At 41.2% G+C, this 288,358-nt stretch overlaps 1 protein-coding gene across 1 annotated transcript; it reads left to right on the top strand.

Annotated features, from left to right (window-relative positions):
- The first annotated feature begins 54,587 nt into the window (after positions 1-54,587).
- Positions 54,588-218,608, top strand: Fam135b (family with sequence similarity 135 member B). The gene is made up of 19 exons (XM_038344082.1): positions 54,588-54,664; positions 103,255-103,334; positions 134,767-134,906; positions 144,492-144,562; positions 150,029-150,202; positions 156,529-156,655; positions 177,848-178,001; positions 181,037-181,086; positions 187,881-188,036; positions 188,779-188,852; positions 196,340-196,494; positions 200,084-202,088; positions 204,375-204,541; positions 206,917-207,008; positions 209,421-209,518; positions 210,865-211,016; positions 212,452-212,562; positions 214,128-214,241; positions 218,403-218,608. Exons 1-19 carry the CDS (start codon positions 54,588-54,590, stop codon positions 218,606-218,608), a joined length of 4,203 nt encoding a protein of 1,400 aa, XP_038200010.1.
- The last annotated feature ends 69,750 nt before the right edge of the window (positions 218,609-288,358 follow it).

Here is a 288,358-nt window from a genome sequence, read left to right as displayed (position 1 = left end):
CAGCCACAGAAGTCTGTCTTTAACCACTGAGCATTGGATCAACACTCGAGAGGTTCTGTTTATTTTTATTTTTTATTTTTGTGCCCAGCATCAGCGTAGGCATAGGCTGGAGGGAAAGAAGTCATGGACCCTAGGCACAAAAGATTGCCTTTTCACAAGGCGTGTTATAGCTGGCAACAGGCTTCTTCAATGAGAAATGATCAAACATTTGGGCAGCTCATGACAATAAGTCTGAGTTGGTAATGTTGCTGGTTCTTTTAGAAGAATCTTCCATGTTCTTCGTGGGCCTTATGTCCTGCTTCTCATCCATGTAGAAGTCCTAGTATTACATAATGTATGTAACTGTCACAATAAAATTTGAAGTGTTATTTTTTTCAGGGTATGATAGCATTCTTTTTAATTAAAGAAATTAATTTGTTCTCAAATGATCTCACTCATGTATGTAAAACATGCTGGCTGCTCTCAAATCCACTTCCCTTCCACCCCTGTGCACTGCCTTCTCTTTAGCTCTGTACTCTCTGCGTTGTGCTTTTTTTCCTTAAATGCATATGGCTCTTCTGTCTCTACTCCAAGGATAAGACCTTACATTTGATTTCTGTTGACTCTAGGTCACACCTCTGACCATCAAGTCTTCAGATATCAGGTGCAGATCCAGATGCAGGTGCATCATCTGTTTTCCTCCAGTTTGGATCCTTACCTCCAGCCCTTTGTGTGCAGTATTCTTTTGCTTCAGTATCTAGTATCATATCCATATGGCATATCCCACCGTACCTGCTTGTAATCCTCTAAACTCATCCCTGATCAGTCTTGATCAGTTTTCCCATTTTAGTGGATGATGATGGGCAAGCAATTCAGAAATAGCTTCCTCGTCTGAACCCCCAGGGAGTGCAATGGTTTGACACTCAGAGTTCATACCTTCTGCATGCCTTATCACTCCATAGAGTGACACCCTGGTCCCAACCACCAGCACCATCTACTCGCTTCATTGCCATCGTTTTCTATTGAGTCTCCATTTCATCTCTGCTCTTCTAAATTCTCTTATCTATCCTGTAGTGAAAGGCATCTCTTAAAACACAAATGAGATCAAGTTGAGTCTCTGCTCAGAACCTTCCAGGGCCCATACTTGAACCTAACTAGCTTTAATTACTTGCCAAAATTCTTGTACTCTTACAAGATCTAAATAGTTTAGACTCTGTGGTCTCTTGCACCCCTTTCTTTGTTACCTCCAGTCAGCTGGTTTTAGACATGCCTGCTGTTAGAGTAGTTCTTTGTGAAAAAAAAAAAAATGTCCTGCTAGGGCTTTTCTGTTTTCTCTTTCTTTTTCCTATAAACCTCTGTAGGTGACCAAAGGACCCACTCTTATTGAATCTATTCTCTACTTAAAAATCCCTTCAATATGTTCTTTCTGAACTTTCCCTAAAATTCCCTTTTCCCCGCCACCTCACTTCCATCATCCTCTGTCCTGCTTGTTTCCTTAAAACTGTCACAGCTGGGAGGAAGAAACGCAGTGCAGTGCAGTTTCTCTGTGCGTGTGTTTTGCAGGTAGGATAACATGATGAAAATATGGGGAAGGTATAATTATATATGTATATATAGGCATGCAAATGTCATGATAAGTCTATTAGTGCATATGCAAAAGTAGTCTTTAACATAGTATGAAATAGTAATACCATGTTTTACTAGACAGGATCCTATGAGGTCTGGAAGTGTATCTGGTTCATAGCATGTTTAAAGATAGTGTTGTTGTATGGCAGAAGCCCCTTGCATGTATGTTAAAGCTTCAGAGGTTCGGTTAACTTGAATGCTGCCGCTCTATGGGTCTTGAGTGTTATACCCAGCTCACAGACCAGAGTTCTAGTCTATTCTTTATGACATATCTCCTATGTTGCCTGCTTCAGCAATACTGCTTGACCTACTATAGAGATAATCTGCTTCCTTAACTTCCGTCATCATCCTCCCATGTTATATAATGATATGCTCAACTTTCTCATGTAGTTGTCCCTGAATTTCACAAAGGTAGATATGTTATTATTTGTTTAATCTTGTTGTCTAGAACAGAACGTTATAAGTGTTCAACATCTGCATGAAAATAAATAGCAGAGTTTTAGTGACAGATATATGTTTTCTGTGAAGAAGCAACTTCTTAATATCTCTACCAATAAAGTAGAATTATGGGGGAAATTTTAGACAACCTATTTTAGAAACATCTGAGGAGTGGAAATAAGAAATCAGGTATTAAAAGACCATAATAAAATGTCTAAATTGTCAACTATGTCATGTAAACGAATTTTGAAACCCAGGCAATTATAATTGAAGTTGAATGTAGTAAAACCTAGTAATTTATTTGAGTCTATTTTCCTGTAGTTAGTACAATGCCTGGAAGATGTGTATTTAATGCTTACTAAATTTTTAATAATTACAATTAATATCTTTTTTGCCTTAAGTATCTGGTTTATGCCCTGGTATATTTAACTTATTAAAAATAGTATCTTTGGTGATAAATTTTTTAAAAACCTTCTTTCCACATTTATTTTAATTTTGACACCCAAGAAATATATATCAAGGTTGTGTACCTTATTTACTGTGGATTTATTTTGAGCATATTTTTCATTATGTGATTGAACTCAGTTGCATGCATTCTAAATCTAGTCTCTTTTTCCATAGATACTTTTCAAAGGGTGGTCCCCAATTTCTTCTCATGTTGAACAATTTTTAATTGTGTCCTAGATTTTGTGTATGTCATGTTTATCTTATTCATTCAGTTAGAGTTGTAGTTGATTGTTGTTGGTCACTGGTGTTATTTCTTGCCTTGTTATAGTGAACAATTAGCTTAGTTGAAGTAAAAAAAAAAAACCCTGTACTACAGGTTTCTCTTGTTTGTTTTTCTTCAGGACAAGTGATAAAACTTCATTGCATAAATAATGAAATCACTAAGATCTTGGGAACTTCTGTTAGAATAGGTGAGTGTATTCTAATGAATACACAGGCATATTTGAATAGCCCATCATGGGCTTTAGGTATTAAGTCATCTTTACCCTCACATTCACCTAGCTCAGTCCTAATTATCCTTCAACTTCCTCAGCATCTTTCCATCACCCTGCTAAGAGGCTCATCTCTCAGCTGTCCCAGGATTCTACTGAGTTCTGATCTTTTATCCTCGGACCGTGTATTTGGTATTTATCCTCATACACATGGTCTAGATTCAAGAGATGTGTTCAGTATTTGTTTAAAGAACAGGTCCTTTTGGAGTATTTTCTGTGTTCTTTCCTTCACTTTGAAGATGTCTTCTGGTCGTTGGGATTTTGTCTTTTCTAGCAGTTGCTTCCTGTCTCATGTTAAAGTCACACAAAGAGTACTTACTGCATTACCTCCCTGACTCTGAAGAAGTCAGTTCTCCCTGAGAACCCGTTTGCTCTCTTCTATACTGTCTTGCCTTCAAAGAGGTGTTTTTGAATCATTTAATATCTTCACTGGCTGGTTTGTAGGAAGATAAGCCTGGTAGAAGCTCACTCGGTCACACTGAAAATTAATTTCAATAGAACAATGAGGAGCATCCTTGAGCCCTGATAAGGGTCAGTCCTTCTACCGGTGATTTGTAAACACATTTTAAACAGTCCAGACTCAGAACTACAGTCGTAAATACGTACAGCTATTGCATCACAGTTTAGAAAGATTTACTTCTTAATAATTTCAACCACTAATTGTGAAATGTTAATACTAATAACTGCTACTTCTGAGATATTATTTGTTGCTAATAAAGTAGATGCTTATATATCATATATAGTTATAGATTTATCAGTAGTTATAAAGAGATAAGGACTGAAATCCAAGAAGATTTATGAATGAAATATTTAGTTTCTTAAATCTTGCGGCCATCACCCATGCCTGCTTTATTTTCAGTGTAGAAAGCAAGAGGCCGGTGGTGAGGGAGGGGTTGGTGTGATAAGATGGGAGGGCTGGGCAGTTTTACAGGCAGCCGGAAGAAAGGGGTGCTGAGAAGCATATCAAGGTAGCAAAACACACAAAGGTGTACCTCCCATTGTTCATGATCTTTTTCTTTGATTGTATGTGTGTGTGCGTATGTCTTCACACTTGGACTGGCAATGCGTCCCCTATTAGTCATAGATTATCTAACAAAACCCCAACTCCAAGCATGATTAGTCCCCCTTTCAGGTTGTTGGTAAGGGTGGGCCAAGAGACAGCTTAAACTTACCTTTGCTTGCTCAATGGAGGTGGAAGGTAAGTCCCTGTTACTGAAGACACCATGAACCTCAGACACAAGACCCCAAGGACCTAAGCTGGAAATGTTCTGAAAGCCTTACCCTTGATAGTATCTGGTTTTTCATCATATGTCTTCTTTCAAGTGATTTGTGTCCACCCTCTTCAGGAAGAAATCTGCTGCATCTCTTTATCTAGGATATCCTATTCCTGATGGCCCTTCTCAATAAAGTCTCCCTTCTTCTAGACTCTGCTCCTAGACCACAGATCTGTTTGCTCATGTTGCACTCAGTATTGACTTTATTTTATTCTGTAGTCTCCTGTCTCCTGTCAGCAATGGTTCAGGAAACATTTTTAAACTACTTTATTATCGCTTTCTATTTTTTTTTGAAAGCTCTCAGAAGTGTTCCCAGCTGTGATTTGTAGACTTAGAAGCAGCCATCACTGAGCTGGTATTTGAAGGGAAAAAAATTCCATCCCCACTTAATCTTGGCTGCTTTATTGCAATATCTAATGTCCCCTTGTTTTTGCTGAATAAGCAGCATTCAAAAAAAATTCCCTGGAGTCCCTGAAAACCTCGTCTTTAAGTGGGCACAATGGTGTTTTCCCCTAATGAAAGGCAAGAAATTCCAGGAGCTCCGCTCTGCTCAAGAGCTCCTTGAGGAATAACTGTAAAAATCCTGTTGTAATAAAACTTCACCTTCAAATTGCCTCTTATTCTTAGGGTGTCAAAGTGCTTTATCAACATGAATTTCTAGAAACCTTTTAGGTTAATTAAAATGAACAGGTTTCCTAGACACAGAGGGTGACTGCATTTATTCTTGGGGGTGTTTCTCCAGGTGAGCAAATTGAAGCACAAATAAGACCTTTGACTAATCAGAGACTTTCTAAGAACCGGTGAATTCGGCATTTACCATGCAAACAAATTGCCAAATCCGTTGCTCTCCCGAATAGTAATGATAATAATTTTGTGATCCTTAAGTACAGGCCTCCCTAGGCTTATTTGTGCTACCATTTATTTAAGGGCCGCAGGCAGTCCTGTGTTGTGCTTGGCACCTGGCTCGCAGCAGCGCACTGTTTCTTTTTCTTCGCGCTGCAGCAGTATGGGTTTTACCTGCACTTGGCATCCCAGGAAACTAAGGTTTAAGGAACTCAGTAGCTGTGCGGCCCTAGCAAGCGCCGGAGCTGGGATGGTAAACTAGGTTTGTGAACTAGCCGTCTATATATTATTCGTTCCCGACTGCATGGCCTGTTCCTTCTCTATTTCTACACTCCCGGACAATGTAACATATCCCCACCAGAAATAGAAGTTCACTGCAGACCTTGGGATTTAGAATCAGAGTTATACAATGGCAGGGAGAGGAGCTGAAGCCAGACTGCTGGTGGAAGTCGGAACACGGAGTGGAGGTGGGGGCTTGCAACTCAAGCCAAGGCATTTGGACTTTTCCTCCGTATGCCGTCGTGCTGATCAATATTCATGCAGCACTCAGCGATCCAATTAGCAAGGGAAGGAAATTTTGCTCTCTAAGGATAGAATGCGCCTGCTACTACGGTAAAGACGTTACCAAATCTTATTCTCACAGCAGCCCTCTCAGGTAAATCCTCATGTTCATTTCACAGGCCATGAAATTAAGACTTAGGAAGATTAAACGATTTGTGGAAGGTTGTACAGCCCATAAAAATACCATCAGCTCATTGAACTCCAGTGGTTCGTCGTATCACCCTCCCAATGTTTGACCACTCTGTACTAGTCAGACTTGATGGCCCTAGCAGGCTGCACTGAATATATCCTTCCCTGCCCCACTGCTGTACGTGGATTTCATATCACTTCCTGGCTCTTTGGCCACGTGGTGTGTAGGATTCCTGTTCAGAGTGAGCATGCCATTGGCAAATTTGCATTTAAAGACTTTTGTGATTTTCCAAATGGTTAGACCCCCAGCATACACGAACATATAAAAATGTACCACCTTTGGGTGTACCTTTGTTAGGAAAAGGCTCACTGACGTTTAAGCCTAAACAGGAGCATTCCTTTGATCCTGTAATCTGTATTGCATCATAGAATTGTTTTTGATTTTCTGAATCCCTGTTCCTAGGATTGATTTTGAAGTCTGAAGGTGATGTGTGATTTCCGTTTGTATTCTGTGAATACCATTGGTTAATGAACAAAGCTGCTTTGGTCTACAGCAGGGCATAATTGAGTAAGGTGGGAATTACATGCAGACTGAGGAAGAAAGAAGGCAGAGTCAGGGAGATGCCATGTAGCTGCCGCAAGAGACAGATGTGCCCTGAAACCTTACTGGTAAACCACGAGCCTCATGATAAAATATAAAACAATAGAAATGGGTTAATTTAAGATGTAAGAGCTAGGTAGAAATGTGCATAAGTTAATAGGCCAAGCAGTGTTTTAATTAATACAGTCTGTGTGATTATTTTGGGTCTGGGCAGCCAGGAAACGAACAAGCAGCCTCCAACTACATGGAGGATATGAGTTATCATTGCATCATGCAAGTCTGTGCCCTCAGCACAGTGGCTGTCCACTGGGAAAGTGAGCAGGCATGTTGGTTGATTCCTACTGTCCACCTGGAAAGAATACTAATTTACAATCACTTCTACAGAATTAGCCACATCTACATTGTGAAGGAATCTTTGTGTTGTAGCAAAATTCACGTTCAAGTTGTTTAGGGGTGTTTTCCAGGGAAATGGGAGACATGGGGTTGAAACTATGACCCCTGTATCCATTCATGGTCCTTGGAGCTACCGAGTTGTTTGTAATCATTGCCGCCTTTTCTAACTCCAGGTTCCTTTATTACTGATTGTACTGATTTATCATGTCTGTTTCTTATTTCAATGCTTGCCCTTGGCCACAAAAGATAAATATCATCTACTGTGCTCCCAGAATGCCACCTTGCATGAAAGAGAAGGAGTCATATCCTTAGTGACCCTGTATTATAAAGTGTATACATAGGAACCCCCACCACAGCAGGGCACACAGGTTGTCACAGATGGTGGAGGGATGAGTCAGCGAATACAAGATTTAGGAAATGGAAATATCTCCGATCAGCAAGGAAAGCAGAGCAAGATAGCTTTGAAATGCTTGTTTAAGCCTGGTCCCTAATCCTAAACTCGGTATCTCAGACTGTTTATTCAGTTCTATTGAGTGGGTCCGATTTGAAATCTCCACAAAAAAATATTTAAGCAAAAATTTTAAACTCGAGATTAAAAAAACCATAGCTGTAATTTAGAAACATCACATTAAGAGCAGGCCAGAGGGCTGCTCATCTTTGGATCCATTTTAGTGTGAACAACTTATTTGGGACATAATTTTTAAAATATTTTAAGGCCAAATGGTGATACAATTGAAAACACATAAAATGTTTTAAAGCTCTAAAGTACATGTAGGTATTATTGCTGCCTTTACAAATATTGAGACATATTGTTACATATTGATAGGAAGTATGGTTTGGTACAATGAAAATTTTCCCTTTATTACAATGGTAATAATGGGGCACACCGCAGTGTATCTGTGGGCATGTCAACATTCAGAGCTTTGATTTCTTTGTCAGCAAAACGAAGAAAATACTGTAAGCTTCAACTGTGCTTGGGGATTTCAGAGGCAGAATCTGTGCTATGTAATCTAGCTCCAAGCGTGGTACATAGTTTAGCTCCACTGGGGAGATTAAAAGTGTCCCCTTACCACGGGGAAGAGTAGGCATTATACCGTAAGACATTTGTGATTGCTGCCAGGCAGGTAGTTTTTCTCTACCCATGTCTGACTTGTCTGAACAACACTAGCACTGGTCCCTGTGTCCCTGGTCCATGTTCCTCAGGGTAACTGGCTTCATGTTTATCCCTTCCTCACATATATTCCAAAGTGCCAAAGATAAGTAGTTTTCAGTATTTAAAACAAGGGTCCTAAGATAACAATAGACAGCAAACAACATTGACTTGTGGTGGGGACAGTTGAAGCCATCTCTAAATGAGATTTAAACAAACAAACAAAAAACAAAAAGAGAGAAAGGAAGGAAGGAAGGAAGGAAGGAAGGAAGGAAGGAAGGAAGGAAGGAAGGAAGAAAAAGAAAGAAAGAAAGAAAGAAAGAAAGAAAGAAGAAAGAAAGAAAGAAAGAAAGAAAGAAAGAAAGAAAGAAAGAAAGGACGGAAGAAAGAAAATACTCATTTGGAGTCTGTCTGCTGTCATTTTTTACACTGTAGCCAAGAAAGTCAAGCAAATGATGATAGCAAAGGATTTAGCCTGTAGCACACTTAAGTGGAATCCTAGCTCCATCTGACCACTGCCTGCGGCACTCTGGGATCAATAAACTGCTCACAGGAGTCTCAGGTTCCTGTTCCACAAAAAAGGAATACTTACCCCTGCCTTGCCTTTGAAGTGTGGATGGAATACATAATAAATACCACCTTAATTTTTAAAAACTTCGCTAACTGTTCTCACTCTTCGCCTGAAAAGAAGGTTCAGAAGTGAATAAATCAAAGAGATTCAGAGACAACAGTAGAGTCATATTTAGGCAGCAATTGATTTTTTTTTCTTGGATAAGAAAAATTAGACATCTGCTTCTAAAATCTGAAGAGTGGTGGCTGTGATTCATGCACACATGATTCACGGCGAAATCTGGAGCTGAAACAGTGAAACTAATAATATTCCACCCTTGTGACTACAGCTTGCCTAAGCTTAGAATGTGTACCCGGAGTCAGGGCTGTCATCCCCAGGACAAGTATGGTGCCGTCTTGATTTAGCGACAGCGGCACAAGCAGCAATGATTGTGATTTCCCCGTAGCACACTTCCCAAAGACAGAGGCATCTACACAAGCTGCAGCAGCTGCTTTCAGCACACTGTATGTAGTTTTTATCCATACCTTGGCAGAACCACAACAGCAGCTTCCCCTAGTGTCTCCACCTCTGCCTTGACTTTCAACAAACCCGTTCATTCTCTTCTCACTGGAATGAATTGATGCTATCAGACAGAAGTCCACTTTTTGACTCACAATGGAGCCATCAACTAGAGCATGAAGGAGATGCAGGAAGAGTCCTAACATTGTCATCTCACTACCTAGTCTTTACTTCTTCTCAACATCCATTTTCTTACCAACGAAATAGTTGACAATAATTTCATCATATTGTCTAAGGATTAGATACACATACACACAGTACATAGCTCATGAAATAAAACTGTTATCAATACTTGCTCTTCAGTCACTCTCTATAGTTGGAAAATCAGAGCCAATGCTGTTGGCACCCGTTAGGCACTCCATGTGTGCACTGTTTATCTTTTGCTACAAACGCATGGCCCTTGCTCCCATGTTTTATGCTGCACCTTTCTCTCTGACGTCATCTTTTGCCCATTTGAATCTTCTCCGAACGTATTACTACAAAGATAAATATGACAATGTCACTCTTTCTCATGTGGCTTTCTGTTGGACTGCTGAATTCTTGGAGAAATATCTAGGTTTTTTAGAAAGTCATCACCCTGAATGAATTGAAGAATTGTGACTGTAGCCTCTGGCTACCATGCCGACTTCAGGGGACATTCTGCAGGATTGCACTGTGTACACACTGTGCTACACATCGTCATGGTAAATGTACCACCTCTCCTGTCATTGAGTTCACATCCTAATCCACCTACAAATATATACTTAGCAGAAAGTACAAAGACAGGCTTGGAATCAGGTTTCATGAATCAAGAAAGGTATTTGTAGGACATCGTAGACTGGAAAGGACCAGGACACTAGCCTGGCAGCCCCAAGATGGTGGTGGCTATTTTACTTCTTTTATGGAGTGACCCAAAAGGGCTCTGGGAGTGTGAGCGCCTGAGTGAATCTTTGAGTTTTCAAGGTCTAATGGTTGTATCAGTTGGAGATGAACACAAATCCCTACGTAACCTTTTTCTCTACATTAAGTTACTCCACAGAGCATCTTCTATTCCTCCACCCCCAGTGCTATCCAGATGTAGATAACACATCGCCTGACCATTCTAATGATAGAAACTCTTTGTAGGGCTTCTCTGAGTATAGGGCAAGTTGTCCCTTAAGGGATTTGTGAGGTAGCTGTTTTATATTCTCCTCAGGAGAAGGAAGGAGGCTCAGGGAAGTAAAGCATCCTGCTTACAGACACATGGTCAATGACAAAGCAGATCTTTCAGAGCTATGAAAACACAGTCCTCACCAATGTATTCCAGTAGTTGTTTCTCAGGATGTCTGTAATAATATTTCTAGGGTCTTCTCACATGGTCTCTACAAAGTGACCTGATATCCCACTGAGAGGCAGATCCTTTCTCCAGTCTCTGGAAGCTATGCCAGCTCTGTCACAAGGCTTGGAGAACAGATCATGGCAAGGATAATGTTGTTTACTTTTACTCTCGAGCGCCAGCATCTACTCTTCCTCTTGGGTTTTGTTCTCTCAGAGGTCATTGTGATCTGGAACTCTGACTACCCAGTTTGAGGGGGAGTATTGACAGAGGTTAATTCAGTCACTCACTCACATTCGAAATCTGACCTGGAGTTACCACATGACTTCTTATTTTTTTTTCATTTGTTTGTTTTTAGCAATAGTTTTTCAATTCTTTGGGAATTTCATCAGCAAGTTTTTAACTTTTTGCTTTTTACACATGTTGGAAGAATCAGTCAGCTCCTACTTTCAGCCTCTCAGGTTCAGGGTTAATGTGTGTATCATTAGATACTTGGGGTGCACACTAAATATACGAAGTAACAATGCCATATTTGTCAGAAATTTGGAAGAACTGCAAGCCTAAGACCCTGCCCGGTGTACTGCATAGGAAATGATCAATAATTAGGGACATGTGTTATCAGATGGAAAAGTACCCAGAGTTCAAGAGCAGGCTATCGATCAGCTAAGAGCATCATCTCATTGTGGAGCCAGCTATCTAGAAGAGCAACAGGAGCATGGACTGGAAGAAAGTGAAGACATCAAGTGCCACGCTCAAGTGAAAAATTCACACTATTATCAGACCTTAGCCGAAGATTCCACCTTGGCTTTGAACTCATGATTTTTGTGTCTTATCAAAATCACTGGGGATGTTTTAAGGAGTCTTGTGCATGAGCATGCGTGCGTGTGCTTGCACACACACACACAATGCTGGGAACCAAACTTTCAATTTTGTTACCGTCTTTGTGTATCACCTGGAATTTCTCTTCTCAGGCTCGAGGCTCATCTTCTCAGTTTCTTCTCCACAAGGGTGGCTTGGCGGGGTTTCTGAAAGAGCCCTTGAGCAGATGGTGAAAACCGCAAACACCACTCCTTCAAACACACACAAACAAAAATGGCTCCAAGACATAAAGCTCCTAAGGACAGATCTCCTTTACCACCACAGCTTATTTGATCTCTGCTCTGGACTGGATAATAACACCTCTCTGCTCCTACTTGCAAGCTGCTGCTTTAACCAGGCTTAATTCAAAACATAATCACATCAAATTGGATTTGCAGGCAGCCATTAGCATAAGGCAGCGCTTGTGCAATTGTCATCAAAGAACCGGAGATGCGGTGAGAAAAGTGGCATTGCGATGTTTGGAGGTCCTTGGCTTACTCTTTTCTTTCGTCATCAGCAAATGGTTGTTTTTGTTCTTGAGGTTCTAGGGTGCAGCGAGAACAGAGATCCTCCTGCCCTGCAGACGCCTCTGGTATTCTTCTCAGGTAGTAAATGGCACAAAACTTCTCGCCCACAAGAATGGCCGAAATAAATGCGATGCTAAGAAAAGCCACTTTAAGGGAGCTCTGTTAGCCACCTAACATTTGCACCTTGGTAGTTTTCTAGGGCAGAAGGTAGAAGTGTTGATAAAGCATGGTCCTTGTGTCACACCTAGACTAGAATAATGTAAACTGCACACACTGCAGTGAGTTCTAGCACAGAGCACAGTCAGTGCCAGGCTAATTACCTCTTCCTGGGCACCAGGCAGTCTTCCCTGACCTCAATAACTAGTTCTAATGCCCAATGTGCGTCTCAAAGTCCCAGTACTCTTCATTCATAGCGTTTACCACAGCTGGAAATCGCATTTTCAAGCCATGCGTGTTCTTCTCCACATTGTAATCTGTACAAGAACAGAAAGGGCGACTTTCTATGCACCACCGAGGCCTGGAGCCTTTCCCTCTGCCTCCTGCATGGTAGGTCCTTAGTTGGTTGAATGAAAGAGCCAATACAAGGTGCAGGAAAGATTCCCAGAGAGCAGGATGTTTGAATTGGGTTTTGAAAGATGAATAGAGAACGGCATCAGAAATAACAAGAATAAAAACAAGTTGAAAATAATGGCATAAAAGAAAAGTATGCCTTCCCTAGTCATTTGGGGTTTGGTATACTTCCTACTCAGTCTCGTGCATCTAGATCTTTAAGGAGGTAAGGTTTGTACTGTAAGGAGCCTGGCATAAAAGTACTTAGGGTCTGTGGATTTTAAGCTCAGTTCCTATCACTATTTGCCGTCTTTGAGTACATTGCTTGACTTCTATGGCTGCATTAAACAGCAGCTACAGATGTTACCCTGAGTTACTTGCCTATTTTAGGATTCTTATATTAAGCATTCACAGATTTTATCCAGGTATTGACATAAACCTCTCTATCTCGGCTTCCTGTACCCCACTATAAATGGATACTATGCCTGTGAATATCCTACTGCAGGCCAGTGATTTTCAGTGCCTGGTTTTGAACCCCAAGTCATCCATTTCCCAACTTAATTCACAGTCAATTATTTCTTTGTCTTGATCTGAAAACAGGATATTACTGTCCAACTCCCATGGCTCTTGCTAATTTGTTTTCTCACTTGGATATCTCAAAAATCAAAAGTACATCCAAATTGTTTTGGAGATTATGGAACCTCAAGCTTTTTTTATAAAGCACTTATCCCAGAGCTTTCCATGTCGTTGACTCCTACTCGATGGAAGTCTCTTATTGTGGTGCTGTTACAGCTGCTAGGGAAATAGACAAAACCTAATTGAATTTAAAGAGGGGATTCCAAGGAGATTACATCGTTGCAGGCAGTGAGGAAAATAGAGGTTTCGGACAGACGGCTAGGGAATGAATACCAAGCATATGGAGCTATGTGGACTGAGAGGCATAGCACACAGAGTGTTTCAGGTGGGTTACGATGGTTCTGGTTGGGGGAAAGCAGACACCACGAGTGTAGTGATACATCCGTGGAAATGTGGGAAATGATCAGAGCAAAACGCAACACTGATTTCGATACTATGATTTCTAGGTCTAGATTACCATCACCGTGTCATGGGATACAAATGTACAAGTCTGCATTTAGCGGACATGGGGTTTAGTGAGCTGTAGAATGATCACACCTTAAAGTGAAAGCATTGATCCAACTTACTAACTTATTTACTCATTCACTTACACTCACTCATTAATTATTCATTCATTAATTCACTCACTCATTCATCCCCTTTTACTCATTCATTCACTGTCACACACTTATCCTCTTACTAACTCACTGTTACCCGTAACTCATTCCCTCCCTCCCTCCCTCCCTCCCTCCCTCCCTCCCTCCCTCCCTCCCTCCCTCCCTCCCTCCCTTCCTCCCTCTCTGTTGCACACTAACTCATCCCTCACTCACGGTTTCTCATTCACAATTCACCCTCTCTCCCTCAGTCATCAACTCACTGTTACCCGCAACTCATTCCCTCCCTCCCTCCCTCCCTCCCTCCCTCCCTCCCTCCCTCCCTCCCTCTCTGTTGCACACTAACTCATCCCTCACTCACGGTTTCTCATTCACAATTCACCCTCTCTCCCTCAGTCATCAACATGTTGCAGATCAATTTGTATTTATGATTCTAAGCTGTATCATCCTGAGTTATATGCAGGTATATGTGCATTTTGAGCATATTCCCATTCTCCGCTGAGCTTTGCTTCCTCATTCCCTCTCCCATTGGTCCTTTTCATCCACCTGGATGGTTTTGTTCTTATGTTTGCATCATGTATACATACATGCTTTCATGTAGTTAGAGAGTCGAGAACCCTAAAGTGAGAGAAAACGAGACCATTTTTCTTTTTCAGACTTAATGATATGGACTTAATCATAAAATATTCACATAATATGATCATGTCTGGTTGCATATATTTTTCTTCAAATGACAATGTCTTCTGCTTTAGAACTGGGAAACATCCTACTGTGTATATAAACCACCTTTTCTGTACCCATTCTTCCTTTAGTGGACATCTAGGCTGGTTCCATAACTTATGTATTGTGATTAGCGTTGCCATAACAATGACATAAAAGCACCTCTTTAATGTGTTGACTAGGACTGGTTGAAGTCACTCGTGTGCCATCAGTTAAGAACTGTCTACTAGTTCCATTAGTCTATTTGCTGACTGTGTTGTTTGTTTGCTTTTGGCATGTAGTTTTTTGAGTGATTTGTATATGCTAGATACTAATTCTCTGTTAGGTAAATACAGGGCAGATTGGTTTTTATTATTATTATTTTTATTATTCTGGATAGGCTACCTTAATTCCAGTGTTTAGAAAGGTTGAAGGAGGAAGCTTGACACAATTTTGAAGCCAGCCAGAGCTACATAGCAAGTAGAGGATAGCTTGAGCTACAGAGTGATATATTATCTCAAAATGAAACAAAACAAAAAAAAATGTATATACATGTACATGATCTTGAAAACATTTCCCAAACACAAAGACTAGTTTGTACCAGGCCATGGATCCAGACTCAGAAAACCATTCACATCCCAGGGGCCACCGTGCTCCTTTCCACCCGCTTTCACACATTACCAGTTACTCTCTTAATACCCAGCAACACAGATTACTTTTACCTGGTTTTAAATAGATTTATGCAAATGTGACCAAGATGTATAGATTCTTTTATTACTGACTTTCAACGTTACTTACATATTATTTTGCAATTTGTGCATATTGCTTGTAGAGACAGCCTAGAGTAGTGCTTCACGTTCTGCCATATCGTGTCCAAAGCACAGATATGCCACAATTCATTTCTACATTTTGATGAGATCTATGTAACTGTCAGCAGTGAAGCATTACAGGAAATGATAGCTGGTGGTATTTGTATGCATGTGTGCATGCATTTCTGTTGAATACTATGAAGGGCTCAGCTGTGGCACAAGGTTTGTATATTCTGAGTTTTAGGAGACAATGCTGAGTACTTTCCCAAAATGGCCACGTCAGTTTACACTGGAAATGCATAAATGTTAATGTTAGCTTCCTCTCCACACCCCCACTTGGTGTTGTCTGTATTTTCTATTGGCATTCTAGTCATTGTGATGTCATATGTTATGATTTTAATTTGCATTTACCAGATTACAAATAGGGTTGACCATTTTCCTCCACAACAATTGTTAGTAGTTGGCACATAACCTGGTGAGTTATCCGAGGCCAAGATTTTTCTTTTTCCGTGCTCACCTGTTCTTAAGACCTTGATGGTGCCTGTGGAGCCTTTTACCTTTGCCTGCTTTCAGGTCCTGAGACAACACCTGACAATCAGCTGCTAGAACTCAGGTTCAGGGTCCACACTGAGGAAAAAATGGATGAAGCCCGGAAGAGACCTGGGAACCTCTGTACTGGGTCTGTTTTCCATCTACTTTGGGGGGTTGGCTTAGGTTGAGCTCACACTTCCGTCTCTATTGTGCACAAACAATTCCAAACAGAATGTTTGATGCAGCCAATGAGTGAGGGCATTGTGGACAATGGGTATTCTTCTAAAGCCTCTCTGAAGCACAGCACCAAGGTCCAGATCTGCACTTTCTCTGGATATCGCTATGGATACCTGAAGATGCTCTGCCCCTCCTTGCTCCCTACCTACTTCATACTGACGAGACACCCTGCTCAGATGCCAACCTTGTCAGTGTTACTTAATGTTTCCAAGTAAGTGATTGTGGCTGAAATATGGTACCAATATCAAGTCCTGCCTCTTATCGATCTTGTTCAAATCTTGGTCAGATTACTTGTAGTGGGAGTCCTTTCCATATGTACTGCTAGAGAAATGCCAACCACCTTAGAGGCCATCATAAGGCTTGAGTGTCCACACAGGTACAGTTCTGTGGGGGTGATCCTGGATGCTATTAGAACAGCCACTCAGTGCTGGCTCTTAAATTCAGTGTCAACTCTTAAAGGATGGAGTTTCAAAGTTAGTAAAAGAATAATGATGACAAATTATTGACCCAGTATGTTTTGGGGATGCCTTTGTGACAGCCACACTTTGATGAGGACAAATCAGTGAAGCCAAAGGTGGTATCTGAGCACTGCAGGAGGTTGATTGCATTGATTCACTGTAAGTTTATCATCAAAAACGCCTGAGAAACCTAAGAAGTTAGCCACGATGCATGTTTTAAATGATATCACGGACTCTAACTTAAAAACAACTTTGAACTGGAATGCTAAATACCCCTTCCCATGTTTCATATTTTATTTGTCATTGTATTTATTTCATTACCAATTACCCAATATGTCAAAGTACTGAAGTCAAAGGGAGGATTTTGTGGTTAGACAAACATAAATATAAATCTTTGTACTCTATTGATTCCTACCTGCGAATCTCAGACCAAGTACAATAGAGCCATAATTTTCTAATACAGACATGTAAAGTTCCCTGGAAATCAGAAATATTTCTAACTAGTGCATAGACATTATTTAGCCTCATCCTTCAACATGTAGAAAATTATTTCATAAAAGTAGATCTTGTAAAAAAATCATTTTGCATAGATCAATGAGGTAGAACTGGAAACAGAATTAAAGATACAGATGTATAAACATCTGTCTTCCCAGACGTGAGGTGTGAGTGCTGAGAGTGGAAATCATGTGTGGTTGTCAGTTCACTATCGCCAGTGCCCAAGGCAACACCTGCCATAAACTGGCACTTAATAATTTATTTATGAATGAGGAAACAAACAAGACTTACATATGAAACGCACAGCTTGCTTCGTGGACAGAAAGGGAAAAGAGACCAAAGCAATAACCAAACAAGTCAAAGAGTGACATCTGAATAAAACCAGTCATGTTGTCATATTAGAGTGCCTGGAACAGCGCGGAACAACTATGGGCTGATTATGTTACAGTATTGTGTGTTAGGAAGTCACTTGTTCTCAGAAGGTGACTGTATGAATATCTTGCTGTGAAATTAAATGTTCAGGCATCCAGGGAACTTGTCCAGGATCCCACAGCTGGCATATATCAGGTCTGTTTGACCAAAGCCCAAAGGTTCTCACCTTTCTACTGTCTTGCTGTTCTCATCTTAGCTATCTGCTCCAGAATTATGAAGGGCAATGAAGGGGGCTGTGCCTTTGCTCTTCTGCATCATACCAGTTGAGTTGAACTTGAGGAGGAATAGCAGAGAGAGCATTGCAGCCTGGGGAAAAGGTTGAAGCTTATGTAGAACTGGGCCAGGAGAAAGGGGAAGAGCTGAGAAGTGCAGTGGAGCCAGATGGAGGGACCATGAATGTCACAGTTGGGAACTGGACTTCAGTTTCTGAATGCTGGGAAGTCTGTGGAAATGTCTGATGAGAGATTGAGTCGCAGTCATATTTCAGAAGAGGAGTCAACTAAGGCACTCAGGATCAGAGCAAATAAACTTAATATTTTCATTGCTTCCACTTTGGGACTTAGGAGGAGTAATAGACTTGCCCTGGGGGGCCACAGACCCTGGAATAGCACTTCATACTAATTAACTATCTCTTGTTCCTTTGTCTTCACCCACTTTACTCTCTTAAGATATAAAAAACAATGACCAGCTCTTCTTAGGAGGACTTCTGGGAAAGCAGGGGAAGGATGGCGGGTATACCGTAGGTTTCACACAGGTTACTATTTATAATTTTGTGCTCAGGGCTGTCATTTCTCTCCCTGGGGTCTTAGTTTCCAAATTATAAATTGAAAGAGCTGACCTTAAGGTTCCCTCTTCAGCAAAGTTTCTGTAATTAAATCTTCCATCTTTGTCACCACCAGCAGCTAAACTTGGGTCCAAAAGGGCATCTTGCAACAACCAGGATCCGTTCCACACCAGGGGAGGCAGGAGTACTCATTGCATATCTGTAGTGGACTGGGTAAGGAGGCTGTTCCCTTTACTTGTGGTGACACATCTTGGTAATCCGGAATTAGGAAAATGTAGCTCTTCTCTTGTTCTTTACTTATTTGGCAACCTCACTCCAACTCCTGCCTCCAGATCTGAGATGAAAACAACAAAACTAGTTTCTCCTCATTGTGTGTGTGTGTGTGTGTGTGTGTGTGTGTGTGTGTACGTGTGTGTGTGTGTGTGTGTGAGAGAGAGAGAGAGAGAGAGAGAGAGAGAGAGAGAGAGAGAGAGAGAGAGAAAGAGAGAGAGAGAGACTTTAGTTAAGGAAAAAGGAACAAGAGTAAAAATGAGGATAAAGAGAGAAAGAGAGTGCCAGTCCTGTCCCTGACATTTATAGCTGCAGAATCACACTTAAGTTCCATCATTGGTTTTGCAGTGACCCCTCAAGATTGAACCCAGGGCCTTGTGTGTGTTAGGCAAGAGTTCTCCTATCGCTGAGCTGTACCCTGCTCCATTTCACACCTTCTCATGGAGCATTTGTCATTGGTGTCTTAGTCCTTATCCTGTGGTTTCTGTTTCCAGCCCCCTGAGCCCTCTAAGGACTTGTGATAGGACTTCAGTTGGTGCTGGTGGAAAACTGAAGATCTTCTGTGCCCCAGGCTTAACCCAGGGAGGAAGACACACAGAGGTCCCTTTAAGCCATCTCATTCTCTCATTAGAATGGCACACACAGGAAGAGTGGGAGATTACAGAAGAGCTGAACACCTCAGTCTTAAAACAAAAACAAAACCTTTTCTTCTTATCCAGTTGTACTAAAACCGCTCTAATCTAATCAGACCCTTCATCAGTTAATGTTAGTACAGTGGGTGGTCTCCACTGTCAGCTCGACACAGTCTAGCATCACCTGGGAAGAAGGTCTTAATGAGGAGTTAGCTAGATCAAGTAGGCCCATAAACTTGTCTGAAGTAATCATTACATTAGTGGAAGTGTGAAGAGCTACCATGACCGTGGGCAGGATAATTTCATAGGCTGAGCCCTGAACTGTATAAAAGTGAAGAGAGCTAGCTAGGCATAGGCATCCAGCAAACAAACATGGAAGGGTTTGTTCTCTTTGCCCTTGACTGTGGGATGGGATGTGGCCACCTGCTTGACTGAGTTCTTGCCTCGACTTCTCTGAAATAATGGACTGCAACTTGGGGGGAAAAAGGCTCATTTTTTTCTCACGGTTGCTTTTGGTCAGGATATTTCATGACAGCCACAGAGTGCAAGTAGAACGTTTGTGTCAGGGTAAGACACTGGTTGCTTAGACAGAGGCTGAAATTGGAGTTCACACCCATATATCGACACGGTGTCACTCTAGACTAAACGATTTACCGTTCAGTAGATTTTATCTAATTCAAAAGTTCATTTCAAAGTTTGAAATCAAGGACCATCCTTTTTAATGTATGAATTCCAGCATGTCACATGTCCTGGTAACCTGGTAATTAAAGTACCTGTGTACCCCATCAACTATAGTATGGCAATGAAGGTCTGCAAGGAGAAGCAATCATCTCTTATTCAGGAATTTCCATTGTATGCTAGTTGCTATCATTGTCATTGCCACCCTCAAGACCTGGCAGATCGGCTGTGGTTTCAGTTTTGCATATGAAAAAACTTACTTGTCATAGATCACTTACACTAGGAAAGATCATTAAGTCTTGTTATTTACTATGTAGTTGGAAAATCACAGAGCATTTTCAGATAGTAATGTGGTTCCCATATTTCGGGTGTATGTATGTATGTATATATTTATGTATGCATGTATGTATGTATGCATGCACATGTGCATGCATGTGTGCATGTGTGAACCTGTACATATGTATGCATGTGTATTTGTGTGTGTGTGTCTGTATATGTATGTACATGTGTGTGCACATGCTAAGATTTATCAGTGCCTTACATTATCAAATGTCCCAGACACCCTCCAGTCTGTTGACGTCATTGATCTCTACCTTTTTTTAAAACTGCAGAACCTAGATTGTATCATGCTCTTGCTCTTGACAGTGGAGTCTGCATTGTCAATGGAGGTTTTGGCAGCAGAAAGGTTAGGGGAGGTGGCACATACTTGCTAGCTGGTTTTCCCAGGTGTGCTCGGTGTGATTTGCTTTGTCACTCCGATTAGCTCTCTGAATGCTTCATGGGGAGAGCCAGGAAGTTTGCTGAACTGCATCAATGACACCAAACTCAGGGCTGAGCATGGACCTAGTTGAATGAGCATGTGGTTTTGTTCTGACCACCTCCTCTTCTAATACTGAAGTGCATGGATGTCAGATTTAGATTGAAATTGTTAGCATGATGTTCACCAGAAAATTCGCTTTACCTTTCTTCTTCCTTATTGGATTCACTCATTCAATCAGAGAGAGTCTTTCAGTGCTTTGGATGAGGTATGAACATATTGTGAGACCCGTCCCAGCAGAGTTCAGTGTTCTTTTTTTTTTTTTTTTTTTGGTTTTTTCGAGACAGGGTTTCTCTGTAGCTTTTGGAGCCTGTCCTGGAACTAGCTCTTGTAGACTAGGCTGGTCTCGAACTCACAGAGATCCGCCTGCCTCTGCCTCCCGAGTGCTGGGATTAAAGGCGTGCGCCACCGCCGCCCGGCTGAGTTCAGTGTTCTTAAGAGAAATGAATAAGTTAAAGTCTGTTATGTGTTCAGGGACCTTCATAACACAGAGAGAATGGGCATTCACACCGATGGAGGGTCAGAGGACAGATTTCCTCTGTAACTGGATACCATGTACCTTAAGTAGTTCTATTAAATATAAATGGTAACTAACCAGATGGTGGGAAGTTCTTCAAAGCAAGGACACAAATAAGTAAACACTTAGCATTAAACAGTTCACGAGACAGGGAGACTTTGAGGTGGGAAGGAATGGCGTAGCATTAAAGCCACATGAAAGAGAGAAAGAAGAAATCATAAATGTGGGGGAGGGGAAAAGAGGAAAAAAGATTGAAATTTCCCTTAATGTGATTCAAAACTCGTTAAATGAACAATTGCTTTGTGTCTTCCATTCTTCTATGTTCCCAGGTAGAAAGTGAGAGATTTAAAAATAAATAAATAAATAAATAAATACATACATACATACATACATAGACATACAAAGAGAGGAGGGAGGAGGGGAGAGAGAAGTGTTATAAACATTCAAACTAAAAAAAAAAAAAAGACACTGCAGTTGCCCAGTTCATGAGAGCAGGGATTTGATAGTTGCCACTGACTGAATGCCTCTGATAGATTCAATGGACATGTACTTCCAAGACCATGAACTATCTAAGCAATAGAGTCTGAGATGAAGTCTTAAATGAGCACAGTCCTGTATGTTGTATTCCTAGGGAGCAAGAGCCAGGATCAGGGAGCAGAGTTCCAAAGAAAGAGTTAATGTAGGCATCAGCCAGGTGGGGGCCATCTCAATGCCTCTTGGCCACACTGCCCGTAGGCGGAACAGTACCTGGTGAGTGGAATGAGGTGAACGTTCGGACATCACATCCAGCTGGCATGGAAGAGGAGTCTTCATATTCATACTTGCCCCTTATGGCCAAAGATTTGCTCCATAATAACTTGACTCCCTTGGATGTCCATGGGGAGGGGAAAGCAGGTTGGAGGACAGATCTGTGAGCTGAGACAGAGTCAAGGTGGGGTCAGCATCTGCCTGCATGAGGGGATTGGAGCCCAAGAGCTGCTCACTGTGAAAGCTAGAATCAGAGCCAGGTGAGGGTGCAAGGCTACACAAGTATACCCCAGACGTACCTGGTAGACTGAGGGTGCGTTATCGCTGTGCTTTAGTGGACTCCCGGTACTGTTAGCATCTTCAGAGCAGAGACACCCGTGATTGAGGAGTCAGGGTATTGGTGTGGTTCAGCCAGATGATCTGCCGTTAAAGGGTATTCTGACTTGAATCTTTGTGAGAAAATACACGTCCAGTTTCTCTCCAATTGTTGCTAGCAGGATTTGGTTAAAGCAGGCTGTTCCCCCAATTCCTCCCTTGTTTCCTTTCTCTACCACAGTTTTCAAAATGGCACCTGATCTTTTTTCCCTTTTAATATCAGAACCAGCAAGAGACAGCAAGCAAGGCAGAAGCAGAAATGCTTGTTTGCTTATCTCCGGAGAGGATTACACAGGCTTCTCTACTGGGTCAGGGTCATTAGAGCCATCTCAGGGTCAGCTTACCACAGCACACGTTGCATTTCATAATCACCAAAGTTCCAGGGCAGGATCCTCTCAGGTCACTGAGATCAGATCTTGTCTTTTCAATTCCTATTTCCTGGAGTTCTTCTGGATAGCACCTGAGCCCCCCACACAGAGAAGTACTCGGTGTTTCCTCCGTCTCTCATACACATAGAGATAGTTCTGTGTAGTACCCGGGCGCTTCTGGCCATAATCTCTGTGCTGCAGAGACTTCCATAACCAGCATCACTAGGCTGTGAAGGGCGGGCTTGCCTGTCAGTGTGGGCTGAAAGGTAGGCTTCTGGGTTCATGGATACTTTGCACTGTGTAGTTTTTCACTGAGAGTGGAATCTGAGTGTCTGAGGGCAGACTCCTGGGACAACAGTCTTTAAATGTGGGGTTCTAGCAGTGTCTGTTCCTGCCATACTTAGAGCCTGGGCTAAGCAGTGAGTCTCTTTGTATGCTGGTTTCCTAATCTTTGATTAGGAACATCTTCCTTTGTGGAGGGGGTTGAGGGTAGGGCTAAGTAAAGGTCTGATGCATGGTGAGTGCTATGGCCAGGTTCTCTTTCATTATTACTTGAAGATATACGTTTCGTCTTCCAAGAAAAATAAGACATTCCATGTTGGTAAGCACTGTGATATTTAAGAACTAGTAGAATAGCATAAATCTGTGTTCCTAACAACAAAAGCTCGAGTCTGTCTGGATGTTCCAAGTATCTTAGGCGGCAGGTGTCTTAGATCCCAGTGATTTAACTGTGGAGCCTTAGCTGTTCTTTCTCATTCCTCTGTTTTCTATTTTCTGTGCATCCAAAAGAGCTCTATTTCCTAAAAAAAGGACTGCACCCCTCACCCTTTCCCAGAGATAGGGACACAGAATACAAGTGGTAACTGTTAGTGCCTGGCTATCCTGGGTGCATCATGCAAGTCTGTGGGGAGCACGTCTCCCAAGACAACCCAGCACGAGTTCCCAGAAGGCTTCTCTTGAGAAGATCCATCACGTAAGCTTCACAATTCTCAGAAATGATGGGGGTGAGTTTGCCTTTGTGGCTCTGCCCTGAGACATATTATCCACAAGTGGCATCTCTGACTTGTCAGTTGCATCCATCACCTGGCTCCAGAGAAAGGAAATGGAGCTGCTTAGTGTCTCTACCGAAGAGCACTGCATTAAACAGTAGAATCATCCTTTATTGTCCAGGGCCTGGGCTGTGTCAGTTCAACTAAAGGTGTTTTCCCCTTCCATTGCCAAGGAGTAAAAAAGGAGATCGGAAACACAACCAAGACGGGCATTTGGCTCGGAGCCTGGACCAGTCAACAGATGGGGTCCTCTGAAGTTTTTAGGTGTCTCTGAAGAGATCAATGAAATGCTGTGAGCCTCTTACGTGGTTTCGCATGGTGCATATAGTTATGCTTCTACTGTTACTAGCTACAGCAGAGGATTGAGTCTTAGCTACAGCTAAGACTCAGACCATTTCCATGATTTTCTCGGGGCGACACAGCTGTCAGATTAGTCCTTCTCAGAGTGTGGCATGGACCATGGGGCTGGTGATGTCCTACATAATAAGACTTCCACTATCAAGAAGGCCATGCTGAATCCTATTCTAGGTCTGCCTGTAGTGTCAGCTAGGGAAACACCATAGCAAATGTTCTAAGAAGCTCTGCAATCCCCAGATTGATTCAATCTAATGGGTCCCAAGTCTAGTTGAGCAGTGCAACCCTTTTATTTTCACAAGCTAAATTATAATTTATAGCACATCAGATTTACAACATTATAAATAAGAACTCGGCCGGGTACGTGGCGCTCCGCTCAGAGCCCCTTTTATGAATTTTCCAAGTTGTCCATTAACGTGTTGTTTGTGGAATTCTGTCAGAGGTCTCAAAGTCGTTGTTGGTTGTGTTCCTGTAAAGTCACCATCTGTAGGAAATAAACTGAAAATAGAAGGTTGGCTCTCATGCTAATACTTCTCGTACCAAGTGGATGTTTGGGATGAGACACAAGACGGTAAGGATGGCAGGTTTTTTAAATTAGAGGAGCAGGCCACTTTCCCCGAGATTGGAGTGTAGCCCAAGGAGAAAGAGCCTTGCCAGCCTTAGAAGGCAGAGAGCTCCCTGACATGAACAGCTTTCCACAGACTGGGTAGCAGGCACGGAGAGACTAAAGGGGATCCCACAGCTTACAAAAGCAGCTCCCGCTACCCAGTGCTTCCAGGAGTGGGTGTCTGACCTACTTGTTCGGTACTCATCTTCCCTCCTCCTCCCATTCTTCCTTTCCTCCCACTTGCTTCCCGTGGAGGTGGGTGGAGGGTGAGGCTGGGATAAACTAGGCAGGTCTGAGGGCATGCCGCATGGGAATGACGCCCGGCCTCTGCTTCTGAGCTGACCTTGCGTGCTCCACCCTTCTGCAGTCATCACAGAAAAGCCCGCTGCACATTGTCCCCAGCGGGTTCCAGGTCAGTGCAGAAGTATCTTCTCTGTGGATCCTTGCCTTGCACACTACTTTTACCACCCAGCCTGTCTTAGTCCATTTAGTGTGGCTCTAACAGACCACATAAATGCTAAACAAAAGGATCTGTTCAGTTCACAGTTCTAGAGCCTGAGCAAGCCAGTGTCCAAGTGCTGTGCTGTACAAGAGTATTCCTGTTGCATTACAGTATAGCAGAGGGTCTCACCTGGCGAAACAGAAAAAGTGTACACACTTGGGTCTCTTGTCTTCCAAACCCCCTAATCCCTTCTTGGCTCCACTTCCACTTGCATACCTGATCCTAGTTACTTCTAAAGCCCACCTCCAGACGCCACTATAAGCAATTTGGGGTATTATGTTTCCAACATGTGAATTTGGGGGGGACACATTCAAGCTGTGGCATCATCTGAGCCATGGCTTCCCTGGGATTTCAGGAGCCATCCCAGCCAAGAACTGCTGGTTTCTGGCACAGAGTCCAGCATTGAGAGCCCACTACCTCAACTCCTGTGCACCCATTGAGAGGCGTGGGCTTGTTACAGAGCACCAACCATGCTGCAGGAACCATACAGAATAGATATGAGTGGAAACTAGTGGCGAAGGATGGCTTTGCACAGGGCGGCACTGATGGAAGCACTCACACCTCGGGGAAACAAGGGAAAGTCGCTTGTGCATGAATGATTCCCTTAAAGGAGCTACTAAAGATGTGTGTTTACCCAGACCATTTTAAAGTGATGGTGATGAATGTTGACACCTCTTTATAACCTTGCCAAGAGTGCGTCTTTGCTTCCTAGGAGACCAAGGATGCCTTCTGAGATGATGGGCTTCCCTTCTGTCTCCCTGTGATGTGCTCTAGAGCTGGGATTGGTTTAATCTGATGCGGTTATTTGGGTCAGAAGTTTTGACATGAATGTAACTGTGAACCAGGAACCTGTGTCAATCATTTGCAAATTATTTGTCACCCTAGGGAGTTAAGTGCCGATGATAGCTGATTCTGTTGTCCAACAGGCATTCACTATAGACTCAGTGTGCTGGCATTGTTCTAGATATTTCTGTTACAGACAGAAAGTCATTTTATTCCTGTTTTTTAGATACCAGTATTTTCCCCTAAAGGAGCTTTTGCAGAGGTCCCCGCCTCTCATCTATGCAGTCCACAGAAATGGTGGTGGAACCTTGATACTCCATGCTCCTAATGAAGCAGCATTTCTCAACCTGTGGGTCGTGACCCCTTTGGCTAACCTTTATGACCAAAATTATTTGATCCATAACAGTAACAAAACTGCAGTTATGACGTAGCAATGTAAGTAATTCTATGGTTGGGGGATCACCACAACATGGGGAACTGTAAAGAGTGGCAGCATTAGGAAGGTGAGAACCACTTAGGGCCTAAGGGAAGTCCCTGATCTGTGGCCTGGGGCTTAACGAGCAACCTGGGACCTTGTGTTCTGCAAAGAGTTGCTGGATAGGGATGGGAACTTAGCCCTACTTTACATGGATTGGATTTCTACAGCACTCTGTCTCCCTAATAACTAAATCCCCTGTCAGGGCTTTTCCTGTCTTGTCAAAGGAGATCACCAATAATGCACTCCTTATAGCACAGAATGTAAGAGGATCAGGTGGTGTGTTAGTCAAGCCCAAATGCTTCTGGAATAGAATGGGGATGTGATGAACAATTCTGCTGGGAGCCTAGACCTTGACTGACACTAGGCCATGGAATTAAGGACAGTTGCTCCCATTAAAATTATGCTATACACACAAAGCCCCTCTCGTTATCATGTTAGTCCGGGTTGCTATTCACAAGCAAAGTACATATGGAACAAATTTTCATTTAGAATCCTGGGTATCTGTATTCAAGTTCAATTGGCAACTTTCTTCTAGTTAATCTTTGAACAACAACCTGTCAGAGAATGTACCAATTGCACGTTAGGGGAAAGAGAGGCTAGGATACATAGCGTTGGGTGCTAAGCACTCATAAGATGCAAAGCAAAGGCATTCATTCCCTTCTCTTATCTGTTAGCTCCCGTGATAATGGGTGCTACAAACAGCTTTCCATCATAGCTTTAATGTTCTTCATGGACGGGCTCTGTGGGAGCCTTCTCAGCTTGGTCGATCACCTTCCTGGACCTGGGGGGAGTTGGGAGGACCTTGGTCTTAGCATAGAGTGGGGAACCCTGATGGCTCCTTGGCCTTGAGAGGGAGGGAGGGGAGGTATGGGTGGAGGGGAGGGGAGGGAAGGGGGAGAAGGAGGGGAGGGAAGGGGGAGGAGGAGGGGAGGGAGGGGGGAGGAGGAGGGAAGGAGATGGAAATTTTTAAATATAAAAAAAAATAAACCATGAGAAGAAGAAAAACAAAACAAAACAAAACAAAAAAAAAAAAAAACAACCATGGCTTCAAGATGCTGCCTTAAAGGAAATGAATGCCCCTCATTTTGCGGAATATATTTTAAACATTCTTTTCTCCCTATAGCCCCTTCCCTTACCCTCAAGAGCTTATGGCTACATTTCCCCCATATCTAATATGTCTGAGTTAGAATTTATCAACAGCTTAATACAACCTAAACTCACCTGGGATGGGGGAACCTCAATAGAAGATCTACGTTGATCAGATTGGCCTGTTAACATATCTGTAAGAGATTATCTTGACTGGTGACCGATGTGGGAAGCTCTACATCACTGTAGGGACATCAGACCTGGGCAAATATGCCTAGACATTATAAGAAAGGTATCGGAGCAAGCCAGTGAGTTTCCCCCATGTTCCAGGTCCTTGATCTGAGTTCTTAGCCTCATGTAGCTCAATGACGGATTGTGGCCTTGGAGTGTGAGTTTCAATAAACTCTTTCCTCCCCAAGTTGCTTTTGATCATGGTGTTTATCACAGCAACAGAATGAAACTAGGACAAAATCTGTGTTCCACTCAGGTGGATCTGAAGATGTATATGATAAACGTCCTTCCCTGGGGCTACTGAGTATGGATGATCTTTGTTCATATCTGTGTCTCACTCTTATGAGCACCATGCACCAGCCCTCAGTTTTCTGGGCCTGTACAAGAGGGGTAGTGAGGTAACTTTTGATTTCTACATTTGAAGAGATTCGTATGAAATCATCCATAGAAACCTTGCTATTTTTAACAGCATCCTTTTGACTACAGACACACTTAAATCTCCTTGAAAATCCATTCAGTAATCATTTTCTCCACTTGGTTCTTTCTCAAATAGGGTCAGAAGGATGCCTGCCACGTGCTAGATACCATGCTGAGAGCTCATACACTGAACCATCATCCACTGGGCTCTGATGAGTGTGTGTGGGGGGGGTAGTACAACATCCCATTTCACAAAAAGCATGGAACAAATTGTCAAAGGGTCAGTGGGCCATGGATAGAAGAGCCAACATGCAGAACCATTACCTCCTCTGAATTTTCGTTACTGGGGCCTGAGGGAGAGAAGGCAGCTGAAGTTCCTATCCAGGCAAGCTCTCAGTGCCCTGTTCAGGCACTTGAGGCGGGTATCACTTCTTCAGGTGGTAAGGATGGATCTTGTATTCCAGGGGTGCAGCTGCCACTGTGGCTAAACTGGAGATTACATGTAGGGGAAAGGAATCTTTTCTTCTAAGCAGAACAAGCTATAAAGGGCAAGGAGTTGTGGCATTTTATTTTCTGAGGTTGGAAGACTGAAGCATGGTTGGTCTTGATGGAAAAAAGAATTTCAGGGACATGAACTTTGAACTTTGAGCCCCTGTAGTTCTGTCAATTGCAAAGAGATTTATCTGTGGAGTCTTAGCCAGGTCATAGAAAACAATGGCAGGGAAGTCTTGAGTTCAGAGCTAAGACACAATATGAAATGGGGCTAACTAGATCTTTGAGGAATCAACAGCAGTGTACTAATTTCTACTAAGCTTTGCGATATGAGTCCTTGTTAGTTTTATTTTTTCCCTTTGCTGTGGTAAAACACCCAGGCAAGAGCAACTGAATGGAAAGAGTTTGCCTGGCTCATTTCCATCATGGTGAGCAAGTCAAAGCCTCGAGAGCTGGGACCAGCTGGTCAGATCACATCCACAGTCAGAAGGTAGAAACTGGTAAGTACAGGCTGATACTCAGCCCCCTTAGTTCGCACTACAGTGCAGGATCCTAGCCAAACAAAGGGTTTGCCCACCTCAAATAACAGATCAAGACCATCTACCATAGGCATGCTGTTGAGATTCTAGCTTCTGCTGAACACCACAGTGTACAACAGGAGGCAACACAAACATAAACTGAGACGAAATTCACAAAATTATATTAACCGTGTTTAAACGCACAATGTATTGATATGTAGCATAGCTGCATGGTTTTGCAATTATGTCCTCTAGCTCCCAGTCACTTTCATTATTTCATAGAGAAACTCATACCCGTGAAGTAATGTCTTTGCTTTTCTATTGCTATGATGAGACGCTGACCAAAAGAAGCAACTTGAAGAGAAAAGTGTTAATTTGTCTCACCTATCCGAGGTCATAATCACTGAAGGAAGCCAAAGCAGGAACTCAAGCAAGGCAGGAATTGTGTTCAAGTCTGATCCAAGGCCAGGAAGCAGAATAAGCTAAACCCTTTCCTTGCACAGACAGGTAAACTGAGGCACATATACAGAAAACATGGCATAGCTGCACTCCAAGAAATCCTAAGGCTTAGGTTTACATCTCTATCATCTCTTTCTAAAGGCATAAACAAGTAATTGCCTGAATGTGTTGAGCACGAAGGTCCTCGTTTCCTTACCTGTCAGGGTGATAAAAATGTCTTGACAAAGGCAACTTTAATGTAGGAATTTTAGTTTTACTTGGCTCCCAGCTCCAGCTTACAGTCCTTCTTCTCAGGGACGTCAAGGCAGGAATAAAAGTAACTTGTCACATGCATCATCAAAAACAGAAAGGGAAGACGTTCATGCGTGCTCACACTTTTCGGCTGCATGCGCGCTCACACTTCTTGTCTCTTCCTCTACTCTCTACAATTCAGGAACCAAACACAGAGAATGATTCTGCCTGCTTTTACACTGTTCCCCACCCCTGCCCCACATCGGCTAACACACAATCAAGACAATCTCTGGACATGCCCCAATGCCAACCTGGTCCAGAGAGTCCCTCATTGAGATTCTCTTCCCAGATGATTCTAGACTGTGTCAAGGTGACAAGGCTAACCTAAACAAAGGGCTATATCCTATGACTGTGTTAGAGGGTTTAGTCATTATTGTAATCATCACAGAAATGAACAAAGCAACTTTTAGTTTCATTTTTCAGGTTATCACTATAAAGGGCCAATATGTTAACAAATCTCCTGGCTAGCTGGTAAGCAGCAGCAAACTGCTTAAAAGCTAAACCTTAGGAATGCAGAGCCTTTTCTCCTTGGTGTCCTTATAGTGTTGGTTGAGCTTATTCCTCCATATGACTCAGAGCCTAGTATTTCATTGGGCCTTTATTATGTGTTCAAGAAATAGTTGCAACTTGAGACATACTCATAGAAATCCTCACCTGGGACCTAAAATGATCAAAGCCACCCAACTTTCTTTTGTACAGTTTTGGCTGTAACTGGCTTTCTTTTGGGCCACCATCTAGCTCCCAGATCATGACAGAGAGACTTTTTATTATTATGAATGCTTGGCGTTATCTTATGCTTCTCCCACTGGCTCCTATAACCTAGCCTGTTTCTCTTCATCTCTGTTTTGCCTCAGAGCTTTTTACCTTTCTTTCCTTCTGTTTATCTTGCTTTCATTGCTTCTCATCTGTCTGGTTGGCAACCGCCTGGTGTCTGACCCCAGGAATGTCCCTCTCTTTTTCTCTCATTCTCCCCTCCTCCTCTCTTCCTTCTCTTAAGACTAGAGTTCTCCTCTTATTTTCTCTGCCCTTCAGCCACGCTTATCTTTCTCCTGCTTACTTATTTGCTGTGCAGTTTTTTTGTTAGACCAATCAGGTGCCTTAGACAACAAGGTGAAACAAATGCAACACATCTTTACATAATTAAAGAAATGATGCATAGACAAATGCAACATATATTTACATCCTTAGCAAAGCAGCATAAACAAATGTAACACACCTTCACATAATTAAAGTAATATTCCACAGCACTTGGGTCTAAACCCAGTGGCTTAGAGAGTTTGGATGAAGGTACCAAGACTACCCAGGTCGTCAGTAGCGAACATAGATGTAAGCTGGGTATTCCTGACCCTCACGTTCCCCTTTTGCCAGAGTTTTTTTTTTTTTTTTTGGCTTTCTGTTATTCTGTATTGGCTCAGAGATGAGCACATTTGAAATGCAAACTAGGAGAAGACCTCTGGGCTACCCAAGCAGGTGCATCTCTGAGTTGTGTTCCTTCTATTTTGGGGCTGGCACATCTGCTAGAAATTTCTCAGAGATGCACACGCTGTGAAAGGGGCTCCAGAGCAGAGATAATGGCAGGGCTGTGTAGGCAAATTTATTGTGTAAGTGGCGACATTAAATGTAATTAATGTAACTGCCTTCTCATTAGGTAAATCACTCTTAGATTTAGGATGTATTTTTCATATAGGCTAAAGCTACAAGGAGGAAAGGGAAGCATTAGCTCAATATACTGGCAACATGCCCCTGGGCCAGTCAGGGGTTACCTTTAAAAGGGCAGTGTAAAAGGGTAGGGGCAGAGGTCAAGAGGCAGGAAGCAAGTGGCCTAATAGTATCTATAAAATAATTGGCCTTGATTGACTATATGTTCATCCCTTTTTTTTTTTAAATATTTCAAGATTGTGACTGCTTTCTCTTATGTGCAATGTGGGAGTCCTGGCACCCAGAACTGCTGCTTTCCTGGACAAGTCTGAGTTGAGGTCTATTTCCTGTGGTCAGTAGCAGTGGCTTCTGGGACATCATGGCCAGTGTGAACCTCTATCGCTCACTGTCCTTTATCCTTTTTGAGACTCTGATACATCCATCTAAACCCAAACAGTTGCTATTTGCTATAGTTCACAGATGAGGATTTAGATGCTCATGAAACCTTGGTTACTTATCCAAGGTCACAAAATTAGAAGTGGAGAGAATTTATACTTGGGTCTCTTTCTAAAATGTTATTTATTCATGACAAATACCCCAGAGGAGAAGCAAGGCTTTCTGATACACAGGAAAACTTCAGGGAAGAAGAGGGAAGCAGGCGTTTGTTTGGGAGTGCTTACCTCATGGCTCAGAAAGAATGCCAAGGTATTGGGTGCATAAATTTATTCAGCTACTGCTCTAATTGCCCCATTTTTTTCTTTCCCGTTTAGTTATTTTCTTCATCCTCACTTTAGTGTGAATTACTCTAATTAGTTAATATCTTCACAGGTAGCAAAGTGCCACTTATGCTTCTGGCCTGCAGAGTTCCTAAATGCAGGTCTGGAGAAGCAAGTAGGGAGAGGGAGCTTAACTTCATGGGAGGGGCTTCCGGGCTAGGGGCCAGGAGATTGATGAGCTGGTCTGCAAAGGCAATCATTCAAATGAGATGGTTAAGTTCCAAGACTTATTTAAATAAATGTGTGACATTCAACATGCAAGGTGTTTTCTTTGTGTTTTCTTCAATTAAGGATTTAATGTTAGATTTCAGCCATGGCCCTCCTGGATAGGTGTTAGTGCGAAGGCATGGTGTTATAGTGCTAACTTGGAGAAGTCTCCTGGCTGAGTGGGGAGCCAAGGTCATAGTGAGGCTGTCCTGGCTCTGTGTTTTGTGAGATATTTTTTTTCTGGGAAACTTGGAACAAATGTCTATTTACCCCAGATGGGGATCTAACAAAAGTAGTAACCAGTGTTGAGTCCAGAGAAGCAACGAGTTGATCGGTGTTCCTTACAGGAGCATGGGCAACTCACAGGCAACCGCATCACCGAAAAACCCTCAGCATTGGTGATGACCCAAGAAAGCTGCATTCTCAGAGATCCTTGCAGGCCACAGAGTCTCCTCCAGGACACTGGGCTGGTCAAAGAATTCGTCCTTGCCCTAGAAGCTGTTTACTGTTTCCATAACCTTGGGAAGGACGCTTGCCAGTTTCTGCTTCCAGCATTCATGGGACTTGCTTATTTCCTGGCTCTCATTTCCTCCTCCTTTCTTTCATAAGAAAATGTTTCTATTCAGATGAGGAGATCACTACACAACAGGCTGCAATCTAGCTTTTCTTCTGATTTAGTGTATGACCTTCAAGCAAACTTCTCCACTTTTATAGATCAGTAAAATGGAATGATGGTAATACCTGCTGCCTTGTAACACAAAATAATAGTATAAAACAGAATGTAAACTATAGATAAAATACAAAACAGAATATAAATCTGCTGCCTTGAAAAACAGAATAATAATATTGTTCTGATATTATTATTATTATTATTATTATTATTATTATTATTATTATTTTAACAGACCTTAGACTTGGTCTGTTCAGATGAAAGTTCTGAGTATATGTCAGATAGTGGGTTCTTTACTTGCAATGGGAACAACTAAACTGATGATTGGCAGTCCTGAAATAGTTGAAGAATTAATCCTACCAATTCATCTGCTTAGTCTTAAGGAACAGCTAGCTGGTCAAAGAATTCATCTTGAAGAAAATGTAGGATCTTTTTTTTGTGATGGAGAGGTTAGGTCCAAGCAGTTTACACTGTATGCAGAGCTGGGAAAGTAGGAGTTATATCTGGGTTATAAAGTGGTTTCAGTGAGCTGGGACCAGCATAATCTTTGTGAGCTAGCAGGTAGCCAGAAGATGAGATGTGGAAGGGATAGAGGAGAAATGGTGCTGGAGGAGGCTGAAGGAGACTTGTTCTGAGGCTCCAAAGTCTTCCTATGTAGGCTAAGAATCATGGTACACATAGACGATGTTGCTCTCAGTAGTGGTGAGATAATCTGACAATTCACCAATCTATGAGGGTTTATGACAAGAAATAAGAGTCTATCCTAGAAAGAATGAGTTTTGGGTTCTTAAGCTGCAAGAAGAGAGGGGCTGGTGAGCAGGTGGACCACAGCTTGGGAGTAGGATTGCTCTTGGGTATGGGAGTGCTCTGTTGATGCTCCTACACTCCTACCCTATATGTCTCCTTTTCAATAACTTGAAAGAAAGAAGGAGAAAGGAAAAGAACCCATCATTGAGGTATGCTGCTTCTATATCTTCTTCTGTGTTCTCCTTCATGGTCTCTGTACATGGCAGAATAGTGTAGAACCACGCAGGAATGTTTACTAAATGACTGGTTACTTATTAGTGAGTACTAGAATATTGCTAGCTGTTATTTATCCATGGAATTTTCCATAAATACTTATTCTGCACCTACTCTCTGCACTTGGTGCCCTCGCCACCCACTGGCAGGGAACGGTCATTACAGGTAAAATTTCTTTTGATTAAAAAAAAAAAATGTCTGACCATATCACCGTTGAAAGCTTCTGCAGCCTATTTAATTATACTATGGTAGAAATATTGCAGGATACATATGATATTCCCATAACTTGGATATTTATAGGGCTTGCAATTTTTCTCGTATTTGGTTTCTCCCTTACATGGTTTGAAAATAGAAAAATGATAAAGTCCTTACAGAATGAAACCAGGATTTTAGGACAGAAGTTGAATGCTTAAGAAAGGGCACAACTGTTTTGAGTGACAACTTTAAGTCGGTCGAGGTATTTGCAAAAACAATTCAGACTGACACCAAGAAAGAGTTTGAAGTTCTCAAGGAAGGGAATAGGGCTTTGTCTGATATGACTCGGTCAAATGAGCAAAATTTAGAAAAACTACAGTCTGATATTAAGGAGAGATTCATTACTGCGGAGGAGAGAACAGCTGATTTGGATTGTAAACTTCAGTCCCTGTCTGAAACATTATCAGAGAGAATTAAAACTGCTGAATGTGAAAATCGGACTTTGTCTAAAGGATATAACAGATTGGCTGACAGATTGTCAATACAAGAAGGCACAATTCATGCCATGAAAATTCTATCCAAGGATGAGATACTAACTCTACTAGACAAACTTCATATTTTGGAATCCTCCATGAAGGCCTTGGAGCATAATTCTGGACAGGAGATCCAGGCCTTACAGAAGGCAATAGTAAGCAGATTAGAAAAGATTGAGGAAATTATAGACTGTGATGAACAGGAGCAAACGGTAGAGAGGCGAAATTTAACTCCGTCAATGAGTAAAACTCTCCGGGATAATTTCCATAAAGTTCTACCTGCCTTTCCAATAATAACGTCAGAAAAGGTGACTGGTTCCAAAAACCCTAGGGTCATCAAGGAATATACATGGGAACCCGTCCGTATGAATGATCTTAAAGAAATTAAACAAGCCATTATGAATTTTGGGCTACATTCATCCTTTCTTAGAGAGATGCGATGGAGCCAGCCGTTCAGACATGCTGAATCTTTCCCGGTAAGACACCACTTTGTGGTGCTACACAGATTATTAGATATGGGTTAGTCAAGATGTGAGAAAGAGGCTGAAAATAATAGGCCAGGCAGTGTTTAAAAGAATACAGTTTCTGTGTAATTATTTTGGGGCATAAGCTAGTCAGGAGGCCAAAAGCAGGGCGGCGGGAATGCAGCCCACAGCTCATCACTACAGAGAGAGTCAGTTTTCTGCAGAGTTGACCCTGTGCTTGGGAAGGTGGTGGGAAGGATGGGGAGGAACTGAAGGGGAAGGAGATGGGGTAGATGTAATCAAAACACATTACATATGTATGAAATTCAAAATTCTCAAGCAGTAAACAATTATGAGATTAGAGGAACAAAAGAAAATGATATTCTCTTGTGTATACCGGCCATGTCTGTTCTAGTGATTCATCAATTGATGAACCTTAGTTTCTTTCCTCCTTTGTCTAGTGTGTATAACAGGAACTATCACACGTGAAGTTTTATTTGATCCACTGTTTTCATTTCTCTCCAGTAAATACCAGGCTTGGAATTGCTGGGTCACAGAGCAGTTCTTGTTTATGTCAAACTGCTTTGCACGCTGATTGCCTCACTTTCCCCTTCCACAATCAATTGTAGTTTCCCTACTATCTTGTTAGAAATTCTTATTTTTCAAATTTTCAAATTACATAGCTATCCTGGTGGGTGTAAAATCATGTTACTGTATCATTTTTATGTATGTGTGATGACAGGCTCTTCTTAAGAAGAGTGTTACATTCATGTATAAAAATGTAGTGGAAGGGATAGAGATTTTTCTGTTTTACTTCGCCATCAATAATGCCTACATATTGCTACAATGTGTTTAAATTATAGGTGTTTATTGTCATTATAATATAAAGTTCATGGTCTACATTAGGGTTCATCTTTGATTCTGTACACTGAATGGTTTTGGGCATATATATATACATATATATATATATATTGACACCCACCTATACTGGTGTCATACTCTCCTAAAAAATCCACTATACTCCATTTGTTCATGGCTTGCTATCTCAAAACCCATGATCACTACTGAAGTTTTTTTCAGATTCTACAATTTCACCTTTTACAGAATGCCATAGCCACAGTCATACACTATAAACCCATGCTAATAGACATGTAAGGTTTTCCCACAAATTTTCATGGGATGTGAGTTCATTTCTCGTTAGCGTTAACTACCATCCCACGATCTGGATTCATGAATGTTCATTTAGCTTTCAACCGACTGAAGGATATCTTGTTTGCTTCCAATTTTGCATAATTATGATCACCGTGCTTGAGCAATGTGCATGTATTTTTTTTTTTTTTTTTTTTTTTGAGAACAGTAGTTCTTGAACTTTGTGTATCTACCAAGGAAAAGAATTGCTGGATCTTGTGATAGGAATATGTTTATTTTTGTATAAAACCACAAACCCTTTTCCAAAGTGACCTCACTATTTGTGTTTCTATCAGGGATGGATGAGAGCTCCTGTATCTCTCTCTACCTCTTCTCTAGCGTTTGGTGCTTTGGTGTTGTGACTTTGGGTCATTGTGGTAGGTGTGCAGGGAGTGGTGTGTCTTTGTCTTGCTTTGCATTTCCTTGATGACACACTTGATGGATGATCTGTTCTTCTCTTTGTCTTTTTCTTCTGTGTGTCTTCTTTGCTGAGGTTTCTGTTGAGATCTTTGGCCCTTTGTAAATTGGTATCATTCCCTTTGGTTTGAGTTGGCATCTCTCTAATGACTAAAGATGTTGGGACTCTTTTCAGGGATGTGGTGGCCATCTGTGTTTCCTCTTTAGAGGACTTCAAATTCATTTAAAGTGTGATAGGAAGCCAACGGGTTTTTCTAGCTAGGAAATTCTAGGATTTAATTTTCATATCAAAAGATTTTCTGACTTACAAGTGGAGAACACAGAAAATCAGGGAGTATTTGTGAGTGTAGTTTAGGATCGGGGCATCTGGGGAAGATGGTTGGTTTACAACTTTAGCGATTTCTTTCTGGTACTGTTTCTGGGTGCACATTGCCTCCCCGAGCTCCAATTGCTATCTCTGAAGACCACACCATCCTCTCAGGAGCAGATACAGACTAAGTGAAAAGCTGAGTTGGGAAGACTCACCCTGTGATGATTGTGCAGAAGGAGCCCTGAGAAGTGGACACCTTCCCGGTAGCATCTTGTTGGCTACCAAGACCTGGAATCTTTAGCAGAAATCTCAAGTTTTTGTTTCTTATTTCTGTTGTATTCTCTCTTTGCTGTGCTGATAGGGAATGATAAATAAAAAGTTATGAGAAAATTGGGTACAAAAACGGTAGATTTACCAGAGATGAACTGTATCTCCTGGCTTATGAAACAGGTCTTGGAGTAGGAGTTACAGGTAGCAAAAACAAGAGGTGCTTATCCCATGGGTCTTAGGTCAAGTTCCGGTGTGACATTTCTGAACGAGTACTTAACAAAGCTGGTCTACTATCACATTTTTTCTACTCATTTTGGCAGCTCAATAGATCTATGCATCTATTGCTAATTCATCATTTAGTTAATTGCTTACCATTTTTCATCCCCAAAGCATAAATATATATATACGTACACACACATATATGCATACATATATACATACATATGCACGTACATACACAATACACATATACATGCATATATACATATGTACACACATATACATGTATATATGTACATGTATATATACGCATACGTGTATACGTGTATATATGTATACATGTATACATGCATACATGCACACATGTATACATGTATATATGTATACATGTATATATGTATATGTAACACACACATGTGTGTGTGTTAGGTTATGTGGATGATGAGATTGGTATGTGTTCTGCTTTGGAATAAGTCTTAAAGCAGAGTTTTCACTACCTGAACCTCTTCTCTTGTTCTTAGCCAAAATACAGAGATGTGATCCTGTCAACCACTTAAGGGATAATGAAATGACTGGACTACTTTTGCAATCTTGAGACAGGATTGCTGAATAGTTCCTTTCCCTTATTTTTTCATTCATTCTACTGTGTGCTGGTCATCTCATATAGTTAGCACCTCCCTCTTTTGGGGCCTGGTTGTCTCCCTTACATCTCTTATACTGACCTTAGTTGCTGATACAACATGGGCTTTTAGTCAATGTGAATACTTGCTGAATGATTGAGTAGAGTCATCATCTCTTCATGCCCAGAAAAGAGGTCTACAGAGCCTTTGTGGGGACATATGTTGAAGACTGTTTTTAAAAAGTAAAAGGCATAAGTTCACGATTAATTCATGCCAAAAATAGGTTTATCGTTGTCATTTTATAATGATTAATAGTTAAATCAGTATGAAGTTTCCAACTTTAAGTTCATTCTGATTCACAGCTGAAGGAAGCTACCAAGATCTTTAAAGTTGGTAGTTCTTTTCCTACCTACCTTATATTTTCTTTCCCTCTGAACTCTGCCCTTATCTCAAGGACCCTGCACACTTTTGACTGCTGTTTTATGGAATATTCATTATCTTCATTCTCCCCTGGCTAAGGAAATCCCAATGAGAGCCATGAAGACAGTTGTTAGCTGGGTCGTTTGGAGTAGCTCTGGCTGCCCACCTCCATTTAGATATCTTTCCCTAAAAGCATGAACGTGTTCATGATCACTTGTTAGGTTGCATTTTAAAGCTATACTGAAATAAAATTTGAAGTATACAGTATTAAGGGGATTGGTTGGCCCTTCTTTTTTCTTATTTTTAAATATATTTTTATTATTTTAGTACTTTAAAAAAATACCAATCCAAATTCCCACTCCCTCCCCTCCTGCCACTTCGTCCCCACACCTTCCCACCCCTCTCCCTTCAATCCTAAGAGAGGACAAGGCACCCTCCCTGTGGCAAGTCAAAGGCCCTCCCTACTACATCCATGTTGAACAATGTATACATCCAAAGAGAATAGGATCCCCAAAAGCCAGTACATGCAGAAGAGACATATCCCATTGCCACTGTCGGTGGCCCCTCGGTCTGCCCCAACTGTCAATCACATTCAGAGGGACTAGTTTGATCCCATGCTCGTTCATTCCCAATCCAGTTGGAGTTGGTGAGCTCCCATTAGCTCAGGTAGACTTTCTCAGTGGGTGAACCCCTCATGATCTTGACCTTCTTGCTCATATTCTCACTCCTTCCTCTTTTCAACTGGACATTGGGAGCTCTGAACATGGCCCTTCTTAGCATCTGAGTTCTCTGGAGTTTTTTTGGTTTATTGTTTTGTTTTGTTTTTTAGAACTCAGTCCATTCTCCCTTTTGAGCTTTTAACATTTATGAAATACAGTGTCTGTCCTGAGCCTTATGCTCCCCTCTGGGAACACAGCATCTCAAGAGCAAAGGTTGCTCTTTTCCAGGAATGTAATTTTTTGACAGGACATAGAAACCAAGCAAATAGTTAATTCTATATAATTATTACCCAAAACAATAAATCAAGATGACATACCAGAGGAGAAGAACTGGGAGCAGACAGAAATTTTGGGAAATGGGCCTTGGATTAAGACCAGAAAACAACTGAGAACCACCTTGGAGAAAGCCTCAGCGGCACAAGAAAGGTTCAGTCCAAAGCCTTAGGTACATCCAGACAGGCACAGTTTCCTGGCAAGTAAGGAGCCTGAGAAGAGGCTCATCTTTTGAGGAAGAAATTGTCTATAGTGGAGCTAAGAGGAGATCCTGTGGACCATACTGGCCAAGGTAAGGGTCTAGAACTTCGTGAACAAGGGAGTAAGAAGTCCTTAAGAACTTGCCTTTAAGCAGAGAAGGTACTTTGAGTCCTGTCTTTCAAAGGGCCCAGAACACTATGTTTCATAGTTATAAAGGGACTATCAATGAAGGGTTAAGAAAATCGAAGATCAATATGAAGATTTATAGACTTTAGGACAGAACTAAAGGTAGCAGTAGGGGAAGAAGGTAGTTGTCTCTAACTAGAAGTTTGAAATATTTATTTTAGGCTGCGTGATGGTGGTACATGCCTTTAATCCCAAAATTTGAGGGGCAGTGGCATGTGGATCTCTGTGAATTCAGGGCCATTCTGGTCTACAGAGTGAGTTCCAGGACAGCAAAGGCTACCAAAGAAACTTGTCTCAAACAAACAAACAAACAATACTTTATGTGTATGGGTGTTTTTCCTGCATGTATGTCTGTGTACCACATTTATGTTTGGTACTGATAGAGGCCAGAACAAAGCATTAGATTCAGAACTAACTGGAGTTCCCATGTCAGTGCTAGAAACCTAGCTTAGGTCACATTGTAAGTTTAGCCAGTGCTTTTAACTAATAAGCCATCTCCCCAGTTCTAGAGATTATGGCGTTTGAAGAACTCTTGCCTCTGCTCTTCTTTTACCCATTGTTGTAATACCATAATGTTTATTTGTAGAAATAAGGAATGTAGCTAAATAACGTACCCTTTGAAGAAAGTGCAGATGGAATGTTAGGATCGATCCTAGCGTTCCATCCCACAGCTGCCCTGAAGGTTCTCTGGGTAAGGACTGAGACTGTGTCTACACAGTTCATTTCTGTGTGGTGCCTTGGCATTCTGATCAGGCGGGAGACACTGGTTAAGTAAACTGGAGTGTTCAGGCTTCATGAATGTCTCCTGGATCATCATTTTCCTGTTGGATGTACATGATTTTACAAAAAGTAGTAAGTGGCACACCAGAAAAATGCATTTTGGAGCTGGGATTTGAACCAAAGCCTCACTTCCTTTAAAAACTGTGAGTGCAGAGTTCAAGAAACAGAGTGGGTAATGAATATATCTTTGCCCCAGGATTCTGAGTCTTCATCTAAAGAACCATTTATTCTGGAGCTGAAAGAGGCTGCCATCTTCTCTGGCATTAAGAAGCCTGGGTGACAGCACAGTACAGAAATGGTCATTTGTGGTTGGGGTTAAAGGAGATACCTAACTTGGTTCAGCTTGTGACATGGTGCATTCCCTTTCACAATGGATGTGTCCAGGACTCACTCTCTCTCTGTCTCTGTCTCTCTCTGTCTCTCTCTGTCTCTCTCTCTGTCTCTGTCTCTCTCTCTCTCTCTGTCTCTCTCTCTGTCTCTTCATTCCTCTATGAGTCTTTCTATGATCCCTTGACAGGGTAACTTCCTGTCAAGATCATAGTGTAGATAGGATTTGGGAATAATCATGGTTAAATGAAAACATGGTAGAGAATTGGCTCCAGGATTAAGTACTCTTGCTGTTCTTGTGGACAGCCTAGGTTCAGTACCCAGTACCCACATAGTGGTTCTCAACCACCTGTCACTTAAGTTTCAGGAGATCTGACTCCCTCTTCTGACCTCCATAGGCATCAGGCCCACATGTGGTACACAAGCACATATTAAGGCAAAATACACTTACAAGTAAATTAAAATAATTTAAAAAATTTAAAAAATAAAATGAAACCCCTCCATTTACTCTAAGCGGCCAATATTTCTAACCCTGATTTAGAGGATCATTACTTTTTCTATGTCACTATTTTTAAGTGTTGTCTTTTGTCACAAATACAATGTTAACCATGATGACTACCTCAAGTGTTTTCTGTCTGTGAGACGCCAAACTGTTTACTATTGAGTGAAGTTATTTGGCTTTTCTCACAGTCTTGACTGGAGAGGGTTATCAGCCACCAAGCACAGAGGAGAAAACTGAGAGGCAAACCAGCCTATGCATATCCAACAACTAGTAAAGAGCTGGGAGTTGTGGTCATGGCAGTTTGACATCACACCGTCACTCCCTCTGGACCAAGCTGTCCTCCAAACCAACAGCTGCCCCAGTTTTCCTCTTGAAAATCAGAGGGAGTTGGGTTTGCATTTGTCCAAATTCCTTCAGCTTTGGTACCTGGTGAGCCAACAACTGAAGCTCCAGGAGAGGCCTGGACACCTAGACAAATGGAGTTTGTGTCCCTCAAGCAGAATACCTGATGCACATTTGATACTACCTCCAGCGAGTCCATGGAAGACTAATCCTCTTTGGAATCTCTTTGGATCCCAGAAAATTCCATAAAACATCCCCAAGCATCACCTGTAAATGATTTCCATCATTTGCTTCTCTTTCTTCTTGAGTAGAATCTGCCTGGACGTGTGTGAGAAGGCTGGAATGAAGGCCCAAGGACCTCGTGGGTGGTCAGCGTGGGAATGAAGTGATGCAGGCTGAGTCACATTAGCTCTTACAAGGCTAATGACAGATGTTAAATGAAATGAGATCGAAAACCATTAAATCCAGGGCACAAGCAGAGCCCAACTGAAATGTCAGCTTTGCCTCACCTCATCGGGGAAGCCTGTGTCCTAATTTCTTGTGGTCATGTCCTCTACTGTTCATTCTGCGGCACTAGAAAGATAAGTGTGAGCCCCTCTGCAGTGCACACACCAGGAGCTCCTGGGTCCTTTCTCCAGAAAGTCTGCTATGGGGCCCTCCCAGGCACATAGAGTGTGCTTGCCTTCCTCGCTACTCACAGACATATACACAGGACAAAATAAACCCAGGATTGAATCTCTCTCAGGTCTGTGTAGATGTGGGTTCAAAGTGAGCTGGGATAATCTATATGTAATTACCACGAAGAGTCCACTGGCTCATTCATTCACAAAAGCATTTGCTTTGTTCTCCATTCCTTCTCTTGCCCACCCCTAGTACTACTCTATCCCCCATGATTCCTGGTAAATTTGGTAGAAGTCCTCTTTTAACGGGTCTATGCTTCCATGCTGATGTGCCTTCTCAGTATAGGACAGGAAGAAACTTGTCTTGGAGAGGGTGGTGCGCAGACATTCTGGGAAGTTGGATAGGGTTTGCATGGATAGGTAGCCTATCAAGTAGAGAGGTGAAAGTTAGCCTTACCTTGCTGTCAATGGCAGCTTCTGCAAAAACACAGTGATATGTTGAGAACACAAAGTGCTCAAGTGAAGAAGGCTGATGAGGAATTTTTGAAGATTGACTCTGAGGTCATGAAAAAACATGATGGAAGGTCCTGGTTTTTCTAAGACGTCATGTGTTTCTTGGAATAGATGCATGCTGGTGCCAGGGCTGGAGCCGTGGCACAGTGGGTCTTTCTGTGGAGCCCTATGCACCACCACACTCTGAAGACCCAGCTAGTAAAGTTCCAGTCACGGCTTTTCTCTCCCATGGCTGTGTGCCAACCTCGTAAGCCACCACCAGCTCATAAAGGGGTTGAATTCTCCTTTTCCTGAGTTTTCTAAAATCTCTAGTGTCCCAAGTGCCTGGTGCAGCTCACATCATTTGCCATACTTTCTGTTAGTGAGACTGGGCACTGCTACGTGTTCATCCTGTGACTAAATGAAATCATGGATCTGAAAACTTTGTTCATGAAGAATGCTAAGGCTCTGGCTTGGAAATCAAGGCAGGATTTCTGAAGAACACTGAACACAGTGCTTGTGTCTGTGTATAAGGATAAGTAGAACTGTGAGCCTGGGGCCCACCAACTTCCTCAGTGCCTGGGTAGATGAACTCAGATGGTTAAACTAAGAAGCACTGATCCTAGGCCCGCTGGTGGCTGACGTCTTCCCGTGATTCAACTTGAACTGCGTGCGCTGCAGTTATGCAAAGGAAATGCTTCTGAAACATTTATAGCCATTAATGAATGCAGAAACTTAAAATTAGATGGTGTGATATTCATAGACTCTCAAAGCTGTCAGGAAGCCTAGAGGACGTCGACTCAAGGCTCGATCCTAAAGCAGGAGTCCCCTCTTTAGCTTCTGGGGCAGACAGCAGCTGCTGATATTCTGCTGTAGGCTGCAAATCTAGGCCTTCCAGCAGGTGTGTCTGTCACCTTTTTTCTCTGGTATGGGCCAATTCTATCATTACTTGCAGACACCCCACCCCATCATCCCTAATGAATGTGGGTCTTACTACCTCATTGACCTGGGTTTCCTCAGGAAAGAGGGAAGAAACTTCGGTCTTTTCTGAGACTCAGAGAGATGTGAAGTCAAGTGAAACCCAGCTTCCTTGGCTGTGACCTGGACTCTCAGCATGCCTCTGCTGGTGCAGGGTTCTAGTCTTTGAATCCCGCACAATACTAAGATCTTTTCTGAGGATCTCATCTCTGACCAGTACTCCTGCTGCTTCGTGCATCCATCTAGTATATTACTTTGGAAGTCGAAGCTCATCTTTAATTATGCTCAAATATTATTACATAATGTATACTCAATTATTGTTAGTTCATTGAATACTATCATTATATACTATTTATCAAGCAGCTATTATATGCTTTTGCTGAAAAAATGTATTAGTATTAATTTTCAAAAATTAAACCATAAAGCTAAATAATATTTTGCATAATATTATTCTTGTAGGATTTTGGATGAAAAATGATGGGAGGTCTAAAGCGTGATTGAGGTAACCAGTGAGGTCAGAATAGGATCATCAGATTTGGCAAACTTGGAACACTGCAATTCCTATGAACCCACATTCTCTGTGGGGGGCCCACTCATGGGAAACTTTGAGTATGTGTGCACCCACACACTTAGGTGCTTCTGTGTATACACGTTGTAGTTGTTATCAAGAGTCATAAGGGTGTACCTACTACAGAATGAAGAAGTGCCTGTCTCTGGAGTATCTCACATGAGCTGAGAAGAAGTTTTGTGCACAGATCTGTGGATGTGACAGCTCTGACCAGGGCTTCCTTAGCCTTGCTTCTTCAAAGCTTTGACTTCAGCTTGTGAACCACTATCTTATGACCAAATTGTGAAATTATATGTATCTTTGTACTTCAATTTAAAGTACTGTGTAAGATGAGGGTCCACAAAACCCTAGGAAACATAGACTTGGATCATCCTATTTGAATTGGTTCAAGTACACATATACATATACACATTCATATTCATATACATATTCATATATATGTATATATGTATGTATGTATAGCACATTTTGATTTCTGGGCCAAATGACACAAAGTCTTTAAGCATACAGGTCCTTAGTCCACAACTGAATGTGCTTAATAGATGGGCTTCTGAGTCCCAGGTCCTGACTTCTTTGGCATCTGACAACAGGGAAGTCCTGAGGAAGCCTGCCAGCTGGAGAGAGCTTATTGGTGGAAATAAATGATCTCTCTCATGCACAAAACTATTTCAGGTTTTTCTTCTTACACTTATCCACTGTTTGTGATACAGAAAGCAGCTTGTAATGGGGGGAAACCAAGTCACAAAGAGGTGCCTCTACCTCTTGGGTCTTGCTTCCAAATCAGTCTCCTCCTAAGGGCTCAATCTTCAGTGCTGTTGTGACTGATTAAGAAAGGTAAGCTGGTTTTGTAGGTCACAAGCTTCAACACTAAAATGCCTACTACATTTCTCTCTTCATTCCCATGTCATGGTATCTGTTTCTAGATACTTCTGTCACTTTCTCTTTTCTGGGTTTTCTGATGGCCTAGGGACCTCTGATCAGTCATTCTATATCTTTATCTTCCTCAGTTCTAGAGCATCCCTTCAGTGTGTTGAATATAATCTGCCTCTCAACAGTGGGCAAGTAATGTTTGCTTGTGGATAACCCTAAAAATTTTCCTAAAAGAACAATGTAGACCCATAATCCAGATGTGAACATGGAGGCTCAAAACCATGATAACCAAGACAAACTTGAATAACAAGAGAATTGTTGGAAGTATCACCTCCTCAGATTTAAAGTTGTATTACAGAGCTATAATAATAAAAATATTATGAAACTGGCATTAAAACAGACATGTCGATCAATAGCATAGAACTGAAGATCTGAGCATAACTCCATGCATCTACACATACCTGATCTTTTTCTAAGAAGGCAAAAGTGCATGCTGAAGAAAATTCAGTCTCTTCAACAAACTGTGTTGGTCATTTTCATTCTTAATGAGATCATTTTTCTGGGCCTTGAGCAGATTCTTTTACAGCAGTCACGGCATCTGGCAAGTTGTGATAGTGCATTTCATTAGAGGGACTGCTTGGAGCAATTCTCCTGAGGAGATAGAAGAGCATAGATTTCAGTGGTGGATGGCTGCAAACCATCTCTGTATGGAGTGGAGACACGAGTTGCTTGTTACCATCTCTGCATGGGTTGCAGCAAAGAATTGCTCAGAACAAGCTTTTCACAGAGTGCAGGTAGAGATGTCTGGGAACAGTTTCTCCGTGGTGTGCTGGTTGGTACAGGATGCTCAGAAGTGCAGAATTTCCAGATTCTGGGACCATCTCTGCATGGAGCACAGGGGCAGGTGTCAGGGAACCACCTTTGTCATTTATCTTATGGCTTAGTGAAGTCAGATTGTGCTGACACAGTGTTCTGAGTCTGAGTGTATGGCTCTCCATTGCATTACTATGTTGTCCTTGAGTGACCTCCCGTGTTCTCAACCTTCCATGCAGGATGAGAGATGTTTGCCCACTTCTCTTTTCCCAGGCACTGTCTTTTCAGCACACTAATGCTATGTGCCCTTTTGACAAAGTAAATGTATGTAAAGGTCAACATACTTTTTGAGTTAGTTTAAAGTATCAAAGGCTGTACAAATTAAATATTGGAATTTTGAATAAAAAACATACTTCAATGGAAAGCATGCCCGTTAAAGAAGTTTTCCCCAGGTAGTATATATTAAGGTGTTGGAATTATAATACTTGAATGTGTGTGTGTGTGTGTGTGTATATATATATATATATATATATATATATATATATATATATATATATATAAATCAGATTTACCAAGAAGGTAACTGAGAGCATTTTAAAACATCATTGGAAAATATAAACCACTAATTAGACATTTTACTCATATTGTAAATGTTCAAATAATCATGAACATTTAATGAACACGGACGTCTCTAGGAGCCCCACAACCTCTAAGCTAAAGCAATCTAGTTGTTTTGGAGTGGATTGTGTGACAGAGCGTTGAAATCCTGCAAACTATGTTGAAGAAAAATAAAACAGCAATGTCTTTGGCTGATTAAATGCAATCTGGTGGCCGTAGCTGAAACCCTTGAATGTTTGACCTGGTGGCCGTAGCTGAAACCCTTGAATGTTTGACCATCATGAGTTATGAAGACCACCCTTCTGGACTGAGGTCTCTTTCCCAGAACTCATACAAAGATGGGATCCTCAGAAAACCTCGCATTATAGAGCTGAGGAAGGGAAATTAAAGTTCAGACTCAACAAGGGAGTGAGGGTAGAAATCACCATCTTAAGAATAAGAAATGCATAGCTATAAAACATATCTTGTGTTACACGGAGGGCAAGGAGAAGCAACTGCATGGTTCTGGAAACTGATTTATGCTCTAGAAAGCCCACTACTGTGGCGAGAGTGTGAGGGTTTCCTGACAGGAGCACGGCTGGAGCAGATGCTGGTACCCAGGGGACATGGCTAATGCATGGAAGAGGAAGGTGCCTACATTCCCAATACAGCAGTATGGAAATGGAGAGAAGGGCTTGGATTTGAGGAACCAAATGTGGTGAGAAGTGAAAACCATGCTTGATGGATAAAAGATCAATGTCCAGTTGATCCCAAGATACCTAGGTAGGCAGTGGCAATCTTACATAATTTAGGAATCCTTCAGATACTGCTGATCCAAGGGTAGAATATTCTCCTGGACCTATCTCTCAAGGAGGGAGCTGCTGGCCACAGTTGTGGAAAAAAGTGAACTCATTCTTCCACCCCCTCCCCGTGTTGCTCAGTTTTCAAAACCTTTGACTATACCCTTCTGGATAGTGATGACAGAAAACTAGGAGGAAATTACAGGCACAAGAGGGATCAATGAAATCTGAAGACTTATATCAAAAGAAGGCTCAGATGAGGCACTCATCAGATATACACTTTTCCTGGTGTCTTAAATTTTGTGTTTTGAGGAGTCTTAGATGAACATACTTTGTCAACCTTCTCCGTCCTATGAGGTAGATTGTTTATACGGAGAAGACTGAGGCTTACAAGTTGAATCAAATGATAAAATAGGTATATAAATCCTGGATTACCTATATGCAAACCGGAGACAGACAGACAGACAGACACACACACACACACACACACACACACACACACACACATACACACTACACACACATGCTCATGCATGCACATTCACATGCCTCCCATGTCCACTCAACCACAGAGACCTAGGTGCTGCCTTTTACAAAACAGTACATAAATCTACACTGTCCGCATAGCTCTAAAGGAAGGAGCTTGAGCCTGCAAAGAGAAAGACCTAATATTCTGCGGACATTTTCTTATCTATCTTTGGTTGTACAAATAGGAAATCGATGCCTTTATATTGTCTCTAGCTCCTCTTTTAGCTCCTGGTTTTCTTCTTTACCCAGTTCGCATCAGAAGCAGATTCAGTGGCTACAAACCTTACCAAGCATGTTACTCCATCTCTTCTGGTGTTGAGGAAGTCTGGTTTTTTAATTTTAGGTTTCTAGATGGTTCTTTTATAGGATGGGCAGGGACAATATGTTGAGGAGAGATTTGCATTGGAGAGACTAGGTAGGTGTTCTTCTGCCCTCTTCCTGAACAATGAAACCTATCTGCAGCCCCCTGTTGGTGTCCCCAGGCCCTTCACTTTCTTTTCTTCTATGTAAGACCAAACTGACCCACACAGGTGAAGACTTTCAATACTACCCAAGCCAGGACCAGGAAGTGAGTAAAACAGGGCATGCATGGAGCCTCACAAATTGTGGAAGTGTGTGCCAAGGACGAACGTGCTGACTTCAAGTGATCTCAGATGGTAAAGACCTAATGATCCTTGGCTCCTTTTAAAGAGAGATTGCCGTTGATTACTCTGAACAAATGCTTGACAAAGGCTCCCTAACTCAAAGGTTAGTCCCTTAGGAAAATTCTGGGCCTCCTGTGAATTTGACCTCCCTCTCCTTGAGCTCCCTGAGTCAAAGAACAATGGTCGCTAGATCACCCTTTCTCAGCCTGTGAGTATTTTGAGGGAACATTTTCCTTTAAGCTCTGTAATCCTAGTACTTGAGGATGTAGCTTCCAGGAAACGTAATCGTAGAAATGAGCATACTAGAATCAAATACAAAAGGATGTTTGCAGCCATGAGTCATGGGAGGCATTGGTTGCAGCGGGCATCACAGAGAATCTGTGGTGTGTACAAGGTGAGTGTATGTATAGTGATTTGGGTGTTTTGCTATGGGCGTCTTTTAAGTGTATGTTGAGTATGAGTGGTGTATTGTGGGTGTTTGGTAATTAGTGTATATACTGTTTGTGTGAATCTTGTCAGTATCATGGATCTATCATGTCATGTGTAGGTATCTATATGTTTGCATACATTGTGTGATTGGTGACTACTGGGTGTAGGTGAAGTGGATTGTTTTGGACATGTGCCTTGTAACTGCCAAGTGTGTTTCATGTGTATCTTTTATAGTGCACACAATACTGTATTAAACCTCTAATATTCTCTATCCCTTCCAGCCACAAAGGATACCTTACATGACAAATGATCTCAATAGTCTGAATAAATCTTGTGAAAACCAGGGAACAGGAAGTTCAGCCATCATTCAATATTATGTGACTCATAATGGACTGGGTTAACTCAGGTCTAGTCAGCTCCAACCTTAGCATCCGAGGCAGTGGTTTTCAAATGAGTGTATGTGTCAGAATTCCGGGAGGATGGAAGAACCTTTGAATGAATCCTCACTCAGAAGATCTAGGTTAGGACTCAAAGTTGCTTTCATCACTGAAGCTGTGAGTTTGAGGATCAGGTTGAAAAGCCACCAGTTTAAAATACTCATTAATTTTCAAGTAGATCTGGGGAGAAGATTGGGACCAAGGTAGATAATTTTGAATTGCTGAGCATAAGTTCCATATTATGCAGTTAGTTTCCTAAAAAAATCAAAGTGAATGTTTAAATTGGGTATTTTAAAATTTGTGCTTAGCATGTTCATTTAGTGTCACGTGTTAGTTATAGTTTATCACATGGCATTAAAAAGGGAAAGGTCCCCGTGCTTGTGTCTACAAATTTCAGATTTCTGACTTTATTAAGAAATTTTTTATCATAGGATGGTAACCTGCACATTTTCCATGGAGAAAATGATAATATCACATTCTCCATCTCTTAAATATATTTTTCTTCTAAATATTTATTTAATAGAGTTTCATTCTTTCAGAAAACCTGTGTATACGCCCTGGAGCTGGAAAGGCAGTGTCTTTGGGATCCTGCGTCATCACTGACCCCAGAATTGTAGTAGTATTTGTGTGAAGCCAAATGTGTAAACCCTTTTGCCTTATTTAACATGTATTGATTGGCATTGCCATTCTCTCTCTCTCTCCTTCTTCTCCCTTTCCTTCTCTGCCCAATCCCTACCCTCTACTTATCCAGCCCTAGGGATCATAAAGACAGCAGGGTAATTAGAGCCTGGCATCCACAATCAAAAGATCAGATGGCTGAGCCAGAACTGCAGGTTTGTGATCATTGAGCCTGCGAGGTGATAAGGGAACTGGGAGCGTGCAGTGCTACTTTCAGTGTGATAAGTGAGTCATAGAGAGAGCTATCTGGCCTTTCCTGGACACATCTTGAGATTGATGTTAAGAGGGCGGCTTCTGACACCAGCTGGTTCTATTATGTTGGACAGGACCCTAGCTTACTCTGTTACTGCCCAGCACAGTGTGTCGAATAGGAGTTTCATTTGTTGTTTTTGTTTTTTTGTTTTTGTCTGAGAATTCTGACTTTCAGGGTTAATATGGATTGGTTACAAGGATGTGCAGCATTCTCATTTGGTACAGTCTTTTGCATTTTCAGAAATGTTTCCTGGGAGGGAGCCCTTGCCAGTACAGAGACACAGCGTGAAAGCTTATTGAATCCCGAATGGTGTGCTTCTGTCCTTGGGAGCTGGCCCAGAAAGACCTTGGGCAGTTGGGCTCTGAACCAGGGAGAGAAAGAGAATGAGGCCTTCATAGAACACCAGCATGTCCATCACCTGTGCCAGCAATGAAAGACTTATGTGTCCTCTGCTTTTATCTCTTCTGCTCTCTCTCTCTCTCTCTCTCTCTCTCTCTCTCTCTCTCTCTCTCTCTCTCCCTCTCTCCATAATATCTTTCTCTCATAGTCATACCAGATACCAATAACAGCAGGGCTACAGGTACATTGTAGTAATTACCTTCTATATTATCCAGATTCTACTGGGTAGGTGACATTGTCTCCATGACACATTATGGCATACTGAGCCTTTGAAAAATGATACAATATTTTGTTTTATCATTTTTTGCCAAATGATACAATATTTTGTTTTTGAGTTGCAAGAAAGAATTTCCTAAAATCAAAACAGCAATAATAGCCTATGCTGGAGAGGATGTGGAGTAAGGGGAACACTCATCCATTGCTGGTGGGAATGCAAACTTGTGCAACCACTTTGGAAATCAGTGTGGCGGTTTCTCAGGAAACTGGGAGTCAACCTACCTCAGGATCCAGCAATTCCACTCTTGGGAATATACCCAAGAGATGCCCAATCATACTACAAAAGCATTTGTTCAGCTATGTTCATAGCAGCACTATTTGTAATAGCCAGAACCTAGAAACAACCTAGGTGCCCCTCAATAGAAGAATGGATAAAGAAGGTGTGGGACATGTATACACATTAGAGTTCTACTCAGCGGTAAAAAACAATGACATCTTTAATTTTGCATGCAAATGGGTGGAAATAGAAAACACTTTACTGAGTGAGATAACCCAGACACAAAAAGATGAATATGGTATGTACTCACTCAAAAGTGGATTCTAGCCATAAACAAAGGATATTGAGCCTATAATTTGCGATCCTAGAAAAGCTAAATAAGAAAGTGAACCCAAAGAAAAACATATATTTATCCTCCTGGATATCGGAAGTAGATAAGATCACTGGGAAAAAGTTGGGATCACGGGGGTTGGGGGTGGGGGGAAGGGGAGATGGGGAGAGAGAAGGGAGAAGGGGAGGATTGGGGAGAGCTTGGGGGAATGGGATGGTTGAGATGGAGGAAGGATGGATATGAGAGCAGGGAAGAAGTTATCTTAATTAAGGGAGCCATTTTCGAGTTGGCAAGAGACTTGGCTCTAGAGGGGCTCCCAGGTATCCAAGGAGATGCCCCCAGCTAGGTCCTTGGGCAGCAGAAGAGAGGGTACCTGAACTGGCCTTATCCCATAGCCACACTGATGAATATCTTTCATATCACCTTAGAACCTTCATCTGGCGATGGATGGAGAGAGAGACAGAGACCCACATTGGAGCACTGGACTGAGCTCCCAAGGCCCAGTTGAAGAGCAGGAGGGAGAATATGAGCAAGGAAGTCAGGACTGCGAGGGGTTGGTCCACCCACTGAGATGGTGTGGCTGATCTAATGCGAGTTCACCAAGACCAGATGGACTGGGACTGAACGAGCATGTGATCAAATTGGGACCTCTGAATGTGGCTGACAATGAGGGCTGACTGAGAAGCCCATGATAATGGCACTGGGTTTTGATTCTACAGCATGCACTGGCTTTTTGGGAGCCTAGTCTGTTTGGATGCACACCTTCCTAGACCTGGAGGGAGCGGGGAGGGCCTTGGACTTCCCACAGGTCAGGGCACCCTGACTTCTCTTTGGACTGGAGAGGGAAGGGGAGGGGGAGGGGGAGGGAGGGGGAGGGAAATGGGAAGAGAGGAGGAGGTAGAAATTTTTAATGAATAAAATTTTAAAAATTTAAAAATTAAAATAAATACAAAAAACAAAAAAAGTAATTGATGGAGAATGAGTGTGACATATGTTGAGGGTTTAATTCAAATTATTTGTATTTAGCAGCCTCTAACTATAAAAGTTAGTGAATAAAATTGTGCATTTCTGGTTTGGTTAGATGTAAATAGAATAAGGGATGCTGTGAAGATTTGCAGACCCTGACATTAATGTTTGCACTTGAAAGGCGTTGTCAGCGTGGCACAAACTAGAGTCACCTAGAAGAAGAAACCGCAGTTGAGGAATTGTGTCCATCAGATGGGCCTGTGGGCGTGACTGTGGGCATCTTCTTAATTTGTGACTGATGTGTGAAGGCCCTGCCCACGGTCGGTGCCACTCCTAAGCAGGGGGTCATGGGCTCCATGACTAAGGCTGAGCCCACATGGACAGCAGGGCAGTGAGCAATCTAGCCTTATGCTCTCAGCTCAGTTCCTGTCGCTTCATTTCATGATGGACTATAACCTGTGAATGAAATAAACTCTCTCCTCCCCTTTTTTTGCTTTTGAACAATGTTTACTCACAGCAACAGAGCAGGGAATTAACCCATGTGTCTGGACTTAGGTGTTTCTTGTTTGTTGTTGCTGCAGCAGGGACTGAGAATTTAATTCTTACTGGGTGAGAACTTCCAGTTCTATGTTTAAGCTTCTATAGTTCCAGGGTTCCAGGCATCTACCACTATAATGCATGTGTCTTTAAAAATAAGTTTTTCATAATGTAAGAACTATGGAATGGGGCCATTACCCCCTATTTGAAGTTGTACCACAGAGCTATAGTAATCAAAAGGTATTGACAAAAAAAAGAATTTTCTTCATCTTTTTTCTTTATCTTCAAAAGTAAGATAAGAATCTTTATCACAAAGTCATTGTTGCCAAAGCCAGATAGTATGTAAAATAATGTATCCAACACTAAGAATGTAACAGGTGTTCTACTGATTTACTTTTTTTTCCTTTCTTTCAAATAGCTCACATTTAGTTGATCTTATATACTCAAAAATTCAGTCTTGCTGGGGGTCTCTTCTTGGTTTATTTCCAAAATCAGATATAGAAAGTTGTAATTCTATTTCTTTCTAGGTGTCTTGCCCAGCATCCTTATCAGCTTTTGCATCAATTTGTCAAATTAGGTTAGCTTCTGCCTGCCACAGCACCCATGCGTTTTGCTTGGTCACCTCAGTCACCTGCGTCTTCCATATCTTTAGTACTGGTGATAGAGCGATAGTCAGCGATTGTTACGCATTATCAGTGCTGGCTAGCATATATTGAGAATTTGCTACATGGCAGGGTGTGTACAAAATGAGAGCGGGTATGTGCACTTAATCCTCCCCTCAGTTATTCATCCCTGATGCAGTTACCAGTCCACACCCACCAATGAAAGAGCACAGAGTCACCTACTGTAAGAAAGCAGGTAACCTCCTGGTGGTAACTGGGGGTATGTGGCCTCCATGTCATGGGCAGGTGAAAGGGCCTGGACCAGTACTCAGTTCCAGCCATAATAGGTGCTAACCACATGGCACTCAGTAAGGTACTGTGTTTCTGATTTTTCCCTATAGGAAAAACCTTTGCACACACTGTGAAGGAGACACACGGTGCTCTACTGATCCTGTCAGCCACATGTTTCTCCATCTAAGCATTGCTAAGTTCCTAGTATTGATACCAGGCTATGTTTGGCTGAAGTCATCTTAAGCAATTAATTTATTCCTTTGTTTTTCAGGTAATGAACCGAAAAGATCATGTCTGAAGTACAAGGAACAGTTGAGTTTTCTGTAGAGCTACATAAATTCTATAATGTGGATCTCTTTCAGAGAGGGTGAGTACACTTCAAATTCTCTCTCTCTCTCTCTCTCTCTCTCTCTCTCTCTCTCTCTCTCTGTGTGTGTGTGTGTGTGTGTGTGTGTGTATGTATGTGTGTAAGTCCAAATGTATCTGTGTGTGTGGTCAGGTGAGAAGACATTTGGGATTAATGGAGAATTTTCATTATTTTCCTGACCATGGAAAATTCCAACTATTAGTTCATGTGAGAGTAAATTACGTGTTAACTAAGAGCTAATTTAGTTTGTCCACCCTCATTTTCTTCTGCAACCCCCTTCTTTGTTGGTCTTTTCACTGAGTTTTGAGTTGTGGGAAGTGAGGCTTGACTGTGTTGTTTTGGTAAAAATGAATCGTATTTGTAGTATTTGCTGGAGTTATCTCCTACAAACATACGGTATAAAAATCATGACCAGATCTTTAAAAACCGGATACTGTTTTTAATCATAACTAAAATATAATTGATGTCATTATTTTGAGAATGTAATCTGAATTTAACATTTTAAATGCAAAATGTCCATGAATCCTTATGACAAGTTACACTCCAGGGCTACTGAATAAGTAAAAAGTTAAGCAGTTATGTACATAAAGTGATGGCTCACAGACCGGTGCTACCCATTCACAATGGCTGAAGCCCCTTTCCCCACATTACTGACGAGAAAACCAAGTCTTATAGGATCTGGATTTCTATGCTCACGTCCACAGAGTCAGAGGATGTCCAGGACACCTACCACTTTGCAAAAGCAACAGCAATGAACCCATAATGCCTTTGTACGAGAACATTCAATGTATACCATCATTCTGGGGTTAAACAATTTGGGATTGTCTTAACTTGTGGGGGCCACACATTTATACTAGCCTAGGCCCGCCTAGTCTCAGAAAGATGTGTTCTCGGGTCTGTGGCCATTGGATAGGAGGTTATTGGTTCTTCTGCCTACGGCTCCCTGTCATATCGAAGGCATCTAGATGTGAGAATTGGAGTCACACAAACTCACTATTACCCATTTTATCCCAAAGTATGAATATCTCTGGGGTACAGAATGATATTTATATACTTAAACATGTGTAATCAAATTAGAACAACTGCTACCTCCTTGGCAGCAAGTATTTGTCACTTCTCAATGCTGGGATTATTCAAAACCTTCTCTACCTATTACTTTGAAATGAATGTACAATTAACTGGTGTCAGGTAATTTTTCCAAATTATAAATATTATCCCAACATAAGAAGTAATTCCTTCTATCAAAATGGATACTTGTGTCCACCAGTTCTTCTCTTCTATGACCATTTTATGATTCTGGTAAGCAATGTGCTTGTGCTGGCTGTATTTATGTCAGGTTGACCCAAGCTAAAGTTGTGAGAAGAGGGGACTCAATGAAGAAAATGCCTCCAATCAGGTCATAGGAGACGACCAGTTCAGCCTATGTATCGCTATTGCTAGGGGTCTTAGATGGGGTCATCCTTGAAGATTTCGGGGAGGTGCACCGAAATGCACCTCTTATAGTAGTCTCTTTCAGTACTCCCCCCTCCATACCCCGCTCAAACTGATCTCTCATGTTCCCATCCCCCCTACCTTCAGTCCACTCCTGAGATTTCTTCTAAATTTCCCATTCCCCAGGAGATCTTGGAGTCCTCTCATGATCCCTCCTTGGTACCTAGTCTCTGGGTCTGTGGATTTTAGCATAATTATCCTTTATTTTAAAGCTAATACTCACTCGTGTGTAAGTACCTTCCATGTTTGTCTTTATCAGTCTTGGTTACCTCACTCAGGATGATTTTTTATTTTAGTTCCACTGATTTGCCTTCAAGTTTCTTGGTGTCCTTGTTTTTAACTGCTGAGTAACACTCCACTGTGTAAATGTACCACATTTTCTTTATCCATTTCTCAATTGAGGGACATCTAGGTTGTTTCCACGTTCTGGCTATTACAAATAAAACTGCTATGCATAGCCCAGTTGTCATAAGAGAGGCTTCAACCATCAACTGATGGAAACAGATGCAGACCCAAAACCAAACATTAGGCAGAATTCAGGGAATCCTGCAAAAAGAGGGGAGAAAGGATTACAGGAGCCAGAAGGGTCAAGAAAACCCGCAGAATCAACTAACCTGTACTCATAGGGGCTCACAGAGACGGAACCAACAACCGGGGAGCCTGCATTGGAATTGACGTAGGCACTCTGCATATATGTTACAGTTTTGTAGCTTGATCCTCTTGTGGGACTCCTAACAGTGGGAACAGAGCTTGTTTCTGACTCTTTTACTGGCCTTTGGGACCCTACTCCTCATTCTGGGTCACTTTGCCCAGCCTTAATAGATGAGGAGGTGCTTAGCCTTACTGCTAATTGGTATGTCATGATTTGTTGATATTCATGGGAGACCTGCCCTTTTCTAAACAGAAATGGAAGAGGAGTGGATTGGGGGATGAGAACAGAGGGAGGTTTGCGGGGGAACTAGGAAGAGAGGAGGAAGGGGAAATTGCAGCCTGGATGTGTGTAAATGAATGAATGAATAAATGAATGAATAAATACATAAATTTATTATTAAATTTTAAATTATAAATTTTAAAAAAGTAAATGCCTTCAGAAGGTAGTCCTGTAGACAAGTCTATAGGGCATCTTATTAATTAGTGGTTGATAGAGGGGACCCATGCCGTTGTTGGTGGAGATACCTCTGGGGTTTGTAAGAAAGCAAACTTGGCAAGCCGTTATGAGCAAGCCAGTAAGGAGCTCCCCTCCATGGCCTCTGCATCAGCTCCTGCATTCAGGTTGCTGCCGTGCTTAAGTTCATGTCCTAGCTTTTTTTGGTGAAGAACTATAAAGTGGAAGGGTAAGTCAAATAAATCATTTTTTTTTTCGAGACAGGATTTCCCTGTAGTTTCTAGAGTCTGTCCTGGAACTAGCTCTTGTAGACCAGGCTGGCCTCGAACTCAGAGATCCGCCTGCCTCTGCCTCCCGAGTGCTGGCATTAATTAAAGGCGTGTGCCACCACCACCCGGCTAAATAAATCATTTCTTAAGTTGCTTTTAGTCATGATGTTTTATCATATCAATAATAACTCTTAAGATAGATCTGTTCTCTAAAAATCAACATTTTCATTTCCATAAATAAGCAATAAATGTAATATTTGTCTTCATGAGATTAATATTACCCAATAGAAAATCTTCCCTGCTCTGTGTCTATGGCTGAAGAATATATATGTATGTAATACATACATGTATATACATATATATACACACATAAACATATTTATACTCATATACAAACATCTATTCCTGTGTGTCTCTTTAATATATATATATTGTTATGTATATATGTGTGTGTGTGTGTGTGTGTGTGTGTGAATTATCTTCATTAATCTCTTGATGGACATCTAGAATATTTAGATTAATTGGAAACAGAATTAAACCACTAAGAGCTACAAACTGATAATTTTTCATATACACACACATACACACACACACACACTCATGGTGGGTTTTCTAGATGATTCTGTCACTTTATTTCTAGTTTTCTTGTTTCCTCTATACAGCTTTATATACTTATTGTACTATTTTATAATACTGTGAAGATGTGCAAGAGTACCCTTTGTGCAAGTCCTTGCCAACATTTATTTGTCATTTTGTTAATATTCCTAAGTTTAAAAGAGATTTCCTTGTAGTTTTAATGATCCCTTACATACTTAATTAGTAATATTAAGCTGGTTTGTTTTCAAATACTATTGGTCATTTGAGTATCTTCTTTTGAGAAACATGCTATTTTGGTCATTGGTCTAAACCTCTTGGTGCCCAGTTTTGGCATTTACATAACCTATTTTTAATACCTCTGCTTGATAAAGGAAATCATAAGACTAGTATAGACTCAGGTCAGAGACATAGATAAAAGCTGTCTTTGGGTGGAAGAACCTATTCAGTTTTATAATCAATCAGTGAATTAAGAATCCAGTTTTAAAAGCATAGATCAAAATCAATTCCTTTGTGTACCATGATCCACATTTTTACAGTTGTATAAGTAATGTATTTACCTCATTTCTACCCTACTCTTTCCTACCTCCAACTTTTCCTATGGTCCCCAACTCCCTGTCTGATTACTGAACTTTTCTTCTTTAATATATGCATATGCTTCACATCCATATATGCATATGCTTCACATCCATATATGCATATGCGCATCCATCTTTGTGGGCTTCTCTGATGTCCAGGAGCTACAGACTTTATGTGGAGTGTTTTTCCTAATGATGTACATGGCAGCCCTAACAAGTAACCTGATCATCATCATTCTTACTACCCTTGACCTGCAGCTTCAAACACCTATGTACTTCTTCCTGAAGAATTTGTCCCTGTTGGACGTCTTCTTTGTCTCAGTTACCATCCCAAATTTAGTTGTAAATAGTCTAATACACAACAATTTCATTTCCAAAAAAATATATATGCATATGCTTACATATATTAAATAATATGATATATATTCCTTTGTCCAACTATTACTCCTTATATTTATATGTGTTTATGACTGAATACTTGGTATTGGGTAATCAATTTGGGGATCATCTTTGGGGAAGACTAATTCTCCCTCTCTCAACAGTTATGATTACCTGATGTTCTTAATCTAGGAGTTGGGCCTTGTAATATTTCCCCCACACATGTTGACATGTCAACTGATGTTATCATTTTGCTAATCTTGTTTTGGTGACTATATTGTTGAGATGTCGTGGATGCAACTTCATTCTCATATAGGGAAAACACTACCTTACAACAGACATTATTATTCTCTGGTTCTTACAGTCTTTTCACTGCTTCTTCAGCAATGTTTCTTGAACCTAAGATATGGGAATTTTATTGTAGATGTATCAACTAGGGTTGGACATATGATCAGTTTTTCTCTGTATTTTGACCAGTAACAGCTTTATGTAATGATTTGTGTCTACTGCAAAAAAGATCATCCTTTGATGATGGTGATAACTATTTCTATCCCCATCTATTGGTCTCTACATTCATTTATCTATATTCTCTATAATATTTATATAGGATTTATCAGAGCTGCTTACAAAATGTGGTTCTACTGTTCTAACAGTGGCTGTTTCTTGACAGAAATGTTAAGAATTCAAGAGCTGTTCAGTCCACCAGGCTGGATGTTTCAGCTGGTCTTCAGTAAAATGGAATCCTGGAGAAGTAGGCTCTAATACCAGTGAAGGAATGCACTTTCTAGTGGGAGTGAGGGCATGTAGACAAAAGGAGCAAGCTTCCTTCTTCTGTGCCCTTTACATAGGCTGCTACCAGAAGGAGTGGCCCAGATTTAGGGTGATTCTTTCTACCCCAAATGATCCAATCAAGAATAATTCCTCAGAGGTGCATGCCCAGTAGTTTGGATTTTAATTAATTCTATATGCAGTCAGGCTGACAACCAAGAATAGCCATTACAAACATAGAATTTAATTAGAGTCATTGGCATGAGTTGTATTACCAGGAGCATGAGCGATCAAAGAGTGTCTATACCACTGAAGAAAAATGATTCACTTCCCTTCTCTTGGTACTGCCTATCCTAGGTGAGAGTAGAGCCTCATGACCTGCTGCTTCCTCAACATCTATGATGAAATGTTGATGGCTCCATCTTGAATGATGCTGTGCTGGTAGCCATAACCACTGTGATTTAATTTTACATTTAGGAGGCAAAATTTCACAACATTTTCACCTATTCTTTGTATCCCATTTTTTTTTGTCTTTTCTTCTACTATGTTTACTCAGCTTTGGGTAGGATGATATAGATGTCCCATATAGGGCTGATCTCTCAAAGTCACCTATTTTCAACCCTTCGAACTGTCACCAATCTCTTTGTTAACTAGCATCTGTAGTGGTGAATAACATGACTCCAAGAAGCCACGTCTTAATAAAAGAAAATCCCAATGCCAAGTGTGGGATGCATCCCTATGAGTTGTGGGTCCTGGGGAAGGCAGAGGTTCCCAAACAGTATTACTGTTACTGTACTCTTAGTTACTCACTAGAACTGAACAGAAACCCTCCAGCATTTGATGAAATCATACCTTGGTTACCAGGAGTGTTAACATTTGGCCCCACTATTTATATATAGATTAGGTTTTGAGCTTATAATTAAAAATATGAGAGTATACAATAGTAAATATGTCTTCATGGGTTTGGAAGAAAATGAATTTCAGTTTTAGAGAAATGAGCTCTAGAATCCATAATGTATAATCAGCAATAAACCTCTAAAATAGTGACCAGCAGCCCCCTGGATTGCTGCCTTCAGTGAGCTATAGATGGGCTGGCATGATGCCAACCAGAGTTCTGTATTTCTTAGGAGAGTTTCTGATAGGCACAATCCCTGAGGCTCAATATTTGAGAATGTTTTTAGTGATAATCCCAAAGGAGCCATACTTCCAGTAAACCTTCATAGAAGATAGATGGCTGCATCCCAAGCATGGTAGGCAAGAAGAGGCCCTAGGGTACCTCCTATAAAAGAAATCAGTAAGAATAACAGCAATGGTTGCTAAAAGTGGTTGATTTAGAGAATGCAAGGTTTAATGATTAAATGACTTAATGAATATTTCATATATGGTCACTAGGAGGGTCCGCCATTCAGAGCTCCATCATTTAAACAACTTACAAAATCAAATTAGAAAAGTTTTGTCTTGGTTATCATGTTTGGAAGCTTTGGTTCCAGATAAGTGAGCTCCAATGCCTTGGAACTGTGGCAAAGTGGCACATGACAGAAGAATATAATGGAGCAAAATCAATCATTTCCTGCTGAAAATAAACAAAGATTGATATAGGAATTATATATATTACATATAATATATTATAGACAGAGATGTGGTTTAGAGGAGGATGGGGAGAGAGAAGAGTAGGGAGGGAATGGAGTGGGAAGAATGGAGGGGGCAAGTAGACATATCCAAGTTCTCCTTCACCATTAAAGGTAAGGTGTGTGTGTGTGTGTGTGTGTGTGTGTGTGTGTGTGTGTGTGTGTGTGTGTGGTGTGCATGTGTAAGTATGAAAAATATTCATTCTACCACTAAAATAGAAAAGTCTTAATTATTTCAAACTGGTAAGATAGAGATAAAGGATAGGCACACTGAACATTCCTACTTCAAAGTGGAAGAATAAGAAAATGGGCAATGTAGGCTGTTGCGGTTCTTGTTTTCCCATCATAATTAATTGGTATTGTGATGCTAAAGACACTGCATGCTTTGCTGCAAGACAGACAACTCAGTCTAGAGCTCACTATGAAACTCATCTCATTGGTTACTTTTCATTATGCTGGAAGATGCTATCCAGGTTGCTAGATAAGAAAAGGCATCAGTGGTCTTATTCAGAGCTAGACTCTGCATGCTTCACATACCAACCGGTCTTGCAAAAATTTCCAAATGGTACGACAGAATCAACATTGTATGAGGGTAACTGCTCACTTTCTTGGTTGAATTTCCGACCTGATCTACAGGAGGAGATTCATACCTGGTACTGTAAAAACGGGTGAAAACCATTGGCTAAGGAAGTCGTTGGCCCAAAGGAACGTCTCATTAATATTGTAGTGTTTATATAAATTGTCATATTGTCAAACTTCCATCCAAATATTTATATTTATATTAATAGAACTGCTGCTCCCAACTTTGTTCAGAGAAACTTCATTTTGTAGTGGACAGTGGTTAATGCAGGCACTCATTCCTGTTCAAGGTGCAAAGAATGAGCAACAGTGAGTGTTTGGCTATTTCTCAAATATCTCTATCAACTCCCCTTTCCTAGTACTCAGGGAATATCAAGGAAGAGGAGAAGAAACGATGTAAGCCCTGGAAGATGGTGGAGAGAGCAGAAATGCAGAAGGTTGCATGAGAATTGTCCCTGCTAACAGAATTACTGGCTTCTAGCACATTAATATTTGAGGATGGCTTTTCTAGCTCCGGGAAGCAGGATGTCTTCTGATGATGTTTGCTTTGAGCAAACACTCAACTTGCATTTATCCAAAGTCTATATTGGCTGAGGCAAATTCTCAAAGGGGAACATATCTTTACCATAGTCAACAAATATCACGAGGTGTCACACCCATGTTCAACACTAAGACTTGTGCTAACAAAAGGCAGACATAGTCTACTGGGGACCTGGAATTTGGGAGCCAGGACGGGATTTGAAGCCATGCTCTGCCACGTATGAGCTTAAAGAACTTTTGGGTGTTCCTTTCCTTTTTTTAAATTAAGCTATACATTTTTTTCTGCTTCCCTCCCTTCCTCCCCTCTCCTCTTCTACCCTCTCTCATGACCCTCACATTCTCAATTTACTCAGGATACCTTGTTTTTTTCTCTTTCCTATATAGATCTGTGTATGTTTCTCGTAGGGTCTTCTTTGTCGCATAGGCTCTCTGGGGTTGTGGGACTGAAGGCTTGTTTTCTTTGTTTTATGTCTAAAGATCACTTATGAGCAAATACATATTCTATTTTTCTTTCTGGGTCTAGGTTACCTCACTAAATATGTTTTTTTCTAGATCCATTCATTTGCCTTCAAATTCCAAGATGTCATTGTTTTTTACCACTGACTTGTACTCCATTGTATAAATGTACCACGTTATCTTTATCCATTCTTTGGTTGAGGGGCATCTAGGTTGTTTCCAGTTTCTGGCTATGACAAATAATGCTGCTGTGAACATAGTTGAGCACATGTTCTTGTTTCTTTCATTAAACAAACAAAACAAAAGAAAAGGCATGAAACAGGGTGAGCATTGCTGATGAGAACAGGTTTGGCAGGAGTGAAAGGCAGATGAGAAAGGAGTGGAGGGAGAGTGTGAAAATAATCAGAGTATATTTTTTAAATGTATGAACTGTCAAAAGATAAAAACACATGAAATATCCTATGGTATGGACTGGAGAAATGGCTCAGTGAAAAATAGTGCCCAATCTTTCAGAAGACTCAGTTTTGATTCCTAGGACCCACATGGTGACTAACAACTGCCTGTAATTCCAATATCAGGGAATTCAATTCCCTCTTCTGGCCCCAGTGGGCACAAGACATAGATGTGATTAACAGACATTTATGTAGACATGACATTCCCACACATGCAAACAAACCAACAAACTCAAAACATATGGAGCCTTTAAGATGGGAGGAAGAGTTAAAGCAGGAGAGTAAGAGACTGTAATAAAACACATGTTACATTAAAGCAGAAAGAGGACCACATCAAGCAGGAATAGGGTAGTGGTAGGGGAGGGAAGTAGAGGGTGGATAAGAAGAAAGAAGTATATTGGCATGAATAGATGTGAAAATTCCAAAATAAAATTTATAAATTTATAACTTTGTATGCTAATTAAAAACAAAAATTAAAAAACGGAGTCAATATCTTATAGCCTGTAATAGCTAGCTCTCTCACCATGGAAAGCTGAAAATTATAGAAAAAAATACATGCAGTGAGCCAGCATGGTAGCCAGTGTCTATAAGATGTGGTTTGTTCTCCTGTTTCCAGTCTGCCTGTAATACTGTTTAGTAAGGGACAAAGCTCAGGGTTATTGTGACCATTCTGCTTTCCTGTTGAGAACCCTCTATTCCTTTTGCTTTTACTTCCTCACCAAGTTCTCAAATCTTGTATAATTTAATCTTAAACTTTTTCTTGGTTCTTAGAACATTCTTGTTCCTCTGATGTCTATATCTACCTCAAAAAAATTCTGTGCTAGACAAGTTCCAGCTCAAATATATTCCTCAAACCAATTTTTAATGGCTGGTATTGGCTGTCATTTTCTCTTAAAACTAATCATTAACCAACAGTATATAAATTTTAATGACTGACAGTGGTTTTCATTTTTCCTTAAAGCTAGTGTTCTAACCAATGCTATGTAAACGTTTTTTCACATTCTTTTGTTCTTTGAAAATTTCATATATGTATACAGTGTGTCTTGATCATGTGGACTCCAAAATCATCAGTCTCTTTTCATTACCCTTCCAACTCCCCACAGAACCTTGCCATCCTATCACCCTTCCAACCTCTTCTTTCTTTCTTTCTTTCTTTCTTTCTTTCTTTCTTTCTTTCTTTCTTTCTTTCTTTCTTTCTTCCTCCCTCCCTCCCTCCCTTCTTCCTTCCTTCCTTCCTTCTTTCTTTCTTTTTTTCTTTCTTTCTTCCTTTCTTCCTTTCTTAAGTTTGGATATGTTTAACCCACTGAATCTAATTAGTGCTGCCCACAAATAAATGAGCATGAAGTTATCCATTGGGACATGAAGAACCAACCAAACTATTGAGAAATAGTGACTCTGCCATGGAAACCATCAACTGTCAATAGTTTCCTATAGGAGTGGGAAATCAGAATATCCCCTGTCCCCAAATGCTGCAGTTTTAATAAGCTTGATCCTGGAAGATCTTGTGCAGGTGCCATAGGTGCTGTGAGTTCGTGTTATGTGACAGCCATGCCATATCCAGAATACAGCGGTTCATAGCACTTCCCACAGTGCATCAGGTCTTATGTTCCTTTCTCCCTTCTTTCCAGATGTTCCCTGAACATTGACACCGATGTCCTACCAATAATTGAGAACTCATGTTGCTCGTTCTCAGAACTTTGAATAGCAGTGCATCTCTGCATCAACCACTCCCCATTATAATAAAAAGTACTTCTGACCAAAGTTAGGAGAACAACAAATATATGGGTTTAAATATAAATATTTATAAGGGAGTTTGATAATATGGCCATGTAGAAAAAAAAAAAAGAAAACCCAAAACACCCAAAAAACGGTGTTAGTAGATTCTCCCATAGGGGCTAGGCATTCCATAGCTATGAGTTTTGGCCCTGTTTGCAGGCCCAAACGTTAAAATGGAAGAGGCCTCAAGTCTTCAAACCACTTTGGTAGGTTGACACTACTGTATTTAGCCATAGTTTCATAACCTATTATTATTCCTGTAGTACTACCACTTAACTGATTCACAAGATGTCTTTTGGGGACCTGCATTCAGTTCATCATTGCTATATTCATTATGACATTATATGTGGAAACATTACAATGAAAAGATTGTGCCCGTGACTTCTAGGTGTTTACCACCTAAAGAGAGAGGCAAATACATTTGTGAAAATAAGCCTAGAGACCTGAAAAGTCAGCAAAACAGACATGTAGGGTACCAGGGAGGGATGCCGGAAGGGTAATCCAATCCGTTGGAAGAGAGAAGCTATCATAAAGCAAAACTGTATCAGACTGTCACTTGAAGGAAGAGGAGAGTTGGCATCTCAGAGGGCCTAACCGAGCAGGAGCAGGGTGGCTCTGATGTCAGGAAGATGAGCCTGCCCAAGACTAATGACGATAGTTGATAAAGAAGAAAAATGGGATGGGTATGAGAGAGGTGGAAGGACTCGTGTATTCATGATTTTTATTTATTTTACTCAGGCTGTAGGACATTGGAGAAAGTTAGGGGTGTTATAGGTAGCTTGTTTTCCCTTTGGTAAGTGTAAAATTTAAGAAAGTGAGGATCTGGTCTTACCATCTATAAGTGTACCAGTTCCCAGTAATGCCTGGTGCACACTGGGAGTGAAGTGCCAGCTTACATTTGATGAGTTTGAACTCAGTGTTGCTGTTTTCTTCACCCCGTCAATTACAGATGGCACCATGCGGATCTTAATTAAATGGTGTTAGCACAGAGAAGATGATTCCTAATTCTTCTCACAGTGCTTAAATCACTGGAGCCAAAAATGTGGCCCAAGGGCTGCAGCGCCACTCTTCCCCCGGCACTTTTTTAAAAAATGCAATCCATAGCCTCTGCTTTAGACTTCCTAAGCCAGCACCACAGGAAACCACAATCTAACTTGTTCTCCAAGTGGTCCTTTTTGGAGTGGGGCCGGGGCTAGAGTTACAAGCCTATCAGTGAAAGTCTAAACCCTGGAAATCCACTAGGATTGCCTGAAAGCTGAAACTGGCTCCTCCCTAGGGCAACAAAGCCCAACATTTCCACTGAGCATCCATGCCAGGGTTCAGCCTTGGCTTGGGTTCAGGTCCTGATATGGGGAAGGGGCATCAGCACAAAGAAGTGAATTGCCGGACCTCTAAATGAGTTTCACACAAATGGCTGTCCCCAAATAGTTTCAGCCATCTTTATTCATACATCAAAAACAAGCATGCTTTTCCTTACTAACAAACAAGTTTTTCCCATCCTCCGGTGTTAACCTCCGGCAAAACCAAATGTTTTGTTCCCAACTTTTACATCAAAACATCTTTACATCAAAAATAACACTTATTGTTTTGCTGGCTTGGCCAAATATCACGCCAGGTACATCTTGTCTTTACAAAACTAAAAGGTGATAAACACAGACACACGTTTTCAAGAACAGTGATATTTACAGAAATAGGGGTGATGTGCCTCTGATCTTGTCAGCACTGAGTCAGAACAGCTCCTGGGATCTGAAGTGACAGTTGGCATCCCAAGACGACAAACCTGAGAAGCATCATCCCCCAAAGAATTTTAGGGAAAGATATTCGAGAAAAAAAATGGGGTTTCCAGGAAGGATCCCGTCTATCCCATGCACGGTTCACAAAATGTCACTAAAACCACCAACAGAATCACTATTATGAGAGAGATGAGAGAACTTGTGCTGTGCCCAATTCCACTGGTCCTGGCCGACTGAGACTGTCCTCATAGGCTTTTGCCTCATTTGGAGACCTGTTGGACAAGCAGTCATATACTGGTCTAAAACTAGGCTGCATGAATGCTGTAGGAAATCCTACAGCCAGTAGCCCTTACTTAAGTAACCTGCCCACTGGGGAGTGGCCTCTTATACTAATTATGCCGATGTAAAGCCTGCATCCGGCCTCTTTTCCGGCTGCGGAATTCAGTTGCTGTTCTCCGTTCCAGCAGAGGATATTGATTTGTGAGTCTACCCCTAAATAAATAACCCTCTATTATTCTCAATTCTGAGCTAGTGTGGGGTTTCTTTTAAGCATTCTTCTTCACATGAATCCTACCACATGCACAATTTTTAAAGTTCCCCAAGTGAATCTTCAGATTTCAGATGACTGACTGGATTGGAGGAAATGAAGAGTCCACTTGCCCTTCTTTCTATCCATTATAACAGGAAGTCTGTGATGTTTCATCTCCCCAATGCCTTTACATATCCTTCTGCTGTGGGAACTTCAGAGATGTCTCAGGTTGCTCTTGGAATGGAATGGTGCTGGGCACGAGAAAGCAGCAGAAAAGGTCTCATTTCATAGAGGGCAACAATGTTCTCCTAAGAAAGTAAGTTATGTAGATTATAATAATACAGGAATGATTAATTACAAGACATATCCTGTTCATATTTCATATCTGTCAGCTATGTACATTTTAAATCCAGCCGCATCAGTAAGAGAGCAAAAACATTCACTTTTTTATGTTTCAAGATGTTTATTTTCAGGACAGATCACAGCACTAAGCTTTTGGAGATTCTGTTGCTGAATGAATTGTAAATGCTTGCTCAGCATCTCAGGGGAACACTTAGAAGCATCCTGTTCGTGTTCAAAAGGTGAATAAAATGTGCATATAAACCAAATATTCAGTTGCCGCAGAAGCAAAGATAAGCATGAACGCTATCTCTAACAAAGACATCTTTAAAATTAGCAGAAATTAAGCTAAATGTCTCCATAGCCCAGCCCTCCATACCCTTTAATGCAAGATAAACTCACAGATAACAGTTACAAGAAAGGCAAGCACTCATTTCTAATATTGACAGCTCAGTTGGAACTATCGTTATTTAAAAGAAATTCAAACTTGCTTCTAAGTCTTATTCCTCAAAAGGCTTTTAAAAGCCAAACTGATTTTCCTTCCGAGTGATGTTTTTCATCATTTGATGTTCAGATTCATCTCTTGTCTTCCCTTGACCCTTTCTCCTTCATCTCATTTTGAAGATGTTTCTTCAGAGGTTTTAGATGAATAACTTCACATAAAGGATTATAATCAGTACTGTCAGATATGGTGTAGATGTTCAATCGTTCATAGCCCTGTCAGGACGGGAATTTCTTTGGAGCCAATGCACCTGCTGCCTGTCTGCTTGCACTGGTATGCTGTTTATAGCTCTGGTGATCCCTGGTGCCATCTTGTGTTTCTGCCCGATGTTTCCTATCGCTGCCTAATGCCCAACGACAGCCAGTTCCCCTGTGAAATCAGCTAACTGGCCCTGATGTGCCTTAATAGACTCTGAAATACAATTATCTTTGCTTGCCAGGGATCAGCTAATTGATTTGTCTGGTTTTGTCAGAAACAATCTTGTTTTAACTTCTTTTATTAATCTATATTGAGATTCTTTTCATTCTGCCCCACAGTTTTGAGAGGGTATGGGGATTATACAGGGGTGAGAAAAGCATTGAATACCCCACTTCTTCAGGAAAAAGGATAGAGCTAGGAGCAGCATGGAGTTGGCTTGGGGGTAGTTCAAAAGCCTTCCACGCAGTAACGCATTGCACAAACTGAGTGAGTGGTCTCTGCCCATGGTCAGACACCCCGCAGAAGTGATGAATTTTATACTTCGTTTCAATCTGTTCTGCAATTTTCAGTTTAAGAAAAACAATACATTTCCCTCATTTGGTTTAAGCCAGTTTTCTTGAGGATGTGTATCACCTGTAGTTAGGCACAAAGAATAGAGGCAAGTTTCATGATCTTTGACTACTTTTTGCTAAAATAATGTAACTATTATTTTAATAATTTGATCGTCCTTAATGAAATGTCATTATTATCCCTGTGAGGACTGACCTGATTTCAGTCTCTTGAGTCCTTATGTACATGGGCTTAGTGGATTATTTTTATAGCAAATCCACATGGATAATAACAATGTCCCAGGCCTGTTTTTCCCTTATTTGCCCTTTAATCTGTGACTTCGGGAGCCTGCTGCTTTGAGCCTTTTATCCTCTTAACCCCTGGTGAGGACATGCTCAGCAGGTGGGCAAAGCAAAGACCTTTCCAGGGGACAAGTGTTCCACTGCAGGGCTGGGAGAATACAGCAGGAGAGCTCAGAGCCACCCAGAGGGCCCAGTTACCCCCTGGTGGAATCAAAGCAAGGCACAATGCCTTGGGGAAGTAGGGACCTTCCTAGTTCCCTCTCTAAAGAAAGGTACTCGATGAGCCTCACCCACGACTCCCCTTTTAAAATTTTAAATTTATGTATCAATTGCATACAGGTGGCATATGTGGGTATGTGTGTGTGCCACTGCACACATGTGGAGGACAAAGGATAACTTGTGAGTCTCTCTTTATACTTCGTTGAGGCAAGGCCTCTTTTTTCTACCATGTTGTGCTATGTATTCCAAGTTAACTGCTCCATGAGTTTCCTGATGATTATCTTGTCTCTGCTCCCACCTCCAGTGCTTGATTACAGATGTGCACCACAGCATCCAGCTGTTTGCAGAGGCCAGACTGGGGTTATCAAGTCATCAGGCTTGTGTGGCAAGTGCTTTTAGCTGCTGAGCCATCTAGTCAACCTTCAACTAGTACTCTTAAGTAGAGCAAAAGGCCTGTGGCCCTAAAGACAGTGAAGCACACAAGAGGACATTTAGGAAATGGTAGCGTTGGCTGCAGTTCCTCTGTTCTCTACTAGCTGAGACCTATGGTCAAGCTGTTAAAGTCTCTTATTTGATTTTGTCTTTGTTCATCTTTATTAGGTACCTATGAACATTTATAAAGTACACAGAAACACCAAGGTCCACGTTTTGCATAGCAAGTCAAGAGATCCTTACCTACCAGTGGTTCCCATTGCATTCTGAACCAAGCATCTTCATCATGAGAGTGTCCAGGGTGAAAACCCTGGCCTTCTCAGGCTCTGAGTCTGGTTTTGTTTGAGCATTTACAGCAGAGGTTTCATACCCACAATAGAAATCCAGTAATTCCTAAGGAAAAAGACCTTCTTCCCAATGGAAAGTCCAATGACTTGATGTGGATTCTCTTTTGTAGGAGAAATTGTATTTTCTGTGATTTAATAGTTCGTGTCCTAGGGATTCTGGTCATAATAAAGAGAAAGACCCAGTTGTGAATGCACGTTGTTCACAAGGCCCAATGGGAGAGAGTGAAAGAGTGAGAGAGATAAGAACGACAGAGCAGTCCAAGCATAGATATATGTTGATTGTGAACCGGGATATTCAGTCACCTAGGAAGTATCAGGACATGCTACTTGAATGAAGGATGTCACGAGTTACACAAGAATGGAAGGGGACCTCAAGCCTCGAGAACACAGTGTGTAAAGGGCTAGACATGGAAAGGGCCTGAAATCTTACGAACAATACCACCCTGCACGAGAGACTGGCCTAGAAGTGGTATTTTTCATAGAGTGGAAGGGATGGGACTGGCTAAGCTGCAGGAGGATTGACAGTGATGGTCATATGTGTCCTGCTTTGAGCTAGAAATGCATCTCAGATGGGGAGGGCTGTAAACTACTGTCAGAGAGCTGCTTGATTGTGTGGGTTGCATAAATGCCGCTTTGGAGACAAAAAACGATGCCATTTGGGGTGGGGACATGTTGGAGGAGGTAGGGACAGCTCAGAGGGACAAGCTGAAGAAGACTGGGTGAGTAGAAAGAGAGAACAAGTGTTTTTTTTGTTGTGCCGAGAGGGAAAAGTCAGAACAGTTCTCTCCTGGGTGAGTTAGGCAGTGAAGCTGAAGAGAAGGACCAGGGGCAGCAGGAGCTGGGGTGAGTCCATATATCTTGCGGCTAGATAGCATTTGGGTGCCTGCTGGAATCTGGATGGAGATGTCTCGGTTCATGGGCATTGCTGAGCCTAACCAAAATCATACAGAGACCCTGGCTCTAGCAAAGGCTTTGCAATCTGAGAGCATGTACCTGCACCTTCACTGTACCTACACCTGAGATGTCATCCACAGCCCTATGAATTAGGGTTTGTGATTTTCAAACAAGAGCTGATGTCACCCATTTTCCCATATATGTCAGTGCATGAACTCACAGATATGTGCCTCTACAGAAAATATTTTTATAGTTGTTGGTGACATTGGTTATAGTCATATTCCAAAAAGAAAATTTGTGAATTAACTACATTTGAATGTGGGAACCTTTGCAAATAGTCTAGGCTAGAACTATTGGGGTGGTGCAAAGAGAAACAGGATGACGGAGTCATAGCAACCAAAGGATGCAACAGCAGAGTGAGCATCCCTTGACTCAGATATTATAGAAGAACAAAGAGTTTGAGGAGCAACTTTCTTTCTTTAATTTAGTTTCAGGAAGTCAAGTCAAGGCAAGCCTTGACTTGTCAGAACTCTTTGTTCAGAGTGAGAAATCAGAGATTTCAAACTGTGCATACAGATGTGAATTGGTTCTGACGAGGATGATCTCACCATTTAAAGAGGCAGACTAATATAAGAACTGGTATTTACTACCCATTATGATCAGTACAAAGGTAGGGCTTATGGGAATCATGTTTTGCCCCATGATATCACTTCAGTGATGCTGACACAGCAATGGTAACACGGTGGTGCAGAGGATTCCTGGAGGAGGTTGGCAAGCACACAAAGGAGCATGCACCTTACCTTCTGTCCATGTTGTTGGGTGGGTAGGATTGGAATGTCTTGTATGGTTTGGTTGGATCCTCAAATGTCCATATGTTAAAGGCATTGTGCTGGTTAGATTTTGTTTTGTTTTGTTTTTAGTAAACTTGATACTCAACTCAGCTCCAATGGATGGAGTCTCAACTGAATAATTGTTTCCTCATATTGATCTGTGGGTATATATATATATATATATATATATATATATATGTATGTATATGGGGCCAATTTCTAAAAATGATAATTGATGTAGAAAGACCCAGCTCATTGCTGTAGGCAGTACCAAAATTCCTAGGTAGATAAGCCTGGGCTGTATAAGGAAAGAATGTGACCTTGGGAGCAATCCAGTGAGAATTCCTTCATGTTGATTTTCTACATGCTCTTATAGAGTTCCTCATCTGGCCCCCTTCCCTTGATAATGGGCTGCAATCCCTAAGGCAAATAAACCTATTCCTCCTGAAGCTACTTTTGGTTGCAGTATCTATTGCAGCAACAGAGAACAAATTAGAACAGGAGTCAGCCCAGTTTGGTACTACTGGGCTTAGAGGAAGGTTTAAGAGGTAGATTTTTCTGTCTTTGGGGGTGTGCACGCAAAGAGGATTTGGAGACGTAAGCTTGGCATGGCTTTTCTCTTTTTCTCCCTGAATTCTGAGGTGATCAATCTTCTGTCTCATGTAGTTTCTAGCGCTGCCATCTAGAAGCTAGGCAATGGAGTCACTAGGACTCAAACTGGAGCCTCCAGATCTGTGATGCAAATGTTTCTTTTCTTTTATAAGTTTGTTATCTCAATTATTTTATTAGAGTGACAGAAAGCTCTCTGTCACATTGCGCTTTAAGTAAGGGGTGATGTGGTCATACTTGGCCTACAGGACAGTTGTCTGGGAGTGGAGCAGGGGCTTTGGTCGGTAGTGTCATTGTCCACCCAGAGCATAACAAACACTCTTTCTTATGTTTAAATTTTTTGTGCTGGATATGGTTCCTTATGTCAGGTAGATGGGAATCATGATGAAGACACCTACTGACCAGTAAGAGGCCTCTTTCAAATTTCAGTTCTCAACAAGGAATGACTTCTGAAAGCTGGGCTTATGTTTGCAGGAAGCTTACTTTCCTCTAATTTTTCTTTCTATGACCTGGTGAGCAACAGGACCGTGGAAAACAGTACTGAAGTGAAAACAGCATGCTTAATTCATAGTTAAGAAAGCGTCTGGAGGCCGGGCGGTGGTGGCGCACGCCTTTAATCCCAGCACTCGGGAGGCAGAGGCAGGCGGATCTCTGAGTTCGAGGCCAGCCTGGTCTACAAGAGCTAGCTCCAGGACAGGCTCTAGAAACTACAGGGAAACCCTGTCTCGAAAAACCAAAAAAAAAAAAAAAAAAAAAAAAAAAAAAGAAAGCGTCTGGTACTCTCCTAATTCAGAAACTAAAACAGATTGAGAAATGAAGATGGAGTATATTTAACAATAACCAAATAGAATTACCTTCTGTCTTTTCCCACCTCAAGTGACACAAAACTTTAGATTTGGGTCTTAAATGTTTTGAGGCTACAGCAGAGGAGGAGGAAGAAGGGGGGGGGGGAAGGAACAAGGAAGGATCATTTGAGAGGTTGGATGGAACCTAATTCATATATGCCCATGTTCAAGAACTGTATTTATTTACTGAATACAGGAAGACATCTTGCTGATTTAAGGCTGCATTGTTCTGGACAACTTAAGAAATGTAATGATATCAATTATTAAGTATTTCCAAACTATATCCCACCCTTCAGCCAATCAAATTTGCAAAACTTTTTAAATCTTCACTCACAGATAGGCTCAGTTAACTCTCACAAGGTTAAAGGTCATCTATGCACCAATGACTTACCAGGTTTCATAATTAACAGAGCCTTCAAGTAGAAGAATCCTCTCAGGATCTCAGATTTTCTGGTTGCTAATTGTATCTTTTTTTCTGTTACAAACATGTCCCAAATTCAATGGGACAATTTCATCTCTCCTTTCTTGGGCATTTCCCTGTAGCACTACTTGCCATGGTATGTCCCCTCTCTCTCTCTCTCTCTCTCTCTCCCTCTCTCTCTCTCTCTCTCTCTCTCTCTCTCTCTCTCTCTCTCTCTCTCTCTCTCTCTCTCTCTCTCTCTCTCTCTCTCTCTCTCTCCTCTCCTCTGTGTATGCATGTGTATCTACTCACAGTTTTTAAGAACTTATCAACAGGAGTGGCTACCACCCTTATGTTTCCAGTTTTCCCGTCAGCTTTATCATTTGATTGGAGGACTGGTGAACACACTGTGTTTTCTTGTCCAGATGCATTCATTTGAATACTGAAGACAGGAATATTGACAGAGGCGCATCAGCACTTGGTGTAGCATATACTCTAGTTTGAAGCTTTGCAATACAAACAACATATCAGGGAAAGACAGGAAGATTTGGTCAGTGGTTAGGACTTAGGCTATGTTGTGCCCAAGACTCTGAAGAATGAGAACATACTTGTGTTGACTGAGCACCATGTTGTTGACAGAGGTTTCTGTCCTATCCAGTCCTGCAGTCATTTAGCCCAAAAGAAATACACAGAGGTCTACATTAAGTATAAACAGGTTGGCCTAGTAGCCCAGGCTTCTTTTTAACTCTTATAACTTATACTAGCCCATAATTCTTATCTGTGTTAGACACGTGGCTTGGTACCTTTTCAGGTGAGGCAGTCACATCTTGCTTTCTCTGTGGCTGGGTCATGACTGTAGACCAAAACTTTCCTCTTCCCATAATTCTCATTGCCCTGCCTCTACTTCCTGCCTGGTCTCCCCGCCTATGCTTTGTGCCTGACTACTGGCCGATCAGTGTTTATTAAACATGAACAAGAAACAAATCTTTACAGGGTTAAAACCATTGTCCCACAGCATACTTGAACAAGTGAGTATGCTTTTCCTCAGTCACAGCATAAAGGCAATGATAGAGCTAATGTTTCTGAACAAGGCAGAAGTGTGTGTGTATTGTTATGTGACTGTTATGTGTCCTCATCCTCTACTTGGCTTTCAGCAGTGGGTGTGAGGGAACATCACCAACCAGTACATCTGCGTGTCAGCTCTGTGTCCAGTCACTGGGAAGTCTGTGCTTTCTCACACATTTGAATTTAAGCCTCTGCTTGGCTCATCTTAGGGAAGAAAAGATGCCTGCATGGCTACAAAACTACCTTCAGGGAGAGATTATCTGTCTATACCTCTATTTATCAATCCATTCATCTATCTGTCCATATGTCCAAATCTATGGCTTAAATTTGGAATGGACCTCATGCAATTATGTTTAGAGTGACTCCAGCTTATAGCACTGTTTAGAAGGATGTGAAACCTGGGTGGAAGTCTCTATAGGCCGGTCTTTGAATGGATTCCATTTAGCTATCTGCTTCTGTCTTCTGCCATATGAACAAGCAGCTGTGTATTTACACTACCAACATTTTACCTACATCATATTGCCACATGTTATCTTTCCATTATACTAATGAGCAATCAGAATTCAACATACCTGAAATGGAGCTATGTAGTCTACTCTATCGAGGGCGCAGAGCTTACTTCCATGTCAATCTCTCTTGAGGGATATGGCCTTTTTCTTCTAATGCTTGTCCATAAACACCCCAAGCTTGGTTGGGCAGTCCCAAGTGAGGGAGTACAGCTATACTCCCTTTGCTTTTGTGGCAGCTCTTTCATAGACTAGTGAGCTCAGAGCAGGTATGAGGGTGTCCATTTGGCCATCTTGTGCTGGAGCCAAGTAATGGGCTGCTACTCTTCTCCAGTCAGAGTTCCGCTATCCTTCCCAAGTTCGTACGTCTGAAAATTAAACCTGGCAGTTTGAGGCATGGCTGTGCTCTACAAGAAATGGTAAAGATGCAACAGAACCGTGAGTGCCCTCTTGTCTGCAGTAAGTAGCAAAGGCCTTCCTCGGAAGAAAGGCCAGTGGGATTTGATTTCTAGCAATGAACTCTAATGGGGTTGTCATCTGTGCACAGGGTTACTCTAAGCAAATATGAGTGTCCTTAATCTGGAGAAAATGGGGCTCTGATGGGTGGCATCCAGGAAAGCTACCTTGTCTGTGGGAAGATAGTGGTGGGGGATCAGGGCGAAGTCTCCCATCATTGTAGTTTTCAAGTTCATTTTTCTTTTAGCGGGTTGACTCATTTAGAAAATCCTGGTCTGTAATAGAAGTCAGCCCATTGGCATTAATGGAGAGAAAACCATTGAGGTTTACTCCCAGGACATGGTGACTTCATTGGATGGATTCCAACCATGAAATACAGCAGTAAAAACAGTGGCAGTAGTACTTCTCAAAGCCTATTGAGTACTTCACATCATGCCTGATATTTGTCTAGGATCTTCTGCCCATTAGAGATGTACAGTGGTAGGTCTCCTTATAATCAACACAATCAAAACACCCCCCCCCCGACAGGCCACCAAAGGTAAACAATCCCCTACTGAGACTTCCAGTGTGATTCCAGCATGCATAAAGTTGAAAAAACTTGGCCTCTCATGTTGAGAATGAGCCAGTTATGGAATCGTGGACCACTGGTCCCACAGGAGGTGGTGATCTGTGTTCTAAGGGATGGGCTGTGTTTTCTTTTGCCTTCCCTCTAGAGAATATCTGTGCCACCAGTCTTGGCAGAGGAGTTCAAGGCTCATCAGACCTGTTCTGAAATGTCCTGTTCCAGCATGAGTAGATAGTTCATCATAGAACATGAGTTCAGGGGAAGAAAATTCATTAACCTCAATTTATTTTTATCAGGAGACCACTCTAAGTATCTGTTCAGACATAAAAGGCAGTTTGAACACAAAAATGACAGTAGAGTCCTAATTTAAACTGACGACTAGACAAGGATTACTTGAGAATGTAGCACTGAGGAGGAATCCTGAAGGTTAATTAAAAGGTGGTCAAGTGCAGGTAAAAAGAAAGAGAGTGAAGTAGGCAGTACAGAAAGAAGGGTACATGGTAGGAATAGCTTATTTCAAAAAAGGAAGTAAGGCTGTTGTCATTGCTGGAAAGATGGGATTCTGCCAGATCAAAAACAGTCTCAGTGCTGCTAAGAGGATTATGGGCTACTTTGCATTCAGCAGGCTGTCATTTAGAATCATTTTTGAAGCCATTCCTCCTGTTTTACCTTTTGTGTTAATTATTTGTATTTCTGTGCAGTATTTTTAATATATAAACCCATTGAGTAGGCCCTTCGCTTTTCAACTTTTATTTACTTCAAGCATAATTGCTGTAGGCTGGAACTTACCTTGCAGACATATTCAAAGTACTGTACATGATGGCAATGCATTGAACAGTGTACCTAGGGAAATGGAGCCCTTGGTGGTCTGGGATTTAAAGGAGGGCCCTTGGATTTGTTGATTATTCACTACCCTTTCTCCAAGATAACTTAACAGTTATCTTGTCTCTGAAATTTGCTTTTCCTCTTCCTGGTGTTCTAAAAGCACAGAAGAAGTGTTAGGAGTTGATGTTTCTCACTAATCTTAGATACACAGTATGGCTATGGGGAGAGAGAGAGAAGAGTAGTTGAGAGGAGGAGAAGATAAGAATCCAAACCACAAGGCAGTCTACATTGCTGATGGTGAGGACTGTGCATCTTGTTTCTTAAATTTGATGATTCACTTTAGCAGATCTGCATACATGGCTTCAAGCCAGCTAAATGTGTTCATGATTCATTAGGCGTGAAGCATTTGATTTACATAGTGATAATAGCAAAAGATGTTGAGGAGATTCTGGATTTTAAGCCATAAAAATCAGCAGGTGTGTGCCAATAGAGTCTCCTTTCTTCAGCATCATATGAATTCTGAGGGACAGCAGCAAGAATGTTCTCCTGGCTCATTGATAATAATATCTTAGAAGGACATTTTAATATCATCACAGGGAGCCATTTGTATACCATGATACAAAACCAAAAATCCAGGCACCTCAGAAACAAGTAGAGCTATGCTTCACAAACCAATGTACAGATCTTACAGCATGAATAATAAAAACCCAGAGACAGATATTGTGGCTCAGCGTGAAGGTCAGAAAAGCAAAGCATCCAAGCTATTAGAGAGCTCTTACCTCTTTGAAATCTTCAGACTGAAAGTGAACAAGTTCCTGTCTCATCTCACCTTATATTCCTGCCTAGCACTGGGATTAAAGGCATGCACCACCACTGCCTGGCCTCTATGGCTGACTAGTGTGGCTGTTTTGTGTTCTTTCTCCAGGCAATCTTTGTTTATTAAATACCAATGTGAGTGTGTAAAGCATAGTCAGATTAAACTGTGTGTGTGTGTGTGTGTGTGTGTTGAACCTTCTGATTCTTTAGTAGTTTATAGATGAATAGATATTTTTAAGATATGAATAGATATTTGTGCTAGGACAAAGTGTACATGACATGCAAACACAAATACACTGCCAGGACATGGGTGTCTGGATTCTCCCTGCTACGATGGGTCAATAAAGAGCGATGAGTGTCAGAATCAGGGTGAACATGAAAAGGTTATCGCACCATGCCATCTCCATAAAAAGACATCTCCTGTTAGCTCTAGAGAGCTGCTCTCAACTTTGGATATCACTCAACCATGTTTACTAGAGTTCAAAGGCTCTTGGGTCACTGCACTGGTACACGCTTCTGCCCTCCGTGTCTGCAGTATACCTTACACACCCATTTCTTCTCCAGGTCCACCTCACCAATAACAGTTAGTGATTTTCATCTCCTGTGTCACTTGAATTCAACAAGAATGATAGAGAGGGCAAGTGTGCTCTCTGCAGCCAGATCCAGTTTGGAATTTTAGATCTACCTTATTTGCCTTTTGTGGATTGGGATACATCCACTCAATAAAATCCCTTCGAGTACTGCATGATGTAATGTGTATATGACAGTGTCCATCAAGCTAATGATAGGATTATATCAAGTGTGAATGATTTTTTTCCCCTCAAAGACAAAACCCTCATTTGCCTTCTGAGAGTGGCAGCAACTTTGCAATTATGCATCGTAGGGAATTGTGAGCCACAAACATTGTTCCATTGAATAGCAGGTGCACATCCAGGACCACCGGACTTATTCATAATACTTATATGTGCCTTTCTTCAACCCAGATAACCAGTCCTGGACTAAGGCTACAGTGTCTGTGGACTTCTCAGAATGGAGTCCTAAGCCTTGGACTCAGAGACAGCATTCCAAGTGCAAACCTAAGCATGGTGCAGCTCTGACTGTGGCTTCCAAAAGCCAGAGAAAAATTCTGTGTGCAACTCGGAAGACGATTTTGGTGCAGAATTTTTAGAGTTTTGTAGTCAGTTTCCTTACTTTAGAATCTACTCAGCCCAGAGATACTGACTGACTTGCCTAAGGTCACAGGTGACTCTAGGATCCTCAGACCATAGCAAAATATAGCTATCTTTCCCACAAAGTTTATCTCCTCATGACATCCCAGGGATGCCTACAGATGCTGAGGCCTTCTTTACATTCTACATTCTGTTTGGTTGCTTTTTCTCCAGCTTCAGTTATCCTTTTGTGGAAGAAGTGGAAATGAAACCAAAACAAACAAAACTGAGGGGCTCCCTCTACTATAGGACACCCAATAGCAAAGATTTCATTACATGTTTTTTTTTTTTTATTATTTTTCCTTGCCCTGAAATAGCTGTCGCTTGACTGTGTGCTTCATTTTGGAAGACCATTCTTCTATAGAAGGCCTGCTGCTCGAAGTCTGAAATACTTCGGTTTTAAATCCAGGTCCACTATTTCTTTGTTGTGTGACCCTGGGAAAGTCTTTTGACTTTACTGTGCCTCTTTCCCCATCCATAATTTGGGATTATGAGAGCCAGAGTTTGGGAATGACTGATGTAAAACAGTATCTTCTGGATATTGCAGAGTCTTTGAATTCATGGGCTTACAGTTGATGTGAGTTGCCTGCATAACACTTGCATAAGATCAAGTCAATAACCTTCCCTACATGGAACGGGAAGTGATCATAGGCCCAACCCCTAGCTGAGGAACTATTGGCTCCTGATGATTGCTGAGAGTGGTACAATCATTTTTTTCCTTTGGTGCGTGGCCCCTGGTAGGTTTCCTATGCTGCTCCAGTAGATGCTCCCAAACCTGTGTGCATATAGGAAGTACTAATTGAACTCCATAGCTGACACCACACACAGAGAGAGAGAGAGAGAGAGAGAGAGAGAGAGAGAGAGAGAGAGAGAGAGAGAGAGAGGATGAGGAGAGGGAGGGAGGGAGGGAGGGAGGGAGGGAGGGAGGGAGAGAGAGAGAGAGAGAGAGAGAGAGAGAGAGAGAGAGAGAGAGAGTTGAAAGGACATCAATGAGAGAGGTCTTGGTAGAGTTAGAAAAGGGGAAGTAGTAAACATAAATATTATCAATATACATTATATATAAGAAAGAGCTACTTGAATAATAGATAAAATCACGTCTTAAAAATAAATGAAGCTGGAGCTGGAGAGATAGCTCAGAGGTTAAGAGCATTGACTGCTCTTCCAAAGGTGCTGAGTTCAATTCCCAGCAACCACATGGTGGCTTACAACCATCTGTAATGGGCTCTGGTGCCCTCTTCTGGCCTGCAGGCAGACACACAGAATATTGTATACATAATAAATAAATATTTTAAAAAATAAATGAAGCTATTTTCTGTCATCCTAAAGACTAGAGAATTATTTTTTTATTGAAAACTGTAAACTTAAGTCTCACATATTATTGATCAAGAATGCTCCAGGATCTCAATACCTTATATGTGTGAGTCAGGTGAGAAATGTGTGCCAAAGTAAATCTTGTTATAATACTGTGTTCATGATTGGAGCCATTCATGCCCAGGACTGAATGCTCTGGGGATGTTCTGACGTCTGTGCCTCTTTCCTCATCCATAATCTGGGATGATAGTCTCTATCACCTGCTGTGGATTGCATGGGCAGAGCTAATGAGAGAAAAATGACTGCTTCCTTTTAATAATTTTGTCTAGAACTTGACAGAGGGCAGTTTCCAAGTCCTGCCCTGATGTAGGTGTGTCTTCTATCTATCTGTTGATTTCATTGATTAATAAAGAAACTGCCTGGCTAATTTGATTGGCCAGCCCTTAGGTGGGTGGAGTAGATAGAACAGAATGCTGGGAAGGGAAGTTAATAAATCGCCATGCCTCTGCTCTCTGGGTCAGACGTGATGAAGCTCCAGCCCAAGATGGACGTATGCTAAAATCTTCCCAGTAAGGCATCACTTTGTGGTGCTACACAGATTATCAGATATGGGTTAATCAAGATGTGGGTAAGAGGCTGAAACTAATGGGCCAGGCAGTGTTTAAATGAATACAGTTTGTGTGTTGTTATTTTGGGTTTTAAGCTAGCTATGCGGGAGCCAAGCGGCTGGGAGCCGGGCGGGAATGTAGCCCTCAGCGCCTCACTACACTGCCCTGCAATAATGGAAAGATGATGAGGATGGAAGAATTCTGTTACATCCTGGCTGGATTAATCAAGGAGCAGAGCCTAGAGAAGTCGTACAAGTTTTGTGAGTTTTATAAGTAAGCAAAGCTGGCCATGTTCAGGGTGTCTTAAAACCTAAAATTAACGAGTCTTCATGGCTCAAGTGCTGTCACGTTACAATGTTCTCAAGAATTTCTAGGAGCCCAAAGGGATAGAGTCTTCTCAGGCCCTGATTTTATAAGATTTGGTGTTTGTATTCTAATAAATCAAGACTTGGGAGGGTACATAGGTGGGTTATAATGACCAGAGACTAATATGGTATCCCTGCAGCCAGACCTTGAACTCACAACACCTTGACTTCAGGTTAAGGGAGAAATACAATAAAAGCCAGCTAACTAATAATAGGAAGGGGCTAGTTATGCCTGGTGTAAAGCCAAGAGCCAGAACTTCATAGTCAGGGAAGTATGACCTCTCTCTCTCTCTCTCTCTCTCTCTCTCTCTCTCTCACACACACACACACACACACACACACACACAGAGAGAGAGAGAGAGAGACAGAGAGAGACACAGAGAGACACAGAGAGAGAGACAGAGAGAGAGAGACAGACAGAGGGAAATCACCTTCCAAACCTGAACAATCAGTGAGTTGTAAACCCAGATTCAAGCTGGCATTTTTGTATTTGGTCCATCTTAGCTTTACCAAGCGGCGTAAACCAGCTCATGGTTCTCAGTGTGTCTTTAGGGAATCAATCTGTTAAAACTCCTCACTGAGGTATTTTTATGCCAAGCCCAGGGCTTTTTCTGCACTGTCATAATGATCTTATTAGTCCAAGTGTGACTGAAGTGCAGTTGCCTTGCTAAGTGTTGAGCTGTGCTCTCACGTATTTTGCCTTGTTAATCCTCACAGTGAAACTGTGAGAACCTGCAATTCCCCATGACTGAGTGACCTTGGAATTGTTCCCCCACCCTGCCCATCACTTCAACCAGAGTTCCATTCTGCAGGAAAATTTGCCTCAGAGTGTGTGGTATTTTGGTTCAAAGACCCTTCCTCATGGTAATGAAAGAGTACTCCTATCAGTCATGTGCAGCTGAAGGAATTTTGTTATTCTGTGTGAGCAACTTTCTGGAAATAAAAATTTGATGAAGTAATGGAAATTGTTACACCTACCAAGATATCCATTTAAATTTACAGAATGGTTTCAGGCTATTCTGATTGATTTCATATTCATAGGAAATTAAGAGACTTGGAGAGAGAGGACATGGGAGAATATAAGCATGTGACAGTTGCACTTCCTCCTTAGAAGAGAAACATTCTGGTGAAACTGAACAATGTCAGGGACATTCATTTGTTTCTTAATAGCATTCACTAACCTACCCATCAAACAATCCATAGATCCATTAAACCACCATCCATCCATCAATCTATCAATCCATTCATCCATCCATGCATCCATCTGCCTGTTTGTCCATCCATCCATCCGTCCATCCATCCATCTACCCATATCATCACTTATCTGCCCATCCTCTACTCCATCTAAGATCCATCTAGCTATTAATTTGCATAGGTTTCAGTTGCAGCTTATATGTTAACTATGACTAGGTAATCAGTAGGTAATTTTGTCAGAATGTGTCTATTAGCATGTTTGTATACATGTGTATATGAGTGAGTGGGTGCATGTGAATATGTGTATATGTCAGTGTGTGTTTATGAGAGCGCGCGTGTGTGTGTACATGTGTATTTATGTATACGTGCATGTGTGTGAGTCCGTGTGAGTGATTTGTTGGAGTGGAGCGCTGCTTGTTCATTCCCGGCTACTCAGCCCCAAAATAATCACACAGAAACCATATTATTTAAAGCACTGGTTGGCTCATTAGCTCTAGCTTCTTACTGGCTAACACTTACATATTAATTTAACCCAACTCCATTAATTTGTATATCACCACGTGGCAGTGACTTACCAGATAAAGTTTCAGCATGTCTGACTCTGGTGGCAGCTTCAGGCATCTCTCTGACTTTGCCCTCCTTTCTCCCAGCATTCAGCTTAGCTTTTTCTGCTTACCTAAGTTCTGCTTTGCTATAGGACCAAAGCAGTTTCTTTATTTGTTAATGGTAATCACCGCACACAGAGGGGACTCCCACCTCAGTCCTTTTGGAAAGAGGCAGAGTAGAAGATGTCATCATCCAAAAGGAGGTTTAGGTCACCTTGTATTTTTCAACTACATCAGTCATATCTGTCCTTTCCACGTGTAATATCACATGCTTCTTGGAACACACACTAGGCCGATGGGTATTATTGTCCATCTGAAATAAATGAGAAAGCAGGTTGTCTGACACGTGTAATGACACCCCTAATTTCACGCACCTGGTAGATGATGCAGCAAAAATGTGAAGACCATACCTACCTGCCATCAGGACTCTCTTTATTAGGATAATAATAATAACTATCATTACAGCTAACAATTATCCAGTCCTTAGTCTAGGATATACTAAACCTCAGCAGCAACCCCGGTCAAACTTGTGATTTGGATTTGTTTATCTGCATGCCACAATAAGGCAATTATAGCTCCCACTGGCTGAGCAGTTTTCCTTCAGATCATCTAGTAGAGCTGTTTGATTTCTGCTAGTGGCACTCATCTCGATGTTTATAATCCACTATGGAGGATGCCTTCTGTCATAGGTTTATAGAAGAGTGCTGCAGTAACTTTTGAGAAGGGAGTAACCACCTGTCCTCTTTACTCTCCATCCTGTTCTCTGTGCCCAGCTTGTCTGCATTTTCCCCGCACTGTTTCTTCATAGGAAGGGTGAAATTAAATAGCATGTGAGCTCTGTGAATATTAACTTACATCTGTGACTTTAGCCCGGAGGAAGTCAGGTGTACTCACGCCTAAAGCTTTAACAACATGGGCACAATTTCATTACAGAGCATTCACTGCTGAAGCAGATCTCAGTGTCTGAGGGTCCGTGTCTAGGTTTTAGCACCAATGCCCTCTGGGGAATGCAGACAAACTGAATACATTTGGTCCTTCTCCCCTGAGACAGCTTTCAGTAAGAAACTGATGAAAACTGTTGACATTAAAGATAATTCTTTTTGCCCTAGCCTCCCTGCTGTTTTTATTGGCTTTGAGGTTTAGGATGATGTTTCTACTTCATGAGATGAGATATGAAGTCTGTCCTTATCTCTCATGACTTTTTAGTGATGTCTAACCTTATAATCTCTTCTACATTGGGCCAATCGAACCTTTTCTAAAGATAGAATCACTCTCCATGTTAGCCTGGCCCTTCTTCTAGTGGTGATGGGAGCCTGGGATCCTTCTTACACCAATGCAGTCTTTCTCTGTTTTGTGTTAAGCTCCATAGGTGGCCATTTTATCATACACCCCATTGTTCTCATCCACTGCCCTGTTGCTGTGTTCCCAGTATGGGTCATTTTTCAGCTGAGTAGAGCTATGACTGAGATCAGTACAGAACTTGGAATGGCCTCTCCCATTTCTTTGTCATTGCTTTCTGATATTATTCATCTGGTTTCCAAAATGCACAGATTGAGTACAATTTTTAAGAATCTCTTCATCATTGAAGTTCCCAGCAGCATGCTTGCATCCCAGTTCTTCTTGTGGAGTGCTGGTTTGGGAGTAAAGTGCTTTCTGCTTTGGACTCCTGTTTCTTTCAAGCATAATGGCATTATACTGAAAACCATATGGATGTCATTCAGGTAGAATGTGAGCCACATGCATAAAACATCTGGGATGGTCCCTGTCGCAGGCTGATTATGAAGTATCTGCTCTTGTTGATATTTGTGGAGTATCTGAAAGGTAAGCAGCAATAAGTTCACTGTCTTAGAGTTTCTGTTACTGCAACAAAACACCATGATCCAAAGGCAAGTTGGGGAGGAAAGGTTGGTTGGGCTTATACTTCCACATTGGTGTTCATCACCAAAGGAAGTCAAGACAGAAGCTCAAGCAGGGCAGGATCTTGGAGGCAGGAGCTGGTATAGTGGCCATGAAGGGGAGCTGCTTACTGGGATTCTCAGCTCACCTTCTTATAGAACCCAGTACCTGCAGCCCAGGGATGGCACCACGGACAGGACAATGGTCTGGTCCCTGCCCAATTATCACTAATTGAAAAAGGAAATGCCTTACAGCTGGATCTCGTGGCGGCATTTCCTCAACTGAGGCTCTTTCCTCTCTGATCACTCTAGATTGTGTCAAGTTGACACAAAACCTGCCAGTACACTCACTGGTCTGCAAAATGACAGGTATTTTATTGTTTTTTAATACTCTGCGTATATTCTAAAATTAAATCATATCAAAATACAATGGGGTGATGGATTGAATGGGGAGGCAAAAATAGTAACTCTGAGTTCTAATACAAGCCCTGCTAATCTGTCGTGCGTTCCTTCCCCTCTCTGTGCCTATCACATAAGCAACACATGAGTCTGTCTTGTGTTGTAGAAGAATGAATGTAATTATAGCTTCTTAAGGAATTGGTACAGAAGGTGTCTCACAGGGCCAGGTGTTCAGTCTGTATTATTTCATCAGTTCCTTAGAACAATTGATTTTTAATGTGAGCAAACCAATGCTCTGAGACACAAAATGAATTACCCAAGGTCATATACCATTCGTCACTGACAAATGCAATGCTTAACATGGGGCTGTGTGGGTCAATGCTGGGACCTTGGGTTCTATCATGTGCTTTCATTTCGTTCTTTGGAACCCTACTTGGAATGTATGTGAGCTGTGTTTATGCCATAACTCCCCCCACTGCATTTTCTGCTTGGAAATGGTTATGCATTCCAGATTTGTCAATTAAAAAAAAATCCTCTCTGCAGAGACCTCCATCACAGTATGAGATTGCAAGGCAGATTTTCTGGTCTGAGGTTTTAAATTACCCGTGTCATCTCAAGCTGTGCAAGTTGCTTGAAGGTCTCCTACCCAGGCTCATTTTGTTTCCATGATGACATTTTTTTATTGAGGATTTCACACACACCTGTAGTGTGTTTTGACAAGTCTAATGACCCCCCCCATTTTCTCCTTTCCAATTCCTCACCTATCCCTGCTCTACTGTTCTCTCCCAACCTCCTTACTTTGAAAGACTGTTCTCTTAATTACTTGAAAATTTCATACAATGTATTTTGATCATATTCACCTTCAATTTCTCCCATATTAGCTAGCCCCCATACCCTGTTCATCTATCTCTGTATCTTCTGTTTCAAAATTCTGGTTTTAGTGAAATACTTTGTCCATTTAGTGATGCCTCTGTGTACAGTCGATCATAGACAATCTCTCCGGGGCCGCATCACTGGAGAAAACGGACTCTTCCTCCTTCATTATCCATCAGTTGATAGTAGTTCCTCAGACAAGTGTGAGAGTTCATGAGCTCCTCCTCCACTCATGCTGGTGTTTTGGCTGGTTTGTTTCTGTGCAAGTCGTGTGCATGCAGTTGCAGCTGCAGGTGCTGTGAGTCCTGAGTTCATAGGTGCAGCTGCACTGTCACGTGCAGCAAATGCTGCTACAGTTCAGATGTTTCCTCCTTCCCTTCCCATCTTCCAGCCTTCTCTTCCCAGAGGGTCCCTGGGCCTGTGTCATTTAATCAACAGCATGCACCCAGAGGACATCGGAAGCTTCCCTTCTGAAGAGCAGAAAGCAGGATAATTTGAGCACACACCATGTGCCAACATCTTGGAGGGGGAGAAGTTCTTACCTGCAAATATTGCCTCTCTGATTGAAAGTGGATGGCGAGAAGCCACTTTCCCAGAGCAACACAAACAAATGCCTGCTCACACAATTTGGAACTCCCATCTGGCTGGCTCATTAGGTAGGAACTACAGGTCCCCCAGGCAATGGGAATAGAAACAGCAGAGGGAGAGGTGGGGTGGGAAGGTGCTTCTCAGTCTCCCAGCACTTATTTATATGTATTCATCCCCATTTTTTTAAAGGGGTAAAACACTTAAAAATGAAATGATGCTCACCTAATAAGCACCTTCCTCTTCAATTTTTCTTTTCTTTTTATTTCCTAAATGTGTTTAAATTAAAGTAGATTTTCATCACTTTTCCCCTTCTTTTTCCCCCTCCAGTCCCTCCCAGGTACCTTCCTTCTAACTGCTCCCATGCTCCCCTTCTTTCAGATTGTTTCCTTTTCTTTATTACTGTTACATATGTGTGTGCATCTATATATATATATGTATATAGATACTGATATTGATGTAGATGTAGATATGCCTATCAGCTTTTGCTTAACTACATATGTTACTGGCTGATATGAGTTCTGTGTAGGACCTCCTTTTACAAACACACATTTGTTTTGGCACATGCCAGATATGACATGCAAGGCCTACAGTATGGATAATAATATCCACCAGTTGCCAAAACTCAGTTTTGATTTTCACATTTATTTCAACTTCCCTATCAGCTTCAGAAAGTATCTGATAGTTATTTGCAAAAATAGAAATCAGATAATCTCAAGTTGCCAGGAAAACGAAACAAAACACACCACTACGGTCCTTTGCAGTGGTTGTTTTAACTTTACGTGAATGAGAAAGGAGGCTAACGGTGAGGTTGCCTCAAGAATACAGACTAAACGACACACATTGTGGGTGGCCATTCTTTCTTCTAACCTATCGGAGAATTATCTCAAAAGCCTAATTTATATCACTGCGCTTAATTATATTTTTTTCTGAGCAATAAAATGTTTTGTTTTCTAAAAGCTCACCAGTGATTTTCTTAGAATTATTCCAATTATTTTCTTTGTGTGAGTTTCAGACTTAATTTGATTGGAAGGATGCAGTGGTAGTCCTGATAGGGGATGAGGAGTAGTGTTGTGGAGATAAATGTTCAAAGCATGTTTCTTTACAAAGACAAAAGAAGAATGTATAATGTATCAGGGGCCATGCTCTGCTCCTCCTTCCACCACAGTCAATCCCAACATCAACTTGACATCTAAGAGCACAAAGTTGTGCACAATCAATACGCTGCTGCCTGGTGAGGGGGACGCCACTTAAAAATGCAGTAGCTGTGCTAATGGGCTTCTGTAGACATCCAATTTCAAAACAACTGGATGGAACAAATGTTTATTTATTGCCAACAATTCAGATCTCCTGTTACTAACTGTAAAGGCAGGCATGTAACTTAAATTTGTTAAATTTGTTAGTGGTGGTGGTGGTGTCTGTGTGTGTGTTATTTGCATCTGTGTACACACACCTATTCATATATGTGTAGATGGCAGAGGAGATCAAGTGTCCAGCTCTATCATCCTGTGTCTTATTGTCTTAAGACTGCAGCTCACAGCTTTTGGACTAGGTTGGCTGGCCCACCAGTCCCAGTTATCCTATATCTGCCCCTCAGAACTAAGGTGATAGATGTACATGAATACAACAAGATTTTATGTGCATTCTGGATTTGAGCTTGGGACCTCGATGTTTGCTCAGCAAATGCTCTCACTCAATGAGTATCTTCCTCCCCAGCCCTTCTTTTCTTATTTTTTATTTGTTAAATATGTTTTAAACACAGATATAATGACACCACTTGCTTCTTCCCTTTTCTCCCTCCAGCTCCTCCCAGTACCTTCCCTTCAACTGCTCTCATAGACTCCTACTCTCCATTTGATAGTCTTTTCTTTCTTAGTGTTACATATATGTGTGCATAAATGTATAAGTACAACCTGCAGAGTCTGTTTCTGTTGTTTGTGTATATATGGTTTCAGAGCACACCATTTTACATTGAACAACCCATACAGAGGCTCATGCCTGGGAGATGCTAATTCTCCCTCTACCCATCATTAACTGTCTGTGGTTCTTTGTCTAGGGATGAGAGACCATGAAATCTCCTCCTCTTACATTAGTGTCCTCAGTGATATTGCTGTTGTCCCACTCTTGTTTATGAAGTCATTTTTGGAAAACACTGTTTCAAAGCTGATTTCCTGGAATTCTGGCTCTTACTGTCTTTCCACCTGCTCTGTCTACAATGTTTCTGAGCCATAGATGCAGGAGTTGTGATGTAGATGTGTTTATTGGAGTGGCCTCCCCATGATCTGTTGATCTCAGCATTATGTCCATTTGTGGTTCTCCGTGATGGCCTCCATTTGATATAAAGATAGGCGTCTTTCATGATGGGTAGTATCTATCCTTACCTATGAGTATAAGGATAAGATTTAGAATGTATAAGGAATTACACTGCTCTAGCAAAGTGGTGTTAGTGGATTCATTTTTTTCTATTTTTTTATTAAAAAGGATTTTTCACAGTATATATTCTGATTAGTTTCACCTCCCCAACTTTTCCAAGGTCCTTTCCACTTCCTATCCCATCTGAATCTTTTCTCATTAGTTTTGGAAAGTTGACTGGATTTCCAATACCAGGCACGATTTCCTTCCTGTTGAGTGTGCCTTCAGTTCAATTACATAGCTGTTTGGTGCCGCCAACAAGTGAGTGCCACTTATTGCACCTTTATGTATGTCTTTCCATGCTGGTTATTGTCGTGACTCATAGATGTCATATCTGAGTAGGGATGTTTAATTGATTCCATTCCTTAGCAAATTTCTTAGTATTTTCTGGTATCAAGGAAGCCAGAATGCAGGATGGGGTTTCAGGTGAGACCCAGCTGGAATCAGCTGAGTCTAATGTCCTAATTGTGGTCTATTGTCAACCCCTGAGAGACAACCAAGGGTTACACCAATTGTCTATGTTGTTCTGGGTGTCACTTGGGCTGCCCTGACCAACCATTTGGAAGGAGTTTCCTTGTGCCAGTTGCTGGGATGCTTCTTATAGGAACCTCTGTCAATCCAAGTAGCTTAACATCCTAAAGATACCACACACACACACACACACACACACCACACCACACATATATACACCACACACATACACACCACATACCCCCCACTATATACACATACCACACACATACATACACACATACACCACACATGCACATACTCTCTCACACACACCACATGCACACACACACATCAAATACACACACACACACCTCACATATACATCCACAGTGTATAATTTTAGGTAAATATAAAATAATATGACTTTGAATTTTATAGAACAACCTTGGATTCTTTGTGCTTTGTTCCCCCTTTTCCATCTTTATTGATCACCCCACTCCCTAGTTAGAGCCTTCTTTTCTTTTTCTTTGATTACCACTTTATATCACCTGTTTCCTCATATCTCCCTCGCAAACCCAGCCCCTTCCCTCTCTTGTCTATGGTGCCTTTTATTTCCTGGTTATGTTACACACTCCACATGAAGATTTGGAGTTGGTGACCTGTAGAAAGAGCTACAGACCTAAGAAAGGGCATGATATCAAAACAAGATAAAGTAAGAACAATTGCATTGAGGTCAGAGTTTGTTTGAATCCTGACTCCTGTCTTGTTCTGGGATAAACTGTCTAAATATATTGCATTTTAATTTTTTAGTATGGGGAATAAAGGAATAATCATGCTTTAGAGTGAGCACAAGAATTAAATAAGTTGGGATGTGTGAAATGTAAATAATGAAATTAACACAGAGGATTCACTCAAGTAATTGCAGCAAACCCTTTAAGTAAAAGTCATGTGAGAATAGAGGATACCTCAATGCAAAGATTGAGAGGCAAATGAGACTAGAAAGTCCAGAAATGTGGAGGATTTCTGGTTTGGATGAATGCTTGATATGCATACCAGTATGGAGAGATCCTGTACCCCTTTCCAATGCATTTATCTCATACAACATTGGTGTGTGTGTGTGTGTGTGTGTGTGTGTGTGTGTGTGTGTGGTATGTGTGTCTAATCAATTCTGATAAGAAGTTGCCTATCATTCTTATTTTGTTTTTCTGTGTTATATAAAATACTTCCCTGTTATGAGTTTTTTAACTTATTTTTTTTTATTTTTGTCTATTTTGTCTTTTGTGCACTTCCTCATTCATTTCAAGTTTTTGTTCATCAGTAAAGAGTTTGAATGAGAAATGTCCTCTACAGACTCAAATATTTGAACACTTTGTCTCTAGTTAGCTGAACTGTTTGGGTACACTGTGAAACTTCTAGGGACGGGCATTGCTAGAGGAAGAACATCACTGGAGTCAGACGTTGGAAGACCATAACCCCACCCTGTTTCTATTTTCCTTTCTCTGCTGCCTGTTTGTGGTTAAAATGTAAACTCTCAGCTTCCTCATCTCGCCATGTGCCTCCATGTCTTCCCTGCCATTAGAGACTTTCCCTCCAGAACAATAACCCCCTATAAACCCATTTCTTCTCTAGTTCACACTGGTCATGGTGCTTTATGACAGCAAAGTAAAGTGAATATCATAATCAGTTATGTGCTTTATTATCAGTCTCATTCTCTTTGTTTCTGCTCTCTGAAGCATAGAATGTTCTAGAATCTATGAGGTTATGAATGACATCAAATTTGAAGTGTTTGGCTGCTATTTATTAAATTTTTAAAAATTATTATTTTGCTTTGTCAGCTCTTTTCTTAATTGAAAATAAGTTTTCTATACAATACATTCTGATCAGTTTCCCCTCCCTCTTTTTCTCCCAGGTCCTCCCTACATCCCCACCTTTTCAACTTCACATCTTCTTTCTCCTTTTCTTAAGAAGTCTAGGAGGAAATCAAACAAGAATAAACAAAAAGCACAACAAATGCACACACACACACACACACACACGCGCACACACACACGCACACACTCACACAACCCATACAAACACAAAATTACAAACCATAATATAAAAGACCAATAAGGTTTGAGATGTTAAAGATGCTCAAATAGAACAATATGAGATAAAAATTCCAGCAATCCCTCTGAGTTTGTTTTGTATTACCATCTACTGGTCTCCTTTAAGTGTGGCTTATAAACCCAGTGAGACTGCATTAGAGAAACTAATTTTTCCCTTTCTTGCAGCTGTCAATTGGAGCTAGAATATTGGTTGTGGATGGGAGCTCAGATCCACTCTCCATCTCAGCACTGAAATTACAATTATAGATGTGCTGGTGTGTTTCATGTTACCTGCCATCCCATTCCTCCACCTCCTCGCCCAACTCGTCCTCTTTTCTTCCTCTCAATAGTTCTCTTACTTCTTTCTTTATTTTTACTAACTTTCATTGCAAAAAAAATCTATAAAGATCCATTTTACACAGTTTGTGATGTGTTGAGCCATTTAATTTGTTTCAAAATTTCCATCTCTATCTTTTATCTCAGATAGTTTACCTGGAAGCTTTGGAATATCATTTATTTTTTATTGTTACCATTTAAGACCAGCTTCATCTTCTTCCTGTTTAGGAGAACTCAAACATGTATCCTATTTAGAATTGGTCTTTCTTTTGTGGATGGGTCTCTAGAATGGTTACTTTGTGGGAAACAGCAGAGTGCCTTGCCCTACTCAAAGGAAATAACTCACATTCTGAGCTCTCTATCAATTTTACACATGTTCTTAAGAAATCTTCTCAGTTGTGTGGGGTGAGGAGATAGAGGTTGCTGTGATTCTCATACAAACAAGCACAAGGAGGGATAATCTCTTTAGGATATCTTTGCAGGCTGTGACAGTGCTGTCCTTATAGGATCCTTGTCATGTACAATCTCATGAATTTGTGATTTAAAAATCACATTCACATATACATTATTTCAACTTAAAGAACTGAGTCTCTGCAAATTAGGAGTCATTGGAAATTTGAAACTATTTTCTCTCTTAGTGGAAGATCTTTTTATTGCTCCCTCTTGGAGTTCATGTCAGCTGGAAAGGAAGTTGGCACAATGTGTTTGGTTCTCTTATTATCAGTGACGTACCCACAAAACCTTCATGACACCTGTTCACAGTAATCTTGGCATCTGCTTGAGGAGATATGTTGAGAAGGGCAGCTGTTCTGTCTTAGGACAAGTGTACAGCCAGGTGCCTAAGTACATTCACAGAGACATTTTTCTCATTGTTATTATCATCATAATGAAAAATAAAAATACTTCTTTGTGCCTAAAATTTGACAGCCACCCAAAACACTTAGTATTCTAATCACAAACCCTGAGTACTAAAGGTATCACTATCCTGTCTATCCCTTTTACAGGTGAGAAAGTCAAGCAGGACATTAGATGATTTAGTCAAGGTCATAAAGACAATGGTAAGTGAACATCAGAGTTCACACACCTTCCATGACTCTGTACTATTGCAAGTCTACACAAAAGACATTTCCAGCCACCTCATCAGTGAGGGAATAGCAAAGAATTTCCACCATGACTCCATCATCTGTATTATTAAGATCTGAGTACCAAGGGCATCCCTGGTCTTATCCCACCCAGAACAGCAATCTCTCTCTCTCAGATTTACCCTAGGTGTGCGACTGGAGGAAAGACTGGGATCACAGATGTGGGAGGTGTCTGTTTCACACATGTGTTAGGAACCAATAACTGAGATACCACATTACTGGTGAAATGTGGGGTCAGACACACATTGACTAACTGTTCATGTCTTGATATGTGCTGTGATTCTGTGGGGTTGGCACATGTGAGCCATGTACCACGAATCAAAGGTTTCTTAGATAAAAAGCTTCCTGCTGAAGCCTACTTGACTCTTGGAACAAGTAGTTCCAATATCAGCTTTTGACATTTTCATTATAGTGATTTTTATTTCAGGTCATACCATAGGGTCAGGGGATTATTTCTTAATATACCAAAATGAAAGTGATTATTGCAAAATATTGTACATCTCTTCATTCCTTTCAGATTCTACTGCTTCTGGATTTATGAAAAGTAGCATGTGGATTCTGGGTCACTCAGAGAATTGCAGATATTGAAGTTGGGTTGTATAGCCCTGATGTTTACCAGGGGACTCTGTGCCACTGGGATTGTTTTCTGTCTATCCATTCTTTCAGCCACGTGTCCATCTGTCCTTCCAGATATCCCTTTGTCCATTCATGTATTCTTCCTTACATCTGTACATCCATCCTTCCATCACAACACCCATCCTTCTATCCATCCATGTCTATTCATTGATATGACACTTATGTAATTTAACCATACTAATTTTTGGAGATTTAGAGAAGGACATAACATAGTTTGTCTTCTCCAGCAGCTGGTATTGATAGAGCTCTAAGGAAACAAAGGAGAAACAGGTACATTTCTATTCTCAAGCTACTTCCGAGAAAACAGAAAATATGTGATGTGGAGATGACATTAGAAAATTAGTGATTAGAGAAAGAGTACATGTTGGGTTCCTAGTAATGAAAGTCTGATTCAGAAAGTAAGACAAGCCAATGAAACTTAACACATCTTGCTTTGTTTACCCTAAAGTAAAATTCAACTTAAATGGTCTAGAATTATAATACCTACAACGTTAGTTAACTAATAGGTTGTTCACTTTCTGTTGCTGTATGTAATAAATATTAACTTTGTCTTAGTCACTGTTCTGTTGTTCTGAAGAGACACCACAGCCAAGGCTATGGAAGAAGACATTTAATTGGGGGCTTGCTTACAGTTTTAGAGGCTTAGTCCATTATTACCATGACAAGGGCACGGTGGCACGCAGGACACTAGGACAATAGCTGAGAGCCACATCCTGCTTCTCAGGTTGAGAGAGACTCTGGCATTGGCTTTTCAAACTGCCAGTGACACACTTCCTACAAGGCCACACCGATTCCTACAAGGCCACACCTCCTAATCTTTCTCAAATAGTGAACTCCATGGTGACTAAGCATTTAAATATATGAGCCTATGGAGCCATTCTTATTCAAACTGCCACAAATTTATAAAGAAAAAAAAAGATTCATTGTGGTACCAAGTATTAAAAGTTTTGGTCTGCAGAATGTTGGCCAGGAAAGCACAGTCCATCATGACTGACAAGCGTGTTGGAAGAGGTCTATTTATCTCTTGCTGTCTGGAAGGCAAATAAAAAAAGAAGAGGAGTGAGATTCAATATCGCTCTCAATCCCATGCCCTAAATGCCCTAACTTTCCTCGTTTAGGCCCCAATTACTAAAACTTCCCCTCTTCCTACTAACACTGCAGGATGATAGCAAGGCCTTCGACACATGGGCCTTTGGGGGACATTCAGGATCATACTAGAGCACAAATCTCTGTGTCTATGTACAGACCACACAGCTTCCCTCAACTGTGGCTGATATATGGTAGTTTCATTATTCTTATTGGTTTTGTTATGATGAAGAAATCTGGAAGCTTGCACATGCCATCAGGCTACAGTTGCTCTAACACATCTCTGGTTGTTAAAGTGATGTATATGGCTTATATGAAGATTCTGCAGGCTGGGGCTTATGAAATGTTCCCCACTGAGAGCTAACCCAACATGCCAGGAGTGCTGCCTGCCTTCTTTTTGGTGTTTCTAAGAGAATATCTGACACCTTCCCAGAGTCTAGAAACTACAGCATCCCTGGGAAGAAGATTCTTTCACGTTTCAAAGCTACCAATGTGAGGGGTACCCTTTCTCTCCCTGTGTTACTGTCTCTCTCCTCTTCTACTTATTGGACTGCCTACATCCCAGTTATCCAAAATAATCATCCCTAGCCTCCAAAGCTATCTTATTGGGTTGACTACCCCAGGGTTATCCAAAATAATCATCTCCAGACTTAAAACCATCTTATTACCAGCTTGGCTTTCATCTGAAACCTTGATTCTTTTTGACTAATGCATTAACAGGTTCTGAAGATTAGGATGAAGTTAAGGGAAATGGCACAACTGAGCCCTACTCTTACTAATGGCAGTTGGTAAAAAAAAATGACTGTTTCTAAAAAGGAGCTCTGCAAATTAGGCTTCTTAAACATCAGCAAAACATCTAGTTTTGTACCACATGCAATCTTCACACCTCTCTTCATGTTTGAGTTGATTGTCCTACCCCATTGTTCTCCAAGGGGATGACTAAAGTCCATCCTCCTTCAAAACATATTGAAATCATACCCTTTAGAAAATATTTCATGATTTATGCATAAAACTAATGTTGTTCTTAAAAATTTGCATACATTATTTGCTTTGTGAATGTGGATGGGTTTTCTTTATTCCTAGATATTATTTTTTCTCAAACTTAGCATAAAAATAATGGTAAATCCATCCAATATATCCTGAAAAAAATCAAGGGTCATCAGCTGTGTTAGGTATGAATATTCAGTTTATAGGCTTATCATTTGGCAGAAACTTCAAATGAAACAAAAGAAAATTGCTACAGATAAGGTTTAAACATTCTGTTTCATCAGGACAGAAACAAACAGGCATATCTAACTAAAACTTATTTCCATCAATGGACACTTACAAAGAATGTGACATTAAAGGTGATGGTTGATTCCATAAAAGGAAATTCATTAAGAACAAGTGCTTTTAAGACATTATAACTCAGAGAGAGGTTTGGAACCATTTATAAAAGAAGTCTAATTTATGCAATGAATAGCACTGCTGATAGATGTAGAAAACAGCTAGAACTAACTTTTGTCTTGAGCAGAGATTCCTCGTTGCCCTTCCCAAGTACCATGGTTTTGACAAAGAGCCAGATCTTCCCAACAGCTCCATTTCTTTTGCATGCTCAGCACTTGAGATCGTGCCGTTTTTCACAGAGGACTAACATGTTCATGGGAACTCAAACAGGACTGCATACGTACAAGTTCTTAGTGCTTGTTAGTCCTAGAATGGCAATACTTAATACATCTTGAGCTCAGTCTGCTGCTTCAAATTCTGTGTGATAGGAGATTGATGCTTAGCCCAAGGTGTTGACTGGGGTGTTGTGCTCAGAGGTCAGTAGAATATGACAGTTGGTTATGGGGCTGATGGGATTGAGGCCAGCTCCCTTGCTGGTAGAGTTTCTGAAATGCATGGGCAATGGCAGCATCATGCATTTGTGTTGAGGAGAAACAAAACAATATAGGGGCAGGAAGAGTTTATTTGGCTTCCAACTCCAGGTGACTGTCCATCATTGAGGGGAAGCCAGGGCAGGAGCTCAAGTAGCTGGTCCCGCCCACCGTGCAGTGCTGAAAGACAGTACACACATCCTTGGCTGGTTATGTGTATGCACAGAAATAGCACACAAGGGTTCACTTTTCAAATCCTTATTTACAGCATCCTATGGCCTTTTCCACAATAGACAGCCTGACATGTGAGATACCATCTTACTGTGGTCTCAGGTTGCATTTCCATGATCCCTACCCTATGCAAACTTGTTTTTTTGTTTTCTGTGGGAAGATGTCTCTTTATCTCCTTTGCCTACATTTTGTTGATGTTTCTAAATTTGTTTCCTTTTCATTAAGTGGACAGAATAATGGGTTTCATTATGACACCTTTAAATATACTTGGGACATGACTGTTCATTCTCTTGATTTAATTGGAGAGTTTTATTGGTTTATTATTGTTTTGGTGTTTTATAAGCTCATTCCATATCATGTTTATGGAACAGTTCATTACCAGACATAACAGGTATATGATTTTCAAAGATTTTCCTCCATATGAAGAATGCTATTCACTCTGTTTATTTCTTCTGCTGTGCAGCAGCTTCTTTGGTATGCTTCCTCTTGTTTGTGTATTGTTTCTGCCTTTGATGGCAGAGTAAAAATCAATCATTGCCAATATTAAATTTGTTTTGATTTTGAGTTTTTCTGTTTTGGGTATTGTGTTTAATTCTTTACTACACTTTGAGTTTTGTAAATGATCTTAGGGGGTATTCTGATTTCATCATCTCCTTCATGGATAAACAGTTGCCCAACGTTATTTCCTGGTAACTATCTTCTTTTCTTCCATGAGTTAGTTCTTCATGTCCTTGTCAAGAATGTACTGAGCTCAATCTATATTCTTGTTTTTTGCTCTTGAATATATTCTATTGGCCAATGACTCGCATATGTAGTAACACTTGGTTCAAATTACTATAAATTATGGCGTAATTTGAAAACAAGAAATCTGATGTCTGCCGAACCTTCTACAAAGTTACCACAATTAGCAAATATTGAATCACCCTTCCTAGGTATAATGGCTCCCATGAGCCTCTCTTTAACTTTCTTTCAACCGGTCAATACCTAACCTTGGACCAGGGAGATGACTCAGTCAGGCAAATTCTTGCCTTGCAAGCATGAGGACCTGAGTTTGATTTCTAGAACTCACACTAAAATGCCAAGTGTGACAATGCTAAGCCCAGCACTGGGGTGGGGTGGGGTGGGGTAGGGGGTGGACAGGGGTTCCTAGGGCTGAACTGTAAGCCCGTCTAGCTTTTTCCATGGGTTCCAGGCCAAGTGAGAAACCCTGTCTCAAAAATCATGTGAATTATATTTGACAAATGACACTCAAGTTTAAATACTGCTCTCTCTCTCTCTCTCTCTCTCTCTCTCTCTCTCTCCACACACACACACACACACACACACACACACACATACACACACACGCAGATGCACCCCCTTCTGTGTATAAACACCCTCCTTACGCACACATTATCTATTCTTCCTTTATGTGTGTCTCTGTCAAGGGGTACCTTACTTGCCATGTATGAAATTTATTAACATTAATTCCAGCCGTCTTCTCCCTTACTTATTCTGAATTGACTCTCATTCATTCATTCCATACACTTCCTCTCAGGACTATTACTGGGGACATGGCTTTGGAGAACTAATCAGCCACCAAGCAGCACCACCCTAGGGTGGACATGCTTAATAGTAAAAAAAAAAAAAAAAAAAAAAAAAAAAAAAAAAAAAAAAAAGAAAAAAATAAAAAACCCGAAGCACAACATTGCCAAATGCAAATGTGTTTGCAGGATCAATCCCTCAATCTCCCTTGCAGTCCAGATGTCAGGTGCTTCTATTGATTGCCACAAAATTCATGTTTGTGGATAAGCAGAAAGAAGATGGAAGCTTTGAATCTGAGGTTAACTAAATGTTAACAAGTATGTGAACCTACAGCAATAGAATTCACAAACAATGAATGCAGTCTACGTGAGATTTGCTAATGTTTTCTCCTTCACTGCGGCTTCAATTGTGAGCCTCAAAGTGTACTTGTCATGGAGGAAAAAAGTGTTTAATTTTAATGAAATCAGATTCACCCATGTCTGCTTTTATAGGCCACACTTTGGATTTAGAGCCTAAGAAATCTTCATAGTTCTGTATTTAGAACATATTTAAAGCCTTTCTATTTTTCTTAATGCATCATAGGCTTGTATTATTAATTTTAATTGAAAACAATTTTTCATACAATGTGTTTTTATTATGGTTCCCCTCTCTGACTCCTCCCAATTTCTCCTCCTCCCTCCCATCTGGATCTACTCAATTTCTCTAACTAGAAAGAAAACAGACTTCTAAGGGAAAATATTAAAATAGAATAGGATAAGACAAAGCTAAGTAAGTCAGAATAGGACAAAACAAATGAACAGAAGGAAAGGAACCCAAGAAAAAGCACAAGAAACAGAAAGAGTTGCAGAGACACACTTGTTTGCATACTCAGGAGTTCCATAAAGACACAGAACCATACAATTGAAAACCATAATAAATATGCAAAACCTGTGGGGTAATAAAGAGGTAAAGATTAATTCTAAAAATAGAGATAAAGCCCTGATATGACATTATAAGACAAGGAACCTCTAAAGATGCCTTTGAGCCGAGTTTGTTTTCTGTTGGTTAACAAATGCTAGGCCTGCTGTCTACCATTGAGAGTAGTTCGCTTCCTCAGTGAGACTCTCTTGAGTAAAACTAATTTTTTCATTTGCAAGTGGTTAGTAAAATGTCTTCTGGTTTAGGGATGGGAGCATATGTCCACTTCTGCTTTCTACTCTATGACTCCATCTGGTGCAGACTCTTGCAGGTCCCGTACATGCTGCCTCAGTGTCTGTGAGTTCCTCTGTGCAAAGGTACCATGTTTGAAGGGCCTTGTTTTCTTGGTGTCTTCCATATCCTCTGGTTCTTACACTGTTTCTGCCTCCTGCTTCCTTCTCAGGCTTCCCTGACTACTGAGTGATGGGATTTGATTGAGACACTCCATTTAGGGTTGAGTGTTGCTAGGTCTCGTACTCTTTGTGCATTGACTGGTTATGGGTCTCTGTATTTGTTCCCATCTGCTACAGGAGAAAACTTCTTTGATGATGGTTGAGCAAAGTGTTGATCTATGGGTAAAGCAGAATGTCACTAGCAATCATGTTATTGCTCTAGTCTCTTTGTAGAACAGTAGTATTTAGTTTGCTTCTAGGTCCCTGAGCTTTCTAATCTCAGGTTCTTGGTCACCTACACAGTTTCAGGCATAAGTTTCATCTTATAGAGTGGGCCTAAAATCAGATATTGATTGGTTACCTCTACAGGCTTTATGCCACCATTGCACTGGGGTATCTTGCATGTAGGACACCATGGTAGATAGAAGGATTTGTATCCGGGTTGGTGTTTACATTTTTTGGTACTGTGCAGTATACTTTCTAGTACTAAGAGCAATAGCCAGTAGTGGTAAAGCCTCTGGGTAGGCTCGAGCTCTACTTCTTCCATGTTAAATGAATTGTGTAGGTGGTGTCTTCATAGGTCTATATTTTTCATTTAAGTGCAAGACAAATTTGGGAACAATTTTGGGGGGAGAGCATTTTTAAAATGTAAAATGGAACTTTAAATCTGAGGTTTATTTGTTTATAATTATTGTTTTCTATGGGTGTTCAATTGCTTCAAGAAAACATGTTAACAAGATGCATTTTCCTGCATTGCACAGAATCTCTCTCTCTCTCCCCCCTCTCTTCTCTCTCTCTCTCTCTCTCTCTCTCTCTCTCTCTCTCTCTCTCTCTCTCTCTCTCTTTCTCTCTCTGTGTGTGTATGTGTGTGTGTGTGTGTGTGTATGTGTGTAAACAATGATGGGGTCATGAATTTTAAAAAAGTTAGTGGGAGAATAGGAGGAGTTTGAGGGCATATAATGATACAAATATATTATCTGTGCATGGAATTCTCAAAACAAAACAAAACAAATTAAAACACCCACAAGTGTTGCTGGTGTATTTTTGACTTTGCTATGGTGGAGTGGAGGTGGAATTCTAGGTTCCTATATAGTCTCCACTAAAATCAGAGTCATTACTATCTGCTAAAGATGAAATTCTGGATCACAATGGAGATGGAAGTCTGCTCTCAGCTAACCGTCAAGGTGAAGTTTTGTTACAGCCTGGTAATTGTAACTTCTACAGTGGCTGGAGCTGCTGCCTTTTTCTGTGTTACTGGGAGAATGCAGACAGCTGTTATCTATAAGTTTTCTGTTTTTGGAATATTCTTCCCTGTTTGTGTGTATGTGTGTATGTATGTGTGTACATGTATGTGTATAGGTGATATATATATATATATTTGGTGTGTATGTATATGTGTATATGTGTTTGTGTGTGTTAGTATGTCTATATGCATGTGTGTATGTATATATGTGTGCATGTATGTACATAGGTGTTATGTGTATATATGTATGTGTGTCCACTCATTAGTGTTTCTGGTTTGTTGGCTAAGACACCACCCAATATCCTGTTTAGGACACAGGAGGTAAAAGCAGAAGGCAGGAAAGTTACTGTCTTCCTTCCCTCTGAGTTCCTGGCCTGTCTGTCTCCCCATCATTTCTTCCTTGTTCTTATTTTGTGCTGATAGAGTTTTACTTGTGCTTGAAAAAAAAAAAAACAACCAGAAAAACATAAGCATTGACTGTTCTGTCCTTTGAGGCAGATGTCATGCCAGATACCATTTTTCTTTCTTTTTCTTTCTTTATTATTTATTTATTCTTTTCTTTCCCCCCTCATTTGGGGGTCTTATTTTGATATTCTTCTCATTTTATAGGTATAAAGAAAGCTCAGAAAATTCTGCAAAAGATTAAAAGTCACTCAGCTCACACATGTCAAAGAAAGTTCATAAATTTACATGGTAGTCTGATTTAGCCAGCTCAGAACTCTTACCCAGACTCCAGTCATATAGCCAGGGCCTGTGCTCTGAGGGTCACATACCCTATGTTCATCATGTACACATCAGAGTAACACCCAAGGCCTTTACCAGAAATATTCTGTTCTGTGAGTATTCCTGGTACCACTGACATAGTGGCGCACAGCTTCCTAGCCAGGAGCACAGTGAGACACAGGGCATTGACCTGTTTGTTGTCTATTTACTTCCATTTCACCTTTTATTATTGACATTTCCCTTCCTCATGAGTTTGGTAAGTATGGAAGGAGAGGACAATTATGCCAGAAGTCGTCCCCAAGTATATATAAGTGAAAAAAGGCATTAAAAGCAAGCACCAGGGCGAATACAGGGAGAGGTTCCTAAGAGCATGGGAGCCTGTGTAGGAGCCCCAGATATGGACATGGTGGAAAGAAAATGCAGTAAGACAAATACGGTGGGGAACGTGGTTAGCGATAATATTTAGAAATGGCTGCCTGGCTTCTACACACCTCAGGGAAGTGTGTGGGTGAGGGCTGTGAGCTGCATTTTACAAGACAGCAAGTCAGTCTGCATCTGGATTTTCAGTCTTACATCTGCTGTCTTCCTGTGGCAGCTGATGTTTCTGCAGAAGCATGTCTTCATAAGACTGCCACATGGCCTACCTGTTCCTTTTCTGTTTTGGCAATCACCTCTAACCTTTTCCAGCCATATATGTGATCTCAAGTGAAGCAACTTCCTGTCTCTCACCCTTTAATTGCTCCAATAAAATGCATTCTATTTTGCTTCCAGATGACTGCATCGTATCCAGGGCCTTCGATGGTTTCCTGTGTCTTTCCATGTCAAGTCTAGATAGCTTTAGAAGCCACACTAAGAAGTCATATTGTGATGGCCTTGTCTCTGCTCTTTTCTTAGGTATTACCAGATCCGAGTGACCTTGAAAGTGTCCTCAAGGATCCCCCACAGACTGAGTGCTTCCATCGTTGGGCAGTCCGGTGAGTAGAAAGCATGGCTCCTGCCTCAAGGGTCACCCATCATGTGTTCCTGTGTGTCATGGTCTAGCAGAACACAGGGCAGTGCTCACTGTCAACATCTGGACCAGTGGGTTCAGGAAAGGCAGACTCACTATTGGAAATGGATTTATGTAGACATTGTTGTTAAGGAGGCTTGGGTAAGTAAAAATCACTCTTAGCAGTGGCTGGTCGCTGGGGGGAACTGTCTGCAGCAGGTTGGCTGAAGTCACATCCTGGATTAAATGAGTGAGAAATGACATCCAGCTGATAGGTAAGGAGAAGCTAGTTGCTATGGCTTCAGGGGACTGAGTAAGTAAACAGTTCGGCTGGGGCTTTCTAGGCAAATAGAGGGTCCGAATGGCATCACCCATTGTAAAAGGACCATCAAGGAAAATCCAGGTCCTAATTATGATGCTGAAGATCTAAGTGGAAATCCATGGCTTTGAGGAGCCAGTCTGATAGAACACAATGAGAAATAAAGAACCTTGTGGACAGGAAATACTTGTGGGAGACTAGCAAGCAGAAGTACAGGGTAGTTCGAACACAAATAGGGCAGAACCACACAGTCAAGTGACTCTTAAAAGAAACGATTCAGTCTTCAGGGCAGAGAAAGAGAATGGAAGGGGATAAACAGGACAACTGCCAAGCACCTGTTCACTGTTAGAAGTTAAGAGTGACCCTGATTGTCAGAAACAAGGTGTAGAAGAATGCTGATTCCCAGCCACACTTTTTAAAACCCATTTGAAATGGGCAAAAGCATCAGGATGTGTCAAAATGTACACTTGAGGTCTTATAAGTGAGAAGTGCAGACACAGAGTGAAGGCTTGTGATGACTCCTTTAACTCTAGACCTATAAAGAGAAAGACTCAGTGGGCCACCTGCCCCTTCCACAGGTCTGAGCCTAGCAGACAGGTATTAGTTATCGGTTGCGTCACCATCTCTCACAGATATTTCTCTTTTTCATCCCCCTCTGTTGGGGGTAAGCAATGCATCTTAGGTGAGAATACTCTCACACAATCTATATGCCCCACAATATAGATTCAGTGTAATTTCCCTCTTTCCCATCCTCTACTAGGTTCCCTCCTTCCCTGCCTTAGTCCATGGCATCCTCCAAGACAGGAGGATACTTGGACTCTCTTTTGGATAAACTCATGTAGGATCATACGATCCTAAGGAAATGGTTAATACCTTTACTTCATTTGAAATAGGAAGACAAATGTTCCCCCTTATGGTGTCTTTATCTTTTTCTGGAATTGATATACAACAGTTATGTCTTATAGAGGTGATAAATGCCAGTGTGGTGTGATGGGACCTGCCCGAAAGTAAGGGCTCAAGAGTCTGCCCTGGGAGAGGCAGGACTCAAGGTCCCTTTCTTAGAGTCAAAGCAAGATTCTCGTGGAGAGGTGACAGTGAGAGCCGGATGATTGATGACAGCCATCTGCAGGCCAGTGTGCACTTGGTCTTTTTACTCTCTGAGATTCTAGGCAGTATGAACTCAGCTCCTGTCATTGCTACACCTTCTCTAGAGTGGGCAGACCCAGCTGTGAGGACCAGAGACTGCTAGGCATGCAGGACCTTTTGGGGTCTGTAGGAAGGATCTGATTGAGATGGTGCTGCAAAGGCAAAGAAAACCAGCAAGAAATGCAACTTCAAGTGAACGCCCTTTTCCTTCCTGGTGTAGTTTGACAGGGTAATGATGGTGATGTAGCTGTCATGCCCCTGAGTTTTGCACTAGAATTGCATTTAGAACAGAAAGCCAACACATGCCAGGAGTGACTTATGAGCAGACAGTTTCATGGGTGAGAGATATACTGCATATTTATTTCTCCTTCAAGGTGAATTTTCTCAGTATATCACATTCCTCTAAATGTCTACATTATCTACAAATCTTTCCAAAACTTGGTGCTTAAAACAATGGCCCATTCTGCTTGATTTTTCAAGTGGACTGAAGTTGCCTAGCCTCAAGATGCAGTACTGTCACCTCAGGCCTTAGCTGGGATGGAGCCCTCAAGACTTCTTCACTCCTGGGTCAGATGGATCCCTCAAGTCACTACTTGAAGAATAGCAAAGCTTTTACATGTAGTTGGAGTATCAAACTACTTTTAAAAATGCTAGCTCCATTGCCAGGTGATAAAACAAGAAGATTCTACATTGCTCCCTGACTGTGTATGGAACTGGTGCAGGGTTTTTCTTCTGTATCCCATTGGTCAAACCTAGGACAAGGTTGTCCATCATTACCTAGAAAATGAATGTTCCTCATCCCTTCCTGTAAAGCTTTCCCTTTAAGCCCTGTGTGGCGAAGACACTGACAACCATGATTACAGACAATCATCTAAACACACTTTCTATTGCTTCTACGTATCTCTGTATAGAAAGTAGCAAATATAAATGTTTTGGAAGCAAAATATGAAGAAACTAAAAAATCTGGGCATGTCAAATGGTCTCTACAACTCCCATTAATTGACTTGCCTTGTCAATGTAGTTTATTTAGTTTGTTCTTTTGTTACAATTGTCTTTTATGTGAACATATACAAAGCTTACTGGGTCTAGTGGGGACAGGATTCAGTAGAACCAAGTGCCATGTGCACTGAGATGTTCATATTCTGGTCCTTCTCCCCCACTTCCCAGCCATGTGAAATTCAAAGTTGATTTAGCAATTACCTTTCTAGTGCCTTATCTATAAGTTGGGATCAGAGGGTTTTACTTACCCTCACAGGTTTGTGGTGTGAACTAAAAAAATTCACTGAGAAAGATAGTTACATAGTTGCTCAGTTCAGAGAAAGTTTACAGCAATTGTCCACTAGGCTAAGTGTGGCTTTGATGCAGAGTATAGCTATTTTGCTATATGTAGCTTTATGTAGAATCTGCTTCATGTAGAATCTCAGTCCTGTCCTTAAGAATGAAAGTGTTTGCATCACATGGTCTCACACAGTCATCTCATGAGATAAAAGTAATGAGAGTCATGCAATAGAGGCAGAGTTGGCTGACCCCTGAGGGAGCAAGTCATTAAACAGGAACAGGGCAGCTAGGTGGAGTAAGCGATTCATCATGGGGCCTGGAAGATCAAGAAACTAATCCTAAATGAGGCTATAGAAGGATATTCATCAGAGGCCACAGAACGGCCCCAATCACTGGAACCTAAATGGGTCCTTGATTCTCCATGTCCATGTAGATTAGATCTAGTGTATTGTGAGAACTGGGACAACAGGAGAGGAAAAAAAACCCAAACAAACCATCTGCTGAATTTGTACCACATGAAAGAGCGAAGTTTCGTGTGAAATGCACAGAGATGAAGGGGGATACTTAGATCAAATGAGCCCAGTGCTGTTCAAATACACAGTGTTCTCAGCAATTAAACAGTGGGTTTGCTTTCTCTCTCCTTCAAGCAAATTAGTTCTTTGGTAAATGTTACACAGAAGCACATTCCCATGGCTCATATGGCTTAGATGCAGGTTCTGTAGGTACAAAACAAAGTCACATTGAATTTTGCAAGATAGATTTTCGTGGTTAGACCATGTACAGCAAATTCCATGTACCTAACCTGTCTGTCCCTGCATTACCTGTCACAATACTTTTTAAAAGGTCATTTGGAGAGATTTTCCCCTGGAAACAGGTAATTTGCTCCCACCTTGGTTAGCAGAGTGGCTTGTGACAAGCTCTGAGTTTGTGTTTGTTAGGAACAATCCTTCCCTTGGGTGTTCTAAAAGATCCCAGTGTCGGAGAAAGGACAGCTTTTTGATGAACTGTAATTGAGTTAGACATGCTCACAGTCATGAGTGTAAGGGACAAAGAGGGACACCTCTGTGTGAATTTAGTGACATTAGAAAGTGTGGAGTCTGTCTCAGCAGGTTTCAGGGCCTGAGATGGGGAAGGGACATTGGTGAACGAAAAAGTCTAACTACCAGATGCACTTCACAAGAGTGGCAGCTCCAAATACCTTGAACCATCTTTTATTTATACTTCAAAAACAAACATAGGTTTTCCCATCCTCCAGAGTTAACCTCAAGCAAAACAAGCATGTTTTCCCCATCTTTTAAATCAAAGCAGCTTTTAAATCAAAAACATCAGTGCTCAGCATTTTGCTAGCTTGTCTAAATATTAAACCAGACATATCCTGTCCTTACAAAGTTAAAAGGTGATAGACACAGGCACACATTCATGAGAACAATGATATCATTCAAAGTTAGCAAGGCATATTTACAGAAATAAGCCGGGGGGAGATCTGCCACAACCTGCTTTCATATAGTTTGCTTGTACTTCTCTGACTGTTCTCTTGCCCTACAAAGGGTCCTGCATGCCTAAGCCTCTCTATAAAGAGTGAACTCTGATAAGGCACACTTTTTCCACTGTGCTATATCATTCTTAATGTTTTCTTCTAGAACTGGCAGACATAGTTATGTTCTTGTGTTGCTTTCTTATATGAGCCCACGAACTCTTATTGCCTACGGTACTGTCAGCACTAAATCAGAAAAGTTCCCAGGGTCTGGAGTAACAGCTGGTGTTTCCATATAAGAACGTGAGAAGCATCAGTTCCTAGAGAATTTGGGGGGAAATATTTGAGAAAAAAATGGGTTTTCTGGGGATGGTTACATCTGTCCCATGTATGATTGACAAAGTGAAACCAAAAAACCACCAAGAGTGTCACCAACGTTATGAGAGAGAAGAGAGCATGTGGTCATGCTGCCCCAGAGTACTTTGCTCTGTCCCAAGGTCCTCTTGCCTTTGTCTAATGAGAGACCATCTCTACAGGTTTTGCCTTGCAGAGACCGGCTGCACAAACGTTCATATGCTGATCTGAAACTAGGCCACATGGCTCCCAACAGGAAAGTTTGATCCTTCCATTAGGGTCTTGATTATCACCAGAATAGGAGCTTAGAGATTACAGGTGATTGTCTAGGGCATCCCTCGACTGCTCTAAAACCTAAAAGAGAATAAAGACTCAGCATGCTATGTCTCTGTTCTATGCCTGATGCAGTTAAAACTGGGAAATTATTAGATGAAAGGAGCTGGCTATTTGAGAGGCAGGTCGGACATGCTGTAGTCAGACCCTGAATTCACCCCTGCTAAAATCCCACTCACCTAACTTCAACCTCCAAGTCAGGTAGCTAAGGATTTGAGAGTTTTTTGATGGGGCTACTGTACCATGATTAATGCCTAATGGAAAGGACCAGCCAGATTTAATCTCTTATCAAAGGAGAACCTTACCATGGGTTCAATGAGAGCCCATTGGTGGTGCCAACACGAGGGTTCCCCCAGAAGCAGTTAATCCACTGTGAGAGAGTAGGGACTGCGGTGAATGAAGAGAGGCAAAGGCTGGATGTGGGTGTTTGTGATGTGGACATTCCTTACGGCAGCTGCATGGCCGTCAACTTCTTAAGACGTTTAGCCAACCATCTCAGTGCCAGACTGTGCAGTCCCGCATATCCTTTCAGTGTGCCTTGCCCATGGCTAGCTAGCTAAGCACAGTGGCAGTGGAATATATCCTAGGAGCCATGTTTTTTTCTTATGTAATGGGGATTTTGGGAAATCTCACCAGTTTACTTGCTGCATTAAGTGAATGTTAACTTCACTGTTCTTAGTAGGTAAGACATGACCTGCACATATTCATAATTGATTTTAGGTAGCATTTTGTATACATATAAATGCCTCGAGCAGAAGGAATCTCCAGGAAGATTCCAGGAGAGCCATGGGTCTAGAGTCTGCTTTGTCAGGCCAAACTACTGATGTCCACTGTAAGTGGCAGATGGCAACAGTAGGAAAAGCCACACAGTGGATGCACTCAGCATCAGGGAGTAAAGGAAGCAGGCAAAAGCAACCTGACTTTCCTCTCAGTACCCTTTATATCTAGGCTGACACCAAGTTTGCTCTTCCCTCCCTCTCAATTAATCCTTCCAGGAAATGCCTCACAGCCCCAACCAGAGACACTTTATTTATTTGATACCAGATTCAATTAAACTGTCAACCAAGACTAAGTATCATATCTATACATATACATTTGCACATATGTGTGTATGTACATAAAAAAGGCTGCTTACAAATTATCTTTCCTGTTCCTAAAATACTATTTGAATCTACAAGATCAAAACAACATTTGTCTATGTCCAACAACAAACTACTCAGATCTTAGAAAGCAGGAAACCCGAACAATAAGGAGAGGGAAGAATGGGGATTAATTTAAATGTGAGGCTTAAGGTATTCCTGGAAAGGAACCTCAATATGAGACATTTTAACCACTGAACCACTGAATTATGCTATTACAAGCCTCTCTCTCTCGCTCTCTCTCTCTCTCGCTCTCTCTCGCTCTTTCTCTCTCTCTCTCTCTCTTCGGAGTTGAGGGTCTCAGTTAGCATGCCCATGACAATGGAGGGATGCTAAGGGCACCTAGCATTGGGTATTTAGCTCCAGAAAAAGGTTCTGTTTCATAAATTCTCATGTTTCTTCTTCCTCTTGAGATGATAAAAAAACAAAACAAAAAGTCATTTCCTTCAGGGTTGGGGGGCTGATCAATTAGGGCAGACATGGTAGGAAGGTGCCTATCAAAGTGTATTGGGGCTGTGGGAAATGATTAGGTTAAGAACAGGCATCTGCTAGTGTCTGCTCCTCAAAGCAGAGGGAAAGATAGCAGAGTAAATTGTGGAAATGTATAAAATTCACCGTGATTAGTTTTCGTAATGTTTTGAGAGGTAATTTCCATTTCCACTAAGTGGAAGCACTTAAGAGCTTCACCATGTAGGGGCGGGGAGAGACATTTATTTCTCAAATGAATCAATCTAATTTCTTTTCATGGTCCATTAGAGTGCACCTAAATATCAAATATGCCTGTTTTCGTGGAGAATGCTAAGCAGGTAAAGCACTCCCTCTCTCAGGCTCTGATCCAGTTAGGGTCTGCAGACAGCTAGCTCAGGCTTGACAGAGTGGCTGTCTGCCTTCAGCCCTGGAAATTCAGGGAGGCATTACAATCCATTACCATACCATCCAGTCATCTCCAGTCAAGTCACGCAGGCAGCTTGAGGACGGCAATGGCCGGGGTGTCCTTACCTCCGCCCCTAAGTGCTGTGAGAGTCTCCTCTGCCAGCTTCCCAGGGACTCAGCTTCCTTTTGGTTGACTTAGCGTCTCACCTGTGCTCTGGTCCTGAGACAGCATCTTAAAACTGCCTGGGGCCAGCGCCTCTTCCGGGAGCTTCCATTACATCATCTGTCACTCCACCTGCTTTGACTGACAACTGCCCCTGCTCCTGGTGCCATTTTGAACACCTGTCCCTTCTTTTCCAGTGTTCTGTATTGCTCTACTAGATGAGTGGAAGTACTCCCTGTGGTTTCCCATGAGCAGGCTGTACAAGGGTGATCATGCCTGTAAGGATGAATGGCCCTCACCTTAGCTTAGTGTCCTTCACTGAATTTGTAAAAGCAGCTTTCGTTCCTCCCACTTCCAGCTCTTCCTATTTCTGCACCACATCTATCTACTATAGCTTGTTTTCTACTACTAGAAGCCATGCCTTCACTTTGGAGAATTATCCACAGGCCACAGAATTTGCCAGGAAATTTGAATCTTTCTACCTTGCTTCCCAAATGCAAGTTCTGCCATGGGCTAGTAGCTATTAATGAAGAAGCTTGGAGGTTTAGCTCCCATGCTTCCAGAAGAGAAAGATAGAAATGTGACATGAAACCTCTGATGTATGCCTGTAGAATTTTCTAGGCTGGATCTTCTATCTTCCCACCCAGCTTCTCACTGCCTCTGTGTCCCCACTGAGGACAAACCCTCAATGAATTACCGATGCACACATCCTGTCTCCCTCTCTACTAACAGCATCTGGAAACATTGAGGCTCAGAGGGCTGGGAGTTGCCAGACCAGGCTCAACTGACTCATTCCAACCCTGTTCCATGACTTTGGTATAGCTCTCTGCATGCAAAATAATCAGAGCCTGGAGAGCCAAAAAGCAAATAAGTTGGTATATGTAGTTGACAGATTTCTTGGGAGTCGAAATATTCACATGAATATACTAAGATACCATATTTGTATATCATCTTCTGACCTCATCAAACAAGGATGATGTTTATCACAGTTGTTCACAATTCCCTTTAGATGCCTGCTTGACCAAATCTCTAGCTCCAAGTAATTGGATGTGTATGAGGCACTGTTAATGCACAATGCAGTGAGGCTCAGATGTCTGCTATGAAGGGAAAGTTAAGTGATCGGTGTTAGAGATGGGGTTCAGGAGAGACAGAGGGTCCTGGGGGTCAGCAAAAGATCCATCTGGGTCATCTGGGAAAGTTTCCCTCTCCTGGAATCTGTCTTCTGTGAGGCACATCTGATGCTGGTGCTCAGGCTCAACAGTGAAAACTCTCTCTCTTTGAAAAATAAGGGTCCCTCAATGGATTTCCATGACACCAGATACCTCTGCTCTGCCCGTATACTCACAGTTGGAGCCTCCAAATCCCCTAAGATAAAGCCTGATCCTTATGCATGGACTATCACCTGTATTAGTATGGGAAAATCCTACATATATTACACCACATTTAGCAGAGAAACCTACAAAAAAAATTGAAGGAACTGGGCAGGATCCATGGAGCCTGCATCCAGAGATTTAGTGCAAGACTTCAGACTCGTCTTAGTGCCAGCAGAGAATAGTCAAGGATAGAGGCTCCAGAAACAAGTGCCTGGTCTGCCTACCTCACCTAAGTGACCTTGAACTCCTCAAAATCGTCCCTGGACCTCATTTTACATCTCTGTACAATGTTATCAACAAGGCTCTCTGTAAGTGTCGTATTTTATGTTGCATTGACATCAAAAGCCCTCAATTAGTGCTACTGATGACTTTATTTTAGAAATCTGAATAGGTGAGAATAAAAAAGTCCATGTAAAAAGTATTAAGCAGATTGTTTTTTTGTGTTTTCTGGGGGGTCTCATGTGGATCAGGTACTATGTTCTTGAACCCTCTGAAACCCCGTGTGCCCAACTCTGGATGCCATTGGCAGTGGGAAACATTCCATTTTGGAAGATTCCAGCAGGGCATGCAATGCTAGATGGTGCTTAGTGAAATTGTGTACCTGTCTAAGGAATCATTGGGGTCTTTTCTTTTTATCCTGGTTTGTTTGATTGTTTATTATTTACTACATACCAATCTCATTCCCCCTTCCTTCTCTCCTTCTGCTCCCGCCCACCTTCCTCCCATCACACTCCCCATCTTCAGAGAGGGTAAGGCTTCCCATGGGAAGTCAACTAAGTCATTGAGCAGGAACAAGTCTCCCACCTAGGCCTAGGATGAACAAAATATTTCTTCATAAAGAAAGGGGATAAGAATCGGTTCCTGCATTAGAGTTAGCAGTGGTACCATGTTCTAACTCATCTGGGTCTTTATAGTTCATAAATCTATGCTCAGTGACAAGGCAAATCACGTTGTCCTTCCAGGCATTTCTATTTCCTCAAAGATCAGGCAATAAGACACTCTTGTTTCTTATAGAAGGTCTTTGATTCATTGTCTTTCTTATGTGTGCCCAATAAGAATTAGGAACACATTACTTCAGGAAGTCAGATGGAGCCAACTCTCCCCAACAGAGACAGAACAATATGAACAAGAAGCAGTTTGAGTGAGAGCAGGGTTGCCCTAGAGCATGCAACTGGGAGACTTAGAGTTCCTACAGACTGGCTTTCAATCCATCTGTGCATTGCCCCTCCTGCTGATGGCTTTGTGTGCAAACTCAAGAAGGGAAACTAGCTAAGCACACCCCTTGCACTTTCTTATATCCACAGGATATTCAAAAGTCATTTAAAAGTTTCAAAATTATGCTTTTTTGTCTCAGCTAATTGAAAACATTTCAGAAACTGTGGGGATGGGTACATCTTTGAAATTGTTGCCTTGGGATGCTCTTAAGTGAGAGCGTGCACTTGATTTTCTTTGGGTTTAGTTTTGGTATAATGCACACGCTTTAGCCTAGTAATATATTTTTGAAGACTTTGCTTGTTTCAGTCCAAGACACATACATTCTTGGGATACTCTGAAATCTACATGCCTAACACATCCTGCCTTTGAAGTCAGCTCTTTTGAGATGTGGTGCTATGTTCTTCCTGTGCTGCTGGTGGTGGGTGAATTATTTAAGCCACTGATTCTTACTGGTGCGAGGTGGACCAAGTTTTAGAAAGAAACCATGTTGGTATCTGGATGAGGAGTGTCAGTTATGTTGGACGCCTGCTAAATATGTGATTCTTCTCTTGCTTCTCCTGTTTTCCTTCTCCTCCTCTTTCTTGCCACTTGTTTCCTTTTTCCTTTCTTTTCCCTCCTGCTTTCAGTTTTCTCTGCCCTCTTCATTTTCTGTTCTCTCCCATTCTTCCTTCTCATTCCTCCCCATCATGACAGTGAACAGCAGTAGCTAATGCTTCTGCAATACTGTCTCTGCCCCAGGCACTATTCTATACTCTTTGCATTTATCGTGCACTGGTTCACAGTAAGAATTTTTGTGAGAAATGGATCATTGGGTGACATTGTGCTTATATAAACATCAAAGCATAGTGCCTTGGCATCTCAGGACACCTTCATCACATATATCTGTCCTTGACTTAAATGCCTTTAGATCGTGTATAAAAGCATGTGGAGTAGATACTACTGCCATCTTTATTGTACAGTGAAAATACTAAGAAATTCACCACAAATTGGGAGTCAGGATTCTAACCTGGCTCCAACCACAGCGGAGCTGCTGCCTCCTGTCCACCCTAGACCAGTCAGGAGCACTTTATCAGGCTGTAGTGTCCGCTGCACCATCTGCTTTAACTCTCCCTCACAGTCACGGCTATTCCTCTTGGGTTCACTCCCAGGTCAGCATATCTGAACTTAGATATCCCTTTACCTATAACTTGCTATCCTTCCCAGCGTTTGTTTAGTGTTCCATCAGCTAAAGCAGGTTTGGTTCAAATGTGCCTTCCGCAGAGAAGCATCCTTGCATGGGATTTTTTTTTTTTAAATTGACTCCTGCTTACCTGTTGTCACGCAATTTCTTTTTCTGTTCTTCAGACCGGTGCAGCTAATTTTAGAATATATCCATTTGTTTACTTAATGCCTGCATTTCCTATTGGATTTAATAATAATGCTACCGCCAGTAAATCATGACCATTTTAAAGGTGGAGGAACCATTTTTAACATTTATATCTGAGTACATATAAATCTTTTTCACTATGATGGTTCCAGGAAATGGGGATGCTACATCATGAAAAACCATGAGATCAAGGCTCTCGTCATAGATAAGACAAGCAAAGTTCCTGCACTGCAGACATCAAATGAAGCCACCGTTTCAAACCAAAGGGAGCTGCCCAGAGGTCATGTGAACGAATCAGTTGACTTTTGTTGAATTGCTTTCGGGAGAGTAGTGAAGTGTTTGGCGGTTGTCTATTAGTCATGGGCACAGCATCCAAAGATGTTTTTACTGTGTGCACAAACCTTTTGGCTTTGTGCTTCGTGAGCTATTGAATCATGCCATCATCCAGGAAATGCTGAGTCTCTCCTGATGTCATCCACTTACATAAATGTCTTGGTCTTATTGATCGATTTGAACCCTTAATAGTATGCTGAAGGATTTAGGTTCTTAAGCTACTAACAAAAGAGAGGGGCTAGGTAGAAGAAAACACCCATGTTCTCCAACAAGCAGAATATAGGTCAAGGTAACCCTGTGTTATAGTTATGGGCAAACCATTCCTCAGAAGATCCACCTGTCTATATTCAGAGATAAGTAGAGTCTGACTCAAAAGCTTAGAAAGCGAAGGGAACAGATAAAATATGAAGGCAGAGATTCCAGACCTCTGGTCTCATTTGAATCACCCATCAGATACCTGCAGGTGCTAACTGACTTGCTGCTTTTAGCAAAAGTCTGCAAAAGAGCCTAAGCAACTGCTATCAGAACGCATATGCCAGAATTGTTATCAAGGCTGAGAAGATGCTTATGAGGTATGACCTAACTTTGCTACTTTAAAATGGAAATTCTTAAGCCAACTAAAATCATGTGAGCCCATTTGACTTATTAGTGTATTTTTTAAAACATATTCACATTTGTCTCTCTCTGTCACTTACATGGTCTGCTCAAAGATCACTGAAGTTAGCTTAGTTTAGTCATGAGCAGCTTTGTAAACATTCTGTCCTTGTGACCCTACACGGTATTTTATGACAAAGTTGATGGGCGAGTACAAGGATTGGATACATGATTTAATAAGTCACAGGGTAAGAGGCCAATTTTATTTGCCTTTTGTCCTACTATGGTGATTTATAGCAATGGATAAAGAAGGGTCTGTGCATGCCTTGTTTATTCCTCTTACTGCCCTTAGAGCAATTCAAGGACCTACAGTCCATGTGAGATGCAGGAGCCAGCCAGCTTGTGAATTTGCTGTCTGGACACCTGCCAAACGCAGGAATATAAACCTGTAACTCACCTTGAGCCTCTCACCTGCCCTCTGTCCATACAGAGCAGAATCCTAGGGCTTATCAATGGGTCTTTTCTCCTCTCTCTTGGACTGCTTGTCTCCCAGTATGACCAAGAAAAGGCTCTTGTATAAAGCTCTGCTTTCCTGTGCTCTTGCTGCCAGATAACCAACACCTCCATCCCTTCTCTGACCTGAAAAAATCCTCAGCAGGTTTGTGGATGAGCTTCTAGAGCACCGTACACACTGTGACATTATAATTTCACTTTTAAAAGTGTGCAGTAATGCACGAGATGGGAATTTTCTGCTCTTAGTTTAGTAAGAATTTGTAGATGGCTGATTTTGGCAAAGTACAGCTAGTGTCTATCTGGATTCAAGCCCTAGTTCAGCCTCTTTGAAATGGCTACCAACTTGGTAGACATTTGGTTTAGTTTTTCTTCTAATCATCTCATAATTTTATATATTTCAGCTGTTCCTTGTATATATTGTGAATTGAGTACTAGAGTAATTTTATGCTATATATGAATATTGTGCTTCCCCAGCACCATTTGCTGAAGAAGCTGTTCTTTCCCTTGCCTACTTTTCACGTGTTTGCAGAAAGTCAACTGATACATAAGCACACTGATTTATTTCTGGGCTTCCAACTTGTTTATATTATTTGCTGGGCTTCTTAGATGCCTATATCTTTGTGTGTATTTTGAAGTCAGAAGCTGTAATGGCTCTAATATTCATTTACTAAAGATTTCCTTGCATGTACATAATTGCTTGTAGTTGTGTATGAATTTTAAGACATTTAAGGTGGAAAACGGAATTTGGAATTGAGATAAGCATTGCACTGACTTTTTGCATTGCCATGTGCAATATTATATATGTGTTTTAATGATCATTATTTCCTCCTACTCATGAATATGGAATACTTTTACTTTTATGTTTATCATCTTCAATCCCATTCTTCCATGTCTCATAGAAGATAGATAATTTACCTACTTGGTTAAGTTTATTGTTGAATATTTTGTTGTTTTGGTAAGACCTTAGTTATTATCATTGTTTTCTTAGTGTCTTTTTCAATGTTTTATCATTTTTTTCTGAGGAACAATTCATCTATGAATTTTGATTTTGTAAACTGAACTTTTGCTTTGTTAGTTTTAGCAACATATGGTTGAAGTCTTTAAAGATTATTTAAATAAAATTACAACATCTACCAAGAGAGACATTTTAACCTATTTCTTTCTGATTATTTGTATTCAAATTTTCATGTAAAGAACTTACAAATTAAAAAATTGCCACACACGGAAACTAACAAGACCTAAAGTCTATACAACTCTTTGAACTTCTATATATTACAGTAGCTATTCTAAAGCCACGGAGTTTCACAGAGGATTTTGCATTTTCAGTATCCAATATATTTTTATGCAATCATCCACTACCAAACACTAATTTTTGAATGTCATTTATTTTTACTTTTCCTATTTGCTGTGACTTTCAGAACTATGTTCAGTTGAAGTGATAAAATTTGGCACTCTTATTTTCTTCCTAGCATGAGAGGAAGTGCTTTTGGTTTCTTACTACTTAGTAGAACAGTAACAACGAGCTTATGACATACAGGCTCTGCTAGGTTAGACTATTATTTCTATATTTCATTTGTATAGGCTGTTGTGAACCACCTACATGAGTGTTAGGAATTGAACTCAGGGCCTCTGGGAGAGCAGCAAGTGCTCTTAACCACTGAGCCATTGCGCCAGCCCCAAAAGGCGATAAACAGAAGATGTTTTGTAAAAACTTTAGCAAACCAACTTTTGCTGTCCCTTAGGGAAATCATCTGACCAACTTCGAGACTACCTGGTATTAGGCAGAAGTAGTAGAGTCATACCATGTGGCTGTGGATGGCTCAGCTTCCCAACTGAGATGTAACTTAACTAAAGTTAAAATATCATAATTGGGACATGATAGTAGGTCCCCAAAGATGATCAATCACATGTCGTAAGGTGAGGGCCTGCTTGTTAGTTCTGGCTGCCCGGCTAGTTTACACATGAAATTACCACACAGAAACTGTATTAATTAAAACACTGTTTAGGCCATTAACTCTAACTTCTTATTGGCTAACGCTTACATCTTATTTTAACCTATTTTTATTAATCAGTGTATTGCCATGTGGCAGTGGCTTACTAGGAAAGATTTGGCATGCCTATCTCTGGTGGCTCCATGATGTCTCTCACCTTCCCCACCTGTTTTTTCTCCCAGCATTCAATTCTGTCTTCCCCACCTACCTAAGTTCTTCTCTATCAACTAGGTCAAGGCAGTTTCTTTATTTATTAACCAATGAAAGAAACACACAAACAAAAGGACCTCCTGTACCAATCACAGAACATGCATCCTTGAGGACTGTGTCTATGAACAATGTAAGCAAGACATACATAGACATTCATTACCACAGCAGGACAAAAGGCAAAGGGATGGAGAGGTAAAAGTGACTGGACTAGAAAATGAATTAATTATTTTTACAAGGAGGACTTTCTGAAAGTCATAGTATAGCTATATTCTTTTGTCAGTTTATTAATTCTGTCAGGAAAGTTGTCTTTGACAGAATGCACCTTCAGAATAGTATAAAATAAAGATTAGAGCTATCTTAGACTTCATACTCAAATCTGAGTGAAGAAGTCATAGCTAAGTTGTTGGCATGTGTTCTATGTGTATCTTTAATCTAGCTATAGAGAGGTTACAGAGTAGACTTTAGGATTTCTTCTAAAGAAACAGATTTTCATGAGTTATACATAAAGTCAGCTTGTATAAATTATAGGAAATAATGATGGACAGAAAGGTTCTCATTTCTACTCTTGTAGCTGGCATTCCTGGACCTTTAGCCCCTAAATTATGACTTGGAGACTTATTAATTATAAATGCTTGAGCTTAGGCTTGTCCCACTGGCTCTTATAACTTATATTAGCCTGTTTCCTTATCTATGTTTTTGCCTCAGAGCTTTTTACCTTTCTTTCATTCCTACTGTCCTGCTTCTTCTGTGTGTATCTGTCTGGCAGCTGCCTAACTGGCTGGCTCTGGGCATCTCCTCCTATTTCTCCCATGTTCTCTCTCAAGCCTTACTTCTTCCTCTTATTTATTCTTTCTGTCTACCAGCCCCACCTTTCTTTCTACTGCCTAGTTATTGGTCATTCAGCTTTTTGTTAGACCAATCAGGTGACATAGGTGACTTAGGAAAGGTAAAACAATTGCAATGCATCTTTACATACTTAAGCAAATACAACATAAACAAATATAACACATCTTTGCCTAGTTAAACAATTATTCTATGGTGATATGCAGAATCTGGTGATGGATGGAGAAAAAGACAGAGACCCACACTGGAGCACTAGACTGAGCTCCCAAGGTCCAAAAGAGGAGCAGAAAGAGGGAGAACATGAGCAAGGAAGTCAGGATCATGAGGGGTGTGCCCACTCACTGAGACCACCGGTGGGGCTGATCTAATGGGAGCTCACCAAGGCCAGCTGGCCTGGGACTGATGGAGCATGTGATCAAACTAGATTCTCTGAACATGGCGGACAATGAGGACTGACTGAGAAGCCAAGGACAATGGCACTGGGTTTTGATCCTACTGCATGTACTGGTTTTATGGAAGCCTAGTCTGTTTGGATGCTCACCTTCCTAGACCTGGATGGAGTGGGGAGGACCTTGGACTTCCCACAGGGCAGGGAACCCTGACTGCTCTTTGGACTGAAGAGGGAGGGGGAGAGCGATGGTGGGGAGGGGGAGAAAAATAGGAGGAGGGGAGGAGGTGGAAATTTTTAATAAAAAAACAATTATTCTATTCTATATTTCTTCTTTTGCCTAATAAAATAGAAAAGTTTTACCTTTAATGTAGTGAAACTATATATAGTAAGAACAATTATCAAGTAAGAATTACATTTATACTATTCAGTCCATTTGATTTTGACAAATTCAGAGAAAATACTCCATTATTTATCCTGTCTTGGTAACCAAAGTTTTGGTACCTAATTTACCTTCTTTCATCACTAAGGAAAACTGTAACTATAACTATCTGGTCTTCACCTCCATCAAAGACCCCAGGAGGATATAATATTACCTGAGCACTTAAGTGCAGTGCAAGCAACTTCCAAAACTGGAGAAATGACATAGACGTCTGGATTCTTGTACAGCCACCCAAGATTCCTCCGCAATGCTGGTGCATCCATCTTCAGCTCAAAAGCCTAGAATATCTGACAGATTTTTCTGTGAAGCAGGAATTTTGAAAGGCTGTCCTGCCTTACCTTGGCAAGTTCAGAAGTCTTTTCCCCTTGTGACCTCCTTGTCCAGTTTGTACAGCATACTGTCAGCAGTCAAGCAAGGGCAGTTACTTGTTCAAATATATAGCTTAGCCACATTGACAGCAAACTCCAGATGTGTAGGTTCCTTGATGCCTATCATCCTTTTATGAAGTATATTGGTGCTGCCAGAGCAAACATGTCTCACTGTCATGAAATACCTTAGGTTATTAAACATCTTAAATACCATATTCTGTAGATCTCTGAAGTGTTTGAAGATCACTTATCTACCTAAAACATATCTGTTTAACCTTGAAAACATATCTAAAATGAATTGTAGTTTGATAATTATAGATGACTAACCACTAACCCAAATTTCTTAATTATGCATTGCAATTTTAAATGAGGTGACTAAGCAAAATACCCAAATAATGCATACATACATGCATATAATATAACAAAAATAACTTTAAATTTGTATCAATATACAAAACTGCGTATCAATGTAAAATATTTGAGATTAATATTTGTCTTTTTATCCTATATTCTTATATCCCTCCAAACTATGGCAAACATCTATAACCCACCAGTGACCAAAAACCATTCATTCCAACTCATGAGAATGTGGGCGTTGTGTTCTCTAGGCAGCTACCTGTTGTCTGGGGGAGGGCAGTAACAGCATTTCTAGGGGATCCTGAGAAAACGGAGACAATGGTCAAGTCCTGGGACAATGAATTGTAGCATTTGTTGTCCAGTCTAACATTTGTTCCCATGCAGAAGGATCAGTATAGACATCAACTGTCTTGTAGCTTTTCTTTATTTCCTTATGTCTGTAGCAAAGACTTTTAGTCAGTCTCCCCCAGTCAAACCTGATCTCTGTTAACCTTGAAGGAATCCATAGTCTGTCATTTCCTGTGGAAACAAAAGCATAGTCTCTCCCCTAACATAGTACATTTCCTGAATTCTATAGTAAAGTCAAAACATCTCTAAAGAATCTAGGCTGGTTTAATTTAGCAGTCCCCAAAAGTTTATTGTCTCTCAGCAGCTGTCATCTCCTTATCAGTATTCAAAAGAGTCAAGGTCATCACAATCCAGCATCCAGACTCCCTTGTATCTTCCATATTCATGTAACTCTTTTCCTTTATATTACCTTACTCTCTCTTTAAAGAATTTTTTATTTTTAAACTTTTTTAAAATCTTTCTCTATGACAGTCTATACCCATTGTCTCTTCTTTCTTAAGCTTACAAAAATTTTCAAGTCAATTGTACCCTGTTTAGTATATTTTTCCATCTGGATCTGTCTTTATTGTGTATTTGTAGCCTTTTCTGATCACGTGAGACAAACCTTAAACTTGCTAAGAGTATTTAGGCCTTCTGCTGGGGCACCCTTCTTGGATCTGTGAGAGCCAGCCTTCTGCCAGCAGGCCTGGCCAAGATCTGTGTTCAAGTGGGAGCTGTGCCAAACCAGGTGCTGTGTTCAACTGCCCCAGTTCTAGGAAGTTGGTGCCTGTGCTGTGGCAAGTGTTTTTTTTTTTACTTAGCTTGCTGTTTCTACTTAATGCGCTGGCTGCTCAATTGCTTGCTGTATGGCAAAGTCTCTTAAAGGAGCTGTATCCATCCCCCACCCCCACGCTTTTTTAGATTTTCAGGCCCTATGTGAAAATTCAGGTCCTACATAGGAATACTAAATGTGTGTAACAGGCTTTCTTGGACCACCAGCTACCTAATCATGACAGGGTGATTTATTATTAATTATGAATGCTTGGCCTAGGCTTAAGCATTTTAAAGTTAATTTAACCTATTTCTATTCATCTACACTTTGCCTCTGTGCTTTTTTACCTTTCTTTCATTCTGTATGTCCTACTTTGGTGCTTCCTTTGTGTCTCTGTCTGTCTGGCCCCAGGCATCTTCCTCTCTTTCTCCCTCATTCTCTCTTGAGCCTAGATTATTCCTCTAATTTAGTCTTCTGACCACCAGCCCTGTCTATCCCTCTACTGCCTACCTATTGGCTGTTGTGCAATTTTTAGACCAGTCAGGTGCCTTAGGCAGGCAAGATAAACCAAGTGTAACACATCATTACTTATTTGAACAAATGCAGCATAAACAAATGTAACACATCTTTGCCTAGTTAGACAATTATTCTATTTCACAACACATGCTTGCATCTTTTTTTCATTAGAAATTATATGATATTTATCTTACCTATCACAAAACACATTTTGACAATCATTCTTTGACATAGTATGTAGAAAATATCTTGTACTTTATTTTCAACGTTGTTAAGGTATTTTTTGTAATCTGCATTTTAAACTTTTAAGTTTAATATGTTAAAGTTCTGTGTACAGTGGAGTCATGGGCAGCATTTGAAATAGCACCACACCAACTCTGTTTCCCACATGCTCATTTTCTTGCCACGCAAAATTCTAAATATTTGCACTTAGCTTTGGAAGGTATCTGGTCTCACCATCCAAGAGACTTTAACCATCTGAGGCGTGAGATGTGCCTTGGTCGTCAACCAGTAGCAGTTGCAAGTAAGCTTTCTGAGTAGACCATCTTCACTTGGGCTAACGGAGAAGACGCCTCTCCTCCATTAGAGGTGGTTTGAATAGAATCTATCTTTTCTGCAAAATCTATTTTTTTTCTTCTGACACCGTACTACTTCCCTAACCTAATGGAGGGTTCATGGTTGCCAACCATGTGTTAATAAGGTCTCTCTCTCCCCTCTCTCTCCCCTTCTCTCTCTCTCTCTCTCTCTCTCTCTCTCTCTCTCTCTCTGTGTGTGTGTGTGTGTGTGTAGAGGGCAGGTGTCAGTACACGGTGTCTTCATTAATTACTCTGTCCTTTATTTATGGATACAAAAATCTCTCAGTGAACATGGAGCTTGCTGATTCAGCTGGGCTAGGCTGGCTTGCAAACTTCAGGGATTGTCTTGTTCTCTAGCTTCCCTGCACTGGGGTTAACAGCTGTGCACCACTGTGCCTGGCTTTTTTGTATCATTGCTGCGGATTGGACTCAGGACCTTTTGTTGGATTGGCTATCAGTTTACCAATTGAGCCAGACCTCAGCTCTATTTTTGTGTTTTCCCTTGCTTGTGGATTCATAGATATCCTGGCCTCTGTCAAGTTTCAACTGAAATAGCATGAAAAAATACTCATTCTACTGTCTAGATGGTAAATTTCTCTATCCTCAAGCGTGTGGTATTTCTGTGTTGTTTTAATTTTACAACACTTACAGCCTTATAACTGAGCAAATGATCTCTATTTTCTCTGTAGAAACTATTTGTTTTGTATAGACTAAGGCCTATGGGATCAGAAATTATCTTCTGGTTGCCAGGACTTAGTGCCTGGGAAATACATCACTCCATACTTAGATTTAAGTAAAGGCAAGGCTTCTGAATAACAGAAATCAGAAGATATGTCTAAGATCATCTCTAGACTCCATTTAGAAACCTCTTCCCTTTTATTTAAACCCTGTAGGAAACCGCTGCACGTGTGTTCCAGTATTGATGGCTTTGGTTTGAAACAATTCAGGTTGACGTTTTTAAAGTTTAGGGTGTAATAAAAGTCATGAGACTTGGAAATGAATGTTCTTGTTTACCTCCTTTGAAGTCAATGGGCTTTGCTTTAGCCTTCTGAGATATGTGCCAGTGGCTGACCCATACTCTCAATGATTGTTAGTAATAACACTTATAAATTTTTGTTGACTTAACTGTGTACACAAAGCAATATACTAGGTATTTTGTAAATATTATTTTACACATAACCTTCTTGGAGAAAAGCCTGTGTTTCACTTTTTCCAAAGAAGACCTGGAATCTGGAGTCAAGATTTCTTTCATGTATGAAGAAGTCTCTTATATTAATCATGTCAAATTTAAATTCCCTTCTGCCAGATTCCATTGTATATGCACAATTTGAAGAACGCATAACAGAGACACCTTTTCGGAAGAGTAGTCAATCAATACAAATCAAGTGGCATTGTATGATATGGAGAAAAAATGTACAACTGTTAGGGAGAGTCTACCACTATAGATTTGTGACCAATGAGGAGACAGAGGAATGCTACCAGGGACGGGTATAGGAGGACCAGTGACTCTTCAATATCAAGATTAGAGGGTATCTCAAGGAAAGATTGCCCAACCAGTTGAGTATGGACCGGGACATTCCTGGGCCATTTGAAAACCTGTAGGGCACTAGTCCCTTGAACAGAAACATGTTTAGCTAATGAAGTGGGCAGAAGTTAGTCTTCAAGGTGATGCAGAATGAGTGTAACATTAATGAAAAGAGAAGCCAACGGAGACATACTTGTAGCCAGGTACTGTTTCCTAAATGTGTGTGTGTGTGTGTGTGTGTGTGTGTGTGTGTGTGTGAGCAATTTGGTTTTACTGTGTATTTTATTTCTGATGAGAGTGTATAGAGAAAGTACATTTAAAGATCATTGAAAAAGACTTAGCTTAGGAAGGGGAAATTCCTATGTATAAAAAGGCAGGAAAAATAGCCATGACCTTTTCGTCATTTACAGTGTATATTTTCTCAGGCCCAGAGCCAGGTGGGATGAGCAAAGGAAATATGTATGTCAGCTAGGTAGTGGGTAGGGCTGGTATGCTCTTGGGGGTGCACAGGGACATTAAAACAAGTGCAAGTTACTCTGGCTCGTATGACAAAAGGCCTCCAAGAAATGGCAAAGAAGAGATAGCATTTATTTGGGTTCATGGTTCCAGAAGGTTTTAGTGCATCATGTCAGGTGAGGCATGGCGGAGCAGCTTGGAGGAGTTGGTGGAGGATGTCACATCATAACAGACCAGGAACCAGAGAACTAGTGACCAGAAGTAGTCAAGTATAAAAGAAACTCCAGGAATCTATACCCAGCAACCTGCCTCCTTCAGTAATCTGAAGTAGCACAGACGGTGAGAACCAAGCTTTCAAATCATTAACCTGTGATGGATGTTTCAAATTATGTCATCACTGGCAGGCAGCACCCTGACCCTTGCCCACCAAGGGTCAAGTGACCATGGCTAAGGTGTCCAACAACCAGTAACTGTTTGTGCCATCACAACTTCAATATATGGCAGAAACACATTAAAGGGGGGTGACTTGTTTTGGCTCATGGTTTCAGAGGGTTTGAGTTTATCATGTTGGAGAAGGCAAGTCAAGAAGCCTAGCTGCTGGTATCCTTGAAATGGGTTAAAGAATGGGAAGACACTAGACCCTGCATGGATCCCTTAAATCCCTGTCATCCAAGTGTGAACATAGTGAGTGGTGTTGTCACACACTCCGCTGTTCCAAACGCTGTGATAGCTTCTTGGGGCCAAGGCAGGAAGTGCAGGAGTTCAGATCAAGAAGGGTCCCAGAGTGCACAGCATGGGTAGAGACAGCTCTTCCATTCCATGCCCACGATGTCCAGTGGAAAAGTAATGGCTTGGCTCAGCGAAGGACAGGGCTGAGTAAAGTGACTTCAGAATCTAGGCCAAACACTATGTCATGTCCCTAAGATATGTAGCCTGACAAGAAAGCCTGAGGATATCAATAAATCAGAGAGATGAGATATGACCCTAGAGTAACTCCAAAGTTTACATCCAGAGCAGTTACACATCCAAACTGTGGTGTTTGGCACCTCTGTGGAAGTATCGAGAATAAATACTGATGACCCTTCCAGTGTCCTGAAGGTCAAGGTACTCGGAACACCTCATAATTTAGAGAGACAGTATGCAAACTTGAGAAAATAAAGCCACACCTGCAGGCATGGAGCAGTGAGGCTAAACAGCCTTAGCTTGAAAATGCCTTGCTTATTTTAACAAGAGACAATGTTCAGTAATGGCAGCAGATAGGAACAATTGTAATAAGGGATGCCAAGCACTTTCTGCATATGTCTCTATTGAGACTTAATATGCTGACCTCTTCCTCAGGTCTTCAGGCTCCCCACAGCTCATAAAGGATTTGTACCCAGCTAGCTGATAGTCTACAGGACCCTGTTCACTGCCATGCCTGGCATGCATTAAGTTTAACTTGTATTTATACTGTAGGTAATGCTGTATCTTTTGATCATCTTTTCTTCTTTCTACACTATACATCATAGCTAGAATTCTCAAGTGGTGGTGGTGGGGGGGGCAGCGCTGTGCTCCCGAGAGCACTCAGGATCAGGCAGGGAGATTGCAGCACTTACAAATGTTTGATTAGCTGCGATTGCAGCTAAACTTAGTTCTCCTTGGGAAGCATATGGCTGTGGCAGATGGTCCAGGACTGCCCAAATCACATAAGCAGGCCTTTGTTTTTGAGTTTCCTGATGATTTATTAAGGGGAATGTGTCTATGTCTGTGTGTGTTATGTGTGTGGTTTTGAGGGGGGGAGGTTGTGTGTGTGTGTGTGTGTGTGTGTGTGCATGTGCTCTTATGTGTGGGGGTGTAATCAGGATTATAATGTGGCATTGTAGTTATGCCCTTCTCAGAGAGTCCCATGCTGTGATCTTTGGCATAGTTCATGTCTATACTACTGTTTGCAAGGGATCAGGTATTGGTATGAACTGTTGGTCAGTATGACGACTTAGCTGGAAACAGACTGCATCAGCAAGCTATGCATCTTCTTTGTTTGATATCTAGCTCAGGAAGATATGATAAACACAATGGAAGGGTCTGTCTGGGACATAATAAGCTTATGCTTTATCTTTGAAATAAAGGTCAAGAGCATAAAGCATCATACCCACTCAGAAAAAGGCGGGGCTACATTCATTGCCTCATAAATAAAAATGTATTAACTCTTGGAGACAGCTCAGACTCTCCAGAGAAGAGAATTCAGTTTATGAAGGAGAAATAAATGGGTCTGGCAGGCTGAAGCAAGAGGTTGTTGAAGAGGCCAAGGGGGCCTGAGTAACAGGATCGGGATGGCACGAGCTGAGGTACTTCCACTCGGGAGTGGTGAGGAGTGTGGGCTGACCGCTGTGGAGAGCCCGAAGATGCGACTGCTGGTTTTCCTGTGAAGGACTCCAGATGAGAGATTCAGAGAGTTCCCTGGAGTTCTTCAGGTACAGTCACAGGGCTTTTCCATGCTCCATCCCAGCAATGCACACGGCGCATCCAGTCTTATCCCTTTTCAGAGTAAGAAACAACAGAAGATCCCTACCACCCCATCCCCTTTCTCCCGTGAGAGTTCTATTGGTAAATATCCTGTAGTGATGACTTTATAGCCACATCGGTTGCCAGCTTTCATCTAATAGTATGCCTGTCCTCTACTCTGGCTACCCATCATCCATGCCACCCCACACCAAGCACGTGGATGGTGGTGCTCTCAGTCCCAGCTCACAGCCGAGGGAACTGATGCTCAGACTGGATGATGCCTTGTGCACAAGCACACACTATATAGATTCCAGTGCTAAGAATCTTTCAACTCAAACCTGCCTTTTGTTCTTAAAAAAAAAATAACAAACATAGGTATAAGACTGTTCACCGGACTGGGTTACTGAGATGTAAATTAAAGTACTTGAGACTGCTCAGCAGTGGGGACCAATCTGGAGGAAGGCCCAGCTTGTGGGCTGTTGGAGGAGTAGAGTGTGCTGCAGGCTTCATGCTAGGCTTTTGCCTTTGTGAATATAGAGCAGTGCACATTATTGACCAATAAAGTGATATCAAGTGCCGGACTGACTGGGCTCAATCTAATAGGCAGGTCATTGTGGCTTATAATTAAGTAATTAAACCCACTCAGTGTTGATAGGAGAACACTCCCTAGAAAATTGCAGCAACAGCTCTTGCTTATTGCCAGATACTTAAATGGTGTTTTAATTTGGCTCTTGGGTTTAGTTGCCCTCTTGTAAGTATGAATTTGTGCCAGGATATAAAGTCTGCTTTCTAACTTGAGTTTTCTTGCAGCGTAAGTTAGGTGTGTGAAACCTCAGCATTAGAACTGTGATCCTGACAAGAAGCCCTCTGGTGTCGGATGGCTTTGTCAAATTGTCCTCCTCCAGCCTCGCTCTCACTAGTAGCTGATAGAATTATTGACTGAACATCTGTAGAGGGGAAGGACTCTGGTACTCTGAGCCTCCTCTTCCATTATTCTATGATAAAACAGAATCAATGAAAAAGATCACCAGAGGAGGAATGTGAGAGGAAAAAAAGTAATCACCACCCAGAGTGTTGGAGAGTATCTCCTTCCGTTATATTCTCACCAGAAAGAGAATAAATTCTATATATATCCAGTATGTTTATGTATCTGAATAGTGAATGATAAATCAGGTCAATGTCAAGAAAGAGGAAAATTTGAAACAACAACAACAGAACACAATCTGCAGCCACCATTCTCCAGATATATTCTTTTGTTCAATTTGACATTGAACACATAGCAAACTATATGTTCACAAGCTTTCTCATGATTAAAATAAAAGCTCATATAATCAAAATGATGCATAGGTGATATATAGAAGGCATGCAAATATATGAAATATGGATTGACAATCCAAAGCTAATTTTTATCAATGTTCTAGAACCTGAAAACATCCAGTCATAAGCAGGAAGAGTATAATGGGAGCACCCATCCATCAAGCTGAGCTAATGGAAGTCATTGTCTTCCATGATGCAGCCAGTGATGAGTCACTTATGTGTCGTGGACAGCTTCACACCCATGTCCACACAAGTTGGCCTTGTTTGTCACAAAGCAAAAGCAAAAAGACATGAGTGTGGGAGGGGGACTTGGAGAGAAGAGGGAGAAGAACCAATAGCAGTGGAAGGGGGATAAGAAAGGGCTGAATGTGGCCAGAAAGTATAATTGATGAAACTGTCAAATTATAAATTAATAACAAGAGAAATTATTGCTGAGAATGCTATGTATATCAAGAACTGTTATATCATAAAAGAAAGAGGAAAGAATTCAGACTTTGTAGAGAAAAATAAATTAAATTTGTCTTCTATTTACAACATATTATAGAAGTGGTTTTGGAAACCACATAGCTAGTAAAAATACATATTTCCCAACTCAATTTGGTATACATAAAATGTCAACTTAATTAACAGTTTTCAGTTATCCTTTGTGAGATGTTGTGAATAATATAGCATCACAGACAATGAGGCATTCTTTATGGGGTCCACTGGGTTGAATAAAAAATCTCATTCCTTAATCAACAGTATAAAACAGACATGTATCACAAAGAACTCTACAATGTTGTTTATTGCTGAATCCCAGTGTTCTGCTTAGATCCTGTGTCTATGGGTCAGCAATTTCTCTTTAATGTGTATGTGAATGGATCTAGTTTATTAAAAGTCATAAAATATTTTAATCTGGGGTTATGTGAGAGGCATAAACTTATACCCACGCCTATAAATGCAAAACAATCAACATCCCATCTACAGTGGAGTACTTTAAATACAAAACAACAAAAAATGTCCAAGAGTCATTGTAATTTCAATAAAAATGACATTTTATTAGTGTGTCACCAATAAGATGTGTTTCACAAATTGAAAACATGGAGAATTACATTGGTTCAGTAGTCCAGATGAATGCTTGCTATGTATTCCTTGTTAGCAGAAACACCTTTCCCCACCTCATATCATCCAGAAAGCCCTGGACTTATGTAGTTGAATGGCTGGCTTCCTTTCCAGACTCTGGATCTGATCAGCTTCTCATTGCTATGCATTATATTGGCAACTGAATCTACAGAAGTGAGGATCACTAGAGCTCATGAGGATGCTCATGACTTAGTGGTGAGCTCCTTGATGGTCCACACAACTGGTTAGACCTCTGGAAACGCTGCTGTAAGCTTTGATATCATAACTCTTTAGATATGACTGCGCTTTGAAGGTTTTTCACCTCCCAAACTGTCAATAAACTTTAGTTTTCATAATAGTGCTATAAAGTGGGGCTTTAGAAGGCAACAAAACTAAGACTCTGCCATAGGAGCAGGATAGTTACCACTGCAAAAGGGTAAGTTAATGTCTCTTCTGTCCTGGGGATAGTACAGCAGGATGATCTTTGCCGGAGAGAGACCCCTTGATGGTGGACTCTCCAGCACTCTGGAGCCAACAGATTCTTGTTCATTAGAAAATGCCCCGTATGTAATAATATGTAATTATAGCAGAAAACACATGGAAACAACTTCACATATTCCTCTGTGGCTCAACAGAGTTCAACCTTTTTATGGAAGCATGTCATAGTACAGTGAAACCAGGCTTACCCAAGAAGGCCTGAACGCCACAGCATTGAGAGTTCTCCTCTTGGTGTTTACTTTCCTCACTTAACTTTCTTCTTTGGACCAAGTCTCCCCTCATTCCACAGAGTATGTGGATATTTCTTTGGATAGGAAAACCTGCCTCTTCTAATGTCCCCCCAGGTTTCACTTACACAGAAAGAAAAATCAAGGCAAATACATACATAAAGTCCTTGTTCCTCAGGAGTTCCTGTTTCCCACCCAGGTTGTTGCTACCTCAATGCGTGAATGGGCAGTTATATCATTTATACTGGTTATGTGTAAGCCCTAATCCCACCAGCCAGCAACATGGGGATCACAGTTTGAATTTATTTTTCAATGTGGCTTTGTTTTTTCTTTTCCTTGAGTTGTTAGGGAAACAATAATCATTTCTTTTCCAAGTAGCCTTCCATCTTTCTTGGAAGCAGGCAGAAAATGAACAGTGTACAGTCATCTTTAAGCCTCGCTTCATCTTACTTGGAAATCTGAGTTTTGAGAATTTTACAGTTAAAAACTTTATTCTTTACTTATCATTTCCTGGAAACTAGGAAGGACAGTTTCTTGTATTATCTAAGCTCAGGTTCATTTACTCGACCAAGGTCAAACATCCAGAAAAGGAGTGGGAGTGATTGTAGAAATGACCAAATAAGACCCTAAATAAGAGAAGTCGGTCTTTCTTCTGAAATCCAGGAGGTCCAGAAGGGACTCGCATTCAGACTGGCCTTTTCCAATGCGTGTTTTAATGGGAGTGGGCAGTAGTGTCTCTTAGCGTGTGGGTTGAGTTCAAGAAAATTCAGAGGTGGGTTCTCAATATTTTTTTTGGTTCTTGTCAGTGATCAGTGAGGCTGCTGTTGGCATTGGGTTCTGTAGGATGAATGGCAGTTCTAGTCTGTCATCTACGCTCTCAGAGCCCTTGTGTGTAGGGGGAGGGTGTCTCAGCAGAGGAAGACCATCATCAGAATTTTAATCATTAAGAGGCCTGTAGATATGATCCATATTCATCTGATTCACTTTGGGGGAAAGAAAAATATCAAGATAGAAAACTTTGTTCTCTTTCTTACCATTTGACCTGAATCTAAGAACAGCTGCTGAGATGCATTTTGTGTACAGTAGGGACCCTGTGCTTATCTCTGCCCTGCTTGCTTTCCTCTGTGCTACCTTCTTTCCCCCAATTTCTTCTTCTCCCTCTTCCAATCCTTTTGTCTTCTTCCTTTATATTAATGAAAGCCCTTACCCTCCTCATACATGGTGTTGTCCCTGACGTGCAGAAGAAAGACATATTTCTGAAGACTTGCATGGACATTCTCTTGTAGACCCCTCAGAGGAGGCTCCTTGTGTGATGAAATTTCAGTTTACACCAATAAATCCAAAATATAAGAAAGGACAACTCTGCAATGTGTGTACAAGTTCTTTTCTTTTACTCATTTGGTGCTATCATGGTTTGAATGCTTACACAGACCAGGTAACTTTTCTACAACTCTGACACTTCTCTAGTCCTTTGGAATTTTTGCTTTCAGATAGATAGGGTTGAACCAAGTTACCCAGGCTAGTTTTGAACTCACTTTATAGCTCAGGCAGGCATACAATTGTCCTGTTTCTGCCTCCTGAGTAGCTGGGATATGGAACCTTTATCACCAAGTCTGGCCACTGTGCATTATGTCTATGGAGGACATAGACCATACATATTACATTTCTGGGTTCCTTGTGCCTTTTCTAATGTCTCCCAAAATTTCACATACACAGAAAGAAAAATCAAGGCAAATAAATACATAAAGTCCTTGTTCCTCAAGAGTTCTGGTTCCCCACCCAGGCCGTTGCTACCTCTGTGAGTGAATGAGCTGCCAGATCATTAAATGGATCACGTGTAAGCGCTAATCCCACCAGCCAGCAACATAGGAATCACAGTTTGAATTTATTTTTCAATGTGGCTTTGAAGAAGCTAGATGATATGCATGAGTCTCTCTAGTCTGATGTGGAAACCTCCACAAAGAGAGCAGGGGATCCAGAGTAAAATGTTTTAGTAAGTAGCTTTGTTGATATGAGAATTGTGTTCTCCTCGAGATGCCAGGCAGAAGGAGACAGGTTGAGATATCCACACGTGGACTACACTCACTGAAGGAGAGAGAAACCCAATGGGGCTATGGGGCTACATAAGCAGGTGAAATCTCATTGGTGTTCACCACTAGAGTGTCTTGCCATCAGTGTACCTTCCCTTGTGTATAACCATATAATCCCTTGTTTGGTGGCGATGGAAACCAACACAGTCCCAGGCAACCTGCTAGGTGCTCTGTCTTGGAATGAGCGCAATATTGTGGGGCTCCGGGATCCTCATTGATGACAAATGGTACCCTGTGATCTAGTCTGCCAATCTGATCAGAGAACATTTGTCCTTAGAGACCTGTTTTATGTCACTGCATTCAACAGAAACTACTGAGAAAGCCAGTTCTCAACACAGCTAAAATGCCATCACCTTGTACACAGCGGGCCCTGTATGCGCCAGGTCATAGGATCCTGGTCTGTGGGCTCTTCTTTATATCTCATTTGATCAGTGTGGATATGCCCATTTTGTATCACAAGGAAAAGCTGCTGTTATAAGAGATGATGTCACCTCCCCAAAAGGAAACAGATTGTGCTACTTTGCCAGCTGTCCCTTCTGGCAGTAACGGTTCATGCTGCTCTGACCTTCAGAGTATTTACTCCATCCATCCTCTTCCATGTTGTTGGTCTGATTTATAGATCAACCAGGCTCTAACAGGGGAAGGAAGAAGCAAAGGGGCAGTGTGGGAAATTAAAACAGAGAAATCTGTAGATAGAGAAGATTCTACTTCAAAGTCATTTCAACTTGGACCCAGCAGGTCTCGATGGAGCTGGATTAGGACTGTGATTTTATTTCCTCCTGATGATGGACAAGGGAGAGCAGGCAGGTCTTAGTGTCCCCGCAGGTAACATGGGGTCATGGTCTCTGCTTCCTGTCAACAGAAGCTTGTGCTTGGACATTACCTAGTGTTGAAAGATCATGCCAATCCCCGCAATCCTTATTTCCAAGATACCCAGACACCATGAGCAGTTTATATTTGCTATTTGAGAAAATTGAGCTTATATTGGTTACTCTTCCTTTGCTTTGATAAAACATCACCATCAAGATAACTTGTAAAAGAATGAATTTATTTCAGCTTATAGTCCCAGGTTAGATTCCAGCATAGTTGTGGGATCAGCATGGCAGCAAGCATCTGGTCTGGTTACTGGAGCAGGAATCTAAGAGTTCATACCCTCAACCATAACTGCAAATCAAAGAGAGGGGGAAAAAAGACTGAATGCTGGTGAGGGTTTTTACTTCTAAAGCCTGATTCCAGTGACGTGTTTCCTCTAGCAAGGCCATACTTTCTAAACCTCCCTATACAGTGGCAACACCTGGGATCACATGTTTAAAAGCCAGAGCCTACGGGTAACATTTCCCATTCAGCCTCCCAGTTCTTGGGGGTCCATTGTTACAACTGTTGGATAGACAGATTGTGAGACACAGATGTCTCTTTGGAATATCGTCATTACTGTTAGGCTATTTACAACCTTGTCACCTCCTTCCAAAGACCACCATCTTCAAGTGGTATCTCATGATGTTTATGTTTTAACCTGTGAATTTGGAAAAAACACAAGCATCCAATTCCCAATAAGGAAATACCAAGGCACTGTCCTCTAATTTTAGGGCATTTGTCTATATCTTACTTACCCTAGAATTTTTCTTGGTCACTAAGAAAAACAAATTTAAAATGCTTTGTAAACTACTGAGTATATCTTATAGATATTATTATGAATAGTAATCATTGATTTGCATGAACTTTAACATTATCTTTAACTAATTGCATGCTTTTTAACTCAAAAGTTTATGTGGCAAGCATTTATAGGCATGTACCTATTTCATGCACACGATAATCCTGCAGAATAAATGCAGATAGGGTCTCTTAACCTTCCTGTGTACTTGAATTAAACTTAACATTGGAATATTATTTAGGGATTATGAAATAGAAAACACCTAAGCTTCTACATAATTTGGTCCATCAAAGTGCTTGTCAGCAGTACAATGAGAATGTGACATTTGCCTAAAATTCTAGACAGAACATTCCTCAGATCAAACAAGGTATGGCAGCATTTAGGGTGGGGGAAGGAAGGATGCTGTGAAGTTACGGAGTCTTTGTATAAAAGGGCCACCTCCTCTAGTTACTCATCATGTTCTGTTTCCTGGATAGAGGTGAAAGAACTCATAGAACTGACCTGTGATCAGGTGAGGAATTTTGCAGGCACTAACTTCCTGATGGGAATACTGCTCATAGCAAGAGTTACTTTGCCAAAGTCATGAGATGTATAAGACATTGAACAAGGCTCTCTTGAGAGACAGTTTACTCCAGTGAACACAGATGTACCCATGCCGGGGACTCATTCACTTGTGATCTTAAGCTTTAGATAGTAGAATGTGGGTCGGAGTCATAGTATCCCCAAGGCCAGAAAGAAACCTGATGGAACTGTGTTTTCAGGATAGTTTGGAAGTTCATGGCCTCCTACTAATTTCCTTCCTGTTTGCAGAGAGCAGCAGCCTGCATTCAGCCTGTGTCCATGAGAGTGCCGTGCATAGCCGAGTCTTCCAGATCTTATACAGGAATGAAGAAGTTCCCGTAAATGATGCCATGCTCTTCCGGGCTCATTTGCTCTTAGACGGTGAGAAGGTAAGTCTTGATCTCCTGCCAGTCGCAAGAGGTTTTCTTTCCCGACTAACATTTCCCTCTCATTGCTGGATTCAGGGTGAGTGAGGAAGGTACAGATTGATTCCGAGATCTGGTAAGAATTTATGGTTCCTATATTCACCTGTTTCTGACGGCTTTTTCTCTTCTTCTTCTTATCACTCGCGTGATCATTCCAAGAAGTCTTGGTCATTTGCAGTCGCTCCTCCTTGCTCCAGTGTATCTCTGCTCAGGCATATTGTCCAGGAATCCCTCAGCAAATGGTTTGGATTATCTGCTCTTTACAAACTTGGGGTTAGGATAACACACAGAAGTGAAGAAGGTTCCGAACTCTGTTGACTTCAAGGGGCTAATAGCTCAGTGAACGAGCAAATTTATAAGCATGTGTCTTGGTTAGAAAAACTGGCCATAGCTGGGAGGAAATCCAGAGGCTCCATGAATGGAGAAAGAATTTTGGGATGGCCAATCTAGAGCTAGAACTCATTCACAGAGGAGTGCCCTTTAAGAAGCATGTACTGGATGGAATTCATGAGACAGAGAAGAGGGAGAATCCTTTCCTGCAGAGAGGGAGAAAGCCAGACTAAGTTTAGAGGCCTTGACACATTGTTTGCTTCAATTGGAGCTTGAATAAAATGTTTTCATTCGCTAAATGAATGTATTTTGAAGGCCTCTGGACTATTGTTCTTGTTTCTGCAGTCAATAGCTAATAGCTTGAATCTTTGTTCCCACATTCTGGCTGTTTATTTCACAATGGAGGCATGGATGATATGAAGAACGCCTCTACTTTAAACAAACTTACGAGCACTTCTGCTCACCCCTGGCCCTTGCTGTACAGCAGACTCCCATTGGGCACCTGATATCCATTCCTGTACTCAGGTTATTGGCTTCCTGTACACATCTTTTTGTTATCTACAAAGGGAGGCTGGTCCTGATTTGCTACTCTTTCCTTATTCATTAACTCAGGCATCTCTTTAGCCAAGGCTTTCTAAGCACTCACTAAGTCTGTACTGTATGCTGGAGAGAAAGTAGCAAATGGGAGATTCCGCTAGGAGTTTTGGCACTACCGTTTACCTATTAGATAAATGTATTGGCTATCTAGGCATTATTTTAGGCATTAGTCAATTGCATTATATTTTCTTGTCTTTAACAGTTTAGAGCCTCTCAATTTCAACCCTGTACGTTATAACACTCTGGTATTAAAGAGAAAGCGTTTCTTAGGACATATTGTTTTCTTCTGCATGTCTACTGACTTTTCTCTATAATAAGATAGTATTTATTATTGTCTTATGGATAATCCATATGGTAGCAAGAAATGTTTCAACTAATCATTATATCCAGAGCTAAAGTGAATAAGATCTATCTGAAAGATTACATTTGTGATGAACATATGAACATACTAGTTCTTTTTGAACACATATCAATGGATTTATGGAAATCAAACTGCTACTTATTGCCCGAGCAGATAATGTATTCATAGATGCAGGTAGCAATATTGTGTACAACACGTGTTTGGATAATGGGTGACTAGCCAAAAACCACATTATGGAAGAGAAGATACAGTCTCTACATTGAGGCCAAGGATGCGAACCAGAACTGAGTACAGAGAGAACTAACTAGAAGCTAAGATATCTGATGGGACGTTTTACAGTAAACACAAAGAGTGGCTCTGGAGGCCCTCTGGATATTTTATTCATATTTGCTGTAGTGACGTAGAAGATTTAAGCAGACATAAAAATATATAGAATAATAAGAGGGAGGCAGACATAAAAATATATAGAATACATACATATAATTATTAATAAAAATATCTAGAATAAGATAGAGAAGATAAACTTAGAAAGGGAAGGAAAAGCATTCTCAAGATAAATATACCAGAAAAATATGCATGAGTATCTTCTGCACTTAATGGCAGTTCACATGTGGAGGGCCATGTTCCCAGCAGTCAAGGTAAAGAAGATGTACAGATTAACAAGAGTATACTTAGCTCTGTGAAGGAGAGAAAGCGATTACAGCAGAGAGGGATAGTGAAAAAAAATTACATTAGATAGCAGTGGTTCTCAGCCTGTGCTTTGTGACTCCTTTGGGGATGGAGGAGGAACAAATGACCCATTCTTAGGGGTCTTTTAAGACTATCAAGAAAACACAGATATTTATTTACATTACAGTTTCTGACAGTCACAAAATTACAGTTGTGAAGTAACAATGAAAAAAATTTTACGATTGAGGGTCACCACAACATGAGGAACTGTATTAAAGGGTCATAGCATTAGGAAGGTGGAGAATCACTCTTTTATAGCAATAAAAATTCTCTAAAGGGAGATTCTTTTGTACACCCATAGAACAGAAGCTAGGAAATGCTCGTGCAAAGTTCTAGTTCCCAAGCCCATCACAGACCTAGTGCTTCAGAGACTTACAAGGGTAGGGGTAAGTTGATTCAGAGGTTGAGCAAGTCCCTCTTGGGTACTTTTTCATAGGAAACACTTGGAAGCTTTAGGACCCAGGGCAGCAGTACACTGGAAAGTGGCAGACCAGTGGAGGATAATTAGGGAAGCAGGAGCTAGGGTGGGCAATCTTATCCAGTGGCATGGGGAGTGCACAAAGGTGAACCTGGAAAAGAAGTTTCAGGATATGATGTAGGAAACCAGTCATCTCACTGAATGCAGCGTAATTGCCGTGTTCTAGAGCAGTGGTTCTCAGTCCGCGGCTGTGACTCCTAAAGGGTTCAAATATCACAAGTCCTGCATATCAGATGTTTACATTACAGTTGATAACAATGCCTAAATTACAGTTATGAAGTAGCAAAGAAATAATTTTATGGTTTGGGGTCACCACATGAGGAATTGTCTTAAAGGGCTGTAGCATTAGGAAAGTTGAGAACCACTGTTCTTGTGGTTTTATTCAGAAGGAAGAGGAATGAGACCGACCAAGGTGTAAGTATGAGAAACGAGAGCAAGGACACGAAGGTGGTTGCTGCTGTTTCCTATGTGGATATTGGTGAGCCTGAAGACAAATAGGTACAGCTGAACAGAAACAGAGGAAGTCAGTAGTCAAGCCATTTGATAGCCGAGGGTAGCCCAGAGAACAGAGCTCAGTTATACCCAGGGGGTGGAGGACTCCATGTATATAAAACAGTCTGTAAAAAATGGACTATAAGAGTGGGCCATGCCCCTTCTGGCTGCTACAATCCTTCCTGTCTTCAGCAGAATTCCCCATGCTATGGCTAATGTTTGGCTGTGGGTCTGTGCATCTGTTTCCATCAGTTACTGGATGAAGGCTCTCTGATGACAATTACAGTAGTCACCAATCTGATCACAGGGCATGAATGGTTCGGGCTATGTATCCACTATTGCTAGGACTCTTACCTGGGCCATCCTTGACATTAATGGGCGTTTCCCTTGCCCCAGATTTTTGCCTGAGCCTGAAATGTCCTCATCCAGTCATCTCTTTCGGAATTCTCCACCCCAGCCACTCTCCAAACCAGATCCCCAAGTTCCCATCCGCACCTGCCCCAGTACGCCCAGGAGTTATCGTCTATTTCCCTTTCCCAGGGAGACCCATGGGTCCCCTCTTGGCCTTTTCTTTTTTCATAGCCTCTCTGGATCTGTGGATTTTTAGCATGGTTATAATTTACAACTAATGTCTACTTATGAATAAGTACATACCATGTTTGTCTTTCTCAGTCTGAATTACCTCATTCAGAATATTTTTTCTATTTCCATCTCTTCTCTTTCCATTTTCTGATGTCATTGTTTTTAAAGCTAATTAATACTCCATTGTGTAGATGTACATTTTTTTTATCCATTCATCATTGACATCCTGGTTGTTTCCAGTTTCTGACTATTGTGAATAAAGCTGCTATAAATGTAGTTGAGCAAGGACATCACACAAAAAAACACAAAAACAACTAACTTGGCTCATAGGAATTCACAGTCTATACCAACAACCAGGGAGCCTTTACGTAAATGATCTATGCCCCCTTCCATGTGTGTGTATGTGTGTGTGTGTGTGTGTGTGTGTGTGTGTGTATGGCAGCTGTGTAGCTTGGTCTACTGTGGGAAATCTAACAATGGGAGTAAGGGTTGTTTCTAATGCTTTGGCTGGCTCTTGGGAACCTATAACTGATCCTAGAAAGAAAACAGGAAAAGAAAAGGATGGGGAAATTGTGGTCAGGTTGTTAAATAAACAAACAAATGGAGAGATCAGGGATACAAGGAACATATCTAAACATAAAAAAGGCAATTTACAGCAAGCCAAGAGCCAACGTCAAACTAAATGGAGAGAAACTCACAGCGATCCCACTGAAATCAGGAACAAGACAGGGTTGTCCACTCTCTCCATATCTATTCAATATAGTTCTTGAGGTCCTAGCTAGAGCAATAAGACAACAATGGGAAATCAAGGTGATACAAATCAGAAAAGAAGAAGTCAAATTTGCTGATGATATGATGGTATATATAAGCGACCCCAAAAATTCTACAAAGGAATTTCTTCAACTCATAAACACTTTCAGTAATGTAGCAGGATATAAGATTAACTCAAAAAAATCCAGTAGCCCTCCTGTACACAGATGATAAAAGGGCTGGGAAAGAATCAGAGAATCAACACCCTTCACAATAGCCACAGATAGCATAAAATATCTCAGAGTAACTCTAACCAAAAAGTGGAAGACTTGTATGACAAGAACTTTAAATCTTTAAAGAAAGAAATTGAAGAAGACACCAGAAAGGGGAAAGATCTCCCGTGCTCTTGGGTAGGCAGAATTAACATATTAAAAATGGCAATCTTACCAAAAGCAATCTACAGATTCGATGTAATGCTCATCAAAATCCCAGCAAAATTCTTCACAGACCTTGAAAGAACGGTACTTAACTTCATATGGAAAAGCAAAAAAACGCAGGACAGCCAAAACAATTCTGTATAATAAAAGATCTTCTGGAGGCATCACAGTCTTTGACTTAAAACTCTACAACAGAGCTCCAGTACTGAAAACAGCCTGGTATTGGCATAAAAACAGACAGGAGGACCAATGGAACCGAATAGAAGTCACAGATATTAATCCACACACCTTCAAAAACCTGATTGTTGACAAAGAAGCAAAAAAGTATCAAATAATAAAAAGAAAGCATATTTAACATTGTGCTTTCATAACTGGATATCAACATGTAGAAGAATGAAAATAGACCCATATCTATCACCATACATAAAATTAAAGCCCAAATGAATCAAAGACCTCAACATAAAGCCAGCCACACTGAACCTCATAGAAGAGAAAGTGGGAAGTACACTTGACTGCATTGGCACAGGAGACCACTTCCTAAATAGAACCCCAGCAGCACGGACACTGAGAGAAACAGTTAATAAATGGGACCTCCCAAAACTGGAAAGCTTCTGTAAAGAAAAGGACATGGTCAACAAGACAAAATGACAACCTACAGAATGGGAAAAGATCTTCACCAACCCTACATCAGACAGAGGTCTGATCTCCAAAATATACAAAGAACTTAAGAAATTGTCCATCAAAAGAACAAATAATACAATAAAAAAAATGGAGTACAGACCTAAACAGAGAACTCTCAAAAGAGGAATCTACAATGGCTGAAAGATACTTAAGGAAATGCTCAATATCCTTAGTCATCAGAGAAATGCAAATCAGAACAATTCTGAGATTCTATCTTATGCCTGTAAAAATGGCCAAAATCAAAAACACTGACGACAACTTATGCTAGAGAGGTTGTGGGGAAAAGGGAACACTTCTGCATTGCTGGTGGGAATGCAAGCTTGTACAACCCCTTTGGATGTCAGTGTGGTGGTTTCTCAGAAAATTGGGAAACAATTTTCCTCAAGACCCAGCAATACGACTTTTGGGTATATATCTAAAGGATGCTCAATTGTGCCACAAGGACATGTGCTCAGCTATGTTCATAGCAGCATTGTTTGTCATAGCCAGAACCTGGAAACAACCTAAATGTCCCTTGACTGAAGAATGCATAAGGAAAATGTGGTGCATTTACACAATGGAGTACTACACAGCAGAAAAAAACAATGACATCTTGAAATTTGCAGGCAAATGGATGGAGCTAGAAAATATCATTTTGAGTGAGGTAATCCAGACCCAGAAAGACAATTATCACATGTACTCACTTATCATTTTTTTAAACATAACACAAAGAAAACCAACCTACAAGTCACAATCCCAGAGAATCTAGAGAACAATAAGGACCCTAAGAGAGGCTACACGGGAAGTAGAAAAAGACAAGATCTCCTGAGTAAATTGGGAGCATGGAGACCTTGGGAGAGGGTTGACAGGGAGGGAGAGGCAGGGAGGGAAACAGAGAAAAATGTAGAGCTCAAAAAAATCATTAAAAACTAACTAACTAACTAACTAACTAACTAACTAACTAACTAACTAACTGAGTATGTCATATTCCTAGAGACACAAGTGAAAATCCAACGTAGTTGAGGGAAGCAAAGCTTCTATGAATAGTGATAGGAACTGGATCTAATCATCTTATCCATCCATTGATCTTATCAGCAGTAACATTTCTGATTTGTTAGATTAATTCCACTGGATTTTTTGCTGAGTGCTTTGTAGTATCTCATCAAGATATTGCAGTGTAGGGATGGGCTTTCTCAACTTCATTTGATGAATAAGGATGCAGAGATTTAGAGCTGAGATTTGTCTCCATCACATCACTAAGGTGTGGTAAAGACGTGGTTTAAATATGGAATTTAAGGCATGTATTTCCAAAGAACATGCAGGGCCACCGTGCAGATATGGTGGGATAAGGGGGTCCTCAAACTCAATAGTAAAGTAAAAATAACAAAAAACATAATACATTGCATTATTTGAAATTGGTCAACCCTTTTTGTACACTTTCTTATATAGCTACTTACTATAATGTTATAGAGTTAGTAGTATTATTTTATGAATGGAAAACACCTAGATTTAGGATTTGCCCTCATGAATTCTGACTTTAGAAGCTGCCTTCTCAGCCTCAAGGCTGCAGTGGACCTGGGGGGAAGGGAAGAGTCACTGTAATAAGCATTGATGTATAAGTATCTTGCAAATATAATACATAGGCTTCTACAAACATGTATGAGTAGGTATCTTGAAAGTAAGGTTTAGCAAGGAACCAGTGAAAGTCATAATTAAGATCAGACTAGCTTCAATTCCCAGAGAATTGTGACCACTAAATCTGGTGCTCAATCATTCTTCCATCCAGGCAAATGATTTCTCAGCAGGTAGTAGTAGTGTTAGTTCTCCAGCCTTATTTCCAGGGAAATGGTAGTTTCCCTGTACTCCTTTGGTTGAATACAAATACTAAGTTATTTATAGCATTTGAATTCAGCAAAAATGTTTGTGCAATACTGAGTTGGAAGTGTGACCTCAGCCTGCCAAGTGCTTGAACTCCAATCCCCAGCTTGCCAAGTGCTTGAACTCTAACTTCCAGGCTGCCAAAGCCTGACCCCTCCCCTGGAAGGGTCAGGACCACTCCCACGGGGTATTTAGGATCACAGAAACAAGGAACTTGTGCTTTTGGGTTTATGTGTGCACTCCCTCTGTCTTCCCCCTGCCATGCTCCTGGCCACTCAGGAGTTCACCATCTATTAAACTCAGGCATTTAATTTGGCTTAATCTGGCTTGATTGGAATTCTTCACACTGGGTGAGAGGCTCTGTTAGAAAATATTCTTAACAGTTAGCTTTTAAGTATTCTTTTTAAAAGTATCATTTTTTAATACCACAGAGGCCTAACGATAAATTCTACCTCTACGTCTTTGCTTGAATTATGCTTAATTAAGAAGCTATTTCCAAAGAAGCCTTTGGAGAGGCAATGTCTGTCTCTGTGGGATAAGGGTATTTTTGCAAAAAAAGTAACCAAAATAGGTGACTGTGGAAGAAGTTTTATTCCTCAGAGATGCGTTGTTGCTATCTCTCCGACTGTACACTTTTCCTGAAAGCTGGAGCCCACAACCACTGAGGACTAAGGGGATTAGTGGGAACACATGGCAAGAAAGTAGCCAGGGCATTTGGCTTCAAGCAGCAGAGTTACTGCCACTGAGTGTGATAAACCAGTGGTGTTTGCAGGATTTGCCTGATCCAAGCAGAGCTAACAAATGTCAGGCCTGGCTTGCCAGCTCCAAGGGATGTTTTGCTTTTCTCCCCCAGAAGCTATAAACCCACAATACGAATATGAATGTGAAATTACCTGAATTTTCAGCATTTGAAACTTGTTCAGACATTTTAAGAAATACTATGGGGACTAAAGCAAACATGCCTGGAGAGGAATTTTGGCTTATGGGCTTCCAATTTATGAGCTCAGAACAAGCTATTGTAACCCGAAATGCTGAATGTGAAGAGGAAAAGGAATGCGGCTCACTGCGAGTTGCCGAGGAGGGTATCAGCCAATCAGAGAGCAGACAGAAGTCTAAGCCCTGTGCCATGGGGACAGTCCTGACACTGAATGAATCCACAGAGTACAGATAATGAAGACTAGTGCATAGTACACAATTCCCCTATAATTGTGAGAAAGCAGACCTGGGGACCTCATTTTGGGGGCACATGTGAAAAGAACTGTCTTATTACTTATTTTTGCACATAAAGGACATTGAAGGAAGGAGAATTGAAGATTTACCATAGATGAAAGTTGGAAGAGCTTGAGTCACCTTGGACATCAATAACTTAACCACCCAGATTTCCAGGCTCCTCCCCTTAACGTGTGGGCGGTGATGTGGGTCGTGTGGGGACATTTGAGTCTAAGTGGTGACTTCGTGCATCTTTGGACAAGTTTTGCTGCACTGAAAGTTCACTCCCCCGTCCTTCCCAGAGGAGGTACGATGCAATCTTTCAGCCGTGCCTGGAATCCACGTCAAATTCGTTTGTCAATGAGGCAACATGCTTAAAAGCTTCATCTTTATTTTCCAGGTCCTGTGATAAAAATAAGCTGACAAAACCAAGTTAAGGGAGAAGGGATTCATCACAGCTTACTTTTCAAACACAGTGCATGTGACAAGAGAGTCAAGGTTGTAGACTCTGCAGCAGCTGTTTACCTGGCATCCACAAACAGGAAGCAGAGAACAATCAGAATATGCAAATGGAGAAGCTCAGCCTGCTTCTCCATTTTCTGTAGGACCCCTAACCAGAGAAAGTCCCGTCTAACCCTTAAGATGGGTCTTCCTGCATCATTTAACCAGGTCTGTCTCTCATCTGCATTCTCAGAGGCTGAGCAATCCCTCATAGATATGCCTGGAAACTTAACTCTGAGGTGACTCTAATTCATCAAGTTGACAATGGCGATTAAGCATTACAAGGATGCTTGTTTAATAATGGTTGAAAATATACTTTTTTACCAAGCTGGCCGTGCAAATCCTTTGCTTTTATTTTCCATCCAATATTCCTATTCTGAGAGTTTGCTTTTCCAGAACATGATGTCTCGTGCATAGACATTCTCACTCCACATCAGGGGCACTTGATAGTGAGATTCTGTTTCTCCTCCTTGAGAAACAGTCAGCTAAATGTCCCAACTGGATTACTAGTTGACTGCTGAACTCTCTTTGTCTTTGTCTTTCAGGTAGAAGATGCTCTGAGCGAGGTCGAGTTTCAGCTCAAGGTGGACCTGCACTTTACGGACAGTGAGCAGCAGTGAGTGTCATGGACGTCCTTGGTCTGTGTAGGGAGGTTTCTTCCTTCACCCCATACCTCACTATTAGGTCTTCCTCAAAGCTAGAATCCTCATAATTTTTCTGGAATAACTAGTTACTAGTAATCTGAAATGTCTCTCAGATGTTCCAATTTACCAGGAATATGGGATAAACATTGTATTAGTCAAGGTTTTCTAAGGAACAGTTCTGATAGCATCACATACACACGCGCACACACACACACACACACACACACACACACACACAAGATTTATTAGATTGACTTTTGTGGTTTGGTCCACATAGTCCAGCAATGGCTGACTCGTGCTAGAGTGGCCAAGAATCCAGTAGCTGCTCAGTCCATGATGCTGAATGTCTCTGCAGTCCCAGTCTGGTGCTGAAGACCTGCAGGGGATGGGGAGAGAATGCTGGAGAGATGCTGATCTTCAGTCTACATTAAGATCCAAAGGAAGTTGGGAGAAGTTGGTGTGGTTACCAGGGAAAGAATGATGCAGCAAAAGAACAGATAGCCTTGCCAGCAAGAGTGAGAGCACGTAGCCAAAAATCCTAGTTCCCCTCTTCCACGTCTCTTTCATGTAGCTGCCGCCGGATTTAAGAGGGGTCCTCCTGCTTCAAATAAACATATCAAGAAAATCACTCACAGGTGCCCGGCAGCTTGGGTTTTAACTGATTCTAGATGCTGTCAAGTCGACGGCTGTGATTTGCCATCACAGCATGTCTGCCAGAGCCTGGAAAAGCTCACTCATTTGGAGCCAGGCTGCTCGGGTTCTGCACACAGAAAACTGTTGGCTTCTTGCCTTATTAATCGATATCTTTTACTTAAAGCATTTTTTCCTATGTGGTACTGACTTGGGGGTTTTAAGAGTAATGTCTGCCATGTACGAGACAACCGAAATCCCCTTCAAATCATTCTTCCTGGTTTTAAAATGGGTTCATACTGAACATCTGCTATTGTCCTTCAACTCTCTGTGAACTGAAAATCTATTTATGCAAAACTTGCCAAGGGAAATAATCAGGGAGCAGTTCTCTTCCTTTGCTTAACTGCTGCCTTCAAGTGTGCTCCGTGCCCTCTTTCCTCTATCCTGGGCTGTGCTGTTCGCCTTTTAAGCATTTCCACATTCTTTCAGGAATTACATAAACAATCTTTCTCTGAGGTATTAAAAAGTATGACACCAAAACTTTGAAATGCTCATCCCACTAAAGTTTCATTTCCCACTCAGTTGGGCCCTTTAAGCACTCCTCTCATTTAACGTTTATTTCCACTCAGGAGGTTCTCAAAATTCCTAAAGGGATGACAGAGGCTTTGTACTTGTTCCTTAGCTTGCTTTGCCCCTACCTCTGTGGTCTGTAGATCAGACACGATGAGTAAGGAAGATACAGTAAAAGGCTGGGGAGTCATTTGAGTGCAGGTAAGCAGTGTCCTTTTTAGGGTAAATGCTCAGTCATCATTAGGGTTCTTGTGAGTTACTTGCTGGCATGACCTTTATGCACACCTCCTCCCCAACTCTGCCCCATCCCTGAAGTCTGCTGACAAACTCAAGCCTCTTGTGGCCACTCACGACTTCTAGGAAAATATTTGTGGCTGATCCTTTCCATAGAATCCACATGTGGTCCACGAGGGCTGTGTAAAGTTATTTTAATCTCCTTCCTAAAATCGTGGGAGCTATTCTGTGCAGATTGCTTTCCCATCAAAGCTATTCAAACCCAGCTGTTATCCAGAAAGATAGTGCAGGATAAATCAGGCACCAGAACTCTACATCCACAGCTCTAAGGTGCAGAAGGCAGTTACCCCCTCAGAACTCCTTCTTTGGTTTTAGTGTACAAAAATGATGATAGTCCTTTCCTCTCTGTCTTATTAGAAGGATCTCCCATTCTCTTGGATAGCTAGGATCAGCATAATAAAAATGGCAACACTACCAAAAGCAATCTATAGATTCAGTGCAATCCCCATCAAAATCCCAACACAATTCTTTACAGACCTTCAAAGAACAATACTCAACTTCATATGGAAAAACAAAACAAAACAAAAAAACCCGAGATAGCTTAAACAATCCTGTACAATACAGAAACTCCTGGAGGCATCACCATCCCTGACATCAAACTCTATCATAAAACTACAGTGATGAAAAGAATTTGGTGTTGGCATAAAAACAAACAGGTTGACCAATGGAATAGAATCAAAGACCCGGGATATTAATCCACACACCTACGAACACCTGGTTTAGATAGCGGCTAAATTTATACAATGGATAAAAAGAAATTCGCATCTTCAACAAATGGTGCTGGCATAACCGGATGTCAACATGTAGAAGAATGCAAATAGCTCCTTATCTATCACCATGCACAAAACTCAAGCCCAAATGGATAAAAGGCCTCAATATAAATCCAACCACACTGAACCTGATAGACGAGAAAGTAGCTTTCAATGCATGGACACTGGCGACCATTTCCTAAATCCCTTTTCCTTTTGAAGAACAGGAACTGGAGGTTGGGTGGGGACTAAGAGTGGCAGAATAGGGTCTAATAGTGTCAGACTTTGTTTCTCTTCCATTCCTTGGAATTCAAACTCTCTATTTAGGACTTTTTTGAGGGTTCTCACAATAATGGAAACTGAATCATTCTGACTCTGAAGCAAAGACGAACATCTACTAAGATGTCAAGAGATCTGGTGGTGTTGATTCATTGAGAAGAAATGTGTATTAAATTGTAGCTGATAAGACCTTGTCTCTGGGCTGCCAAGAGTATTCATGTTCCTGACATAGTGTCTGGTCTCAATAGCACACATTTCTCCCTTGAGAATAACTTGCCCCCCACGCATGCATGTGCTCACACACACTCACACACACACACACACACACACACACACACACACACACACACACACACACACACCTGTTTCTTGCTAAGAATCTTTAATATGGTGTTTCCTCTGTAGTGGTGGATACTAAGGGAAGTCCATCTACCCATTAGCATCAAAGTCCCTGCTTCTATTGTTTTCATGACTCCCCGTATGATCTGAGATCTCTATAATAACTTTCCTAGCAACCACTCAGTGTGAGACCACTAAACCTCATGGCTTCATAAACTTCCATCCATTGCTCCACAGGATACATGTCTAGTTTGGTGTAGAACCATGCCTTCAATTATAAACTTAGCACAGAAATTATTGTCTGGCAAGGTCTTCTAGATGTTTTAAAGATGTATCACAGTGGATACTGTAATTTAGGTTTATTTTTCTCTTGCCAACAGAAGAGCAGTTAATGGAGAGACTGACATAGGAATCTAGTCATATAAAAACATGCAAAATATAGCAACTTAGGTTCAGAAATCTTCAGTTAGAACATGTGGGACAAATCTGTCTAATTTTCCAAATTTCAGTAGCGTATAAGATGGGCATCAGGATTTGAAACATTTTTAAGAGGGATAGATGTTTTTATTTATTTCTTCACTTTTCATAGCAGTGTATAGAAAACAAACAAAAAGGAATGAAGTTGGAGGCTGTTGTTTCATCAGAGTTAGACAGGCTGTGAAGTCCCTCTTATATATCAGTAGGACAATGATGTCTCAAGGCTTTGACCTTGTCATATCACTGAAGGTAACAATGATGCTGACATCTAGTGCGTGGAAAAGAGAGGTACTGCTAAATAGTACAAAGGACAGCTCTGTTTTCGCCAAAGCTTATTCAGTCTCCAAAGTCAGTATTAATGAGATAGAGTCACATACTCGGGACCACAATCCTATCTACACTCTCTGATTTCAAATGATCCATGAGTACCTGCTTGTACAGGGTCACGACACTCACCCCCACACAGCCCTGCCAGTCTCTGCACAGCTCAGCAGATAGGAAATTCTTTAATACTTAAAGGGGCGATTCATCTTCCTGTAGGTTCTCTCAGTTGGCCTTCATTTTATCCCTTCCAAGTATGCATAATAATTCTGTCTGGAGGGCTGTACTTTCTGTGAGATAGCAACTTTTGCTGCTGTTTAATTATTTTGTTTGCTTAGCTATTTTATAAGAATCCAGACATTCTACTGCCTCATCCACCAAAGATCACCTGCATCTTCTCTCCTCTGAGATTCTCTAGGAAGTGGGCTTCTTCTCCATAAGGGTGCTGTCCATTTCAGAACACCAAAAAGTGATCCCTTCTCTCCTTACATCTTCTGAAGGAAGCTTGGGTTGTTCTCTCTGTCAGGAGTCAATGTCTAGATGAGCACAAAGCAGTACTGTGTAGTAGTAACAGCACAGAGGAGAGTCAGAGAATACTAATATGGCATGGCAGGTTTTTCTCATGACTGTGAACAAGTTAAATAATTCCCATTCGTTTCACTTGTTCTTTTATGAATGGAATAAGATTAGCAAATGTGTTATATGCTTGTCTTATAGGGGAAAGCAGAAGGTCCAGTCCACAGTTAAGTTTCAGATCATTTTTGTCCATATTAAAGTGAGAATGAAGGCTGACAATTGCTGACATCCACGGCTTGGATTCTCTACCTTTCTTTATTTGGGTTCTTCCTGGATAAAGCAAAGAATGTCTTACACATAGTCACAATGGACACCAGGGGTCCAATGGTTGATGTAACCTTAGCCACAAACGGCAAAGACCACAAGGAAAGACTGGTCAGGCTGTGGGAGCCTTCACTGTCTCCCTTCCCTCTCTGTAATCTATTTGCTTACCCATGGAGGAAGAAGAGATCCTCTTTGTTGTGTTCCTGGAAGATGCTCATAGTGACTTTCCTCAAGTTCTGGCTCTCTGCAACCTGCAGAGCCACAGAGACTATTTTTCAGCAATTATGACTAGACAAACATTATTCTCCCTTTTTGTATCTTCTGGGTTTGTCTGTCTGTGGCCTGTACCTTAGGATTGGGTATGTGTTGATTACCAAGTGCTAGAGCAAAGGAAAGGGACAACTTCCTGAAACTGGAAGCAGTGTGTTCTGGGTCTTTGTCCATTCGGTCAATCAGTTGACATTTGCATAACCATGGGCTTGATCACCTTTTCCATCATGTCTGTACCAGTGAGATGACAGAGATGTAAACATGAGTTAGCCATAACTCCTGCCCTTGGGGGCTAGAGACCCCGCACAATTCACAACCTCACAAAAGTCTATTTATCATTTTAAGAGCAGTGTTCATCCCATGGGGGTGAAACAAGGGCGAAGTGTTCAAGAGATTTGCAGTCATGAGAGGAGCTTTGGAAAGATATGGCCATCTTTACCATCTTTACCATCCCTGAGGTTCAGGTTTCCCTGCAGTGACAGAAGAACTGAGACCCAGAGTTGTTCTGTAGCCTTCATTCCTTCATTTACCAATTGTGGGACAAACTCTTACAGCCAGGCCGCACAGAGCAGGGTTGAGTAAGAATGATGAGACTGTTAGGCGGAGCTACTTGAGTGACAGCATAGCCAACCAACCACGCTCACATGAGCTCACTCACTTGCCTTCCAGGCTGGGAGATGTGACGGGGACACCAATGATCAGCAGTCGCACGCTTGGCCTGCACTTTCACCCCCGGAGGGGTCTGCACCACCAAGTCCCTGTCATGTTTGACTACTTCCACCTGTCGGTGATCTCCGTGACCATCCACGCTGCCCTGGTGGCTCTGCAGCAACCTTTGATCAGGTATGAAGTTAGAGGTCGCCCTAACATTCATCCCATGCATCACGGAGAGACGCAGCTTGTCCTAAGTGTTCAGCACACACCAGAGAAGGTGGTCCATGGCTGCTGACTTAAGCTTGGGTCTTCAGCTGGCCCACAGAAGTAGTAGGCGAAAGCTTGGGACAGGCTCAGCATCACAGGGGACAATGGAGAATTCTTGGGTTTGGGGGGGGATCACGTATAAACTGGAGCTCACACCTCAAGGATTTGGATTCTTCCCTTGGCCTCACTTGTCTCTTAGCTGTGCCTTGAGAAGTTCCTCATGTTTCTGAGCTACATAATCCCTGTGTGTAAAATAAGAACACCAATATCTATATAAAACTTTCTGAAATTTTTAAAATTCATTTGATATTTTTGGGGTATCTATAAGGTTTCCAGCACTTTATTATTTAATATTCAACTTAAGCTTAAATAATTCATTCCTTAACACCTTCATATGTGTATAAAATGCACATTATTCTTACTCCCACCTTTTTTCTCACCATCTCACTCCTGCCAACCTCCTTTCTTCCTTACAAGTTCCTCTAAAACAATCATATCTTTTGTTATTTTGTGACCCACTGAGTTTAATGAGGGCCATTTGTGGAACATTTTAGTGAATCCCAGTGGAGGCCGAGGCTAATACATAGCAGGTGTTCAAATCTCTTCCTTCCCCCAGTCACTGTTTGCTCAAATGCAGGTCTGCTTGTAAGATCATTTGCCTTTGTCCTTCATTGACTCACCCTACAGCATCTCAAAGGTGCAGAGGAGAACTTGGGTTTATTAGTTCTACAAGGGACAGGAGAGCGCTCTTAAGAGTGACTGTAGTGGGCCGTGAATGGCCAACCATCACGGTCCCAGGATGGCTGACTATGTCCATTTAGATAATTTTAAACAGGGAGAGGAAACAGTTGCACATGTGTGCAATGAGGTATTAGGGGTATATTTTTGTAACCCAGAGGAAGGAAAATTATCCAATGTCTGTGTTCTAGACAGTTTCTACAAGTTTGCATGCATATGTGTGAGAATAAGCAGAATCCTTGCTGATTTCTATGTCTATAACCTAAAAGGTCTGCTGTCTGTTAGAGTCTGGGAATAGAAAATGAGATATGATTTCTTCCTTGACCCAGTTTTATTCATCTGTGGATGGCTTTTCTGGGTGCTACTGGCCAACTGGGTCATTCCCGATGCTGAATGAGACTGATAGAGATACTGGATATGTGTTGAGTAACTAGGATGGAAAGCATTGCCCAACAAGAGAGTAAGTGTGGCTGCTGGCTAAGGTGAAGTGATTTGTGAAGGCAGAACTGAATTTCATGGCGCAAGTTTGGGGAAGTGTTAGCATCAGCTATGGAAATTAAATTAGAGTACATAGCAAGGGGAAGAGAGAATGGGGGAAGTAAGAGGAACAGACAGTTTATTGTAAGCAGCATCTCTGACCCTGGAGCTGAGAGCCAATGTCAAACAGTTTGTGGCCTTTTGTACCTGAGTGTACCTAACGTTCTTCTGCCCAAAACCTTGCTGAGCTCTTATATTGAAGCTGTTCCTACACTGAAGGTCCTGGGCTGAGGGGAAAAAAGGACACGGACCAGAGGTCTATGGTTTTCATTCTTCTTTACCAGCAGAAGCATGAGAATCCACACACAGTGATTTTGGGAGGGACATGTAGGGTCCTTTAAAGCATGATTTATAAAAACTCAGGGTTAGAAATTGGGGTTCAACCTAAAGACCAGAAAAGCAAAGCAACCAACCACTGGCTCTTAACCTCAACCTCAGTCCAAAAATGGTGATCCTGCCTTTAGCTACTGGGATTAAAGGTGTGTAATACCACTGCCTTGTCTGTAAGGCTAACCAGTAGGGCTGTTTTACTCTTTGATCATCAGGCAAGATCTGTTTATTAAAATGCAAATGAAATATCACTACAGTCCTCAGAGCAAACCTCTTCTTCAGATAGCTGTGTCCAGTGGGTGGAGCTGATATGTGTATGTTGAATTACATAGGGTGAGTGTTATAGCAGACTGTTAGAAAAACTTTACAATGTAGGAACAGGGGAAAGCAACCATGACCTTGGGAAGTAGAATCTAGAAAGTAGAAGAGTTCAAGTCTCCTGCAGATCATGTTCCCTAGCTGGGTGATTCCCTCTGATCAAGGCTGCTTCAATGCATGGCTCAGTGTGGGATCTGTGTGCCAAGGGTGAGACAGAGCAGGTGTGCCCTGAGATCAGTGGAGACTGTTCCTCAGGAGGCCAGGCAAAAACCCAGATGGGAAAGGAAGTGACCCTTCCGGGGGTTCTAGGTCCCAGAGAGTAAGGTATGCCCATGCAGCTAGAGTTAGGAATATCTGGCTGTTAAATTCCTCCATTTACTTTCTGGGGATCTTTGAATAGTTGATCTCATGTCTCTGGGTACCTGTTTCACCATATAGACACACACACACATATACATGTAAACAAATATTTTTGTGATAATAATCGGACAGATATTATGACTGTACATAATAAAAAATGTGTAGACTTTCCCACATGATAAACATGTGCGTAATAAAGGCTCCAGAAGCCATTCTAGGAATATGAAAACTAGCAATTATGAGATGCATGTATTATACCCCTGGATGTTAAGAGACTCAGAGTCTAGAAGAAATCCTGGTGGTAAGCTTCCAAACTGAGGGCTGTGCAAAGTACTGGCAAGGCCTGGGCTAGGTAGCAGTTTGAAGAATGGGCTTCATGACTGGGTAGCCCCCAGTGCCAAATCTGAGATTCCACTTTCTAACTCTGTATACTTGAGCATGCAGGATTCAGGTTCAGTTAGCAGCAGACGGTTGGAAGGACTCAATGACAGCACATGGGAAGCCCTTGGGTATGATTGCGTCCAGGAGATTAATTTTTGTAAAGCACCCACCGTATTCTGGGCCACCCATTTGGCACCGGTAAGCTCCTGACAAACGGCAGGAAGCTTTCTGCACAGGGATGTGCACCTCTCCTTGTGACTCAGAGGGAAGCTTTACAGAAGACATTGCTCTACCCAGGGGGCAAGAATGTGACAGCGAAAATTGAATTTGGGAAGGTAAATTGGAGTCAGATTTTGGCAATGTAATTAATGATGCATCCAGGGGTTGGACACAAATTAGTTGAGTGTTATGCCTCGGAACAATCATCAAGACGTACCCCCATCAAGTTTTGTCAGGCAGGAGGGTCACTAGTGCAGGTAGAAGGACAACTGAGATGTCCAAAGGCTTCCCAGCACCTGACATCACCTTTTGGCTCTAATGTTGGTAGAGACTCTGATGCTATCTTACCGTGGGTTTGGAACCAGGATTCTTAGCAGAAAGTTTAACCTTTCAGTAGGAGCAGACTCGGCAAGTTTGTCGGAAGCAGCCTTCCAGATGGGAGCAGGCACAGCTGCTGAAGAGTTAAACTTCACAGATGGGGTAAAAATAGAACCGCCTTCCACTCTCTGGGTTTTGCAAGAAGAATTTCTGTCTTGACACACGGTACCTTGGAACAAAGGGAACCCTTTAAGCTTGTGGGAAATACCTGTCAAACAGGGTAAGCACCAGCTTTTCCAGAAAAGCACGCTCATAGGATCAGTTAGGTCCAACACGGATGCCGCAGCTGTGAAACTGAAACTTCACCTCAAAAGACCCTTAGCCTTGGCTGGGAAAGACCAAAGAAAATCTAGTTTTTAATAGTTTTTAATCTTCAAATAGACAAAGTCAAGTGTCTCCTAGGGGCTCCCTCCAGTAGAGATGCCAACTAAAAGCCATAATTAACTAGCAAGTATTTTTGTCCTTTGTTGGCAGATATCCCAGGGAAGGGGTCAGGATTCCTTATGCACACACACTTCTTTTCTTTTAGAATGTTCCTACCAGTACCTTCTGGATGTATGGTAAATTCGCTTTAACTTTCAGTTCAATACAAATCCAAAGGAAGATATGGTGAGGCACTCGGGAAGTTGGCCAAGCTGGTGTGTGTGTGTGTGTGTGTGTGTGTGTGTGTGTGTATGTATATAACCCTGCCTCAAAAGAACAAAACAAAGCAAAGCAAATTCAAATACTATTAGTATTCTATAATACAATTGCCCCACAGTAAGCCAAGGCATCCTCAGATACCTAAATACCCAGAGAGCTCAAGGCACCTACATTAAATTATAGGTTTTCCCGTAACCTATGTGTGTACTACTCCTACTTGCTTTACGTTACTCCCAAATTACTTGTGATGGCACTGCAGTTAAAACTGGGGAACTAAATATGATTGGAATCCCATGAGCCAATGCACACGTAGTTATGTAGTTAGTGACCGAGTGACTTTGATCCAGTTAGAGTCTCAAGAATACTTACTAGCAAATTTTATTCAGTGTCATTGTTTGCTAGACCTTCCACTTAAAGCTAACTTTTGCAACTATCAGGAGTCTCCGTTTTACCCCATGGCTCAAGTGCATTAATCCTTCTGACAGGAGTTGACGTAGGAGGTTCAAATCCAGCCCAGGTCCTGTTATGTAGGTGGTGCCGCTGGTTAGGAACTCCTGCTAGTGGGTGTCAGTTCCACACTGTTGTGGCTGCCTACTGTGCCACACCACTTCAGTGTACTCCGCCCTTTCCTCCAACTCACTCCATACACTTCTCCTCATTGCCCATTGGCTGCCATGCATCCCCATCACGTTCCAACATAGACCTGATTGGTTTGAGTCCCCTTCTAGGCCAATGTGTGCTTAAGGTGTAAGTGACACATTACCACTTCGCCACTCTGACACCTCATGCACTCTTTGGCTTGTGGCATTAAACTAATAATATCTGGTAAATGTATTCAATAAAAATGTAACCTTAACTTTATCTCTCTGCCAATATTGCTACCAGAAGCATGAGTTCCTCGTCTGAAATCTGCCTCACTTAGTGCAAGCACCCAGAGCAAAGATGGTGACATCTGAGGACATTCATGGTAGAGACCATTTTGTTTTGCCATGAGAGACTATTAGTCTCTTTGGGAGATTAAGACATACCTACAAAATGGTAACTATAGAATTAAAAATGTGTCTAAGTAAGCGATTAGATTTTTAATTTCTTTAGAACTTCATACATGAGTACTATATTTACATTATTTTTCACCCTCTCCCTCCTATTTCCAACTTCTCCTGTGTCCCCTGTAGTCCCTCTCATATTCATGACCTTTTCTTCTTTAATTATTATCATTACGTTTATATATACACCGGTTGAGTTCAGTTAGTGTTGCTGATAATGTGTGTGTGTGCATGTGTGCGCACACTTAGGGATGACCAATTGGTATTTGAAAAACTATCAGGTGGCTTGTCCCTGCAGAAGAATGGTTTTTTTACTCCCTTAGTCCATTAGTTGCCCGAAGCTCTTCATTTTGGTTTAGGACCTTGTGAAATTTCAGTGACATGGCAACTGGTACTTACTGTGAAAGTCTTGTTTAGGCAGCTGTATTTTTGAGATTTCATGTGTGCAGCTTCCCTGTTATATATAGAAGACACGATCTCACATACCATCCTGAATACATAAAATCTCATCTGAGTCAGTAGCGCTTTAATAGATGATATTTGAAGGAAAGGGAAAACAGTGTAAGGAGTTTTATTCTCATTTATTATTGGAGGAAAATCACAAAGTTTAAGGTAGAAGGACTGACCATATACCTAAATATCATAAGGGCACACGATCTAGTCACATTCCTAAATCTCCATTGAGTCTAAGATTGATCATAGCCAGATGACCTGCCAGATGACCTTTATAATGAATCAGAATTGGACAGAAAAAAAACATGTTTTTTTTTCCTCTTGATGAGATTACAGCATTCCCAGATAACATGCAGGGATACTTTATTGATTACAGCAGTTTAGGACATATCACAGGAGTCTCATATGGATTGTGGAGATGAACATAGTTTTATGACTTTCACAAAAAGGCAAGTAGAAGCAAGGAGGGAGTAAGACTAGAAAGAGCTCATGCAAGGCAATGACTCCATGAGTGCAGAAGTAGATCTCAAGATCATGATGAACTTGTAGAGGGGGGTCTTTTACTCTGGTCAAGAGTTCCCAGGAAGATGATTCCCTAGGACATACTCTCAATAACCTCTCAGTCAGAGGACATACAGGTGTTGGGATACCTCTCTGTACCTCTACTGATGTGCACATCCAAGAATACTCACCCATTAGATAGCACTGGAAACGCAACATCCAGACCCTCCTGCTGGAACACCACTTAAATCTGTACCACAGGCTCCTCCGTTGCAGCCCAGAGGGAGCTGATTTAACACATGATAGCTTACTCACCTCCTGTTTTTCCCTTACTCTTCTTTACAGTTTCACCCGCCCAGGAAGAGGCTCCTGGTTAGGGAAAGGTGGCCTAGATGCAGGACCAGAACAGCCTACTATTTCTCTGGAAAACTTGGTCTTTGGAGCTGGATACTGCAAGCCGACTTCCTCAGAGGTAATGTGTGCATGGGAGCCATGACCCCATGACCTGCAGTTCTCACCTTGAAAAAGGGTATGTCCTATGAGGTTCCTTCTATCAAATGTTTCTTTAGGGCAATATTTTTATTTCTTTCAAGGTCCATTCATCCTTTGACTTTCCACTAATCATCTTTTGGATGTTTTCTGAGTATCAAGCCCTGTAAAAGACGTAGTAACTATTCTTCCCCAATGGTCCCTCTTCCTTCTCGTCCTTTTGGCAATAAGAGCTCTCTAGAACCTAGCTGGTGACACTTCTGTGAGGTTGTTTCCTTCACACTGTGTGGTGATATTGACTATCTGTTGGCATTGGGTCATGCCTGCTTTCAAATCCTGGAACCAACTCTTCAATCTCTCTGTGTTTCGCTCTCCCCACCTCTAGAGCGGCATCAGCAAGAACCACTAATCTCATGTGTATTTATGTACACCCAGTGTCCCAAATTAAAGTTCTTCGGCTCATACCTGGTCATTAGGTGCTGTTTAGTAAATACATATGACTACCTCTCCATTCCCTTTGCTTCTTCCCAGGAAGGAACTGATGTTGCTCTTCTTCTTTTTTCACTGCCTGTATTACTCTTTACCACATGAGGCATTTTGTTAGTGTATTCTTCAGAAATACCCAGCCAGTATCACTCAGGGTTGCCCAGAGACACAGAACCAATAGGAATGGTTTCTGCATCGTCGTTGTGCATTGACTCACAAGATTCTGGAGGCTGAGAAGGCTGCAAATCTGCTTCACCAAGCTGGAGACTAAGGAGAGTTGATGGCAGAGGTCTAGGCCAAGTCGAATTCCAGAAGCTGGATAACATTGTCGTTCATGAAGGGCAACTGTTTGCTTTGTTATAGTCAGAAACTCAGTAGATTGGCCCAGCTGTGTCACACTGGAGAGGCAGATCCCTTTTCCTCAGGGAGGTCTTTTGTTCAGTTCAAACAGTTCTCAGAGATACCCATCCTGGCATCCACAACAATGTTTAACCAAACATCTAGCCACCCCATGACCCAGGCAGGGAGGCACAAGAAATGTATCATGTTTAAATCAAAGAGAGGCATGTGAAAGACTGCCTAGCCAGTTTTGTCACCTTCTGCTACAGAATGCTCTTTGGCCAGACAGTTCAGCTTATGAAGGAAAATACCCTGCTCTTCTGGAGTTTCCCCGTTTGAGATCTAGTCAGGAGATCCAGTTGCAAATGTGAGCCTAGTCCCATCTCTATCTGGGTTAAGTTGCTATGTCACATGTCTTCACGGTCCTGAGGTCTCTAAAGAGGGACAGCCACGATTTCCCTAAAGGATGGGAAACTGAATCTATAATAGGGCTTGTTCTCATGCATGGAGCTGGTGCTGGAGAACAATAAGAACAGAATGATTGTACACACTCAGTACTTCTGGTACCCACCAAGCTTCCTGGAAGCTAATGTGTTTACCTCCTACACAGGAGCGTCAAATGAGTGAGGGGAAGATGGGACAGCTAAGAGCCTGCCAGCATAACATGGGCTTTTCTCTTACCTCCCTCTGCATGCCCATGCATTTCAGCATGGGATGAGGTCTAGATAGAAGGCTCCCCATCCCAATGTCTACAGCAGATCCCCTCATCCCTCAGTAGATGTGTGATATGTCCCCAAGTCATCTGCCAATTCCCTTGTTACTGAGACATTGACAACTGACTCCCACACAGGAACAGCCATTCTGTCCCATTTCCAATCACAGTTCAGCTTTCCCTGGGCCAAGTTCTGCCTCAATCACAGCACTGTATGGTGGCTTTAAGAGTCTCCCTGATAGACGTACCACCTAAAAACCTTCCATTCAGTGTTCTGCCGAGGGAACATGGCCAGAGATATTGATGATGGGTAGCATTCACAGCCTAATTCAAAACATTTACAGCAGGGTCCTCACACACTGAGGTCCTTAGCTGATGCCACTGAAGCATGTGAAAGTGTGCTGCTCCATCTACTTGGGAGGTTCTCTGGCGCTCAGTGTCATTTGCATCAGCCAAAACCATTTGTACCAGCACTGCACAAACGGTGCTGTCTCATTCCCCAAATGCTTGATTGATCTCTGGCTCTCCCGTGCAGGCGCTCTGCATAGTTCAGTGTAGGGACCATCTCATTTAGCTTCTTTCTCTAGGACCTAACAAGACACCTGCCCTATGAATCCAGTACCCAAGCAATGCATGTTGAATGGAAGGTTGAAACAACTGTGTACATCATGCTGGTGCAGAGTTGAACAGCTAGAGATTCAGGAAAGAGATCACTCACTGCAACAGACAGAAAGTAAGGGCAGAGCCATGGTGTAATAGACCATGTTGGGAGATTGCAAAGATGCCAGAACCTGCACTGGGCAGGGTAGCCAACACTATAGTACAGTCCAGCCCACTGAACTTTCCCACATATCCTGGCACACTGCCAGAGACTGTTGTAATGTGTCCCCTTCTGTGACAAACACTGACAATTTCTGACAATTTCTGGAAACTTGGTGCTTACAGAAACTGTAAATTTGCTCAGCTGTGAAATGGGTCTGTCTTTTAGGACGATTTCAGAGATTTAAATGTATAAATAGTTTATATCACTGGGCTTGGCAGGCAGATGATGCAGTATAGTGCGAGTTTGTTTGTTTGTTTGTTTTTCCATTTTTTCTTGGCTGCTTCTAGGGCTCTGTGTCAAAATTAAATGTGCCCGCCTTTCATATGTTCAGAGAGAAAGACTGATTTGTGAGTCTTGGCACTAGGCTTGCTCCTGAAAGTTGGCTCCATGAGTTGTTTTAAGGGCTCCGTTCTTTTCCTGTGTATTTCCCATTTGGGTCCCATCCAATTACGCGGAGTCATCGCTGTGTGCCCACCCTGCACCTTCCCACCAGGCAAGGCTGCCAAGCGGAGAATCCAATCTTAGTTCCACATTCCCTTGAGAGCGTTGTATCCAAATCTCAAGCAGCCCGGACCATTAGCAGGCAGAAGTGGAAACTGCACGGACTGCCGCATCAGCTGGAGGCATCCGAGACAGGTGCTCCTCTCAGTAAGACCTTCCTGGCAGAGACCTGGGAAAAATCAGAGATTCGTGGCAGAGTGAGCTTGTTGGAATGAATAGCATCCCAGGAAGGTAAGAGATGCTGCTGCAGTGGAACCTGCCCCATCTCTCAGATCTCTACAACCACTGCTACCACCATCACCAACAGCAAGCTTTCCCTTTAACTGCTCTCCTTTAAGATGTTGTTTACAGCTGCTCCCTGACACCAGGTGAATGGAATGTCAGATGACATGTAACTCTGTGTCTTCCACTTACAGAGTTCCACTGTTCAGGTCTCTCTTCTCTTTAGCTCCCTGTGTGTACCCGGATCCTAGTGTTTCCCCAGAGAGCATTGGTTGAGCTGTTGTCTTGTAGATTTATTTATTTACTTACTTACTTACTTATTTATTTATTATGTATACAATATTCTGTCTGTGTGTATGCCTGCAGGCCAGAAGAGGGCACCATTACCCCATTACAGATGGTTGTGAGCCACCATGTGGTTGCTGGGAATTGAACTCAGGACCTTTGGAAGAGCAGGCAATGCTCTTAACCTCTGAGCCATCTCTCCAGCCCCTGTCTTGTTGTTTTAATCTCCATTTCACTGATGATTATTAGTGGTGAACCTTTTTCGCTGAAACTCATTGCCCCCCTGCTCCATCCCCTTTGGAGGAATGTCCATGCGAACAATCTGTCTATTTGTAAATTTGCTCATCTTTGATGATTTCTTTAATTTTGTTTAGTCATAGGAGTTCCTCATACAAGTTGGATGTTAGCTCTTCATCAAATCGCAGCTGGAACTGGTTACCCCATCTCTGCCATGTGTTTCCACTGCATGGCTTGTCGCGTTGCAGAAGGAGCCTTGTTTGGCACAGCCCCACTCGTCTCTTCCCTTCTGGCTGCCGTGCAGCCTCACCAATATAAATGTCCTCAGGTTTCCTTTTACATTTTCCCCAGGGCTTTTTATAGTTTCAGGTCTGACACTACATTCTTCAATACATTTGAGATGATTCTGGTGTATGGGGTGAGGAATGAGTTCAGTCTGGATCCATTCTTTTATGTGTGGTTGTGCAATTCAAACACATTTGTGTGAAAGACGATCCGTGTCCCATTGTGTGGCCTTGGCACTATTTAGTGACAGAGAGGATTTATTGCTGAGATGTCTGCTCTTTTTAAAGGTGTGTTATGGTGATACGAGTTCTGTGGGGGAAAAATGCAGCAAGGTTACTATATTTAATGACTCAGGGGGGGGGGGGGCTTGCCATTCTGTTCAGTTGGTCTCTGTTCAGTGTCTATGGCTGTACCTCACCGTGTGAACCATTGCCATTCTGCTCTCTATTCGGAAATCATAGGCTACAATACTTTCTGCTTTATCCTCTTCTCACAGTTGCTTTGGCTGTTCAGGGTCCTTAGTGTCCCTTGGGATTATATTCTATGACTTAAGTCGATCACGGAAAAAAAAAATACTGTGTGAAATACCTAGAGACCAGCACATAGCAAGGAATGGAACTGTGTTAGTCACCAGGGATGTAGGGAAGGAGAAGAGGTTGTGATGAGAGAGGTTCCCCGAAAGCACCGGACTGTTCTGCACTCCATCCTGCACGGTGTGTTTACAGTTTGGTTAAAAGGGTGGATCTCATATTAATTCACTCTCACTTGAATTTTAAAAAGAAAAAGAAAAAAAAAGTCATAATCAGAAAGACCAGAAAAAAAAAACACCAAGCTATAGTTATTTTAAAAAATGATTTGTAGTTAAAAAGCTAATGGGTTTTAATATTTTAAGAATTTGAATAGTGACCATTCCTGTGCTTCCCTCATTTATATAAATTAAATGACATTTTTCTCATTTAAATGCCCGTCTGGTTTAACGAAATCATCAGGAAATGTAGCAGGTTGTTTGTATGGCATATGGGCTAGTGTGGGCAGGTGATTCAGAATAATTCCATGGGTCATTTCTAAAGGAACACATGCATCTGTGACAGAAGGCTTTGCATCCAAACTGTAAGGTATTGTCTGTTTACGTCATTCTCCCATGGCTGGAGACAATCCTGATTTCACGCAGCTGAAGCTGGATGACTTGTTCCTGACTAATTCATATCGCAGGTCTCAGGAAGGAATCTGCACCTTTCATAGGCCATACAGTGTCACCCATCACCTCATTGGTACCCAGCATGTCTCCTGGTACACCGCAAACACTTAAAAAAAATGCAAGGCAGAGGATCAACAAGGTTACAGGCAAGAGCAACAGACGTGGAGTGAGCACCAGGGTGGGGCTAAGGTAACATTTTCCCTATGGGTTACCTGTGGGTGTCTGCTCCAGTCCTACCATTGCCTTAAACCTCTGTTTCTCTATGGGAAGACTGGAATCTGCTCGCATGGGAGGTTTGTCTGTGACTTGTGATGACAAAGCATCTCCTCCCACCTTCCGCTTGATGCTTTCTTGGTGGCTACCCCACGGCAGTGTGACGGCAAACACCACCAACCCATCTAGCTGTTCACAGAAGTCTGCTTTCTAAGTGCCGTTATTCTCATCATCTGACTGGGGGGACTCAAAATCTGCTGACTGAAGCGAATCAGCCGGAGCATGAAGCCAGATGAGCTGTGTGGAGTTCTTACGTTATCTGCATTTAGACTCACCTTTCTCCTGCTCATCCCCACAGTGCTCAGCTCAGGCCATGCTCTCGCGTTCTCCACTCAGGTCTGACTGGTCAGCAACAGGTGCCTTCTCAATAACTAACCATGCTAATGTTTGCTCCGCATTGGATGGCTCAGCCTGCCTTTTTGCCCACAGTGACATGGTGTGCGTTCTCCTGGAGAGTGCTCAAGTTTAATGCTTCAAGTAGGAATTACAGGGTGGTCAGTGTGACCAGTCAGAGGGCTGGGAATATCATGAGTGATCCTGTTGTAGGCATGCATTTGAGCCTGCTCATGTGTCCAGGGTTGTGTACCTCACAGCATAGAATTTAGATCAGGTACACCTGACTGAAAATAGAACAGTTTATTAATAAAAATAAAATACTCTGGAGAATGGGGTGGGGTGGGGTAGTGAGCTGGGAGGGACACAGATGTCCACTGAGCCTGGAATGTCATGGTCCTTGACATGACATTTGCATGGCATCCAACTTTGTATATTCTGTGCTTTTCTTGAATACCCTCTGTCTGTTGTCTGAAGCCTAGGTGGGGAGGGGCTTCCAGGCTTTCTCTGCCTTCTGGTTTCTTTTATATTTTATTCTTTATGTAGCTTTCCCAGCCTCTCCTGCCACAACCTGATGGCTTGGGGCCATGTGAACCAGGTTAGCACAGATAAGTCATAAACAGACTATAATCGGGATTCTAAAGACAGACATAATTATCATTCTTGCTTGCGGCATACTGATTGGTGGTAAGCACCGTTTAGGACAGAGGGAAGGACAGATGCTGCTGCAGCAGTCCCAGAAACAGTAGAGTAGTGGCCAGAGGCAAAGGGGGGAAAAGGGTAATTAAAGCAGAGGAGAGACAGACACAGATGGCAGAGGTATGGCTATAGTAGAAGGGAGGGAACCTGCAGAGAAGCAGACTTCAAAATTTTCTGTCATGAATTTCAAAGGCTTGACCATGAGCTAGCACCCTACTGAGGGGAATTAGCAATACTGATTTACACTGAAGTGTGAATGGCTGAAACTATTCCTTTTGAAATACCTTAATCCAGGTTCTCTCTCCTCTCTCTCTCTCTCTCTCTCTCTCTCTCTCTCTCTCTCTCTCTGTGTGTGTGTGTGTGTGTGTGTGAGAGAGAGAGAGAGAGAGAGAGGTGCATGTTACATGTTACATACATGTTATATATGTATTTTAAGTAAACATAAAATAGTATCTTCCTGTGACTTTTAGTCATCTTTAGTGTTCTTTTATCCGTCTCCCTCTGTATGACCCTGTTTCCCAGCTCTCCAGATAAAGCACACCTTCTCCCATTTTTCTTATTTAGCCATAGTAGCAACTAATGACCCCTGAGAGATGGAAAATTAGCCCCTCTGAAAAACCTTGATGTAGCCTGAGGGTAGGTTCCTATTGCCGATGACGACACACGCATACATGTTGGGGATGACTAGTGCTGGCTGTCACACCAAAGCATCTTTCCTGTCATCTAGCTTTCATGGCTGCAACAAACATCACGCAAGCGGCCAAGGGAGGGAAGTAATTAACTGTTCTGTCCAGCTGCAGCACCTATGAATCATGATAAGGGCCAGCATGGAATACATACAAAAGGTGAAATAAGTGGTACATGGCGGGCAACAGCTACCTAACTGGATTCAGGGTCCACTCCTCAGTCATGCTAGTACTGGGAACCTAGCCAGATTCTCGGGGAGAGTGAGGTCACATGCCGTAGAAAAGAATCTCACACTGTCACGTCACGTGGGCATTTCAAGAATTCTCCACACTGCTTTCCAGGGTGGGTGCGCGAGCTTCCACCCCACCAACTGCGCGTGAGGGTCGCCCTTTCCTCCACACCATTCTTAGCATTTGCCGCCGGTTGTTTCCCTCATCTAGTGTCTTAAACCGCACTTCCGTGGCGTGTTTGCAGCCCTGACCCAGAGTTTACAGTTTACAATATTTGCAACATTGATAGCCTGCACTGAGTCATGGCTGAGTTCATAGGGGTGCTGGGCTCTGGTACCAATTGCAGTTCTAGTAAATGACTAAAGGCAGGAAGTCAACTCTGTGATGAAAGAAAGCTGTGAGGGTCAGGTTCCTAGCTGAACAATTCCAGCGAACTGGAATTGTGAAATACCGTTTCCAAGTGCCAGCCACGCCCCTCACCAATAGGTATCCTCTTCTCGCCCTGAAAAATCAGCAGGGCCAGAGAAGCACCGAAGACCCACGCTTTCGGTCTCCATTGTGATGAATAATTGACTATATTTGATAGTTTCTATCACCTTGAAAAATCGCTTTTCAAAGATTGAAATAATAAAAGATCCATCTAGGAACAGGGATGGGATATTACCTTCTGTTTCCATGGAGACCAAATTGCGAGTGTTCTCTCTGTGATTTTTTTATTGGCAGTTGCTGAGACCACACTTCCTGGGTTAGCTTGGCCAGTAAGTACATGATATTTATCATTGCCTGCAAATGTATGGAAATCATCCCAACTTACATTTACTCTTGGAGTTTTAGAAGTGGCCTTTCCCCCGTAGTTTGTATCAATTTAACTCAAAGTGGTACTTTCCTGTGCAAGTAAGCAGTTCCTTAAACTGTGCTGTCTAGTTTGATATGTGTGTGTGTGTGTGTGTGTGTGTGTGTGTGTGTGTGCACGTGTGTACGTGTGTGTGTCTTTTTCTGGGTCCTGTAGCATCCATGGAAATCTGTCTACACATGAGAAAAATCAATGATCTGAGAAATAGCTTCCTTTTCCCCTAAGAACTGTGACCTCCACAGAACTCTGTAGTGCTCACCCCATTTGTATACATCCTCAGTTCACCTGTGATGGTGAACAGACACATTGCTAGCTTGGAGGGTTTTCATGATCATCCTCATGGTTAAGACACTTACGGTGACTGACATACAGTAAATATTGCACAAATCATAACTCCTTCCTCTTATTTCTCCTTCTGCTGTTTTTAATTTTCTCTAGCTACAATTGGAAGCACTAGAAACAAAAATATTACTCTTTTTTCCCTATGCACAAATGATATTCAGTTAACTCAAGAACTGCATTTATATGAATTCAGCTTTATTTTTCCCCAAAGCCTCTTTTCTCATTTATTTAGAAGTAATTAAATTATCCTCTCCCCATGAACACTAATACTCTTCTATTAAAATCTGCTGATTATGCTTAATATGGGGGTTAGATGTGTCTTCTTGTCTCACTGTTTGCAATGGAGAGGTAATATTTGGCATAGAATTTATTTTACTTACATTTAAGAAGCTACCACGAAGGAACCCCAAGGTTGGTGAATGTCTACCACGGGTGTTTTATAGCAGCATAAGGCTTCTTGTATGCCATTGTCTCTCTCTCGCTCTTATGCCTTATGACAAAAGGGGCTATGACTTTTCATAATACTGACATATTCTCAGCCTTGTCATGTGGGAGGAAATGCACATTAATAACATCAGGAGGAAGGGGACCAGGCAGAGATTCTCACATAGATGGGGAATGTTTGAATTGAAACATCTCTTCCAGTTCTCAGGACAAGAACACTTTGAACTACTGTTTTATTGTCTAGATATAACTACCTGAAAACATGTAGGTAACTCTAGCCATAAATCACACTTCCCACTTAGTTATTGTTTATGTAAACACAGATTGTAGATAAAATTTCCAGACTTTAGACCTTAGTGGGTGTGCTTTTCAGAATCATGGTGGCAACCGTAGTGGTGACAGCTGGCATCTTTAGCACTCACAGCAACTGTCTGGTGTTAACTATGTTCCGGGATCACATGCATCAGAAAACTGCCTTTGTGCCATTTGTTCTGGATCACACTGCTGTGATAAAGCTGTGATAACTTAGTAGATACCACAGCCTGTGTCATTCTGTCCATAGAATATCAACAGTTCCTCTGATTGCTTCTCAGCCATGAGACAACTCCTTATTATTATTGTTTCTTCTTCTCCTTGGAATGCTGAGATCCAGGACAAGGACTATTTGTCCAGAGAGGCTTTTTCTGCGTTCCTTTCCTTACTACCTAGTGCAGAGATCATCGCCCTGTGGATATTGTTCACTTCAATGTAAACTGAAGGTCTCTCTCCCTAAATTCATCATTGTCTACATGCAGAGGTATTTAATCTTTCAGTAAATACCATGTGTGCAAGTGACACTGGTTCTCTGAAAATTCCTAGTAGTAAATTCAAGCAATATGTCAACTCTTACTTAAATTTCTCTTCTCCTTCAATGACTTGTTAGTAATAACTTTATATAGAGATCTTCATTGTAGCCATTTGTGTTTATCCTGTGGCAAGTATGTTTTCATTGCTGCATATTACATATAGAATAATACGTTATGAAATTTTCAAACCTTAATATAGTGTAAATTTATTATATTCACACCCCCATCATCTTTTGGTTCCCTTTTGGATAGTCTCCTTTCACTTCCCCGGAGATCCCATTTCTAGTTTGGTTTAATTAAATTGACTTTTTGAATTTATTTTTATTATTAGTTTCTAGTTAGTGTCTTCGCCATTGTTCTATTGCTGTGGAGAGATACCATGAGTAAGACAAATCTTATAAATAAAATCATTTAATTGTGGGCTTGCCGTTCATTTCAATTCCTTATCTTCATGGCAGGAGGCTAGGTGGTAAGCATGGTGGGGGAACAGTAGCTGAGAGCTACATCTTGGTCTATAAGTAGAGAGACAGAAAAAAAATAATCTAGGCCTTGCATGGGCTTTTGCTGTGATAGTGTGAAGGATTTGCTTTGTATAACTGTCTTTTGGATGCACATTTTAATGCTAAACACATTGGATCCCATGCACTGCAATTTTAAACATGACTGAATGCAACACCTGACAGTATTTCACCTCTTGAAGAAGAATAGTGAATCATACAAGTTGACAGAAGGGTTGACAGTTACACCTTTTGCCTACGCAGATTTGGTCAGTGCCTAAAACTAGTGAATGAGGACTAAATCGCTAGAATCCCCTTATATACTATATTAACTTTTCAAATAATAATACATTGTATACATAATTGAGATCTTCAAATAATAAAATATAAAAAGACATGCTTCTACTAAAATGGAACTAAAAAGGTCCATTCAATCTTGAATTGGCATCCTAAAATCGTTTCAGCTGGCTTCCTATTTTGTCATGAAATACTGGGAGCTTGCCTGCGCAGCCTAGATGAGTACAGGGATACCATGCAGCCATAACTCCTTAGATGCTACAATTTACAACTCTTTTTGCAGATCTGTAAATCACTGCAAGCACCATGTATATTTTCCAATAGAACATATAAGGATGGCCTTGAAGCTGTTTTTCATGTAAAACTCTGGCATATTTATAATAAATATTCATTTAATTAGTTAAAAAAAAAAGAAAAGAAAACTTCAAATCCCACCTCAGTGACACATATCCTCCAACAAGGCCACACCTTCTAATTCTTCTCAGATATATGAGCATATGGGGGCCATTCTTATTCAAACCATCACAGTTAGCATATAAAGTAATGTTTCACCATAATATTTGAGCAGCTATGCACAGTATGCTTTGCTCCTAAACAAGTCCTCTGAGTCATCTAGCTTAACTGACAACAAAAACCTCACAGCCACCTCCTCCCCTAGAACCTCTTATTTCTAGAGGAGGCAAGAAGCATGACCCTCTTGGATCCAGGTATTAAGATCATTCCCAAAGCAGACAGTCGTCTTGTCTACAAGCACAGATATTGGAATGCATTAACTGCCATTCAGTTTCCCAGTCTACTACAGTATTTATCAGTAGAGAGTCGTCTCATTTCTCACCATTCACAATTACCACTGCCTTCTGAATTTCCTATCAGGATAGCTAGAAAATTATGTTTCATATGGATCTCATTCTCTTTCCCTGAGAGAGCTTTCACACAAATCAATGTTTTCTCCAGGCTGTGAGAAAGTGTTCTGTGGGCTCCAAGGAATTACTATAAACTTCACTCAGCATGACTTTTGGTATGGGAGTCATTTTTAGAAAGGAGGCTAGGAGAATGGTCGGGAGTCCAAGTACCTTCTTACCAAAAGGCATCAGTTGAGCTTTCTACAAATCAACCTGGATGCTTCCAGCAAGAACAGCATGTAACTTGAGCTCTATAATATTCTTCTGTTCCCAAAGTGTTTGCATCTGTTGCTTCATCTAATGGCCATCACACTTCCTTTACACATTGGGAGACTGGAAACACGACACTGGGATTTTCTATGCACTACAGAATGGACCTTAGACAAGTCTAGTTCTGTTTTTGCTCTATGGCCAGAAGAGTGAATTTATAAAACATCATCTCTAGTGGTTATGGTAGTAGATTTATGATTATAAAAAGATATGGCTGCATGGATAATATTCAATTTAGACTTATTTACACTAAAACATGGTTTTAGCTAAAACATAGTATTGAATCTTTAAGGTCCTCTGACCTCTAACCATGTCAAGCATCTGCAGACATATTCTGATTTATCCTGTTCTAACCCTCTATCCGAGAGCTATTAGTATTTCTGTTTTACATGTAGGAAAAAAATGCCATCGAGGAATAGCTGTCCCAAGACCTATTATATGAGGATTTGGAATGGGGCTGCTAGACTAGCGATCTGTGGGGACATCTTGGGTCCTGAATTTTTCCCTAAGTGGTTTATTAACTGCTTCACCAGAAACCTCAGAACCATCTCCAGCCCTCATTCGCTCACCTCGGAGGGACTGGTTCCCACTGACATATATTTGTTTTCACACCCTGCCGTCTCCTTCCTCCGCCATCTGAGCATCATCGTAATTGCCTCTCATTGGCTCACACAGCAGTTTTCCAGCTCATCTCTTTTCTTTCACATCTGTCTTTGTGGTCCACTCCATCCTCACTATGGCTAATTTGAGGTGGTAAATCTTGTATTCTTTTTCACGAGACCAAGCCACAGAATCCTCTGTACTGCCCTATAGCTCTAAGCCTAACCTCAATCCATCTTCAGTGTATCCAAACCCTGCTTTATCATACTACAGCATTGGGTTGGATTTTCACACCAGGAGAGGCTTCCTTTTATATCATACTCACATTTACCAATGAGACTGGATTTTTTTTTTTACTCTGGTCAGTACCTATTTCTTTTTTTTTTTTTTTTTAAAAATAGAATCACTGTTCTCACACAGTGCTTTTCTTGCCTTTCCCAATATGACTTGAGTGTCTCTTATCTGAGCTAAAGTAGCATTTGTGCATCAGATTATTACAGAATGTACCAAGCTGTTGTGAAATCTATGTGCTGCCTGATTTAAACCAGACTGAAAGGGTCTGAATGCAGAAATAATAGGCAAATAATTTTCCCATTTCTATTTCCACTTAGTGCTTTGACAGAACAATATTGAGTAAATTATTCTTGCAAACACAATGATACACATATACTCTAATTCTGAAATATAATTATTTTAGGTAGAATGACGAATGAATTAAAGAAGCATTAGTAAGTGCAGCATTTGAGGTAGGGAAGCAGCCAAGCCGTTCTGGGATGAGGTAAGCTCTCAAGTATTGGAGTCTCTATGAAGAAACACTGGGAATGGGACCTTGTCACCTAGAACATGATGAGTACTGGTGCTCAATTTGGAAAAGACAAGTGATTCCAAGACAGAGCATGCTCATTTGGGGAATACTACGGTCATAGGAAAGAGAGAAAATTAGGAAAGATGTCAAGTTTTAGATTTTCATTCCTGTGGTAGAAAGAACTCTAAACAAAGCCACTGAAGTCTACAGGAAAGTCACTTCAGAGCAGGTGGAGATCAGACCTTAATCTCTGATCTCCAGGGCAGCAGAAGGTGCAGAGGGTCCATCACTCCCTTCCTATCTACAGGGAGCTACAGCTCACTCTGGGTTGCTGCCTCTTCTCTGCTCCTAAGATAGCTCGTTCATTGAACTTACATGGTTTATAGGCTGTCATTGTATTTACCTATTTCCTCTTCTCTTGCTAAGGTGATCTTTTCTCACTTAAATACATGGGCGTTTGTAAGGCAGATGAAGTTCTTTCACTTCTAATCCTTAGTAGGCTAAAATCCAGTTTTCAGTGCTGTCACATGTGAAAGCCAAAACCTAAAGCAATAAAGGACATCAAATAATGGAGGAAGAAGAAGAGGCTAAAGAGGAGGAAGGGTAAAAGAATGAGAAAGAGGGGGAGAAGGAGGAATAGAAAGAGATGAGGAAGATTGGGGGAGAGAGGAGGCTGTAAGGGCTGAAGAGGAGGAAGGGTCAGAAGAGAAGCAAGGAGGGGAGGAATTGGACATATTGAAAGTGACAGGTAAGACAGCTGTCATTCTCTTGTTCCATTTACTATCTGTCTCCCTTCCTATAACTTGTAAGTACAATCTTCGTGTGAGCAAGTGTAAGACTATGTGCTGCTAAGATTATTATAAAGATAGTAATTAAAAGAATGCAATGTATTGTAATGACAGTCATCGTTATTGCTATTCAATTCATTTGGGGTATATTTTATTAGATTTAGTATGTGCATATGAAGCAGCTGACAGACTGTGTCATATATCAGTGGTCTTAAATGTCGATGGTATGTGACTCCATAGAGTCAGCATTTCCACAAGACGCGCTTATGAGGGATGAATCACCTCTCTTGCCTTTACCCTTGATCTTAGCTTTAGTAATTTTCAATGTTGTCACGTTAACCCAGGTGAAGCCCTGGCTGGCTCATTACACTGAACACACAGGTTTTGTGTCTCTAACACAGCTTTTGTGGTGAATGTTTTATATATATTCAATATTCATATTCATATTGAATCAGAGAGTTATAATATTTTCCCTTAAATCAGAACCTTCCTTCAAGCAAGAGTGTAAATAAAAAGACATTCATCAAAATGATGTTTGTGGTCTTAGGATGATCTGACAACTAAATTACTTGTTTGAGTTGAAGACATTCTCAGTTAGATTAAATATTAAGAATCCCATTTCCAACAGCTAATAAAATCACTGACTACCGTGCCATTTAGGGAATTGCTTTTAATGAACAAATGAAAGAAAAATACAGAGAATCAAAGAGAAGAAGTTGTAATGTTTCCATGGGTAGATTCAGCTCTTTCAATTGTCAATTATTAATTATTTTCTATATTGCAATGTTGTACTGACACCAGTCTCCTTAATTACAGCTTTTACTATCCCCAGGGCCACTTTGATAGTCCCATTTATAAAATGGTCTATACATATCTTTTGTGGTCTATGTACTAGAATCTTTGTTTCAGATGAGGGCTCTGTCTACAATAATGAAGAGATCTAGGCAGAAAGCAGCACCATCTATAAGACCGTGGAAACGTGGTTCCAATTCTCGCTTGCTTCCTCCTCCTATGCTCCAGTCCAGAGCAGAAGAAAGGAGGAATTATTTGTGAAGTGTGTTTGTGGTATAATGGCCACCACCATCGCTCTTCCTGGTGAATCCTTGTGTTGTTTTTCCTTTGCAATTAGACGTTTCCCAAGGCCATCTCTCTGACCACAGCTCTGAGCTGGGCTGCAGGTGCCACTTGTGGCTCTCCCCAAGACAAATAGCTATTCTTTGGTGTTTATTTGCGATCCTGGTTTGCCTGTTTTTCATCACATCACCAATGCCCTTTGGTTGTAGAGACTGGGTGGTGCAGATATACTACATATGGATATACAGTGACATGCCATGCAGGAAGCTGCTCACTGTCATCATCAGAAGACCCGCAAACAGTCAAGGAATGCCAACCAACACCCAAATCAATTCACACACAGTAACCTCAATGAAGAAAGATTGCAGTGCAGTATTCCATATACAGACAGCACATTTTATGCCACATGCGTGTACAAATATTTAAGCTGTGTGGCAATATTTGGATGAAATATGACCATCATCATGGCTCAGCATTACTTAAAATTTGTTCAGGTTATTTTTAGTCTATTACTTTTGATTTTAAAAAAAGCATCTGTGGGAATTCTTTTTTCCTGCATTGTCTGTGAGATCTATTTTGTTTAAACATCCAACAAGAGGTTAATAATGATACAAACATTGTTGAGTTTATTTAAAAGCCCTAGGTAAGCCGTGATTTACATTGTGCTAATAGTGTTCATTATTTTGGTTTCTATGATTGCTATCATTATGTGGTTATTATCCAGACAGGCTTTGAGATGGTTTTCAGTGGAACTTACTTAGAATGTGGGTGGGGAATCTGTGATCTCTTCTGTGGCTCAATAGTCTCTCAAGGTAGCACTGTCTGTTTTCTTCAGTTTGGAGACAGATGGGCCCCTTCTGCTTCACTTCCCACAGTCAGATAAACTCCCATATTCTATGTATTTCAAGTTAGAAGATCCATAAGAACATACCTGAGCAAGTGTCCTTTGGGGATCAGAATATGCATTACATCTTCAATGTTGTACACCTTTGATCTGCTTTCCAGACCTACAGATTGGGTAACATGTACAAAGACATCAAGGGTGGCACGGTGAGAGATAAAGAACACATTTTCACAATAGGGCTCAGACCTCATCATTAGACAGAAATTGTAGATGATAATGATATAAAATTACAAAAGTGTACAATGTTGACTCATTTAGTCACTGGGCTGACCCTCACCAATAACCCAGTATGAAGACACAATAACCACAGTGTCCCAAGGCATGGGCACTGGAGAAGACTGTGGAGACTTACAGTTCTGCAGAGATATCTGGGAGTGTGATCTTGGAAGGCACTTCAGGGGCTTGGAGTATGCTTTGTCGGGCCCTTCACAAGGTGTATAAATAATCCTGCTTCTCTGGTGGCTGTTTCTCCTTGCTGCTGCTGTTTTCATTATCTCTGTCCATGCTGTCTTGTCTGTCTCTTAGTTCAGAAGCTGACAGTCAAATTCAGAACTGTGATCCTAGTGAGCATAAAATATTACCTTGAGGGTAAACACTTGGATTTAATCCAGGGATGGTTTGGAAGCCCCAAATTATGTCTTAGTAATCATGAGACTGGAGGCCATTTACTCAATGTCTCCAGACCTATATACTTCTGTAAATATATTGCATGATTGCAACTGTCTTAAGCACTGAAAGGACCAGCAGAGGTGAACAGTGGGAAGCCAGAATCACAGAGGAGAAAAACTAGAGAATTTTAGCTAATATCCTTGGTTAAAGAAACACGTGAATTTTAAACCCTATTGGTTGCTACAGAGATGCAGTGGTAGTGGACACTATGGTCTCCCTCGAAGAATGCCTTCACTTGCAAAACAGGGAATTACCCAGTTTCTTTTCCTACATTCATAATTTTTGATCGTCATATTAATGACTGCTAAGCACCACGAGTATATACGACTCTGGTTTTATTTGCTTTCCAATAGCGGTCCTCTCTCTGATGCCCGTATTGTGAGTGGTCCCTCTTCGTTGACGATGTATCTGCAGTACTTAGATGGAGGGAACTCTGTTCAAGGTGACAGTAGCAAAGAATCAACCCAAAAACTCAGACCTCAAAACTCTTTTCTCTGTTGCCTTGACCAAGGACTCCATTTCACTTCTGTTCACCTGTATGAATATTTCCTATTTACACAGGATTTCATTCATCTGTAGAAAGGACGCAGCAGCTGTCTTTTGTTGTGCATCTACCTGTAGATGGAGTTCAGTCCAGGCAATGCCACCATTTGTTAGTTAATGTATTGATTGGCAATGTGCCTGCCCTCTTTGAGTCCTCTCTCACTATTTACATATCTCATTCCAGACTTAGAGAAGCTGACTTCTAAATGTGTTTCCTTACACTTTGCAATACTTCATGAAGCTCTGGTGGAAGACACTGGTTTTTCTGCATATGCATGCATTCTGCAGGCCTGCGGGGCAGCTGTGTGATTTTATACATTATATTGTCCAGTTTCAAAAAGCTACACCCTTGTGTAATTTATGGACAATAGGATTTGGTTTTTAAAATAATGCTCTCCAGCCAATTTTCAGTATAGCTGCTTAGATTACTATTTAGACTCCTTATCTACCTCCATACTGATAATGAACCAACCTTATGAAGATTCACCATTTTTTTGGTCATTCTTAAAACATCCATATGACACTGAGACCCATTTTAAACTTACAAAACAGAGACTGTCACATTCTCCCCCTTCCTTCGGTTCCCAAAGTCTCTCCTGCTCCCTCTTCTGAAATGTTCTTTGACATAGATATTACATTTCCCATCAAGATGTCAATGCACTAGTCTTGACTACCCGTATGAAGTTTGCAAAAACAACTAATCAAATCCCAAACAAAAGCAAAAAAAAAAAAACCACTCTCATCACCGCCACCAGCAGCAGCAGCAGCAGCACCATCACCACCACCTCCAACAACAATAACAGAAGTAGAAGAGGACGGCAGGAGCAAGGGTAGGGGGAGGACCACCTGGGAAGGGACTGGTGGTGGGTGAGAGCGGATGAGAGACAGTAGCAGGGTGGGCATGTGAATGTGATCGTAGCCTATTGCATATTAAATATGTAAAATGGAAGTCAAACTTGGCAGATCTCAAGGATTCTTTACCCTCTTCACTAGCTTCTGGGTTGCTTTTCAAAAGAAGGCCATGGTAGTAAGAGAATGGAATTCTGAGAAGGAGGAAGGGTAGAAAAATGGAATATCAGGACCGCCAGAAGCATCATCGTGACTACTGGATCTGATGTCCTTTGTACCCCCTTCCTGCGTTTATTGTTGCTTAGCCACAGCAAATGAAGACACTGCGGGACTTATGTGTTATTGCCTCTGTCAAGACAAACAGACTTCTGTTGAACATCTGTTCTCTGTCTCTGACCGGTGCAATTCTCTCTCTCCCCACCTCTCTTTCTCCCTACATAATTTCTCTGAGTGTGCACCCAGACAGAGAGCCTTTGTATCACAATAGACTCAAAGAGCCATTTCTGCTACTGGAAAATGGGGTAACTTTGTCTTGTCTGGGGCCTTTAATTCTATGAGTCCCAGTCTTTTGATCTATGGAGTGGAAAGAGGTGTTCCTGTGACTTGGCCTTTTGTCTGATCCCAAAGAATTCCATGTCACATTGCTATAGAAGAAAACCCCAAAATACTAAGATCATTCTTCCACTTTATAGGCATGTCTGTATATGTCTATATATCTAGTAATACACAAACCTGTGTACATATGCATATATGTGTTAGGATGTTTTGTAGAAAGGTGTACAATAATTTTACTGGACACTGGTAAATTACACATTATGTTTGGTGATAACTAAATTTTATTTTTCCTCTTTCCAAATATGTATTCAACTTTGAAAAGAGAAATGAAGAGTACCTTCCACAAAACTTGTTAGAAATCAAAAGGAGATCAACACAATGGAGTTGTCATCGGGGTTCATTAGGCAGAATTTCCTATGTTCTTTGAGTCTGCAAAAGCTAACATACTCCCTGGTGTACACAAGCTGTGCTGGTCTTTCTACAGCTATACCAGCTACTTTGTGTTCAGTCAAAATATATTATGAGAGGTAACAAACAGAAACAAACAAGTGATCCTCAGAGCTTAGCTATTTTTTTTATTATATTGATATCCTATTAACATTTAAGAGCTGTAATTAAGAACATGTAACATTTATTCTTGGCATGCCATGACTGGAACATATTTTTTTGTTCTGTGAAGTTAATGTTAATCTTAATCTACTTAGCTTTCTGTCTGCTCTTTCCATGATGAGAGGTAACTTTTCACAAGTATATACCAGAGTTGAACCAGTATAGTAAGGGCAAGAGTTCACCTGAGGTTTTAAAACAGACATGACTTATGGCAGAATATAGACTCTTGGGGAGGGACCCCTCATCCCGAGCCAGTCTCGTCACTTTCACCCTCTCTTTATCTCAGTGTCACCCCATAGTCTAAGCCAGTTTGCTCTGAGTAACTATGACATCATTCTGTTTGATTCTTCATTTCTATTATAGTTTGATACACTGCATTTTCATTTTCTATATGGTATTCTTAATACTCTTTGTAAAATATCACTCAAATTACTTGAAGTGTTTTTGTCAACCTTTTACAATTTAAGTTTTTAGAAAAGAACTTACTATTCTTGGAATTGCTTATATTATCTCCGTAATTTCCAATTTCATCTCTGTATCTACTCTACCCAGCAATGTGCGTATAAACTGCTCTCATGATTTATTGTTATCCTCGTGTAATTTTTCTCTTAGGTTTAAATTAGAAAGATCACACAGCATTGTAGTATAAGACAAGGTTACAGAGCTCCGGGAATAAAGGCGCTGGAAAGTAGATACTGTAGCAGAAGGTATTTGTGGTGGTCATGAGATACAGTATCCAGGTTCTGCCTCAGTCCTGAGCCAATCCTTCCCTGCTGGAGATTTTGGAGGCCATCTACTGATGTCTGCTCTAAAAGGGCTGCTTACCCAAGGACTCATTCCTTTCCCCGGGGTGGCTCATACTCAAGAGTGTTGCTTTGTCATACCCTTACTAAACCAAATCAGCTGATTTAGCAACAGAAAAGAGACTTAGTGGGATAGCAGGCTGCTGTAATCACAAACCACACAGACCCACACACTGAAGCCAAGAGGGTCATGTCACCCCTTCCCAGACAAATCTTTCTCCAGAATGAACAAGGCAGCATCAGGGAATCATGAAGAGCAAGTGTTTTGTGTGTGCTTCCATTGTGGCTGAAGAGCAGAAGACGAATGAGCAGGCATGTAACATCACCAGATGTTCTTACCACTCAGAATCTTCAATTCTCCTCTGTCCACATCCCACTCCATGTTTCCTTTCTCTACTCTTAGAAATTTCTCCGTCGATTCACTCTGGAATATCTTTCTCTTAGGTTGGAAAGAGAGACATATTGTGTCATTAAAGATAAACAAAACTGACTTGTTTATACTTTTCCTCTACACTGAACTGACTGTGGAATTAGGCATTGTCTTGTTGTTGCACAAATCAAGATAGCTCTCTACAAATTCTAAATCCTTAAAGATTCCACTGTGCAGAGCCTTCTGAAAGTGCTCAGACTCAGAGTTCTCACTGAGCACATCAGCACCGAGGACCCGACTTCACACTTACAATTTTAAAATTGTAAATAAATTGTAAATTTATGTAAGTTTTATTCTCTCTTTGTAGCACAGACTGCTGCTCACCCATCTGTTCTAATAGTCTTCCTGATCCTCCCCCTGCACACACAAAGGATTCCACTTCTTCTGTCCCCCAGTCCCTTCTACAGTGTATCCTCTGGGAATCAGAGAAAGTGACTTCTGAGAGGGTGACAGTCAGGAATCACAAACCTTGATGTGGACCTTGTCAATCTCACCTGCCTCTTAATCATCATCTTCTACCATTATATTTAATATTATAACCATGATTATCTTAAAATGAACATGCTGCAGTAAAGGCATGGCATGCCTGTGGTTTTTCCTATTTGGCATGGATACAGAAGAGATTTGGACTCAGTCAGCTTTCTTCGTGAAGTCTTCATAGTGTCTAAGAACCAGACCTGCTGTTGTGAAGCCCCAAAATGTCCCTGAATGGTGGGTGGAAGAGAGGAGCTCTGTGAAGCCAGGGTGAGTATCGATTCCTCAGCTCTGTTTCTCCTGTCTCTTCAGGGAAGCTTCTATGTCCCCTCAGAGAACTGCATACAACATGCACACAAGTGGCACCGGGACCTCTGTCTGCTGCTGCTCCATGCCTATCAGGGCCTCAGACTCTATTTCCTGGTCATCATGAAAGACATCCCTGAGCTGCCCACCATGGAGCTGGGTAAGGGAGTAGGACCAGAAAGTCTCAGTTGATGGAGAAGGGTCATCTATCTATGTGTTACTTTCATTGGTTAATAAAAACCTGCCTTGGCCCTTTAATAGGACAGAAAATTAGGTAGGTGGAGTAGACAGAACAGAATTGTGGGAGAAAGAAAGCAGAGTCAGGCAGATGCCTCAGGCAGTTTCCACGCTTCTCCTACCAAGACAGACGGTGGCTAGAATCTTTCCTGGTAAGCCACCACTTTATGGTGGTACACAGATTATTAGAAGTGGGTTAATCAAGACGTGAGAATTAGCCAATAAGAGGCTGAAACTAACGGGCCAGGCAGTGTGTACATGAATACAGTTTCTGTGTAATTATTCTGGGGCTAAGCTAGCCCTGCGGGAGCCTGGCAGGAACACAGCTGGCCCCTCCTTCTACACTCAGGCCTGAAGCTGACTTTCTGTGTTGGAGTGTGGATGGAGAAAAGGTGGTATGCTTTTGCAGAGGTCCTGGTGAAAACGGGATTGGTCATATAAGCATTTCTGGGCTCTGCCTCATTGTATTAAGAGAGATGCTTTGCAAGGACAAAGGCAGCGAGAAAACATATGAGTGCCCCAAGACACCCACACATGCATTTATGCATCTGATATTTCTTGAACACCCACAACAACCCTGTCCAACAATTTGTTTTCTTAGAAATAATCTGGGTATTATACAAAGGAACACATGAACAAAGCCAAAGCATCTCATAAAGACGATTCTTTTTGAAAAAAGGATGCGTCAGAACCAACACTGGGCTAGAAACATACCAGAGCCACCACAGCTCCTGTTTATCATCCCTAAAATAGGTGGTGACTGAATCTCACCTCATTGGTTGGAGTTCATCTTCATGATATAAAGTGACTGTTTAATCAAGCGAAGTGAAAGGGGAAGAAGGGCAAGGGGAAGGGAAAGCCTTTTGAGTCCTTCACTCTGTTTCAGATTATCAACTATCACTGGTTAGTGCGCACACACACACACAAACACACACAAATATGCATGCACACACACACATTTTCTAGAATAATATGTGAGGTTAAAGACTTTTACAATTAGGATGCAATTATAGAATTACAACTTATAAACTTGTATAACAGCCTTACAGAAAGAGCACTAAATCTGTAGAAAATAATTGTGCACACATATATATTAACACATATAGCCATTCATATCTATTATATTTGTGTGTATCTAACTATCCCATGGCATATCCTCTGTAGGGTTTTATAAACCTCCAGTGACATACCCTATTTGGTTATGGTGAAAAAAAGATTTTTTTCCCAAACTGAACATAATGGAGATTAGTGAGCCTAAATACCTCTTGAGTAATAATAGGAGAAGTCAAACATGTAAAATGACTACTGAAAGCCATAAAGCACAGTAATATGCAGCCATGACAGAAGCCCTGAGATCCTGCACCAACTGCCTGGGGTGGGGTGCTTCAGTCCTCAACCTCCTTTATAGCACACTATGTACTAAGGTTCTGCCCCAAATCCTTTGGATCAGAGGCTCAATGCAGAACCTAGGATTCAGGGATAATGCATATTTCAATGTCAGACTCCCATTAGTGCTTCCTTCTTTGTCTGTTCCTCTGGATACCAACTTCTGTGAGAACCATGTCATTTGGGAGTGTCTGTGGCCTGTGTTTTATGAACAGGCTGCATGACGACGGTATATTTGCAAGTTTCTCTTTAGCGTCAGCCTATGGAGTTGGTCATAGCTAGGTTCCCCCTCAGATTCCTTAGACTCTGTCTCTAGTCTACAAAGCAAAGGAGTATTTGTGGTGCTTACCCTGGATTTCAGAGACTCTTGTTACCTAGTTTCATCCGCCATGATGTCTGGTCAAGCCAGTGCCAAGGGCTTTGAATCAAGCATCCTTTAACTGGGATGCTTTCAGAAGCCAGTCTTGTACAGGCTGTACAGACAGACACAGGAGACTCGGGCTGTGACTCTTCAGTAGAGCACTTGCTTTGCATATGTTAAGCCTTAAGTTGGCATCCAGTTCCACATAAAAAAAGCAAAAGGACAGTGCAGAATCAGAGTTCCTTATGTGCCTCAAAAAAAACCTAGATTTTATTCAGCAGCAGTCAGCAATAGAAATTTCTGTTAACTAAAAAAAACAAAGTAATTTAGTTTTTCAACTATTTTCGATGAGCATCTTCTGCACATGGGGTGTTGTGCTGGACCCTTAGACTATTGTCTTGTTAAAGAGAAACAAAGTCTATTTTACTGGTGAGCCATGGATCTGAGATCTGAGGTCACCAGTCAGGTAGGAAGGTCAACAGGACGCAGAGATGCTAAGGGGTTTCTCAAGTTGCCCTAGACAGTACAACGACATGCAAGTGACAGCACTTTGGCATTGGGGAGCTAGGAGAGAGTTCAAACCCTGTCAAAACCCTGACCATTAAATCACAAATAGCTGGAGGCCATTTGTACGGGCTGACAAGCTGTTGCATTGTGGGCCGCACTGTGGGTGGCTTGGATGGTTATTGTGCTCATTAGTCTCATGGTCCCTGGGGCCTGGAGTCCACTTGGATATGTTATTCATCTTCCTTGGGCTTCTAAATTGTCAGCTCCATGATGGAGACACAAATCCATATTCTCTTTTACAAAATATATATTTGTGAAAGTTTCTCTTTGTCTGTCTCTCTCTGTCCCTCTGTGGGTGGGTAGGTGTGCGGTGTGCATGCACATGTGTGTGGCCATGCATCTGGAAAAGCATAAATAAATGGAGACTCATTAAGGGCATGCAAAGTGCTAGGCGCACTTAGGGGTCTGTTATAATTATAATTCCACTCAGTAGTCCACAGTTGGTTTCCTCTTGCGCTCAATCCATGGTATCAAATGAGGTTGATTCTCTTCAAATTCTGATTAGCAGAGTCCTCTGGAGTTGCCTTTGTTTTTCTCCGACTTCACCGTGTAGAGCATGAAATGTAGGCCTTTTCCTTTAGTTAGCAAGTGCAGCATTTAAATGGGGTCTGTTTAATTGTGTGGTCTTTGTTCTTCCTTCCTAGAGGCCCTTGCTGTTGAGGAAACCCTTTCTCAGCTGTGCTCAGAGTTACAGGTAATTACTGTGCTGACCCTGCGTCTGAACAGATGGAAGTACTTATAGGACTGGACCAAGCTAGTTCTGTCTGCCACATAGCATGCCAGTCACTGAAGCCACAATTTTTCCCAATGAGGAAAAGTGATTTCACAGGTACTGAAATGTGGGGGTGGGCCTGACCTCAACTCTTCCTCCCTGAGGAAAGGCCTGGAAGGCTTCTGCGGTGTCTGAGGTCATGCTGGGAAATAAGATTGGCAAGGAAGAAAACTAATTATGCTTTGAAGATGTGCAAGAGACTTCGCGGTTGTTCACGGGCAGCAGGTTCAGAAATGGCAGCCTTAGCACTGTATGTAGGTGGAGTCTGCAGATGCCCAAAGGCCATGCATCCAACACTGTGCACGCTCAATGGAAGGATTAATGATGAAGATGCCTTACTGTCCCGTTAACCATGGTGCCAGGATGAACTCTCCAAGTCACTAGCAATCATGGAATAGGAGGAGGGCACATCCTTTGGGGCCCACGTAGAAGAACTTCCAACATCTCTGCGTGAGGAATTGTCCCCGTCTCCATCGATTCTTTTATGCTAGCTGCCTGCCCAACCATGTAGTTTAATACTAGCTGTGTCTGCCTAGAGTCAGGTGAAAGAGCCAGTCTTACAATATTGTCACTCTTCAGATACCATTTCTGGGACTCTCCTACTTTGACCAATCAGCTACCAAATAGATGTGGCAATCCTAACTTTTTCAATTTAGATAATTTCATTTAATGACTTAAAGAACTCGGAAAATACTTTTCTAACCATTACCAGGCTACCACAAAGAACATTACAAAGGGCCTTGGTTAACATCTAGATGAAGGATACATAGATCAAAGTCTGAAAAGGAGGCCAAGAGTGGAGTTTCTCTTTTTTGAGTTTACCTGTACCAACTTCAGGCAGGTGGGTACATTCACCAGCCTGTGAGCTCTTAAATTCCCAACTTTGAAGGTTTCTATTCATTAGAAGCAGATCTAGGGCTCCAAGAAAATTATCATGTAGTTACCTTACTCCAGTAAGGCCAAACATTTCACTTCAACAAGGACGTATATTCTGGTCATGTCCAGCAGGTGCATATCCACACCCAGTGAGGTCTACTGGGTTTTTGTTCCTAATGCAAAGGGCTCCTCTTTTTCACTGAGTTGGCAGAGCTTGGTCTCACACTCTTACAGGGCTGGGCAAGTCAGAGTGTTATCTAAGTGCAGACCCCAGAAGAAAATACAACTATGGACAAGTTTTATCTCAAAAAGAGCTAGGCCTGGAGAAATCTGAATTTCTGCCAAGTGGCTTCTTTACATTTTTTCATAAAAATTGCTTTCTATAAATGACAGTGCTAATTTTTCCATGTATGGAGGCTCCAATAAAGAGACATGATTAGGTCCTGGGCATTGACGATTCCCTCAATCCCAGCACTTCTTTCCTTGAGATCTGGGGACAGTTCTCACTTCCCAAACTTGGGCTGTTTTGGTTGTTGCTGTAGTTGTTTGTTTTGTTTTGATTTTCTGAAAGCATCCTCCACCCTGTGGCTGGCTAGGGACCATCAAAAGCCACTTCATGAGTTTGTTACATAGAATTTCGTGATAAAAGCTGCACACCCTCCCATCTCTAGGGAGTTTCCTTGTGCTCTCCAGGAGAACACTAAGATAAAAAGCGTGGCTAGGGGTTTATCCGCAGTTACAGCAGTGATGCTCCCAGAGCAGCCTCCTCACAGCATCCAGGGATAGGAAAGGACGTGCTCACAGATATTCATAGTGACAAGTACACACCAAGAATTGGGGCTGCCTTAACGTTTCTGAGCGAAATGAAGCCGTTGGATGAGATTACCAAACTGGACAGGGTTCAATGGCAACCTCTACTTAGCAGTAGTGAACATCGTAGCCTCGGTCCCTGGGACGTTTGTCTTGGACAATTTTGTCACCTCTGGTGACTGCAGTGATTCAGGTGAGAGGTTTGGAGGGCAGAGCTGTCAATAACTTCATCAGACACAGTTCCCAAGGGATGTACTGCTTACCTCCATCCCTTGCCACAGAGTTCCAGATTGTAGGAAGGTTGTCGTGATTCTACTTTTTAAATTATCTGACACTGTCATATGTGCATATAACTAACTGTATTTTTCATTTTATCCTCTATTCTACTCTTTTATGTCCCCCTCCTTCTCCGGCTGAAGTTCTTCTTCCCAAGTTCCTGTTCTCCTTTGATGACCTGTGTGTGTATGTGTGTTTGTGTGCATGTGTGTGTGTACATGCACACACTTGTGTGTCCCACTGAATTCCATAGTTCTTTTGCTGAAACAGGATTTACATTGTAACCACATTTTATTAGAGAATTTTATTTTGTTAGAAACTCTAAGACTTGATGGAGTGTAAGGTATCGATGGGAGGGGGATGAACTTTATTGCACCTCAATTTGCTTAATGGAATGACTGGCCTGTAGATTGAGGGGTGGAAATATTGCTGGATACTCAGAAACCCTCCCAAATCAGAGCTGGAATTTGGTTCGAGATGAGCCAGCGCCACCTGCTGGCAAATGATGAACAGAGGTGGATGTTTTTTTCTCAAGGCTTTCTATTGCTGGTGGTGAAGAGTTGGATGGTTTCAGGTAATTTAGGCATTGAAAAACCCAGAGGCCTCTAGCAGGAGAGTGCCCCTGAGGCATCTTTACTTGGTCTGAAGGAAGCCCTGGTCTAGATGAGCCAAGTGAGCAAGAGGAGTTCTCAAGTCCCTGCTATGGAGGAGCTTACCTTAAGTTCAAGGAGGCAGAGGATATATTAGGTTAGGACCCCATAATGACCACACACACACACACACACGCACACACACGCACACACACACGCACACGCACACACACACACACACACCATTCAGTTCATTTTGAAATGATGAGGTAAAGACTCAGTTGAGAGTGACTTTAGGACTTCAGTCTCTATGCCTGCTGTGGTTGTTATTTCTTCTTCCCTGTCTAGCCAGTCCCTTGGGAGGCCAGCACTAGCTCTTCCTAGGTACATATGAACTCTCATTATAGAGAGGCTGCTGGTGGTAGCAGGGAAGCACAGGGTTGCTCTGTTTCTGAGTATCTCTTGTGCCAGCATGCTCCTGTGTGGCAGAGACTTTGTGCATCTCCTTTTGCACCACAGAACTTCTCATACAGCCATCCACACTGTCTGGACACTGGCCTTCTTTAAGCTCTTACAGTCTTGGTCACCAACAGAAGGAAGGTCCATGGCTTAGCAAGGATGACAGTGCCACAGGATCATGTCCTTTCATCTGTCCATCAGAAGCAGTAGGCTTCTTACACTCCACGTGTTTCAGCAACTCCTGGGTACAAAACTAAACCCCAGTGCTCCTGGTGGTCTATTTTCTCCAGCTGGGTTCTACCATAGAAGCCATTGTTCCCATTCCCTTCTCAAAGCATTGGTATGTGCTGGGAACAAAACATTTAACAAATGAAATTCTGAGGTTTGCTTTATATACAAGCAAAGGCAGGGGTCCCAGTCAAGCAAGAGAGTTAGGAGCAGGGTGTCCATTAGGATGATCTGTGAAGCATTTGGTAAGTTCTAGTATCTGGACTGCACCTCAGGGATTCTAAGATGGATGCAGTCCTCTGTGGACACATGGAGAGACCTTAGCCTCCAGTGGTTGTCACGTGCAGCTGAGATGGAGAAGCATTTGAAAGAGCCTGGTTGATTCAGGAAGCAGGAAGAAGCCTGATCATCTGGAAGGCAGAATGTATCACTTCTTCAGCAAGTTTCCATGGCCCCTATGTGATATCCAGTATACATAGCTTTTATAGTACTCTGTAGGTGTATTATAGCTAAGCATGTAGTTGTGAGGGAATGGAATGTTTATTCCCGGGTGTACTTATATTTGTGTGTATTTATATTTGGCTTTTTAAAATGTAGCACACCCTGTAGCATAAAACAAGAATGGAATAAACAGAGAAAGGGCTTTAGAGGAATGAATATGCCTAGAGCCCAGATGATCATGGCTTTGGGAGTGATCAAGGTAGGTATGTGAGCCTCGCTCCAGAGAACTCACCTGTGATAGCAGTGGCTCAAGATAGCTGACTTGTTAGCAGGTAAGGCCCCTCCTTCACCTGCTACAGAAAGCCACCCACACTTGTGTGTAATTACATAGGTCCATGTGTCGGTGATGACAGAAGAGTCCTCCTGTGGCTTAATTAGAAACTTCTGTCACCTCCTCTGAAGGTGTTTTTATAATCAACCAGGGAGGAAACAATTCTCCCAAAGACTCGTTTAATAAATAACTTTCTTTTTTTCCCTTTGCACCTCTGGTAGTTGAGCTCAGAATTTGGGCTGTGCCTGTCAGTGCCACTGTGGTGGCGTGGGATGTTTGGAGAGCAGAATCAAAAGCCAAGCAAGGCAGGGCAACATGATGGAGGCACACAGCATCTCTCAAGATGCTCATCTGTATATTTCTAAAGCTGAGGGTTGCTGAGCTTAGATTATCCATTACTACTGTGCTGGAAGTAGGGATACTTAGAGGTCAAGCTCCCAATACAGACAAATTGAGATAGTGGCAAGAAAGCAAGCCACACTTGTAAGAGGGATCATGAGGAAGCTCTGTATGGTCAAGGACTTGGTTCAAGAAGAGGTCAAGATGAAGGAGAGTCTTAGATGGATAGCATAGTGCCATTAGAAATAAGGGAAAATAGAATTGACCCCCAAGTCATTCCCACATTGATGAGAGACCATGCGAAAGTGACGAAGAGAATAAGAGAGAAAATCAGAAGATGAGAGGACAAGGCATTTTAAAGAGAGGTTGTTACCCGAACAATGGTCTAGTATTGCAAATAGACAGATCTATGCATGCTGCTATATGTAGGTCATCATGGCTGGGATAATTATTGTGCATTGGATAAGAGGCATGGTGACCTTGGGTAAGGCAGAGATTATTTCCAGGGGCAAAATAGTGCTGAATGTTGGTGCAGTATATTGGCTGTCATTAGTGAAGATTCTGGTGGAAGAATCCAAATATGAGCTCCTTTGTTTGAATTCACAAGCCCCACTTTCCAGTCTAGAGTTTTCTCAGCGATGCAACCTGTTCCTGAGGTCAACTCCCCTAACCCTTCCACCTATGTCTCTGACTTTTCATGATGTTGTATGGGACTGAGCTGCCAATGTCAATGGTCATCAAAGGTGAATGCACCTCTTAGAAGATGCTGTATTTAACTGAGTCTTGAATCTGGACGTTAGTCCTCATAATAAAGCAAGAATCTCCATGTGTTAAGAGTCTCACTGTCCAGAAAACATCTCTTTGTTGCTCTCTTACTCTTAGATACCTCCTATCACCTGCTCTGCTTTCATCCAGAATCAAACCTCAGTCCCATAACAATCACAAAACTGTATCTGGAAACAGCTGTTTGCTTTGTTCCTTCAGTGAGGAAACTGGGGCACAGGACAAAGGAAGGAAAGAGACTGAATTTGAATGGTGTGGCTTTGTGAAAGCCTGGCACCACCTTGCTGGTATGCATTCCTATCTCTGCCATTACAGAGGCCCTCTCTTACTCAGCATGGGTGCTGTTTTTTGCCAGACACATTAGCAAAACAAGGAGGATATTCATTAATTGTTGTGTATTGATGAGACCCTGGGCAGGCTTCTTGTTACTCCTCAGAGGAGCATTTGATCTTCTCACCTTCTGGTAATTCAAGATTTTCCTTTAGAATATAGTCCTCCCCATTAGAAACCAGCTACCCGTCCAACATATTCTCATCAAAAGAGTCTTCTCCAAACACTCCAGGCCCCACTGTAGTCTGACTGACTTATTTTGTGATTAAGATACCCCGGAGTCTTCCTTAAGAAGTGGTAAGCGATGGTTAAGGAGATGATGCTGTCTAGTGACCTGGCTAGTTCAGTACTCTGGGATTATAAGGAGGACCTTATCTAGTGAGATACTTCAAAATACCTAGTGAGGTAGAGCATGTGGTATCGTGGTTAGAGAGTTCCTCAGTTAAATCCTAGCTGGGTGAAAATTGGACATTCTAATAAATCACTCTTATTTGACTTTCCATGAAAGGATGGTTTTACTACTCTACTTACAAGATGATTATATGGATTGAATGTGAAGCATGTATAAAATGTCTGGTCCTCCTCCTGCAAAATAATCAGTATTAGTAAATGGGACCCATTATGATTATAAAACACTGAGTTCAAAGTTTAATGAAATACAGAGTAGATTCTAGTGCAAGACTGTCTGCTCTGGATGTGTGGACCTAAGGGAGGATACCATGGCTGATTCCCCCGTAGTGTAATAGTGCATGCTGAAGGAATCCCAGTCTAGGATGCTAAGATTTGGGAAAACTGGGTTCTGAAATGATTGGATTGGAAGTTTAGGGTAAAGAGTCGAAAATGGCTGGCAACTATTTATAAACGGAGCACAATATACTAGACAAGACATTTCTGGAAATCTAAAAGTAACCCACCCTTAAAACATGCATGAAGAAGGAAGAAAGGAAGACAGAGTCTTGGGATAGTTACAGAGTATCTTGTATGAGACTGTGGGCTTGGAATGTTAATTTATAAACGAGAACTGCCAAATAGTTTGTTCTTCTCATTGCTGCCTCTCTTAACTCCCACACTCAAAGGGACAGGATAACCCAAGTCTACATTATATAGTATGAGATACATGCTGTAATACCACATTGTTACAGCACATGAGGCCAAGGATAGCAGGGAAAAATATTCGGTAAAGGTCCCGAGGGGGAGGGCTGGAGCAACACAATAGAGCTAGGTCTTTGACAGATACTCTTTTTCCTCTGCAGATGCTCAACAACCCAGAGAAGATAGCAGAGCAGATCAGCAAGGATCTTGCCTGGTTGGCCTCCCACCTGATGGCCCTGTGGACCCAGTTCCTAGATACAGTGACACTGCACTCCCAAGTGACCACTTATCTCACCCAGGAACACCATACCTTGAGGGTAAATTGTAAATTCTTTAAACTCTCTGGCTACGTGCATTTATAGTTAAGGAGATGTTTTGCAAAAGTTGGTTCATTGAAATGAACATGACTTGGCTTTGTGCCAACTTATCAATTTCCACACTGGTCCCACTCAACTGTGAGTGAGCATTGTGATATCAAAAGCTCACTTAGCTATCCAGCCCTATTCTGCCACTCATAAAACGTCTCCCTTCTCTATGTCTTACGATAGCTGAGCTTATAAAATTAACTATTACAAGTGTCTCAATATACTTAGGAAGAAGAACTTTCAAATGTAAGGTGTTGCCCTCATCCTGACTATATATGTATAGGCATACACATATGGAGTGATGTGGGCCTTCTCACTCTGGGCAAGAGAAATAAGTGTCTGAGAATCAGAGTCCACAAAGCACATAGCAAATGCTGCTGACTTTTGGAATTCTCCATGTTGCGCATTTATTTATAATGCCCATTTGGAAAAATCTAGTATTCTAGTAGAAAGAATAACGCTTGAATATAAAACAAGGAAGCAGAGCATGAATGAGTTTATAAAGATCCACCACACTGTCTGGGCTAAGAGCTGTAAAGGCATGTGGGCAGCTGTGGCGGGTGGAAAGCCTCTTCAGACCTCTGTTGTATTTCTTTCCATTAAAACACAACCCTTAATCTCCAGACTCTCCAGCTGAGACAATGGAGGTCACATCCACTTGAGGAATTAAGCTCTTTACATTGTCATCCCTCAGGTTCGAAGGTTTTCTGAAGCTTTCTTTTATATGGAGCACCAAAAACTTGCAGTCCTGACCTTTCAGGAAAACCTGTAAGTAATACATTGCACACCCACTTCATCCTGTTAAAGTGGCCACCCCAAAGCATTCAGCTCTCTTGCTTTGTTCCCACTTCCCTTTCCTTTCATCTCTTGCTGTGAAACAGACACTCTGCTCCCTGCTGCACACACTGTCTACAATTCTGTGCAGGCAAAGGAAGTATACACACTGGGGAGGCAGAAGCTGCAGGTGGCAGGGAAGGGAAGGTCGATAGCCAAAGGTTTCTTTTGTTGAATGCCATTATGTTCTATAGAGAAAAATCCAGACTTCCTAGGTCTCTGCAGACATCTGGGCTCAGTCCTCTGCAAAATGAATAGAAGCAGGTGGTAGCGCCACATGCAATGTCAGAAAAGCCCAATGATGCAGTAGCTAAAATATATATTTAGCATAATAATTAAGCCCAACATCTCTAATCAGAAGGAATGTTGCCTTTCTAAGATTGCCTTCTTCCAGAAAGAATTGAAAAGTACCAAGAAAGTGTGAGTGCTGTTGAGAGATGAGGTTCCTCAGATTCTCTAGGAAGACAGGTGAAGACCTCACCAAGATCTTGTGCACACCAATATTTTGTTTTGTATAATCTGATCAAAAAATAATGGCAAAAGGAATTATGTTTGAGAGGCCACAGCGCATTTCCCAGAAGAGGCTGGGGGGGGGGGGGTGGAGGCATTTCAAGTTGCTTAAGACTGATGCAGACATCTTTCTTCTTTGTATGTATAGTCCTGTCTCCTCCACGGGGTTTATTCTGTATGCAAACTACAGTGACATTTAGTGTTTGCTTTTAGGTAATGAAAGTGAGTGGGATAGAAAGGAACATGAATCTGCTATAAAAAACAGTTTGTTTGGACATCATTAGAGTCTTCAGCAAGCACATCAACACATGCATTCATTTATTCATTCATTTCAGCCTTAGGCTAGAACTGGCTGACTAATTCTAAAACTCGCATGGGGAGTATGAATCTATTAAATTTAAATATAACTTTGAGGGACACCGAGCAATTGTGGCTTCTCAAACAAGACTCCCCTTACCATTATTTTTTTAAACAGGTTATTCAAAACAAAATATTGGTGGCCAAAGATCTTGGTTAGGTCTCCATTCATATTCCTCAGCAAACTGAAGAACCCTCATCTCTTATCAAAAGGAAACCCTTGGTGTTTGTGTTATGCTGTGTGAACTTTTTTTTCAGGGAGTATAAACACATGTGGAAGTGAAAATCACAGAAGTCATTGCTCTCTCTATTTATTAATTTTCTCATTACTTGATTAAGATACTAAAGAACATCTACTTTAATTAAGAAGGGTGGCCCACAATTTGAAGGGTCATCATGGCAGGAAGTCATGGCTGATCACACGGCATCTAAGTCAAGCAGATCAATAAATGTCCTCAGATCATTTCCTCTTTATACCCATAGTATTCCATCTGGGACCCACCCTATTGATGGTACCACATCCAGAGTGGATCTCTCCTCCTCAGTTACACTTTGGAAAAATACTTGCAGACATGCCCAGAGGTGTGTCTCCTAGGTGATTCTAAATGGTTGAGCTGACAATGAAAATTAACCATCACGCTCTCCATGCACAGTCTGGTTGAAATGCCAGCCCTCTAGACACCTATGCAAAGTGATCATAACACAAGGTAATGTGCAATGAGTGAGTTTTCTTCTATTGTCAATTTAATCTTAATTGGAGCTAGTTGCGATGGTTCGTTTTTGCCTATTTTACCAAATTTAGCATTACTTGGGAAGGGAAAGCTAAAATCAGATGGTCCAGATTAGGTTGGCCTAAGGAAATGCCTATGGGGATTGTTTTGATCAAAATGGTAGAAGTTGGAAGACATGCCCACTGTGGGTGACACCATTTCCTGGGCAGGGCATCTTGGATTATATAAAAGTAGAGAAAGCAACCTGAGTGCAGGGTGCATCTGTTATGCCTTGATCTCAGCTTTGATGGTTCAGCTGCTTTCATCTTCTGGGACTTTCTGCAATGATGGATTATAATCTGGAAGTGTGATCCAAATAAATTCCTTTCCCCTTAAGTTGCTTTTATCACAGCATCAAGAAAGGAAATCGATATACTGCTCTTAGTTTCCTGATATGGGATGTCCTTCTGTATGCTGTGAGTATGTTGTATTACCATTAGTTAGTAAAGAATCTGATTTGGACAACAGCCAGGCAGAATAGAGCCAGGAGGGAAATCCAAGCAAAGAGACAGGGAGAAAAAGGATGAAATCAGGGAGACACCAGCAGCTGCCGGGGAAACAAGATGTGAGGTAACACACCATATGTCAGAACATAGATTAATAGAAATGGTTTAATTTAAGATATAAAAGCTAGTTAGAAATAAGCCTGAGCCATCGACCAAAGAGTTTGTAATGAGTATTAAGCCTCAGAGTGGTTATTCGGTAACTGGTGGGTGGGAGAGAAACCTCCAGTTACGGTTTCCTTCACCACAAGATTGTCAAAAGTAAAAGATGAAAGGAGAAAGTTGGAACATCCACACATGGTACATGGAGTGCAGGCTACAGATCCTCCAGTGTAAATGGTGATGGAAATGTAGGTGGTGATTGATGAGTGAACATTAATTGTCTTGTGGACAGTAGACGAGGTAAAGAATGTTGTATTGTAGGTTTCCCATGCTGACAGATATGCTGTCAGATAGGTAGCTTATAAATTAAGTCATTCAGGTAGTCACAAGAATAAAAAAAAAAAGTAAGAAAAATAAGGGCATAAGAAATGAGAAAGGGATATTGGCTAGTGTTTTTTTTTGTATGGAAATCTCATTTTTATTTATGATTTTTTAAAAAGAAAACAAACTGTTTTCATTATACAAACCAATCCTAGTTTCCACTCCTTCCTCTTCTCCCATTCACTTTACTTACCCTCTCACTTCACCCCCCATCCACTCCTCAAAGAGGGGAAGGCACATTGCTTTGTGGAAGATCCAAGGCCCTCCCTACTATATCTAGGCTGAGCAATGTATCATCCAAAGAGATTAGGTTCCCAGAAAACCAGTACAAGGAATAGGGATAAATCCTGGTACCACTGTCAGTGGCCCTGATGTCTGACCTAGCCATGCAACTGTCAACCACATTCAGAGGGACTAGTTTTATCCTATGCTTGTTCCTTCTTAGTCCAATTAGTGTTGGTGAGCTTCCGTTAGCTCAGGTAGACTGTTTTAGTGGGTGAACCCATCATGGTCTTGACTTCTTTGCTCATATTTTCATTCCTCTCACTCTTCAGCTGGACATCAGATGTGGGTCTCTGCCTCTGTTTCCATCAGTTGTTAGATGAAGGGTCTATGGTGATATTCAAGATATTCATCAGTCTGACTACAAGGCAAGGCCAGTCCAGGGACCCTCTCCTCTATTGCTTAGGGTCTTAGCTGGGGTCATCCTTATGGATTCCTGGGAATTTCTCTAGAGCCAAGTTTCTTGCTAACCCCATATTGGTTCCCTCAATCAAGATATCTCTTTCCTTGCTCTCATCTCTGTCCTTCCTCCATCATGACTGTCCTGTTCCCTCAAGTTCTTCTCATTCCTTCTCCTCTCTCCTCTTCCTCTTCCACTCTCCCTTTTCCACCCACCAGGTGAAAGATGGTATCTCAGAGTTGTTTTGATTTGCACTTCTCTGATGGCTAAGGATTTTGAACATTTCCTTAAGTATCTTTTGGACATTTGAGATTCTTCTGTTAAGAGTTCTCTGTTAGCCGGGCGGTGGTGGCGCACGCCTTTAATCCCAGCACTCGGGAGGCAGAGGCAGGCGGATCTCTGTGAGTTCGAGGCCAGCCTGGTCTACAAGAGCTAGTTCCAGGAGGACAGGCTCCAAAAAAGCTGCAGAGAAACCCTGTCTCGAAAAACCAAAAAAAAAAAAAAAAAAAAAGAGTTCTCTGTTTAGTTCAGTACCCCATTTCTTAATTGGGTTATTTGGAATTTTGATGTCTAATTTCTTGAGTTCTTTATATATTTTGGAGATCAGTCTTTTGTTTGATGTGGGGTTGGTGAAGATCTTTTCCCATTTAGTAGGCTGTCTTCTTGTCTTATCGACTGTGTCCTTTGCTTTACAGAAACCTCTCAGTGTCAGGAGGTCCCATTTATTTATTGCTGCTATCAGTGTATGTGCTACTGGGATTATATTTAGGAAGTGGTCTCCTGTGCCCATGCACTGAAGGCTGCTTCCCACTTTCTCTTCTATCAGGTTCAGTGTAGTCAGATTTATATTGAGGTCTTTAATCTGTTTGGACTTGAGTTTTTAGTATGGAGATAGATATGGGTCTATTTTCATTATTCTACATGTTGACATCCAGTTATGCCAGCACCATTTGTTGAAGATGCTTTCTTTGTTCCATTGTATAATTTTAGCTTTTTTTGTTGTTGTTCATGGGTGTGTAGATTAAGATTCAGGTCTTCGATTTGATTCCATTGATGATGGAGTGCCAGTATGCAGAGGCATAGGTGATCTCATCTCTCAAGATTCATCATAGTCTGGCCTGGAAGAGATTTCATGTCTTAGATGAATCTTCACCACCTTTCAGTAGGCTGTAAAATCAATGGATGGATTTGGGACAGATCTTTATAAGTGAGATGGTCTGGGTGGCACAGGACAAGATATAATGTATGACTTGGGGGACATGTGTTTGCTTATGTTTCTCAGTGTATATGTGCATATGGGTATGAGAATGTGTGTTTACCATGAAGACGACTGGCCAGCCATCAAAAGTAATTTGTGAAACTAACATGAGATTTAGCCTCGGCTTATGGCAAGGCTGCTTGTAGCTGGCTCTCTTTTATGTTTGTCCCATGTCTCAATAATGCCTTTCACACGACAAGGGGGAATACAACTGTGGAAAAAGAGCATGCTGTAGAGATTCATAGTGTTATGCCACCTCTATAATGGGGAAGCTGAGATATCACCTCAGTTTTCAGAGTTCCTGTGTTCATGATTATAATAGTTTCACTTAAATTTAATTTTAATCATAATATTATTTTCTCACTTTCCCTCTTTTCTTTCCTCCTCTAGCTACTCTCATTTCCCCTTGCTACCTCTCAAATTGATAGTCTATTTGTTCTTGTACATTTATGTGTGTATTCAATATATACATATATATGTAATATACACATATATGTAATATATATATATATACATAAATATTAAAGTAAGACTGATGTTAAATAAGTGTTATCCTAATGGAGGACCCTCATTGGTTAATAAAGAAACTACCTTGGCTTTTGATAGGGCAAGATTTAGATAGGTGGAGTAGATAGAACAGAATTCTGGGAAGAAGGGAAGTGAGGCAACCGCCTCAAGCAGTCGTCATGACTCTCCTCTCTGAGATGGATGCAGGCTAGAATCTTCCCGGTAAGCCATCCCTCATGGTGCTACACAGATTACTAAATATGGGTTAATCAAGATGTGAAAGAATTAGCTAATAAGAGGCTGAAACTAATGGGCCAGGCAGTTTTTAAATAAATACAATTTGTGTGTTATTTCGGGGCATAAGCTAGCCAGGTGGCCGGGAGCCAGGCGGGACGAAAAGCCGGCCTGCTTGCCTCATCACTACATTAACCAATGAAGAAGCTCATTTCTGTGGCAGAGACTAATTCTTCCTCTTTTCGTGGTCATTAATTACATGTAGCAGCTACAACACCATTTAACATTTAATAGGGCCATCCATTCCTTCTGGGCCTGGAGAGATATCTCAGGAAAATGGTTTCCATGCAAACTTGAAGACCTGAGTTCAGATCCCCAGTCCCCATGTAAGAAACAAGGCATCACAGCAAACACTTGTAATTCCAGCACTGCAGAAGAAGAAACATTAGGATCCTTGGGGTATTTTGACCAACCAGTGTAGCTGAATTAGTGAGTCTCAGGTTCAGGCTGACAAGCTCCACTAGAATCTGTGTGGAAGCTAGAGACCCAGAGAAGCTAAGGATGTGGCTCAGCCATGTCTTGGAACCAGAGGACCAGTTTCATGGCTAACAACCTGAAGACCTGAAGAGTAAGGGTGCTGCTATGAGCCCCAAAGTCCAAAAGTTGGAGAGCCTGGAATCATGATGTCAAATAAGAGGAGAAAACAGACATATCATTGTTTCAGAAAATAAAAATGCGTACCCTGTCCATGTACATTCTGTCTAGGTGCTCAGCCTGTCAGATGGCGGCTGGCCACCTTCAAGGTGGATCTGGCAGGCCTGTATCACCAGCTTATAAGCCAATGTCTTCTGGCTACACCTTTCCATTCTCAGGAGATCAAAGGTTGGATGGAGTGAAGACTGAAACAAAATCATATTTAAATATCCAAATAATCAAATATTCAAAGAGGTTTAAAGATACAACAACCTTTAGAGCTTTGAATAAAAGAAAAAAATAACCCATTTTTGTGTAGGAAATGGAAAAAATAGAAAATATATGATAAACATATCCATAAAATTTATATATATTGCCTTACTTAACATTTTATATGTATATTTATATGGAATCTATATATGCTATCAATCGTACATGTGTCTGTATTGAACTCATGGTGCTTCTGTTGATGATGATGTGATGCTTAGAGAATTTGTTGTGGACCTGTGTAGAGTTACACATCACATTTATTTTATGGAGGTAAATAGTCCACATGGATGGCAAGTGAGATGAGCGTGTGCAGAACACAGCCTGCTATATCAAGAGACGCAGGCAGGCAGCAGGCAGCCAGCCACGCCGACACTTGGTCAGTCTTTTTCTAAACCTACAATCCCATAAGTTCTCCTTCCTTGGAGGAAAGTGATTGAGTTCTTATACACAAAAATTGTAAAACATTATTTATCTCTTCTTTCATGAGATAACATGGATTTGCTCTATTTCGAGGAGGTAAAGTCACATGTCCCTCCAAACTTTTAAAGTGTAACGTAGTAATAGCTTCAGATTCTGAAATCAAATTATTATTTATTGGTTGAAGGATGTTTAGGTCTGGAAGAATAAATACAAGCTATCAACGGTTTTCTCTTTTTAGAGAGAGAAGCAAAACATATGATGCCTGAATTCATTAGCTTATACACCAATGAACACTGTCAGTATCTACATAGTAACAGACGTACATCAGGTGGCTCTCCATTCAGCTGCACCAAAATATAACTCAGACTCTGAGTAGTTTAAAAAGTTAAAGATGCTGGAGTAATATATAAGTAAATTTAACTTTCTCTTCCAAAGCACACATTTTTGATCTGTAGCCTTTTCTTAAATAGCCTTTCAGTAGCATGATGCTAATTACTTTCCACTAACCAGTAGGGGTAGCTTAGTACCACAATCCATTGCTCCAACCCTAGTTCCTGGAACAGCTCCTCAGCAAAGCAGACTGTCACTTTGAGTGGCATCTTATATGGAACAGGCAGACGGCTATTACCTGCATCGGCTAACATCATTGTTAATGCTTTTTTGGGGGCATAAGACTACTGAAAACTTCCAACCCTGTTTGGTTGATTACCTTCTGTGCACCCCCCCACCACCAGGATCCAGACCCACAGCCAGCTATCTCTGGACATCCGGAACTCAGAGTACCTCACCAGCATGCCCCCACTGCCCGCAGAGTGCCTGGATATTGATGGTGACTGGAACACCCTGCCCGTTATCTTTGAGGACAGATACGTGGACTGCCCTGTCTCAGGTTTGTCCTTCTCTGTTGTGTTGAAAAGACTCAAGAATTAGGCTTTCCATGTAAGTACTAGTGCATTAACAGACAGTGCCATTGGAGATCTGCGGGGGTCACTGTTCACAAGAATATGAGCAAATCGAGGCAGTATTTTCTCTTTAAACGGGAAGGAAGAGTTAGCCTACCTGGCCCCTTCTGGATCAAAATGTCCTTGGCACTTGTAATTTCACCTGTTGAATTACCTATATAATGAGAAATACATAAACACACACAGCTACACACACGTACACACACACACACACACAGACACATGCATGTGCGTGCATGTGCACACACCCACAACTTAAAGATTGGTGAAGGTCTTTTGTTTTCTCAAGAGTACAATTTATCTATATTCATTTCATTTCTGTCTTTCTTTCTTCCTTCTTTCTTACGTTTCTTTCTTTCTTTCTTTTTCTTTCTTTCTTTCTTTCTCTCATTCTTTCTTTTTTTGTTTTTTTCGAGACAGGATTTCTCTGTAGCTTTAAAACCTGTCCTGGAACTAGCTCTTGTAGATCAGGCTGACCTCGAACTCACAGAGAACCACCTGCCTCTGCCTCCCAAGTGCTGGGATTAAAGGCATGCGCCACCACTGCCCGGCAGTATATTAATTTCTTATCGAACTTCAATGACACCGTGCTAGTGCTTGTTTTGTGTTGCTGGTGGTGATTGAGGTTGTTTTGTTGGTTGGTTAATTGTTTCTTGAGAAAGGATTTTTCTATGTCATTCTAGATGGTCATTCATTAATTCAAGAACCTGTTTAATGAATGCCTCAAGGCAGGTCAAGGACTTGAAAAAATGGGCTGTGAAACTATGAGACACCATGAACAAAAATCTCAAGGAGAGAAGGAACAAGGCTGTACGTCTTGTTTGTATACCAGTGTTTAGCATGGCTATACTGTTTGTCAGTAAACCCAGAGATCAACTGCAGAATGACCAGACATGAAGAATTGAATGTCCCCTTTCTGTTCTCTCTATAACTTGACCACAGAAACCCAACACCTTTACCAGAATATGTCAAGTCCTGTGTTGTTGGTTTAACCAAGTGGTTTATTTATTTAATCCTTTAAATAATTTATACAACTTCAGAGAAGGAGACTGAGGCATAGGTAGGAGAAGTATGTGGGAAAGACTATGCATTAATAAGCAACCAAAGTCAACTCCTTAACTCCAGAGTCCAGGCTCTGCTCTATTAGCTTCCTGAGGTGTTTTAAGCCAGGCTAGTTTGCTTGTCATTTTATACAGTGGATCAAAATGGCTACATTTCAGAACTTTTGCATCTACAGACTTGAGTCTGGAATCTAGGGGACGCGTAGGGACACAGCAAGTTTGCAAACATGAATTTGGTTTCTAGCTATACTCTGACATCTAGTGTCAAGTAAATGGATGACAAGTGAAGTGTGTACTGAACAATACTAAATCTCCAACCCAAATGGTAAGTTTTTAACATACGTACACACGTATGCATGTGTGTGTGCGCATATTTGTGTGTGTTTATATGCTTGTGTTTTCATTAATGCATACCTCTTATATAATTTCCAGAAAATGTCGACAGTTGAAGCAACTAAGCACCAATCATAAAAACCTCTGATATTTGCGCATCAGAATTGGGTGCAGATTGTTTCTCAGTCTTTTTAATATCAGATATTGATAAATATTCTAGTGAGCATAAATTTAAGCCTTTATGCATGTGATTCTTTCATACACACATAATTCTTAACAAGACAACTGTTCCTTTGAGTGTTTCCCAATATTTTGAAAATCCCATCAAGGCAAAAGCTTATTTACTCTTCGTTGTTTGTTTGTTTCGTTTTGTTATTTTTTCGAGACATGGTTTCTCTGTGTAGCTTTGGAGCCTGTCCTGGAACTCGTTCTGTAGACCAGGTTGGCTTCGAACTCACAGAGATCTGACTGCCTCTGCCCCCTTATAGCAAATGTCCACTTTCCATCTTGCCAACCCAGTGCCTAGTCATACTCGTATAGCCCTGGGTGGAACTAAACATCATTGTGGTAATTATATTCAAGCCAATACAAATAATCTTTACTTTGCTAGATTCCTGTTCTTGGCGTAGATCCTTTCAGGAACACAGTTCATCGAATATGTACCGCACAGGATGTCAGCCTTCAGGCTATAGGGATAAAACACAAGCTGTAACTTTCATGGGGACAAGAGTTCACAAATAGATCATCACATGGTGGTAGGATGTAAAACACTACCTGTGTGTGTGGGAGGGACATTGGGGAATTTTCAAAAGAGTATACTGGTCTTGTTGCAGGCTGAGGAAAGGTCTTCAGAGGAAAGCAAATGCTTCCTATTATCATTGGTTACACCCAGGTAAAGGGGGAATTCATTCCTCCCTCAAACTAATTATTAATTGCACTGAATGTTATTAGAGAATCATGTATCAAAGCCTCATGTGGTTTGTAATTAGCATATGTATGGCTTAATTCATGATAGCATTTAAGAGAAGTTGTATTGATTTAGCTTCTATTAAAACCACATGAAGCCTTTATTTTATATTTTGATTTTTAAATCAACATATGAGGTAATGGATTTCTTTATTATATTTTATACCCATTTACTTAATTTTTAAATATTTCATATACTATATTTTCTTCATATTTACCCTCTCCCCAACTCCTCCCTATTATCCTACCCACCCGAATTTCTCTTCTGTTAAGATCCCTCCCCCAAACTCATCAAGTCCAATTTGTGTTGTCCAAATGTTCTTAGAGGGATCATAGTTGGCTTTCTTTTCCTCCACTGCCCTCATTTGCCCCATTGCTCCTCTTCAGATCCCTTTTTCCTCTTTGCTTGCCTCCACAGTTGCTGGGAGGATAAACTGCTACAGCCACCACATGAATTCAGGTCACTGGCTACAAATCCTTGGTTCATGTAATTCACCCACGTTTAACGATATTCTGGAAAAGGAGCTATGCCCATGCTTAAAGTTTTATTGTTATGAATAAAAAAAACAACTATATCCCCCAAAATGAAAACAGGAGATGGGGAGGGAAGGTTGAGGGCAGAGAGGCAGAAAGAGAGATGGGGGAGAGAGAGGATTTATAGGTTGAAGCTTAGTCAGAAGTTTTGGTGTTCTCAAGACTTTTTCTTCTCCTGGAGAATCCATCTTTGTTGTCAATCGACAAGTCTGAGGAGCTCATCCGAGTCACAGGATCCGAGCTGTGCATTGATGTTTTCTTATGTGGACAAGATTGTGCAAGCCACTGGCCGCACATAGGTGCAATCCCTTCCCAGAGGTCTGATGGATATTTCTTTGCCCTTGCCCCGCCCACTAATCACATGTTTTCTCATATCCTCGATTATCTCACCAACATAAATTATTTGGGATTTTAACATGAGTCACTTGGTTAGCCTAAACTATGCATACACCTCTGAAGAAGAATGTTTTTCCTATAACTTGAGAGCTTTAAACACTCTGAAGGTCATCCCCTTCAAAAAGTAGTAATACAGGATTGTTCATTGGTTTTCATGCAATTAGGCATTTGAGTAATTTATAATATTTATTTTAAGCTACAATACAATTTTCTTCTTTTGTTATAGGGCATAATTTGAGTGTTTATCCTAATTTTGATGTCCCACTGACAAGTCCTGCAATAATGAATCTAAAAGGGAAAGAAAAGAATCTTATAAATCAAAAGTCATCTTTGAGGAAAGACCTTCCACTATCTACTACGAAAGCTCCCCAGTTGGGCTCTGATGAAGATGTAATTAGGTGTCCAGGAATGGAAGAGAATGTCTCCACACAGAATCCTGTGGATGTGTGCTCAGAATCCCAGGTGTATTTGACCATTGGTGAATTCCAAAACAAAGCTGTCATGCCTGAAGGTGAATGCTGGACTGGCCCAAGGTCTGATGCTGTGAGAGATTCAGATGTGGACATCCATAGGAAAAGCCCAGGTCCGGAAGATGCGAAGACCCCAGCATTGACCTACATTGACGTAAAATCTAGCAATAAGAACCACCCTGGGGCTGAGCCTATGGTGGGCCTTAATGTGCAGCATGAACACAGGCGCTCTCAGGACAGCTATGATCTTGTTAAGACTCTGCCAAGCAAAGCTGTAGGAATAAATCAGAACAATGCTATATCTTTAAATGAAACAGCTGCCCTCCAGTTCAGGACTCTAGGAAGGGGAGCAGACCAGGAGGGAAAGCCTGTACTACTGAGCCTGAAGCTCACCCCTGCTGAGCCCTGTGACTCATTGAACACCACGCACAGGGAACCTTCGGACACCACATCTTCCCTGCAGGCCCATGCAGAAGAGCAGGAAGATCTGTCAGCGCTCTCTGGTATCATCAAGAGGTCAGCCTCCATCATATCTGACTCGGGCATTGAAAGCGAACCAAGTTCTGTTGCCTGGTCTGAGGTCCGAAGCAGGGTGTTGGAGTTACCCAGTGATCGTGAAGTTTTACACCAGGTGGTTCGAAGGCATGCCCACCACAGGAACTCTTTAGAGGGTGGCCATACAGAAAGCAACACCAGTCTGCCCAGTGGCATCCAGGCTTCTCTTACCTCTATCAGCTCTTTGCCTTTTGAAGATGAGGAGCGCGAGTTGGCACTTACTAAGCTAACCAAGTCTGTCTCTGCACCCCAGATCAGCAGCCCTGAGGATACTGCTGAAGGTGCAGACACCATGAAGCACATGGGAGGATTTTCTGAAGACCTGGACAGTTCTGGCAAGGACAACCGTTCACCTGGACACAGTTCTCATTCTTCTGGTGACTCCAGAGTCCAGGATGTCAGGGCAGGACATTCTCTTGCAGATATAACTTTAGAATCTGACAGAACCCAGGGTCCTGGGTACATAGACATCCCCAAAGGTGAGGAGAATCAGTCCAATCCTCAAGGACCCTGCTGTCTGGATGGCACAGCTGGGAGCACGCCAAGTGTTGAAACCAAAGGTCTTAACTTAAAAATACCATGCTCTATAGTGCTTGAAAATTCTAGGACCAGATCTTTTCAAAGAACAGTAGTGGAGACCACAAAAGGCAAAACTAAAGAATCAAGTGGGGATAAGCACATACTCCCCAACCACAGCATCTTAGAAGCCAGGGCTGTGTCTCACAACAGGGTGCCTGAAATCAGGAGTGTGGCTGCTCTTGAAGCTGGCAACTTGAACTCTACAGGTGTACGAACTGGTTCATCAAGTGTCAACGATACCATGCCATTGAATAGAGGACATAATGCCTCTCTGGAGGTCCAACACGAAGCAGGCACTGTGTGCCCCACTGTGACTCACGCTATTGCCTCTCAAGTGTCACGAAACCAAGAGCTGAAGACAGGAACTTCCATCTCTGGGTCCCACTTGAACTCCGCAGAGGCCTTTACTCTGGACAGCCTAAAGGCAGTGGAGGTCGTTAACTTGTCTGTGTCTTGCACTGCCACATGTCTCCCTTTCTCATCTGTACCCAAGGAGACCCCCGCTAGGGCCGGACTGTCTTCTAAACAAAGCCTAGCCCCCATCACTCATCAACCTTTGGGTTCTTTTGGAGTTGTTTCTACCCATTCCAGCAAGTTGGAAGAAGAAGTCAGCGAAAGGATGTTCAGGTAAGCTTGTGGATGCTCACAGGTCATTGAGGTTTTCCCCAAACTTTCTCAGTTTCATGCATACTATGTAAACACGGAGGTGTTTGTTATTTTTGACTACTTAAATAGAGCAATAGTGTACATATCATGCAATTCAGAATGTCTAGGTGATTAAAATAATAGTTACAAATAAGCCCGATATAATATGACAATTTTTTTTTTTTTGGTTTTTCGAGACAGGGTTTCTCTGTGGCTTTGGAGCCTGTCCTGGAACTAGCTCTTGTAGACCAGGCTGGTCTCGAACTCACAGAGATCCGCCTGCCTCTGCCTCCCGAGTGCTGGGATTAAAGGCGTGCACCACCACCGCCCGGCAATATGACAAAATTTTATACAGAAATTTTATATAGAGATATTTGTCCCTTAAATATATTCATTTTTTAATGATAATAGGATTATTGTGACACTTCTTAATTATTTTTCCTGCTTAATGTGTTGGAAACATCTTTCTCTATAAGTTAATTTTCATTCCGTAATTTAATGTTTCCATAATAATCCATTGTATCGATGTACCATAGCTTATTAACCAAATTCTTAATGGGATTTTTTTTACATTTTTATTTTGATATATAACTGACTTACAACGCTACTGTGACTTCACCTTTTCATATTTTGAAAAAGGAGATTTTAGGACCTTTGAGGGAATAGAACTCTGCCAGATTTGCCTCCCGGTTTCCATTTAAGATTATGGGCTTCTCAAAGCCACCATTCTTTTTCAGTAGTAGAATATATAACTTGATCATTGGCTCGCACTGTATTCATTTTTTTTTGCCCTCAATTGTCAGCTATAGATTTTATTTGGTACATAGTAGAAATATTTTGTCAGAGTCCCTCATACTCATTCTTCTCTTGCCAACTGCTAGTAATTACTGATTTTTACCTAAAGAAAAAGCCCAGGCAGGTAAGCATTGGATATATTGTTAATAAATAGCATCAAATACCTGTGACAGTCCCTTGACACTGGTCACCAATTCAAGAAGTCCAGCTAGACACTGCCAAAAAGCGTAATCAGAGTCATCCCTGCACTAACTGCAGGGAAAAAAAAACCAGGCAGACAAGAATAGCAACCAAGGCTACAGTGTTGGGCAAATGTGATTATTACTGCATGTCCAGCAGCAGTGCCTGTACATATAGAGAAAGCAGGCAGAAGAAACACTTCAGAGGACAGAATGTCTTCACAGAGGGGACATAGATGAGGGATGGTGATGCTAATGCTAGAACATCACTGACCTGAAAATCCATAAGTGTACATTATCTAAGATCCAAAAGTTTTTATTTTGTTTTGTACTGTTCTAGAGAAAAACTAGGCCCTTGCTTTGTTAGACAATAAATATAAATTTAAATTGTATTTTCATGCTATTGACATCTAAAATATTTTAATGGCTGGTGGGACAACACATGTAGGGAATTTTGTACCATGAAATTATTTTATGTTCAATATAAAAAACTATTTTATGAAAATACCTTACCTCAGGTAATGTGCTTAGACCACATAGAAAACAAAACTTATTTCTATGTATAGACATGGTCCCATCCTCTGCTAGTCTCAAGCATTTCAGATAACCAATTAACATCAGAAGTGATAAAACCAAGATTCTAACCTTTGTAATCTTATCTGTGAATCAGTGTTTAACCACCATCTTGTCAAGTGACCACACAAACAACATCTTAGCTGGGTATAAAAGTCTTTTCTGGAATCCAGAATACACCAAGGCCTAAAGAAACCAAGCCAAGCCAAGTCAAGCCAAGCCAAGCCAAGTAGTTTATGGTAATAACCAGAAAACAAGCAAACAAAGCCAAAATCAAAATAAAACAAAGAAACACAAAACCTGCATTGCTGTTGGGAATGGGGGGAAATAGTGCTTGAAAAGAAGATGGAAGCCAAACCGTGGTGGGCTTGTATGATAGGAAAGAAACTTACCCTTTCAGCAGATAACTTTAAAGACGTTCATGTCCTGTAGCTGCACAGTGTCTTATAAATCTCTACCCAGTCTCCTGCTAAATGCAAGACTAAAATAGAAATTTGCGGAATAAAACTCTTTCTGTGGTTCAGTCGGGAGTATTTTCCTGCTGTCTTGTTAAGAATGAAGCTTTGCTCACCAGCATTTCCCTTAACGTTTCACTTAGCACTTGATGCTCAGAAGACAATTTGTTTGTGAATACAAGTCACTCCTGCATACCAGCCCAACTCATTCCCTGCTCAACATGGAACACACAGCATGGCTTGTGATTAATTGGTATATTCTCCAGTTTTTATCAGGCCAAAGAAAAGTTTAAAAAAGAACTGAAGATTGAAGGATTTCTGTACAGTGACTTCTCTGTACTAGCTTCTGATATACCATATTTCCCACCAGAGGAAGAGGAGGAAAACTTGGAAGATGGGATTCACCTGGTGGTCTGTGTCCATGGCCTGGATGGTAAGTTCTAAAGAAGTTTCTTTCACAAATTACTATCCAACATTCAGTTTATGTCTCTAAAACTAACCAAACAACAACCATGAAAACATTGTTGTCAGGGGAAATGGAATGGCAAAGGTTACATACATACATACATACATACACACGCATATATCATTAATTAATTAGTTCAGTGATGTGAATGTTACCAATCAATAGTATAAGTAACTGTATAACCAATGAAATTAGTATTCTGAATAAAGGAGAGACTGAAGTAAATGGTTGAAGAAGTGGACATATTGCTAGAATAAATACCTCAGTGAAATGCTGGAGTTGATGAAATTTATGAGTCAATAGAATTGTCCTAGAAGAAGATATGTAGGGGAAGGAATAAAGGATGCACTTTTTAGGAGCTTGGATTGGTGACTGTAACTATTTTGTTGTTTATTTTGTTCATCTCTCACTTATGTGGAACCTTTTGCGTATTAGATACTGCCGTGTTCTAGGATTAATAGAGATAAGAGTGACCATGACATTCATTTGCTCAATGTCACTAATAGTGATTCCTACATCTCATTTTGAAAATTCTAAAATTCTTGGCAATGTGAGAAATCTGGGGGTTCAAATACTGGCTCAGTGGTTGAGAGCTCTTGCTGCTCTTCCAGCAGACCTGAGTTTGGTTCTCAGCACCTATGATGAATGGTTCACAAACTCTATAACCAAGGTATCAAATGTCTTTCTCTGTTCTCTGAGAGTACCTGAATACCTGTGGCATTCACTCACCTAGATATACACATAAATAAAAAATCTTTAAAGTAAGAGCTCTGGCCAGTCCATAGGGTTTTTATGTTACCTCATGCAAATTGAGAAAGAGTTGTGTAACAAAGGTAGAGATGATTTTCCAGTATTGTACTGATTCGGAGAGATGAGCTGCCCATGATCACATCCCCTGGGTCACAGATCAAAAGAAAAACAAGTGATCACAAAGATGACTTTTAGAATATTACTTCTGTAGTTTAAGGTGCATGTCTGTAACCTCTTCAGAATTTTATAGAACCGGTTTATTCAAATCTGTCTAATATGTTTATATTAAGAACTGAGTACATTAAGACAAGTTATGAATATTTACACAGGCTCTCTGTCATGCAAAAAAGCTCAAAGCATATCTTATTTAAATGTTCTCAGACTAACACATTATTAAAGAAAACTGTTTTTAGAAAGCTTTAGGCTCCAGAAACTTTTTACTCTTAGTATCTTTAGTAGAGAAGGATATTTTATTCTCAAACTTTTCATGTTAAAGATAAATAGTATCAACTTTTTAAAAACCCACTCCTAAAATGTCATTAGGAAGATTTAGGCAATAAGATGAGTGAATCTGAATGTTATTTAGCTGCTAGCATAAACAGAGTTATGAAATATAACTTTCTAAGAGAAAAATATGTATTCTCCTAAAAGAACATGACCTTCCAATGACCTTGAGTTTCTCAAGTTTGAGAAAATGCTCTAATAGGTTACTGGATGATTAGCATCTAGGAATATTCACATTGAGGTTTATCTCTAATCCTGAATTCTTCAAAATATCATGAATTCTTGTTAATACACCTTTGCATCATTGGGAGAATTCATAAAGAATAATATAAAATTAGTTGTTATTTGATTTACAGTGTAGACGTTCTCTGATATCATGACCTGTGGGGTTGATTTACATGGCAAAGCATGCTATTAAATTATCCAAATAGGTTGTAACTCCTTTTCATCTCTACAGGGACCCAGGAGAGGAACATGCCACACATTAATATAGATACAATAGAATGCCCATGGGCAGAATGAATTGTATGCCTAATTTATTCTGTTACAACAAATCCACTTTTCATGTAACATTTTATGCCAGCAAAATATTCTATTTACTGTTTGTGCCTCTCATACTAGCAACTTCCTGGAATTAGCAACGTTTTATTCCTTGACCCTTGATGATACTCTTGGACATTTGCAAGCTTACTAATCCATTATTCCTTGGTTTAGGAGTAATTCTTCTATTTATACAACTGAACTAGATTCAATTATTCATCTCTTCCTGATATCTATAAATGATAGGCAAGTAATTAAGAGGGGACTGACACATTGTGCCAGCCCAGCCACTAGGCAGCTCCTTCCAAAAACCTATTTAGAGAGTGGTGTTCTGGGAAAGAAAAAAAAACTGATGTGGCAGATTGAGGAATAATTCCATTGAAGCAAGGCTGGGGTAGCAAGAGGGGAGGATAGGGAGCTACTTCAGCTATTTCTATTATCTGGTCAAAAATGAAGAACAAATCTAATTATACTGTTAGAAATGGTGAGAAAGAAATCCTTTGTGGCTTATGATTACTTATAGGACTGGGGTCATCTGTCATTTTCAGGGAACAGTGCAGACCTACGGCTGGTGAAGACTTTCATAGAACTGGGTCTCCCTGGAGGAAAATTGGACTTCCTAATGTCTGAAAAAAATCAGGTAGGATGGCAGAAACCTTGGGTTGAGAGAACATTGGGTTTGAAAGAGTCTCCTAAAGGCACCAAGATGATGTGTGGACACATGAAGTGAATGGGGAATCTTCAAGGATAATAACAAAGTTCCTGGGTGATTTAGAGAAAAAAAAAAAAACCCTTACTGTATTGTTTTGGGAGGCTAAGGAAAATATGAATTAATGATAAGAGCTAGCATGTATTAGCTGACTGGAGCCTTTTGGCTTAATTAGACATTGGGAACATGGCAGCTTATAGAACCTACTATGTGGTCATGCATGTAGTCATAGTGGGGACAGAGCACTGTCACCTGCAACTATACAAAGTAAAGGAGCCAGGTTGTGATTGCTTTTTAATCAGACATGGTAGATCGAGGCTGTAACTGTGAAAAGTTCTAAGAGTCAAAAAGGCACTAGCAAATCAATGAGCAAGAGCTAAGGATGACCAGAGAGTGGGGCAAATGAGTCATAAGCATCCTTATGGAGGATGCCAGAGGAATAGAGTTGTTAACAAGCAAGAGGCCTCATGAAAGTGATAGTAATGCAGAGAGTCATCAGACATCAAGGCTGAGAAGTCAAGCTAGAGAGAGGACTCAGAGTGAAGGCATTGGCTGCCAAGCTAAATAGCCCGAGTTCAATCCCTGAGTCCTAAATACTAGAAAGTAAGAACTAACTCTCTCTCTCTCTCTCACACACACACACAATTAATAAATGTTCAAAATCCCAAAATACCCAGCTTATCCTTTAACTGATTGTGCTTAATTTCTTTGCCTGTTTTTGACATTCTATGTCCAAGCTTACATGGCAAGCAGTATAAGGTACTATGTGAGGAAGGAGGGGTTCAGAGAACCATCAACCAAGGGCACACTATTTTCAGCATAACTGTCCCAGTTAATTGTTCCTTATTCCATCTTCAAAGCAACTCTGTTGCTTACCAACAGCACCAGCTCTTTATAGCACAGGGCATGAATCCTAGGGCATGTGCAGAGAATCCTCCCCCCTAACCTGAAGAGCTACCATACAAAATTCCAGAACATTTATGTCCTGAGGGACATGTTTTATATGTGCCAGTGTCCTGAGGGATATAGCCCAGGACATTTAGAGAAGGGGGTAGAATAATGACTGATCAGTGTACCTTGATCTTGTGTTGACTTTACCCTAGTGAAGTTTTCTCTTCAGGGATGATGGATGTAGTTAATAGCAGAGATTGGACCAGGAATTTAGCCTTCATCGTGTGTCCCTCCATATACTCTGTGATACATTACAGGACATCTGGATTTTGCATGGTTTCCACAAGCTTGTTTGAGCCAGGACTCTGCAAGTCATTAACTAGAGGGACTTGTTTCAATACCGATCAAGTCCTACTGTGCTATTTCACTGCTTAAATATTGTAAGTCTTATAAAGGGCTCAGAATGCAATGATTCTTTCAAAGCATCCTGGCTGTGGAGGTCCCATTATTGTTTCTGTCCTTACTGTGGTTTTCAGAGCATTTCTCATCATACTAAGTACAGTCTTCATTATCACAATTGTAAAATAATGAATATGCAAACAACTAATTTGAAAAGGAGCAAAGAGGCTCTCGGAGACTAGAAGGTCATGATAATAGCGCCACCAGTCTTAGGTATGTTGACAGTCATTTCAAGATTTCTTTAAGATATGAGGAGGAATATATTGCATTCTCCATTTTTAAAGGCAAGAAGATGCAGATTCAGGCTATAGAAGCCACAGAACCTTGATACAGCCTCTGGGAAAATAGAGCTACAGATAAGATTGTGTTTCATGAAGCATAGCAAGAGCACCACTGTGTTTTGTCTCTTTCATGCTGCAGGCTTCATAGAGAGATGGGTGACCATCGACATAATGCTCCTTCCTTAGATGTACTTGCTGCTTCACCACCATAATGAATATTTGTTAGAACTTTTGGCTGGAATCTCAGACATCCCAAGATGCTGTTGCTCCAGCGCTGTTTATGAAGGATATCTTTTGCTTGTAGATATGGCCCTAAATACTTGTCTGTGTTGCTCCCAATAATATTCCTAAAATTTAGTTAGATAGGCCAATCTATTATGTCTTCAAATACCTAGATGTAAAGACACAAGCTGCCAGCCAGAACCTTGCTGCTAGGCCACGAGTGGTAAAATATAAAATAATAGAAATGGGTTAAGAGATAAGAGTGAGCTATAAAGATGTATAAGCTAATAGGCCAAGCAATGTTGTAATTAATACAGCTTCTGTGTGATTATTTCTGTTCTGGGCAGCCAGGAAGTTATGTCTCAAAATGTAGCCCATAAAAGATGCTTATATACTTTTCCAAAAAAAAGTCACGCTGTTTAATGAAAGAGGATTTCTTAAATAGAAGCCAAAACTTCTCCCAACATCTTCTCCCCTCCTCTTCTTCCAGATGGACACATTTGCAGATTTTGATACCATGACAGATCGATTGCTGGATGAAATCATTCAACACATCCAGTTGTACAACCTCTCCATATCCCGAATTAGGTAAAAGGAAACCACAGGTAGCTAATGCTGAGGGAAGATGGGTGACATGTTTTTGAGTGTTTGCCATATAGTAATGTTTAGATACTTCTATAAGGCACTATGGTAATTGAATTTTGGGCTCTTAATGTGTCTGATTACTTTTAGATAGGAGAGAATGAGTGAGCAAGTCTGGTTTCTCCCCTGAATATCTCTCATAATATCAATGATAAGAATAAATATCTTGCTGTGGAGCATTAAGTATCTTAAAATTAGAACAGCTGTCTCTAGGTTTGAATTCATGTCTGAATTATCACAAGTTTAGGATCTGCCATGGACCAAGTGTGCAACTTTTTGCCCACTTTTCAAATCCTTGAGCCGCCACTTTGTTATGTCTTAATTGGATTATCAGGAAAATAATGTGCTAGAACCCGTCAGGACTCTCCCATCCAGTGAGAGGGTTTCAGCCAGTGCCAGTTGTATCCTCAAAATATCACAAAAGCTTGGTCTAAAAATTTAGATAGCTCAGACTAGCTGGTACTGTTTTAGCATGTAGATACATCAGCAGGGGACTAAAGTCATGGTGTCAGCTGTTGTTTTTAGCCTCCAGGGCTATGAGATCATGTATTTATTTCACAAATAAGGATTCTGAGGTCAGCAGTGGTTTGGTGGTGATGGCATCACACAGTTCAGGCAATACAATTGTATAGGCTAACATCTGTGTCTTTATTTTGCCGGTTTTATGTATAGTGTGAGAGGCGGTAAGATGGCACACCTGTCAATTATAGGGTTTTGAGAAATGATTCATTGACATCTGAACGGCATATTGAATTTATGGGTCTGGAAGGAGCGGGAAGTTGGAACAGAGCATGTAGGAGAATGGTCAGTCAGTATAAGAGGGAGCAGACAGCTCAATACATGTGCAGAGAAATGAGGGGCTGAGTGGAGTCAGTGCTGTAGTCAGAGCTGAGATGATGGAGTAACCTCTTGGGAAAGTATAAGAGATGGGGGTTTCATCTTGTAAATGGCTGGGAGAGCACAGTGCTTAGATAGATGGATTTCAGAAAAAAACTCGATGCTGTCCCCAGATGGGCTGAGAGGAGGTCTGGGGACTACACATCAGGGACTCTGCTCTCATAATGGACTTATGAGGTAAACACCACAGTTCTCCTGTACCTCACTCTATTTGCCTAGCGCTTCCGTTCACAAGCACAAGCACTCACTACAGTGAGTCTGTAGTGGGCCATTTTTATGTCAGGTCTTCTGTAACTGGGGGAAGATGCTAAGATCTTGGTGCTTATCACTTTAGCCCATCCCTGGGCAGTGGTTCCCTGCCAAAACTCACATGTATCATTTCTGCCTCTAAACAGCTTCATCGGTCATTCTCTTGGTAACATTATCATCAGATCCGTCCTCACAAGGCCCCGGTTCCGGTATTACCTCAACAAACTCCACACATTCCTGTCACTGTCTGGGCCTCACCTGGGGACTCTGTACAATAACAGCACCCTGGTCAGTACAGGTAAGGCTTCGTCACCCTCATTATTCTTCAGAGTTAATCAGAGGCATGAAGAAGTGATGGATGGAATCTTATGGCTCTCCCTAATGTGGGATGGTGGGGGAAGATTTGGTATGGCAGTGTGGTACATATACACAGGAGAGTTTTAATCAACCAAAAAGGAAAATTAAATTATGAAATTTTCAGGAATAAATGGGTAGAACTGAAAAATATATTAAGCTGATATCCAGACAAATACTGTTTGCTCTCATAGGAGTCTGTCTTCCAAATATTAAATTTAACTAAGGCCACTCACTCTATAATATTCATTTACTTTCTGTGAAATGGAGACTGTGTGCGCCTAATGCATGCTTGCATATGTGTATACATATTTACAGTATATATGTACATATATTACAGTATTAATTTAATCACATCACATATGTTATGTGTGTGTTTAGATATTCATGGAATATAGGTGTGTGTTCATATTTATATGTCAGTATCTATTGCTTCTGGAAACTTCACAGATTCAAAAAGCTGAGAATTCCTAAGTCTCTCATAGTTTGTACATGTAACCTATAAAATCCTTCTTCATGTTTTATATCACCTCTATCATCTTGGTTTATATAAAAACCATTATCTTGGTTTTTACTGCCTAATAAAATGCACATGCTATATAAAAATGAATCTACAGTGTTGTCTATGGATAATATAACGGGCTGGCCTTGTACTCATAGAGATCTGCCTGCGTCTGCCTCCCGAGAGCTGGAATTAAAGGCGTGTGTCACCACTGCCTGGCTGGGGATGTATCTTATGTTACAATGCTTGCCTAGTATTCCAAAGACCCTGAGTTTGATCCCTAGTACTATAAAAAAGAATGACGAGGGAATAAAACAAGGAAACAGAAAGAAGAGGAGGAGGAGGGAGGAAAGCGGAAAATGAAAGAAGGGGCAGGGACGGGGAGGAGTTTTCCAGTCTGTGGACTTTTGGGTGTTCTTTCCTTTGTCTGCCTTTACTGAAGGATACCAAATGACTATCAGAGTTTGCCTGGTGTCATGGATGGAGAAGCCATTACTGTGTAATTCGGCAGGACAACTTTATACTCCTGCTACCAATATTCCCACTACCAACACTAAGAATGTAAATTTGGAAACTGGGGACATGAGTTGTTGGATAAGAACACTGACTGCAGGAGTATGAGGACTTGGATTCGAGTCTCTAGAATGCTCACAAAAATCTGGGTTTCCCCATCACCCATGCATAGCTGTAACCCCAGTGCTATGGAGAGAGCAGATAGAGATGGGAAGGTTTCTGGGGTTCGCTGCAGCCAGCCTTCCTCTGTGTTCAGTGAAAGACCCTGTCTCGGGAATATGATGGGGTGTGATATATCAGACACCTGATCTTCAGTGACACATGATGTTCTACTTTGACCTCTTTTTTCCATTTCTCTTCCTAGGCTTGTGGCTCATGCAGAAACTGAAGAAATCTGGCTCCCTTTTGCAGCTGACCTTCAGGGACAATGCTGATTTGCGCAAATGTTTCCTTTACCAACTTAGCCAAAAAACAGGTGTGTGGCTTACTAGGCCCCTGCGGATGAGACCTTAAGATAGATTCACTTTGATACTGTGTTCATTCGCTCCTGTGAGGTATGTTGAGACTGTCCAGCAGTGTCTCTTCAACCTGCTGAGAGGCCAGAAGCTACCCAAAGTGTCAGCCTGTCTCTACCTGCTTCCTGTATAGTGCAGGAACCAAGGCGTGTGCAGGGCCGATGCAGTACACAGAAGCTGTGACTTCTATTCCCTGCCAATCATGTGGTATACTCTATTGGCATGCCAGGACTGGTCCACCCTCACCTTGTATGTATGGATCCATCTTCACCCCATGTAGATCCATCCTCAAAAAGAGTGGGTAGAGCATTGTTTAAGTTCCCTCGCGAGCTTCCTTTTCTATTTTTCCTAACCCTGTGGTGGATGATGTAGAGTAGTGAGAAAACCCAGCCTAGATTATAGAGTCCATGACAGAGGGAAGCATCAATAATGGACCGGTAGTCTATGTCCAGAAGGACAGCTGTTGATACCCCCTGTATCAACGTCATATACAAGCTCAAGCTATTCCTTTTGTACTTGTGTCTCCCTGTTCCAAGAGGATTATTCAGTTAGCTGCTACAGGAAGAAAGAGGTAGGATTGGGCATACAAAGATGCTGAATTGCAATGAGCTCAACTTGTTTCAGTCATGGAGCAGTCAAGAGCTGGAGTGCTGTTCCAGTTCTGTACTGAAGTAGATCTCGGGGTTACCTTTGTCCTTCCTGGGTCCATATCAGCCAGCCATTGTCCTGGATTCTGCCCCAGTGTGTGATACTCAGCTCTGACCTTGGATATGGAAGTGAGACCCTATAGAGAGGGTCAGCAAGAACAGTCAGCCAGTGTCTTGTTCAACTGTAGGTAGGAATAGAAGCGCTCCATCTTCAGGTGGGGGCTGAATGCAGTGTGCTGTGCACTGTTCCCAGATGTCCACGATGACCACTGAGGGCTGCGTCATTTTGCTGTGCTGACTTCAGGTTGCAAAATTGTCTTTTCTCCCTGTAGGAAACAAAGAAGGAGGGCAATGCTGGAGTGGAGTGAGGCTGGAGAAGGCAAGCTTGGAGGAGGGGAAGTTGGAGGAGGCAAGGGAAGGCTTTCCTACTGCAGGTGACAGAGGAGAGGCTAGGATTAAAGAGACAGGAAGAAAGAGAAAGAGAAAACCGTCTTCCCTGTAGGCTCCATAATTTCCTAGCTTGCAGAGACAGGTTTTGTTCTCATTGCAAGGTACCTTTTTCTGCATTTCTCTCAGTGCTCACAGTGAAACACCTTGGCTTCTATACTCTTGAGGTCAAGGGCTTTATCTTACGTCCAGAACACAAAAGCCCTAACATACTGAGTTCCCTTCTCAGCTTCTCACAAGTGCCTGCTATGTCTCCTCCTGAGCCATTTGTATTGACACTCGGAGCATTAGTTCTGGGCAAAGGTACAGCACAGTGTCTTATATTTCCTCACTGCCACTCTCTGGGGGAGACTTCTAAATGTGTACAACCCAGAGGGGGTGTCAGTGTAAAGGACTTAGCTAGAAAGCATTCACCTGCCTTCTTGTTCCAGGGCTGCAGTATTTTAAAAACGTTGTTCTGGTTGCTTCTCCCCAAGACCGCTACGTGCCATTTCATTCAGCGAGGATCGAAATGTGTAAAACCGCCCTCAAAGACAGACACACAGGTAAGCTACATTTCCTTTTGACAGGGACTTTCTTTTATTATTTATTTATTTATTTATTTATTTATTTATTTATTTATTTATTTTTAATAAAATCTTTTCACCTCCTCCCCTCTTCCCCATTCCCTCCCCTCCCCTCACTCCCCCATAGACACACACACAGTCACATAGACCTATACACACAGACACACATAAATCTGAAAAAATAGAAAAGTATTCATTCATAGAGTATTTGGAGAAGTCAAATCTATTTTGTCCAATTGTGATCATAATTAATTCTTCCTATACTCCCCCTCTTCTCCTCATTTTCTTTTATTTTCTTTGTATGCATGAGTCGACTTACAAGTGGTCAATTTCCAGGGCTTTGATGATGATTCAGTAGTTGAAGTGCTTGTTGTACAAGCTTGAGTATCTGAGTTTAGATCCTAAGCATTGAAAGGCTGGAGATGGCTTCGCTTATCAGTAATCCCAGTGCTGAGAGGAGAATAGTCATGGGGCTCACTGCTCATTGAGTTTAGCCAGCTGGTGAGCTCCAGATTTGGTGAGAGACCCTCTCTAAAACAATAAGGCAGAGAGCAAGGGAGTAAGACATCTGATGATGGGTGACCTTTTGCTCCACTCACCCATGTTCACACACAGTCAGCAATGTACACACACACACACACACACACACACAGGTGCACGTGTGTGCACACACATACCACACACAGAGCTACAAGTTTTTTTATCATGGTTTGTTTAGCATGATGTTATACTTAATTGCCTATAATCAAATTATTATATAATACACAATCATTTTTAAAATTCTGCTTATTTTTTGAATATATTACAACCTAAATAAAAATTTACAATTTTCTGAACTTATATGGCCCTTCTTATTTAGAACCATTATAAAATCCCATTGCAGCGGGAGCCTTTGTGTGTTTGTGTAGTGCTACCGAAGCCAAAATAGTGATAAATAAGCAAATTGTCTTTTAAAGTAATTATTCCAGTTATCCTGTTCTACCAGAGTGCCTAAGGATCTCTTCCGTTTCTGAGATATTAATTTAAAGACATATACTAATAATTATCAAGTCAAAGTTGATTTGATGCTTTTTGATGATTGATTGATTTTTAGATTTATTATTTTCCCAGAGCACACTATTCTACTCTAAGACCAGAGTAAAAGAGCTAGTGACCTGGTTTTAAGCTCAGATTTGATCAGAATGCATCACTGCTAGAAGACCATGTCACTGCTAGAAGACTGCCAAGCCTTTTCCTTCTGTGGTCATTCACTAGCTTTCTTTCTTAGTTTTTTTACCTCCAGAAATTTTGGTGACATTTGAACTTTGTAAATGCTTAACACAGGGCCCCTAAATTCATGCACCAGGTGCTAAATATAACCAGGTGCTAAATATAAATATAACCACACCCGTTTGCTTACCCTGCAAGCTTCAGTTCCAGATTTGAACCTCGTGTTGGTGACGCTCCTGAATGTCCTGTGAGCTTATGGCATGTGCTGGCAAGTTATGCCTGTCCTGTATTAGAGCAAAGTTGCTGAGCGCTGTGGTCTTCGTATGTCAGGGACAGTTCTATGTCTTTTGCATGTTTCATTTCCTCCTTGTGGTGAGAGATGTAATTCCAGTTTCACAGAGGAAAAGAGAGGCGTAGGTTGGATACCCAGTAGGGTCTGCAGATGATGTTTTCCTCTAGAATCGGAATGACTCATTCTACAAGCATCTGAGAGTTTTTGCTATTGCTAAGATGCAGCCCTTTATACCATTCTCTCCTGTTTTGGAGACATTTACTTGCTGCTCCTCTTTAAAGGATATCCATCTACAATTTGAATCCTTCCAGTGTTAGGGAGAGAAACAGCGCCCTCCTCTTTTCTATGGTCATGTTTACATGACACTTTTAAATGAGTTATCAAAGCCACATGTTTTAATTCATAATTTTACCTGACCACGTGGGAAGATTTTGTTTAGTCCATTACTTTTGTTTTCATTAAGTACTGCTAAAAAATCCCAGCTCCTACAAATTCTGCGATGAATCTCCTGACCTCCCCTGTCTCTTTGTCACTTCTTTTAGTAACCAGATTGTTGTGCAGACAATTTTATACCAGCCTGAAAGTTAATCAACAGCAAAGGGGTGCTTTATTTGAGAAAAATAATTAAGGATGCTCTATGTATATTTAAAAATAATTACTAGGAACCACCTCTGAGTTAAGGCAACAATGTATCTCAACAGTATCTAAGTTTTTATCAATCATGCTTCAGGCCCTGCTGTATATATAATATAAACAGATTATAAAATTGGTAGAACAGTATTCTCCTTCTGTTTCTTTTTATGTTAAAACACGCAGGTATAATTCTTGTTATAGGCATCTGTGAAAAGAGACAGGACTTTTCTGACCACACCAACAAGCATGGCTTCCCTATTACACTATCAGCCATTCCTTTTAAAAAGTGTTTTATCTTTATTTCTTAAAAATGTCATGCATTTATACATATATCTTGGTCATACCCACCCCTTTCCCTCTCTCCAACCCCTTCCACTAGCACTACCCAACACATTTTTTCCATCCAACTTCATGTCTTTAGTTTTAGTAATCCACTGAGTTCAATTAATGTTCATAAGCACATGGGTATGTGGTGACCAACTGGGGTCACCTACCGGGGGCTGCACTTCTAACGAAAACTGAGCCTCCAGCCCTCAAGAGCCATCTGGAGGCAATACGTCCTCATAGGATTGGGGCCTCTGGAGCTCCTTTCTCCATTCATTTTTAACTGGCTTGATATTGTGCAAGCCAAACAACTGCTCTGAATTATGAATGCAGCAGCCAGGCTACACCTAGAGTCCATCCTTTTACACCCTTGTCTGTCCTCCAGGTCTTTTATGCTGACTTTGGAGGGACTTCAATGTCCTCTCTAAAAGCCGTACTTGGCGCATATGATTTTATGACATAAATTTGCTGCTATTCTCAAGCAGCCACAGAGGCTCTTTGGAAGCAGAATTCCTTTTATTCCAACCACAGCCATTTCTGTTCAGACAAACTGGTAAGATCAGGACAGATACTTTCACAAAGAAATCCAAGACACTTTCAGTTTGTATATTAGCTTCCTCAGCCTCAAAACTATCAAAACCTTGCACGAGGAGAATAAGAGGCTAAAAGCAGAGCTCTCTGCATATGGTCCAGTCCAGCATCCTACCACTTAGGTGGACAACCCCGATGGAGGGCACTAATGATAAGTTGAGGAGTGAGGGGAGCAGTGGAAGATTGTTGGTGTGGAATGGAGCAGTGTCTGGAGTGGGGTGATTTGACGGGAGCATTCAGTAGGGTTGCCCTTTTCTGTGAAAACTGAGCCTTATAATGACTTTATGACACAAGTCTTAGTTGGAATGGACACCTAGAGACTTATGTCATAGTTTGTGGATTCCACCTTCCCCACCGAGTCAAAAAGCCGCCTTGGCCCTCAGTATCCTTCCAGCAGGTGTGCCTGTATGGCATGAAGTCTGTCATGAAGATGCTGCAGGAATGAAGTTGATGGAGGAGCGATGTGAACTGTAGGCTCCGGTGGTCATGTTGCTCTTGCTCGATGATTTCTGTTATTCTATGTCCCGCTTTCTAAAGCAAACCTGAAACGGAGTCGCTTTTTAGACAGAACTGCAGTCAACTGAGTCTTTTAATTATAAAAATAAAGGAACCCAATAGCAAAAAAGCCTGCATTCCCCCCCACCCCCGCCACATCATCAGAATCAGGGGATAATGAAATGCTGCTTGGCCTTAAATTTTGACATCAGGAAGCATCAGTTTTCATAAGTGATTCACATATGGATCCAGCCCCCATGGGCTTCTGAAGCAGAAACTGAACCTCTGATATTATTTACTTGTGTCTTCTTCCTCTTAGTCCCTTGCTGGGAGACAACATTCTTCTAGGAATCCCTCTCACTTGTACTGTGATGTCTAACGCCAGGGAGCTATGTCATCCCAAGAAAGGCATGATAACTCTACCAAGTGCAATCTCTGAAGAGAAACTAGATTCCATACCTCATTTATTTGCACCCACTAGCATGAGGTTGGAACTCAGTCTCTCATGGGCTTTGCCAACACACATGCAGAGCTGGTCTCCAGCCTATATGGCAACCTTCTGCTCTAACTTCCTCTGTTTTCTTTCCTTCTTCCAGGGCCAGTGTATGCAGAAATGATCAACAACCTCCTGGGCCCTCTGGTGGAAGCTAAGGGCTGCACTTTGATCAGACATAATGTGTTCCATGCTCTGCCCAACACTGCCAACACTCTGATTGGCCGTGCAGCTCATATCGCTGTGCTGGACTCAGAACTCTTCCTTGAGAAGTTTTTCTTGGTGGCAGGACTCAATTATTTCAAGTAGGGCCTCCAGGGAACAGCAGGATAACTAGCCAGAGCTGTTTAAGACCAGCTCAGTTCTTAGCTCTGTCATGCTTTTCCATACCTCTGAATTCCAGAGTGGAGTAGAAGGAGACAGAGGGTATGGAGGGATGAAGCTGGGGTGGGGCAGGACACAGGAGATATTTGTAACTGAGACATTGGGGAAGCTGAACAAACAGTGTAAACCACAACAGTGTTCTCGTGAATTTGTCTAGCTACCTAGAATCTCATTTGAGTTGTTTCTAGGGATAATATGAGAAAATAAGAAACAGAACACACTTGCCATTGGTGAGCCCAGCTTCATAACCACCCTGGCTCATGGGAATTGATCCAACTTAACTAGATTTTCCAAGTCTGCTATTAGGTCATAGCTTTATCATGTGTTAATTCGATTAAGTGCACACAAACATTTCAGAACTCAGGTTAACTTCTGTGTGGAAATGGGGCATCTTCCTATAAATATGACCCCCTTAGTAGATCAAACATACCACTTGTTCAAAAATTGTTCTATACACGCTCTTACCCTCTCCATGTTTTCTAAAGAAAGGACAAGGGAAAGCGTGATAAATCCACATTTTGTTTTCTAGCAGCAATAGGTAGGGCGACTGAATAAAAGGGGAGATAAAGGCGATGCTACTGGTAAATACAGGTTTGGTGTAAACAGAAACAGCTGTGGGGAACAAATCGAACAAATTGTTCCACCTACTTCCTTAAACTTTTTTCTATGCATAGCCTGGTCCACAAATTGTTTTCAATGAATGCCTGAAGTCCTGTCTGAAGTAGGGAAGACAAGAGAGGCTCTACCTGGCACAAGGAGGCAGTCGGGTGAATGTATGCATGTGTGAAACTCCTGCTGACACACTTCCAAAGACATGCTGTATTAGCCTTGAATGCAAGGGCAACAATTCAAAACCATTAACATGGCCAGCTGTTTCTCTTCTCCCTAGAAGGAGAAAGACAACCCAAGAGAGGCATGCTGGGTAAAGAACCTCAGGGGAGCTCTAAGAAGGGTGCTGTTATCTTTCAATAGTGATGTCTTCTTGCCTTAGGAAAATAAAGGGCTAGGAAAGACCACATACGTAAAAACTAATAGATAGCAGAGGCAAAAGTGAAATCAGACTGGAGAACAAAAGCCAGAATGGAAACACAACTTCAAGTGTTACTGATGGGTGACTGATGCAGAAATTTTGAAAATAACCAGGATATTTCAAATTGTCCCCATTTAAGTAGGCTAAAGACAAAAGGACAAAATCTAGAAGAAATGCATCAACCAGGGCAGCATGAATGATCACACTGGAGACAAAGACTGTGGTGTTTTTTTCTCAGAAAAACCCTACATGGTATGGAAACCTGTCTGCTCTGGGCACCTGAACCAGGTTCCCAGGTCACTGAATCCATGGAAAGAAAGCCATGGGAGTCTGGGTGCATGCAAGAACCATAAACACACACACACACACACACACACACACACACACACACACACACACACTGTATATGAATTTAGACCATGGGAAATGGAGCGCAGACTACAGATGGTTAGTTTGCAGAGCAGCAAACATGTGGGTGGATCTGGGAGGGGGCTGAAGGCTCTGCAAAGTTTGACCTATAGTGGGTTCAGGGTTTTCTTAATATCCTGGTCTTGATGCATGCATTTCTCATTGGGTATTTTCCTGAGGTCCCGAGTCAGGGATTGGCACAGGCTCTTGTCTAATTAGTGGCCCTGACATGTTGGCTTTGTTTCTCGGAGAACACTTTTTTCCTTGTCACACAACCCAGGATCTTCTGACTCAGACAAGCGCTGCTGCTTCCCGCAGCATAGTTAATCCGTAGCAAGTTCTCCTTTCTGGATACACGCGGAGCCCTGTCTGTCTGGTCTGAAATGCTTGTTTCCTGTTGTGTTTTCAGCCCTCAGCAGCAGCACTTGTCAACCCCTGGTCCATGTGAGAGACCACGTAGTACTTACGGAGCCAGAATGAGTCTGACGATCATCGTCTTTTCCAATAATCAGATGCCATTTTTAACTTCAATATGCTGTCTGGACTAGTGAGAACTCATGGCAATAACCGTTCAGCTGCATGGCACGCCTCTTTTAGGTGTCCTGCTGTCTTTGTAAACCCTAACTGGCATCTGAGAATCCACCCTCACCATGTAGAAGGTGTACTCATGTACTGTAAATAAGAGTGTCAAGCGTTGCGTGTCATGCCTCATTTGCAAAGGCTTTTTTATGTCTCTTTCTATTAAAATGTATATATAATATATATATATATCAATATACATAATATACATGTATAATGTAAACATGGACATTCTATTATTGGTTATAAAAACGATAAACAAAATTCCTGTCAAGGTAATGAGCCAGTATGTTTCCTTCCTCAGTTCTATTTTTAGGTTTTGTTTGTTTGATTTGTAGTTTCCCCAAACTAGTTAGAAATAAACATTACTGACCTTGAGCTTATTTGGAATTTGCTGATCATGAACCAAATAAACTCAAAGGAGAAGGTAGAAAGCTAAAGTCAGTCTGGAGTCACATAATGACCTCGGTGGCAGGCTGAAATCCGGTGCAGTGCCGAGAAGATGGGAAAGTGTAGAAGGGAAAACACATAGTATACATTTCTGCAGTTCCTTGACATTCTGAGCTTCTGTCTGTGTCAGGCAGGACCCCACGGGCATGTGAAGTACAACTCTCAGGAACTCGAGAAGGACCCACCAGTTATTACAATCTCATCGAGGATGAGCTGGACTGGAGCCTTGAGATAGAGCAGGCTCTTTGTAGAATTCTGATTTCCATTGTGTGGGGAAGAAGAAGAAGATAGCCTTGAAAGGGAAACTGTAAAGAGGAGCCCATTCTTCCATGCACACAGAAATCACTGCATTCTTCATGACATCATTCCTCCACTGGATACATCTGTATGAGGGCCTCCTCTGTGCTGAGATGCACTGCTAACTCAAGCAGCTCATGGCTTAGCAAAATCAAGTGGTAACTAAAATTGATGCACCTCATAGATGCAGCATGGCTATGAGAGCTCAGACACAGGACTACAGCCTACACCAGAAAGGTACTGTCCTTCAGGAAGTCCTTCTTGGGGGCACTTTATATTGAAGCCTTGATATGAAGGCTGAACCAAGAGTTGGCCCAGTGAAGGGTTGTCTGAAGTAACTCCAACACAGGGAACTAAATAAGACATTAAGGGATGGGGAGAGATAGAGAGCAAGAAGAGGGAATGATGGCACATTAAAGGATAGGTGGGGAGTATCTAAGCAAGGTTGGCAAAAGGAGGGGTGAGAATTCTACCTTCACACAACACTTTCTTCTCATGTCAGGAAGAAGTTACCACTGTGATCTCTGATAAGGGACTCTAAATGGAAATGCCCTGCCCCAGGCTGTTAAAATAGCCCTCTCCTATGCTGGTTCTAGGGGTCCTTGACCCCACCCCTCCCCCAGCCTTGTGAGAAGTCCATGGGCATGCTCTTCCCACCACTCACTGCTGAACTGTTGTCATTTGGAAGTACATAGCAGACATAACTTCTGCACTTCCCCTTGAGAAACCCGAGAAGATAACAACAGATGGGATAATACAAAACGTGGAATCGTTGTTTGGAAAAAAATACTCTAACTTTGATTAATTCTTTAGGAATTTCATACATGTATACAATGAGACATGATCATACACGCTTTCTCTACCCAATTCTTCCTTTGCACGTCTGTAAAATCATCTCCCAGCCCTCCCCCTCCTAATCTCATGTCTTTTAAAACTAACGAATTAAGTACAGTTAGCATTACTGCCCCTACATGCCTAGATACGTGGCCATTCACTAGAGCACTGGAAATCTTTGAGTAGCTGCACCTTCAAAGGAGAAGAATTCTCCCTTCTCCCAGAAGCTATCAACTGTCGGCAGCTTCTGGGTAAGGACTGAGACCCAGAGATCAGCTTCCCCATCTATGTGGGCGTTTTGCCTGACTTTATCTTGTGTAGGTCTTATGGAAATGAGCAGAATTGGTGTAAATACAGGAGCCTGATAACTGTGTCATATCCAGAAGACAGCATCTCCCAGCCTTCTTTCCTAGCCTCCAGTTCTTCTCTTATTGTTTCCCCACTCAACTCTTCTGCAATGGCTGTTGAGCCCAGGCAGGGTGGAGTATGGCTATGGTCATTCCATTTGGGAGCAGCCCCCGGTCTCTCATTCTCAGCACTCTGACCAGCTGTGCACCTCTGCAATGACTGCCATCCACCACAAGAAGCTCCCCTGACTGAAGCTGGGAGCAATCCCTGTCTGTGGGTATACACACAAATATTTAGAAGACAAACTGATGATTATGATCCTTTACCAAAATGGAAAGAGTAGGTTCTACCCTAGTGCTTATAACCTCTCACGTCTTGGGCTTTTGACCAGCATTGCAGTACTAGACGTGGAATTCCTTCCTGTGGAGAAAGCCTAAAGTCCAGTCAGAAAGCCGCTTGTCATTCAGTGTTGTATATATTATGTACAAATGATATTGAGGGTGAAGTCAAGTATTTGTTTTTCTAGAGTTGAGGTTTAAACATTGTGCTTTCATTCTATTTTGGGCAGAGGGGGCTATGTTTCTTTTAATCCGGTTACTTGATTGGAAAAGACACAATTAAAAAAAAATCAGAACCAGATGTCAGATTACTCCCAACCTTGTGAGATTCTAATATCTTGTGTAAAACACCCACCTAACCAATAAGTTAGATGACATAAGAAATTATCTTCATCAACAAAGGTGGTTTCACAAATCGTTGTCAGTGAGAGCAGCTGAGGGATAAGGGAAGTGTTCCGTTATTGGCAGGTCATCTGTGTTGCTCCGTCTCTCTGTCTCTCCAGATTGTCTTTTCTCCTTATAGTTACAACATAGTTTCTGAAACTGTGATGTCTGTATTTTCTATTATTCTCATCCCAGGCTAAAAGACATATATTCATTCACAAATCAAGTCTCTTTATGTCTACGAAGATATTCCTCTAAAGAATAAATTGAAGCCACAGTAACATGCTTTTATCTTTGTGTTCTCAAGGTCCTATAAATTCATTAACTTGGGATTTCCATCACATTCATAGTTCTTCCATATGTACACATCATTTTCTTGAGGCGAGCATCATGTGTACTCTTCTGGAAAATCTGAGGCTCAACCCCTTGCTTGACACAGAATGGGGATGGGATGTGCATGAGTGTGTGTGTGTGCGTGTGCGTGTGCGCGTGTGCGTGTGTGTGTGTGTGCTGTTTTGATGTGCTTTGTTTTGAAAGCCCATTCCTTTTTCTCCAGTTTCTCATATAAGCCACAGCAACTGACATTGATGAAGGAGCAATTCAGCACTCTTGTAAGTTAGTACCATGAACTTCTGAATTCACCAACAGTAGCATCATGAGATCATACTTTAAGTAGAGTTTCGTGTCATGAGAAGAACCTACCTTCTCACTTAGGAAAGCAGTTCAGATATGGATGAGGCAGGAATATGAAGCTAGGACAGAGAATTTGCTCAATCAGGAATTTGCAAATCTGGGGGAAGCTTGGAAATATCTTGTAGCAAAAGGGTTTCTGGAGGCAATTTTGTAGGAAAAAATTAATGAACATTCTATGTGACTTAAATGTGATTTACAGAATGGCTTGAGAGACAGTCCCTTGTTTGAAACGTTAGGCTCAGGCTTTTATCAGTTGAAATATTGACTCCCAGATGTTTTTGCTCTGCATATTTGAAAGTTAATTCAGTGTGTGATTGGTTAGATTATCTTTTTTCTACTCAGGGCACATCATCAGCCATTATTAAGAGTTGGGAAAAGTTTGCCACTTTGACCCACATCTAGGAAAAGAATTACATCTAACAGTGTTTGGAAGCTGAAATCTGTAAATGTCACTGATTCCGTTATATTGCTCCCAATTGCAGAGGTATTTTTTAATGTCTTTTAGCTCCAGACCAAATTGTTGCATATGGAAAAATAATTTCCCTCATCTTTCATATCCCATGGAACTTTCATAATAAAGTATATCTCACATTGTATGCTTATACGTTTATATGTATATACATACACATATGTAAAGGAAAATACTTGCATTATTTTCCTCTAAAAAGTATAGCTCATGTAGTCACCATCATTTTCTATGTTTTTATGAGAAGTCTATGATATTACTTTTATCCATTTTCCCCCATAATTCACTCCTGAATATATTTCTTTTATAAACATCATGTATGTGGTATTTCTTTGGCTCTGTGATAAATCTAGGTGGCCATTAAGAGTATTAGGTTAGAATGCTTCCTTTAATCTGGTGGGAGGACAAGATGGCTACTTAAGCAGCCTGGGATAGGATGAGCTAAGAGTGGTGGGCAAAGCAATAAGGATATGAACCCATGGCTCTATAATCGAACAATACTCCTAATATTGGGATTTTAGTGCCCTAGGTGGGTCTGGATACAGATGATTGATCCCCAGGAAATGTCAAAGTGATTTCAACTCTACTCAGATAGGATTGTAATGCTTCCTTGAACACAGCCACCATTCCCTCATCAGTGCCAAGGTAGGAGATGTAGGGTAAGAGATGAATGGTCTGTGCCAACATCGAGGCTGCCAAGAAGTTCTTCCTGCCCAGTGCCATATCACTTGGCTCTAATTCATAGTCTTTGGATTTTCTAAAGACTCTAAGGACTTTTTTTTTTCCGTTTAGCAGATAAACTACGGCCGTGCAAGCAAATAAGAGAGGCACATCATGGCTTCACAAGCATGGCCATGCTTAGACAAGGAGCTGCCTTGGACCAATGTCCTTTGATAGCATAGGGTAAGGCTATGAGATTACTTATTTTAACTTTTATTTATTTTTACAAATATTGCATATTTAGATGATGAAGAAAGGTAAGGTATTTTGTCAAGGTCTCAAAGAAAGGACTTGTATGTATAGCCTGATGCCACTGTGATTTCTAACTCATATTTACTCTGCTGAAAAAGAATATATAATATATATATACAATAATCAGTTTCCTAAATAAACTTGCCAATTGTCTGTGACACAAAAAAACCTTAGTCATAACAAAATCATTCATGCCAATAAGCTCCACTATTTTTCTACACTTGCTTCCTGGTTGGCATTTTGTGTAACATGTGATATAAATGTCTATAAATGATAAGCAAAATAACAATAATAAAAACCCTTTGATTCTTTTACCAGAATTTGTGTGCATGGGGTATATTAACATTATACTCACATTTTGTCTGCGTCAACACTCCAGTGCTATAATAAAATGCCGGAAACAATCAACTTATCATGAGGAAAAGCTTTCCTGTGGTGCATAGTTTTACAAGTGCAAGTCCAAGGTCCCCTGGCCTGAATGTTTCGAGACTGTGGTGACATGAGACATAACAAAGTTGTTCACCTTGTGATAGCAGAATAAAGGGCAACTGGGATCCTAATAGTCCCTTTAAGAAAACACCCTGGAGACCTAAATGAATTTCTTTAACTAGTTCTTGTCTACAGAAAGATTTATAACTTCTCAAAAAAAATGGGTGAGCAAGCCTTTAACAGCTGGCCATTTAAAATGTGCATCATTTTAAAGCTGAATGATTTCTTTCCATAGCTGGTCAGAGCACATGGACATCAGGGGTGTTATTAGGGGTGCACACTATAAAGAAGGCTTAGGGTGTTCTGTTGTAGCTGACACAGGAGTTAGCAGAAAGAGGGAGAACATGAGCAAGAAAGTCAGGACCACGAGGGTTGCATCCATCCATGGAGACAGTGTGACTGATCTAATGGGAGCTCACCAAGGCCAGCTGGACTGGGACTGAATGAGCATGTGATCAAACCGGACTCTCTGAACATGGCTGACAATGGGGGCTGACTGAGAAGCTAATAATAATGACACCGGATTTGATTCTACTGCATGTACTGGCTTATTGGAGCCTAGTCTGTTTGGATGCACACCTTCCTAGACCTGGATGGAGGGTGGGACGGTCTTGGACTTCCACAGGGCATGGCAACCCTGACTTCTCTTTAGGACTGGAGAGGGAGGGGGAGGGGCAGTGGGGGGAGTGGGAGGGATATGGGAGGAAGGGAGGAGGTGGAAATTTTTAATAAATAAACAGTCACAAAAAAAAGAAAGAGAAGGAGGAGCGATCATATGAGCAAGAGGGATTCAAGATCATGATTAGGAAAACCAAAGACACAGCTGACCTGAGCTAGTGGGAGCTCAGAGACTCTGGACTGAAAACTGTGGATTGTACATAGGACCGAACTAAGCCCTCTGAATGTGGATGGCAGTTATGTGGCTTGATCTGTTGGGAGGGGGTGTGGTGGAAGTGGAACCAGGATTTATCCTCTGTGCATGAACTGGCTTTTTGTAGCCCATTCCTTTTGGTAGGATACTTTGCTCAGCCTTGATTCAGGGAGTAAGGACTTGGTCTTGTCTCAACTTGGTGTATTAGACTTTGTTGACTCCTGAGGGGAGGCCATAACCCCTCTGAGGAGTGGATGGGAGGAAGTGGGGAGAAGTAGAGGGGGGAGGGAACTGGTGCTAGTATGTAAGATGAAAAAAATAAATTAAAAGAAAGAAAGCCATTGTCTGAATGCACGGAGAATCTGGTTGGGGAGTAGCATATGGCATCCAGTGACTGAAGATTCCTGCAGTCATATCTCTGTTTAATGAACTCAAATATGCAGAGATTTTCACATTCAGGGAGGCTCTTAGGCCTCTCTGGATCAGTGTCCCTGGTCCCTGGGTGGTGACTCTGGGGAGTATGCCCATGTTGTAGGAGAAAGTCCATCTACCCTTTCCTACTCTACTGAAAGCCACCAGGGTATCTACATTCCCAGGAGGAATGACCAGTGACAATAGCTGTGGTATACTGTCTGTGCCCATGGCATACTCTCTGAGCATCATGAGCTCAGCTCAGAGGACCACAGATGAACCACTCAGATAAAGACAGAGGTTCTATGACCTGTACCAATAGGTCATTCTTCAGTGATGGGCTCCTAATGGGTAAGTGCCAGAGGATGAGAAAGACAGAAAGACAGACAACAGAGAAGATAAAATATGGAGATAAACTTTGTCCTATGTCACCGGGCGGTGGTGGCGCACGCCTTTAATCCCAGCACTTGGGAGGCAGAGGCAGGCAGATCTCTGTGAGTTTGAGGCCAGCCTGGTCTACAAGAGCTAGTTCCAGGACAGGCTCTAAAAAAGCTACAGAGAAACCCTGTCTCGAAAAACCAAAAAAAAAAAAAAAGATGTCCTATGTCAAGCAGGTATATTAAGAGGTGCAGTGTCTTATAATTTGCAGGGGAAAATCAGCTAAGGTCAAGAGAGAGATAAGTCAGATAATGTTGGTGAGGGGAACATGGGATACCGCAGACACAGTTGCTTCGGGATTGATGACCACAGCCAATGGGGAAGAATCAAGTTTCCAAAAGCTGTGACCTCAACTCCATTAAGGTACTGGTTACAGTGTTAGACTGGTCTTGCCAAGTTTGTTCCTGGACAGATGCACAGATCTAAAGATCCTCTCATCTTTTTATCAGGGCCTCTGAGAAAGACTTGGGGCAGACTGGCTCCCCACAGTTCTGTATGCCTCCCTGTGACTTTGGATAGGCAGATAGGCAACCACACGGCACGGTGATGAACAAAGTAGACCAAGTTGCCTTCAGTAGTCCTCTATTATAATCTGGTATATGGTGTGAATCAGTATATAGTAGGAGAAGCAAATTCAGAGTCTCCCAGGCACATGCCAGAGACTTACCAAGGGGCACTGGTGAGAAGAGGCTCTGCCTACCAGAAATCACCCCACCCCGAAGTTGCCGCAGCATTAATACCATCTCTTTGGGAGCCTGAGGAAGTTCACGCTGGTTTTTCCATGAGATACCGAGACATCTATATCTGCATCATGTCAGATTCAAAAATGCAAATTCAAAATGCAAATGAGAAAGATAGATGTAGGTTTAAACTGTCAGAGTAAACCTGCCCTCTGTAAGTTCTATAGTTTTGTCTTTGAATGACCTTTTATGTATTTTGCTCCAGACAAGGATGTAAAAGAACAAAGGGAGACATTGTTTCTCAGATTTGGATAGAATGAAGCAGACATTCTAGAAAGCTGAATAAATGATTTACTGTCCCCAGCATCAGTCACAGTCAAGATGTATCCAGCTCTGATGTCATCCAAACATCCTAAGGGTCTTGAGCTTAAAGTTGTGCAAAACTCTGTGCAAGTCACATTGACTTACAATCCGAGGTAACCAATGACACTCCTCTATATTCTTCTCTGAGGATGTGGGCTCTGTGAGATGTACCCAGTGAGCCCACAAGGAGCGGTGATCTCCAGTGTCTGAGATTCAGTTCCTGGTGGCAGAACCAGCCACCCAACCGTGGTCTCACGTCTGTCTCTAGTTGTATCCTCATTACTGGAGATGCAGTAGCATCTGATATCTGTATGAACAGCACCTCCAGTGCATAGAGGTAGACAGTGAGAACCATGGCAATAATTTTACAATCCTCCCGAGACAGACTTGTTTCAAAAATCTTTCAGTCAAGGTTAAAATATGGTACTAGGGTTAGATGTAGGGACAATTAGGAAAGACATTGTTCACTGGCCATCAATTTGGTGCCTGATGGATGGTCAGGTGCCTTCATAATCCTACTGCTCATTGATGTCATTCATGTCCTAAGGCTACGTGAGCTATCGTCAAGTGGCTTGCTTGAATCCTTATGGGTTGAATCTCTGAAGTTCCTCATCTTACCCCATGATAGCATACAATTCTTTACTGTTTTTGCAGCCTTCTCAGTTTTTCCACCCCATCTCCTTTCCTCCCTCACACACCTCCAGCTTCCTTCTCTGTTCTCTCCTACTCCTAGTGTAGAATGTTTTGCAGGTGGGCCTGAGCCCACAGGCATGCTGACCCTGGAGCTTCTGAGTGTGCATTCTCTCTTTCTGGTAGTTTGACTCTAAATAGCTGAGGACTTGCTTTTCACCTTTTGCCTGGATATCATTGCAAAGTCAACTCCTCGCCAAGGCTTTTCATGGACACTTGATCTCATTTTTTTTTTTAGTTTCTTACCCTGTCCTGGAAATTCTACAGTGTCCATCCCCTATGTGCTTCGGTCTGTGTTTACCACTGCAAAGTTTGTTACCCATTTCATCCATTCATCTTATTAATCCCTTTTCCTCACTAGACGGTCACATTCAAGAAGGCGCACAAACCTGTTTGGGGGTCACTTTGCCTTTGGGTGTTCAATAGGCCCATTATGAAACTGAGGCCTGTAGATAGATGAGTCTGTATCTGATGCACATCTGGGACTTAATAGAGTCTGGGTAAAAAATAAATCCCCCAAACCTTCTCTGACTCTGCTAAACACATGGCGTTTCTGGGACATCTGCAGCTAGTTTTCTTTAGGCACAAGGGTTCGTTCCAATGCTTTCTCGCAAGTCACCTCTCCCTCACAGCAGGAAAACATACAGTTCAGCCTGTGACTGTTAAGTAAGGCCCACCAGAAGTCGCTTCTCTGGACATGATATTCCTAGGACCATGCAGGTATCAGAGGCAAGGTTATCTTTGGCCTGCAGAGGGCTCTCTAAGCTTGGAAATTAGCAAAACGCTCCCAGGAACTCAGGGCCCTGCTTTCAAAAGATTTGATTGAAATCTGTGCGATAAAAGGATACAAGGAAATTTAGTTTAAAAGGGCGAGCACAGGGAGGACAGGTAGGCTTGTGAGGGGCAGTGACTGTTTGGGGTGCACAGCTGCTACTAGTATAACGAATGCATTTTGATTCCATCCACAAACTGACTCAGAATAATTTTGTGAAATCTAGTGTGTGAGCTAGCAGGAACCCCTGTCCAACCACATGCTTTGCCTACTTGAGACTGACTTGTTGTTGCTACTATCTGGAATAGTGTCCTATCAGGATGCTGTATCTATGTACCCCTGAAGGATAACGTGATGGCTAATCTTGTTGGAACTGAAGAATGCTTGGAAGATGAGTAAAACACATTTCTGAGGAAGTCTGTGAGGTCATTTCTATTAATTAATAAGACCCACCTTATATGAAGATAGATAGCACCATCCTATTGTCTAGGACTCCAGACAGAAGCAAAGGAGGGGGGAGAGAGAGAGAGAGAGGAGAGAGAGAGAGAGAGAGGGAGAGAGAGAGAGACAGAGAGAGAGAGGGAGGGGATGAGAGAGACAGAGAGAGAGACAGAGAGAGAGACACACAGAGATATCCTGAAGGGCGGTCACCCCGGGGATGAGTGACGATGCGAAAGACACGATTTCTGTGACAAGCAGAGAGGGGGAGGGGAGAGATAGAGACAGAGAGAGAGGAGAGGAGAGAGAGCGACAGATAGAGAGGGGGAGAAGATAAGAGAGGGGAGGGAGGGGAGAGAGAGGAGAGAGAGAGAGAGAGAGAGAGAGAGAGAGAGGGAGGGAGGGGGAGAGAGAAAGAGAGAGAATGTATGCTTTTGCCTGGGCCACTCCTAGATTAGATTCCTGGGCAAAGAGGGAAGCACTCTTAGAATTGTGTGGTCACTATCCATTGTGTCGAGAGGAGCATTCTTCTTTCTTCTCTGGCTCATAGAAGCATCTGGGCCCCCTGACCTGGTAAATTGACTCTTCTAGAGTCTTCTGCTTGCCAGTGCTTCTGCAACACCGGGAGCCCTTTTCTGTCACTTCTAAGTGTTAAGAAATTTTTTTGCTAGTGTTCTTTACTTGAACAGTCCCACAAACCATGGTCATGGATTATTGTTTCCAATGAGAAGAATCTTGGTTTCTTGACAAATCTTGGTTGCCAACTTGACAAAACCAGGAAAAGGGCAAGCCAGCTGAAGAACTGCCTCCCTCAGATTTACCTGTGGGCAAGTCTGTGAGATACTTTCCTGATCACTAATGGATGTAGGAGAACCTAGCCCACTGTGTGTGATGCAATTCCTAGACTGGTGGGCCGGCTGTATAAGAAGGGTAACTGAATAGGAGCCTGGCAGCAAACCATTAAGCAACATTCCTTCATGTTCTCTGATCCAGGTTCCTGCCTTGGCTTCTCTTAGTTATGGACTAGTACCTGGAAGTATAGGATGCAACAAAACCCTTTCTTCCTCTAGCAAGTTTTTATCATAATGTTTCTTATAGAAACAGAAAACTAACTAGGACATTCAGTAAGAGATAGTTGCTATTACAGGCTCGGCAGGGAACACTTGGACAAGAAACGCACTTGAATCCAATTGTGTGAGTTTCCTAACTTCATTTGATAACCACCTTGCCTTTACTCAGATCCTTCCTGTTGACCTCCAGCCTTACTGTCACTATGTGGAGTGCCAACAGGAAATATGACCACCCTTCGCCAGGAGTGCCTAAATTTCTGTCTCAAGTTTTTCCCTCCGCTAAGCAAGGGAATCTTCTAGTGGAAAGTAAGGAGCTTAGCAGCTGCTTTAATGCATCAGTCACATTCCTGAGTGCGCTCTAGTCCTCTACTTCTCTAGCTCCGCAAATCTACACTGACATTGCTGTTCACAAAGCCTGGCTTAGGTCCACAGTAATCACTAGTGGGCAGGTTACGTACTTCACGAAGAGCTGAAACATAGGGAAGCAGACACTGAGCAATGGATTCTGTTCATTGATCAATTAAATCTAAGTGACCAAAACACTCATCACACCATGTTTTTATGTTGTTTAGTCATGGGTCTACTTATTCATGAGCGTATCCATTCATTCATTATTTCATTCAACTTGGCCTTGCTGAGAACCTGCTCTCTATTATAAGCTTTGACAAGTGCCAGGGAAATTACATAATATATGACCCTGCCTTAAAGTGTTTTGGGGTTCTGTAAAGGAGTTGAATACAGGGGAAGATAAATTAGAGAGCTGTGTGATACGGGCAAACTGGGGGATATTAAAGGGAGGGAGAACTCAGCAGAGAAGCGGTGTTATAGGCAGTCAGCCCTCTCTGTGGGGAAAGGAAGCCATCCACCAAAGTGAAGCACCAGTGTTATGTGACAACAAGAGTTGATTAGATCTAAAGGAAGCAGTGCTTCCTGCTCAAGCACAATAAATATTCACCCTGCAGTAACCACCTGAGTACCCCCAGGATACAGAGAACAGAGATAGTGGAGAACAAATGAGAAAGAATGTCCCAATCTAATGGAACTTATATATTCACAATAGATTGAACTTTAGCAGCCAAAAATGTGGTTGAAAAACAACATATAGAAAGGCAAGATAGTACATACAGCTGCCAGAGAAGGCCAATCACAGATCTAAAAGATAACATTTGGTTGGGTTTGGACAGCTCTTTCTCTACGATGGGCATATTCAGTCTTGGCAAGGTAAGCAGATGTGGCTGGGTGATTCTTTCCTGCAAGAAAGTCCATTTCACTGTGGGACCATTATCAGCTTCCTTGCCCTATATCCAATAGATGCCAGAAGCAACACAACACACCTCCTCCAGGTACAGAAAAAAAAAATATAATAATCTCCAGTCATTACCAAATGTGTCCAGGGAACAAAACCAACCCATAGAGAACCATTACTGGGTTACAAGTGAAGAGTTTTGATGGGTCAAGCATCAGCTAAATGCTTATGTGCCTGAAGGGATGCAAAACCAATGTTCCATCTGCTTGTACATGATACTGGCAAATCCCTAGCTTCACTTCTGTTCTTGGGGAAGGGTGTAGACATATTTGTTTGTTCATATTTCCTGTGCCCCCCACCGTCTTCAGGTTCAGTATGCCCTCTCCTTTTGAAAGCAAGATTATTTGTTGAGATTTTTGAGGACCATGGTCACAGAAAATGCAAGTTCTGGGCCTCAGAAAGTCTTTTTCTCATTGTATTTGAAATGGAGTTCCACAGTTCAAGTAGAAAATAGAAGGAAAATGAAAATTTGAAACACTTCGTGATACACTCATGGAACTTTGAAAGCCTGCCTCCATCAAGATCCTTTCAAAGGTCTGTAAAAGCTACAGCAACCACTTCTCACTGGGGCTTGGCTCCACAAAGAAGCAACACAAAGCATCAGTTAGAAGGACTGAAATGTGAAAGCAAAAAGTATCTGAAATTACTGCTGGCTTCCAGGATTCTCTCACGACTGGGATGGCTAAGTATCTCATCATCTTCATCCCTATCTCCATTTCATCTCTTTCTTTTTCTTAACGCCCATTGGTATTAACTGTTCAATATAATATCACATAACTTTTCACTGAAACCAACTTCATGTTGATCTCCCTTACAGCCTGGCAGATAATTATGGTTGGAAACCAGGTAACCCTAGTATAACAAAGCTCTTTGCTGTTGGCAAAATTTCAACAATAGCTGTAGCAAGCTTTTTCTTTTGGGCCAATGACCAGATCCCAAATCATAATGTGGAGACCTCTTATTAGTTATAAATGCTCGGCTTAAGCTTGTTTCTAAGCCTTCTTTGACTTCTAGCTCTTTTACCTTAAATAAACCTGTTTCTCTTTATCTAACTTTCCCTCCGGGCTTTTTACTTTTTATTTTCCTTCTGTATATCTTATTTTTACTGCTTCTTGTGTCTTGCTGGCAGGTGACTACTCAGCTTCTTGCCCTGGGTGGGTCCTGCTCTATAACACTCAAAACACATACATATACTTATGTTTCAAAGGTAAGAACAAGTTTGTATATTTTCAATTTTTTAAAAAATATTTTAATTCAGAGTGATTACACAGATACTGAATCTGCTGCAGGTGTAGAGAGAAAACTTTACCCGAAGTATAATGACCGTGTGACCATTTGTTGTTCTAACTTAAGTCACTTTCCCAGCATGCTTTGAGAACCTTCTGATGTGTGCATCTGGGATGTTTCTTTTACTGTCAGATGAATTCCTTTGGCATCTGTGGCATCACACTGATTAGAAAACACACTTCCACAGTAAAAGCGACTCCACAGAGCCTATTCTTCTGGTCACATAGGGAAAGCAAGTATGAAAATCCACTCAGGTATGTGATTCAAATATCAGAATGCCAAAATACTGTGATCACATCTGGGTTGGCAGTTTTGATAGTGGTTCATGGTCTCCTGAGTCCTAATGATTCCAAGAACCCCTGACAAAATGGAAGGGCTAGTCCCAAAGTACACCCACAGCTCTAAGTGACACATGAAGTGTGTAGAGGAGGGAAGTTATTGAAAGAGCCTCACTGATTTATCTTGGCAGAGTTAGAGAGTGACGCGCATCCTTCCTATTAAAACTTGTCTATGTAGTCTATCATATTCTGCCTACAGCGACTATGATGGCCTAGGTCTTCAAGTTCACTGTGACCTAAAGTACCAAGATTTTAACTTGGTATTCCATCATCAACTCAGCAAACTCCCCATTTGTAAGTAAAGACTTTTTTGGCAACGTCTGGAGTCACTGTATCCTAGTCCCTATAAAATCTCTGTAGCTGGATTTTTAGATCACACGCTGTTCAGCTTGCTCACCATAGAGCTCTGTGATAGGCCCTAAGGTTGCCATAGCAAGAAATAACCTGAAACAGGGCCTGCCTTCCGACAACTCACCATTCATGGTTGAGAGAACCTTCTGTTGTGTACATCTGGGATGTTTCTTTTAGTGCCTGATGAATTCCTTTGGCATTTGTGGCATAACACTGATTAGAAAACACACAAGAGAAATGAATATGTTTGTGGTGATGACTGCTGATGTCCCAGATCAAACCTTGGATGATATCAGGGCAGGGTTTCCCAACATCACCCCATATAAGATTTTGATTTAGATAATTCTTGATTGTGGGTGACTGGCCTTCACATTTTGTAACGCTTATCAATATCAATGATCTCAACTATAGATGACAAGAACTACCCAGTTGTATCCCGATAGTGATACCTCTAGATAATACTAAGTATTTCAGGTTGTTGGAGGAAAAGTGTAAAAATATATGTGACAAGAACAAGGAAGGAAAGGTTTAATGTGACTCACAGTTTGAGGGTGCTGCTTATCATGGCAGGGATGGTATGATGGCAGCAGCTTGAGGCCACTGGTCACATTGAGGTTTGGATGGAAAATAGAGAGAAATGAATAATGGCATTAGCTCACTTTTTTTTCCCTCATTCAATTTAGAACCCCAACCCAGTGGATATTACAGCATTCATTCCAATGGATCTTACTACCTCAATTAATACAATCTAAAAACCTCTTCAAAGGCATGCACACAAGTTTGTGTTCTTGGTGACTCTAGGTCCCATCAAGTTGACAATACTGACAATCACAAGAAAGAATAGCCTGGGATTAACAGTCACTGTATTCCGATGTGGTTGACTCTCGCTGTGCTATACAAGCTTTTAGGGACCTGATCCAGATAGCTCTGTTTCATTCCTCCAGAACATCTGGAAAGGAAATATACTTTTTGAATGTGTTGCCACTGAAGAAGACTAGAGGTTGGAAGAAGAAACACAATGTCTATGATTGGATTTCATCCATTCCTCATAACTAACAGGTAATGACTTTTAGTTTCCATTTCCTCTAAAATGAAATCAGGCCAAGTCAAGGTTAAACAGTAGCACTGAGGTAATTAATGGCAGTGCAAGGGGTTGGCTCTTCTGTTCAGGAACAAGTGTTTCTCATTTGACTAGAGCACAAGGGGCATTCAATCATCTCAGTGTCAAACCAGGTTATAGAAAAGTAAGGACAATCCCTCCCCACCACACACAAAGAATAAATAATTTAAGATGTAATACCAAATAAGCATCATCTAGGACTTTGCTCATGCATAAGCTGGGGTTAAAGCACTTTCATGGAAGGAGTCAGTGCCTCACAGTCCACCTGGGTATCTCCCTGTATCTGCTGAACAGTTATTTAGGCAGTGGAAAAGGTCTGTAGGGGAACAGAGGCTTCCCTTTTACGCGCCTTATTTGTCCAAATGCTTCAGTAGGATTTGCAGGCTGCAACTATCTAATGAGGCACAGATTGAAAATGGCTCAAGACTCCTGTAGAGAAACCAGCCTGATGGTACCCAGAGGCCCTGGGATGAAATGTCTCTAATTGCAATTTTTAGTGATTATCAACACAATTCTCATACTTCAGAGATAACCAAGGGGCTGTGCTCACTTTTCTCTACATGTTACAGGTCTTTTAGGAAACCAGGAAATGCAGAGCCACAAATGAACTGAGAATAAGTGTAGCCCCATTTTTCTTTAGAATGCTTGTGGTGCTCTTCAATACTGTCCTAGATGTGATTTTAGAGGGTGATTGATATGGGCTAGGCTTTGGGCTAATGCTGTCAGGTTTAGTTCAGATAGTCACTCAGAACAATGAGCACTGATTGCTTATCACATTCTAGATCATCAACATTCTCTAATATTAACTAAACATGGAACAAGAACATGATTTAGCATCATTTACTGTGTTAAGTGGTATTTCCCTTAATTATTGTGTTTATTTTAATTCCTTCAATGATTGTATGACACGGACACTATCTTCAGATTTTATGTACAGATAAAACATAAGGTTGATGATGGTAAGTGACTGTCTATAATCACAACTAGTATGGAGAGAAAACTCTAAAACCTCAAAGCTGATTCAACTTTGTGAACAGATATGAAACAATCAGAAATCTCCTCTCTGTGTTTCTGTTTGTTTGTTTTTCCACGGCTGTGATGAAAAACCCTGACTAAAGCATCTTTAATGGGAAAATGTTTGCTTGCCTTACAATTTGGAGTTACAGTCCACAATTACAGGGAAGTCGCGGTGGAAACCCGAAGCAACTTGGTACGTTGCTTCCGTAACCAAGAACAGAGAGAACAAATACATTCAGGATTCTGTTCAACTAGCCTTTTGTACTCTTTTACAGTCCAAGACTCAAACCAAGGAAGTGATATCATCCACGGTGGGCTGGATCTCCCACACTGGCTAATGTAATCAAACAATCCCCCACAGACATGCCCACAGGTGGTCAACCTTATCTATATAACCCTACATTGACACTTCTTCCTGGATGATTCCAGAATGTGTCAAAGTGACAATTAAAACTAAAGGTGTGGTTGCACATGCCTTTAATCTCAGCATTCAGGAGGCAGACGCAGGATCTCTGAGCTCGAGGCCAACCTGGTCCACAAAGTGACTTCCAGGGTAGCCAGGACTACACAGGGAAACTGTGCCTGGAACAACCAACCAACCAACCAAACCAACAAACAACCCCCCCCCCAAACAACAATAACAACTACAACAAAAACAAAAACTGACCATCACAAAGCAACATTGCATAATATTTAAAATATGTACAAGAAGCTCTATGACCACAGGCTCCGTGAAGCTCTGTTTTACTGATGCAGACTTTGTAATTATGCAGAAGCCATGGTCACTAGCACAAGACAGGCACACAATAGAAAGAACCAAAAGTAGAATGGGGACTACCGGGAAAGAGAGAGCTCAGTAGGAGTGGGAGGGGGATGGTTGAAGGTGATGGGGGTCAATGTAATCACACATTATACACTTGCATTCTTTTTATATATTGGAATCCAATCATTTATATAATATAGGGTTCATAAGGATGTTTTTATAAGTAAATATTGTTCTTGGATCATTTTCTTTCTCATACTTTGACATGGGTGTTGGGAATTGAAAGAAAGCATCTTCAACAAATGGTGCTGGCATAACTGGATGTCAACCTGTAGAAGAATGAAAGTAGATCCATATCTATCACCATGCACAAAACTCAAGTCCAAATGGATTAAAGACCTCAATATCAATCTGAACACACTGAACCTATTAGAGGAGAAAGTGGGAAGTACTCTACAACATTTGGGAACAGGAGACCGCTTCCTACGTATAGCCTCAGCAGCACAGACATTAAGGGCAACATTGAATAAATGGGACCTCCTGAAGCTGAGCAGCTTCTGTAAAGCAAAGGACACTGTCACTAAGACAAAAAGGCAGCCTACTGACTGGGAAAAGATCTTCACCAACCCCGCAACAGACAAAGGTCTGATCTTCAAAATATATAAGGAACTCAAGAGACTAAACTTTAAAATGCTAATTAACCCAATTAAAAAATGGGGCACTGAACTGAACAGAGAATTCTCAACAGAAGTTTGAATGGCCAAAAGACACTTAATGGCATGCTCAACCTCCTTAGCTATCAGGGAAATGCAAATCAAAACAACGTTGAGATACCATCTTACACCTGTCAGATTGGCTAAAATCAAAAACACCAATGATAGCCTTTGCTGGAGAGGTTGTGGGGTAAGGGGTACACTCATCCATTGCTGGTGGGAATGCAAACTTGTGCAACCGCTTTGGAAAGCAGTGTGGAGGTTTCTCAGGAAATTTGGGATCAACCTACCCCAGGACCCAGCAATCCCACTCTTGGGAATTTACCCAAGAGATGCCCAATCATATTACAAAAGCATTTGTTCAACTATGTTTATAGCAGCATTATTTGTAATAGCCAGAACCTGGAATGCCCTTCCTAGATGCCCTTCAGTGGAAGAATGGATGAAGAAAGTGTGGAATATATACATATTAGAGTACTTCTCAGCGGTAAAAAACAATGACATCTTGAATTTTGCATGCAAATGGATGGAAATAGAAAACACCATCCTGAGTGAGGTAACCCAGGCCCAAAAAGATGAACATGGGATGTACTCACTCATAATTGGTTTCTAGCCATAAATAAAGGACATCGAGCCTATAATTCGTGATCATAGAGAAGCTAAATAAGAAGATTAATCCAAAGAAAAACATATAGTTATCCTCCTGGATATTAGAAGTAGACAAGATTGCCAAACAAAAATTGGGAACTTGGGGGTGGGGTGGGATGGGGGGATGGGGGATGGGGAGAAAAAAAGTGTGAAGTGGAGGATGGGGAGAGCTTGGGGGAATAGGATGGTTGGGATATAGGAAGGGTGGATATGGGAACAAGGAATTATATATCTTAATTAAGGGAGCCATTCGAGGGTTGGCAGAGACTTGACTCTAGAGGGGTTCCCAGGTGTCCAGGAAGATGCCCCCAGCTAGTTCCTTGGGCAGCTGAGGAGAGGGAGCTGAAAAAGGCCAGATTCTATAATCATGCTCATGAATATCTTGCATATCATCATAGAACCTTCACCTGGCGTTGGATGGAGAAAATGACAGAGCTCCACATTGGAGCATCGGACTAAACTCCCAAGGTCCTGATGAGGAGCAAAAGGAGGGAGATCATGAGCAAGGAAGTCAGGACCGTGAGGGGTGCGTTCACCCATTGAGACGGTGGGACAGAACTAACGGGAGACTACCAAGTCCAGTTGGAATGGGACTGATGGAACAGGCGACCAAACCGGACTCTCTGAACGTGGCTGATGGTGGAGGAGGACTGAGAAACCAAGGACAACGGCGATGGGCTTCGACTTTTCAGCATGGACAGGCTCACTGTGAGCTTTGTCAGTTTGGTTGCTCACCTTCCTGGACTTAGGGGGAGTTGGGAGGACCTTGGACTTAACATAGTGAAGGGAACCCTGATGGCTCTTTGGCCTGGAGAGGGAGGGAGTGGGAGTATGGGTGGAAGGGAGGGGAGGGAAGAGGGAGGAGGAGGGGAGGAGATGGAAATCTTTAATAAAAAAAATAAGAAAAAAAACAAAAAACAAACAAACAAGAAGAAATGTGATGTACACATAATGGAATTTTATTCAGCCATAAAGAAGATAAACTATGTCCCATATAAGAAAGTGGGAAATAGATTATGATGACAAGTGAAATAATCCACACTTAAAAAGATAAACAATCATTCTTGTCTGATACATAAAAAGTATAAATAACAGAGACTTGAATGTGAAAGGATGTCATTAAGGATAATTAATGGGAGGAGCCAAATATGAGAGTGGATGGCAGGGCTAGATCTGAGCTGATCTGATCCTGTGGTGCAAGTATGAAATGCTATGAGACTCAGCATTTTGTACAACTAACGTATGTTAATAAGAGAAAAAAAACAAATTGAAATATTTATTGAGGTAATTTTCTGGAATGTTGACATATAACAGAACTCTCTTTATTGTGCACTCAGGAGTCTTGCTAAATTCACTTATTAATTCTAAAGACTGGCTGGTTACATTGGTGTCTTTTCTCAGTTTGCAATGATCTCATTTCCAAATTGTAACTAATTCTCCTTCCTAATTATAAGGTTTTTGTTTCTTCATTTTTGAGACTATAATAAAATCACATCATTTACCCCCTCACCTCCCTCCATTTTGAACACTGTGGTCAAAATACATTGGTTTCAAACATTTTCGTGTGTGATATCCACTAATGGAATTCACTGCTATCTTTTGGGTTTCATTTTACTTTGCTACATAGAAGTAGTGTTTACTTTTCGGGCTGATTTCCTACATCAACTGTTATGACCACATGATAGATTTTTTTATTCTGTTTATTTGAAACCCATATTTGCTTTTCTGTAGTTAAAAATCCATGCTCATACTAAACCTGAATTTGTTGAAAAATATTTATCTTCACTTTAATATCGCTTGCATATCAACTTTGTTTTAATTTCATTTATGAACTTTTAAAGTTTTAATTTGTTATCCAATATATTTCTTATGTTGCTAATCACCTTTCAAGTACATGGAAGCCAGTCACGGAAGCGGCGAAAGAAAGGGGCGAGGAGGAGGAGGAGGAGGAGGAGGGGAGGAGGAGGAGGAGGAGGAGGGGGGAGAGGAGAAAGAAGTGAGAAAAGAAGAACTCAGGAACTAATAACCAGACTCCCATTCTCTTTCTCCTCCATCTCCCTCTTCTTCTCCCTTCTCCTCTTACTCCTGCCCCCTCTCTCTGATAAGCTTTTCCCAATTTGTTATTTTTTGTTATCAAACTTTTTTCTTTGTCTCATTATACAAGCCAGATAATTTTTCTCTTTTCTCTGGGAAGAAACAAAGATGTTCTAATATTTGTGTTATTCTTCCCATGAAAGTAAATCTGGATAAGTTTGTCGGCAAAGCCAACTGTTCTATAATCACTACTGTGTGCTTAGTCAAGATATTAAAATATGTGGTTCCTCAAACTAATTCTATTTGTTATACTTTTTTAAAGTTTTATTTTATAAAACTGTACATTTCCCAATATTTGGAGATTTTAACTTGTGCAATATTAATAATTTTTATGTATAATCATTATTATAAATCATTAATAATTTATGATAAATTGATATTATCATATACTAATATATAATCTAAAAATACCATTGTCCTAGCTTCTAGAAACAGAATAAATTGTCCAGTCATTGATTTTCAAAACCAATTCATTGATACATACTTAACTGTAAACACAGTTACTTTAATGAATGCTGTCTACTCTATAAACTTTTCTTTCCTTTGCATTGGTTTACATAAGCTAAACTGCTCAGGATGTATGCCACTTTGTTCATGAAGTTGCTGATAGGTTCTCATGTCTGAGTGGACAGTGGAGCATCCTTCTTCATCTAAGAATCCTATGTCGTCTTTGTACCAGTCACTCTTAAAAAGTTTATAATTTATTTGACACTCTTATGATTAAAGAATCATTAGCTTTCCCTAGTTTTGTCTTATCAGTTTCATTGATTTTTACTTTGCCTTATTTATTTTTCAGTGTGATTTATTTTGTCTTTCCATTTTTTTGTTTCAATTTTGTCGAGACAGGGTTTCTCTGTAGTTTTGGAGCCTATCCTGGAACTAGCGCTTGTAGACCAGGCTGGCCTTGAACTCACAGAGATCCACTTGCCTCTGCCTTCCCATGATGGAGGAGTGTCTATGTGTTACTTTCATTATTAATAAAGATACTGCCTTGGCCCTTTAAGAGACAGAAAATTAGGTAGGCGGAGTAGACAGAACAGAATTGTGGGAAAAAGGAAGCAGAGTTGGGGAGACGCTTCAGGCAGTCGCCATATGCAGTCGCCATGCTTCTCCTCTCTGAGATGGACGCAGGATAAGACCTCTCCTGGTAAGCCATCCCTCATGGTGCTATATAAATTACTAAATATGGGTTAAAGCAAGATATGAGAATCAATCAATAAGAAGCTACAGATAACGGGCCAGGGGCCAGGCAGTTTTTAAATGAATACACTTTCTGTGTAATTATTTTGGGTAAAGCTAGCCTGGTGGCGGGACACAGCCCGGCCGCTCCTTCTTCATTCTGAGTGCTGGGATTAAAGGTGTGCACCCCCAATGCCCGAAATTAAGGCAGACACTTAGAACATTATTTTGAAAATCCCCTTGATTTTCACAGCAACATCCCTTGAAATGCTGTGTAGCTGAATCCCACACTGACTGTATCATATTTTAATCAAACTTTTATGTCACTTTTCACTTTGTTCTTTGTCTCATGTTTTTCTACACTTTCTGTTTAATTTCCAAAAAATCTGAAAAATTTCCTTATAGGTATTTCCTATTACCTACCAGTCACTTTTAAGTTCCATGTTGCCACAAATATATACTTTTCCCACCAGAGTATATTTTACCACATGATCCAGGCCACAAGAAAACATCTTAGTGGTTGTGTGCTCTCTGAACCGCTAGTAAAAGAGGGCCGTGGAAACAAGTTACGTTCTGTATTCTATTAATTTTCTTCTATTTGTTTCATCGATAACCGAAACCAAGGTGTTAAACTTACAACCAGAATGGCGAGTTTGTTTTCTTCTGCTTTTAGAGATATCAGTTTGCTTTATGTATTTTAAAGCGGTGTTGACACATAGCTTTTCTTTAACCCATGATGGTTTTGGAAGCCACTTTTTTTTTTTTTTAATGCACTGGGTAAAAATTTTCATTTCTAAATCTTCTCTGTGTGCTATTAACACTGTACCAACTTGCCTTTAATAAGAAGAAAGTAAAATCATGGGGTATGTTCTGTGGGTAGTTACTAAGGCTTTGATGCAGAAGCCTTTGTTTTAGCAAAGCTTATGTTAAAAAAAAAACCACTTGGGCTTTCTTTAGATATTTCACTTGCCTTCATTCAACTCTTTTCAGGGTTGGTCACTTATAAAGGACTACAGAACAGGATTTCTGAAGGAAAAATTACTGAATGGACTGAAAATTACTGGCTATGATTTGCTCAAAAAATTTCAGTTTTATGGAAATAAAAACCCATTGAGCATGTATTTTTTTCTTAACAACTAGATGGTTCTGGAGGGTGTAAAGAAGCCATGTTAGCAGGGCTTTCAGCCTGTGGGGAGAGTTGTTATACCAGGATGTCACTCATATTCTTGCCCTCATTTCTCAAAGGTCAACTCTAAAACATGGGCACATAGATCAGGTTAAGGATGAGGGTGTCAAATCAAGGTTGCCAGAGGTTTTGTGAAATACAACTCATCCTAGGAAATTTCTGAGGTCAAAGTTTGGCAAAGAGGACATAGTTGCTTACATTAGCAAGGTACAGCGTCTTAGTGACCATAAAACTATAGAAGCAACTCCCCATGTACCATAGGGATCATATACATAAAATGATAGATGTGAGAACACCAGAGTTGCTATGAACATCAGAGTCTCAAGCAGTAATCCAGAGTTACTATGGTGCTTTCTTCTCCACTAAAGATTAGAAATCTACTCATTTTAACTGAATGGTGGGTGTTGGTCTTCTAAGCAGAGACATAAAGAACAGTTGAGGACAGTTACAGATTCGGTTGCAGAGTAAAAGAGAAGAAAGTGTGGAGTCTCTACAGGCTTCTCTGCTACTCATCTTTCCCTAATGAAGGGAATTTTTCTTGAGTACCGCTTGTTTGAGGTCATGATCCTCCCCATGGGAGCTGTGCAGAAAACCAAAAATGATATGCATTTTAAAGAAAGTTCCGTTTCATTAGGTAAATGTTTTCAACTCCTTTAGGATTTCCTAGATATATGGACCTCCAAACACCTTCCTCCATAGCTTCATTCCTTAGTGACTTTCCACTAGTAACTCCCCACTAAATGGCTGCTATAAATTTCCTTGAACAAATTATATTATGTTTTTTAATCATTTACAGAAGAATTTTAACCTTGTTTCAAAACATGCTGCTCTTAAGCCAGGCTTTCTCTACACCTTCTTTCCTCAGTACATCCCAGGCCTCTTAGAGAAAAATTAGACACGCATTTGGAGAACATACTTTCAAAGACAAATGAACACTAAGCTCATCTGGGTTCTTGATACCATGCTCATTTGCATAAATTTCCGGACAAATTGCTGCTGGTGGTGCAGAGGAATACAATATGTACCTAAACAATATGATAGCTACCATGTTGCACCATGATGATATTGGACTAAACCTCCATAAAAGACTATATAGAAAGTAATTTAATAATGGACAAAGATGTTAAAAATTTCTAGGAAGGTAGTTGTTGGTGGAATTTTCCTGTCCCTACCACCTGCTCTCAAATAGTCACTCACAGGCTTAATATAAATTGTAAAAGCTCTGCAAAAACTCAGACTTACTACTAACTAGCTTACATTTTAAGTTAACCCACATTCCTTTTTTTGCATCTTGCCATGTGGTGTTACCATTATTAGCATGGCACATTCATCTCTGTCTCCCTATGTGTCTGGCTGGTGACTCCAAACTCTACCCTTCTCCTTCCCAGAATTCTCAATTTGGCTTTCCTGCCTAACTTTATCCTGTTAAGTTATTGGCCAGTCGTCAGCTTCTTTATTAAACCAATCACAAAGACAAATCTTCCTAGTATACAAAAGGATTGTTCCACAGCAGGTACCAGGAACAGTCTGTTGCCTCAGATGTCTGGAGTGACTTTAAAGCTACCAGGCATATTGGTCCAAAGGACTGTTGCCTTTACCAAGGTCAGGAATGAGGAGAATCAGGAAATACCACCTCATGTTCAGAACCATGGACTATGGTGGCGTGACTATAAAAGTATATTTATTGCCCCACCTATGCCCTCTTGAGTGAGGTTCACACCAAGCTTTACACGGGTTTGGTAGGGCAAATGCTATAAAGGCACAAGTCAAGCACAATATTCCAGTAGGGACAATGAGAATATAATAGCAGGAAGTGAGGAAGGAATTTTACATATCTGTTGTTTAGCTTTACAACAGATAAGGTGTGTTGATAATTCTTAAAATATTTTTTATCATCAGAACATCTGGAGAAATGTAGCTTTTAGCTTTTATTCCTTTGCATACCAAACAAACATGAGAAGGAACAGTGAGGGTGTCAATTTATCACACTTACGTATTCAGACAGACATGTTTGCTTTTGAAAAATCTGCTGGCCCCTTTTAATCTTTGTCTCTGTCTACAGTTAGATCTGTGCTTTGTATGGCCTACTTTCAAAGCAGGTGGACAGAATGAGACGTTCAATGTCAAAGATCTTTGTAAATAATAACAAATATCTACAAGACACTGCACTTGATGCAGACATTGACAATATATGACTAAAACAAGAAACTTATTTCCAAGATGGGAAATTTCACCATTCCTTATAAAGGCTGAATCAAGAACATAGGCTAGGCTAATGTACAGAACAAACCACGATCCAGGGACCATTGTGATTCTATCATTTACTCTCCTATTATTCACAAATCATATTGATGTTGGAGTTGAGAAGCAAATTCCCCAACCAAAACATCAGACACCCTGTGTGCTCTAGATATATGGGTAATCACAGAGTAGGCATCATTGTTTTCCAAAAAGATTTGAATATTATACTTGTTAAAAGTATAAAGAACACTATTATGAAGGGAAAAATGAATACCGAGTCTCAAGGTGCAAATGGGAATATCTCAATCCAAGCTACAAAAGTACTTCTGTTCAGTTGCTGTCTGTTATTTTCTTGTGTTGCTCCATTAAAGGTGAGCTGGGATTTTGCATGAAGTATAAATATGAAGGAGAGAAGCTCCACTTGCAGCTATCATGTATTCTAGCATTATGGTAATGAATGACTAAATAGGTAGGGGAGGCACAATTCTCGACAAACACCAAATGAATCAGATAAGTGAAACTCGGAGTTTGCCAACTGAGATTTTAAAAGGCACAAATTCCGATCTAGTGTTAATTTTCCCCATCCCCAAATGTAGACATGAATGTTGAAGTAACTTCTGCAACAAAAATTACTTCGTATTCTTTCAGTTGCTTTTCTTTAATCAGACATTTCAAAGAGATAGTATGGTCAAGTGAAGGCACAGAATTCAGAGAAGGAGGCCTCCTTTATTCTAGCATTTATTTGTTTGTTTATTTTGGTGATATTAGAGCTCAAACCAAAGGCCTTGAACATACTAGGGAAGTATACTAGCGTGCTTGGATAGAAACTGACTGCAATGCATGAAGTGGAGGAGGATAATATTAATGGAGGACCAGTAGTAACCAGGGTGATGGGAACTGATTCAGGATCTAATAGCAGCAGAGATGGGTTATAAATAAAACACCTTTGACATGATAATTCTGTATCAGTATTCCATTAACTAAAAGGTTTCTTAAGAAGGTAGTAAATGGTAAGACTATTCCCCAAAGGCAGAAAGAACATGAGTAGCTTGATTTCAGGTGGTAGAAAAGTTGCTATAAAGACAGAGTTTATTGACTCTATTCTAGAGGTTGGACAATGGATGCATCATAAGAAAGAAAGTAAGGAACAAGTCACACAAAGATTGTTTAGACAGAGAGTCAGTTAACCAGGCTATTATACTAGATAGGAGTGGATAAGGACCATAACTGGGGCTTCAGGAAGGTGCTCACAATCCAGATCTCATGGATCAGAATGGGGCATTCTCTGTTCAGGTCAGAATGACTGGCCAGAGAGCTGATTCCCGAAGAATCTGGTGAAAACTTGTGTGGGACAAACCAAGATGATTTGGTAGAGTTCATACTTTTCTGGACACTGAAACTTCTACTAGTTTATTTCACTATCTTTTGTACAGAATGCAAAGCATTTCTCAGTATCCTTTGAACCTACAGGACCAGTTCTGCTTCTTGTGAGTTCCTTGATTTTGTAAAGCAGTCATTAAAAACTCTCTGCTCAATTTGTAGAAATGACTGCATCATATGATTTGGTAGTGGGTAAGAGAGAGAAGTTACAATTTTCTGTTCTAATTCTGAACTGGCAAATACATCAGAATGTGTGGTTATCCAGTACCCATGATGTATTAACGTTGAGATGTTCCATTATGAAAAATATACACTGTATTTAAAGAAAGTGTGAATGAGAAAACATAGAATATATTGTTGGAAGTAGTGAGATCCCAGATCCTGAATTTCTTGTAATCCCCTGATCTGAGTGCCTACAGCTGCTCTGAGCCCGAGACCTTCAGGAGTTCCTGATGGCAAGAGAGTGGTTTCTGGTGGGTTTGGCTGGGGCATGGCTATCTCTATATAATCTGCCCCTGAACACAATAAAGGGGGCATTCTTGAGGAATTCAAGGATGACCCGTGTTGCTGTCTCTCTGTCTGTGTGTGTCTGTGTATTTTAACCTCCAGCCCCCTTGCCTGAAGCTCGTGAACTGGGTTCAAGTGCACCGAGCACAGACATGGGGGTGCAGTGCACGGGAATTGGAGGTCTCCACTGAGATATTGGCAATTGGAGGTCCCCTCGGAGATTTCAGGAACTAGGGAATGGCTAAGAGGTCGCCCTTGGAAGTTGAGGGTGGATTGGGGTATGTGTTAATCCTGATGTCCTTAGCTCTGTTTCAGTTCCAGGCCAAGTGGAAGTCCAATGGAGAAAGAGGGGTAAGGGGACAGGTTTGTCCCTCCCCAGCCGGAGGGGACATATTGGGGAATTAAGATGGCACACCCTCTGAAACAGGAGGCGGCAGGGTGAATTGATGGCCTCCAAAAGATAGAATCTTACAGCTCAAAAAGATAAGTGTGTACAGATGTGTGATATGTTGAGTGTGTTGTCTTTTGTGTTCTGGACTGGAGAAAGACATTTGATTCTAGGAACTTCTAAGAAAGGTATTTTGACTTTAAAGTGTGGGCCGAAGAGTTTGATGCTTTGGAAAAGAGGTTCTGCTTTTGTCTCCACAGAGGATGAGAACCTGAGGATTTATTCAAGATTCATGTGGTTTGAATCACTGAGACCTCCTGAAATGTTGCAGTAAATACCCCCAGGAATGCAGCGTCCCCTCTCAGCAGGAAGCAGCCAGACAGATTGACAACACCCAAATTCCCTAAGTGGGGCCTGTTCAGTGGATGCAGAGCAGCAAGCCTGCTTCCCTGAGTTCCGCTCCACTTCATGCACCAGTTTGGACCCAGAAAGAATGCAGCTGGGGCTAGACGGCAGCTGGAGCAGAGCTTTGCTAGGTGGCAGTGGTGGAAGGCACATTGCCTCAGCCCAGTCGGTGCTTAGCCTGGGGGATGCCACAGAAGTGCACAACAAGTGCTGGAGTTAAGACAACCTGGAGCACAGACCCCCACTGGGCTGCCCGAGAATGCAGCAGCGGGGCAAGGAAAAGGCAGTGGCAGTTCTAGGCTCTGCACACCGAAGAGTCTGTGGCAGAGCGAATTTAAATCAAGAGACTGCCCTATTGTAGGAGCAGGTGGACTTATGGCTAGTACAACAAATGTCTTGTTCATTATTTCATTTGTGTGACATCTTTTAATATTGCTAATGCCTCTTATGTGGTGAAACAAGTCAATGGTTACTTGAATAACCATTGAAATGTTACAATTAGCACACCAGATTGTAACTGTTTAGGTAAAGGGATGGTTGAATACCATAGCTCAAATGGGGGGCTGGGTCCAGTGGTGACTGGGGACCATACTGCTGGCAATCTTAACGCCTGTTGCCATGGGCATTCATCTTTGAATCCTGTGTAAGATCAGACAACCCATGAGAATGCAGCATATGGTCACTTAGCAGAAGCAGGATCAGCTGGGCAGCCAAAGAGGTGCACGAACCAGAAGGTGTTTTCCATGCACTCAGCTGACAAGAATGAATGTGCCACGGGGGTTTGGCAGCTGGGGTATGTTATTTAGGGGACTGATGAAGGAGCAGTGGTTTCTGACTGCTCCTGGGGCCATGGCAAAGCCACTCCTAAAAGTCCCGAGTCTGAAATGGTCACACACCTCGGTTCACTTGAGGGGAAGAGGGTGTGTGCGAAATAGTATGAGGAACCAACAGTCTCTGGGATACTTGAATCTACCTGATTTACAGGCTTAAGTTGCTCTCTTGTGTTCCCTAAAAGCCAGTATTCTCCTGGGGAGATGCTGTCACTCTCTCCTGAGTGCAGGTTCAATCAAAGTGACCAAAGGGCTGTGTGGTCAGGATGGTCTTCTGTTTTATAAAAAAATTAGGGGGGAGATGTTGGGAGCAGTGAGATCCCAGATCCTGAATTTCTTGTAATCCCCTGATCTGAGTACCTACAGCTGCTCTGAGCACAAGACCTTCAGGAGTTCCTGATGGCAGGAGAGTGGTTTCTGGTGGGTTTGGCTGGGGCATGGCTATCTCTATATAATCTGCCCCTGAACACAATAAAGGGGGTATTCTTGGGGAATTCAAGGATGACCCGTGTCACTATCTCTCTGTGTGTGTCTGTGTGTTTTAACCTCCAGCCCCCTTGCCTGAAGCTCATGAACTGGGTTCAAGCGTATGGAGCCCAGACACAGGGGCATGGTGCGCGGCAATATATAAATAATTTATGTTGATAAGATAAGTTAAAATAATATTCTCTTTGGATTTTCTGTGACCTGGTTCTTACTATGTAGACCCAGACTAGATTTGAACTTATGATCCTATTGTCTGAACTTCCCTAGGGCAGGGATTATAGAAGCCCGTCACTATGCCTGACTGAAAAATACTTTAGATATAATTAATAAATAAAATGTATTGTTGAAGTTAGCTTTATTTGCTTCATTTTACCTTGTAAAATGAGGCTCTTAAAAACAAAAAGTCATGTCAGGGGTGTTGGTACACTTTTTTAATCTAAGAGTTCAGGAGGCAGAGGCAGGTTTATGAGAACTTAAGAAGCTTAAACATCTTTCTGCTCCACATGTAAAATTTACTAAACATTATTAAAATCCTTTCCCAATATGAAGAGCCCCAACCTTCCTTGCATATGTTTAATATCTAAAGAGGTGCTTTTATGCACAGAGGGTACATATTCTGACCCTTCTGCTCAGGAAACCCCATGTCTTCTCCAAAACTAGGTTCATGACCTGAATCGGAAAAAGTATTCCCCTTGTCCCAAGTCATGGGAACTCTACTGATATACTGGGAAAAAAAAAAAAAAAACACTATATCTTATGTTCAAACTCCAGATCTATTTTATGTTTCCTTTAAAACATGCTGCCTTCCCTAGCTTTGCACGAGATAAGCTTAATCAATACTGAGTCTGAGATACCTTTTTTCTGGTCACAGCTCAGAATATATTAAAACATTTCCCAGCGTGAGTATGGTCTCCAAATGCCTCTGCTGCTCTAAACTCTAGATCTTTGTTTTGTGAAGGATCCCTGATTGATGCCCAATTTTGAAGACGTTCCTTGGATCTTAAATTATTGGCTAAGTGTTGGGGTGTTTTTGCTGTAACTGTGGCCATCACCATTTCTCAGTGGTGGGAGAGGCAAGAAGGGTTCAGACAATAAATAAGGCCCTTGGCATTGAATCATCAAGATGGTGAAGAAAGGTTTCCCACTAGCGAAAGAACCATAAACGTTACAGCAAAGGTATGGTCACACAGATTTTCTTCTGATGTGTCCTCACATCTACTAGTTCTTCTGGCACTTCAATGTAAGGTTACAATTTCCCCCTAGGTTTTATAGTTTCATTCACCTTCTTGGCCCAGTGTCCCTGAATGACGATCCTAGGAGGAGCCTCAGAGAAGTCCAAACATGACTATTATGTGTGTTATGATGTTTCGGGCACAGAGATGCTGCTTTTAGCGTGAAGCCCATTGTATCATTTCACAGGAGAGAAAATGAAACTCAACGATGAGTCACTGTTAGTGCATTTTTGAAAAATATAATCAGTGTACGAGATTTGGGGAGAAGTTCTAGGAGTTTGTACTTTATAACTATAATTAAAACTTGTGCATAACAACCATCTTGGAGACCACTCAACGTGATGTGGGAGCTCTGAGTGCCCGAGAACATCTGTTTCAAAGCATCAACCCCCTCCTCCTTCTCAGGAGGTGTCTGGGATGAGACTGGCCCTTGTTGCACTCATTTCCATCTGGAAAGGGTTCACAGGCTGGCCGCCTCTCCCTTCCCCTGGGGCTTCTCCAGCACTTTACTGGACCAATTAGATTTTGCATTTGAAGTGTAAATGCACAGCATAAAACACTAGGGGTTCTTTCGAAGATTAGCACCTTGATAAAGATGTGGAGTTTTGTTTCTTTGTTCTTTATCTGTGATTACATGTTACAAGTTCCACATAAGATGTTAAGAGGATGAAAACAGAGACAAGTGAGCCATGTGATCTCAGCCTCCTTGTAAGCTGGATAGTTAGCTGAGAAATGAACAAAAACTGTCTGTTGTGAACAGAACACATCAATTTTGTTGATCTACATCCCATCCTTCAGTGTGCATTCCTGTCTGGGAGGGGGTGGACAAAAACCCAGGTATTCCTTACTTGCTTTTATGGTGTTTGATATTTCTTTCCTAGCCATGATTGAGATCATTCCAATGTGATGCTTCCCATGAATTCAGAGTTGGGTTCAGGCAGAGGTATCTGCCTTTTGACTTTGACCATCTTCTAGTTCTTACTGGCTGAAGCTGGTTTCCTTGACTTTAATAACTATATGATTCTGAAGTTTCCTGATTGTCCACAGTACAATGGTACCCAAGGATCTGGTCCTCTAGTGAGTGTTGTGAGTCATTAGGGGAAGCCTGGGGACTGGAGAGATGGCTCAGCAGTTAAGAACACTGCCTGCTCTTCCAAAGATCCTAAATTCAATTCCCAGCAATCACATGGTGACTCACAACCATCTGTAATGAGATCTGGTGCCCTCTTGAGAAAGAGATCTGGTCAGAAGTCCTCATCAACTTACACCATGAAACCCACTATGAACAAGTTCAACAGACTGCCATATATGGGCTGCCCATGAATGCTTCAGCATTGCCAGGGCATAAATTTCATTTTCATTTTCCTGGAAGACCAGTCTAGTTGATATGTTTTGACATCCCATCAATGCAGTTATTTGCTTTATATCTTGTAGTTAAACTGCCAGGAGGATAACCTATTTTCTACCAAAAAAAAAAAAAAAAAAAAAAAAAAACCTCTGGAACAGGATACTACTCTAGGGCAGGGCTGGCAGTATTCGTGGTTTTGTTTTCATTTCAAAATCCTCTTCTTATAAATTCTGCCCCAAGTCTTAATTCACTTAGCAAATGTGTGGACATAACGTGTCTATATGAATAAGCCCAGAGAACACTGTTTCTCTTGCTAACAAGCCATTCCCAAGAGTGTGCAGAGGCAGTTTGTGGTTGAGGAGTCCCCTTTGCCTTTACCTGATGCAGGGAAGGAAATGGAAAAAGACCTTTTAAACTATTTAATGAATCAAAGAGACACAGATAGGTTCCTTCCATAGAAGGGAGGATGGGCATCTGAAATATTAAAGTGTCCTGTGGGTGCTGGGAGACTCTCCATGTTTGTGTGGGCATGCCCATGACTCCCTCTATTCTCAGTATGTACAGTGACACTCCTGTAAGGGACATTCTGCCAATAAGACTTTTCTTGCACACTATCCCTTGGCATCAGTTTCATAATAAGCAGAAAGCTTTAAAAAAGAGATGCCATGTTGAGAACCACATAGGTAGTATACAGTCAAAAAACTTTGGTGTAAAGAATAGCAGATTCATTTCTTTAAAAATTCAGACTAAAAAATTTAGGAGGTGAAAATGGCTGTTCTCACTTCTGAGGTCTAGATTTTACTTTAAATATATCGATAGATCAGAATCATAGGTTTCAATTAGTGGGATCTTTCTAAAGATTATTGTACCTCAGATTAACAGCATACATCCCTCAGCTTGGTAAGTATGTCTTTATGCAACTATTACACAGACACACACATTTGCAATGTTGGAATAACCAACTTTGGCTAAGGCCTAGAGTAACTGACAGACCATTTTCAGAGGCAAGAAATTTTTCAAAACCATCTTACCATGTCTTGGCAAGATTTGACAGTCTTTTTTCTTATATCCTGCTTGTCCTGTAGGACATCGTGCATTTTGTCAGTGGTCGATGTATGGACAGTTCCTTTCCCAAAGGTCAGTTTTGCCAAGAAGAAAAGAAGCTCCAAGTGGAGTGCTTTTGGTGCACAGCATTCTCTCAGAAATAGATCAGTGCTGCCAAAAGCAATTGTGTTTCACATCAGCACTACCCTAAGTTATTTAAATGACATATTCTACAACTCTTTGAAATGGTTGAAGATTACCTATCTATGCAGAATAAATCTCTATGTACCTAAAGAACCTGATTAGTCTAACTATAAGTATGACAAACATAGATGACTATTGACCTATAATTCTTACTACCTATATAACTTAAAGACTAAGACTTCATATTAAAATATTAAACAATCTTTAAACTGTACAACAAATGAGAACAATGACCTCAAAATGTAAACAATGAAGTATCTTGATCAGAGTTAGAAATGTATATTGCAATATGATAAATTCCTAAAATTGTATCAATATACAAAATGTCTTAAGCAGCGGTAGAAGTATGCATGCATACAATATGATAAAATAATTTGCCTAGGTATATAAATATTGTAGACAAAAATAGGAACATATTCAATATAATTTAAGTTTATATCTATACCAATGTAAATAATAGCTCAGAAGTATTCGCTTCATTACTTACTATTAATATTAGTGTGTGTGAGCTCACACTAATCTTTTATACCATACAATTTCTCCCCACTTCTTTTCAAAGATATCCCGGGGCCTACATAATTTTCTCCCAGCCCTCAACTCTATAACAGATATAATCAACCCCTATATAATATCCCTAGCCCTGAGGACAAACTTTGTTGGGAGAGGGGACATTGCTTTTTATAATTACTTCCAACTGTCATGGGAGCTAAGTACTTTCTGGGATCCTGGGAAAATAAAATGATGGTTAATTTCCAAGATTGTTTATTGTCTGATATAATTGCAAATAGTCTCTGAGTATTTGGTAGGGTTTTTCTGAGGTTCTTATTTGGAGTACTGTCCAGAATGTTGTAAAAACATGCACCATTTCAGCTTACCAAGTTGAAATCATCTTGAGCTGTTGGTACCCAAAACAGCATCATGACATCATATCAACATCATGACATCATATCAACCAGGTGGAGTTGTTGAGGGGCCCTATCTTCTTCCTGGAAATTTCAAAGATTACTGCAGGAAAATTTATTGAATCCAAGTTGGTCGCCAGATGAAGAAGGACACTTAAAAGAAATCCCACACTTGCTCAGAATTGAATATAATAGAGGGTTATTTATTTAGGGGTAGACTCACATATCACAATGCTCTGCTTGAACTGGGAACAGCAACCAAACGCTGCAGTCGGAAGAGAGACAGCAGATGCACACTTTAGATCAGCATATATAGTTTATGAGGCCTTGCCCATAACTTAAAGGCTATTGGCTGCAGGAATTCCTACAGAAAAATAACAGCTCCATTTGAGGCCAGTCCCATGGACCAATGACCTTATTGGTGTTACTCACAGTGCTTGTATGACTTGAACAGTTACATCATGGAAAACCCTACTCCAGCATTAGTGATGACTCACAAACTGACACCTCAAGCTCTCTGCTTGAATTTCAGGCAATTTCACCAGAAACTTCTCCCTGCTAAAACAGTTTTAGAACCAGAGAGGAGCCTTATGGCATTTTTGTAATACTCATATAAGCTTTGTGAGCCTTATGTCTTCCTTCTGTGGAAGGAAGTATTTCTACTAGAAGAAAAGAAATCTTCAATGAGTTAGCATGACAGTGACTTGTATTTCACAAACTGGAATTAGACAACATTCTTCAGGAATGTAGCAGAGTTTGGGCTTCATGGGAGGCCCCCAGAAGATCATATAATCTGTTTGGTTTCTGCTGTTTTTGCTACTGGATTAGGTTGTCCATTGAATAACAAGTGCTAATTAATTTGAGTACATGAATACAGGACCTCTAAATCAAAAGAAACAATTAGTGCAGTAATTTATTAGGCTCTGATCATATAGCCTTGGGCAAAATGGTGCTTGTGGTGATAGAAAGAATTGGCACTATTAAAAGGTATGGCTTTGGTGGAGGAAGTGTGTCACTGTGGGCCAGGCTTTGATGTCTCTTTGTATTAAGCTTCCCTCAGTGTAACAGTCAGTTGACTTCCTTTTGACTGCAAGATGTAGCACTCTCAGCTCCAGCACCACATTTGCCTGCAGGCAACCATGCTCCCCATCATCATCATCATCATCATCATTATCATCATCATCATAATGGACGGAACCTCTGAAAGTGTAAGCTTCCACCTCAATTAAATGTTTTCTTCATAAGAGTTGCTGTAGTCATAGTGTCTTCTCATAGCAATAGTAAACCCTAGCTAAGACAATGTTCCTTACCACAAGGGTCTCAGTATAAAGAAAAACTGCTGTAGAGACATCATCACTGATGTCTGGTACATCAGCCAGATCGTACCACCAGCCTTTCTCCCTGTCTATCAGAAGGATGTGAAACTTACTTTTAAGCCATCCATGATTTTGTTTTCCATAAGCCTCAACTGTACTTGACTTTAAAATCAAGAAACAATTTGCATATGATAATATGACTAAAATAACATAAATCACAATTTCAATAAGTGTGGGCATTATATATCTCAATTCACCATAGTTTTTCTTAAAATTTTCCTTTTAAAAAATATATGTGTATTGGTATTTTGCCTACATTGACTAAAAGCTTATCTTTTTTGTTTAAGCTTCTTTCAGTGAAAAATTTTATTTGCAAATCTCTCCTTTCTCCCTTGCCTCTTTCAAATTTTATATACATCATAGATTCAGCCAAACTGCAGAATCTAAAATCTTAGTCCTTGTTATTATAACACTTAAAGTATGTTGACACATCACACTTTGAAGTATTTGTATTATTTAGCAATTTCATTTCTAAAGTATACACTATGACTTCATAATTCAGTCTTTTAATTGTAATTCTCTAATGAAAACTAGCAATATTAATATTTATTATACCAAGAGAAGATTTCCATGTTTCTTTGCTTTGTGAAAGGACAGACACTATTTCATATTCAGAGGTTAAAACAACCTTTTTTGGTACTAGTTTGGTCAATAATTACTACTAATGGTCATCTGTGCTTATATAGCAATTGTTTCAATGCAAAAAATAAAAAAAGTATTTTCTGCATGTGGGTGTTTGGCTTGCATGCATGTTTGTGCATTATATGCATGGGTGTCATTAGCGAGTGCCATATCTCCTGGAACTGGAGTGGCAGACTGTTATGAGCCACCTTATGGGTGTGGTAACCAAAGTCTGGTCTTCTGAGAGAGCAGTCAATACTCTTAACCACTGAACTATCTCCCCAGCTCCTTCTACATGTTAACATTTAATTGACTGCTCTTCTCATGTATTCCCAGAGGAATGGTATTCACTTAGCCAGAGGGTCAGAAGGTGCAGGGCTCTGGGACTTGGTCTGCATCACTCAGTTGATGAAAATAAAACCCCCTATTTTCCTGAATACTTGGTGAGCTACATATTCCATGTTCTTCTCTGTACCTCTGATTCTTGCTTAGCAGCCCCTTTCCTGTGCCCCAGGAGCTTGAAAACTGAAGACTGGAGTTCACATTCTGGCAGGGGGGACAGAATCAAGATTTCCTTTGTCCTGCTCTGTAGAGCCATCTGGTCAGACAAATCTTTAAAAAAATTTTCCCTTTTATTGAAAATAGATTTTTTTTCTCGTATAATATGTTCTGATTACATTTTCCATGCCCCTACTCCTTCTAGTTCCTCCCCACCTCCCTCCCATTTGGATTCACACTTATTTTGTTCCTCATTAGAAAATAGGTTTCTAAGGGAGAGTAATAAAATGAAATAAAACAAAAACTAACAATCTGGAATAGAGCAAAACAGACAGAAAGAAGGAAAAATACTCAAGAAACAAATGCGGACATAGGAACTCACGTGTTTGCACACTCAGGAATCCCACAGCAACACTGAATTGGAAGCCATACTAAATACCCAATGGACATGTAAGGTAAAAGAGAGAAAACTATATAAATAAAGTAAAATTAAAATTAATTAAAAATAAAATAACTACATAAAGTAAAATTAAAATTAATTAAAAATAAAATTAAGATATAATTTTAAAAACACAAGTCAAAAGCCATGACACAACTTTATGAGAAAGGAACTGCCATAGATACTTTTGAGTTTGTTTCCTGTTGGCCATCTACTGCTGGGCATACAACCTACCTTTAAGAGTAGCTTGTTTTCCCAGTGAGCCTCTCTCTCTCTCTCTCTCTCTCTCTCTCTCTCTCTCTCTCTCGCTTTCTCTCTCTCTCGCTTTCTCTCTCTCTCTCTCTCTCTCTCTCTCTCTCTCTCTCTCTCTTTTTCTCTCTTTCTGCCTCTCTGTTCTTCTCCCCTTCTCCCTTCCCTTCCATAACCACTAAATAAATATCCAACCTTAAAAAAAACAGAGACCCTATGTAATGATACCTGGAGTCTATCAGCCTCCAAATATCTCATTTTATCTTCTCTGGGGAGAATTGGGGGAGAAATTTGAGAAGACAGTGGCACCCTCATGTGTTGATCTCTCCCCCTGAAACAAGGATAGCAAACTCTGAATGTCTCTGCCTCAGCTGAACTGCACACAAAATCCTGCCTGCTAAGACCACTTTGCTTGTCATGCTTAGCCAAGTGGCACACTATAATAATTGGGCAATTCAATGTCCTTGTTCTCAATATCAGAGTTCAGTGTACAGTTATTAAGCATTATGTTAAGTGCAGATTTTTGTACATTTTCAAATTTAAATTTATATAATTTACTTCTAGTTCCAACTTGCTTATGATTTTTTTCATGAGTATTAGAATATGATCAAATTCTTTTCTTAATCAGTTATACTAACACATTTGTTTTTTTCATAGAGTATATTGCATAGATCAACGCTTTATTTATTTTTATATGCAATTTTTATTTGTATGTATATATGTGTGTATATGTGGCCACAATCATGCCAATATACATGTATAGAGGCTAGAAGGCGACAACTCTGAGTCCTTCTATATTTGGGTTCTAGATATGAATCTCTGGTTATTAAGCTTGGGCAGGAATCTTTACCCTCTGAGTCATATTACAAATATCTGAATAATCCAAGCTGGGGACATCATGCATTTCCTTTTATATATGTGTACATGTCCATTTGTGTATGTGCATTTGTGTGCATTGTGTGCAGGCCAGAGGTCAGTGTTAGCTGTTTTTCTTGATGACTCAACACCTTTTGTTTTTATACAGGGTCTCTCAGTAAATCTGGAGTTCACAGATTCCAACTGGTTTGCTGCCTTTCAAGCCCTAAGGAAACTGGAGTGTAAGGTACCTCCTACAGGACCCTGGTTTCCCATGGGAGAGGATGATCAAAGTCAGTTTTATCTGAAAAGGAACAGCCTTTCCAGGCATTCACATTGAATAGACTCTCAATATGCAGCTCTCTTTTCTCATCTTAAGTGAAAATACTGAAATTAGTACTTTTCCCATGCAGCATAAACATTGTTTAATGAATCCATCTGCTTGCTTGGTCTCCAAGCAGTCCTTGCTTTTCAGTTTATATATTCTTCATTATGCAAACACTTCCTGGTGGTTATCAAATCCTAGGCTCCTTTTATGTTCCTCTTCTAACGTATCAGCCTTGACTCTGTTTTTTTATTTCCCCATAGGAAGGTTGTTGTTGTTGTATCTTTTTTTCTATTAATTACATAAGAGACTTGGCTTCAGGAAATTGAGGTCATAGTTTTCTTGTGAATGAGAGGAGAAGGAAGATGGGAGACAGAATGGCAATGACAGCAGGCGTTTTGAAGTGGGCGAGGCCACATCATGAGTCGTGTGTCTATTTCTTCCTGTGAGGGGCTGTGTGAAGTATGAACTAGGAATGAAATGTGTCTTCTTCTTCTTTTCTCTGAAACATTAAAATATTGTTACCACACTTGTTTTTATTTACTTATTTTTTTTTTACTTCTGTTTTATTTACTTGTTTTTGTTTTGAGACAGGGTTTCTTTGTGTAATAGTTTTGGCTGTCCAGGAACTTGCTTTGTAGACCAGGCTGGCCTCAAACTCAGTGAGATCCACCGGCCTCTGTCTCTCAAGTGCTGGGATTAAAGGCGTGTGTCATCACATCCCGAACAATCTTGGTTTTTTTTTTTTTTTGAAAGCGGGGGAGGGGGGGATGACATGAGAAGATTTTTTCCTGTAGCCTCTGTCTTCTTCCTCTCACGCCAGCCTCCTACATAATGTTTTCATCCCCGCTCTTCTCATCTTCTTTACCTTTTGCTAAACCACCCCTTCTACTTTCACCTCAATTCTTTCCCATCTTCTCCTAAACCACCCCTTCTACTTTCACCTCAATTCTTTCCCATCTTCTCCCCACTTTATTAACTTTCTTGATTCTTCCCCTTTTTCCCCTGAAAAGCTTCATTCTCTATTCCTCTTGTTCTAAACTTTTAAACTGTAGAATATTGGCTAAGTGCTTTGCTTTAATTGCCATGCTACTCATTTGGTAATGATCTCTCAGTTTCAAAATAGGACAGAGGCGTGTTGCTAATATATTTCTGTTATTTAGCTTATTTCTTCGTCTTTCAGTCAAGGTCATGCCCCAAACCTGTGTTCTTATGGCTTCAGCATTCCAAGTGCTGACTTTGGAGACATGTGCTGCCACATCCAGGAAATAACGGATGTTCTCAAGTGAAAGTGACAGAAACCAACTCGGATCTGGCCTTACAGCCTCCAGGAATTGTAAACTCCAATGTGTTTTGTAGACAGAGAAGTAAAGGTTCTGATGTCAGTGTGTCTGAGAAGAGCCATCAACTCCTTTTAGATATATAAAATGTCCTTTCACCCACTGTATCTAGGAAATGCTGTTTATTTATGTGGATCCCGAATCTTCTAAGCAGAAGTCCCATTTACAGTGTGTATACAATCTCAACACAATTTGAGAAAACATGTATTAAATTTATCTACCTTAAATGCTATAACTTAGAGACAGGTTTACTTGACTAGCTCATAATATCTATGGAGGAAGGCACTAGAGGAAACGTTGAATGGTTATTTTATCTTTATCCACTTTAGATGTATGTGTGCCATCCAGTGCATAATGGATGGTCATCCATCTGGTCTTTTCTGACTTATCACCTTAATGTACTTTAGTCTATCCCAGTGAATGAGAACATTCCCTGTACAGATCCTGTTTATAAGAGTATATGCCAATATGTGTGGGATAATAATGATCAACACACTTTAATTAATACTTGCTTAATAGTAACATATTAGCTACTTTTCTGGCTTTCAGAACCAGGAGCTTTTGTCAGCTAAGAGCCTGAGACTAATGAGGCACTTCTGCTTTTATAGAGGATGATGCACGACTCATTCAAACCCCATCTATTATGTGCACCTGTGTATCAGTTGTGGTCTGTAAGGACTCTAGCATCTAGGATGGTACTCAGCTCTTCAAACTGCTGAACATTTGTTAAGGGCAAAAATAGCATCTCTCTTTCCATGGTAGCCTCAGGACTGTGTGCCTATTTGAAAATGTGATTAAAGTGTACAGATGTAGCTTTAAGATTTACATCAGTTTTCCCCCCTACAAGACATTGGTAAGAAAATATGGATAAGACAGAAAGACACATTGTGATTATAAAGTCATTGGCACCATTTACTTCTGTGATTTGAGTTGCCCATGTCCCTCAGCAACATTTGAGTTATTCTGTGGCCAGTTATAGGCCTGTGTTTACTTAAAAAGCACATGTATTCTAAGTCTTACTCTCTGCTGATTCTATGTTCTTCTGCACACCATGATACAGACTTTGGGTATTTTCCATTTGTTATACAGCTATAGAAAGAATGCCCATTGCTCTAAACTTTGCTGAGACACCTTCTGTCTCTATCAATCCCTCCCAATGGTGCAGCATTGTACTTATCACACTCAGAGCACAGAATTCTGACTTCTTTTCTCCCTAAATCACAATTTTATACATTGTAACATGCCCACTATGATTACATGCCTATTCTGTTTCACACAATGAAGATACCATGGGTTCACCCCACTAAGAAGACAGCCATGTGACTACTGATGGTGTTAAGAGATTTTGTCCACCCGAGGCCTTACATAAAGAACCACAGGATATGTTCCTCTGCCTGGTCTTCCATCTCTGTATTTTGTTTAAATAATTCATGATTACTAATATATTTGGAATTATTTAGAACACATAAATGATCTCACACTAATCTCCTGCCACAAGTCTCATGTCTGTCACTTTTACAATAATGTTCTTGTGCTGGGAAATGCCTGTCTATCTCTTCTGACTCCCACTTCTCTTTCCTCTGCTTCTTCACCTAGTCCCTTCTTTGACATGTGAGAATACACAGACTTCCCCAATAGCAGAAGATCATTATCTGCAGTTGGCTTGGGATGCTCCATTTATGAGTGTGATGACCTATCAGGTCACAGGGCTCAGTAAGTTGAAAGCTACCATTCATTCTTGAATCTGAGTGTGGTGAGCATTATTTTCTGGCCGGTGTACTCTGAAGTTCATCATTCCGCAGAAGATGCCTCTCCCTATCCAGCTCATCTATACCTACAGAGTCTATAGGTACAGTCACCCTGTAGCTACCCTTTCTCAAACTTCCCTTTACTTATACAATCTTACATTTCATGTTGTACACCCCTTGAATTTCTCACTATCCACAGCTGTGATAACTTAAATATCCTATCCATTAGCTATGATTCTACTAAACAAAAGTACTTTTCTTCTTGTGGAACTAGGTGATTAGGGTCTTAACATTTCTCTAGCATGTGCTAATGTATTTAAAATGCAAACTACTCTTAAGATGGTAGTGACAACACTTATAGTGGAGAATTAGAATTTGGGATTTAGCCTTCCTGGGGTTGGAGATCAGCTTTACCTATATAAGCACACTATTTTCTGACCACGACAATGGTAAATACATTAAACATTCAGAAGGAGGCATGCCATAGCAGTACATGCTGCTGGTTATTGTCGTGACCTGCCACCTCCTCCAGGAAGCCTTCTCCAGCTTACCTTCAGTACTTAACTTATCTCAGGTGTTTGCAAAGTAAGTCTTGGGAAATGATCTTGGAGGCTCAGGAGCCCTTCCTATTCTTTCTGTACATCATAGATGTGGGAAGCTCCCTGACATGATGTTTTAGTACTTTAACTCAGGAAGGGGAATTTGGAGTTGTATTGGTTGAGGATTAACCTCTATGCCTGGCAGAGAAGTGTAATATGGCATCTAAATTGGAGAGAGGAAAATCTAGTTCACAGATGCCCATAAGGTGGCGCTGCATGTCCACATTCACAGGGAGCAGGATTCTGTGGAGAGGCAGTGGGGTCTTACAGTAAGGCAGTCCTGGAAGAAGCTGCTCATAAATCAGTTTGGATTTACACTGAGACCTCATTCTAGCCTTCATGAGGCCCTTCTTTTGGGGGCTTGGAGAAACTAGTATTTGGAATTTAGATGCATCAACCACTTATGACATAACATTATTTTAAAAATCAAGTGTTCTTTACAAGATTTATGAAAAATTCACAAAAGCTGTGAGAGTTAATAAATATTAAAATAAATATAGGCATCATGGCATCTTTTGCATTTATGAAGTTTGATTTGGTTGTTTAATTAATTCAGAAATAACAATAATCACTTTGTAAACTGTGCCTTTATTATACTGAAGTTTCTAAACAGAGCTATATACAACATTCTTAAGGTTGTCAAGTCCAGATGCAAATATGGTTTTTCAGGTTTTGTTCGCTTCTATATGACACCAACTCAATTACAGTGTCTGCTTTTCCTTGAACTGGCAATGCATCCTTGGATGAAATACTCACACATACAGGTCTATAGATGCTTCTTCCACCAAGATAAGTCATGTTCATAAGTGGCTTTAGATGATAAAATCACACATCCTGAGTTGATCATTCATAAACTGGTAGGATGTGCACATTGTTAGAACATAAATTTTGTTCCATACCAACCACTGATGATTCATTCTCTAAATATTCTCCTTTGGTATGTACAGAAATGGCTTCTCTTTGCTAGTGGGTCTTTTGGTCTAGTGGTACAGTAGCATAGTAGAGCTCAGGGGATTGTGCCGTGGTCTCTGTTTCTCACCAGTTGATTTCATGACCTGAGACAAAGCACTTACCTTCTCATAACCCCACTTGTTGATTTCTGAGATAACTTAGGTTATTGGGAAGATTTATTTTCCCAGGCATGACCACCGTATATCTTATCTTTAAAATAATATAGATTCCCATGTACAGACATCTCAAGACAACGATTGTGCTGAAAGTTTTATACCCTCTTCACAATAGATCACTATATAATGTCCACATAGATTTCGTTCAGTATTTCAGTACATTCTGTATGTGTGTATGTGTGTGTGTGTGTGTGTGTGTGTGTGTGTGTGTGAAAATATCACTACCTAATTAACAAGTGGATTTCATACACGAGAATCCCCAGAGAAAATTATGTAAGTCTCATGATTGCGAAGGAAAACGCTACCACGTGCCAACTGGTTTGATCTAGGACATTGGAGGTACGGCGACCATCAAAAATGTCAACAGATATAAGAGTAAATGTGTGATGCCTTTCTTTACGGTGCTAAAACAATGATTCACCCTCTACAAAGCTAAGTGCACAAGACCACACCCCACCGCTCTGAAGCCCAAGGGTCACTGTAAATTGTAATGAAAAACATGGAAGCTTATTTCTGCTGCTGCTTTCTACAGAAAGCACAAGCTGGCTTTCCCTGGGGATGAAGCCCAGGAGCTTCATTCCCCCCTCCCCGCCCCCCCCCCCCCCCCCCCCGGCACAGGCTGCTCTCCATGGTACTGACCTAGATGTGTACAGCCTTCGGTTTACAGAGGGCTCAGGCTTACTCTCTGTGGCTCGGAGGCTCATGAACTCACCCTCCATTTTACCTAAGAACTCTAGGCTGCTTCTTGTGATTCTGAGCCTTAAGCACTCACTCCCCATCTTCTGTAAAACTCATGGTGTCCCTCTCCTTGGTTCCCTATAGGAACAATCCTTCCACATCCTGCTTCCTGTCTGAAGATAAGCATTCTCATACATTGGGACACTGTTTTGTGGTTTTTAAAAATGAACAAACAACATCCCCAAACAAAATCAAAAATGTGTTGTTACAAAGACTTTGTCCACTGCCAAGTATCCTAAATGTCACACACTCCTTCACCATCAGTGGGAATTCCCTAAACTCATAGTATGCGCCACAATGTATATTTTCATGCAAACTACTTTACTTTACCCATCATATAGAGTTGTCCTTCATAATTGGGCCACATCTTATTTCTACTCTTCAGAGAACCTTACATCCTTTCCCATGGTTATATTAGTGAGGGTTCTAAGTTTTTGAGGCTTCATGTGACTTGATAGGGCTCATTTTTATACTCCAATATAGGCTCACTATTTTCAGTTTCTTAATATAAGTAACTTTATGACATACCAAGTTACTTGTTCATGCTCTCAATATCCAAAGATGAAGCTCTCCTATAGAGAAGCACAAGTCTACGTAGCCCATGGTAACCACCGTATCTTCCTGAATAAACCCATCTTGCATTTCACTTTTTCTCATGTAGAGTGAAGGAGACAAATTTGTCAGTTGGTGTAGCTAAGTAGTTAGAGCAATACTCATTATCCTCTAGTTTTAATATATGAGTATTTTTATTAGTAGGTTTTATTATTTGTGTGTATGACTCTTTTGCCTACATGTGTGTCTATGCACATGTGTGCCTGCTGCCCAAAATGGCCAGAAGAGAGCATCAGATGCTGAGAGACAGGATTTGCAGAGTCAACATGTGGGTGCTGGGAATTGAACCAGGAAAATTGATCAATGCTCTTAACTGCTAAGCCATTTCTCCAGCCATATCATGCTAATATTTAATGAGAGATTATTATGAACTTTGTCTGCATTGCTTACAGATGGTGATATTATTTATTGTTGTTATAGCTTTTCCTAAACAAGAGAAAGGTCTCAAATGGCAGGTGTTGAAGCCTTTGGTAAGTATATTTGGAGAAAAGTTGCTAAAATGATTAGACATTTTCTCAGGTGACTTGTCATTTTCAGTATTGCTGTGCTTGCAAGCCCCCAGGCAAACTGGAAATAATTATTGACAATGAATGTCTAGTAAGTGTAGGGTGAAACCTAAAGGTATTTGGCCAGCCTAGGTTGACAGGTTTTCACATATTCATCTATATGAATACTTATATACATTAAGTTTAAATTGGAGAAGGGAAGGAGACAGAGAGAATTATAATCTAATCTACTAGGACTGGAGTGGTGACTCAATAGTTAAAAGCATTTGCTTTGCTTCTAAAGCACCCAAGTTTGGTCCCCGGTATCAACCTGCTGTGACTCACAACCACCTGTAATGACAACTCATAGGGATCTGACAACCTCTTCTGATATGTGCATGAGAGGACACACACAAAATCACAATCACACTGTCATACACACAGTCATACACCATTAAGAACATTAATGTATTATTCTTTTAATTTCACTTTTATCGTATTTATTTAACTAATAGTCATTTGTTACATATCTGCCTAAGATGTAGAATGTGTTGAAAAGTATGAGCATAAAGAAGAATAAATGCATTTTCTATTCTTAAGATGTTACAGTGTTGCATGGAAAGAATATTGCTAAAGTCTACTGACATTCTCTAAAACAGAATTTTAGTTAGGTTGGTGATTAGAGAAGTGTAGTGAGTCATAGAGAGTGATGGTCATCTGCAATGTCTGGAGAAAGGGTGATCAGGAGTTACACAGAGAATTCACTAGTTATCTGAATAAATAGGTTAATTCCAACCCATTTGATGAATCTAAGTTTTTTTTTTTTTTCAAGAAGTTAGACATAATTACTTGGAAGCATTCCCATCTTTTAAAAAAAAAAACAATTGTCTGAAGGGTCTAAGCTGTGGCCACATGGCCACTGAGTTCTCTTTCTAGAAGGTGAAACAGTTTTTGGAGTAGATGGCACGCCCCTGGTGAGTGTCAACCTGCTGGACTTGATGATCTCAGTTCTTCTCATTGACTCATTCTCTCTTTTAAACGTAGAACATCGAGATAATTCATGTTGAGTCTTAGAGATGAAGAATGAAGGAATCAGGTGGATCAGTGTACTTTCCTCCACCCTCATCCTTTCTCTGGAAATGAGGCTTCTCATGCAGGGAAGGAAAGGTGAGTTCCCAGCGAAATAGCCATCACAGACATATAAGGCTCAGAATATGTGATATCTGTAAAATGATTGTAGCCAATGTGCTTAGTCTAGAAAAATATGAACCTTTAAATGAACCCCTACTAAGAAAACATGATCTAAAGGTCAATCATCCAGTAACATTCAATAGAGCATTATGGAGACAGGGTAGCAGAAACTGCCCCTGGAGATGGGGTTGTAGAAAGGAGTGCATGAACTTTGTCTACACAGACCTGACTTTTGGAGGATAGAGAAGCACAAAACAGAAAAGTAGTAAGAGGCACAACAATGAGAACAAGTCAGGGAATCAAATACTGCAGGGTCTATCAATAAAATAACATGAAAATGATTTGTAAACCAAAGAAGGCAAAGAGTATTTTACCAAAATGAGCTTTAAACTGGGTGTGGTTGTGGAATTTGTTTTAATTTCTGACATGGAAGAAGGCAGCAGGAGTCTGAACTCCCCAAAACTGTTTCAAAATACCTTACAAAAAGAATTTGAAAGGTGATTAAATCCTAAGGACTTCTGAGATGGAGCTATGGACACAGAAATAGATATACAACCACTCCCAAGTACTGATCAAGAAGAAAAGCATTGACTTTACTCAGAATGCGTGGAAACATCAGAGACAGATTTGAATTTTGACAGGGATCAAAGAATTCACTTGCAGACTCCTCACAGAATTACTATGCTAGATCAATTGGTACTGCAAAATTGTAAGCTGTCCATATTTTGTGGTCCCATTTTATTAACACCATTATTTATTTTAAATATAGATAGGAGAGGAGGCATTTGTTAATGATTTGCTATGCACCTGGCAGTGCAAATATGCAGCATTTCATGTGGGATTTTCAACATGGGAATTCTTTCCAATTTTCCAAATATATAATTTTAGTCTCCGAGGAGAGAAATCTCACTCTTAAGGTGTCACACCAGCAGTTAGAGATGTGAGATTTGAATGAGGAGTAATTTACCCGAAGTCAATATCCTTACAGGTGTCTCATTTAGGTGTGTGTCAGGTGGGGGGAGGGATTTTCTGTGCCATTAGAGTGGAACCACTTGGTGCTTTAGTTAAAGTTTCTCTTGCTGAGAAAAACCCAATGAGCAAAACAACTTGGTTAATAAGCCTTATTAAGTTACAGTTCTGTGTTATAGTCCCTCATTTAAAAAGTCAGGTAGAAACCTGTGCTGTGCGGTGGTGGCGCATGCCTTTAATCCCAGCACTTGGGAGACACAGTTAGGCAGATCTCTGTGAGTTTGAGGCCAGCCTGGTCTACAAGAGCTAGTTCTAGGACAGGCTCCAAAGCTACAGAGAGACGTTGTCTCAACAAAACAAAACAAACAAACAAAAACAAGCAAGCAAGCAAGCAAACAAGCAAGAAACCTGGAGACAGAAAATGATAAAGAAGCCTTGGAGGGTCAAGTCTCTTGACAACCCTCAGGTGGCTCCCTAAATTAAGATATATGCCTTCCTGCTCCCATATCCACCCTTCCTGTATCCCAAGCATCCCATTCCTCCGAGTTCCCCCCATTCTCCCCTTCACGCTTTTCTCTCCCCATCTTCCCTTGGCCGCGTCCCTCAAGTTCCCAATTTTTGCTTGGCGATCGTGTCTACTTCCAATATCCAGGAGGATTACTATATCTTCTTTTGGGAGTTCACCTTCTTATTATCTTCTCAAGGATCCCAAATTATAGGCTCGATTTCCTTTAATTATGGCTAGAAACCGATTATGAGTGAGTACATCCCATGTTCATCTTTTTGGGTCTGGGTTACCTCACTCAGAATAGTGTTTTCTATTTCCATCCATTTGCATGCAAAATTCAAGATGTCATTGTTTTTTACCGCTGAGTAGTATTCTAGAATGTATATAGTCCACAGTTTCTTCATCCATTCTTCCACTGACGGGCATCTAGGTTGTTTCCAGGATCTCTTGACCCTAGAGGGGTTCCCAGGTTTCCAGGGAGACGCCCCCCAGTTAGTTCCTTGGGCAGCTGAGGAGAGGGAGCCTGAAAAGGCCAGTTCCTATAGCCATACTGATGAATTTCTTGCATATCACCATAGAACCTCCACCTGGCGATAGATGAAGAAAATGACAGAGCCCCACATTGGAGCACCGGACTGAGCTCCCAAGGTCCTGATGAGGAGCAGAAGGAGAGAGAACATGAGAAAGAAAGTCAGGACCGTGAGGGAACCTCCACCTGGCGATAGATGAAGAAGATGACTGAGCCCCACATTGGAGCACTGGACTGAGCTCCCAAGGTCCTGATGAGGAGCAGAAGGAGAGAGAACATGAGAAAGAAAGTCAGGAATGTGAGGGGTGCGTTCACTCATGGAGACGGTGGGACAGAACTAATGGGAGATCACCAACTCCAGTTGGAATGGGACTGATGGATCATGCGACCAAACCCGTCTCTCTGAATGTGGCCAACAGTGGGGGCTGACTGAGAAGCAAAGGACAAAGGCGCTGGGCTCTGATTCTTCTGCATGGACGGGCTCTGTGGGAGCCTTCTCAGCTTGGTTGATCACCTTCCTGGACCTGGGGGGAGTTGGGAGGACCTTGGTCTTAGCATAGAGTAGGGAACCCTGATGGCTCCTTGGCCTTGAGAGGGAGGGAGGGGAGGTATGGGTGGAGGGGAGGGGAGGGAAGGGGGAAAAGGAGGGGAGGTAAGGGGGAGGAGGAGGGGAGGGAAGGGGGAGGAGGAGGGGAGGAGATGGAAATTTTTAAATATAGAAAAATAAACCATGAAGAAAAGGAAAAAAAAAAAGAAGCCTTGGAGGAGCTGCTACTTACTGGCCTGCTCCCATGCTCCCATGGCTTGCTCAGTTGCTTTCTTTCTTTTTTCCCTTCTTTTTATTAATTGTTGATTGAGGCTGCTTGTTGGTTCCTGGCTGTTCAGCCCTGAAATAATCACACAAAAACTATATTATTTAAATCACTGCTTTGCACGTTAACTCTATCTTCTTATTCGTTGATTCTTACATATTAATTTAACCCATCTCCATTAATCTGTGTGTTGCATGTGTCTGTGGCTTACTGGCTAAAGTTCCAGTGTCTGTCTCTGGCAGGGTTACATGGCTTCTCTTTAATATTGCCTCCTTTCTTCCAGCATTTCATTTAGTTGTTCCCGCCTAGCTCTGTTCCCCTATAGCTCTGCTATAGGCCCAAATCAGTTATGTTTTTAACCAATGATATTCACAACATACAGAGGTGAATGCCACATCAATTAATTAATTTTTAAAATTTATTTTACATCCTAAAAACAGTTTCCCCTCTCCCCTTCTTTTCCCATTTCCTCCTCCAACTCCTCTCTGTTCCCCCATCCATTCCTCCCCTGTTTCTGTAAGTACAGAAAGGGACAGAGCTCCCAAGGGTGTCAACAAAGCATGGCATATTAAGTTCAGGTAGGACTAAGCTCCCTTTGTATTAAGGCTGGGCAAGGCAGCCTAGTATAGGGAATAGGTAGTACCTGACAATCACTTGGCTAAAGGTGATAACATTTGAAGTGAGATGGGCCCTCCCATATCAATGATTCATCAAAGTTATCATATAGACTTATATTCAGTATAAACTGTTGGAGTTATTTTCTCAATTAAGATTCCTTCTTCTCTGTGTCTGGGCTACCTCACTCAAAATAATGTTTTCTAGCTCCATTCATTTTCCTTCAAAATACAAGATGCTGTTATTTTTTTCTGCTGTGTAGTACTCCATTGTGTAAATGTACCACATTTTCCTTGTACTCATTCATAGGTGGTTTTTAAACATAAAGCAAAGAAAACCAGCCTACAAATCCAGAGACCTTAGACAACAATGAGGCCCCTAAGAGAGATTTACATAGATATAATCTACATGGGAAGTAGAAAAAGACAAGAAATCTCAAGTAAATTGGGAGCATGGGGACTTTGGGGGGAGGTCTAAGGGGGGAGGGGAGAGGCAGGAATGGGAGCAGAGAAAAATGTAGAGCTCAATAAAAATCAATTTAAAAAAGTTGCAGGGGGTCTGGTGCTATCTTTGGGCCTCTGGGGGTGATGCATGAATGTCGCACACACAAAAAAGAAAGATTCCTTCTTCTTTTTTCTCAGATGTATCTAGATGCATTCAAAAGGTATCTATTTTGTCAATTTGGGTCAAATGAACAAAAAACAACCAGAATAGCGAAGTTTACTTTTTACGGCATCTCTTGATTCCAACTTCCTCCTACTAGATGTTAGAAGTACCTTGTCCAGCCAAAGTATTACAGATAGTAGAGCGTCCCACAAGGGTGAAATTTCTCCTGTTTCAGAGCTGAGAAAGACTGATATGGAGCCACATTTGATATTTATGGAACAAAATATTTCAATATGATTGTTCCCTGGGCACTCATTATGATTCCTCCTAAATCTTCCCCACTTGTGTAATAGATTTTTTTTTTTTTACAACAACACTATTATCCATCCATTACACAAAACAGAAACTTGGGAATCATCCTAGACTCATCTTTCCATACTGCATGAATCATTTGCTTCTTCAGAAGGAAAAAGCTTTCTCAATACATGAAGACTTACCATGGCTGCCCAGAATTCCTCAAAGAAGGCAGTGAAGAGGTGAGACGTCACTCACAAGTAACATGCATATTATCGTACAATCACTAGGTTTTATCAAAGATTCAAACATTTTAGTTTCATTCAAGTCAAATGTCATATACATCCTGTTTCATTATTTTCCAAATGTCTTTTCACAAATCTCTGCATACACTTTCCGCACCTCCAGCACCAGGAGTAATGATGACCTCTTCTGGACTCCATGGGCACCTGTTCTTTCTTACTAACATGCTCATACACCTGTATGTGTGTATGTGTGTATGTGTGTATGTGTGTATGTGTGTGTATGTGTGCATGTACGTGTGTGTGTTAATCTTTAAAAATTAGGGGATTCAGTGATAACTCTACCAGAAGAGAGAGAATAAGGCAGGTAAGTGATAGAGCTAGAAACCCAATACCCCGTCTGGTTTGCATATATACACAATAACCACATATGTCTTGATATACCCATATTGCAGAGAGAGGGAGGTACAGAGACAGAGAAGCAGAGACAAAGGGATGAAGAGAAGGAAGCAAATGATTGCAGATATATAAAGATGATGGAGGAATTTTGTTTTGGGGATCAGCATGCGCACAATCTTTGTGTCGTGACGGAGGTCTGCACTGTAGGAATGGCCTGTCACTGAGTGTCATGTTGCATTCATGTAAGAGAATAATGATGAGCTGCTTTTGTAGGGGGGGGTGCTATGGAGAAATTCTTTTCCCATTTTTTTTGTAATGACAGTAAATAACTTTTCGGTTGCACTTTGAGTGAAGAATACTGGATGGAAGCAAGTGAGAAGAGACAGTTTGGAACTAGGAGTGAGTCAATGTTAGGTAAGGGAGAGAGATACAGTTCGCTAGGCTGTACTGAACCTGTGTAGAAAGACATGGCGATAGTTTATCCACATTGTCTAGGATGTACTGGAATAAAGTCAGACATGAAAGCAGCTCAGAGATTCATGCTCTGGTGGTGGTTCTCCTTTATGCCCCACTCCGCCTGAGCGCTGGGTAAGGGAATCTGCCCGCCACTCATTGCATTGAGAGTAGCATTCACTTTTCTCAACACACTTCTCAAAGCTCTGAGACTGTCCCCAACCTCACTGTGGAGGTCACTGCCATTGATTCTGAATACACAGCAAGAAAGGCTATACTTCATTTGAATTTGATTCAATCAATATTTACCAAATGTCATTCAGGTTAATGCATTTAATATAGTAGTTTCTGCAGAGAAGAATACTGCAGATGAAAGGTAAGGGTTTCTCACTTTCAATGGTTATGATCTAATGGATATTTAAAAGTAATACAGGTGATTCAAAAACATGTATCTTTCAGTTAAAATTCAAGATCTATGTATGAAAATATTTAAGATAGTGAACATTTTAACTCTACACATTTAAGAGTGTAGTGAATGTATTTAAAGTGGAAAGTTCACCTGTGGGTTTTGATGATAAAAAATATAGGCTGGTACCATTGGGGAAGAGTTTATTATTGGAATTAAAGAAATACTTTTGGAAAGACAAGAATGAACAACGGCTGATAGCCTGTCCTTCAAAATTCAGTTGTCTTCTCTGGGTCTCTCTCCTTTGCTCTGGCAATTTGGTGGAATTTGTTTTATTTTGTTTGGTTTGTTTGGTTTTAGTATGTCTAGTGCCCCTGTTTGAGCTGTAGACATCTGAGGCATGTTCACTGTGTCTGGGGGATGGCAGACCACTGAAGACTGAGTGCCATCTCCCCCACAACCTCTCCAGTCAACATGAAGCCACCCTCAGTGCTCCTTGTTTAGACATTCAGCGCTTTCATGTTAACGCCGACTGATTTTCATGCCCACACTTATTTGCAGCTTTTGGTGTAGTACATTTTCTTTCAATCAGGGAAAATTTGTGACATCCTTCAGAAATGTGACATTTCTCATCGAGGACGCCCGAGATCAAGGTGTGCGTACAGCTCCTACATAGGCTGACACAAGGGGCACAGTGTTAGGTGTGTTTGAATCATGGTGGATAAAAGTGGGTCTCAGTGTCACCTGAAAATTAGAATTTGTGTTTCAGATCATCAGTAATGACGATCTTCCTTCACTAATGAGGAGCTACCTTCTGCAGCAAATATGGTCTTGAATAGTCTTATTTCTTCTATCATATATAAAACGTCCCAATGCAGTCTTGAAGTATGTATGTGTAAGGGGGTAGGAATTAGTTAATGTTTTCATTGTTGCAACCAAATATCTTACAGAAGCAACTCTAGGTCAGAGGATTTATTCGGCTTGGACGGGAATGCATTCAGGCTTCCTGGCAGCTACATTGCCCCACAGCTGGGTAAATTAGGAGGCAGAACCCAGGCAATGTCTGCACACTGGTGAATTTTTATTTATTTGTCTATTTTTATTCAGCATGGGACTCCATCTGTACCAGTTACTTTTCTGTTGCTTTGATAAAACACCATGACTAAGGTAACTTAAAGAAAATAAAATTATTTGGATGTATGGTTCCAGAGGGGTGGGAGTCCATTGTGGCAGGGGACAGTGGCAGAAAAGAAGAAGCACAGCTGAGAGCTCATGTCTCGGATGATACATACAAGCACAGAGAGAGGGGGCAGGGAAGAGAGAGAGAGAGAGAAATGAGGAATAGCACTTGGGCCTTGAAACCTCAGTGCTTACTCCTAGTGAAATATCCATTCAGCAAGGCCGCACCACCTGAACCAACACAAGCAGCACCATCCCCTGGTGAGCAAGTAGTCGAACATCTGAGCCTATGAGAGCATTCTCATCCAAACAAACATACTGTTCTTTCAAAACAAGGTGGCGCCCACGTACGGTATGGGTCTTTTCTTTTCAGTTAAAGTTTAGAGGAGATATACTTGGCACATCTAAGTGATTCCAAGTCAAATGCAACGGAAACCAATTATATACATTTTTTTCCCCTTACACCCAGGTGATAATGGGAGGCCTGCCATGCTATATGGACAAGCCTGGATAAACTCAGTCTCTCTCTCTCTCTCTCTCTCTCTCTCTCTCTTTCTCTCTCTCTCTCTCTCTCTCTCTATCTCTATGTCTGTCTGTCTGTCTCTCTCTCTCTGTGTGTCTGTCATACACACACACAAATGCATGCATACACACACACACATGCACACACGCACGCACACACACACCAAAAGTCATGATAGTGAGAAAGGAGGTCTAAGGAGAACGGGTTACTAAAAGTGGGAGAGAAATAAGAGAAGGTAATTCCTATGCATTATATACATGTCTGACATTGTCACAATAAATTTAATTAAAATAAATAAAAGTTTTATCAACGAACACTAACTGTAAAGAGTTTCTAGTTTCCACAATATCGTGGAACATGTCTATATATGTGTATAGCATGCATAACATGTCTATACTTGTGTACTGAGGTTACATGCCTATGCTACCACATTCATTTGAGGACCTTTGTTTATTGTTCACTTTTGTTTGTGCTAAATCAGCTCTTTGGATACAACCAAGGCATTGTCAGGCATTATCTGTTAAGCAACATAAATCTACAAGAAGTACAAAATGATTTGCAATACCCTGCTTAGCCTTCTTCATCCTACTGACATCATCTTAATCAGGACGATACTTGGAACATTCAGATGGTCTTGACAGTTAGATAATGCTTTGTCCAGAAATAGTGAAATTTTTAAAAGGTAGATTTTCTTTTTCTCAGAGAAAACAGTTAGCAATCTTGTAAAAATACAAACCCCAGTTCTGTGTTTTATGAAATAATTGCTAATTTCAAACAGATGTGATTTCCTTTAGACTGCATTAAGCCTGAACGTTTGCAAACTCTTAAATAATGTGTTAATGAATAAAAAGCTTTGTCTTCTGGCAATGAACTGAAGTGCTTGATAGTTGAAAATGCAGGAGTTCAGGTTAACTTATACATGCAAGGTTGCTTGCCAAAGAAAGATTTGTGTACCTATTTAGAAAACAGGTGCATTTCTTTTTAATTTTATTTATTAATGCTATGGGCATGAGTGTTTGCCTGCATGTATGTCTGTGCATCATGTGTATGCAGTGCCCATAGAGGAAAGAAGAGAGCAATAGATTCCCTGAAACTGGAGTTAAACGTGACCATTAGCTGTCATGTTGGTGCTGGGAACTGGATGTTGAAATGGACCATAGCTTGTAAACCACTCTAATACATCACGGTGACACACACACACACACACACACACACACACACACACACACACACACACACAGAGACACACACACCTCATTTCACTGTATCCTCATTACTAACTCTCCATGGTCAAAGCTGATCCCACAATCAAATCCATGGGCTGGGAATTACATGAACTTTCTAAGGATTTCCCCTTTTAGGTGTCTGAAAGAATTCATCAGATTCTACAGAACACACTGTTATGAAGCTTTCTTTAAAGGCACAGGGCACAAAAGAACATGCAGGCAAGCAAGAGGTTATAGAGACATCTCCAAATACATTCATGGACCTCTGTGTTGCAAGACTCAACCTGCTGTTTCAGCTGTCAGCTGCAAGGGATTGACACATTTCTGGAATGAGAATGCCTATTCTAAATATACTGAGGATCATGGTGAGAACCCAAGGCAGGAAAGTGGGAACAACTTTACAACCATTAGCATCTAGTTATGGGTAGGATGACACAATTTTTAAAAATATTTGGGAGCTCAGTCTTTTTCAAAAAATTTAGGGAATTGTTGAAATTTGTTTCTTCATAAAAATATGTGCACTCACATGCATGAATTTGAATGCAACCTTAAAATGTTATACAGTCTTGATTCTTAGTCATCAGCTCCCTGGGAGGCTCTGTATTGCATACTGAGCTTTGAGAACTTTGATGGGGGCGGCCATTGGAAATCTGGAGTCCATGTGAAGCAGACTCTCGGCTGCAGTCACAACATTCAGCTTTCCCTTTCTTTTCAGATGCTGCAAGAATGGAAACTATCTTATTACCTTAATTATTCCTCCTCAGCCAAGCAATAGAATTCCTCTTATTCCTGGACACTGCTGACTTTTCCTTCTGCATCTCTTAAAAGAGAAAGAATAGGTTTGCTTTTCACTTTCCTTCTGGTTTGCAAGAAAAAACATTGCATATTTCTTTCTTGCCTCACAGCGTGTCTTCTAAATCAGCTATGATTACCAGCCAAACCACTGCATGTCTGTGCTGAGTTACACAATACCCATTGTGCTGCCCTCACACCCAGCTTACTTACATCTTACTAAAACCTCTTGGTTCCCACTGTTCACCCTGCAGAGCATCCCTTTCTTTTGCATCTGTAGAGGTCCACAGAAATAGCATACAACCTTTGGTGTCTGGCTAATAGTCAAAGCATCCTGTTGTTTTCCATTATGATAAACAAAGACTCACTTGCTCAGTGAATGAAAGCTGCGAAACTTGAGCCCAGAGATCAGCATTAGCTACCCTTGTTTTAGAATAAAGTCTGCTTTCCAATTGTCTGCCATATAGTTTCTGAGACATCTTTGATGACTACATCCACACTAATCTTCCATCTATAAATCCTCTGATCTAGCTATTGACAAGTGAAACAGGGGAAATAATGTCTCATACCGACGTGAATCATAATTGCCCTGAGGGTTCCTGTTCCTACATCAATCAGGTTCTGATTTTCTTTTCTTTTTTTCTGTATTCTTATCCCAGATATGATTCTACTTCTGGTCATAGAATGTACTCTTCAGGTGCATTATATTTCGCCACTTAGCCATCACTTTCTGTGTGGACACGAATATAGTTTATTTCATGCCAGACAAACATTATATACTCAGACCTTGTTGTATTGTGCTGAACTCCCAAAGAGCAGAGACATAGGAACCAAGCACATACGGACTGAATGCTGGTATGATCATCTGCTCATCATATATATTGGAACAATCCCTATTGATGTCCATGAGCTCAGTATTCTCACCTGTGAAAAGGTACTGTTAACTCTAACCTAGCGCTCCTTTCACTACTTTCCTGAGACTCAGTTTCTTCACATGGGAAATGTCTGGCAGTGGTTGTCTATAGATGTGATGTGAACAATGAATGGACTAGCACACTTTGCACTCTCAGTATACTTCTAGGAACAATAAAAGTTTACCGTTTGTTAGCTTTAGTTATTGCTAAACATAGACAGTCTATTAAACTTAAAAGTCAGGCATTCAGGCTATAATTAACATATGAACTATCTAGACTCACCGAGTAAACAAACAAAGAACAAGACCTAGAAAGGCAGGGCTCCACCTTGGTGGAACTCCTTAATGTAATAGTAGTATTGGTCATGGTTAAAAAGTCAACACGGGAACTGAGCCTCGAGTGCATTAGAAGGAGGGACTGAGGTTGCTTTGTTCCCTTGACTTAACGGGCTCTCTTCCCTATATTTTATTTTCAATAAAACAAAAGACATGGATTTTATTTAAATATTATTTGAAATAAATTAACTTTGTATATGTGACAATAACAAACTAATAATAATGATAATGATGATGATGAAGGGGTCATAAATCTGAGAGCTAGTTAGGGAAGATGGGAGGAATTGAGAAGACGAGACCTAGAAAAGTTTGGAGGGTGGATAGGCAAATAAGGAATTGATATAATTATATTTTAATTGATTTTTATTTAATATCTTTCCACTTTACAGTAGCAGCATTCTTTCGTGAGTGCTTTCCAGACACAGTTGGTTCACACTCCACCCCTTTACCCTGTGGAAGTACTTCTTACTTTTCCCTGATTCCTGAAGCTTGCCACCAAAGACTGTGCTTTGGGACCCCTTCTGACCTCCTTGATCCAAGCCACTCCACTTAAATCATCCCTTTCAGGAAGAGGTGGAAACAAAACTTCAAAGCAGTTCATTTGACAGTTCTTGGGCTTCAGAAATCAAAAAGAGTTGTTGGTAGCTTGAGAGCTCTAATGAGCTTGCAAGGGGAGTGTGAGTCCTTGGTAGCGACCTTGGTTCTGAGGGAGAGTCTCACTGCCCATAGGGAGGTAAGGTCCTTGGGAGCAGGTGGTTTGCACTGAAGCAGCCTAGAGGGAGAGTTGGACTCTGATCCTGGCAGTGTTGCCTCTTGTCTAGATGACCTCTGGACACATTGCTTCTGAGAGCTCTTCCACTTTAAAGTTATTTCCTTTGAGTTACACACCATAGTGAAAAGAACATGATCTTATAGTCTGTTTCAAAGACCTATGCTCACGGTTATTTCATTAGCACCAGGACAATCTATGAAAAAACAGTGTCACCCTCCTTCCAAGTATAACTTACTTTATTAGACTAGCATAATTGCAAAGGATCCAGAAACATGATTTAGCAACATTGATCCATTTCTACAGCCCAAAGGACAAGTGCAGAAAAGTCGGAAGAAGTCTATGTATAGTCAAAACCACAAATGCTCACCATTGTTTTCTTTACTTGATGGACTGAGAAGTTCAAGCCATTGAAATGGAAAATACAAATAATTGAAGAAAAGGAAAACAGCTTTAAAATGGCCTTTAGTTCTTGCAGTGTTGTGATTTGATTGTGAAATACCCTTCACAGGCTCATGTACTGAAGGCTTGGTCTCAATCTGGTGGTGATAATGGGGAGTAACTGGATCGTGAGGGTAACAACCCCACCCTTGGATAAAGTCACTGGCACAGTCACATGTGGATGAGGTCTTAGAAAGTGGGGCCTGGTTGAAGACTTCATTCTCTGGTATCAGAACTTCAACAGATAAATCTAGTTATCAGCTCTTTTTGGGTTCTGCTTCTGTTCCCCAGCTATCATGAGGTGAGCATATTTTCTCTACTGTGTGCTTCCATTCAAGGTGTTTTTGCATAACCACAAGCAGAGAAGTCCAGTACACATGGACTGAAACCTTTGAATCTCTAATCTAAACGTAGCTTTTATCTTTGAGCTTATTTTTCTATGGCAATGCGAGAGCTGGCTGGCACCTGCAGATACAAATATTTAAGAACATTGCAAAAGAATTTATAGATTATGATGAATAATAATATTCGATAGGTTTTCTAGATACAGAGTTTAATAGATTCGAAACTCAGTTGACTAGGTAAATCTTAAGTGCAAATTCACAGTGAGTAAAGTGTTTGCTGTATAAACTTTAAGATGTGAGTTTGAATCTTCAACACCTGAAAAATGTCATGCATGATGGTGTATATCTGTAACCCCAAACTAGGACACTGGAGGCAAAGACAGGATAATCCTCCCAAATAGCAGGCCAGCCAGTCTAACAAATCTGTGAGCTCCAGGTTGAATGAGAAAGGTGGGGCAGGAGCGATAGCTCAGAGGTTAAGAGTACTGCCTGCTCTTCCAAAGGTCCTGAGTTCAATTCCCAGCAACCACAAGGTGGCTCACAACCATCTGTAATGGGGTCTGGTGCCCTCTTCTGGTGTGCAGGCATACACACAGACAGAATATTGTATACATAATAAATAAACAAACAAATAAAAAAAAATAAAAAGATGCAATGTGTTAGAGAAAGAAAGAGAAAGCCATTCCCTGATGTGGTGGTTTGAAAGAAAGAGGCCCCCAAAGGGAGTGGCACTATTAGGAGGTGCGGCCTTGTTAGAAGTGTGTCACGGTGGAGGCAGGTTTTGAGGTTTCTTTTTCTCAAAATTCCCTCAATGTGACAACCAGTCAACTTCCTGTTGTCTGCAAGATGTAGCACTCTCAGCTCCAGCATCACGTCTGCTCCCATGCTGCTATGCATCCCTTCATGTACATAATGGACGGAACCCCTGAACTGTAAGCAAGCCACCCTCAGTTAAATGTTCTCTTTATAAGAGTTGCCATGGTCATAGTGTCAGTGTCTCCTCACAGCAATAGTGAACCCTATCTAAGACACCTGCCCTTCATAGGCACATGAGCACTTACATGTGCACATGCAGAAAGACATGTACACACACACACACAAACAAATACCTACATGAGAAAGTGCTGTTGGACAGGCTTTTCAAAACAAAGTGGTAGAATAAGAGGGAGGGCGAAGAGGCAGAGAAAGGAGGAGGAGGTTGGAGTAGGAGTGGTAAAGGGAGGAAAAGATAAAGAATAAAGGGGAAAGGTAAAAACGAAGGGAGAAAAATATACAGGATTCTACTTACAATAGCAACGAGAAATATAGTGTGTGCAGAAATAAACCTAAAATGAATACATCTAAGAAAAACAGAAAATGGCTTGAAGGGCAGTAACTTCTTAGGAAAAACTATTACCTCAGCACCGTATCTGAGGGTGTTATTAGTTGAATCCCAGGAATAGAGGTGGCCCAAATTCTACAGTTTTCAAGGACATCCCTCACAAATGTATGAATTCATTCAAAATTTCTAGGGTCTTAATATACTGAGAGATACTGATAATTAAATAAAAAAGTAACAGAAATTCATCTTTGAATATCATAAAAAACAGGTTCTGTCTCAAAAGGATGTGAACTTTCAACAAATTAAGTTGTTTTTTTTAAAATCAGTTGACAAAAGGGGGAAATTATCATGGGCTAATTAGTCTTAGAAACAGATACGCTTTTTTCCTGATTTCCCATCTCATAGTATCATGGCAAAAGGTTCTTTCACAGGTCACAGTAGCAAACCCCAAAGAACAGAGAATGTGTGGCTGTATTTTCAGGGTGTCAAGGAGGGGTCAGAACCCAGGATGGGACTTGTAGGATCATTTGCTTATCTGTAGGAGTTTGGTCATTTTTATTTAATCATGTGATATTTTAGCTATATCTTGCTTATTTATTAGATACTACTATGTATGATATGTTAATTTTTATTTTCTCAGACCTCAGTAAAAAATGTTAAAGAGTCCAAGGAAAGGCCTTAATATCTTATGTAAAATTTAAATAGTAGAAAAAAGTGTGTTTTATTTTACTATTGATATTCTAAAGCTGTAGAACACTGTGTATTCATCTAAATGCAATGAACATTAACATCCAGACAAGAAATACAAGTACCTGTGGATGGAAGGTCATAGGCTCTAGAGGAGTATCTACTATTGACATTTTCCTAAACCAATACAATTTCTAACTGTATTCAAAGTATATATCCTTCTACCTACAGGGAAGTGTAATTCTTGCCTCTCACTGAAGAAGTTTCTCTTTACAAGTGATAAAAATTATTACAGAGATTCACAAGTGGCCAAAATGTAGAGAATAAGTAGCCCTGTGTACTCTGTCCCAGCTGATACATCTTTAATCCAATTCCCATAGCTAAGGCACAGGAAACATCCCAGGAGAGGGAACAGAACTGTAAGAGTCAGCAGAGCAGGCCAGGGCACCTGCTGTAAGACAAGTGAGTCCTCAGTGTGTGCATCCTGAGGTCCATTTAACAGAAAACAAACAAACAAACCCACCTGTCTTTTATTTTATAAATTATGGGTCTACAGCAGAAGGGGATATTGCATTGCTGAGCAGTTCTTCCATATCATTATATATTTATTTTTAAATGTGATTTTCACCACAGCCTTCAAACTAAGTAAATGTAATTTCTATTTTACCAGTTTGGGAATGGAGGCTGAGAGAGCTTAAATTACTTGCTAAGCTGCCGCTGGCTCTAAGCCCTGGCATTGATCCACCTCAGTTTCCTGCACATACCTTCTTAAGGGAACGGGGTTCATAGTCAGTGTTTGCCTCATAATGATCAAGAATGAAGGAGTATTAATTTTAATATGGCTCTCTGGCTGTACCCCAGTAGTTGTGAAATCTGCCGGCTAAGTTATGGGCATTCCATGGTACTCATCTTTATTACTCTGTTCTCTTCCTTTCGTTCTCTAAAAATGGGAGAAAGGGTAATATATTCTTACTTTAATTTCTAAGACTTAAAAAAATCTTCAATATAGATTCAATACCAAATAGAAATCACTTATTACAGGTAACTCTACTTCAGTAAAAGAATGATAAATAAATAATATGTATTTATATATTTGTATTTGCATATGTATTTATATGTATTATGTTGATGCCCCACTTAATCATGTCAAATTCTTAAGTTTTAGTACATGAACTTAAAGGTTTTTAAGGCTACTGGAATATCATATGATAAAATAATTACAGTCAATATAATATATTCAGGGCCAGCTGGCTCTGTTGTCAAGTTACAGCATACTCATAAGCTTGTGGACTCAGTTTGACCCTCCTTGTTTTATACATGATGCTTGTTAAGTAGTTTATAAAAGATCTGTGTTTGATATGGTTTTGATCTATAAAACAGTGATGTAAGAAGCTGCCAAGCAACAAAGAGATTAAAATAAGAAAGTACAAATGAACTGCCTTAGTGTTGGGACACATCAGTGATTCCTTAACAAATGCCATGTGATTAGAATGTGAAATATTCAACTGAAAGAGGTAAAAAAAAATCTCTTTGAGAGAAATCAAAACAAAACCATGCTTTCTCTGCACACTGTTGAATAGAGAACACCAAGATCTGCTTTATTACTCTATAATGAGCATAAACCATCGTGGGTAGAAGCTTTGGCAAAGGACATGCTATGGTCAACCTCTCTCATATAGCATGCAGGATTAACCACTCACATACAGGATGTAGGCTTAGCCACTCACAGGCAGGATGCAGGGTTAGCCAATCACACGCAGGATGCTGGATCAACCACTCACATTCAGGATGCAGGATTAGACACTTAAACACAGGATACAGGATTAGCAACTCACATACAGGATGCAGGATTAGTCTTTCATTTACAAGATGCAGGGTTAGCCACTAACATGCAGGATACAGGACTAGCCACTCATATAGGGAAAGCAGGAATAACCACTCACATCCAGGATGCAGGGTTAACTACTCACATGTAGGATGCAAGATTAACCACTCACATACAGCATGAAGGATTAACCACTCACATGCAGGATGCAGGCTTAGCCACTCACATGCAAGATTCAGAGTTAGCCACTCACATGCAGGATTCAGGGTAGCTATCTGCAAAGCTTTACAGTGTTGGGAAGTAAATGAAGTCTGTGTCCTTGGAGGAAACTTTTATATTAATACCTCCAAAGTTCCCCTTTGGTTTCACAGGGACTTTCTACTTTTTTTTTGGTTTTTAGAGACAGGGTTTCCCTGTAGTTTCTAGAGCCTGTCCTGGAACTAGCTCTTGTAGACTAGGCTGGCCTCGAACTCAGAGATCCGCCTGCCTCTGCCTCCCGAGTGCTGGGATTAAAGGCGTGTGTCACCACCGCCCGGCGGGACTTTTTACTTTGATGAAAGGAACTGTGCATGGTCAGAAGCCTTCCCATCTGCTGTATGTGTTCCATGAGTTTGAGAGAAGCATGCCCAAAAGTCTACATGCCATCTTTCCTTCTTGAACTATCACCTTAAACTGAAAAATCTCCGAAATGCATATCTTAAACTGAGCAAAGACATGCACCTTTCCTTAAAATGCTTTCTTATGCAAATATGTACATTCAACTCAAGCAAAATCTGCTTTGTTGAGGCGGCACTGCCTTAGCAGTAACCCCTAAAGCCTCCATATCTGTTGTGAACAATAAATCTATTACATAAGGCTGCTATCAGTGGCTTTGTACTCATCAAGTGGGGAACATGGTGTGATCCTCTAGAGTAGCAGTTATTTTGTGGGTGCACTATGGGGAGAGCATACCTGTGGGGTTACTTGAGATAAAGGAGGTAGTGAGTGTCATACTATATTAGTTACTATTATACCTGTTATGATTAAAACAGAAACATTGTAAGAGACCATGTCTTAGGGTTGCTATTGCTTAGATGAGACACCACGCCCATGGCAACTGTTATAATATAAAATATTTAAGAAGCTAGTTTCTAGTTACAGAGATTTAGTACATTACTGTCGTGGCAGGAGGCAAGATAGCATGCAGGCAGACATGGTATTGGAATGGTAGTTGAGACTGCTACATCTTGATCTACAGGCAACAGGAAGTGAACTGAACACTCTTCCTCCAACAAAGCTGTATCTACTCCAACAAGGTCACTTTCTAAGAGTGCCACTCCCTATGAGCTTACGGGGGTCAATTACATTAAAACTATTACAAGCGGTTTGTGTATTTCATCTCAAGGATTCAGAGGGTCCTGTTTCAGGTCATTTGGGGCCATGTGCTTGAGTAGAACGCCATTGTGGCAGGAGTGTGAGGTGGAGGGGAACCGCTCGCTTCCTGACTGACTAGGAATGAGGAAGCATAGCAGGAAGTAGAAAGTACCCGATTCCCAAGTCAGTGGGGACATTATGTAATCAAACCATAACACAACGCTGAAGAGCTTGGCTAGTGTTGACATAAATAGCAAATGATGAATCAAATTCTCTCCCTTAATAAAAAATGACAATAATATAATATTTTTTTTACGTTAAACTCTCATGTCTCTCTGGCTGGGGTCTGCAGGATAGCCTTGAATTTCTGATCCTCCTGCCTTCTTCTCACAGGTTCTGGAATCACAGGCATGTGCCACCTCATCCGGTAAATGTGATGCATGGGATCGAAGGTTCTGTGTATGCTAAGTAAGCATTCTCCCAGATGGGCTACATCAACAATAACTGAAAGTATTTACTATTAGGTTCACTATGGATGTGGCAGACAGTTTCGGGAAACATATAGGACCTATAAAAGAAGACTTGATTTCAGGGATGAGCACCAAACTTTTAATATAAACAGATAGAAAGCCTGAAATTCAAACTGTCTCCAAGAAGGGAAGGCTCCAACTAAAACTTTCAACACAGTACGGATTTCCTCTGAGGTGCTATTACTGCCGGTCTGCTGGAGACTTTGGGAATGTTTCAGTCACTTACTGAATTATTTAAGGAATGATAACGTGGAGAATAGAATTTCTTATTTCCTCATGCCTGCTTGTGGTTTCTAAGCAGGCACTGTGGAGGAGTTGTGTGACAGTGATCTGGCTTCAAGGTTATTCCTGAAATCTAGCTGATTTACGGCATCTCAGGTGGCCCTGGCAGTAGACTCTGTGCGCCCAGCAGTACAGAGCTATGTTAAATGACAGGGGTAATGTGACGTGACTGTGCTGAGCAGAACCAATGGGATGCATCCAGATGGTTAACATAGCAACTCCACCTTTGCTCCAGGGGCTGATGCACCGTTAAGCTGATAAAGGACCAGGTGCTTTCTGGTGACTACAAACATCCCTCTCAATCACGGACAAAGGAACCTTCCACATCCCCGTGAGCTCATCTTTCTCTATGTAAGCATGCAGGACAGCTCTTCAAAAAAATACTAACTGGATTAAAAGTTTACAGCAATCAACCATTCATATATACTGTATTCGAAATGGTCACATTTATAACTGCCCACTAATATACAGCACTTAGAAATCAATCTCTTCGGAAGTGAACCAACATTACAGATTACGACACTGGTGTCTTTTCCAAACAGAAGTCGGAACAGTGTCTGCTTGCCTCATTATGCCATAAATTTTCTGAGACTATAGGATTACACAATTTATTCACTTTTGTGCACCAAAGTCTTTTACTGGTACAAAAACTCAATCTTGTTGGATAATTATTTTAGCAACCCATAAGCATTTGCAGAGTTTGCTTTGTTTTTGATTAAGTACCATTGATATAAATTAATTAATTGAATTAAGGGTAATTAATTATCTTGCTTATGAGAAAAAATTGTTTTTCACTCATGGATTCAATTTGCATTTCCCTGCATGACTGCCTCTGTGTTAAAAATGCATTACTTAATGACAATACAGCAACTTCCTCTTAGATCTGTTTGACCAGGACCTGTTTCCCCTGTTTACTTCCATGCTTTCAGTCCCTCACCATCAAAATATGATGATGTTTCAGACTTTTGTTAAAGATTCATGCAATTTTAAAAATGTGTATATGGGCCTTTATGCAAATGTATATAGAAACACTCAAGAGTTCAGACTTTCAAACTGGAATTGTAGGTGGTTGGGATCTGTGCCTTGTATTCTGTTGTTGAGGTTTGCCTCTGAGGTTCCTGTTTGAGTCACTAGATTTTTTGTTTTTTCATTTCTGATTTCCCTCAGTTGGGTTTTCTTTTCTGATTATCTTTCCTCTTTCAAGTCTTAAACTGTTTTATTCATTTCCTCTCATTATTTGTCTGTGTTGTCATAGATTTGTTTAAGGGACTTACCCATTTCCTCTTGAAGAACTTCTATCATTCATAAAGGCTATTTTAAGGATTTTGTCTCATGTCCATTTATGTTGCAGTTCTCAGTACCAGCTATGGTAGGATTTCTGGGTTCTCCTGGAGATATATTGTCCTAACTGTTATTGATTATGTTTTTATGCTGGTGTCTAGGCATCTGTGTTTAGGAATACTATAATTATAGGTGCAGATATCTGATCTTGTCTTTGTTGGATAGGTGTTTTGTTCCTTTGTTTCTGTTGCCCTCCCTGGTTCTTGGGAAGATGTCATGGCTGTGTGTTGCCTGGTAGGGAATTAATTATTCTGGGATCCTGCTACATATGGTCACGGAAGTTCCAGGTAAACTATGTTTCTAGGTATTGGGAACTGACCGTCAGAAATGGGGATTGGCTAGTAAGGGGGGAGCTGAAGGAGTCCACAGGAGTGAAAAAGACAAGGTATTTAACTAGGCTCTGATTAATCCACTGTAAATGGGCATGAATAGTGAGGAAAGGCCACAACAGGTAGTGTGCTACAGAGCTGGGAATAAGACTGTGAGATTAGATATGGACAGAGGCAGGGGAGGGAAGCTCTGATGCTTGCTGGCCTACTTGCTTCCCTGGCAGCCTTAGTTGGTGGGATCCTAGTGGCTGGATAGCAGGATAAGCTGGGGGAAGTTTGAGGGAGATCTACATGATCCACTAAAGGTAAGGGCAGAGAGGAAAGGATGCCACAGAAAGTAATCTTCTACAGTGATGGAGGTGAAACTGGGGATTTGGATATAGAGGAAAGGAGGAAGGGTGAAGATCCACAGTTAGGTTACCTGCTTCCCTGGCTAGAGTAGCCTGCAGGTTCCCAAGAAATGACATCTCTAGTTGGAGGCTGGACTAAAACAATGAGTGGGCATAAGGATATTTGGAGGGGAAAATCTATGTGAGTCATTTCAAAGAGAGGCAGAGGGAGGGGAGGCTGCATCATGTAGTTTGCTGCAAGCTGGGGATGAGACTAGGGCAATGTATTAGGAGGAGAAGAGTGAGAAGTGAATATCAGTAGTTATGCTACCTGCTTCCTTGGCTGCAATGGCCTTTCGCTGCCCAGGGAAATGTGAGTATATGTTTTACATCAAGGGCTGAACCCTTCTAGTTTACCGAATAGATATTCTGTTAGTTATGGAGGCCGCCATGCTAAATTCTCTTTTTGACATTGCTGATGTCTGTTTCTCATAGCAGTCCTATCAATTTCTCCTTCATATATTTTGAAACTCTTTCCTTATCTCCATAATTCTTTACTATTAGATTTATTATGGTATTTCCAAGCATCATCACTGGCACGGTTTCCAAATCCTCAGCTTTCATTTATAGCTTTTTGCAAATGTTTGTCACTGGGTAATTGTTTCAGAAAGTGAGGATTTAGTTGCATAGAAGTTTCATACTTTTCATTTTCTTCCTAGATTGACAGCTCATTATTAGTTTTTACTTTATAAACAATGCCTATATTTTATCACAAAATCTACAGCCCACCTCTGTTTAGTTTGGTCACTACAAATCACAGTCATGTCCCTGGTACCAAATCTGTGTGTAGTAGTTAAAGTGTGCTTGTTGTTGACAGTACATATCTATGTCGTATGTTTAGGTCAGCCTGACATGTCTGTGTTTTAATTCTATCTTCATTGTGAACCTTTATGCCACTGGGCTCATTTCTTTCCTTTAACTATTTGTTTTGCATGTACCCCTGCTTACTTCCACTCTGTTCTCTGCTCTCTGCATCCTCTGAGTGGACTGTATTCCAGTTTATTGTTCCAGCTTGTTTCACTGAACTGTTCATGGTCAATCTGTACTTTTTTATTTTAGTGCTTGATTT

This window comes from Arvicola amphibius, chromosome 9 (assembly GCF_903992535.2).
Source record: "Arvicola amphibius chromosome 9, mArvAmp1.2, whole genome shotgun sequence".
Lineage (NCBI taxonomy): Eukaryota > Metazoa > Chordata > Mammalia > Rodentia > Cricetidae > Arvicola > Arvicola amphibius.
Note: the sequence above shows the minus strand (reverse complement) of the source record. Positions and strands in the feature narration are given on the sequence as shown.

Coding starts and splice junctions, on each gene's coding strand:
- Fam135b (XM_038344082.1), top strand. CDS start 54,588: ATGTCTGAAGTACAAGGAACAGTTGAGTTTTCTGTAGAGCTACATAAA. Junction 144,563..150,028: donor TTTACGGACAGTGAGCAGCA/GTGAGTGTCATG, acceptor CTTGCCTTCCAG/GCTGGGAGATGTGACGGGGA. Junction 211,017..212,451: donor CAGCACCCTGGTCAGTACAG/GTAAGGCTTCGT, acceptor TTCTCTTCCTAG/GCTTGTGGCTCATGCAGAAA.